Source organism: Panthera tigris, chromosome A3 (genome assembly GCF_018350195.1).
Source record: "Panthera tigris isolate Pti1 chromosome A3, P.tigris_Pti1_mat1.1, whole genome shotgun sequence".
Taxonomy (NCBI): Eukaryota; Metazoa; Chordata; class Mammalia; order Carnivora; family Felidae; genus Panthera; species Panthera tigris.
The window spans coordinates 118813378-119039287 of record NC_056662.1 but is presented as its reverse complement, the minus strand read 5'-3'; the positions used below and the strand labels follow the sequence as shown (position 1 = coordinate 119039287).

The following is a 225910-nucleotide window of genomic DNA, read 5'->3' as shown; positions in this document are numbered from 1 at the left end:
ATATCATCAATTATATTTTTTAATTTTTTAGATTTTTCTTTTTTTAAGTTTATTTTTTTATTTTGAAAGAAAGAGAGAAAGCAGGAGAGGGGCAGAGAGCAAGACAGAATCCCAAGCAGGCTCCACGCTGTCAGCAACAGAGCCTGATGCAGGACTGGAACTCATGAGCTGTGAGATCAAGACCTGAGTCGAATTCAGACACTTAACCAACTGAGCCACCCAGGCACCCCTCGATTATTTTTTTAAGTAAGCTCTATGCCCAATGTAGGGCTTAAACTCAGGACCCCAATCAAGAGTTGCATTCTCCACTGACTGAGCCAGTCAGGCACCCTAATACACTTATTTTTCTTAGGTGACAGGTTCAATTTGCTCATTTTCAAGAAAATTCCCAAATCTGAATAACCATAGTTTTTCTGTCATATTCATAAATGATTTTTCTTCCTTTTTTTCCCTTTGACCACCTTCATTCATTTCTTTTTTTAAATAGTAATTTTTTAAAACTTTTATTTATTTATAAGAGAGAGAGAAAGAGAGACAGAGAGACAGAGGTGAGTGGGGGAGGGGCAGAGAGAGAGGGAGACACAATCCACAGGCTCCAAGCACTGAGCTATCAGCACAGAGCCAATGTGGGACTCAAACTCAGGAGCTGTGAGATCATGACTCAAGCCAAAGTTGGACACTTAACTGACTGAGCCACCAAGGTGCCCCACCTTCACTCATTTCTTAAACATGAAAAAAGCAGGTAGATCAGCTCATCACTCAAATAACTACACCAATGATTTTTCTCAAAATAACTACTGTTCTTCAGTATACAGAAGTATTTTATGTGTAAACTCCCCATTTTGTCACACATACTAAAATGACAGGTACTCAGGGATCATGATTTAAAATGAATCATAGGCTTGGGTTGCTGGGTGGCTCAGTCAGTTTAGCATCCATCCGATTATTGGTTTCAGCTGAGATCATGACCTCACCTTTCATGAGTTTGAGCCCTGCATTGCGCTCCGTGCTCACATCACAGAACCTGCGTGGGATTCTTTCTCCCTCTCTCTCTCTCAAAGTAAACAAACTTAAAAAAATAAAAATAGAATGAATCATAGGCTTAAATGTAAAACACAAAATTATAAAACTCCTAGAAAATGACATAGGATAAAGTCTAGGTGATTTTGTGTATGATGACAACTTTTTTAGATAAAACACCAAAGACACAATCCATGAAAGAAATAATAATTATTATTATCTGGACTTAATGAAAATTAAAAACTTCTGTTCTGTAAAAGACACTGTCAAGAGAATGATGAGACAAGCCACAAACTGGGAGAAAATATTTGCAAAAGACGTATTTGACAAAGGATTGTTATCCAAAATATATAAAGAACTCTTTTTTTTTTTTAAGTTTATTTATTTATTTAGAGAGAGAGGGAGAGAGAGAGAGAGCATGAGCAGGGGAGGGGCAGAGAGAGACGCAGGGCTCAAACTCAGGAACTGTGAGGTTAACACCTGAGCTGAAATTCAGAGTCAGATGCTTAACTGACTGAGACACCCAAGCACCCTGAAATATACAAAGAACTCTTAACAATTAGAAAATTAACAATCTGATTAAGAAATGGGCAAAGGGCTTTACAGACATCTCACCAAAGGAGACATACAAATGGCAAATAAGCATATGAAACAATGCTCAATGTCGTATGTCATAAAGGACATGCAAATTAAAACGAGATTGGGATGAGCACTGGGTGTTGGGCGTAAGAGATGAATCATGAGAATCTACCCCCAAAACCGAGAGCACACTGTATATACTGTATGTTAGCCAACTTGACAATAAATTATACTTTAAAAAGTGAGATACTTTTTTTTTTAATGTTTATTTATTTTTGAGAGAGAGCATGAGCAGGGGAGGGACAGAGAGAGAGGGAGACACAGAATCCGAAGCAGGATCCAGGCTCTGAGCTGCTGGCACAGAGCCTGATTCAGGGCTCAAACTAATGAACCATGAGGTCATGACCTGAACCAAAGTCGGACACTCAACCAACTGAGCCACCCAGGCACCCCACTGCTACACACTTATTAGAATCGTTAAAAATCAAAAAACAGTAACAACACTGAATGCTGGCAAGGATGAGAGGCAACAGGGACTCTCACTCATTGGTGATGGGAATGCAAAATGGTACAGCCACTTTGGAAGACAGTTTGACAATTTCTACAAAACTAAACATACTATTACCACACAATCCAGTGGTCATGCTTCTTGCTGTTTACCCAAATGAGCTGAAAACTTATATCCACATAAAAACTTGCACACTGATGTTAATAACAGCTTTATGCATAATTGCCAAAACTTGGAAGCAACCAAAATGCCCTTCAGTAGGGAAATGGACAAAATAAACTGTGGTCTATCCAGACAATAAAATATTATTCAGAGCTATAAGAAGTGAGCTATCAAGCCATGAAAAGACATGAGGAAACTTAAATGCGTATTACAGAGGGGTGCCTGGCTAGCTCAGTCAGAAGAGCAAGCAACTCTTGATCTCAGGGTTGTCAGTTTGAGTCCCATATTGGGTGAAGAGATTGCTTAAAAGTAAAATCTTTAAGGGTGTGTGGGTGGCTCAGTAGGTTAAGCATCTGACTCTTGGTTTCAGCTCAGGTCATGATCTCATGGTTCTTGAGTTTGAGCCCCACTTCAAGTCTCACTTCAAACCCTACTTTGAGCTCCATATTGAGCCCCATGGGCAGCACAGAGCCTGCTTGGGATTCTGTCTCCCTCTCTCTCTGCCCCTCCCTGTCTGGAGCGCTCTCTCTCTTTCAAAATAAATAAACGTTAAAAAAATTGTTTAATAGAAACATTTTCATTTCTTTTGCTTATTTTAGGTTTAATTTGTTATTCTTTGTCTAATGTCTTAACATGGAGGATGTTGTCAATAATTTGATAACTTTATTCTTTTTTAGAGTAAATGTTGAGTACTATGAATTTCCCAAGTACTGCTTTAGTAGCATCCCAACAATTCTGATATGTTGTTTAATTTCTATTCAGTTCAAACTACTTTCTAATTTTGATTGATTTCTTTGACCCATGTGGGATATGTTATCTGGTTTCCAAATATTTGAAGACTTTTCAGATATCTTTCTCCTAATGGATTTCTATTTTAATTCCATTATAGTCAGAGAACATACTTTGTGTGACTTGAATCAGTCTGACTATATACTGAGGCTTGTTTTACAGCCCATAAATATAGCCTATATTCTGCGTGCTTTTGAAAAAAAATGTGTATTCTGCTGCTGAGGAAGTGTACCATAAATGTCAATTACATCAAATTGGTTGATAAAGGTGTTTATGTCTTCCATATTTTTACTTATTTTTCTGTATACTTGCTCTATTGAGAGAGAAATATTGAAATCTTTAACTACAATGGTAAATTTCTCTCTCCTTTCAGTTCTATTAGTTTTTGACTCATGTATTTTATAATAGACTTTTAAGAGCAGCTTTAGGTTCACAGCAAAACTGAAGGGAAAGGACAGAGAGTTAACATATACCCTCTGCTTCCACACATCCCCAATTATCAGCACCTTATACCAGAGTGGTACATTTTTTTAAATCAATAAATCTACATTGACACATCATTACCACCCAAAGTCCATAGTTTGCATTAACGTTGTAACTTCTATGGGTTTTAACAAATGTGTAAGGACATGTATCTACCATTATAGTATCCTACAGAATGACTTCACTGCTATAAAAATCCTCTCTGCTCCACCTATTCATCTCTCTCTCCCCTTGACCACTGATCTTTTTATTGTCTCCATTGTTTTGCCTTTTCCAGAATGTCACGTAGTTGGAATCACACAGTATGCAAACTTTTCAGGTTGGCTGTTCTCAGTAATATGCATTTTTTAAAGATTTTATTTTATTTTTATTTTTTTAATGTTTATTTATTTTGGTGGGGGGGAGGGGCAGAGAGAGAGAGAGAGAATCCCAACCAGCTTTATAAATGTTTTTAAGTCAGGTAATATTTGTCCTCCAACTTTGTTTTTCGCCTTCAAATTTGGTTAGGCTATTTGTCCTTTGATTTCCATATGAATTATCTGAGATCAGCAAAGATGTCCATTATAAGAATTCTACTCTTCACTAGAATTAATACCAAGCAGAAGGATGGTTAATGGTTTGCTTATTTTCAAAAGGGACTCACCCTTGTTGCCACCAATTCCTGTAACATTCTGGTAATCTTCAGCTTTGATGCTAGAGTCTTCGTTCTTGGCTGTACTAAAATGTTGAATTTGGTTCCATTGTCAGCTGTCATTTCTTAGGTCAAGGACATTTTTCTGAGTATGGACAGAGTGAACTGCAAGACTTTTGCTTCTCTCAAGGACACACCAATTCTTCTAACATCATTACTAGTTTCTCTAGTGCTACAGGGTTTTTCTTAATTCCACTGGTGGACCATAGATTCTTCATTTCCTTAAACAAAACCACATTTACTTTTCTTTCTTAAGTAGGCTCCACATCCAACGTAGGGCTCAAACTCACAACCTTGAAATCAAGTTGCAGGCTCCACTGACTGAGCCAGCCAGGCATCCCAACAAAGCTACTTTTAAATTAATCTCAGGTTGCTGAGAAAAGAAAATGTCACACAAGTTTTATTTTCTTTATCCACCGAGACTCTTTTTTAAGAATTTGTGGTAAAATATACATAACATTCACCAATTTAGCCATTTGTAAGTGTGCAGTGCTGTAGCGTTAAGTACAGGATGTTGCAACCACACTACCGTCCATCTCCAGAACTTTAAACACAAACTCCCAATCCCTGTTGCTCCAAGTCACTGGCAACCACCATTCTAATTTCTCTATGAATTTGACTACTCTCGACACCTTATATAAATGGAATCATATAATATTTGTCCTTTTGTGTTTGGCTTATTTCACTCAGCATAATGTCTTCAAGGTTCATCCGTGTTGTAGCAGGTGTCAGAATTCCATTCCTTTTTAAGAGAGAGAGAGAGAGAGAGAGAGAGAGAGAGAGAGAGAGAGAGAGAGAGAGAGAGAGCCTTTTTAAGGCTGAATAATATTCCAAGAATATCACATTTTGTTTATCCATTTATTGATGGACATTTGGATTGTTTCACTTTTTAGCTATTATAAATAATGTTGCTATGAACATTGGTGTGCAATTATCTAAGTCTCTGTTTTCATTTCGTTGGGGTATATAGCCAGAAGTGAAATTGCTGGATCATATGGTACTTCCGTTTAATTTTTTGAGGAATTGCCATACTGTTTTCCACAGCAGTAGAGCCATTTCACATTTCCACCAGCAACAACACACAAGGGTTCCAGCTTCTCTACATCCTTGCCAACACTGTTATTTTCTTATTGCTTGTATATATATATATATATATATATATATATATATATATATATATATATCTTGTATATATATATACACACACACACACACACACACACACACACACACACACACACTCTGCTATACAAAGTAAACTCTACTCCCAACGTGGGACTTGAACTTATGACCCTGATATCAAGAGTTGCACACACTACCAACTGAACCAGCCAAGCACTCTTTTTGTTTTTTATAATAGTTATCCTAATGGATATGAAATCTTATCACGGTTTGGTTTGCATTTTTCTGGTGATTAGTGATGTTGATCATCTTTCATGTGCTTATTGGTCATCTGTGTATATCTTCTCTATATAAGTGTCTATTCCAGTCCTTTACTCATTTAATTGGCCAGTTGTAGGAGTTCCTTACATATTCTGAATATTGGTTTTTTATTAGATATATGATTTACAAATGTTTTCTCCCATTCTGTGGATTGCCTTTTCACTGTGAATAATGTCCTTTGATGCACAAGTTTTTTCATTTTTAATGAAATCCAATTTATCTTTCGTTGCCTATGCTTTTTCCATATCCCAGAAATCAATGTCAAATCGGATTATAAAGCTTTCTCTTCTTCTGAGGGTTTTATGTTTTTAGCTTTTAGGTCTTATATTGATGTTGAGTTAATTTTTGTATAAGACTTAGGGTAAGGGTCCAATTTTATTCTCTTGCATGTAGGTATCAAGTTTCCCAAAAATATTTATAGAGAAGACTGCCCTTTTTTTCATTGACTGGTCTTGTCAAAAATCACTCCATCATATATGTAACGGTTTATTTCTGGGCTCTCTATTCTACTTCATTGGTCTGTATGTCTGTCTTCAAGGTATTTCCACACTATTTGATTACTGTGGCTTTGTAGTACAGGTTTCCTTTTTATTTTTGAAATGCACCACACATTCTTTCTGGCTCATGTTCAGTTCTTTAACACCCTTCAAGTGTTGCCTGGAGACTGGCACTTTCTGTAGTTCCCCAAATTAGCCAGCATCCAGGGAAAATTGCGCAATCAGGTGCAGGAAAAGGAGCAACAGGTGAGTCATTCAACATGGTATTGGGGTTTTTTGGAAAAGAAAAGGCACAGTCGCTAAAGTAAAACTGTATGCCTTTATTCAACTTAAATGAGTCGTTAAGATAAAATACAATTTGCCCATGTGCAGAAACATTATACATTCAATTCTGAAGAAGGTAGTTTTATACAACCAATAAAAGGAACAGTCTAAAAGTGAGAGGAATAAAGACGATAGTGAGAGGGAGCTAAAAGGCAGAGTTTTATCTGTCAAAGTGCTAAGGCCTATGTGCACAAAGTTTTAAAGTGAACAAGACCAACAGAAGGTCATTTCTTCCATTCGGATTTCTCTTGGTGCTGGTGAAAGTCTAAAGGTGTGATGCAATCACAGAACTAAGATGGGTTTTTTAAAAAAGTAGGTCATAGCACTTACGGCTAAAAGTTTTTAATTTCTAGAGTTTCATTTGTCATGTACTCATGGATTCTACATATTTTGTGAATTCAGTAAGAACTTGGCCTTCAATCAGTAGTTTATTATCAAAGAGCAAATTGTCAGGTCTTTCCCAGCCCAGTATCTATCTCCTTATGCAACAAAGAGGAAACCAAAGTATGAGACTCTGGAAGAGTTTCATTAATTTAAAGTTTGCGGTAAGTGATTACATATAGGTTCAGCTGGGGTCACCAGAGTCTTCAAATTGCTATTGCCTGAAATCCTAAAATGAGAATTGCTTACTTGGGGTTCAAAGTCCAACTCCATCATGTCCAAGCTCTAGGTATCTGAAAACATCAGACACTGACTCTTAGAAAGAACTGACCCAAGAAAGTAACATTTTTTTGTACCACACTTTCCATAGAAAGGAAATAGGCTGTGTGCAAAATAGTTCTAAAGTATCTTCAAATATTTTGATATCATTTAATGCATTGCTTTCTTATTGGACTAATCTGAATTTTAACTACTTAAAAAGAGGATCCACGATTAAAGTTAGTGAAATTCAATGTTGACTCAAGTTGGCTTAATAGTGTTTATGAGCAACATCTGTGTCATCTGACAGGTGTACAGACCTAAATCCTGATCAGTAGCAAAAGTTGCCACTAGATGATTCAATAGAAAACCATTACTTAGCCTACAAAATGTCTCGAATCAAATGCCATGTTCCAATCATGGCAATGTAACATTAAGTGAAGCCAAAACCTTAAAAACAAAAACAAAAAAAATTATTTTGTAAAAAAGTTAAGAATAACCCCAAGTTTACTTAAACCTATTTTAAACCCAATCTTGGGTTTATCTTTCTTCTCCCCTAGGCATTCTCTGGGTTTTGCGGTCACGATGGAAATCAGGTTTTTTATTTCCCTTTAGCCTCTTTGAGTTTGGAGAACCAGGGGCATTGAGTTGGAAGTTATTCTTCAGGAGAGTCCACTATGTGGCCACAGCCCATCTGCCCAGCTGATCGTCTCTGGCTCTCCATTCAAGGCTCAGTCCCTCCTCCCAGTTTAAGGAAGTCTTTCCAAGGATGCCCTTTATAGGTTAAGACTGAAAGCTCCATGGAGGTATAGAAATTCTTTAGTTTATAAAGTCTCTATAAAAGAAACCAAATCTTTTGTTTAAGGTCACCAAATACTGTGAAAATATAGGATACCCACCCTCCTGCTTCTTGGACAAAGCTGAGACATTTCACAGTGGAATACACCAAATACCTTCTTGACCGAAAGGTGAATCTGGATTATTTTGGCATACAGAATTTGAGTTGCAAATCCAACAATTCAGGTTAAAGATAAATGGTAAGGAAATTTCAAGAATAAGCACTAACAAAACACAATGATTTATCCTTTAAAAAAAATTTTTTTTTTTAAACACCAGACAGTCTCAAAGGAAGAATTGGGAATTTGGGCCGCTAAAAATTTTAGGTCTAGAATCCTGCTGAAGTTTCTTATAACTCAAGTTCTGTGACTTAGAGATGGGGGTGGGGAGGGGAAAGCCAGTTCTACAATATTATAATAAAAAACTTTAAAACACTAATTTTATCCACTTTGGAGAAAAAGCATGGATACAACTTATGTTTATATTTTTAACAATATAAAATAAAGGGATACATTTCCTTCTCACCAGACTACAAGACGAAAATCAAGATTTAGTTTTAATTCCCTTTAGCTTCCTTTGTGTTTTAACATCAGTGACAGGAAGGCTGCATTATTTACCTAATTGTTATTAGAAAGGGTTAGCTGAGAATAACAGATAGCATCTTTCCTGAGGCACTGACCAGAATTAATTGAAAGGGATTCTCTCTTCAACTAAGATGTTACTAAGAAATTTCTTGATGTTTCTATTAAGAATTCTACATCTTCCAATGATTGTTTTCAGAAAATGTAAATTTTATTAACATGGCTCTTCACTTCCACACTGTTATTTCACCTAGGGACAATGCCTTTCTTCTCTTTCTTCATGTCTCGCCACTGTGTTTTGCTCAGTGCCTCAAACGCTTCACCTCTGTAATTCATTTACACTTAAATTTCCATTATGTCTTGGGAAATATGTAGCACATATTTACTCCTTGAGCCCTTAACTAGACACACGCTGTATGGCTACTACTACTTTAGGAAGACCTTTTGCAATTTTACATGGCTGCTTTTGTTTACCCTTGTATAACCTGAACTTCAGTAGTGCTTAGCACATAGTAGGAGCTCCAAGAAATATGTGAATGAGTAACATGATCTGTACACAAAAACAGCTAGAAACAGTATGCAAAATCTTATTTAAGACCACTTTACGGTCAAGTAGTGTCAAAAGCAATGAACACAGGTTTCTAAGGTTGTGATGTAAATAAAGGACAGTTGGGGATTCAAGCTGAAGTTGTGTTCTGGTATATTGCTTTCTCACTCAACTGCAGATCAACTATACATTTAGGCTCCTATGTCATTACCTGAATATGAATGTTACTTTCGGTGAGGTAGGAGGCCCATTTAAATAATTATATCTACTGGAAATGGGGGGATGGCTTTGTAAAAGGCCATAATGGGCTGGTGTAAACACATTTAATATCTCACCTTCACTCCTATTTATTATATGGGAATTATGAGGATGCAGATATTCCCTGAGACTTCAGAAATTTCCTTTAGAAAAAAGCGCATTTTCAGCAAAGATTTACAGTGCTGTTCCCTTGGATGGGTAAACGATATTCAATGTCTTTGGGCAACACCAATGTTTGAAATGTCAATTTTTGAAAAATAATAAGGCTGTCTTTTAAAAAGCATTCTACATATCCTTATTAATTTCCAAAATATAAATCTATAAATTATTCATTTTTAAAGAATGGGCTAGATTCCTTTATTTCCAAAGACTATCTAGGTATCATTTTGCTCCTTCAATCGTATCCTGAAACCAAGTATTTGCAACCACAAAATTCTCTTGAACAGGATTGCAGACTATCTGTAGGTATGGCACCATGGGCAGTTAAGCTCTCCTAATATTTGGCTCATTCCGTATTTCCATAATTGCCCTTCCCGACACTGGGCAATTCAAAACCCAAGTTCTCCTAGCTCTTCTAGCTCTCAAGATCAACCAGCAAGGACCTAAAACTGGTCAGGAAACTCCCTCTCCAGATAAATCAGGAAGGATACAGAACTGCTTAGGAAATTCACTTCTTAGAGAAGAACTGGGAAACAGAAAAAAAGTTTTCAATTACCTTCACGAGATTATTTCTTCACGTAGTCCTACTGCTTGTAAGGTGATGGCAGCAAATGTTTGCTAATGAATCATTAACCACTGTTGAGAAAGAAAAACCTATTTTCCCCCTGAGATATTTTCTTACCGTTCTTTGTTACAGAAGCAAACAGTGGGCACACCATGTTTTTGTGTTTGTCTGTTTTGAACGTTCCCAGGAACACCAGGTGGTTAAGAGACAGAACAGTTCAAGGGTGAAAACAGAGACAGACAGATAAGGTGAATTTAACATTTTTACTAGAATTCTGAGAGAAATATGCTACCCTGATATGTTTATCACCAAATTCCTCATTTCACTCCTCTATACAATCTGTGGTAATCTTCCAATGATAATATAAGGCAACAGCTGAGGGCCCTTACCCACACCGCTCTCAGATGGATGTCAGACCTCAAGATTCACCAAAAACTCCAAGGTTTTTATTTTCACTTTAATTATCTTTTACTTAATAATAAAATGAAAAATAAGAATATATGAATACATACAATCTATATACATATATTTATTGCAAATACTTAAAATTCTTATGTAAAATGATTTTTCTATATTTGTGAAAAAATATGACTTTTTAAATGGTGTTGACACCAACTTCTCTGTACATACCCTCAATTCCAATGTTAACAATTCCTTTAAAAAGGCAAAAGACACAAAAGTTTAGCATTTACCAAACCAGTCTGTACAAACCTTATAAGCCAGAAGGAAAAAAAATAGCTTGTGGTAAATAAGTTGATTTTCTTTTAAAATAAAAAATAAACTTCAAAACTATTCCCCTTATTGCATTTCTCGGAAATAATCTGAGTGTCTTTAGAGTAACTTCCTTTGTAATAATTTGTGCCTTAACAGTGAGGTCCTACATTAAACATACCATATATGAGAAATTCAAAGTCTTCCACTGTCACTTTTTACATAGATATTAAAATATATATTACTTAAAATATATTACTGGAAAGCTATTTTTAAAATTGATCTTTAATAGTTGTATCAAATGTAAAGCATTAAAAAAAATAAAGTAACCAAGAATCTATGAAGCTCTTACTTCAACTTTAGGAAATGTTTCACCTATTGTTCCCTTTCAATAGGTATGTAGGTACTGAAACATGGCAGGAAAGATCCCTGCCTATCATCATGTTTCTCAGAGTCTCTTTGGACTATTCTACAAATTGAGCTGAAAGGTACCACTGGCCAAGTTTTTTTACTTAGCACGTTGTTGTAATGCAATGGGAACTTTTCCCTCCTTGCTGTGAAAGTGAAACCTCTAGGTCACAGAGAAAACCCTGGCGCTGCTCACGGACAGTGAGTTCTAGAAATAAATAGTGGTGTATTGACCAGAGAAGACCCCCTCATTATAACAAATCATTTCACCGAACAGTTCTTTAAGGACTCTAAGGTAGAGAAAGGCAATTAATAAGCAATTAGGATGGTCACTGTCAAGTCATTAATACATGTGAATTTACACCTTCACCCAGAAGGCAACGAGGTCTTCCTTTGGCTATTTATTTAAATCTGAGAGAATTCCTAAAACACATACATCTGGGTGCCTTCCCAGCCCATGCTAGTATGCTTCCCCTACCCCAAGAAAAACGTCCCATTTGCCAGATCTTATTCTTAGAAATGTTACATGGGACATCACATATAGTTTCAGTATCTTGAGCACAGGGTTTAAGGAATAGTAGGGCAAACACTCCACGTTATTTGGCTTTATTTTGTTTAATAGGCTGGAGATTTTTCATGGAAATTTTTTTTTAAGATTCAGGGAGCCTTCTCTAATAGACAACTCAGAACATTCATTAAGTAAGACTGAGATGATTATTGTTAATGCTCTCTCCCCAAGGTGACCCACAAAGGAAGGTATCTGAAGGCTGAGAAGCATACCCTGGAGATATAAGCATCAGGCACAATGCCTGACTAGTCACTGGAAATAGTGCAACTACATACCACAAAAATAAGCTTAGCACTTATCCACAACCTTTCAGATTGAACTGAACGGTAAAGCAACTCTGAAAACCTAAGATAAAAACTGCTTTAAAGGTACTGGAGTCCCATGCTCTTAACAACACACAGATCTTTCTTGTTCCTCCTGCTTCATTTTCAAAAGAGTCAGATTGTAATACGGTTGGATTGTTGCTCTTGCTTTTCTGTTCAGCTCTTAAAATGACTTTCTACCTGAAACCACTGTTTTGAAACGAACTGACAAATGGATTGTATTTAATTTACTACCAACCCAAGAGAATCTATTCTCTCATTCTGTCAAGATTGAGACAGTGTACGTAGACGACAAATTCTGTTTTAGGGACATTTGTAAATGCAAATATTTCATTAGCTGAGTATAATTTGTTAGGAGAATCTGGGGAATCATAATGCTTAGGGCCTATCTGCAAGAGCCTGGTCAAGATGAAGAGGCACAATACGGTCTGCTCTCCAAGTGGACTTGAAAATCCCTGATACTTTTCCTCCTTTCCTGGTTAGTCTGTCCAACCTCAGATTAGGAGAACCATGGAAGAGAGACTTTCTATGACAGCAAAGGCGCAAAGAAGAAAACTCACGTTGATCAATCCAAACTGGTAATTAACGTTCAGCATGGGGTCCGTTCTGAATCACTCAGGCACTTCCAGCGCACAGACCGCCTTCGGTCCTGGCACGGACACGGGGAGTGAAGAAGCTAAGTATGGGGAGTCTAACCCAGCAATAGGTGCTTTGAACTCCCTCCCTTGGACTGTCCAGGGTACTGACAGTCTGGGGAACAGAAGCATGGTTTCTGTTTCCTACTGGATCTTGGCTGGAGAACTTAATCCTTACCCCTGTATCCTTGCAGCCTTCATATTTTTAAGCCATGAAGAAAACGGGAAGTTAGGAGGGCATCCTATTGTCTCAGCTGAAACTGGAACACAGATATTAATCTTATATTTGCCTTGGGTCGCAAAAAATTAACAAAAACAAAAACTGAAGAATAGTGTAGCAGTAAGTTTCTTATGGGGCTCAAAAGTATTACAAGCATGTATATTATGGGGCAAGGAGGGGAATGGGTAACAGAATGGGGAAGAGTGTTACTGTCTACTTTCTCCTAATCTGGAATGTGACTTAATAAGTTTACACTGTTCTGCGTATGGTAAATATCACATCCTGAATACTAAGTACAACCACAAGTGTACTAGGTTGCAATAATATTTTTACTTTATACACTTGAAATTAGGAAACTTAAAATCAATATGCAAAAGATGCACATTGACAACATCCAATTCTTCGATACCAAATTCTGATAAACTGTAGATTTATTCTAATGTTCTTTAACCATGACCTAAATATATGTACTCAAAAACTCTTCAGTCATTAGAGACAAGATTTAAAAGAATAAAAAAGGAAACAAAAAAAGTCAACAAAAACAAATAACAAAACTGTGAAGCTAATTTCTCCTTTCTAGATGTTCCCTTAGCCATTTACTGAGGCCCCTTTACATTAGAAATCTCTAGTGCATAGATACCAGTAATCCAAAATAGAGGACAGGTTTTCTCAAACAGGAAAAGTGTCTAACTTTTACTGTATGCGTGCACACTGTGTTCAGAGTCATATAGAACAAGGTTCTTCCATACTCCTCAGATGCCCGGGAGGTCCAAACAGGCTTAACAGAACGGGCAAATGTGACAGCCAAGGGCTTTTCTTCCTGCAGTGACAGCAGGACTACAGAACATCAGGGAACGGGTTGGGCAAGAAGAGGAAAAGAAAGACTACCTTGTTTCTAGTGTTAAAACCGTTTTCCAAAGTTCTGTATGTTCAGTTTAACAATTTCTGCACTTTTACTCCTTTGCCCAACAAAACACATAGTTCAAATCACCCCATCATTAATATTATTTGTTACTTTTGTCCTAGTATTTCCTACCTGTTTGTAAGCTCCACGACTGACCAAGTACTTGGATGTTATTGCCGGAACTGCTGCCCTGCACAGGCGACAGTAACAGCAGGGGCCCGGAGAGGCATCTCCTTTATGGGCCACATTCACAGTCTCAGGGCAGGGTAGTGGGACTTGAGGGCAGGGATCCACAAACTGCAAGCAGAGAGCTTGGCAACAGCACGGGTTTGTGGAAGCCAAGAACCAGGTCAAGAGCTTTTGGAGTCTGAGATACTACCTGTGAAATTAACATCTTATCAAAAATTTGAACTTAAGAAGGTTCTTCCTGTCTAAGAGAAAGGGACTGAGCAAACCCTGACTCCAGATTCTGCAAAGGCTGAATAATCCATGTAAAGCCTGCAGTCAGACTGTCATGACATAATCAGCTTGAATGGTCATTTCTCCAGACCATCCCTTCAACTCCTTCCTTTTCCTGGCCACTTAGGAAAGGACAGAAGAGAGACAGCTTCCTGTAACCATGCATGGCATTAAAGTTTTCTCAGAGTCACATGAAGCAGAACATAAATCTGAATTTAAAGTAATACATCATTACCTAAACAGCTGGAAAAACGTTAAAACAAAATGTGACATATTTACATGATTTTGTAAGTGCAAACTTGTCACAAATTCACAAAGTCTTGCTTGACCTAGACTTACTATACAAGGTGCTCTTCCTCTAAAATGTAAGATCTGCACTCTGTATTCCTGATTAAGTAACATTTGTCTCTCAAGACAACTGAAACCTCCTTATTTATTTCTGTGATTCCCAAAGGATGCAAAAAACACATCTCGTCAACCCTTCCCTTCCTGCCTCCTTTACAGCATGTTCTCTTTCTAGTCTCGTTACCGAACGACAAGGCAGGAGACACAAAGTTTAGAGGGGCCGATGCAATCATCGTGGCAGAACGCTCCACACCCCTTGCACATGATCATGGCTTTCAATCGGCAGTAACATTTCGAAGGTGTGTCCTCTATGCTGTTCTCTTCAGGAAAGGCCTGAACAGGAATGGTCTGGCCATGGCTGCTGGGATTCATAGCTTGGCTAGCAGGGATAGTGGTGACAGTCACTGAAAAGGACATGACATCACCTACGTTGCTAGATACTTGGCTACAGTCAGGCATCCCCGGTACAGCAGAGTTAGGGTCCATGTCAGACGAGGTGGAGACATTGATCATGCCTCTGTAGCTTGGCCCAATCTGTGTGGGGCTTCCATATAGCTTTGGGGTTTGCAGTGGTGGAAGGAGGAGAGGCTGATGGGTGGGACTGTCTGCAGTCAGAGGGAGAGCAGAAGAACTGAAAAGCTCAGGGCTGCTACGCATCGTCTTCCCTCTCACTGCATGAGCTATTTGTTTCTGTGCTGCCTGAATAAAATCTCGGGCTAGGGTTTTTTCATCAAATGTTTGGCCTCTAGGGAACAGGTAATTCTCCTTGCTTAAAGTGGTTTGCTCATGCACTGGTGTCTCCGCCTTCACATTCTTTTTTGCTAAACAATCATTGGTGGATGGGGTCTCTCTACTGTGGGGTCCTGAACTTGCTTCACACTTGCCAGAACCCTGGGAAGCCTGGGGCTCCTCCTTCACCATGATGGGTTCTTGCTCATCACCAGTACTTTCCTCATCAGTATCTTCTTCTTTGCCGCTGCTACTATCTCCTGTTGCATTTTTACAGTCTGTATATCCCACTTTCAAGGCCTCAGTGGGGCTACTTAGACAAAAACGGTCTTCAGGGTTTACAGAATGGGTCCTCCTAAAGCTCTCTGAACCCCGGCCATAGGTGGAAATGTTAAGTAAGTAGTGACCTGCCATTGCAGGCTTTGATGTCCTTCTGCCAGCAAAACCCAACATGAACCTCTGGCTTGTGGAGATATCCTCTAACTGGAAACCTGAGTGAGTGAAGCTGAACTGGGAGGGCTGCACAAACGGGAGAACATTCTGCCTCCGAACCCTCTGGATGAGAGTCTGAAGGATCTGATCTTGAGTGGCTTTACTTAGTCCTTCCTGGTATTGGTGTGTGTCAATGCTAGAGTCCCTCAGATCCTTACCTGTCAAGAGCTGGAGGGATCTTGGAACCTGGGGGAGCTGCTTATTTTGCAAGGTTTTACCCAGCGGCTGTAGAGCTGGGCGAGACTGCCTCTCACTAACTTCCTCTCTGCTGATCTCTGTTGCGTTGGTGCCTGTGAGGGCTCCCACCCCCGGCTCCTCTCTTGTGGTCAGTGGAACAGTTTTCATTTCAACTTTGGTGAGAGGTTTGGGCAGAATTTGCTCCATGGGAACATCTTTGCCCTGAAGCAGCTGAGTGACCAAAGGATTATTCGCAGGGATACTAGAGCTTGGCCTTGAAATGGGTCCATTCATATTTGAAGAAGTTCCTGGAGTTTTAAGGCTAGAAGCTACTGGCAAAGTGCTCGAGGACGGAGCTGATCCGGTAGGTGCCACAGTCACACTGACCTGGGGTACAGGAAGCTTTTCTAAAGTGGCTGCTGTTAATAAAGATGTTAAAGGAGAGGGAGTCATATCCACTGACGTACTAGCAGTTGTCTCTGCTGAGGCTGAAGGGTCTGGTATATTCTTACTAGAACCTACTCTGGGCTCAACTGTGCCGTCAGCTGCAAAACGAACAGGCGAGGCACCAGAGAGGAGAGCAGAATCTGTCGGAGCAGAAGGCGCTTTCTCCTGTCTGCAATTGTTGGGCCCTTGTGGGTGGGTATGAGAGGCCACTGTGGCTGTTGCCCTGGTGGGATTCAGTTTTTCATTACTCAGTTTCCCTACAGCTGGTGGGGGTGCGTGAGTGTGGGCTGGTGATGGGACACTTGTGCGTGCTCCACTGATGGCAGGTGTTGGAGGCACTGAGGGGGTTTGCTGTAGTTGTGCTCCAGAGACACTATGAGGCTGAGCCTGGTCTGGGGTCTTGGTCTCAGACTGGGACTGAGTCTCTGGAACACAGGGTAAAAGCTCTCTCGTACCTCCCCTGCTTCCAGTTCCTGCCAATTCCAGTGCGGGGCCCTTTCCGGGTTCACGGGCTCTGTCTGAGTCTGGACTCCCTCCTCTAGCAGGCTTCCTTTCACCACCCTCTCCTGGACCTTGTCCACCCCCCGGGCCAGGTCCTGGAATGGTCCCTCCAACCGAGGCGGCGGCGGCAGCGGCGGCGGCGGCGGCGGCTGCTGCCCTCTGTGCTTTGACCAGCTGGGCTTTTGCTTTGATGTCTGCAAGAGTTCTGGCTCCTGTTCTGTTAGGACTAGTGATGGAGACTGGAAAACGAGCCCTGGGAGAGACCTGCGATGTAGGAAAAGGCATGGGGGAGATTCTGGAGACAGGGATCTGAAAGAAGGAGGGAGAAAAAGAAAACGCCAGAGCTTAGTTTTCACTTACAAGAGTAACAGAACTTCATCAACACTTGAATTTTCCCAGTAGGGTAAACACTGCACAACACCAGTGGCAATGGTGGCAGGTCCATGGCCAAGAGACCAGACTGCGGAGACAGCAACACGATTTCGTCTCCAGGATCCTTCCACCTCTTAGAGTGGTGCCAAAGTCTCTCCTCCCCCGACATCCTGTCCACCCCAAATCCCCATACCTCTTTTCCCAACACAACTCCCTCCTAATGGCATCACTACTCACAAGTGCTTATTATTTACGATACAGACCTCTCTACGGTATTTGCGCTTTCAAAAGTGTGTGTGTGAGAAGCATACCACTGTCTTTGTCTTCCTAGCTCTCCTTCCAAGGTCCAAGGAAAAATTCTTGCTCTCTTCTGCTCTACACACATACACCCATGCACACTTAAGAATATAGGCTGAATTATCTCAATGACAGAGGCTTCTAGATAGCACTGGAAGACAGAGACAGTGTGTAATCCACAGACGCACCCCACTCTGCCCATCCCATGAGGAAGGATGCACATAATATATATGTTTGCTATAGTCATTCTCCTCCCTGGCTGGCTTAATACTTACTCGGGGAGCTTTTTAAACTTACTTGGGGAGCTTTTTAAAACTATATGCACTCTGAGTCTTATCCTAAAATTTACAAATTAGAACCCTAGGGAAAAATGCTTTTATCAGGTTTGAAACCACTGATTTTCATATCATGAAATATTGTATCTGAAAGGAATCTGACTCATATTTGAAACTATACTTCAGAAGCTATCAGAGTTCATTAGAATGCATCAAAGTCTGGCCCCTCCTAGTAGCTGCTAGAGTTTAAAGGAACAAATAACTATTACAGATGTTCTAGGGCATTTAATTAAAAAAAAAAAAAAAGAATCAAGCCACGGTACTGTAAGAATAGTAAAAGTGATTTTCATAAAAATCACACTCTCTGGCAAAGCATGCATTGTAGAAAAGTCTCAAAAAATTTTTTTAACAGGGTGAGATTTGTAAGTGTATAAATCTTAAAATTATAAAGTCATGAAGAGGGGCGCTTGGGTGGCTCAGTTGGTTAAGCATCCGACTTCAGCTCAGGTCATGATCTTACAGTTTGTGAGTTCGAGCCCTGCGTAGGGCTCTGGGTTGACAGCTCAGAGCCTGGAGCCTGCTTCAGATTCAGTGTCTCCTCCTCTCTCTGCCCCTCCCAAGCTCATGCTCTGTCTCTCAAAAATAAATAAATGTTAAAAATGTTTTTTAAGAAGTCATGAAGAATGTCATACAATTAGTAATAGGCAAAATGAGAGGGAAATCACGTAGTAAATGAAATGGGTCAAGCACTAGGAAATGAAAGTTTCTAAGGGATATTTCCTGAAAGAACAACTTTGGTTCAACTAAGTTAAATTAAAAGGGGGGGGTGGGAGGAGTATTTCTATGTGGATTATTTTCTCTTTATATCCTAATATGAATGAATAATACCCAGTGCCTGGGTTCATAGTAGACACAATAGTATTAATAAATACCATTAATAAAAATGTACTATTTATCAAATGAATAAATGGATTACAAACTGATATTAAGCACAAGGCCAAGTATTACTAAACCTTTATATCAGAAGTAAAAATGTGTTTGGGCTTTAAAGGGCTCACTATTGGTTAAACGCAGTCTTTATATAGTATCTTAGCGATACTGCTTTCCGAATGTGAAAGATTTGGTACGCAGCAATATAACACTAACATGGAAGTTAATGACGTATCCTAAGCAGCAGAGCTTAGCAAGGCTATTCCACCTTACCAAGAAGAAACCTTCTCTCAAGAAACCAGCAGTGACTCAAGGCAGCCACAAACGTTTCCTTTAAAAAGATGGGGCACCTGGGTGGCTCAGTTTGTTGAGCGTCCAACTTTGGCTCAGGTCATGATCTCAAGGTTCCTTGAGTTCAAGCCCCATGTTGGGCTCTGTGCTGACAGTGTGAAGCCTGCTTGGGATTCTGTCTCCCCCTCTATCTGCCTTTCCCCCACTCACACTATCTCTGTCTTTCTCAAAATAAGTAAATAAACTTAAAAAAAAAAGGTAGTTCTAGAGCCACAGAACATCAAATTAGTTATGGCAGTAAGAAAAGGGCCAAGGTACACTTAAATATCATTGCTCTCGCTACAAAGATCTTTTTTTTTTTTTTAAGTTTATTTATTTATTTGGAGAGAGAGAGGGAGAGAGGGAGAGAGGGAGAGAGGGAGAGAGGGAGAGAGGGCAAGGGAGGAGCAGAGAGAGAGAGAGAGAGAGGGAGGGAGAGAAAGAGAATGTCAAGCAGGCTTCACGCTATCAGTGCAGAGCCAGACACGGGGCTCAGACCCATGAACCATGAGATCATGACCTGAGCCAAAACCAAGAGTCAGATGCTTAGCCAACTGAGCGACCCAGGTGCCCCAAAGACAGATCTTTTAATCACATCAATGACTTCCTTCTTTTATCATATTTCTTATTCTGCCACATGAGACAGAATAATATCGGTAACTATTTTAAGATATAAGAGTAGCCAGCAGGGGTGGGTGGGTGGACGGATGTAGTCTACATTAGATATCCAGGTACCTTACTTACTCAAAAACTAAAAGATCTGTAGGAATGGAGTTCTAAATGCCTGTTTATTAATAATTTTATTCGTGTAAGACCACAGTTACATGCTTATCAAATATATACAACTGCTTCTGCATTAAGAAATAACACAAATGACTTGAAATTTAGTAAGTAGGACCAGAAACTCAATTCTTCCCACTCACTTACCTTGAGAGGTGGTACTTTTCGCACCTGGATCCTGTCTGCTCTACTGAGAAAGGGCTGTGGCGAGACGTGAAATGGCTGCTGGTGCTGGCGATTCTCAGTGACACGCGGCCTTTTCTCCCAGCTCACAGGGGCCTCTTCTTGGAGGAGACAAGATTTCCTCTTAAGGCTCTCTGGGCTGTGGTCGGTCAAAGCTGATGGAAGTTCTTTCATACTGGTCTCCTGTGGACCTGTTTCCACTATGGGCTTCATTCCTGGCTTATCCACCCCAGGACTCTTGGGTTTGTTTGGGGACGTAACTAAAGCTCCTTGGCTTTCATCTTTGTTGTAATTAGAAACTGTAGTGAGATGATTCTCTTTCTCAGACTCCTGTTCAACAGAGGCAACTGGCTTCTGCTCCAAGAGCTCATCATCCTTAGGGCACTTGATGGGAACAGTGCCGCCAAGCTCTTGGGTATTGCTTGCTGAGGACAGTAGGGGCTCTGTGGGCTTCGAGTTCGGCGGCACCAGATCCTGGCTTTCATGCTCTTCCTTCCTTACTGGGGATGGTGCTTGTGCCACTTCTTCTTTAGACTCTAACTGGGGAATCACTGGGACTGTACTGGCAGGTGAGGCCTCTGAAGGAAGCATGGATTTTGGTTGCTCTGCTGGGGTTTTCTTTACTTTGAGATCACTGGGCGAGGCTGTTAATTTCTTTGAATCCTCAAGGCTCAGGCCAGAACTAAAAGGTGGAAGAAAAAAATATTCTAGTTGAGAAATGGCTCGTGTTATTGAAAGCATTATGAGATAATAGTATATGGCAATGCCTAGAAGGAACCCTGATACATAGGAGGTATTCCTCACATGTTATCTTCACTATTATCATCATTAGTGAAGCTCTGGAGTTCGACTGCCTGGATGCAAATCCTGGCTCTGGTAAGATCCATGTGACACTGAGTAAGTCACTAGTCTTCTGTACCTCACTTTCTTCAGTTATATACTGAAATTCATCACTTGATACTATTGGTGTTATTAAGTTAATGCATGTAAAGTACTTAGAACAGTACCTAGCACATATTAAAGCTCAATAATGTTAATTATTATCATTACTTTTGCATATAAGAGGGGCTACCTTGTCTAGAAGCAAGCATCACAGACTACTCACAAGGGAAGTGAAAGAAGACCAAGACCCATGCACCTTGATCAACTCTGCTCTGCAGCACCTGAGAAAGGCTGGCCCAAGAAATCTAAGGGCCCCTGAGGAGACAGGAGTTGGCTGTCAACACTCTCCAAGCATTGAAAATTAGAACTTGGGAGTTTCTGGAAAGGCTGTTTAAACTTCATTTAGTATAGTTCTATAATTCCGAGACCAATGCCTCTGAGCTATCCCAGGAGTGAACTGATGGGACTTCCATAGTGTGGCCTAGAGCTAAGCTACTCAGTAGGAGTCACTAGAGACTCCTCCTAATGTTTTAGGATATTGTTTAAACAGGCAAAAGCAAGGTACCCTCTTTGGTGACTTCAATCAGGACTGCACAATGGCTAACAACAAAACTATACAATACCAAAAAACAGTTCTTCTATAAAAGCTGGCAAAAAATAAGAGCTAAAAACAGAAAAACCCAAGAATTGCTACAATGCTCTATCTGCCTAAGGAGGGAGGGCTCAGAGCTCATACTAAGAGTGGAGAAATATCAATACGTGAAACTCTTTTTCTTTTCTTTTTTTTTTAAAGATTTTAAGTAATCTCTATACCCTACGTGGGGCTTGAACTCACAACCCCAAGATCACGAGTTGCATGCCCTAATACCTGAACCAGCCAGGTGCCCCAATAAGTGAGACTCTGAATCTCAGTAGGAATTACTTCCTAAGTGACCATAAAGGGGATCAATGAACTACTTGGAGACAAGGACAAGAGCCATTAGTTCTCAAACTGTGGGTATGAGTGTTCTTAAGGACTGCCATTAGGTATGCAGAAGGAAAGAAGGGAGCCAAACCAACAGAATCTGGATGTTCAATTCTACTTCGAACAATACAGCTCCACTGCCATCTATTTAAATGTCCCCTTTAAAATTTTATTTGGACTTTTTGTTAGGAAAAAAAAAAAAATTTAGACAACATATCCTTGAGAACGGGGTTTGTATCTTGATTCAGCTATGAATATCTCCCAGAGGGCCTTATACAGAGAAGAAGCTGTTTAATGATGCACTGGGCATAATGATCCATATTATGGGATTCCTCAGTGATTCTGGATAAATTATCATCTTGTGGGATGATAATTAACTACTAGAAAAGATGTACAGAATTTCAGTATTCTCTTAACTTATAAAGTCACTGGAAGAACTATTCACCCTATTCAAAGAAAGGGACTCTAATTCAAGATAACACTTTTTTTTTTTTCCTTTCATAAAACCATCCCACCCACAATAGTAATGTGTTAAGAGTCAAGTAATCCAATTCTGGGCACCCATGACTCATAAAAAGAAAATAATTCTTCCTAAAATAGAATTGGTGAAGGAAATTGAGGACCAGATTTTCTAGAAAGGTAGTAAGATGAAACACTGTGTGACATATATGTAGGAATGAACATTTGGTTTATAGAACCTGTCTTGATATTACCTCTGACCATAGTAGCTTTCAAAGAATTGTTCTTTCCATGGCTCTACTTTTTTCTCCTTCTCAATCTCTTGTCGAATTCTCACCTGCATCTCAGGTGTAAACTCACCTATAATGTACCAAAATAAAATAAGACAAAATTTTTAAAAAGGATACTCAATAGAAATATGGTGTTTCCATTTTTTAACTTTGCAGATTACAAAAGACTTGTGCAGGAGTCAAAATACCATCATGTGAAAATAATAGAAATTTCCCAGAATTCTAACAGAAATTTCTCAAAATTCCTCACTGGAAGGGAGCAGCTAAATGCCATCAGGTGAAATAAAAATACTTGTGCACCACTCCATGCAGTTTTCGGTCTCAGCTGGGCCACTTGTGCCTTTTCTCTGGGCTTTCCTTGTAGCACCTCCCTCTAACACCAAACATCATTTCTCTACAGATTTCTTTTATCACTAACCTTGAATGTTTAATTTCCACTGGAAATTTGATATGACTCTCATCATATGTTTTCAGTAAATAATGCCACTGAGTATTTTATTATTTTAAAGCTCTGTTTCTCTGAGGCGACTTGTATTTTATGCCCTTTATCTCCTACTGCATAATGAACAGCTATGGCCCCGCTCAGAGGCATTTAAGGCACCAGTAAAAAGAGAGGGAGCTATTTAGGAGTTGCTAGTTTTCTAACTGTCCCAGAAATTGTGCCACTCTAGCGCCTTGGCGAGGAGGCATTCAACATGTCAAACACCCAGCTGCTCGGAACATGACAGTTACGTGCACATACTACCAGCCGCCTTCAGTCCTCCCACTCCATCAGCAGAGAACCGTCCAATGTGCTGGGTAGGCCACCTTCAAGCTGCGGCTTGGAAACATTGCTCTCTGTTATATTCTACCACCCGGACACCAAGGAATAAGAGGTAGCAATGGTAGACGTGAAGTTGAAGGTCTCTTGGGGGTAAGAAAACGGAAAGGGAAAGTGTCTGAGGACACAGTCCTGGTCATGTAAGTAGGAAAAGAGGAATCTGTCTGCCGGAATCCAACGGAGAACTACTTTTTTGTCGAGTCCACTGTGCATGACAGAATGAGGAACAGAAAGTACTGCATTCTGTTCACACGTGTACAGTGTTCAAAGTGTTTGCTGCTCACATGACTCTAGGTATAGCAGTGACTGCTCCTATGCAGTTAACACTGCTAATAATAGTTAACACCGATACTAATCAAGGTATCACTATCGTTAACATCTACTTCAAAAAACTAGCGGTTGGGCAGGGTATAAACCCTTTACCAAATTCTTCTTCTTCTTTTTTTTTTTTTTTAAGTAGGCTTCATGCCAGGCATGAACTCACGACCCTGAGATCAAGGCCTGAACTGAGTTCAAGAGTTGGAAGCTTAACCCATTGAGCCACCCAGGTGCCCCTACCACATTATTCTTAAAGGTAATGATAATGTATATGTTTTATAGTGCTTTTGTAATTTTAGCTCTTTCAGAAAAAAAGTAATCAGTGTGAGAGCCTTTCTACACAGAATTTGCCCCCTAGAGGCAATGGGATGGCTCAGTTGAGCGTCCAACTTTGGCTCAGGTCATAATTTATCTCACGCTTCGGGAGCCCGAGCCCCTCATTGGACTGTCTGCTGTCAGCACAGAACCCACTTCAGTCCTCTGGCCCCCCAACCCCTGCACCTCTCCTGTTTGCACTCTCTCTCTCAAAAATAAATAAACACACACAAAAAATTAACCATTTAAAAAAAAAAAGGACAGAATTTGCCTCCGAAAAGAACAAAAACAAGAGGAGGGAAAATGTCAACAACTGCAGTGAATGTAGATATTAGCTTGTCAATTAACCCTAAATGCTAGAGATCTGACAAAAAGTCAGATGAACAGCATTCCTAATTGCTCTCGTTACAAATGTATTTACTTTTAATTTTTTTTTTTTTTACGTTTATTTTATTTTTGAGAGAGAGACAGAGAGCGGGGGAGGGACAGAGAGAGAGAGGGAGACACAGAATCTGAAACAGGCTCCAGGCTCTGAGCCATCAGCATGGAGCCTGACGTGGGGCTCAAACCCATGAACTGTGAGATCGTGACCTGAGCCAAAGTTGGAGGCTTAAATGACTGAGCCACCCAGGTGCCCATAAATTTATTTATTTTAAAGTTTCTCACACTTGTTTTAAGCTATGCCTTGGCATAAATTCATTATGACTTTTCAAGTGCTGGTTTGTATTCCATGTGTAACTGAAAAACAAACATAATACAGCACTGTAACTAATTTTACACTCCACTTATTAAGGAGCTTAGTAAAATCTCACTTCCTAGACATTAACCTAGAATCACTAAGTCAGAATCTTTAGGACTAGGGCCTAAAAATCTGGGTTTTTTTGGTTTTTTTTTGTTTTTTTTTTTTTTAGTTTCCCAGGTGACTGTGATTTCTTGAAGAAACATTGCTAGACTCCATCTGGAGCTAAAACCTGGTTACACAGGCTCCGGATAAAGGTCAGTGTAGTGTTTCACACAGGATAGCTACCTCTACCCCATGGAAACATCCTGTCCTTTGCCTACCAAAATTGCTCAAAAACTCATTGAGGCGCAGAGGTGCCAATATGCCCTCACAGCGGCTCCAAGTGCATATACAACCTAGGAAGCATGCAGGGTAGAACACTTACCTTCTGAGAGTCGTTCCTTCCAGCCTTGGGCTGCTGAAGTGAAGAACTCATTGTTAAGGGCTGAGCCATTTAACTTCATCAGACCATCTGGACCAACCTGGGTCAAAGAACAAGCCAAGAAAAGCTAACAATGAAAGCCAAATGTATCTTGTGGAATTTGACTTTATTTTAGAGAAGAATGTATACACATTTATACATATATATTTAATTTTATAGAAACATGACTAGATCATACCATACTGCCTATTATGGATACTCCTGTTTTATAATGTATCACTTTTTTCTAATAAATTTCTTTCCTGATTACCTCTCCTCCCTTCTTCCTCTACTCTCAATTCCATTTCCCATTTATTCTACTCAAAGAATCATCTGCAAACAAATACATATACATCTAAGAAGTTCTTTTCTTGAGAGGTTTATTATTTGTTTTGTAAAACTGTGACCAATCTACACACACTCTCTGAATCTAATGTTTCTCACGTAATACACTATAGAAGTCTCTCCAAGTCAACAGGCACAATGTTAGCCTTTATAATAGCTGCATATTTTTTCATTGTATGTATGGACCTCATTTCATTTACCCAGTTTCTTTTTTTTAGCTTTGCTTTTAAGAGAGAGACAGAGAGAGAGTGAGCGCCTGGGAGGGGCAGAGAGAGAGGGGAGACAGAGAGAATTCCGAGCAGGTTCTGCACTGTCAGCGCAGAGCCCTATACGGGGCTTGAACTTATGAACTGAGAGATCATGACCTGAGTTGAAATCAAGGAGCTGGATGCTTAACCAACTGAGCCACCCAGATGCCCCCCATTTACCAGTTTCTTAATCATAAACATATACCTTGTTTCCTATGTTTTCCCATAATGAACCAAGCTGCAATTAGCATTCAGGTAAAAATGAACATACCAGTGCTTCTATTTCTGTGGAGTAAGTTCTAAAAGCAAAGCAATATTGTGTGTGTAAGCAGGTATTGTTAAGACTATTTTCCAAAAAGGCTACAATTCATATTTCTATCAGAAATATATGCTTATCCTATGAACAACAGATGTTAACCAGACTATTTTCTTTTTGGCCACTCTAATGGGTTTGAAATGGTAATTTCCTTTACCTTGACTACTGGAATTTTATTCACCTTTTTGCAAGTTTATGAATATTTAGATTTGCGGGGCACCTGGGTGGCTCAGTCGGTTAAGTGTCCAACTTCGGCTCAGGTCATGATCTTGCAGTTCATGATTTCATGCCCCACATCGGTCTCTGCTGACAGCTTGGAGCCTAGAGCCTGCTTTGGATTCTATGTGTCCCTCTCTCCCTGTCCCTTCCCCACTCTCACTCTCTCTCCCTCTGTCTCCCCTTCAAAAATAAACATTAAAAATTTTTTTTAAAGAAAATTAAAAAAAAATATTTAGATTTGCCATCTTGTGAAATTCTTATCATTTGCTCATTTTTCTATGAGGCTGCTTATTTTTATTATTAACTTGTGAGAATCTTTTACATAGTACTCTTAGTAAAACTAGAACATATATTAAAAATATTTCCCTCAATCAATCTACTGGCTTGATTTGTGATGTCTTCCCAAAAGGTTTTAAGGTTCTTTATATTAGAGATTTTGGATTTCCTATCTTGGTTTAGAACCATAAAATCTTATTTAAGGACATAAAACACAAGATATGAAAAATCTGGACAGAAAAACTTAATAAAATTGCCATTCTCCCCAAAGTTAATATCTATATTTCAATCAGAATTCCTTGCAGATTTTGCATTAACAGAATGATTTTAAAGTACATATGGAAAAAAATAAGAGAAAAATCGCCTTTCCAATTATTAAACATACCACACACAAAGCCACTATAATCAAAACTATTATTACTAGCGTTAAAAGGAATAAAGAAATGAGTGGAAGAGGAAGGTGTGCATGTAAACACATATTGCATATAACTGAATAAAATATATAACAAAGATGGTGTCTCAATCCGTGACAAAAAAATCGTTCCATTAAATACGTGGTGGAGGAACAAACGGCTGTTATTCAGTGGAAAATAAAGGTGAATCCCAATTTCCAAGCAATACAAAAAAAATTCTAGATAGATTAAAAGTTTAAATGTGGTCAAAAACAATTTTCTGAAGAAAATTTATAACTATTTGGACACCCTACAGATTGAGAAACTCACTTTCTACACCTACCTGGGCCCATATTATGTTCCCCTAGCTCTAGAGCAGAAATTGGTGAACTTTTTTCTGTTAAAGGAGAGACCACAAATATTTTAGGCTTTGCAACGCCATAGGGCCTCTGTTGCAAGTACGTAACTCTGCCTTGACGCATATCGCAGCTACAAACAATACGTAAACTAATGTTAAGTGGCTATGTGCCGATAAAACTTTATTTACAAAAGCAGGTTGTGGGCTGAAATTGGCCAATGGGCTACAGTTTGCTGACTGCTGATCTGTACTCTAGGGAGCTGGCAGGGGGTTAACAGTCTTCCCTATAAGAACTTATAGTCTTCCCTATAAGAACTCTTATAAGAAGTCTAAGAGGTCAGCCAACCTCTGCTTGAATAGCTCAGTGATGAGCAAGTTACTCCATCACAGGTCACTCCATTTTAACAGCTCCAACTGTTAAAGGAAAAATGTTATTTTAACTCCACATTTGCTTTCTGGAAACACAAAAAAGTTTACCTCTTTCATTTGACAAACCTTCAAATATACCTAAAGAGTGCTCCAGTCCCCTCCTATATTCTTTTCTCTGGTTTAAATAATGTTTTTCTACTTTGTGGCTGGGCATTCCATATACAGAAATGTTGTTTTCAATGTTTCATCCTACTAATACCCAGAATTCTATAAACACTCCAAACTGCATCTGACAGTGAAGTTAATTTGAGTTCCATACTTCTATAGATAAGGACATTATTTCTCAAATTACTGTGTGTTCCCACCATAATCAAATAAGTCCAACTAATGCCCCAATAAGAATTCCCCACAAGGGCACCTGGGTGGCTCAATTGGTTGAGCATCTAACTTTGGCTGAGGTCATGATCTCACGGTTTGTGAGGTCAAGCCCCACATCGGGCTCGCTACTGTCATCATGGAGCCTGCCTCAGGTCCTCTGTCCCTTCCCTGCTTATGCTGTCTCTCTCTCTCAAAAAAAAAAAAATAATAATAAACATTAAAAAAAAAAAAAAAAGAATTCCCCACAGGATTGCACTCTATAGGAAGATGAATAGATAACGTTCAAGATACCTTTTAATTCTAAAACTGTATGTGGCAGTCCTCCTTCTGAGACAGGATAAGGACCATTAGTCAAAATACCATTCTAAGGAACCTGCACTAGAGTTCTAGAGATGGGCCCTCAGTTATGTCCCATCTTATTATTCCCAACCTAGTAACTTAAGTCTGTAAAATAAAGATGAGAACAATCCTTATTGAGAAATTCTCTAAAAACTTTGCCAAAATGTTGGCCTCCTAACTTGTTCGAACCAAAAACTAGGCATCCCAAACACTGTACTTTCTCTAAGAAGTGTTAAGGTGGGGAAGGCAGGAGCTGGGGACAATCAGCTTACTTACTTCTTTGTCCCTATTGCAGGTTACTACCAGCACCTGACTTACTTGGTCTCCTTGAAAATAGAATCTGACCTGCTTGCACATGTGCTGACTCATAGCACAAGGTGACTGAAAGTGTTATCAATGCAGTTGAATAGAAAGATGATTTTCAGAATTTTCAAAAATAGAAATATTTTGCTTTGACATTATAGTCAATTAGCTAGGATAATGTGTGTAGCTTACCTACTCTCCTTTAATCTTACTATAAACTAGAGGGATATATTTAGTTTTTTTATTGTGAACTAGGGAAAACCCTTCTTTCTCATCTTGTTTTTATAATGATTAGGAAAAATGGGAGAGGGCCTATCAGATTACTTAGAACAAAGTATGTGCTTGGAAATAATGAATTAAAAAAAAAACAACTCAGAATTTAAAAACCCTCAGAATTGAATAAATCTTAGAAAATCAAAACGGTCCTATTATAGAGGAGGAAACAGATAATTAGACATGGGGGGGGGGGTTGACTTGCAAGTAACTCTTTCTCTGATGAAAGCCTAAGTCTCTGATCGTTACCTAATTCCTGACCTAAATCTCCCTGGTCCCTTCCTAGACTCTTCTCAAATTTGGTATTTCTTCTAGCTATCTCTTTTAAGACTATAACGTAATTACTGGGCTTTTAAAATTCTTCATATATATATAATATTTTAAGTTTACTTATTTTTTCAGAGAGAAACAGTGCGGGAGAGTCAGAGACAGAGAGGGAGAGAGAGAGAATCCAAAGCAGGCTCTGCACTGCCAGCACGGAGCCCAACGAGGGGCTCAAACCCACAAACCGTGAGATCGTGACCTGAGCCGAAACCAAGTCGGACGCTTAACTCACGGAGCCATCCAGGTGCCCCTTAAAGTTCTTTATTATGAAAACAATAAATGTTTGTTTTTTAAAAATCTAACAAAATAATGAAAATAATTAACACTCTTACCCCTTTCAAAAAATCCATTCAAGAACCCCTATTTAATGTCAGAAATAAGACAACTCTTCTTCCTGAACTGTATTCAATGAATGCCTACCGAGTATGATAGCTACACAAATTTTATTCCACAATTTTGACATTCTGATGAGATTTTTTTCCTTTGTAAGACTTACAGGGCAAAATTCTTAAGAACACTTCCATAAAAATATTCTTATTTCTTGTTCAGTAGCTTTGACACCACTTCTTTACGAGCATACATAAAAAGCTATTTAAAAAGTCTTAAGGAGTGTTAAAGGGGATGAGTGAAGAAAGCCTCAGAAGGGTTTTTGAAAACTGCTTATGCTTGAAAATAACGCACCTGACGATCCACCTCTGGAAGGAGTAAAAGCAGTCGCTGCTGGCAATCTCCAGGAAGGACTGAAAAGGTGTGTTTGTTGATCAGTGCTCGTAGATTTGTGTTAACCAGAATGGAGTCTGGTGTCTCAACATCAATTTCAGCACATTTAGTCCTTTTCATTTGCCCTATAAAAATAGGGGAAAGAATCATTTAGGCCTCCTTTACGTTCCTGTTTCTATCTAGAGTACAGTTTGCTCTGCAGTGCAAAAAAATGACAGTTGTAACTACTTTAAATATAACGCTGTGAAGAAGGGAACACTTACGGTATTTAGAAATTTTCTTCCAAGACTAACAAAAAGCAAGGTGTGGCACATACGCAAAATGATCAAAAAAAATCCAGAAAAATTCAAATCTATATAATAAATCATTTTGGGATCCTTCTTCCCTTTCCATGGGAATTCTTTCATCAATTTTCATTACCTAAAAATGTTACGACTGAATAGCTTAGTGGTTTCAAGAAACTTGGTCACAATCAGAAGGTTATATTCTTTCAAAAGACTGACAGATTTCAGTACAAAAAAAAGTTTCAAATGTAAATGGCAAAAAATATCATAAACAAAAGACTAACTTGACAAAAATATTTGCAAGCCATGACAAAACTTTTGGGATTCTCCATATTAAAAGTGAATCGATATGGGGTACCTGGCTGACTTGGTCTGCACAGCGTGCAACTTTTGATCTGAGGGTCATGAGTTCAAGCCCCACACTGAGCCTAGAGCTTACTTTAAATAAATAGGTTGCTAGATATTAAAAAAAATTTTTAATGCATCTACAAATCAAAATGAAAAAGATAATCACCTTGAGAAAAATGAGCACAGGGGATTACAGGCAATTCACAGGTGACTAACCATAAACAGACGCTACGATATTAATATTTTTAAAATTCCAGTAAAACCAATGAACAGTTTTTGTCTATCAAAATGGCAAATACTGCAATACAGTGATGAGATTACACAAAGAAAAAGCTAAGACCACCTTCAAATACTGCTGATGGGGCCCAAATGAGTACAGTTTTATTAGAAGAAAATTTGATAATATATAGCAAAATTTTAATGTGCACAGGAATATAAGACTCAGAAATTCTACATTTAGAAACATATGCACAAAGCTACACAACCCTGAATGTGCATAACGTCTGCTCCTGGATGAAGCAGAAACAAAAGTAATCTATTTTTTTTAATGTTTTTTTAATGTTTTTATTTTTGAGAGAGAGAGAGAGCGAGAGAGAGAGAGCAGGGGAGGGGCAGAGAGAGAGGGAGACACAGAATCTAGAAGCAGGCTCCAGGCTGTGTGCTGCCAGCACAGAGTCCGACGCGGGGCTTGAACACACAAGTCGCGAGATCATGCCCAGAGTCAAAGTCAGACACTCAATCGACTGAGTGACCCAGGTGCCCCCAGAAGTAATCTCTCTTATTATCTCACACAGACTACCCTGACAAACCAACAGACATTCCACTATGACAGAGAATCAACAGAAACCAAAAATAAAAGGTTTAGACCTAAAAGTACTGCTATTACTGCAACTGTCACAGATAGAATACAAAATAGCGCTATATAAAAGGATTTAAAAAATAAAGAATGTGATTGTAGAGATGGGGATAAAATCATCAGGAATGAGCACAATCAGGTCTCAGTGAATTTCAAATAATATTAGTAGTAATCATAACTACAAGGACCAATAATGGCAGCTGTAAACACTTCTGTAAGGCTTCGTAAGTGCCAGGCACTACTCTAAACATAGACATGTGTTAGTTCATTTATTTTTCATGTAACCCTATGAAGTAGGAAACTATTATTATACACTTCACAGAAGAAGAAAGTGAGGTCCAAAATGGCAAGTAAGTTGCCCAAAATTGTACCACTAATTAGAGTGAAGGAATTTGAACCTAGGCATCATGGCTCCAGAGTCTGTTATTTATCAGTATAGTGTAGAGGCACAGGTATCATACAGTGCATGATCTCTGATTACTAGGTATTTAAGTTAAAAGTTCATAACAGGAACATAAAAATCCCTATATATTTGTATTTTAAAGACTTCATTTTTAAGTAATCTCTATGCCCAGTGTGGGGCTTGAACCCATGACCCTGAGATCAAGATTCACATGCTCTACTCGCTGAGTCAGCCAGGTGCCCGCAAATCCCTATGTATTTTAAGAAAATAAAAAATTTTTAAGTTTGTTTATTTACTTAGAGAGAGAGAGAGAGAGAGAGAGCACGCGCATGAGCAGGGGAAAGGGGCAGAAGGAGAGAGGGAGAATCCCAAGCAGATTCCATGCTGTCAGCACAGAGCCTGAAGTGGGGTTTGATCTTATGCACTGTGAGATCATGATCCGAGCTGACACTTAGCCAACTGAATCACCCAGGCACCCTTAAGAAAAATTTTAAAACTTCAAGATAATTCCTGGGACAGAGAAGAAATCACAGTAAAAAATTTTAAAACTTCAAATTGGATGATATTAAAAACAGAATTTGAGAGACAAAGGTAAATATCCCCCAAATTAAAATAGTACCAAAATATATAAATGAAAAGTAAAGGCTTCTACATTCCCAGCTTTCTACCAAAAGGGACATTTTATTTATATTTTTATATTTTTTTAAGTTTATTTATTTTGAGAGCGAGAGAGAGAGCAAGCGAGCGAGTGTGCACACAAGCACACATATAGGGGAGGAGCAGAGAAGGAAGGAGAGAGAGAGAATCCCAATTAGGCTCTGTGCTGTCAGTGCAGAGCCCAATGAGGGGCTCAATTCCATGAACCGTTAGACCATGACTTGCGCCGAAATCAGGAGTAGGATGCTTAACGGACTGAGCCACCCAGGCACCCCAAAAATGACATTTTTAATTTGAAATGAAATCACAATATACATACAAATTATATTTAGTATTTTCTTTCACAGAATATCTTAAACATCTTTCCAAACTATCACCTACAAAACTCTTTAAAAAGCTGCACCATATTCCAACATACATACTATGACTAACTTAATTAGGCACCCACTGAGGATCACAGAGGTGATCATTTTTTGGTCTGCATAAACAATGTTGCAATGACTCCAGGGACTGAGAGCAACATCCTACATGTTATTTCCATTAATGCTTATTTGCATGAGAGGAGATGAACCTGCATTTACTTCTTGGCCATGAGGTGAAAGTTAGATACACCATGCTTTCTTTTTTTTACGGTTAATTTTTCCTAGTTTGTTAGTATGCAAGCCAGAAATTTGCAGTCCATAATTTCTCAATTTTTTACATTTACATTTCTACTGCAGTTGAATGAAGATACTAAAATTGTGACTTTGACTGCATTTAAGTAGAATGTAGTCTCCATAAGGAAGGAACTTTGTTCATCACCACATCACTAGGAACTTGTGTTTGGCATATTAGTATACCTTCTATAAGTAGTTATTTAATTAATGAATATTTTTAATCCTTGGCAGTGGAATTGATGATCAAAGGGTATGCTCAGTTCACGGCAGATACTGCTTCTAAAGAAAAATGCACCATTTTACAATCCACCCAGAATCAAACCTGATTTTTACAAAGAAGTTGTCTGGGGGCGCCTGGGTGGCTCAGTCGGTTAAGCGGCCGACTTCAGCTCAGGTCATGATCTCGCGGTCCGTGAGTTCGAGCCCTGCGTCGGACTCTGTGCTGACAGCTCAGAGCCTGGAGCCTGTTTCGGATTCTGTGTCTCCCTCTCTCTGACCCTCCCCCGTTCATGCTTTGTCTCTCTCTGTCTCAAAAATAAAAAAAACATTAAAAAAAAAAAAAAAAAAGAAGTTGTCTGGTTGCTGGAAGGCAAAGAAGCTGGCACCTCCAGCAACTTATTGACTCGGCTCTTAATTTCATCGCTTATACTGTGCCTGGTAATCTTCAAATTATTTCCCCTGCCTGCCTTACACCTCACTTCTAAGCGTCTTCTTGGGGAGCAAAAACAAATTAGATTGGTTCTGCTCTCTGCAGGTGCCTGGACACCCGAGCCACAGCTCCTATGGGACTGGAAATGTCTCTAGGTATCCATATTGTAGCACAATTTTCCAAAAACACCATAATTAAAATTTAAACCAATCCCAGGAAGGCAAGTATTGGATTTCAAGAATTCTTTCTTCTCCCTTTTCTCTTTTTAAAGATTTTATTATTTTTAAATAATCTCTACACCCAATGTGGGGCTTGAACTCACAAACCCGAGATTAAGAGTCGAGTACTCTACCGACTGAGCCAGCCAGGTACCTCTGGAATTCAGGAATTCTTACTTATTTTGATAAATAATCTGTAAAATCAAACAACAACAAAAACCCAAAGAAGCTGTCTGAAATATTATTAATTCTGTTCTCACACTTAATAGTGTGGAAGGGTCTGGAACATAGAAGTGGGTATACAATGACTTCTTCCAATTTTATCACCATTGCCACACTATCTTTTAGCTTCTATTCTGCTTCTGAGATGTTCACCATCCCAATTCCTACATCTTTGTACACGAAGTGTTTTCTTTCTCTCTGGAAGCTTTTTTGGAATCTTCTCATTATCCTGGATGCTTTGAAATTTCAAAAGAATGTGCCTTGGAATGGGTTTCTTTTTATTCATGTTTCTTGACACCAATTGTGTACTTTTACTCTGGAATCTCTGACTTCAAATTTTCTGGAATTTTTTCCTTTTTTTTTTTGTTTCTGGAATTTTCTTATATTATTTTTCTTTTATCTTACTCCCCGTTCAATTGTTGTTATTTCTGATGGTCCTACTATTTTATTAAATTTTTTTTAATGTTTATTTTTGAAGGAGAGAGAGACAGAGCATGAACATGCGAGCAGAAGAAAGAGAGAGAGACAAACACACACACAGAATCTGAAGTAGGCTCCAAGCTCTGAACCCACAAACCACAAGATCATGACCCAGCTGAAGACCTAGATGTTTAACTGAATGAGCCACCCAGGCAAACCTAAAAATGTTTTATTTTTTTCTTTTTGAGAGAGAGACAAAGAGGAAGGGAGAGGGGCAGAGGGAAAGAGAGAATCTTAAGCAGGCTCCACACCCAGTGCAGAGCTGATGTAGGGTTTGATCTCATGACTGTGAGATCATGACCTAAGACGAAATCAAGAATCCAACGTTTAACAGACTGAACCACCCAAGTGCTCCTCTGATGGTCGTACTATTTTAGACATTAGACATTCTAGATTGGTATTCCAATTTTCTTACCTTCTCTCTCCTTTTGAATCTCTCTTTTGCCCTATGTTTGAGAAATTTCTTTACCTTTTAGTATTTCCATCATAATTTTTTATTTAAGCTACATTATTACTTAATACTGAGAACTCTTTATTTTCTGATTTTTAAAATAGTAGTCTATTCTTTCATGGATGCAATATCATCTTTTATTTCTTTCTGTGGATATTATAGTTTTTAAAGTTGCTTGTTTTAAATTTTCCTGAATTGTCTGTTTCTTCTGTATCTGTATTTCAGATTCTGTGTCTCATGATGGAGGTCTTCAAAGGTGATTGTGAACAATCACAATAGGGGGGGGGAAAAAAAAGCCTGACTGGAGGGGCTCCTGGGTGGCTCAATCAGTTAGTTAAATATCTGACTTTGGCTCAAGCCATGATCTCATGGGTTCATGAGTTCGAGCCCCAGGTTGGATTCTGCAATGATAGCTTGGAGCCCATAGTCTGCTTCCATTCTGTCTTTCTCTCTCTTTGTTCCTCCCCAACTTGGGTGCACACATTCTCTCTCTGTCTCTCTCTCACAAGTAAACAAACTTTTTTTTTTTTTTTTTTTTTTTAAAGGCCTGGGGCACGTGGGTGGCTCAATTGGTTGAGGATCTTACTTTGGCTCAGGTCATGATTTCACGGTTCCTGAGTTCAAGCCCTGCATCAGGCTCTGTGCTGACAGCTCGGAGCCTGGCGCCTGCTTCAGATTCTGTGTCTCCCTCTCCCTCTGTCCCTCCCCTGCTTGTGTTCTCTCGCTCTCTGTCTCTCTCTGTCTCTCTCTGTCTCTCTCTCTCACACACACACACACACACACACACACACACACACACACACAAACATTAAAACTTTTTTTTTTTTTTTTTTAATTTTAAAAAAAGGTCAACTGGAAATTTTGGGTACATAGGTAGGTAGGTCTTATAGACTGATGAGCTCCACAGAAGTGTGAACAAGATGGTTTCTTTTTAGACTGCAATCTATACATTTGGCTGCAGATTTTCTTCTAAGGCTATTCAATTTCTTTAGGTATCAACCCATCCATCTCCTGCTGAAACACAGGTGGGGCTGGAAGGAAGGAAATAGTGGTGGCAGAAATATGCTTTCCTACTAGCATTCTGGAAGCCAAGCAGAAGGATCACTATTGGTATTTGTATTTTTCTTTACTCCCCTGATTTCAGTACACTGCCTCATTATCTGCCCTTAGCCATGAGTGGTATCTTTGAATTTGAAGTCTGTATGGTTTCATTTCACCTCAAAACAAATCTCCTGTCTCCTGCTTGGGTGAAGCATCAATCTGCTTCTTACTAACTTTCACAAAAGGTCTTCTTTTCAACCCTAGGCTTCATTCACCCTTCTCCATTATGACACATGGTTATCTCCTATTCTGGAATCTGTCTGGTGTTCTGCAGACTTAACTGGCTTGCTTATTATTGGCATCTGTTGCTCAGCTCTGTGAAAAACTCCATCCAGTTTTCATCTTTCAAAATTTGTTGACACTGCCTGCCCATCTGTTGTCTCCTTGTTTTCGTTACCCTTATGGATTTAATCTTTTGCATTTCCTTATTCTCATCTTAGTGGGATTTCAAAGGGAGCAGGAAAAAAGGGTCAGTTTTCTGTGTTTAATTATAAGTCCTTCTGTCTTTCTGTACACAGAAATAAGACACTAATAATGCTGGACAAAGCAACCTATTGTCAGAAAAAGAACTAAACCACAAAACAGCTGCTGAATTTCAAACACACAGTTGACAAATTAAGATGCAGAACCGTCTTTGTAAATCAACTTACTTGTGTGGAGCCTGTCAGACCTCTGGAATGACTTCTTCCCCAAGCCTAGCAAGGGATTTTCCACTTGAACTGAACAAGAAAAGCTAGAATTTGAGTTCTGAGGGCTGCTTGACTGGCCATCAGATGGCTTTCCTTCCCACATTGCTAAGAGAAAAAAATATATCAAAGACTGGTGACACTGAGGTTACAGACAGAAATCAATCAAACAATTAAATCATTCAACACTAACTAAAACTGCCTCAAACATGAGGCAGTGTGACCTTGCACATGCGTTTTGAGTCTGCAAATTCAGAGTTAAAAAATAAAATAAACTCCCTTCTGGAAGGAAGCACATTATTTGCTTCTGGTGGTAAATTTCCTTCCTAACTAAAATACAAAGCTCTGCAAGACACAGTTTAAATTTGACAGGCCCATATAATCAGCTAGCATCAAAATGAATTGTGTAATAAAATACAAAGTCTGTATCTAACCCAGTTTAGAGGAAAAACAAAACCAAACAACAACAAAAATCCAAAGACCCGTTTTTTATATCCAATGGAAATTCAAAGGTAGCCTATATTCTTAGGAAGACATTTTATCATTAAAGGAGAAAATGGGTGAAGTTTGGTCTGAGTGTCTTGGCAATATCAGCTTTTTAAGATCACAGATTAGAAGCTTCCTAATATTATTAGGTTAGACATCTTGGAAGTCAGTCACTGATCTCATTCTAACATGCAAATCTCATTGATGTATTTTTTCGTAACTGCACAATGATTTTGTATAAATTTTCCCATTTACCCTGAAAGGATTTATATTGGTGATTTGGCAGTAACAGACTACGTACATAAATACAGCAATTTAAAAATAAATGATATGGTATCCAAACGTGGAAAAACAACACAAAAATACGGGAAAAAGAACTTCCACTGAAAAGATGCCCAAATCTGCCTACCAGGCCTGGCAGATACAGAGTCACTGGCTGCTTTGACAGTCTTCAGGGAGAGAGGCTGGTTGCAGGAGATGGACATGCTTGGCCTGCATTGCTGTTGCTGCTGCTTCTTCTGCTGTTGCTGTTTTAGAGCCTATAAAAAGAAAACTGGCTATGAGCAACAAAAACAAATCAGTTTTTAGTAATCGCAAAAAGTAAACGACTGCTTTTTAAGTGGTGAGGAGCATGCTGATCATTCAATTTCTTTGAAAGCTATCAAAGTAAACAAAACCTAAATTAAACCAGTTGAACACAAGGCCTGAATGATACTTTAAGAGTCTGAGTATTTTTTTGGCACTATTACTCCTTTAGATAAATGTGAGAATTAGTCATGAACATTTTTAGAACCTAAAAATCACCAGTAAGCCATGGACTTTCCATATTTGCAGCAGCAAATTAGAGGTTTTCAATCATTTCTGGAAACAAATTCTAAACCCTCCACCAAAAAGATTCCCACTTGCATTAATTCTACGTACAAACGTAAATATTTAGCTTATGTATATTTCGGAGGTGATACATTTGGACAAAAGGTTGTAAATAACTACTTATTCTGATCGACTGTAAGAGCAGTAAGATTTGGCCCAATGACCAAATCCTCTGCAATTTACAGCAATGCAATATATAGAAGGGAATAAAGGTTAGAAAAGTTTTGTTTTTTTAATTTTTTTTAATGTTGGTTTATTTTTGAGAGAGAGAAAGACAGAGTGTGAGCAAAGTAGGGAGAGAGAGACGGAGACACAGAATCCGAAGCAGGCTCCAGGCTCCGAGCTGTCAGCACAGAGCCGGACACGGGGCTTGAACCCACAAACTGTGAGATCACAACCTGAGGCGAAGTCAGAGGCTTAACCCACTGAGCCACCCAGGCGACCCTAGAAAATACTGGTTCTAAGAATAGTGTGGTTCCTCCTGGCTATTTCAGAATTATTTTTATTTCTATAACGTTTCTAGCTTGTTTCTAGAATACACTACACTCAACTAGTTAAATAATGAATAAAAAGACAGTTAACTTCTCAGATTTTAGTCATGAAAATATATGAAGGCAACTTTTTAACTCAAGGTTAAAAAAGAGAAACTAAGAAAGTAGAGATACATTTCAAGAAAAGGCTGGAAATCTATGACCTTACTAAACTGCCAGTTTAAGCTTCAACCTTCAGAGCATCATGCAGAAAAGTGTGGAATAACTGGCCAGTTGGTTCCCATTCCCTCCGCACAATATAGTTTTCTCCTTCCGGTTCCACATTTACACTCATCCCTGCTATACAACAACTGATCATGACTAAGCTGTCAAGGGAAAACAGTAACTGAGTGAGTCAGGTATCTGGCTCACATTCACCTACAACATTACAGCAGGCAAGCAGGCGCATAATGTATAAAAAACATTGGCTCAGTTCATGATCTCGTGGTTTCGTGGGTTCAAGCCCCACATGAGCTCCATCCAGGCTGGCAGCCCAGAGCCTGCTTTGGATTCTCTGTGTCCCTCTCTCTCTCTGCCCCTCCCCCCACTCATGCTGTTTCTGTCTCTCTCAAAACAAATAAATAAACTTAAAAAAAAAAGTTGGCATTTTCTGATTAGCTTATCTCTCATTCTCTGCAATCAGAACAGAAAACGTTTATACACTTCCTGGGTGGCAGCCACTAGAGTCTGTTCTGGTCATTCACAATATCTAGATCATTCTAGGTTAGTGCAAAATTTAATAGAACCATTTGATCTCATCTATTCCTACTGTCATCATATAAATTCAGACACATGATGGAAACAGAGTAACTTATAGCCTCTCTATTTAGGAAGCGTACTCAGTTCTTTTTCTCCCTCAGTAGTTTACAGTGTTCCTAATTCTATTTTAAAATTAAAAAACGGGGGGTGCCTGAGTGGCTCAGTCGGTTAACTGTCCGACTTTGGCTCAGGTCATGATCTCACGGTTTGAGCCCCGAGTCAGGCTGTGTGCCAACAGCTCACAGCCTGGAGCCTGCTTCAGATTTTATGTCTCCCTCTCTCTCTGCCTTTGTCCCCACTCGTGCTCTGTCTGTCTCTCTCTCTCTCTCAAAAATAAATAAACATAAAAAAAAATTAAAAACCAAACAGCAAAAACAACCCTTCATTGTCATAAAGGATAACTTATGTTGAACTAATTTTTTCCTCATCTAATACCATACCAAACATACACTGAAGGCAAGGCCTTACTTTACATCCCACCAACCTTATTTACATAATTTCCCATACTGGAATTCTTCCAATACATTTGACCCTTGGGATTACAGGAGTGTAATAATACAGGAGTAGTAAACATGTTGTGGATTATCTAACAAGGTTTAGGAAAATACTTGCCTTTTCCTGTGGAAAAAAGCATCTTATACTTCTTAAAATCCTCCAAAGTATTTATAAAACTACAAGTGCTATTTTGTATTTTTATACAAAATAAAATATTGTATTTATTATCCAGGCAGACAGCAATTAATGTTATTGAATTTCTGAAACTCTTAATAAAAAAGCACTTTTGCTTTAAATACTTTAAGATCTACATAATTTTTAAAATTTCAATTATATAGAATAATACATGATTACGATCTTTACCATTTATCACACATAAAGCTAAACTCCCTTGACCATCACTCAGTCTTGTCCCTAATCTTCAGAGATAACTACAAACATCAATTTATTTTTCCATATTGAGCTTTTTTTTTTACATTGACATTATGAGTGTATTTCTGCTAAAAATATAATATTGTTTTGCAGATATGTATTTATTTTTTATCAATGGCATCATGCTCTACATGTTGTAATATAACTTCAGTGATTCAACATTATAGTGTGGTGATGCTTCCATGTCTATATATATAAAACAACCATATTACCAACATTTAATCTTGCATAATTGTCCAGCATATAGATATGCCATCATTTACATAAGGGATTCCCTAACTGATATATATTAGGCTACTTGCAAGTTTTTGCTATTACAAACTTTAACACAAATATGTGTGTGTGTGTGTGTGTGTGTGTGTGTGTGTGTGTGTGTGTAATTGATATGTGTATTTATTTGTATTTTTCTAACCTAAGTTCCAAAACGTTCAAATGCTTAGTCATGGGATATGTGCTCTTAAAATTTTAATAGACAGGGGCGCCTGGATGGCTCAGTCAGTTAAGCATCCAACTCTACTGTGGCTCAGGTCATGATCTCATGGCTGCACTGTCAGTGAGGAGCCTGCTTGGGATTCTCTCTCTCCTTCTCTCTCTGCCACTCCCCTGCTCATGCTCTATGTTTCTCTTTCTCAAAATAAAGAAATAAACTTTAAAAATAAAATAAAATTTTAACAGACATCACAAAATTTCTTTCTACAGTAATTTATATTCCGTCAAACTGCCATTAGACATTTTTCTACATACCTGCCAACGCCTGATATTACAAATTAAGTTCTTGTGTATACCAACTGAGGATAAAAGTAGTCTGTTAAGGTTCCATTAATTACTAGTGAGTTTGTATTTATAGATCATTTTGCATTTAAAAAATTGAAAGCTAGGTCTTTGAACAGCCCAACAAAATAGATGGATGGCTAAGTAGCACTGGGAAAAAAGATACATGATAAACGAACAACACTGAGGAACAAAAAGGACACATAAAAGAACGCTACACACAACTTTAAACAATTTTCTTTAAAGATTTTATCTATACCCAACATGGGGCTCAAATTTACAATCCCAAGATCAAGAGTCGCATGCTCTACTGACTGAGCCAGCCAACTGCCCCACAGATAAATACGTATTTTTAAAAATCAAGTGAGGGGACCCTGGCTAGCTCAGTGGACTGCTTGAGCCTCTGACTTTCGATTTTGGCTCAGGTCATGATCTCACAGGGATTCTCTCTCTCCGCCCCTTCCCCTGCTCAAACGCAGGCACCCACATGCTCTTTCTTGCTCTCAAATTAAGCAAACTTAAAAAATAATGAAAAATAAAAATAATATCAAAAATATCAATAATATCAAATGGACCATGTTTTAAGAGAAATTTCCAAAAAAACCCTTTTTCTAAAATTAGTTCAAAAAGCAGGAATCAAATGAGACCACTAAAAATAGATGAAACTGAAATGCTAGCACAATTTTTAAAAGTGAGATTTAAAAAATTTTCAAGAAAAAGATAATTTCTACAATTGTTTTCCAAAAATCTAGAAAAATATAGAGAGCTACCCAACTTATTTTATATTAGAACCATCCTGAGTCCAAAACTGTACAAGAAAACAACAAAAATCTTAAAAAAGAAAATTCTATAACGTATTCAAAAATAGGTAACAACATGTAGAGTTTACTCCAGAAAGCTAAGTATATGTTAACATTAGAAAATCTAGCCATGGAATTCTGTGTTTTAATAGATTTAAAGAGAAAAGCTACCTGATCATCTTAATAAATGATGAAGAAAACGAACCTAAAAAGTTCAACACCTATTCATAATTTAAAACAAACAGGGGCTCCTGGGTGACTCAATCAGTTGAGTGTCTCAGGTCATGATCTCACCTTCGTTGGGCTCTGTGCTGACAGCTCAGAGCCTAGAGCCTGCTTCGGATTCTGTGTCTCCTCTCTCTGTCTCTTCCCCACTCACACTGTCTCTCTCAAAAATTAACATTAAAACAAACAAACATGCACACAAACAGAAGCTTCTCAGGAAGTTAGGAACATATGAAGAGCTTTTTTTTTTTTTAATTTAAATGTTTATTTATTTATTTGAGAGAGATCCAGGGAGGGGCAGGAAGAGAGAAGGAGAGGGAGAGAATCCCAAGTAGGCTCTGCACCGTCAGCACAGAGCCCAGTGAGGGAGTCAATCTCACAAACTGTGAGATTATGACCTGAGCCAAAATCAAGAGTCAGACACTCAACCACTGAGCCTGCCAGTGCCCCACAAATGAAGAGCTTTTTAAACGTGATAAAAAGACTATCTACCATAAACCTACAACACAGAGGTACATATATTACTAAATCCAGATTGGGAAACTACATGAAATTTTTCCTTAAAAGGACCTAATGTCCTTTCAAGAAATTGTCAATGACTTCCAGAATCATGCATTTTTAATCAAGAACATAATACTTCTGTTAAACACAGACTAGCATGATTACCTGTTTTAGTGCCTTCTTGCTGTGCTTCTGTGATGGAGAAATGACTTTACCTGCTGGAATGGTAGGTGATGGGCAGCCTGACTGGGGAGAGGATGGTTGTGACAGTCTAGACGATACTAGTTGGGGGGAAATGACAATAAAAAAGGTGGTTATCAGAGTTGGTATCAAGCACCATTCCTTCCCCAATCATATGCTGCTACCTGTATTAAGAACTGTGACCAAACACTTTTGGGAAGGATCTTCTTTTTGGAGTTCTACTGCAACAGCCTCCCTTTTCAGTTTATTTCCTCAGAAAGCTCTAGTGAAGGATGATAGGACGGGGAAGGGATGGGTGTTAATATTCACTACTTTTCATTTTTTTATTTTTCAATAGATTGATTGAAGCAGGAAGAATATAAACCATGAGTCATCAAATTAGATAAAACTGAGAAAAGATTCTAGAGCCTGTTGTACAGTATGTGTGTCTTAAGGTAAATCTGATGACAACATGATACAGTGCAAGGGCCCTGGGCTGACAGAAAGGGTCCAGTTTTCCCTATTTTAAAATGAAGGCGATAAGGCCATTCCACCTCAAAAACTCTAGAACAGCTTTAATTCTTATATTCCTTCATCTCTTAAATCAATAGTTTCAGGCCCACCAGTCAGTGTGAGAGGGTTGTAGGATACCTCTAATGGTAGCAATGGACGTTTGCACAGGGTATAACCCCTCTCTACTCATCACTACTTGTTTTATACCCCATCAGAGCTGAGCCAAACATCAGTCTTATGTGAATGAGGGTTTCCCCTTCAAGAGCCTGTCCTCTTCTAATAAATAGCAATTACAGTTTTAGGTTCTGTAAAGTTCAGCAGTGCGTGCAGCTCACGGCGAGAGATAACGAAACTGCTGATTCAGACCCTTTAATAATAAAAGAATAATTGCTGCCGCTGGTGATGACTCTGGAATAGTGTTGACAGAGTGCGTGCTTACTGACACCTTCTCCTTTCCATGGCAGCTGGACTATAAAGGCCTGGATAGCAAAATGGCATCCCATTTAGCTATGGCTAAAGAGCTTTAAGATACCATATAAAGTATGTTGGTAGGTAGCTACCTGATATAAAAGTGCAGAAGCATGCATGACTCATTGGAATACACAGGTTTGGAAAATAGCATTTCCATGGGTTCTCAGATGTCCTAACAAAGGAATACACAATAGAGAACATTTCAAGAGGACAAGAGCAGATAATACTAAGAAGGTTGACTTGTCAGACTTGGTATTGGCTTTGCATTCCACCCTTATGACAGGGTTTATATATGGGAAAGAACTGACATACAGTAAGTGTGATGCTTAAAAAAGCTCACTGTAATCTATCATACAAGAATAAAATTGGGTAGTTCTTGAGATAACTGAGCAGCAAAAAGAAACCACATCCTCAGTCTACTTATGTGGACCAATTTTAAAAAATAACAGCTTTACTGAGATAAAGCCCCATACTGGTTAGCTGTCACCCCTGTTTCCCCTAACTATGCCTCTAATCCCAGGAGGTCAGTAATCTACTTTCTGTCCCTATGCACTTGCCTATTCTAGACATTCCATACAAATGGAATCAAACAATATGTGCTCTTTCATGACTGTTTTTTCCACTTAGCACGTTTTCAAGTTTCATCCATGTCAGAGCATGGATCAATACTTCCCTTTTATCACCAAATAATATGCCATTGTATGCACACACTGCATTTTGTTTATTCATTAGCTGATGATCACTTGGGTCATTTACGTCTTTGGCCATTCTGAATGATGATGTGAAGAACACTCATCAGCACAATTTCATGTTGGACAGATGTTTTCAATTCTCCTGGGTTCATGTATTAAAGTGGAGTTGCTGGGTCTTACAGCAAGTCTATGGTTAACTTTTGAGGAACTGTCAAAATGTTTTCCAAAACGGCTATACCATTTTTATAATTCCACAGGAATGTACGAGGGTTCTAATGCTTGTCAACACTTGTTATTGCCTATCTTTTTCATTTGAACCGATGTTTTTAAAGGGACATAATGAAAATAAAGTTAAACACTATTAATATTTGACTATGCTCACTTTCTCGTCAATGGTTTGCAGAAATCTGAAAATATGCATTTCCTTACCTACCTCAAATACTGCCTAAAAATAAACAGAAAACAAAATAATTCCCTTAGAGAATATAAGAATTCCATTTTGCAGCCTGAAAAAGGAACAATAAAAGCTATCCGTATTACCACGGCAAACTGTTTGTGGACTGTTCCCCCTTAAGGCAAAAGCCCTTTCTAACAAATGAAACCATAAACACGTCTCAAAGCCAGCCAAACTCAAAGCCAGCCAAAATAAATCACGAAAACTTCAGGACCCACCAAGTAAGGAGTATCTCCCAGATTTGACTTATGCCAAGTACTGGTCTCATAACGTATATGAAACTTTGTCCTAACTTTCATATGTTTAAGGCTCAGAACTACAAACAACAAACAAGATTTAAACACATGGTGAGAAACTTCCCTCTCAGATTGCGTTTTAGTGGCTACCTGTCTTCACACACAAGTTTATTAATAAGAACCAAAAGTAAGTATCTTGTGTGTATCTAATAGTGTGCTAGGTTCATGTGAACAGGATTTCACTGAACTACCCTTTAAGGTGGGTCCAAGTCCGCTTTCTATTCCCACCCAAACTCCTCCAATTCTCCCCTCAGAGATAACTAAGTAGTGTATTTGGGTTGGCATCCTTGCTGACCTTTTTCTACAAAAAGAAAAAAATATGAAAAGATTTTTAAGGACATATATTTATGCAAAAATTTAAATATACACATTCTTCTGTATATTGTGAGATTATCTAAATTTTACATATCAGGAAATGTAATGAGTTTGCCAAAGGACTCAGACAGTAAGGGGCATAGCTAAGATCCAAACTGAGTATAGTTTCATTTTTTTATTTTTATTTTTATTTTGAGAGAGAGAAGAAAGTGTGTGTGTGCACAAGCCAGGGAGGGGCAGAGAGAGAGAATCCCAGTGTGTCAGCACAGAGTCCAGTGTGGGGCTCGAACCCACAAACTGTGAGACCATTACATGAGCTGAAACCAAGGGACGCTTCACAGACTGAGCCACCTAGGCGCCCTGCAAACTAGTATTGTTTTCAGAATGAGTGGGTATTTGTTGTGAGCTGAATGGTGGCCACCAAAAAGCTATGTCCTAATCCCCAGAATCTGTGAATGTCACATTATTTGGAAAAAGAGTCTTGGCAGATGGAATTAAGTTAAGGATCTTGAGATGAGATCATCCTGGATTATCTCAGTGTCCTAAATCCAATGACACAGAGGACAGACAGAAAAGAAGGCGATGTGAAGACAGGCAGAGATTGGAGTGATGTGGCCACAAGGCAAGTAAGTCAGCAACCAGTAGAAGCTAAAAAAAATACAAAAAACAGAGTTCTCCCCTAGAGCCTCTGTAGGGAGTGTGGCCCTGCTGATACCTGATTTCAGACTTCCGTTCTCCAGAACTGTGAGAAAATAAGTTTGTTTCAAGGCACCTAGTTTGTGCTAATTTGTTATAGCAATCTCAGAAAAGTAACAGTATGTAAATTGATTTTAAAGTGTCATGGTCAATCCATAGATGTTTATATATTTGAGATGTTTAAATCAAAAACAATCATTGCAAATTTGGCACTCAGATTGTCCCCTTTTGAGTTAGTGTGAGAGCCTGTAAGTTGTAAACCATCTTTAGGACATGGCCTCAGCAGTAACCAACTGCTTCTCCTTGCTATCTAACAAGAAAGAGTCCGAGGCAACCTTGCATCTTTTTCTCCCCCAACTTGGATCAGCCACTTTTCCAAGGACCACTGGTATCTTTCAAATAGGAAATGGTATTAAAAGACCATGTGCTGCACCGAAGGGGGTAATCACTTGCTACAGGGTTACCACTGGTTCTAGGACTTTAATGGTTAGAACAAGAAAGGTCTTTTTTTTTTTAAATTTTTATTTATTTTTAATTTTTTAATGGTTGTTTATTTTTGAGAGAGAGAGAGACAGAGTATAAGTGGGGGAGGGGCAGAGAGAGAGGGAGACAGAATCTGAAGCAGGCTCCAGGCTCTGAGCTGGCAGCACAAAGCCCACAGGGCTTAAACTCAGGAGCCATGAGATCATGACCTGAGCCGAAGTTGGGCACTTAACCAACTGAGCCACCCAAACGCCCCGAAAGTCTTTTTTTTAGAAGGAGAAAAATTCATGCACAGATAACAAATTTTAATTTTATGTTACAGGACTATCACTTAACTTTTCTGATTTTATACTTCTATCACTTCCCTTCTTCCCTGATAACCCTGGTTCCTAATAACATTACTGTAATTATTAATGTTTTCCTAATATACATCTAGTTGCAAAGAAACTGTACCAATATAATTACTGAAAACAAGACTACTCAAATATAGTTTAAGATGTCTTTGTGTCTGGACTCCTACACCTAAGATAGATCCCAAACAACTTATGTATGTCATTATGCCAAAAATTTGACATATACTTCAGTTTGCTTTGTTTCATATTTCTAGAAAGTACACTTTAAAAACTTGGTTTAATTATGTAAAGCAATAAAACAAGTTACTTCCATATAAGCCTAGCTCCCTCCCCTATCTACATTACTTTATTACTTCTCTTCCCTTTTAGGAAATTGTATTAACTATCCTTCCATTTTTGTTTGCTTGTATTTTTGTTTTGGCGAAACCATAGTGTATATATTTTAATACTTTTACTTTTTTTTTAAGCAAAAAAAAATCTGCACTGTAAGCTGTTCAAAATCTTGATTTTTTTTTTTAACTTAACTAATATATCCTGTGGAACATTCTAGAAGAGAATACAGAGATCTTCCACATTCCTTTTTTAATAGCTACACCGAATTCCACTGTACAGATGTACCATAATTTCTTCAACCAGACTTTGGTGAGTATGTCCATTCTTTCTTGTCTTTTGCTCTTATTAATACAATGTCTTAATCAGTGGTTCTTTAAGGTATTGTACCAAGAAAAACACCATCAGTACCAAAAAATCTGTTGGGAATGCAAATTACTAGATCCCAGTCTAGATCTACTGAATCAGAAACTTGGAAGGTGGGGCCCAGGAATCTGTGTCATAATAAAATCTATGTGATTGAGAAGCATTAGTCTTAAGCTATGCTATTTTGTATTGTCGACAGTGTCTGAGGATTGATTCTTAGAGGTGGGTTTGCTAAGTCAACAGATAAAAATATATGCTTCCAGAAACAACACTTTAAAAAGTTTTATTATTCTCGGGTTTTAAAAGGAGCTCACCCATGTTTTCTCCTTTTAGTACTCAGTTTCATGTTTTACATTGTATCTCTCGTTTGTTTGAAATTTATCATGGAGTATGGTGTGAAAAATGAATCCATTTTCGTCGTTTTGGAAAATACAGCTCTAAATTCCCTTCTCTATCAGACTTTATCTCCACGGATTCTTTTGTCAGATTCATTAATTGCATGTGTCATCTACACACAGAAGCAGCTTTCCCCTTTTTTTGTTGCTCACTGTTCCAACGGCTTTCTCTTGCTTACTTGTGTTGGAATATAAGAACTGAGACACTGGGCACCTTGTTCTTGACTTGTTCTAACCTAAGGGCAAGCCACTGGTGTTTCCCCATTAAGATGCTGGTTTTTTTTGACTAAGTTATTATGTTAAAATAGTATCCACCAATTCTCAATTTTATTGAGTACTGAATTTACACAAAGGCCTTTTCAGCAAGTACAGAGATAAGATTTTCCATATTAGTTGTATTAATATGATAAAGTATAATGGATTTCCCAGTAATGAATCATACTTACAACCTAAAACCCCATTTTTTAAGGATATATAATTTTTTTTAAGTTTACTTATTTACTTTGAGAGAGACAGCATGCGCACATAGCCAGCGTGTGTGTGCAGGATTTGAACCCACAGATCATGAGACCACAACCCGAGCCAAAACCAAGAGTCAACGCTTAACTGACTGAGCCACGCTGGCGCCCCAGGATATATAATTTTTTTAACATATGGCTGGATTCTGTATGTTAACCTTTAAGATCTTCCCTCAATGTTCACAAGACAGCTTTGTACTTTGTGGAAAGTTTTAAAATTTTACTTCGAAAAAGAATCTGGATGACCTTTTTTCCTGCACTGGAATAGTTTTAAAAACATTGGGATTGTTTGATCTTTAAATATAGTCTGTGAACAATGAATTTCTGTTTAAGTATGTGTTCTTTTGAAGGGGAGCTCTTCTATATCCCTTTTTGCATGAAACTTTATTGTTTAGATTTTCTATCTCTACTGGGTTCAATTTTTATGCATCCTGTTTTCCTACAAAATCATCTCACTTCATCTGAGTTCTTAAAGCTTGTGAAAAAGTCTTGTGGTTTAAAACTTTTGTTTTGGTATTTACTTCAATCTGAATTTGTATATGTATATCTTTTCTCTTTTTAAAGGTCAGTGAAGCTGGTCTCTTTTATTCATTTATTTTGAAACTGTTTCTATCATTGTCCCCCTCTCAAATTCAGTAATTTCCATTTTAATTCTTTTGCTCAGCTTTTTATTGCTTTACTTTGTTCTTCTTTTTTCTAGCTTTCTTGGTTGTATGTATATTATTTTTATTTATTGATAAGAGGTATTCAATGCCCTGATTTGTTTCCTGGTAACTACTTTGGCTGTAACTCACCCAGATGGCCCTACATTAACTGATTTCTGAATGTTAAACCAGCCTTGTACACTTAGAATAAATCCTATCTGGTGGTGATGTATAATTCCTTTTATAAATCATTGGATTCAATTTGCTAAATATTCTGTTGACAATTTTTGCATCCATGTTCATTAGAGACATTGGTCTGTAGTTTTCTTCTCATGTCTAGTTTTGGTATTAGTGTAATGCTGGACTCACAGAATGAGTTAGGAAGTATTCCCCCTGCCTCTATCCTCTGCAAGAGATCATACAGAATTGGTATAATTTCTTCCTTAAATGTTTGGTAGAATTCATTAGGGAATCAAAGTGAGCCTGTTTTTTTTTATTCTGGAAGGTAACTAATTACTGACTCAATTTCTTTAACAGGCACAGGCCTGTTCAGACAGTCTATTTCTTCTTGTGGGAGTTTTGACAGATTGTGTCTTTCAAGGAACTGATCGATCTCATCTAGGTTATCAAATCTGTGGGCACAAAACTGTTCAGAGTAAAAACAAGAAAAACTGTTCATAGTATCCCTTTATTATCCTTTTAAGTCCATGGGATCTTTAATGATGGCCTCTCATGTCTGATATTCATAATTAGCTTTCTTAGCTTCATTGATCTTTTCAAAGAATCAGCTCTTGGTTTCATTGATTCTTTTCTACTAATATTCTGCTTTCAATTTCATTGATTTCTGCTCTAATTCTTAGTATTTCTTTTCTTCTGCTTGGATTTAATTTAGATTTTATTTCCTCTTCTTTTTCTGAACTCTTAAAGTAGAGGCACAGATTACTAATTTGAGATCTTTCTTCTTTTCTAAACTAAATTTCCCTCTAACCCCTGCTTTCTTCACTGCATACCATGACTTTTGATACATTGTGTTTTCATTCTCATTCAGTTCAAAATATTAAAAAATTTCTTTTCTTCTTTGACCCATGTGTTATTCAAAAGTGTGTTGTTTCTTTTTCTTTTTTCTTAAAAGTTTTTGTATTTATTTAAGTAATCTCTATATCCCACTGGGGCTCAAACTCATAACCCTGAGAATCAAGAGTTGCATGCTCCTCCAACTGGGCCAGCCAGGTGTCCCTCTATTACTGACTCTTAGTTTAATTTCACTGCGGTCTGAGAGCAGACATTATATCATTCCCATTCCTTTACATCTGTTAAGACGTGTTTTATGGACCAGAAAAAACTATTTTCGTGTCAGTGGGAGAGTCAATCTTCTTAGGGATGTACTGGATGATATTAAAATTAAGAAACTGTATTCATCAAAATAAAGTTTTCAGAAAATAAAAAAGGCCACAAAGGAGAAGTTACTTACAAGATATACCTTCAATTAGGTAATATATGAAGAACTAAGGAAAAGATGACCCATGAAAAATTGAAAACACTGGAAAAGGCATTGCACAAAGGAGGCCATCCAAATGATTACTAATGAAAAGGAGTCCAATTCTGTTGGCCATGATGAAAATACAATTTAAAACCATAAGGGACACTATTACACAGTAACCAAAGTCTAAAATGTAAAAGACTGACCGTTGGTGAGCATGTGAAATATTAGTTGAACTCTCATACATTACTGGTATGGCTATAAATTGGTACAAGCACTTTGGAAAACTGTCTGGTAATACACACTACACTTAATTCTGCTCCCAAGTATATACCAAAAGAAATGGGGGGGGGGGGGGGGGAGAGACATACACAAAAGCATTCACAATAAAGTTAATAAAATAGGCAAAAACTAGAAATAACCTGGTGTTCATCAATGGTAGAATCGATAAATAAATTGAGGTACTGGGAAATATTTATAAAATAGAATACTCTTCAGTTTTAAGAATCTGATGAATAGGGGCACCTGGGTGGCTAAGTCGGTTAAGCGTCTGACTCGATATCGGCTCAGGTCATGATCTCACAGTTCATGAGATCGAGCTCCATGTTGGGCTCTGTGCTGATAGCAAGGAGCCTGCTTGGGATTCTCTCTCTCCCTCTCTCTCTCTGTCCCTGCTCCCCCCCAAAATAAATAAACATGAAAGAGAAAAAAATTTTAATGAAAATATTTAAAAATAAAAAAAATTTTTTAAAGGAGTATGAATAAGATACACAAGAATTTGGATGAAATCTTACAAGAGCACAGAGAGGGCCACTGGGGTGCTGACGCTATTTTGTTCTTTGATCTGAATACTGGTTCATGGTGCTGTCCTATTTGTGAAAATTCAACAAGCTGTATACTTACGATATCTGCACTTTTTTAGATATATATAATCAAAAATTTTAAAACAGGTAAAACTAATCTATACTGACACAAGGGGCAGAAGTTTTTGCGCAGTGGCTAGAGATGTCATAATGCCTCTGCAGTGGTAGTGAAGAATCATTATAGTTAATTATTTACTTATGGAGGTGCAGTTATTTTCCACTCTCATTTCAAAACAAGGGCTTGTTAAAGAAATACAGCATCCCCAACAGTTTCTAAGGTTGACAAATCATTTAAACCACTGCTGTTTAAATGTGGTCCAGCTAAACCATTGCTGTTCAAATACAGGTCTGCTACAAGAGAAATAACAACAGTGAGAATACGCATTTAGACACTTTCATAGAAATCTGACACTGCTGGGCCATTTTTTATATATTTTACGTAAGTATCAGTGCACAAAGGATAGAGGAGGGGGGAGAGAATGGTCGTTTGTGATGAAAAGTTTGAGAATAAACCAGCTAGCTGAGGAGGGGAGGATGCAGGGTAGGGGGTGTACAGAAAGGGCTTGGGAATAGTGGCCACAGTCACAAAATAAGGAACCAAGATTTCCTAGGGCTATATCCTACAAGATGAACATATTAAGAATAAGACACTGTTTGAAAAATAAACATTAAGGCTGCGTTTTAACTTCATCAAGCCCCTGCTTATAATCTTTTTAAAAAAATGAATTACATTTATTTCTTGGTAGATAGTATGTGTGCTTGCACATACGATTTTTCAGTGCACAAATTCATGTGAAAGACACATATTTCTTGAGTTCTGAAACCAACACCAAGCAGTGGGAAAGCAAACCTCTGTTATGCTTTTTGCCTTCTCTCCATTCCAGCGTTTTCCGGGTTTCATAGATCCGTACTGATTAGTGCTGGGACACCAGCGTGTTGGCCCAAAGGTCCCACAAGGCCTGAGACATGTTTATAATCCTAATCTTACAAAGTGGCATTTAGAGAAAAATAATCCCTCACACTTCTGTACTACCAGTTATACTTTTAACTTCAAATAAAACCAACTAATGTCACCAATTAATCTCATCCTGAATTAAGGAAATCTACTCAAAACAAATGATTTTCAACAGTAAAATGGAAATAAATTCTTTTAACCTATATACCAGTGAACAGAAATGAATTGAACTAACGTAAATGTAAAGGCCGCTTTTAGGAAACGGACTTGAGCAATGAATGCAGAGCAAGGCAACCCCTTGGCTGAATACAGACATCAGGCAACCCATCTCCAAACATCCACAGGCAGTAACTGACCAAGGGGTACTTACAACCAGGCACAGTTACCAAAAAAGGGAAAATTCCATACATCCCCATACCTCCTCACCTTCCCCCCTTTAAAAACAGCCCCCAACCACTGCCTCAAGTCAGACAGCCTCTCCTCTAGGGTCCTGCCTGCTGCTCCCTTGCAGTGTGTTCAATAAACTCCTATCGCCTAGGTTCTGCCTCAGGTGAATTCTTTCAATGCCTATTGCCCCACATTTGGAAGACCCCATCCAATAGGAAGAGACATCACAATAAACACTAGTAAGTAGAAAAAACAAATCAAAGCTAGTATATTTAACTAACTGCAATTTAAATAAAAACTTGAAAGAAAAAAATAATAAAACAGAAAAACTAAGTGGCACCTGGGTGGCTCAGTTGGTTAAGTGTCCAACTCTTGACTTCAGATCAAGTCTCACGGTTCGTGGGATTGACCCACAACTGGGCTCTGGCACTGTCAGCAAGGAGCTTGGGATTCTCTCTCCCCTCTCGCTCTCTGCCCCTCTCTCTTGCTCACATGCATGTTCATGCACGTGCACGCACTCTCTTTCTCTCGTTCAAAAACAAACTTTATTAAAAAGAGAAATAAAAAAAATTTTTTAAAAGCTAGTATATTAACTCAGATCTTACATGGACAAAAGGATGAGACCAACAGCAAATGGACTATAAACAAAAATTTCGTTCCTCTTGGTATGTGGCTACAAACATTTGAAAGAGTCAGCAGGGTTGCTATTCTCTGATCCAGAATACCACATTTCTTAATCCTCCTAGTAAATTACTTTATGGGGCGCGCTGGTTGCTCAATCAGTTCAGCGTCGGGCTTCGGCTCAGGTCATGATCTTGTTTCGCAGGTTGGAACACTGCATCAGGCTCTCTGTTGTCAGCACAGAACCCTCTTCTGATCCTCTGTCCCCCTCTCTCTGCCCCTCCCTGCTTGTACTCTCTCTCAAAAGTAACATTAAAAAACATTACTTTAGGGGCACCTGGGTGGCTCAGTCGGTTAGGCGGCCGACTTCAGCTCAGGTCATGATCTCGCGGTCCGTGAGCTCGAGCCCCGCGTCGGGCTCTGTGCTGACAGCTCAGAGCCTGGAGCCTGTTTCAGATTCTGTGTCTCCCTCTCTCTGACCCTCCCTGTTCATGCTCTGTCTCTGCCTGTCTCAAAAATAAATAAAAACGTTAAAAAAAAATTAAAAAAAACACATTACTTTATGCACACCAATACCTTATAAATAATGGAGACTAGCACTAAATATTAAGTCTGATCCCTACTTCTTTCCCGTACTTTCTTTCCACAAATCCCCTTTTCCACCCAAACTTTACTTCATCATATGGATTCCTGAAAACACTGTACACATGCTGCTACTTTCTTGCCTTTATATATGTTTTTTTTTTTCATAATATATCCTGTATTCCTCAGAGGTTATACCCCCAATGGAAGGAAGTATATTAAAATATTATTCTAGGGGTGCCTGGGTGGCTCAGCAGGTTAAGCATCCGACTCTTGGTTTCAGCTTAAGTCATGATCTCATGGTTTGTGACTCTGAGCCCCTGGTTGGAATCTGCACTTACAGCTGCAGAGCCTCCTTGGGATTCTCTCTCTTCCTCTCTCTCTCTCTGACCCTCTCCTGCTCATGCTCTCTCTCTCTCTGTCTCAAAATAGACATTAAAAAAATTATCCTATAGCTTACACAAGCCGTAGTAACCCAGGTAAAGTTAACTATTCCCTTCTCTAATGCTGCCATAACATGACACATATAAACACTTGTTACTTATTAAACTCATTTGCTAATTGCTTCTTTTTCTATCCTTCTAGCTATGGATAGGGCCCACACCTTATTCAAATTGGTTTCCCAAATACCTGGCAAATAATACATATGTACTGGAGAATGAATGAGTGTGGCAAGCATTTTAAATAGAGATAATTCTTTCATTTTATAAATCAACTAATGGCCTAAAGAATACTTCCCAAGTATATCCTGACCTATTGGTACTACTCCAATGTGGACTGCTCAACAGCTTAAAAGCACTCGTATTTAGAGAACATATTCAGTATCTGATTAGAAACAAAAATGTTTGCTTTCTTATAAACACATAGATACAATATTAACAAATTCTGATAAAAAGATCAGCAGTTACTTACTATTTGATTTTTAAAACCCAGCAAACTAGTAGAGAAATGAGTTTTTCAGCTTAAGATTGTTTTCAGAAAAATATTTAAAATAAATTTCAGAACTTGAGGCTCATTAAAGCCAGTTTTATATAGTTTACTCAAGTAGTTTCAGATTGTTGGATAACTGGTACTACCCACTGAGTACGTGTTCAGAAAGTACTACTTTTCAGATATATTACATCATTGAGAATTTTCCATTTCAATGGATGATTATACTGAACAAGATCAAAAGGATACAGACTATCCATGCTAGATGCCTCTGAATTGGAGGCCTTAGCAAATAGACCCTGACTATTATCTTTTTTCCTGAAGATATTTGATGGGTCCCTCTGAAGTATCAGAAATACTATCAGAGAGGTGCCTGGGTGGCTCAGTCATTAATCATCCGACTTCAGCTCAGGTCATGATCTCATGGTTCATGGGTTCGAGCCCCGTGTCAGGCTCCGTGCTGACAGCTCAGAGCCTGGAGCCTGCTTCGGATTCTGCGTTTCCTTCTCTCTCTGCCCCTCCCTCACTTATGCTCTGTCTCTGTCTCTCCAAAATAAATAAATGGCAAAAAAAAATTTTTTTTTTTAAGAAATACTATCAGAAATAATGAAGCAATAACATTACAATTGAAGCTTAGCTTCCTACAATTGAAGGATTAACAGCTGAAAGACTGATAACAACTGAAGTATCCAAACTGTTTTAATTTTCATCAACAGTAATCCTTCTCTTAAGGGAGAGTTCTTTTTTCACAATAGTTTTCTTTTGAGTAGTTTCATTTCTAGAAGTTAACAGACTTTTAGTTTTTTATGTACCCTCTTCCTACTCCAAGTGCAGTCTCCTTCAAACTTGGCAGGGTGTGGCTACGATTAATATTCGAACAATCCCCTAACCAAAGATGGAGAGGATACCTGGGTACCCTACCTATCCAAGTCCTAACAGTGGAGCCATCCTTAATATATGACAGAGCTAAAACCTCTGACTCAGCCACCAACCACACCAGAGAAGAAAGAGAACATCTCTCTCAAAGCTCTCTCTCTCCACATAAGTTAACTTTGCCCAAAGGAGTTTTTCTCCACAGTGTACTAATTTTTAAAGAAGACATTTCTATAAATAATCATCCTCATTTAGTAAACTTACATGTATAAATGATGTTATAGGGCAGGCAGGTCTTTGGTATTTTAAATAACTCCAAACATAGTATTTGTCAAATTTCTGATTTAAAATACCTCTGCATAAGCGATAAAATTAACATTAGATCATGCCCCTGGAAAGAATCTGTAATTCCTTGTAAGTCAAAAGGTATATCTTACATAATTAATTTTTCTTTTAAGACATTTTAAAAGCAGGCCAAAATTTAACAAAACTTTTTTCTATCAGAAGATAAAAATAATACTTCTATCTTTGCTTCATGCTGCAATATTTGTATTTTATTTGGGGGAAAAGACAGAGACTTCACTTAGCTATGATCCTATAAAAAAAAAAAAGCAACAAAAAAAGTTGACTCTAATCATTTTTTTCTAGATTTACTCCGCCTTACCTTGGCATGGAATCCCATAAAGCTCTTCTCTGAACATGGTTTCCTGTCTGACAATTAGGAACCAAAGCTATGAACTTCTAAGTTCTTCCACTTTACATGGAAATCAATAAACTAGTTTTAATATTGGACTGAATTTCAAAGTTCTGTTCTCTGCCTATTTGGCTGAAAGGTATACCTATTATCAAGAAAGGTTCTATCGATTTTCAACTAGAAGTACCAGTTCTGCTGTCAGAGCTCTTTATTTTTGTACATAAAAGGAAGTGGGTTTTGATACTATCTCAATGTTCTTCCTGTCTTACAATGCATTTGAAATAAAATGATGTCAGATTGAGAGTAACAGCCCTAAATAAGAAAACGGAATAGGCACAATTACTTTGCTTTCCCTTTATTAATAACTGTAACTGATTTAAAACTGCTCTGCTACATGTTGCTACTAGCACTGCTAACTACAAGTTTTCCACTTTCATTTGCACTGGACTACAAAAACATTCCCAGATTACATAATATACACCTAAAAATTTACCTATCTAAGCCATACGCCATATGTACGACCCATGAACGAGAGAAGCACTTTCTATGAGAAATGAAATCATTCTTCATTACTGGTAGCTCAGCAAAGAGTAAACATGAATTCCACATGACATCATGCGCCCCTCTTATCTTTATCTTCCAAACACCATTTAGCCCATTCTCCTCTTAGTTTACTGAACTTCCTATAATGAGAAAAGAGCTTTACAGAACATGTCATCTTAACGTAAACTGAGGATAAATACTCAATAATGTGATAATTTCTAGAAAAGCAATGAATACAAAGGCAGTTCAATAACAATTTATTTAGATCACAATTCTGAATTTGCTACTACTTCCCTGTTAAATATCTTCTATTATTATGCCAAGTATAGCACAAGGTTATGCTATTTTAGATCTATTAACCTATTAACAATGGGATTCTATTGCTATTTCTTTAACGTTTATTTATTTTTGAGACAGACAGAGAGAGACAGAGCATGAACGGGGGAGGGTCAGAGAGAGGGAGACATAGAATCTGAAACAGGCCCCAGGCTCTGAGCTGTCAGCACAGAGCCCGACGCGGGGCTCGAACTCACGGACCGCGAGATCGTGACCTGAGCCGAAGTCGTTCGCTCAACCGACTGAGCCACCCAGGCGCCCCTCCTCTTAATTTCTTAGAGACAGGCTTTACCAAACATGTAACAGCCCCTACTCCACAACAGCTACTGCTGCATATGTGGCTATTGAAAAGGAGAGACCTCCAAGACCATGATTTTGTTCCCAAATTCACTAGTCTGACCAACTTTGTTATTGATTTCTGTTTCCAGCCACATCTAGAAATTATGAATCTTGCTAACTGCTTCTCTTGCTTAATGACTTGGCTTGGTTCCTAATCTTAGAACAACAATTTGCAAACTTAAAAGTTTAAACTGGGGACAAGCAGGAGATATAGACCCCTTACCACTTTTGGCTACACCCTCCCAAAAAAAGATCCTTAGTGGAATCTAAGGAATGTAAAGCCCTGGACCACACCTCCTTTCACTACTGACAGGGTGTGTGTATACACACACACACACACACAAGAATAATTACCACAGGTACTAGCTTTATTTGACTTTATACCATTTGTTCCTAGTATGTGAGGTCTAGGTTGCTCTCTTAAGTGGTTGTGATCTTAAAGCTAAAATCCTGATTACAAAATGTGCCCAAATTGCATGTGTGGTAGCTTTACCAGAGGACACAAATGATGCCACCAATCATCTCAGTTCTCTCCAGGAGTAGCACCTGCATGAATGCAGTGATGGTAATGAATCAGACTGCTTTTCTCATACAGTTCCACATCAATAGTTCCAAAGGCACCTAAAATTAATTAATCCAGGATTCCTACATATATCACTCTCGTTTCTAGATCCAAAGAGAGTTGACCTATAACACAAACCTAAGAGGATATCCAAGCTAGGGACACCCTCGGATGTCTATTTTGTTCTGGAATATGAGTCCTTGTAAAGAAACCACCATGATCTGGCTTAAAATCTGCCCTGCATGTACAGCTGAATTTATGAATACTGAGGTGAAAACAATTTGCCCTCTTTAAGAAGACTCTGACAAGAAGCTACAGATAATCGGCAAGAATAGATAATAAAATGCATCCTTAAGTGGAAAATCCATCTCAGGTAAGTTGTAGCAACAAAGACACTATTCCCTAAAAAAAGTTTTTTGGATAAGCTATGAAGCAGACACCAAGCAGGAAAGAGCAAAGACCATCAGACTAAATTTAGGCTTTGCTAGCAGAAATGAAAAGCATTCTTTTCCTAGTAAGCATATAGCTGTTAGAGCAAAAAATGCTCAAATTTTAGAAGAGAAGGTTAAAGAGACAAGAAAAAAAATTAGAACAGTCTTTAAAAAAAAAAAAAAAAAAGGCTATGGCTGACCAAGAACTGAAAATAAATCCAGATAAAACCTAGAGCTATATATGGAAACCAATTTGACAATAAATTTCATATACTGAAAAAAATAAAAATAAAAATAAATAAATAAAAAAACCTAGAGCTATGTTGTCCAACCGACAGCTACTAGCCACATGTGGCTATTTAAGTTAAAAAAGAATAAAAATTCAGTTCCCAAACTGCCATATTTGAAGGGCTCAATAGACATGTGTAGCTACTGGCTATGTTGGGTTGGACCTCCATAGACACAGGGCATTTCCATCACTGCAAGAAATTCAACTGGACGGTACCGATCTAAAGGGAAAGGGAAAGCGACGGACTGTCCTAGGGTCTGAAAAAAGAGGAGCTAACAAGGGCATTTGTCCTATAGCATTCAGTACTTTATTGAGAGATCAGGTGGATTTACCTTTCCTTTTCCACCTGCTCTTTTTTCCCTCCTTGTTGCTGCCACCATCACTGCTGCTGCTGCTGTTCTCAGAACTCTGGGAATCTGACTGACCATCACTGCTTTCTTCTGAACCTTCTGATAGCTCTTTCACCCCATCCGGCACATCTTTCTGAAAATGTAGGCATCCAATTAGGATTAATCATTACCATTTCAGCAAATAGGAATTAAATTTCTGATATGCATTGTTTGCAACTTAACTGTGCTGATTAATTTTTAGTATTATAGGATTCAGTAGCAGAACCAGCAATATTTTCTGAATTCCTGTCATCTCTCTTCTTTGGGTCAATTTAGCTAATGTTTCCATCTACATCCAAAGATAAAAATTATACATGACAATCATATGCAAGCACAATACAGAGGCTCAAATTAGACAAAAACTGGAAATATATTAAGTCCAAGTAAATGAGGAAATGTTCAGAATAAAACAAGTATATAATAAAAATTTTGTAAAAGGTAGATATATTCATCATCCATACACACACACACACACACACACACACACACACACACATTATTTGCATGTATGTACCATTATGTATTATGAATTCAGTTGAGTCTGGTTAGGAACAGATACTGTATTATTTGAATCTGATTCCTACATATTGGTTAATAAGTAGCAAGAGTCAAATATAAAAGAAATTAAAATTTTTTTTTGTATTTTTAAGTAATCTTAAAACATGGGGCTCGAACTTACAACCCCAAGATCAAGAATCACGTGCTCTACCAGAATGCCCTACCAACTGAGCCAGCCAGGCACCGCAAAAGGAATAATTTTTTTAAACACTTGGGTGCCTGGGTGGCTCAGTCGGTTGAGCGTCTGACTTTGGCTCAGGTCATGATCTCACAGCTTGTGAGTTCAAGCCCCGCATCGGGTTCTGTGCTGACAGCTCAGAGCCTGGAGCCTGCTTCTGCTTCTGTGTCTCCCTCTCTCTCTGCCCCTAACCCACTCACATTCTGTCTCTGTCTCTGTCAAAAATAAATAAACATTAAAAAAAAAATTAAAAAAAAAAAACTCATAAGAATCTTTGGTTTCTACGTTGGATAGTGAGATTGCTAATCAGAAAGGATAACCTGTGTCAGCACAGTATATGAGAAATATAACAGTATATGCTGCAAGATCAAGAACTTGGAAATAAAAACTTTCTGGGTTTGAATTCTGGCTTTATCTTCTAATTATGCAGCTTTGGCCAAAGTCTTAACCTCATATGCTTCAGTTTACCTGTCTATACCATGGGGATAATAGTACCTACCTTAAAAGATTATTCAGAAATTAAATGAGTTAAATGTAAAATGCTTAGAATAGTGCCTGGCATATAATAAGAGCTTAGTAAATATTAACTACTATATATGTATATAGTATATAAAAATATACACACATAAATATACATATTAATGTTATTTCTAAGGTATGAAACTATGGATGGTTCTTTTTTCCTCTCAATGTATTTTTTTTATTTTCCCACATAATTAATTTTTATAATCAGATAAAAAATAATTCCGACATGTAACCCTCCTACCTACAACTGGCACTCAGAACATTACAGCCAAGATAATAACCTCTGATCTAGTAAGGAACTGATACTTCCCACTTATGTTTATATCCTAGCGCCATTTCTAAGTCATTTCTTATGTTATATACTTTCTTAAAATACACACCCTATATTTTTGTATTCTTTCCTTCAAAATGCAGGACTTTTACAGTTAGTTGCCAGCCAGACCTCCTGACCCATAGGTTCAACAAGTATTTTAAGTACAAACATAATGCTTCTTAAACTTAAACTTGTGACCCTTTCAGGATCAACTGGTCAACTGTGCACACCCCAAATCTCAGAATCATTTCACCTCATCATTACCAACTCCATATAGTATACATTTTATTTCTGTAATGTCCCTCGCCTCTATCTCTTCTACCACTCTCATGGTTCAGGTCAATTATCTCTTGCAAACAATCCCTGCTTTATCCTTAAATCGATCCTACTTGAATTATCTTCCTAACAGATTTGATCATGCTATTTTCCTGAAAAACCTCTGCCATCTCCTCAGCTATCTCTCTTTTTTTCTCTCTCAAACTGCTAAGTCAGGTCTTCAAAAGCCTCCAAAGTTGGATCTTTACCTCATGTTAACCCCACCCCCAACTCGTTACCACACTAGCCCACACACAGATTATGGTAACCAGTCTAATTTACTCTATTTTCAAATCCATTCTGAATCTTTCTATCTGTGCCTTTACTTAAGCTATTTCCTTATCCTTGGAAGGCCCCCCTCCCATTACTTATTTGTAAAAGTTTATCCCAAATCTTACAAGTTAAAAAAAAAAAGCTTTCTAGATCCTTCTTTTCAAAATTAATCTTTATTTCTCTACATGATCATGAGGCCTTATAGTATAGTACTTTATATCACAGTACATTTTGTCAGTATGCAATTGCTTTAATAACTATGTGAGAGTCGAGAGATCAGCGTCCAGTTTCTTCTTTATGACCTCCACAGTGCTCAGCATAGAGTAGGCATTTAATTAATGTTATTAACAATATGGAAGGTCTAGAACAACTAAGACTTAAAAGAAACACAAAAAGCTCCCTGTGGGAGTAGAGTCCCTAATCACAGAAGTTTTAACAAAGTGTATAAAAAGGAGGTTTTATAGGTAAATTAGAACTTTCTAATGTTAGTGGGCTACACAAAACCACTGAACATAGTGATGACTACAGCTCAAAGCTAAAAAGAGGGGACAGAGTCCCACGTACACATGGATAACAGTCAGTGCATGCCAAGCATTAATTCTCCTCCTGCTGATAATTTCTTCTGGCATACAACCCCTTTCCTGAATTCGTCTGGCAGAGGGCTTACCCTCAAACTCACATCAAAAGTAATCTGGGGCATCAGCCCGGAGTTTACTCTAAATCCTCTGTCCCCCTCTCTCTCTGCTCCTCCTTTGCTCATACTTTCTCAAAAATAAGTAAACATTAAAAAAAAAAACAGAGAGAGTGATCATGAACTTGTGTACAGCCAATCAGAAGCCTCAGTGCATTCATTATTCAAGTATAGACACATGGGCCAAACCAAACCAATTAAACCAAATCAAAACTAACTGGAGGGCTCCCACTTCAGACTCAAGGCTCTTTTCTCTCCAGACTTACAGCCTGCAGATTTGGGGTGGACAGTGAAGTCATGTACAATAGGAGAGAGCCTGCCTGAGAATGAAGCCAAAAGAAGGACAGAGACCAATCCCCGATGACATCATTTGAGCTCCTGGATCCAGGCTGAGTTTCCTCAGAATTTATAGTTCTATAGTAAACTCTCTGTTTTAATCAAACTCCTTTAAATTGGTTTTCCTGTTTGTCACTGAAGGGACCTCAGTGCCAGAATCAGAAATCAGCAAGACTATTAGGATAAAAAAGAACAAAGACTCAGTCAGGAATCCAGTCAGATCTGGGTCCATATTCCGGTGTTTATCCTACCTGGCCAACACTAAGCAAGAACTTTGGCTTTTTCTCCATTACAAAAGGAGAACTACAGCTCTGAATTTAATGGAGAATAAAGTCACAAAGTAATATAAAGCATCCAGGCTACAAGAATAAAATCACAAAGTAATATAAAGCATCAAGGTGGTAGCTCCAAGGTAACACTCATTATTCAAATGTTGTGAGGTCCCTTAAAAAGTCACTGGAAGTCATTTTCAGTTCATCCTTTCAAGATAGCATTATAATAAAGAATAAAAAATAAAATTACTTTTCTGGTCTACCTACAGATGGTTACAGATTAGTAAAAAAACTGTGCAGGATACAGAGTTGAACATATTACCTCTTCCCAATTTTAGTTTTTAAGTGACGTCCTAACAAAAATATTTACCTTCAAAGTATATACGCCCATTCTACCTGGAACCTTATAGAAGATGCCCTCTTCACCTCGGGAGTTTGTGTGCAACATTGCATTCAGGCATGCAAGAGGGGAAGTCCCACTGCAAAGGAAAAATAAAAAAAAGAACAAGAGGAACACAATGATTAGTTTCTGTCTCTGAGTATCCTACATGACACTGACTTAAGATAAAACTAACTGATCAACATCATTTCACATAAACATATTTTATAAACTATAATATCAACCTACAGAAAGGATGCCATGGAGAAATGGATGTAAAATTTATCCCCGTGTATCTAAAGAAAAATTAATTCTTTAATTTTCTTCATCCTGATGCAGTAGCTAACATGCAAGAGAACATGTACCTCACAGGAGTTATTACAAATATATTTTACAAATACTGTAATTCACTTACAATTTTGTCAATTTATACCTCCATAAAGCTAAAATTAAAAAAGAAAGAAAGAAAGAAAGAAAGAAAGAAAGAAAGAAAGAAAGAAAAAGAAAGAAAGAAAGAAAAAAGGGAGCACCTGGGTGGCTCAGTTGGTTAAGGTCCAACTTTGGCTCAGATCATGATCTCACGGTTCGTGAGTTCGAGCCCTGCGTCAGGCTCTGTGTTGACAATTCAGAGCCTGGAGCCTGCTTCGGATTCTGTGTCTCCTTCTCTCTCTGCCCCCTCCCCGCTCACACTCTGTCTGTCTGTCTCTCTCTCTCAAGAATAAACATTTAAAAAAAATAAATAAAAATTAAAAAAGGAAAAAAAAAAAAAGGTTCTCCTTCATTTAGCAGAAGTTTTCACAAGCTTTACATGTCCAGAAGTAAAACGGGGGGGGGGAGAAAGAACACAAATATAGATTCAAACAAACAATATTAATAAAAAACCATATATATATATATCTATCTCCATGCACACTGATGCAACAGACTGAATCTGAGGTGTGAAAGAACACATTTATATGGTCTCATATTTATTTTTTACATTTTTATTGATATAATCGACATATATTACTCATATTAGTTTCAAGTGTAGGACACAGTGATGCCATATATATATGTATATATATATATACATATATATATACATATATATATAAAATGCAATAGTCTCTTGTACTTAGATCTATTACAAGATCACTTAAAGAGGTAAAGTAGGCTTTAGAACATTTATCTTCTTTGTAACACCTTGGTTAAATGTTTACTAATTTCAGTATACATTCACCAAACCTCTAGAGCTTTAGGTATATAATAGATTATCTGTAAAAAATATAAATATAATACTTTCCTTTCTGTTACCACATTTCATTTTCCTATCTTTTTGTACTTACCTAACAAATAGCAATATAATAGATGTGTGACATCCTTAATTTAAAAAGGTTTTTTTCCTCCTAATACCTGAGCTTATTTGTACATTTCCAGCTGTTCTCTCTCTTAATTCTCTGTTGGTACCACTGAAAAACCCAAATAAGCCTAATAGAAGAGGCTGCTAGGTATCTTGGAAATACCTAAAGAGTTGTCTATGGGGGAGAGCAGGACCATGGGTCCACTGTCTTCTGGTAGTTATGAAAGTGTTGAGGGTCAAAAACTGTTAAGAAGATGGAGGGCAACCAAGAAAATTTAAAAAAAAAATTTTTTTTTTCCTGAAGAAAGTGTTGAGACTCTCCAGGTTGATTTTCATAGTTATGTTTACATAATTTGGAACTTCCATCTTAAAAACACATATACTGCAGGGCAACTGGGTGACTCAGTTGGTTAAATATACAACTCTTATCTCAGAGTCGTGAGCACAAAGTTCCACGTTGGAGCCTACTTAAAACACACACACACACATACACACACACACACACACACACACACACACACACACACACAATTCAATTCTAGTCAGAATTCCAAAGTTTATATCACATAAATATATAAGAAATTTCTGGGCGGGGCACCTGGGCGGGTGGCTCGGTCAGTCAGGCGACCATGAGTTTGGCTTAGGTCATGATCTCATGATCTTAGGCCCCAAGTCGAGCTCTATTGACAGCCTAGAATCTGCTTGGAATTCTCTCTCTCGCTCTCTTTCTAACCCTCCCCTACTTGTGCTCGTGCTCTCTCTCACTCTCTCTCTCAAAAAAATAAATAAACTTAAAAAAAATCTCTGGGCAAAAAATGATGGGAGACTTAAAAAGATATTAAAATGTACTGTATGCTATTATTATTGAAGTAATATGTTTCTAAGACAAAATAAACAGGCAAATGAACACTCTAGACTGTTGTTAAAACAAAACAAAATACAGAAACAGCTAATAAATGTAAAAAGTGAGATTTTTGTTAACTGTACAATTCTGTACCTATCTGTATGATCTGTGTAGTAGGAAGGAGACAGGCTCATGACATGGTCACCTGTGGTTTGACTACCTAGCATCTATCTATTCCCTCTTCTGAAGACAATACCTAAAATTTCCCATGAAACATTATTCCTCTCCCACTCTCACACATGTGGTTGAGACAGATTCAATCCCCTGTGCATCACAGGTGTAAATTCAAACTGTTAAACCATGATTCCTGGTTGAAAAAGCCAATCAGTTGAAAAAGCACCCCCATTCCCCACCCCACAGTAACAGATTCAGGAACAGACACATGACTTAATCAGGGGCAACAATCCTAGGAGCTATTTACTTGGGCATTTAAGAAAAGAAACTCCCTCTCTTCCCCTTAGCAGTAAGACGAAGTAATGCCTAAACCTTTCAATCATGTGACCATGAGGAAAGTATCTGGATTTGGGGTAAACAACACATAGGACAGACAAAGGAAGGGTTGGATAAGGATTATAGGGAAAAATACAACACCCAAAAAGGCACTGAATTGACGAAAGAAAAAAAAGGAAAACAGCAATAATTTTAGCAATGTTACTTTTGCAGTTCTATCAAGCCTTGCCTTAAGCCGATCCTACCTTTGGAACTGCTGAGATTTTAAGTCAAAAGCAACCAAAAGAAGTGTAAATAAAATAGTTTATGTTAAGTAGTGCTGGCATAGCATGTTATTCATCTGGGGACACTAATTTTCACAGCATATGCACAACATTCCAAACGGATTAAAGGCCAAACTGTAAAAAAATAGGAGATTATTAAAAGGAAAATAGTGTATCACTGCAAGATAGATAAACCTTTCTAAATAAGAGAGAAAAACCTAAAAACCACAAAAGAGAAACAATGATTAAATAAAAATAAACATCTCTATGTAGGAAAAAAAATAAGATCAACCGAACTGTAGACAGTATATGAAGCTGAAAGGAGTAACTGTGAAACAAATGGCAGACAAAATAATGAACAGTCCTACAAGAGCTGCTTTTAGGAAAACACAAACAACCAATTTAAAAAAGTGGATAAAGAGGGAGCCTGGGTGGTGCCATCGGTTAAGCATCCAACTCTCGATCTCGGCTCAGGTTGTGATCTCACAGTTTGTAGGTTCGAGCCCCACATTGGGCTCTGCGCTGATGGTGCAGAGCCTGCTTGGGATTCTCTCTTTCTCTCTGCCCCTCCCCAGCTTGTGCTCTCTCTTTCTCTCTCAAAATAAATAAATAACTTAAAAAAAATTTTTTTAAGTGGATAAAGGATATGAGTAAGTGATCATAAAACATGTATGTAAATGGCCTATAGAACACTTAAAAGGAAGCCCAAACTTCTTAGTGATCAAAGGGGAAAAAATTAAATCAAGATACCGTTAATTAGACTGGAAATCAAATGAATCCACATCTAAGTTAACAGTACTGTGCTAACATCAATTTCCTGGTTTTGATGTTGCACTATGTTACCACTGGAGGAAGCTGGGTGAGGTATACATGGGATTACTTTCCCAGTTTCCTGGGAGTCTATAATTACTTTAAAACAAAAAACAAAAAATCAAATGAACTGATAAAATCCATTGCTGATAAGGTTATGGGCAAATGAGTACTCTTAAAAGACTGTTGGCAGAGCTAAAAATTACCACCTTTCCCATCCCTTCTCAGTTCTATCTTAGGGAAGTAACATGGAAATTTCCATTGAAATGAAAAAAAAATTAGGGCCCACTGATCCAATAATCCCACTTGTATCCATCCTATAAAAATAAGGCCACAAGGACTTACGGCCATATATAGGAGGATTATATCCAGCATTGTTAAAAGTGTCAAAGCACTGAAAATGGCTTAAAGTTCATTAATAAGGAAATGGTTGGCCATGTATTAGTACAGTAACCAACAAGACATCAATCAGTAACAACTACATTAATAGGGTGTCTGGTTGGCTCAGTCAGTAGAAATTGCGTTCTTGATCTCTAGACTGTGAGTTTGAGTCCCATGTTGGGTGTAGAGATCACTTTAAAAAAATAAAATCTTAAAAAAAAATAAAGTACTTTAAGTCAGAGAAAGAAACAAATAATGTGATCTAGGATCTAGTACCTAGAATCCAAAACACAAAAACAGAAACAAAACAACCCAAACCAAAAAAACTCCTTAAAGGAAAACCCAAGAAATGAAAGTAAATGATACACATCTGGTGAAAAGATGTGGTAAAAGTCTTAAAAACACCATCATAATATTTTCCTTGCAAATCTGGGTATAATTTTCCTTTAAAGGAAATAGGGAAGTTCTGAATAACCCACAAGATATACAGAATACTATACTAATTAAAACAAAAACTTAGATTTGGTTTCAGGAAAATACAAAAAGTCAGAAAATCCTGGCAGAGTTTATTTTTAAGAATAATGAAGCAATGGCAGAGAAGTATAAAAGGCTACACTTCCCATGATGGTAGTAATAGATCTTCAAGGAAAATAACTCCAGAATTATATAATTAAATAAAAGAACTGAATAATTCAAAGAAATAGGTTCCATGTGAATGGGCGATAAAAGCCTGGTACTCAGAAGATCAATACCAACGTAAAGTGAAGTTTAAGTACAGTATGAGGTAAGTCCTGACACCTGAAGCAAGAACACCTCAAGAGATTACATAATTCATGAGACAATGCAGCTTCTAATTTTTCTTACCCATGCTCAAGAAAGTAGAGTTGGGGAGGAGGGAAAGGAACACGTGCTATAATTTTGTGCTGAATCTACCTCATGTAAAGGAATACAGTAAGATGTTTCATACACAAGTCCCCAAAATAGAAGTAACTTCAGTTATACTGCCAACGGCCTTATTTAGTTCTCTTTGCAGGAAGAGTTGTAACTCAGCAGTATTGAGTAGGGCTGAAAAGACCTGAGGTTTGTAATTACACTGCTCAGGTGAAACATTACATATAGAAACTAATGAAAGGAGGCATCACCATGTGGCAAAAAAAAGCCAGACATATATTCACACTCATCTGAATACAGATCTGAGAGTGGCCACAGGCAAGTCACTTTAAATGCCCTTAATCTTCATTGTCTCCTCTGTAAAATGGGGGTAATACCACCTACTCTGTAATTTGACTGCACAGATTATAGGTAATATATATAAAGTGTATGTCAGAGAAGAGATTCACTAACTGTGGTAATGACCCTAACGGCTTGCTCCCCCACTCCAGTCTCATAGTATTCCAGTGTTCCCTATCTCAAGAGACAGTAAATTTACCTTCACCCCCATCAATTCTCCACTCTGAAGCCAGGGTAAAAGTTTTAAAAACAAATATGATCATGCCACCTCGCCTAGCTTTAAAATTCATCCACGATATCACAATGTCTTAGAGTCAAGTCCAGAATTATTTTTGTTAATATATCTTTTTTGAAAGAATGCAAGTGGGAGAGGGGCAGAAAGAGGGGGACAGAGGATCCCAAACAGGCACTGCACTGACAGGCTGACCGCAGCAGGCCCAACGTGGGACCTGAACTCACAAACTGCGAGATCATGACCTGAGCCAAAGTCGGATGCGCAACAGACTGACCCACCCAGGTGTCTCCCAAGTCCAGAATTATTAATACAATCTGGCCATGATCATTTTCCCACACCCTCTGCTCCAGCCTACTCAAGCACAACACAAATCTAATTGTGAGAAAACATTAGACATAACCAAACTGAGGGACAGACTACAAAACAGGTGGCCTGAGTTCTTTAAAAATGCCAACGTCGTGAAAGACAAAAATTAAAGAACAGCTCCCCAGTTAAAGGACTATAAAGATACATGAAAAAAATGCAAATGTGTGATATCCTGAATTAGGGTATCAGTGGAAGAATTACCAAATCCGAATACATTGCGTTCGTTAGCTTGTAATATTATATCAAAGTTAGTGTCCTGATTTTGAGAGTTACATTGTGGTTATGTAAAGGAATGTACTTTCCTTTAGAAAACACACCCTGAAGTGTTTAAATGTGAATAGGGCATTAAGTCTACAATTTAATCTGACATTTCAGAAATACAAATTAGATAGATATAATGATAAAGTATAAAATGTTAGCATTTGGGAAATTTGGGTAAAAGTTAAAATTCTTCCTACCACTTTTGCAAATTTTCTTAAAGTCTGAAATTAATGTGTCAAATAAATAAAAAGCTAAAAACATGCACTGTGTATGAGAAAAGCTATGGAAACAATATGGACCAATACAAAAGTATCAAGTACTTATAAAAGCTACAATATGATTAATCTCAAAAACCACATACGATTCCATTTATATGAAATATCTAGACATGATCTACAGACAAAAAGTAGATTAATGCCTGGCAATGAGAACTTCTATTAACTGTATACGTGTATGAGGGATCTTGCCGGGGAGATGGAAATGTTCTAAAACTGCATTATGCTGATGGTTGCCGAACCCAGTAAATTTACTAAAAATCATTGAGCTGTACACTTAAAATGGATGAAGTTTATGTTACATACACCATACCTCAATGAAGTTGTTTTGTTTTTGCTTTTAAGTAGGCTTCCCACCCAGCACGAGCCCAGTGCAGGGCTTGAACTCATGACAAGAGTCAGATGCTTAACCAACTGAGCCACCTAGGTGCCTTCAGTAAAGTTGTTTTAATCTGGTTTCTCATTCATTCAACATTTACAAAGCAGCTATTCTGTAACCACAAGGTAGTAAGTGCTGGTGACATAAAAAAGGAAGCAGAAGTTTCCATAAGTACACATTCTTACATTTTCATGAAATAAATGAATAAATAAATAAATAAATAAATAAATAAATAAATAACAGAACTGGCACTGAGCAGAGCCAGATAATATGAGGTCTTCATTTCCTAGTGCGTGCACACACACTATAGGATCATTTAATTTATGATTAACTGATATTTCCCTCCCACCAGAGAGACGAGGCAAGTTGGTGCAAATTTTAAATGTTTAGTAATGTAAAATAATGTACCATATTTGCAATTTTGCTATCAGCACAAGAACTGAACACAATCAGGGGCACCTGGGTGACTCAGTCAGGTAAGCGTCTGACTCTTGATTTTGGCCCAGGTCATGGTCTCACGGAGATGGAGCCCTGTGTCAGGCTCTGTGCTGACAGGCTTTGTGCCTGCTTGGGATTCTCTCTGCCCCTCCCCCGCTGGCATGCATGCATGCTCTCTCCCAAAATAAATAAATTTACATTAAAAAAAAGAACTGAACACAATCAGAAACAGCTATATATAAAATTTACCAACTCAACCATTTCTGTGTGTGTGCACTTCACTTAAATAAATTCATACCACTTACACAACCAACCTCTAGAACTCTTATCTTGCAAAACTCAAACCCTATGCCCATTAAACACCTCTCCATTTCTCCCCTACATCCAACCCCTGGCAACCACCCTTCTATTTTTTGCCTCTATAAACAGTAAGTGGAATCGCACAGTATTTCTCCTCCTCTGTCTGGTTTATTTCACTTCGTACAGTGTCTTCAAATTTCATCCATGTTGTAGCATATGTCAGAATGTCCTTTTTTTATTTTAATGTTTATTTATTTACTTGTTTATTTTGAGAGAGAGCAAGAGAGCATGCGCAGCAGAGTGGAAGAGGGGCAGAGAGAAAGATAGTGAGAGAATCCCAAGCAGGCTCCATGCTGTCAGCACAGAGCCTGACTCAGGCTTGATCCCACGAACTATTAGATCATAGCCAGAGCCGAAATCAAGAGTGGGATGCTTACCTGAGTCACCCAGGTGCTCCAGAATTTCCTTCTTTTTTAAGGCTGAATACCAGTCCACTGAATGTATATGCCACATTTTGTTCATCCATTCATTCATTAATGGACATCTGGGCTGTTTCTATCTTTTGCCTATTGTGACTATTGCTATTATGAGTATTGCTACAAAAATATGTATTCAAGTCTCTGCCTCAATTCTTTTATGTGTATACCCAGAAGTGGACTTGCTAGGTCAAATAAAATCCTCAACTCTTACTCATTCTTTACCTTATTTTCAGTTTATGTAACACCCACAGATAAAAATCAGGTAAATCTAGGGGCACCTGTGTGGCTGAGTCAGTTAAGCATGCGACTTTGGCTCAGGTCATGGTCTCGTGGTCCGTGAGTTTGAGACCTGCATCAGGCTCTGGGCTGATAGCTTAGAGCCTGGAGCCTGCTTTGGATTCTGTGTCTTCCTCTCTCTATGCCCCTCCACCACTCACATTCTGTCTCTCTCCCTTAAAAATAAATGAATATTTTTTAAAAAATGGGGGGCCTGAGTGGCTCATTTGGTAAAGTGTCCAACTTCAGCTCAGGTCATGATTTCACAGCTTGTGAGTTTAAGCCCCATGTCAGGCTCTGTGCTGACAGCTCAGAGCCTAAAGCCTGCTTTGGATTTTGTGTCCCTCTCTCACTCTGCCCCTCCCTCGCTCATGCTCTGTCTCTCTCTTTCTCTCTCTCTCTCAAGTATAAATAAAACATTTTAAAAAATTAAAAAAAAAAAAAAAAGAATCAGGTAAATCCACAGATTGACAAGGAGCTTCACAGGTCATCTAGCCCATTTACTACAGATGCTTAGAGCTCCTCTGAAAACATCAATAGGTAATTGTCCAATCTTTTGCACAAGCATTTGAGGTGGTGGAGGCTAACTATGTCCTCAAGCATTTCCGATCATTTATATTCTTCCTCAAGCTTAGCCAAGTGTGTCTTCCCATAACTTCATTTTTAGTCTTGATTTTATGCTGGAAATCAGTGGCTATCACAGTGGAAAAAATCTGGGACAATCTTTTCTTTCCTCTTTGTTTTTTTCTGTACTGTGAATTTTCCAAAATGACCTTGAAATAATTTATCTTTGTAGTGGGGGGAAGAAGTTTACCATTATTTCTTCATTATTCCATAGGACAATCCTTCCAGTACTTTAACACTCTTCATAAAATCCTAAAGTCTATACCTTCCCATATTTGTGGTTCTCTCCTCACTGGCATCCCCTCCTGCAACCAATTTAAAGAAATTGAATAAACTTTTACTGTTCATCCTCAAAATTCTCCAATATCCTCCAGTATTTATTATGCTCATTTCAAGCCTTTGATAAAGAGCTTTAAGAGACTTCACCAGTGTAGGGGCGCCTAGGTGGCTCAGTCGGTTAAGCATCGACTCTTGATTTTCGCTCAGGTCATGATCTGGCAGTTCCTGAGTTGGAGCCTTGCATCAGGCTCTCTGCTGTCAACAAGGGCCAGCTTTGGATCCTCTGTCCCTCTCTCTCTCTGCCCCTCCCCTACTTGCGCTTGCTCACTCGCTGGCTCTCTCTCAAAAATATATAAACATTTAAAGAAAAAAAGAAAAAAACAGACTTCAACAGTCTAATTTATTTATTCCTACTGATATTTCCCCTTGTAATAATTTACCCATCCTAATTTCTAATCTCAATCTCTTGTTCATTTTTCTGTACTCCCTCCTACAGAATAGGCTTGTCAAAACTAGGCCTCAATTAATCAGCTTCCTTATCTCTGACGGAACTATTACACACTCTATATTTATCCTTCAAAGCTCAATCCCTTGAATTTCAATAGGATTAAATAACAGACTCAGACTTCCAAGGTTAAAAGATATGTAGAGTCATCTAGTTCCCCAGATACTTGAATGCCCTATTTCAGCTTAATTTTAAATATAAAAAGATAATAAACATAAGAATCTTTCACTCAACTGATACACTTATGCACATATCTATACAGACACAGATGCACATGCACAGTAATGATTATCCACATACGAACTGAAAATTTAACCTAAGTAACTTGAAAACTAAGGATGAACTGATTTTTATGGCATGCTTACCTGACAGAGCACATAGAACAAAACAGAACTCAGCAGAACCCTTATGTTGAAAAACAGGGAGTTTAGAAATCACTAAATTAATAAATAACCTTGGTAGGTTTTTAAGTCACTGGAAATTTTTGTATTCTTAGAAACCCTTTCATTAAAGTCTTTTGTTTGCTCTCCCTTGGTCATGTTATCAGCAATTCTTCCAACAAGAAATTCATTTGGGTAACAACGAATCTAACTTTTAAAAAGGAAATAATATTGGGGCGCCCGGGTGGCTCAGTCAGTTGAGCTTCCAACTTCACCTCAGGTCATGATCTCACAGTCTGTGAGTTCGAGCCCTGCATCGGGCTCTGTGCTGAAAGCTCAGAGCCTGGGGCTGCTTCGGATTCTATCTCTCCCTCTCTCTCTGCCCCTCCCCCGTTCATGCTCTGTCTTTCTCTGTCTCAAAAATAAATAAACATTAAAAAATATTTTTAATAAAATAAAATATAAATAAAAAGGAAATAAACATAAATGTAAAGTTTTTCAAAGTAGCATGTGACGCATCCATACTTTAATGAATTAGTTTCTTCAAACTATTTTCCTCCCCAAACACACCATGAAACAAATGGGAAAGGATCACTGGACAGCTGAAAAGGTACTGAGGGAAATTTTTAAACAGGCATTTTTGGAGAAGCCCTTTTGGGATCCCAAAATGAAAGGTCTGGATTAGCAGAGTAGCCAAAGGGCATAAAACAAATAAGAGAGTAATCTAGGACTAGCATGGAGGTGGAGGTCACAGAAATAAACACAGACTCTGAAAAATGTGTTTTGTATACTGTTTACACTCTCATTTTTATCTTTCCATTTTTGACTTTTTCCCCTACTACTGTTTTCTCAAAAGCATGGTTTGTCCAGTACCAGTAAGATATAAGCAAAACCATTTCACCAGAGGAAAAAAAAAGAAAACAAAAAAAAGAGCCAATGATTCTGTTTTATTTTAAAGTAAATAAAGGGGCATGTGGGTGGCTCAGTCAGTTAAGCTTCAGCTCAGGTCATGATCTCGCAACCCATGAGTTCGAGCCCCGTGTCGGGCTCTGTGCTGACAGCTCAGAGCCTGGAGTCTGCTTCGGATTCTGTGTCTCCCTCGCTCTATGCCCCTCCCGCGCTCACACTCTGTCTCTCAAAAAATGAATAAATGTTAAAGCAAAATTTAAAGTAGGGGCTCCTGGGTGGCTCAGCTGGTTGAGCTCAGTTGGTTGAGCGTCCGACTTTGGCTTAGGTCATGAACTCGCCGTATGTGAGTTTGAGCCCCACATCTGGCTCTGTGCTGACAGTGAGAAGCCGGCCTGGGATTCGCTCTCTCTGCCTCACCCCTCTCATACTCGCTCTCTCTCAAAATAAATAAACATTAAAAAAAAAAAAAAAAAAAAAAGACTCCTTTAAGAGCCTTACTCCATCTCCTGATCCTACTCAAAAGAAAAAATGAGGCAGCAGAAGCAGCACTTACATTTTGGAGTCAGACAGATGTGGATTCAAGTTTTATCACTAACTAGCTATGTAATTTCTTACTGCTTCAATGTCTTTATCTATGAAATAAAGACTTCAGAGGGTTTAAAATTAAATAGATCAGGGGCACCTGGATGGCTCAGTCAGTTAAGCGTCCAACTCTTGATTTTTGGCTCAGGTCATGATCTCACAGTTCGTGAGCCCGCATCGGGCTCCGCGTTGATGGTGTAGAGCCCACTTGGGAGTCTCTCTTTTTCTCTGCCCCTCCCCCGGCTCACCCTTGCTCATTCGTTCACTCTCTCTGAAAATAAATAAACTTAAAAAAAAAAAAAGATTTAAAAGATCATATGCATAAAGTACCTGACTCCTATCTTAGCCGGTGGCCATTTCCACTACTGATTAACTAAAGCATCTTGCTTTTCAATCTTACGAGAAATAACATAATAAAAAGAAAATATAGACTTTAAGAGAAACACAATCTTTCTAAGAAAGGTCACTCTGTAACTATTGCATATAAAAAAATACCAAATGCTTTTATTTCAGCTGATCAGGATGCTGACATGTCTTAACTGGCTGGGCCAAGTTCCTAAAGAGCATGTCTCTGAACTAAAGAGGTGTGAAGGGCTGCATATGAGGACATACTATTTGGAGTAAAACAAGTATTAGCGAAGAAAACAGAAACTAAGAATAGAATACTTGTCATTATAAGCTATGGACATAGTTCTGAAAGAAATAAGCTGGAGAGAGATTAAAATTCAACAGATTTAAGTATCAAAAAACAATCTGTTGTGATTTTGCATCTTTGCAATATTTGGTATTTTTTGTTCATTTAGCAATATAGTTTATATATCTAAACAGCCAAAGCTATTTATTACAATTATTTTCTGCTTTTGAACGGAACTCTCAGTCTTGGCATAGCCACTTACGTCAAGATTCAGAATTCTTTTTTTTTTTTTTTTTAAGTAGCCTCAACATGGGGCTTGAACTCATGACCCCAAGACCCAGAGTCACATGATCTATTGACTAAACCAGGCAGGCACCCCAAGATTCAGAATTTTGAAGTAGTCAGTTGATTCATTAATCTTACTAATTTCTAGCATTTTCCAACTCACAGAAGTAACTTAAGAGTTATGGTAAACCTTATACAATTAAATGGTTTTAACTGCAAATGAGCTTCCCTCAAACTTAAAATAAAGACTAAAAAAGGCAAGGCAAGGCAAGGCAAGGCAAGGCAAGGCAAGGCAAGGCAAGGCAAGGCAAGGCGGCATCTGCAAATGTGATCAGACCAGAAGCAGCAGCCCAGTTCAGGAAGCCTCTTTGTCCTGGTCAGCCAAAGGCTACTAGCTCTCTCCCCTGATAGGCTCAGCAGACCAGTGGCGCAAGCAAGAGAAAGAACCATCATAAGCGCATGGCCTGGAAAGCCTCTCTGCCTCCACAGGCTGGAGACTTCCTTTATCCCACATTTAGAGGCATCAGGCACCTTGGCCTATGGAAACTCCTTCTACCCCCTCAGAAGAAAACAGCAGAGATCACTGGGAGCCTCTGTCATCAAATAAAACAACAAGACCCAAATAGCAAAGCAAAGGCTGTGAAAATTAAATTGTTATTGAATCACAGTACACCAAGGGAGTCTAGAACTCACATGGTAAACCCAAGCAGTGTGAATCCCCGCTTAAATAAAAGATTTGAATTTAATAGGACCCAACATCTCCTAACATAAAAACTAAAACATCCAGGATCCGAAAAATAAAAATAAAAAAATATCCAGGATCCAAATACAATAATCACTTATCATACCAAAAACCAAGAAAATCACAACCTAAATGAGAAAAGACAATCAACTGACACCAACACTAAGACAGATGTTGAAATTATAAGACAAGGATGCTTCTATATGCACTTAAAATTTTTCTTGAAACAGGGGTAGCTGGGTGGCTCAGTCAGTTGAGCATTGACTCTGGCTTGGGTCATGATCTCACGGTCTGTGAGTTTGAGCCCCACATCGGGCTCTGTGCTGACAAGTCAGAGGCTGGGGCTGACAAGTCAGATGCTTCAGATTCTGCATCTCCCTCTCTCTGTGTCCCTGCCCTCCCCCCTAACCCCACACTCTGTCTGTCTGTCTGTCTGTCTCTCTCTGTCTCAAAAGTAGATAAACTTTAAAAAAAATATAAAAGAAACTTTACTGAAAAAAATGAAAATACAACAAATAGGAAAGAAACTAAAGTTATAAAAAAGTTCATACCATGAGCCCAGAAAGAAAAGAAAGACAAAGAGTATTCAAAGGACTACTGGCTAAAAACTTCTCTTATTTGGTGAAAAATAAACATAAATACTCAAGAAACTCAATGAATCTAAATAAAATAAACTTGAAGAAGTCTGCACATGAAGACACATAATTAAATTTCTGAATACTAAATCCAAAAAAAAAAAGTCCTGAAAGCTGTTGGAGAGGAACAACACATTACCCGTAGGGAAATACTAATTCAATCAACAGTAGAGTTCTCATCTGACACCATAGAGACCAGAAAGACGTAGTACCACATCTTACAAACGCTGAACAAAATGAACCGTTGATTTTATAAAAATTACTTAAGAATTCTAGATCTAAAGAACTGTCCTTCATAAGCAAAGGAGAAATAAAGACAGTCCTAGAAACAATAAAACTAAAGAAATGTATTGCTAGCAGACCCACTCTCCAAGAATGGCTAAAGGAAGTTCTTTAAACAGAAAAATAAAAGAAAGGATACTAGAGCACCAGGAAATAAGGAAGAATAGAAGTAAGCATACATACAATAGACTAACCTTCTCATGAGGTTTTAGCTAATACTTGATGATTGAAACAAAAATTAAAACATCATGTGATAAGAACCTAAATGGAACAGCTTCCACACTTCAAAGTGGTAAAATGTTCATATCATCAGAATGATAAATCACATATTGTACACTCTAATACCCAGAGCAAACCCTAAGAAAATTAGGCAGATATACAAAGAAATGCACTATAAGTAAGCCAATATGGAACCCTAAAATAATCCATGGGAAGGTAAGAAAAGAAAAATAGAAGAACAAAAACAGAACAAACAGAAAACAAATAATAAAATGGCAGGCATAAACTCTATTAATAATTAACCTAAACATAAATAACGTATATATACAAATTAAAAGGCAAAGATTAGCAGAGAAGGCTTAAAAACCCCACAATCCAACTATATGCTATTTATAAGAAATTCATTTCAAATTCAAAGACACTGGATCTCTCAAATGTTGCTAGTGGGAATGTAAAATGGTACAATCACTGTGGGAAACAATGTGAAAGTGTCTTTAAACTAAACGTGCATGGGACACCTGGGTGACTCGGTCGGTTAAGTGTCTTGACTTCAGCTCAGGTCACGATCTCACAGTTTGTGAGTTTGAGCCTCACATCGTGCTGTCTGCTGTCAGCACAGAGCCTGCTTCAGATCCTCTGTCTTCCTCTCTCTCTGCCCGCCCTCCCCCGCTAGCACACTCTCACGCTCTCTCTCTCTCAAAAATAAACATAAAAAAAAAAACAAAAAAAAAAACTAGGGGCACCTGGGTGGCTCCGTTGGTTAAATGTCAACTTCAGCTCAGGTCATGATCTTGCAGTCCGTGAGTTCGAACATCAGGCTCTGTGCTGACAGCTCAGAGCCTGGAGCCTGCTTCAGATTCTGTGTCTCCCTCTCTCTCTGCCCCTCCCCCACTCACTCTGTCTCTCAAAAATGAATTTAAAAAATTTTTTTAACCAGCAACAACAAAAAACTAAATATGCACTTACCATACAACATCAGCAACTGCACTTGTGGGCATTTACACCAGAGAAAGGAAAATTTATGTTCACACAAAAACATGTATACTTTTCATAGAAGCTTTATTTGTAACAGTGAAAAACTGGAGACAATTTAGATGTCCTTCGATGAGTGACTAGTTAAATAAACTGTACAGCCATGTCACTGAATACTACTCAGCAATAAAAAAAGAAAACGAAATACTGACACAGACAACAACCTGGATGAATCCACAGGGAATTACACTGAGAAAGTCAATCCCAAATATTATATATTTCATACAATTCCATTAATACAAATTATTGAAATGACAAAATTACAGAAATGGAGAACACATTAGTGGTGGCTGGCCTGAGGGGGGTGGATGGAGGTGGTACTAGGGAGGTAGGTGTGGCTATGAAATCGGCAACACAAGGGATCCTCTTGTTGATAAACCTGTTTTGTATTTTGACTGTGGTGGTAGATACATGTATCTATACATGTGGTAAGACCGCACAGAATCAAATACACATCCACATGTGCGCGCGCGCACACACACACACACACACACACACACACGAGTACAAGTAAATCAAGTAGACTGTATGAAAAGCAATATTCTGGTTGCTGATACTGTACTACGGTACTGCACACTGTTACCATTGGGAGAATCTGTATAAAGGATGATTTCTTACAACTGCTTGTACCTTATTATTTTTCTGTTGTTACTCTAATTTTCTACAGTGAGCAATGTGTAGACATCTGTTGGTTCTGCCTGGCCAAATACATTCTCTCTTCTTCTGGAAAGAATGTACACTTTGCTTTGGGGAACTATGACCTACCCTACTGGAAACACTCTTGTAGGACTGGCCATCAAGATCTCACCATGCCTGGACACTGAACCAGCCAGGTTCACTCTTCCTTGTATGTTAACCCTGAACAGAAGAGACACAGACTAATTCATCCCAGCTACAGAGTCCTAATGAGCCCATCCATTAGTTCTAGCTACCTGATCTCTGAAGTTAACTTAGTTCTCTCAATTTCAGGGTTTGTTTCTTTCCTTTGAGGTTATGAGCTACCCCACATTCTTCAAATATATCCCATTTTGCTTAAGTTCTTCACATTTGGTTCCTGTTATTTGCACCTAAAGAACCTAATCAATATAAGTCCCCCTGAAAACACACACACACACACACACACACACACACCACAAAAAACAAAAACACCTTACCTAGTTTTAAATTTTTTAAATAATTTTAACTGTTCGCACAAACCGAATTAAGGTTTTCTCCATAAACTGATACTAAAAAAATGAATAGATTCTTATAAATGAACTTAATAGAATGCAAATTTGGCTGCAGTTAAAAAGATTTAGCTGTAACTAAAAGCCATACGAAGTCCAAGTAACATGAAAATACAATGATGTGGTTCCTATTCTAAAGTCTCATAGCTAAGACAGATAATTATAATAAGTAATTATAACATAAAAACTGTTTTAGAAGAGGTGTGTTTAATGCTATGTCAACACAGAAAAAAAGCCAATTCAATAAAGGATCCAAACTATGAATTTTAACCTGTTCTAGCCTGGTTTTAAATAAGTATCATTCTCTTAGAAGACTTACCAATATTCCCTCTATATCAGTCAGAGCATAAACATATATTTTCAATATTATGGTCATAAAGCAAATGTTAGCTCACACAATTCCAATCTGAAATATTTTTATTATTAGTCAGCATGAACACTAGGTATTCCAATGCTAATATGTCAAATGATAATTTTAATAAAGCCAAATGTAGACTGGTTTCTAAAATTATGACCAAATAATGATTACAGACTAAAAGGACAAAAAAAAGTCACATATAATAAATATTTACATAGTACTTCTACTCTTATTTAGTTTCTGGACTAATTGTTTAGTTTCATAAGTAAAAATCACACATCCAAAGATGAGTTCAATTAAACTTGTAAAAGTATACTTTATCATTATAGGTACTTCCTTAGAATAAAGTAATACTTCTTACCTTCTGGAGTTGGAATGCACCCCAAGAAAATGAAAGAAAGAAAAAAAAAAGCTTTTAATTTTAACAATAAAACAAAAAAATAAACTCTCCCTTCCCCTCCCAGCAATACCCACAATTCTTCAAATTAGCACCCTCCCCTCACTTTGCTATATAGAACATTCATTTCTTCTTTAGAATTTACAAGTTAGCCCAAAATATCACGTTGTCTAGACATGCACAGTTAAACTCAGATAAATAGTCTAAACCATTTCAGATAACAACTGCATACCTTAATTATGTGACAAACTAAAACTATTAAAGCAGTTTTGAGTCAAATGTGGATACAATGAGTATTCTTTAATATTCTTCCCATGCATTTCAATTTCAAGGAGCCATCATAAAGCCATCAGCTATGGAACCTAAGGTTTATTAGTTTCCATAATGAATCCACTACTGTGAAGCTGAGTAACAATGGGTAAGAATACTCTTTTCTGTTAATATGCAAGCATTTGGGGATTTTTGTTTCTTCATTATTAAGCCTTTTTGACATCCCTACAAGGTTTGTGTGCTTGAAAGCAGACTGCAACAGGCAGATAAAGAAAACACAGGCTGAATTCAAAGGTATCAGCTAACTTTAGATAAATATGGTATCAATTTAATCAATAATATTCTTCATTCTTAAACTGAGTTCTTTCCAGTATATCACCTTAAGGCAATTCAGCTTGGCAAACAGTCCAATGATCTATTCTGCAGAGATAATGATTTCTGCTGAAAACTAGTAGAGAATGTTGACTTTATTACCCTTGCTACATATTTTACAAAAGAAGAGATGGGGAAAAAATTAGGTGCTCAGATTAGTTTTTGGTATGAGGTAAGCTAAAACATTATTTTAATACCATGTGAAAGAGATTATCTTGTTCATAAGTAAATGTATTAATACTAATTAGATGCAACTGGGACTCCTCCAAAGAGGTAAAATTTCAATCTAGCAATTGTTTATTGAGCATGATCTTTGTTAGATGGTTCCCAGGTTCTTTACAATTCCAACTCTAAAGGAGCTTGCTTGGGATACAAGACTGAGACATTAAAAAAACAAAAAATCAACTCCTTGTTAGGGAACAATTTGGAGTTCTACAAAACAACAATATAAAGATTTAAATGTTCCATTACTGTAAATTCTTTAAAAATGTAGTGGCCCTTTCAGAAGTCAAGTTATTATAATGGCTGAGGTTTTTGTTCCAAATTCTTCCAGAAAGAAATTTACAGTTAGATAGCAACTATCTTAATGTTATTATGTACCAGCACATAATACAAGACTGATTTGAAAAATCGAGCAAATATACTAATCAAAAGAGTAGGAAGAACTAGGGATATACAGACAGTATGATATATTAATAAGAACAAAACCAGAAACAGTAAGCCTGGGTTTCTAGCTTCACAGAACCAGTTGTCTAACCCTGACCAATCTCCATGGGCCTAAATTCTTCAATAATAAATTGACATGTAACAGTAATATCCCAATTAACTATTCCAGCTATAACATTCTGTGACTGAAATAATGTGACTGATTTGGAAAAGGGGTTGGGGAAGGGAGGCAAGGGTGAGGAATACAACAGGGATTACCTTTCTGGGGGTACTGTTAATCAGGGCCATCATGCTGTAAACAGCTAGAGAAACTTCATTTGCAAAAAAATCCAATTTTTTTAAATTATAATTTAAAAGCTAGGTAGTTGGCTACACTCTTTTATTAGCTACATAACTTATTCTCCCACATCAATTTTATGGTGTACAAGATTCAAATTCATGACTCACCAAAATTATTAATTATTGTATATCATGAACCCTTGGGACCACTCATAAATGGTCTAATTCAGAAAATAATCTGAGGATGATAAATTCATAATACCAAGAATCTTCCTAATTTCTCTTTCCTCTTCTACTTATGAATGGAAAGAAATAGTAGTAAGAGAAAAGGGTTTCAGAAAATAGTTATTTTTCTCTTCTTTGCTAAAAACTCTCTTTCTCTAATAGCAGATATAAGAAGAGTCAAGGTAATACAGCTAAAGGATGAACAAAGCAGGTTAAGAAAACCTGGGGGGGGGGGGGGGGTGGCGCAGGCACTAAAAGCAATGGCTAATTTAGAAGGAAGGCTTGAAGTCCTATACTTAAACATTAATGGCTGCCACAGCTGATGAAGGGGAGAAACCTGTTGTACAAGACTAAGGAAAGAAGTAGTGAAGAGTGATTAACAGTAAAGGATTCATGGGAATTGTATAAAACATACACAAACATTTGACTTATGGAGTATTCTGTGTATGTTTCACCAACAGTATTGCATACTTAATGTCTATGTTTAGTTGTTTGCTTTTCTGATAAGCCAAAATATTCAATTTGCACAGTCTCTTGAGTTCGTCTCTGTTGGATATATACTGCATTGCTGAAGTAATAAAATGCCTAAGATTGACTTCAAAACAGTCCAGGGTGAGAGGACAATTTATAATTTAGCTGGAGAATGTATGTTTTTCTTTCCATTTGCAATTTTCTAAAAGTAAAACTTTATTGAGGCGCCTGGGTGGCTCGGTCGGTTAAGCGTCTGACTTCGGCTCAGGTCATAATCTCATGGTCCGTGAGTTCAAGCCCCGCGTCAGGCTCTGTGCTGACAGCTCAGAGCCTGGAGCCTGTTTCAGATTCTGTGTCTCTCTCTCTGCCCCTCCCCTGTTCATGCTCTGTCTCTCTGTCTCAAAAATACGTTAAAAAAACGTTAAAAAAAAAAACGTTAAAAAACGTTTAAAAAAAAGTTAAAAAAAAAACGTTAAAAAAACGTTAAAAAAAATTAAAAAAAATTTATATTTAGGTAACTGTCTTCGGTATCTTATTAACCGAGACTGGTAACATAAGTGAAAGTACATTATCATGAAAGGAAAGGATGCATTTTTGGATTCTATAACACACCAGAACTCTTTACTCAATGATGTGCCAAACAGGTATTAGGTATTAATCTCTGAAAATAGACACCTACTCTATAGCTCCAGATCACTGTTACCTTTTAGCTGCGACCTTGAAATTTACACTATAACCACGCCCTGCACCTGAATACCTCCTCACCCCTTGTAAGGTTCACAACTTTTTTTGAATCCACAAATACATGCTCAGTGAATCCTTTAACAACTCCTCACTTGTCCAGTTCATTCTTCAGTTCTTTTCTATAGTAAATAGCAGCTATATAATCAGGAAGCCTAGAAATCATTTTTTATTTCCTCTTTCCTTTTACCTTCCACATCCAATCCGTTAGCAAGTCCTGAAATATGTATCTTAAATCCATCTATTCTCCCCAGCACTATTTACAAATCCAAACAAAACACCACCATAGTTTGCCTGCTCTAGTAAAGCAGCCCCTTTATTAGTCTCCTTAACCCTTTCAACTCCTACTGCTGCAGGCCATTCTTCATAAATTACATTCATCTAAATATATATATTTATCTAAATCATAATTCAGACTACATATCATCTTGTAATTATCAGATGCAAATGTTTGAGGCAGGTGTATTATTTCCTTTTGAGAACTGACTACACGTTTGGACAGAGTGATGCTTAAACATTTAACCACTGGTTAAATTCATACTGGTTTACTGTGTTCTATTCACATCCACTTACTCATTTGGTACAAAAAACTGGCTCCGATTACAGAACTACTCAACATGGAGGTTTCAAACACTAGTCATAAAATATTTGTGTTAAGTAGCCTATACTAGACTATCTGTGATAAACCCCCTTCCTATAGTTTTAAAATGACTGAAAAACAAAGGCTACACCAAAATCTGGAATTCTATTCTAAGCCAAAGAAAAACACAATGATTTTGAACTGAAATTTGTGGATTAATTCATGTTTCCATGAACTCCACAAATTTAAAGCTCAATCCAATTTCATGATTTAAAATTGAGTGAGACTTGGTGAGAGCAGACCCACAATAGCCTCTCTCTCTTTCTGGCTGGTTGCAACTAAAACTTGTAAAAATACAGAAAGCAACTTCCCACACAAAAATTTGTACATGGATGTTCACAGTAGTATTATTCATAATAGCCAAAAAGTGAAAATAACCCCAATGCCCATCAACTGATGGATAAGTAAAATGTGGCATATGCATGCAATGGAATATTATTCAGCAATAAAGGAATAAAGTACTGATAAATAATACAATATGAATGAACCTTCAAATCTTTATACTATATGAAAGGAGCCAGTCAAAAAAGACCACATATTGTGTGATTCCATTTTATGAAATATCCAAAATTGGCAAATCCATGGTCAGAGAAAGCATAGTAGAGGTTGCCTAAGGCTGGGGCACTGAGGGTGGGGCAAGGAAAAGGAATGACAACTAATACTGAAGGGTTTCTTTTGGGGATAATGGAAATGTTCTGTACAAATACATTAAATAATAAAACACTGAACCATATGCTTTAAAATGCTTTTATGGTATGTTCATTATATGTCAATTTTTAAAAAGCAACTACCTTAAACATTAAAAATTAAGAAAGCTGGCACATTTGGGAAGTCTAATTTGATTTGTATGGGAGTATGTAGTAAAGAATTTACCTTTACCCAAAGAGAGGTCTGGTCTTTGCCCTTGGATTAAGAAATATCCACTAGGCCTTTTGAGAGACTTGAGCCAGCCAGATAACACTGGCAAAAGAAGGCAGCAGAGAGGGGACAGTAAAATAAAATATAAGGAAAAACAGAAAATAGTGAAATGGTAGAGTAAATCTAATCATGTCAATGATTATCAGATAGAGTATTTCTTTAAAAAATACTATGTGCTGTCTATACAGTTTAGCTGGAGTGAAGATGGAAACAAATCAAGTAAAACAAAATGGTATATGGGGCCAGACAATGATTTTAGTTATTCTACTGAAAAACTACTGAAGGCTGTTGTGCTAGTTATCAATTTATTGACTTTTAGCTCCAAATCCAGCTTCCTTTGTCCTCTCTGTAGTAGTGGAGCTGGACCCTATAAACACTTCTCCTCTGCCAGTTGGCTCAACGTTAAGTTTGTCAATAGTGCACTGGAGGAACACTACAGCATGAAAGGGCGCTTTTCTTTCTGGTTTTACTGTACTGTTGCCTGCCTGCTCTTACGACAGGCAGCACCCAGCAACATGAAGGACACTTTGACGGCCCTCCACCTTCAGCAAGGTTCAGCAGAATGCCTGTGGGTGGCTTCCCAGAAAATTCTGCTGGAGCCTCAGCTGGCTCCCAGTGAATGTGGGACAGGTGCCCAGCAGGAGGTTTTCCAACAAGTTCTTCTAATACTCAGTAGGGAGTTTCCTAAGTGCTAGCCCAGGCTACAGCACTAGTGAACTTTGTCATCCACGGGACCAGAGCCCTACCTTGTCCATTAAGATCTGAATAACAGCCTAGGGACATGGAGGGGTCTCCTTAGGTCACGCTGCCTCAGCCCTGCAGGTACTGGCTGCTCCCTTTTAATAGTTAATTTCTGGTTAACAAATTAATAACTAGTTAACTTAGTAACTTCCCTGTTCAAATTACCATGTAGCTTCTGTCTGTTGACCAGACCCTGAGACTTATAAAACTGTACAGCTCAAAGACTGCAGAAAACCTCTTAAAAACTCTTAAGTTCTTAAAGGAACCAGTACCTCTGTCCTTCTCAGCTAGGAGCCAATCACTTACCTTTTAATACTATTTTTGTGACAAAATATATGTAACATACAAGTTACCATTTGAACCTTTTTTTAAAGTTTATTTATTTATTTTGGGGGGGAGGGGGGCAGAGAAAGAGGGAGAGAGAGAATCCTAAGCAGGCTCCACACTGCCAGAGTGGAGCCCGACGCGGGGTTCAAACTCACAAACCGTGAGATCACAACTGAGCCAAAATCAAAAGTCGGACACTATACCAACTGAACCACCCAGGTGTCCCCATTTGAACGATTTTTAAGTGTAGATTCCAGTAGCATGGAGTACATTCACAATGCTGGGCAACCATTACCACTGTCCATTTCCATGACTTTTTCATCATCCCAGAAAGAAACTTTATACTAATTAAACAATAACTCTTTATTCTTCCCTATTCTCAGTCCCCGGTAACCTCTATTCTACTTTCTGTCTCTGTATCAGTCTGCCTGTTCTAAGTATCTCATACAAATGGAACTGTACAATATCTGTCCTTTTTTTTTCCTGTCGTCAATCACTACTTGTCCTTTTGTGTCTTATTTCACTTAGCATGTTTTTAAGGTTTATCCATGTAGTATGTATCTGAATTTCATTCTTTCTTAAGGCTGATAATATTCCACTGAAATTATATACTATGTTTTATTTATCCACTCATCTTTTAATGGACACTTAGGCTGTGTCCACTTTAATGTATTTTAAAATAAAACAATAGAATGTGGAATAATCAAACTTAAGTGAGCTTCTTCAAAATGGGGAAGATGGGGAAAACTACAAAGGGAAAAAAGAACTGAAAGCCACGTACTATGGATTGAGGAATGAAAATTAAACTGTAAAAAGCAGCACATCTTTAATAAAGATATTATCTATTTCATTCAGTAATCTAAAAACTTTAATGATTATAAGACAATCATTTAACACATCACTGCAGCAAGAGAATAAGCTGTAACTGCATCTGAATGTGATCTCCCAACTACTAATACTTCACATATATAACAAGTAGGTTTTCAATGTCTGACATATGCCAAACACAAAAGAGAAGGGGGACAAAGAGCAAATTTCACTCCTCATGGAGCTACCTTAATGTAAGCAATAGAGAAGCTTGATGACTTTTTTAAGATCACAAAAATATGTGACTTCAAGCTTTAGGTGGTATGAAGAAATAAACAAAACACTATAATACACTAAAAAAGGAAATATGCTCTAACTCGTAAAGTCAGCCAAAGTGCTCTGAAAAAGACATATTCAAACTGACACGTAAAAAATAAGAGGTAACTGAGGTAAAAGCACATTCCTTGTTAAAAAGTCAGCATATGGGGCGCCTGGGTGGCTCAGTCGGTTAAGCGTCCGACTTCAGCTCAGGTCACGATCTCGTGGCCCGTGAGTTCGAGCCCCGCGTCGGGCTCTTGGCTGATGGCTCAGAGCCTGGAGCCTGCTTCCCATTCTGTGTCTCCCTCTCTCTCTGCCCCTCCCCCGTTCATGCTCTGTCTCTCTCTGTCCCAAAAATAAATAAACGTTAAAAAAAAAATTTAAAAAAAAAGTCAGCATATACAAAGGCTGAAGAAAGAGCTTCCCTACATATTTGAGAATTGATAACATATAATATTTAAAGCTATGGAATTGGACAAAATCGCACTTAAGTTAGAAGGTAGTGAGCAAAGGAAAAAAAAAAACTGAGAAGGAAGGAGGAGGAGAGAAGAAATGTTTGTAATCGCTTCAGGTAACAGAGTTTCAAAAAGGAAGGCGTAGTCAACTGTGTGAAATAATGCTAAGTAGTAAGAGTAACTAGAAGTCCCATGGAGTTAACAAAATGGAAGTCAATGGTGACTTAGAAAGAACTGCTTTGTTGTTACACAATTGCATCACAACAATGTAGTTTAACCAAGAGCAGCTACTTATAAATTGTTATCACGAAGTGAAGCCAGAAGCTATTTTTGCTGACTCTACCATTTTGCTATTTTTTTTCTAAATCTCTTTTTTTCCCCTTCTTTTATTTATTTACTATTCTTCACATATTTACTATTCTTGCCTGCTTCCTAGAAATGATAACGATAAGTGTAAAGTCACAGAGCTTTAGTATATTGGAGCCAGATGACCCTGCACCTGTCACTGAGACCTAAGGGACTGAGGGTAGTTTACTCTCTACACACCAGATATCCTGGTCTATGTCCCTGGTGTGCATCAAAAGTCTAACTTTAAGGAGGAAAAAAAATGAAATCTCTTGCCCATTCATATTCTATAAAAACCCCATACTGTTATAAAAAAATATTAGAACACCTTAGCAGAATTTGTTCCACAGAACCACAAAAATCACTACCTTTTGCTCCTGTAGCTTTGTACAAATTGATCTGTTATTACATGGACATTATGCTTTAATCTAATAAGTCTTATCTAATTCAAATAAAAATTTAGAATTATATCACTGATAAATTAAGTGACTAATTTTTTAATTTACAAAAATGTTTACATGTTCACACAATTTCTGAGAGACTTATGTTACATAAAGTGAAATACACTAACTTTACTTCATTCCTTCAAAGTCATAACACAAACCTATTTTATTCCCAGCCTATTGACGTTTGGCCACAAATCAAACAAAATTTCTTGAGCTCTGTTAGCAAACAAGGGCAAAAAACTGAATTTTATATTCAAGAAGATGAGAATTACAATCTAGAACACACAACAGCTATTTATCAAAAAATGTATTACTGTCCGTTTACAAATATTTTACCATAGCTCATTATTACTCTGGCATCTGAGCTGAACAATTCTCCAGTGTAAAGGACCATCCAGCACAATGTGAGACATTTAGCATCCTGTTACCTGTTAAATGCCACCGTGCTCCTGTACTTTCTAGTCACTTTGACAATCAAACACAGCCCCATAAATTCTGAACACTTTCCCTAAGGGTGTTTACACAATACCACCCCCACTTGAGAAATCTAGTAGCAGTTTTAAAGCACTCCAACCTTTCCCATCTTAATGAAAATATCTCTCATATAGACTCCCAGATTTCAACGTTAACAATACAAAGTATGTTGAACAGAACTTTAACATTTCTTTTTTATTTTTTTAATATTTTAACTTATTTTTGAGAGAGAGAGAGAGAGAGAGAGAGAGAGAGAGAGGAGACAAGTGGGGGAGGGGCAGAGAAGGGGAGACACAGAATCAGAAGCAGGCTCCAGGCTCTGAGCTGTCAGCACAGAGCCCTACGTGGGGCTCGAGCTTGTGAACAGCGAGATCATGACTTGAGCCGACGTCGGACACTTAACTGACTGAGCCACCCAGTTGCCCCAATTTTAACATTTCTTGATGACAGAAGGTCTTGTTTATGAAGTGACTATTACGTGCTATTGTAATAGAAGGCTCTTAGAAATTAAAGTGTGTTTTATCTTTGGTCCTGTATTAATTGACCCCAAGCTGTTTTATTTGTACATATAACTATTACTTGAAATACATACTGCTCTATATGTACCTTTTCCATTTTATTCTTTTTGGCCAAGGTTATTTCTTCCTAGATTGTCTATTTCTAGCACTCTCCCTGCACTAGAGAATACTTGTTACATGCTACTGACCAAGCTTATTAAATTAAAAGACTGAACTCATAGGTGAAGGTTTGAAGATGGCTCCAGGACTTCCTAAGAATTAAAGTGCATGGGATGGAAACAGATACATTCTAAGAATTTTTTTTTAAACATACTTGTGGTTTTATAACTGTGCTATGACTGAAAACTCCAGAGATCTGACAACTGAATAAATCAGAAATTAGCAAAGCAGTTATTACTAAATCATCAATCTTCAGGGCTAAAGTACACTGCTATATACCACAAAACACTCTAATCAAGTATTGTAATTATTACTAATAATATTTAAGTAACTCACCTGATTTCTTTTAGTCCTTCTCTCTGGATAACTTGAAGAATTTCTTTATGACTCATGGGTGTATTGGGGTATTTTTCTAAGACCTGAGAAACAAGTATATAATAATAAATTATTTCTTATTTTAAGTTCTTATTATAATTATGTGTATAATTATAGTTCTTATTCTTATAACTATGTATTAATTTCATCCAGCACATACATATCCAGGGACTTTTCATCCCTTTAATTTTGGGACGATAAGAAAAATGGAAAATTAATGGAATATAAACAGGTTCTTCTCTCTTAGTCACAAACAATATGTCAAGTCCTGAAACAGAAATGGATCAAAAAAGATTAAGATTAATAACTAAATTATTTATTAGTAGTGTTTAGTATAAAATTATGTACTTTCTGCCTCCACCCCCATGTCACATGCCTAACTGTGGATCTACTATAGGTAGTTTGAGATTATCATCTTTACATTCCCAGCAAAGCTGAGTATGGCATGAATGCTCAATAAATTCTTAACCAAAACAAATGAACAATACAGTTGTAACAAAATTTCCTGGTTCTGGTAAAAAAGGAGTAAGCATAGTTTATCTCCTGCTGAATATGACTAAAAACCTGGACGGAATGCATGGAGCAGCTATCTGAGGTAGCAATCGGGTTGGAGTACAAAACCACAACTAGAAGTTTTACTAACCCCTAAGTGAGTTTCCTGATTTTATTTGCTCTGGGACCACTCAGTCTAAACTCAAAGGCAGTACAAATTCAGAACTGTTCACTAACAGCAGGCAGATATGGCTCTCAAGAGAATTCTTCTCTTTTTTGATCTGAGGATCAGTAAAGGGGTCCCCTAGGGAGAGGCGGTTTTCTGAGGTTTCCCCCCTTTCTCTTGACCTATGCCCCCAGACAAGCCAAGACAGCATCCTTGGCAGTGGTGATACCAGCAATGGTTGAACAGGGACTGAAAACTCCAACAAAACAGAACCCTTCTAATCCCCTAGGTGTGAAGGGAATCCACATGGCTTATATTCTTTCTCTGTCATCCTATTGTTTGCCATCAAAGGCAGATGCAGTTGTGGAATATACAGCAAAACAGAGAAATGAAAGCCTCAGCTGTCCAGCCATAGGACAAGGAAGAAGGGTCTGTAGGAGCCAGAAAGTTATCAGGGAGAAAGTTATTGCAAAGACAAAGGAGCCAAGAAAATGATACCACAAAGTTCCATAAACACTCCTGGGGTCACTCCAGAGCTATGCATGTGTGTGTCTGACCCTAATCATAGTATCAGGTTCCCAAATTACCCAGTAAGTGGTACACATGCAGAACAGATCAGAACAACTCTGCAAAGGCTTTGAAAACTAAATATTGGAATTGTAGTGCACAAAAGGTAGGTGGAAACTTGTGATCTGAACCTAACAAAGTCAAATAAATACCTACTTTAAAACTCATCCCCCCCCCCCGCAAAATTATTCTCCACTGGATTTAAATAAGACATACAATATGATAACATAACATTAAAATGTCTATATACAATCCAACATCACTTGACAACTGAACAACTAGGAAACTCTCAAGAACTCACAAGGGAAAAGACAACCTACACACAATAAATCCAAGATAACAAAGACATTGGAATTATCAAAGACTTTAAAGCAATTATTATAACCATGCTTCAAGTCAGGAAGAGGGGGGTGCCTGGGTGGCTCAGTTGGTTAAGCATCCAACTTTGGCTCAGGTCATGATCTTGCAGTTCTTGGGTTCGAGCCCCACATCAGCCCTATGCTGACAGTTCGGAGCCTGGAGTCTGGAGCCTGCTTTGGATTCTGTCTCCCTCTCTCTCTGCCCCTACCCTGCTCACACACTTTCTCGAAAACAAATAAACATTAAAAAAAAAAAAAGTCAGGAAGCGGGCCACCTAGCTGGCTTAGTCGGTGGAGCATGCAACTCTTGATCTCAGGGTTGTGAGCTGGAGCTCTATCCACAGGGTGTAGAGACTACTCAAAAATAAAATCTTAAAAAAAAAAAAAAAAAAGTCAACAAGAATATTCTTGAAAGAAACAGACAAGAATATTCTTGAAAGAAACAGTGTCAGCAGAGAAATAAGGTGTGTGTGTGTGTGTGTGTGTGTGTGTGTGTGTGTGTGTGACTGTGTGAAACAAAATAAAATTTTAGGACTAAAAAATACAATAACCAAAATAAAACCCAAAATTCCCTGGAGGCACTCAACTGCAGAATGGAGATAATGAAGAAAAGAGTCAGTGAATTTGAAGCTAAAGCAATAGAAATTATCCAATCTGATGAATAGACAGAAAAATGGTAGAAAAAATAAATGAACAGGGTTAATGGGAAAGAATCACAAAGTGTAACATTCATGTTATCAGAATCCCAAAAAGAGATGAGAAAGAGTGCAAAAACCGTATCTGAAGAAATAGCAGCAGAAAACTCCCCAAATTTGGTTAAAGATATACACTTACAATTTCAGCAAGGTCAATGAATCTCAAACAACATAAATTCAAAGAAACCCATACCAAACGCTAAAACAACAAAATAAATTTGAAAGCAACCCAGGTAAAACAACCATTTATTGAGGAGAACAATTCCAGTGACTGTACGTTTCTCATCAGAAACCATGGAAAGTAGAAATAGTGAAAAAAACATTGTAAAGTACTGTAAGAAAAGGGCTCTCAATTCAAAATTCCTATCCAGCAAAAACGCCCCTTAAGAATAAAAGGGAAAGGGGGCACCTGGTTGGCTCAGTGGGTAGAGCATCTGACTTTTGATCTCGGGGTCATGAGTTCAAGCCCCATATTAGTATAGACATGACTTTGGTTGGCTCAGTGGGTAGAGCATCTGACTTTTGATCTCGGGGTCATGAGTTCAAGCCCCATATTAGTATAGACATGACTTTTTTAAAAAATGGGAACAAAGGGGGTACCTGGGTGGCTCAGTCAGTTAAGCATCCAACTTCACCTCAGGTCATGATCTCATAGTCTGTGAGTTCAAGTCCCATATTGGGTTCTGTGCTAACAGCTCAGAGCCTGGAGCCGACTTTGGATTCCATGTCTCTCAATCTCTCTCTCTCTCTCTCTCTCTCTCTCTCTCTCTCTCTCTCTGACCCTTCCCCACTCACACTCGGTCTCTCAAAAATGAATATAAATGCTGAAAATGAAAAAAAAAAAAAGAATGAAGGGGAAATCTAAACATTCCCAGATGAAGGAAAACTAAGTGTCTGCCACTACCTCACTAGGCTTAAAATGATTTATTTTAAAAAATAAATTAAAAATTTTTAAATAAATAAATAAAATGACTCCCTTTAAGTCAATTCTGGTTTCCTCTTTTTTTAGATCCAAAGTTTAAGCAGAACTCTTATACCTAAATCATTTTCCATTCTCACTGTTAAAGAAATAAAGAACTAGGGGCACATGGGTGGCTCAGTAGGTTAAGTATCTGACTTCAACTCAGGTCATGATCTCACAGTTCATGGGTTTGAGCCCTGCATCAGGTTCTGTGCTGACAGCTCAGAGCCTGGAGCCTACTTCAGATTCTATGTCTCCCTCTCTCTCCACCCCTCCCCTGCTGACACTCTGTCTCTCAAAAATGAATAAATGTTTAAAAATTTTTTTAATAAAATTAAAAAAAAATAAAGAACTCTTGGCAATTAAAAGATGCCAATGAAAGCTAAAATGAACCAGTTCTCTATACTATACTACCAAAAGAATATTATTTAGTACAGCAAGTCAATAATAACAGATACAGGACTTGTATAATAGAAATCATTAAAGTCAGATACCCTAGATCAGCCATTAAGGTATCACAATGTGGTATCACCTACCACCACCTATGAAGAAAATACAAATAAGTGCTATACATTCTCTCAGTTAAATTTCACAGCAACTTTAAAAGGAAAACATTAATATCCCCATTCAAAAAGTGGGATAACTAGGGGCGCCTGGGTGGCTCAGTCGGTTAAGCGTCCGACTTTCAGCTCAGGTCACGATCTCGCCGTCTGTGAGTTCGAGCCCCGCGTCGGGCTCTGGGCTGATGGCTCGGAGCCTGGAGCCTGCTTCCAATTCTGTGTCTCCCTCTCTCTCTGCCCCTCCCCCGTTCGTGCTCTGTCTCTCTCTCTGTCTCAAAAATAAATAAACGTTAAAAAAAAAAATTAAAAAAAAAAAAAAGTGGGATAACTAAGGTTCAATAAGTAGATTTCCAAACACAAGACAGCAAGGGTAAGTGGTAGCCAGAATTGAAACTCAAGTCTATCTTGCATCACTACAGCACACTGTGTCCTGTGTCTACATCCATTTTCTCATTTGCTTAATCATAAAATCCAACAAACACACCTCCCTTTATCATCTTCCTTGATCTCTCTGCTACATCTGACAGTGTTAATAACCGTTCTTTTCTTAGACATGGCTCTCTCTAGACTTTTTTTCTAAAACCCTTCTTCTTAGTCTTCTTCACAGATGTCTTTTTCTATGCCCACCCTTAAATAATTTATAAGCATCAATCTGCAGCTTTTGCTGCTCATTCCACCAACTCTCCCTGAGTAACATCATCCATCCCCAAGTCTTCACCAAGCACCCGTATTTTGATAAAAGAAAAAGCAGCACAGTCTGTACATAACTACCTTTTATTTTTTTTAATCTTTTTTTAATGTTTGTTTATTTCTGAGACAGAGAAAGACAGAGCATGAGTGGGGGAGGGGCAGAGAGAGAGGGAGACACAGAATCAGAAGCAGGCTCCAGGCTCTGGACTGTCAGCACAGAGCCCGATGCGGGGCTCGAATTCACAAACAGTGAGATCATGACCTGAGCTGAAGTCGGTCACTCAACCGACTGAGCCACTCAGGCGCCCCCGTAACTACCTTTTAAACATCAACCTTAGATGCTTCAGAAACATCTCAAACTTAGCATGTCCAAAATTTCACTTATTATCCTTGTCCAAATTAAGGCCCATATAGAAAACTGAGCCTTTATTTATTGTCTATATATTAAAATGTATACAATTACTGAAAATGAAAAAAAAAATATACCATGGACATGGACAAATAATTCATAAAAGAGCTAATACAATAGGATAGCAATCATATGAAAAAGCATTTACATACTGAAATATTTACAGATGAAATTATATGATGTCTGGAATTTGATTCAAAATTATACAGAGGAAATTAGGACAGAGGCTTAAATATAGCAAGATTGGCTATAAGTTGGTAATTATAAGAGCTACACAATGGGTACAAAGATATTCATTATATTATTGTCAACTTTTGTGTACACATTCAATATCCCATAATAAAATTTATGAAAAATAAAAGAACCAGAACGTTTGACTTTACCAACAATCAAATATAAAACTCATATTCTCTAATGTTTTTCCCCCGCTAATTTAGACAGCAAAAACATGGCAATAAGTAAACACCATGAAATGAGTATGTACACATAATCCAGTACTACTGAGATAGAAGAAAATATTCATTATGTTACTCACTAAAAAATTTAAAGGCTACTTATCCAATAACAGGACACCAAGGAATCTGGCATTATCTATACCACTGAATATTATACAGCCATAAATGAAAAGGGAACATGACTTGGATATGGAGGCCTCCTCTCTAAGCCTCCCTCAAAACTAGATATGGAACTCAAGTTCTAGACACCAGAACGTGATAACAGCAACAACCAGATTTTCAAAAAGCCAGAGCACGTCCCACTTTGGCCCTTTCTCTACCCCGAGGCTTTGACAATGGAGGTGACAAGGCATCCTGACCCATACAGGTAAGGCCATTCCCTAAGAATGGCAGACTACTGACTACACCTCCAGACCGCTGCATGAAAGAGAAATACACATCCAATCCATTTAAGGAACTGTTACACACAGCCAAGTCTGTGCCTAACTAATATGACTGACCAATCTATCCACAGGACACGGGACAGCAAGTGACCTTAAAACTTAAATTACATTATTCCTCTGATTTTAACACTTCTTTTAATTAGCTAAAATTGAAATCTGAATTCCTTGATAGAGCTTAAAAAATTCTACATGAAATCCTGTATCTTACTCTTCTTACATTACCTTCTTGCCCTTCTTCAAATATAACAAATTCATTCCTAACTCAGGGCCATTTGCATCTGTCCCACCTCCTGCAATGCTTTCCCCTTTAACTCTCTCCCTTCACTTCTTCAGAGAGATCCTGACCACTCTAAAATACACTCAGACACTCACAAGCAACGCCACCACCTACACACACACACACACACACACACACACACACACACCCGCACATGCAGACACACTTTATTCCCTTAGTCTGATTTTCCCCCAGCTTTAGACATAATTGACAAATAACCTTGTGTACATTTAAAGTATACAATATGGTCAAGTGATATTCTTATATATAGTTAAATGATTACATTAAGCTTTGTTAACTATCACATAGTTATTTGTGCACATGGTAACAATTAAAAGATCTACTTGTAGCAAATTTCACGGTTTTTCTTTTTCTTTTTTTTTTTTTTTTTTTAAAGAGAAAATGCGTGCATGGACAAGCACCCGGGAGGGGCAGAGGGAAAAAGAGAGACAGAATCTTAAGGAAGCTCCATACCCAGTGCTGGGCCCATGGCAGGGCTCAATCTCACAACCGTGAGATCATGACCTGAGCCAAAATCAAGAGTTGGATGTCCAACCAACTAAGCCACGCAGGAGTCCCATATCCTTAGCAAAAAAATACACAATATTGTTTACTACAATCACCATGCTGTACATTAATTAGATCACCAGAATTTATTCTTCTAATTGCTAGTTTGTATCCTTTGACCAACATCTCTCCATTTCCCCTACCCACCCCCAAAGCCTAGAAACCAACAACTTACTGTTTCTGAGATCAATTTTTTTAATCTATCTATCCATCTATCCGTCCATTTTTGAGAGACAGACAGAGAGAACAAGCAGGGTTGGGACAGAGAGAGGGAGGCAGAGAATCCCAAGCAGCCTCCAAACGGTCAGCATAGAGACTGACACAGGGCTCAAACTCATGACCTGAGCCAAAACCAAGAGTCAGATTCTTAACTGACTGAGCCACCCAGGTGCTCTGATAACAACTTTTTTTAGATTCCACATATGGGACCATGCAGTATTTGTCTTTCTCTGACTGTTTCACTTAGCATAAAGCTCACAAGGTTCATCCCTGTCATATACGGCAGATTTCCTTCTTTTTATGGCTGGATAGTATTCCATTGCACACAGTAATTTTTTTTTTTTTTTTTCAGATCTTCTGTATGACACCTAAGTTGTTTCCATGTCTCAGCTACTGTGAATAATGCTGCAATGAACACAGGGGTGCAAATACCTCTCTAAGACAGTATTTCATTTCCTTTGGGTATATACCCAGAAGTGGGATTGCTGGTAGTTCTATTTTTTTTTTAATGTTTATTTATTTTTGACAGAGAGAGACAGAGCATGAGCAGGGGAGGGGCAGAGAGAGATGGGGACACAGAATCTGAAACAGGCTCCAGGCTCTGAGCTATCAGCACAGAACCCGACGCGGGGCTCAAACTCACAAACTGCGAGATCATGACCTGAGCTGAAGTCGGATGCTCAACCGACTGAGCCACCCAGGCGCCCCTGGTAGTTCTATTTTTTAAGGAACATCCATACTGTTTACCATAGTGTCTGTACCAACTGATGTGGCACAAAAAGAGTTTTTATATAGAGATATACACATAAAATATGGTCAAATAAAAACACAAAAGACTGATAAGACTGATATACCTATTAAAACATTAAAACCTGAATTCACACACAAAAAAACTTCCTATGAAGATTATCTTCAGATGGTGCTGCCAAGATAATAAATTTTTTTTACATTTCTCCCTTAATTCACACATATTTATAACTGCCTTATGGTTTATAAACATCACATAGCCATTCTATTTCATTTGATCCTCACAATAATCCAAGAAGGAAAACAGGTTTAGTTATGTCTATTTTACCAGGAAGTTAAGACTCAGAGAAGTTACAAAGCACAGCCTGAACTTAGATGGCAAAACTCTTAATTCCCCAAACTAGAGGATAATATTAACACTTTATACAAAGTGAAGAGTTCAGAGGTGCCTAGGTGGCTCAGTCGGTTGAGCGTCTGGCTCTTGATTTCAGCTCAGATCACGATCCCAAGGTCGTGGGATTGAGACCCACACAGGGTTCCAAGCTGGGCATAGAGCCTGCATAAGATTCTCTCTCCCTCTGCCCTTCTACGGCTCGTGCACATTCTCTCTCTCTCTCTCTCTCTCTCTCTCTCTCTCTCTCTCAAAAACAAAACAAAACAAAGAGTTCAATGATAAAAGAAATACTTATTTTGTTAACTAAAATATGCTGGAATGATACAAACTGCCTCTGCTGAATAGTGGGTAGGTTCTTACCTCTTGAGGCAAAAACAAAAAAACTAACAGGATTACAGAAATGTCACTTACTCTTTTGATTAAGACAGGAATAGGATGTTCAACTGTAAAGATCCAATAGAGACCTTTTTCTCACACGTCTGTTTTGAAACATGACAAAATTAGCTTAATGAAAATGTCAGCCTCTACGTATGTCTGTAAGTAAGTTGATATCTTAAGAAGTGGGTCCCTGGCTTTGTTTTTAGCAATGAGCAAGTACATAAAACTGAAAAACAAGATCCTGGTGGGGCCTGGGGAGATCCTAATATTTTAAAAACTGTGTTTCTCAAATTCTAGTATTAATCAGGCAAAATAAGAGTGTTTCACTAACTTCCAGTGAAATTCATGGTACTCCACAAAGAAATTAATTCCAGGTGCTGAGTTAAATCTATATACAGTCAGATATACCATATGTAAAGTAACAGGGTTTCCCCAATGATAATGCATATTCATTCTAGAATACTTATTCATTTATTTATTTTAGTAATCTCTACACCCAATGCGGGGCTCAAAATTACAACCCCAAGATCAAGAGTCACATGCTCTTCTGACTGAGCCAGCCGGGTATCCCCATTCTAGAAAATTCAGAATAACAACAACAACAAAAAAAAACAGGTTTTATTTAACTGTATGTACAGAGGGCTTCTGCCATGACAGAACAGGACTTAACATGTTGGCATATCCCCTTCCAGGAGTTTTTCAGTAACATTTTACATAGTTGAGATTTCTTCTGCACATATCAGTTTGTACTATTTTAATATTATTAGAAGCCCTTTTTTGCAAATCTTGAGACATTTATTGATATATTTCATAGCAGCATAATACTCCAGTGAACATTATACACACATAAACACTAAATCACTTAATCCATTTCCTATTGTTGCATATTAGAATCACTTAAAGGGGTGCCCAGATGGTTCAGAGCATCTGACTCTTGGTTTCGACTCAGGTCATGATCTCACAGGTTGTGGGACGGAGCCCCACAATGGGCTCTGCAAAGTCAACTTGGAATTCTCTCTCCCTCTCTCTGCCCCTCCCCTGCCAGTACACACACGGTCTCTCTCAAAATAAACAAATTAAAAAATTTTTTAAATCACTTAAAGAAGCACTATTATTATTATCCTTACACACTGGACCAACAAATGCCAAGAATGAGACAGACCCTAATTTTATCCCTGATTCTATCATTTAGAGCTCTGTGACTTTGTAAAGTCAATCTCTGAGCCTCAAATTCATCAGTAAAATGAAAATAAGAACAATATCTATAACTTATGAAAGACCATGTGCGTCAAAGAGAATATTTTATTTTGAGCAGTTTCGTTTAGAACTTGGGGATAGTGGGGTGACTCAGTCAGTTAAGCATTTGACTTTGCCTCAGGTCATGATCTCACATTTCATGAGTTTGAGCCGTGCAACAGGCTCTGTACTTACAGTGTGGAGCCTGCTTCAGATCCTGTCTCCCTCTATCTCAAAAATAAACAAACATGAAAAAAAAAATAGAACTTGGGGATATAGCAATTCTCAATAATGTGTTATTGTGTTTTTTTATTTTTTATTATAACAAATGCCAAGTGTTTCTGATTATTTTTAAAATCTAACAAGTGGAATTGCTGCATAAAGTTATTTTAATATAGTCAAATTGCGATCCGCCAGATGTACGGGAGTTTCACTACACCATTAACCGGCATTTATATCATTTTAAAACTCTTTGGTAACTATTTTAAATATACATATGCTACAATTTTAAAATTTTAGTTACTAATGAGGTTGGATTTGTCATGTCATTAAACATTTATATTTCCTTTGTTGGGTGACCCTGACATAAGGCAACAAGTTACTTGATTTAAATAATAAAAATCAAATTAAAAACTAAAATTTTAGGGGTGCCTGGGTGGTTCAATCAGTTAACATCCAACTCTTGACTTTGGCTCAGGTTGTGATCTCATGTGGGATCGAGCCTCATGTCAGGCTTTGCACTGACAGCACGGAATTTGCTTGGGATTCTCTTTCTCCCTTTCTGCCCCTTTCCCCAGCTCATGCTCTCTCTCAAATATAAACTTAAAAATATAAAAATAAAAAATAAATTATAAAATTTAACAACTACAGGGGCACTCAGCTGGCCCAGTCTTGGGTCTTAGAGTTGTGAGTTCGAGTCCCATGTTAAGCATAGAGCCTACTTACACACACACACACACACACACACACACACACACACAACTTAACAACTACATCACAAAAAGAGACCTGGTTGAACACTACAAATACACTGCTTTTATTCCATAAAAGAAAGGAGAACATTAAATGATTTTGCCAAGTCTACCTAAACAAAATGTATTTCCATCAACAAGTTAAAAGAGTAAAAATACACAACTGATTAACCCAAAGCAGAAAACTACATTAAAAGCATTGTTAAGGGTATAAATGATATTCCATATTTAGTTGTTATTCCAGGCAGATTCAGTTCCAACACAGAACTTCCCCTCAAATAATCCATTTGGTTGCCAGAAGAAAACATACTGCCACTGAAATCTCTGAGGAACTCTGTTGCTACAAGTTCTGCTTGGGAAAAGTGGGAAAATGTAGAGGTTTTTGTAAACCATTCTGAAAAGCACTGGAGTTGATAAAAGAAAAACAGTTTGTACAATTGCTTGCCCTCGTCAAAAACTAGAAGGAGCTTCAGGGCGCCTGGGTGGCTTGGTCGGTTAAGTGTCCGACTTCGACTCAGGTCATGATCTCACAGTCTGTGAGTTCAAGCCCCACGTCGGGCTCTGTGCTGACCGCTCAGAGCCTGGAGCCTGTTTCAGATTCCGTGTCTCCCTCTCTCTCTGCCCCATCCCCACTCATGCTCTGTCTCTCTCTGTCTCAAAAATAAATAAACGTTAAAAAAAAAAAATTAAAAAAAAAAAAAAACTAGAAGGAATTTCTAAGGAAACTGATACAATCATCCCCCTGGCAATTAAAGTTCGTTCTGTTGGGGTGCCTGGGTGGTTCGTCCATTAAGCATCCAACCCTTGGTTTCGGCTCAGGTCATGATTTCCCCAGTTTGTGGGTTCGGGCCCCGTGTCTAGCTCTGCACTGAGGGCATGGAGCCTGCTTGGGATTCTCTCTCTCCCCTCCCTCTCTGCCCCTCCCCCTCTGCCCCTCCCCAACTCACTCTCTTTCTCTCAAAATTAATTAATTAATTTTTTTTTTTTTTTAATCAAAGACCTGGAGCGCTGTACTGACAGCTTATAGCCTGGAGCCTTCTTCGGATTCTGTGCCTCCCTCTCTGTCTCTGTCCCTCCCCTATCTGTGCTCTTTCTCTCTCTCTAAAATAAATTTTTAAAAATTATTAAAAAAAAAAAAAAGACCTAAAAATTTTTATACGCCTTTCTAGTGAGGACTTCCCAGATTTTCTAGATATACTAGTCTTTAATGAAATAAAATAGAAGAAACCAGTTAGTTACAACTGCATAAGGGATATTTACTTTCCTTTAAAAAAAAAAAAAGTTTATCACTAGTTCCTTTAAATATTAGGAACTCAAAATTAATTTTAAATTTAGAAAATTATTTGTGCTAGATTTCTCAATACTTAGAGCCATAAATCACTTAGTTTGGAGAAGAAACGAATGTTTTTCTTGAGGTGCCTGGGTGGCTCAGTTGGTAGAGCGTCCGTCTCTTCAGCTTAGGTCCTGCTCCCAGGGTCTCAGGACCAAGCCCGGCATAGAGCTTTGCACTGAGCATAGAACCTGTGAAAGATTCTCTGCCCCTAGGGGCGCCTGGGAGGCTCAGTCATTAATCATCCGACTTCGGCTCAGGTCATGATCTCATGGTTCATGGGTTCGAGCCCCACGTTGGACTCTGTGCTGACAAGCTCAGAGCCTGGAGCCTGCTTCAGATTCTGTGTCTTTCTTTCTTTCTGCCCCTCCCCCACTTGCACTCCTGTCTCTCTCTCTCAAAAAAAAACATTAAAAACAAATTTTAAGCCTCAAAAAATAACTACAATTCTTTAATACCAAATTATTTAGACATCCCCAATTTTCATGAAAAAAACAAACTTTTTTAAACAGTTAGATTGCTCAAATCAGTATTCAAAGACCCAAACATATCACATTTGGTTAACATACGTCTTAAACTCTCTTCTAATCTATAGATTTCTTCCATTTTTCTTTCAATTTATTTACTGAAGAAACCAGGTAGATTGTGCTATAGTTTCCCACATTTCCATATTTTGTTAATTGTATAGTACTCTGTCCCTCATATTTCCTGAATATTAGAATTAACACCTAGAGACTGGCTCAGATTTGTATTTTATTTTAGCAAAAACACTTCATAGGCAGTGTTGGAGACTTCCTATCACACCACGTCAGAACACAAAATATCTGTGGTCTCTTTTTTTGAAATGACTTCTATAGAGTTTCATATTATAAACTACAAGCTATTTTATACTATAAAGTATTAAAAAGTTTCCCATAAGCATTCCTACCTAATTGTTTTAGTACCCATAATGATCACTACCTAGACTCGTTATTTTATTTAGGTGTCCAAAAATGGTGATAAGTCTATCATTCCTTCTTCATTCATTAGCTAAAATCCTTCCAAAAAGAAATGTTTTCCTCCATCTACTTTTTGGTTACCTGAAAGGCAGAGAATTCATACAGACAAGGGTAAGTGTTTGATTGTATCCTATTTAATAATTTTCAGAGTAATTACCCAACTTTCCTAGTATGCTCCAAAGGGAACCAGTGAAGTTGGGTTGTTTGTTTGAAGCATCATTAGGAATATTATGAATATCCTTTTATGAAATATCATTACAAATTAATATATTTCTGTGATTTAATAACTGTGTTTCCTCACTTGTAAACTGGTTATTCATGACCACTGTCTACTTAGTATATATACCATTTGTATGAGTTCTATTTTCACTCAATATATTAAAACTTTAAAATACTAAAACTTCTGCTGTCACATTTATTGCAAATATTTTTTCCAGTTTATCCTTTATCTTTTCATTACTGCTATTTTTACATGGAGGTTTTTATTAACTCCATGTATTATAACTGGTCTTCTCTTTTTATTTCCTTTTTTTTTTTTTTTTCTGGTACCTTTTTGTTTTCAATGTTTATCCATTTATTTAGAGGAACAGAGACCACATGCATCGGGAGGGGCACAGAGAGAAGTGGGGGGGGGGGGGGGGAGGACAATCCCAAGCATGCTGTGCACCATCAGCATGGAGCCTTATGCAGGGCTCAAACATACGAACTGTGAGATCATGACCTGAGTCGAAATCAAGAGTTGGACACTCAACCAACTGAACCACCTAAGCACCCCTCTTTTGATTTTCTTTAGCACTTCTACATTTTATATCTTCCCTCCCTTAGATAGCTTAATATTTTTCCAACTTTTCATTTACATTTAACTTTTAATTCACTTAATTTTTAATAAAATATGCATTATGCATAGACAGAGAGAGAAAAATGTGCAGATACACTAGATACATTACTATTACAATACTATTACTACATTGTATTACTATTACATTATTTTACCAGAAAGACCATAGTAGTTTTACAAAACATTTAGCTTACGTTAACCACAGGAGGGCAGTGTTTATCAAACAAAAATAGCATTCCTTTGGCATTGTTCATGGAACTACTACAAACACAATTTGTAGAAACTACTTTATGACAATCAGAATAGCTTCTCAGAAGAATTTTTTATTTTATTGTAAGCTCTACACCTAATGTGGGGCTTGAACTCATGACCCCAAGATCAAGAGTTGCATGCTCTACAACTGAGTCAGCCAGGCACCTCTGCTCAGAAGAATTAAAATTAACATCACACTGAATTAAAGCATGATAAAATAAAAATTTTAAAGTGTGCCTGAAACATCTATTTCTTGGGTGCCTGGGTGGCTCAGTCGGTTAAGTGCCCAACTCTTAAGTCTCAGATCATGTTTAACCTCAGGGTTGTGAGTTCAAACCCCATGTTGGGCTCCATGGTGGGCATGGAGCCTACTTTAAAAAAATTAAAACATCTATTTTATAAAAAAGCATCTATTTCTTTATTTGCAGATTCTCACATCCAGCTAATAAGATATTAAAATTACACTTTCTAAGTACCAAGAAAAATCTAGACGGCCCCTAAGATTCAAGTTTAACTCTAGCATAAACAACAGCATTTCAATTATTGATGCACTCATGAGTTCCTTCCAGATATGCATATATGCAGAGCCTGAATTTTGTATAATCTAGGTGATTTTACCTTGCATTTAAAATGTGCAGATAAAAATATGATAATCTTTATAGATTTAAATCAGTGTTATATGGCTTACTTACTAAGCTTCAATTAGTGTTAACTAATCAGTTTCAATTAGTGTAACTAAAGTCATGTAATGAATAAGGTCACCCAGGAAATATGCAGAATGATGTAAGCCTATACTACAAAACCAATATACCACTGTGTAAGAGTCAGAGAAGAAAAACCAGCCAGTAAGTAAGGAGTGGCTAGAGGACTAAGAAGAAAATCAGAAGAACATGGTGCCTCAGAAAAGACAAAACATTCTAAGAACGATGAAGTGGTCAATCATGTCAAAAATTGCCTATAAACTGAGACAACTTCAAAATCCCCTGTATTTAGCAACAAGGAACCCTTTTTTTAATGTTTATTTTTGAGAGAGACAAAAAGGGAGAGAGAGAGCACGTGCGTGCACAAGCAGGGGAGGGGCGGAGAAAGAGGGAGACACAGAATCCAGAGCAGTCTCCAGGCTCCGAGCTATCAGCACAAACACCAACGCAGGGCTCGAACTCATGAAACATGAGGTCATGACCTGAGCCAAAGTCAGACAGTTAACTGACTGAGCCACACAGGTGCCCCAACAAAGAGCTCTTTAATTAGTTTTACAGGTTCAGATTCCACTTAACCAAGAGAGAAGAAATCAAACTTGACAGGGCCTAGCACTGAATGGGAGGTCCAGAAGTGGTGACAGGGAATTAAAACAACTCTTCCTAAAACAGTGAAAGAAATGTGGAGTCAAGGAAAAATTGTGTAGTCAACTGGACTTGAACAAGTTTCACGGAACCAGGAAAAAAGGAAAGAGAAGCATCCCTAGCTATCCAATTCTCCCCACCTCAAATAGACAAATAGATTATTCAGATCAAGTTTGACAAATCCTTCATTACCCAAACTTGTGCTACTTATAATTTGACACTTGAAACAAGATGAGTCAAGAGGATGCGGTATCCCCCACCTAACTAACTATGCAAACACTACGTGAGTTTAGAAGCTAAACAGAAAGTAACAATACATGCAATTTAGAAGGAATAACTAATAGAGCCAAATATCTGAAAAGGAAAGACAGAAAAGGACCTTACCTGGCTGCTTAGCAGTATCTGTTGATCACTAACTCTGTCCTGAGATGCACTCAGCTCAGCTCTGTTACACCAGACTCTCCTTGTTTCCCTCCTACCCTCTCCACCAGTGACTTTTTATTCTCCACAGTATTTTAATAATGATCTCCTTCAGAATTCTCTTAATTTCTAACCTCTTTGCACATTTCCATCCTCTCACGGTTTCAAAAATCAATACGCTCCTACAGCAGCATTCTATATACACCCCCCATAGTTCTTATCACACTGTATTTATTATAACTGCATTTTACATCATCTGTCTTACCCACTGGTACATAAGCTCCATAAGGGCTGAGACCTTCTGTTTTGTTCATATAGTATCCTTAGTGCCTATCATATACTAAGTGTAAAACGTGAGGGCTGACTGGCGGATTAAGGAACACAGACGGTAAGACTGGCTCCATAAAAATTAATTTTTTTTTTAAACAAGAAAGGATGAAAGGTGAATGCAAATGCAAGTAAGTTTGTAGATTCAGGGACAGAAACTTAAATGTAAGAAGCGGCTGAGAATATTTAAATACAAAGAGGCAGGGGTGCCTGGGTGGCTCAGTCTGTTGGGCATCTGACTTCGGCTCAGGTCATGATCTCACAGTTCGTGGGTCCGAGCCCCACATCAGGCTCTGTGCTGACAGCTCGGAGCCTGGAGCCTGCTTTGGATTCTCTGTCTCCCTTCCCTCTCTGTCTTCCCCTCTCCCACTTGTGCTCTGTCTCTCCCTCTCTCTCTCAAAAATAAATAAATATTAATAAAAAAATTTTTGTTAATACAAAGAGGCAGCTGCAGATAGCCAGATAGCTATATGGGCTACATATAGCTACATATATGGGCCCATATAGCTACAGATAGGGGACCACCCAGATAGCTACAGATAGCTATATGGGCTGTCTTCTCAAGCTCACAAGTACAGTTTTACCTAAAAGTCCCTCAATTCTGAACAGCTCTATCAAGTCATTCTGCTCTACATTAGGTTATTTTTATCTGATTATCCAAGAAGTCTGTATGTTATGTACACTCCCTAGTTCAGCCAAAAGAAAGAAAGAAAGAAAGAAAGAAAGAAAGAAAGAAAGAAAGAAAGAAAGAAAGAAAAAAGTTCCCAAAAGCTCATTCTCTCAAAATTCTGATGATTTAATACTTATCTAGAATTTAAGTGCCAGGTACCATTTTAAGTGCTTTACATACATTAGCTCATTTAATCTTTACAATAAACCTACAAGGTAGATGCTAATATGGCATTTTTTTCAGATGTGAAAACTTTGGCACAGGAAAAATAAGTAATTTACCCAAGGTCACATCAGCCAGCAAGTGATGGAGAACAAGACTCTTTGCTCCTAAGCATTATGCTATACTGCCTTCCTCAATCAGTTACACATCCATACCACTTCTAAATTTAATTCTCACTGTAACACACAATCACTAACTGTGTAAGTGCCAAAACCTGGGACTGCAAAGATGAATAAGAAACAAGCCCTGGGACCCCTGAATGGCTCAGTGGGTTGAGCGTCCGTCTGACTCTTGATTGCAGCTCAGGTCATGATCCCAGGGTTGTGGGACTGAGCCCAGAGTCCAGCTCTGCAATGAGCATGGAGCCTGCTTAAAATTCTTTCTCTCTCCCTCTGCCCCTCTCCCCAGATCACACTCGCTCTTTTCAGCGCGCGCTCTCTCTCTCTCTCTCTCTCTCAAAAAAAAAAAAAAAAAAAAAACAAGCAAGCCCAGTTCACAACTAGGGTAGAGAAAGAATGGCAGAAAGGAGAGACAGACAACTATGAGAGAAGAAATACTAAAAGTATATAAAGGACTACAGAGGGGCACCTGGGTGGCTCAGTTGATTAAGTTTCCAACTTCGGCTCAGGTCATGATCTCACAGTCTGAGTTCAAGGCCAGCGTCGGGCTCTGTGCTGACAGCTCAGAGCCTGGAGCCTGCTCCAGATTCCGTGTCTCCCTCTCTCTCTCTTTCTCGCTCTCAAAAATAAATAAACATCATAAAAAAATATATATGGAAGCAAAAGTAAAGAACATTTAATTCTTCCTATAAAAATTATGCAGTATTTCAAATACAGAGGAAACTACAAAATAAAAGAACACTTATGCACTGACTAGGAAACTTTGTCAAATCTGCAAAGGAAAATGAAGGAACTTTTTTTTTTTTTAAAGCGAGAGCATGTATGTGCACAAGAGTTGGGGCGGGGGGGGGGGTGGGGGCGGGAAGCAGAGAGAGAATCTCAAGCAGGCAGGCTCCGGGCTCAGCGAGGAGCCCAACATGGGGCTCAATCCCACGACCCTAGGTTCATGACTTGAGCCAAAATCAAGAGTCAGACACTCAACTGATTGAACCACCCAGGCACCCCGAAGGAGCTTTTTGAAAAGATAGAAATGTTCTATACTTTGACTAGGGTGGTGGTCACATGGATGCATACATTTGTCAAAATGAATTCAGCTATACTTTTAAGATGTATGCATTGTAGTATACAAATATTACACCTCAAAAAAGCTGGCATATACCTCAATAAATTGATTTTTAAAGGAATTAAACCAAAATGAAGGAATACTGGAAAAATACACCACACTCCCTGAAATTCAAGAGTAGGTACAAATTAAGGAAAAAAACAAATTTGAAAATGGGTTAGGGTGGAAATTACGGTTTGTATTAAACTGCACTTATTCACATCTGAGATACTGTCTTAACACCTGAAATGACCAAAATAACAGAAGCAGTGAAAGGATATCCAACAGAAAAAGTTAGGGAAAGAGGGGTGAGAAACAGAAAGGATAAAGTTCTCTGTTTAGCTGGGGTGGGGGGGGGGGGGATTAAATTCTTAGGAGGAAAAAAGATACTGCATCAACTGTAGCCATCAAACAAAAATTAAAAAAGAATGCCAAGAGATGGTAGACAATACATAACAGGCCCTGGCTGTTAGGCAAGTTAGCATTCTAATGGTAGAAACAGACAACAAATATGTAAGAAAAAAAATTTTTTCTTCACATAGTGGTAAGTGCAATACACAAAATAAAACAGGATAATAAGGTTGACAGTGAATGGGAAAAGAGAGAAATCCACTGAGTAATCAGGCCTCAGTGACTACCCAACATTTAAGCTGAGAACTGAGTGACAAGTTGCCAGGCATGGGAATATTTGAGGGCAAAACAAGAGCCATGAAAAGCCATGATAAGTTTTAGTTTATTTAGCCACATGGAAAATAAAATTCAGGAGTGCGTGGGTGGCTCAGTCGGTTAAGCGTCTGACTCTTGATTTCAGCTCAGGTCATGATCTCAAGTTTCATGGGTTTGAGCCCCATGTTAGGCTCTGTGCTGATGGTGCAGAGCCTGCTTGGGATGCTCCCTCTCTCTCTGCCCCTCCCATGCATGATCTCTCTGTCTCTCAAAATAAAAACATAAACTTTAAAAAAAAAAAAAAAGAATATTCAAACTCAATATTTCATCAGGGTGGTTTTACTTAAAAAAGAAAATGGGGCGCCTGGGTGGCGCAGTCGGTTAAGCGTCCGACTTCAGCCAGGTCACGATCTCGCGGTCCGTGAGTTCGAGCCCCGCGTCAGGCTCTGGGCTGACGGCTCGGAGCCTGGAGCCTGTTTCCGATTCTGTGTCTCCCTCTCTCTGCCCCTCCCCCGTTCATGCTCTGTCTCTCTCTGTACCAAAAATAAATTTAAAAAAAAAAAAAAAAAAAAAAAAAAAAAAAGAAAAAAAAAAGAACAGATACCACATTTAAAGAAAACAAAAAATATACAGCGAAAAGTTTCATTCCTTTCCCCGCCTCACCTTCAACCCCTTCATGTACCCCCCCATCTCTTACTCAGACACTCAGTTTCTTATGTAGCCTCCTAACATTAAAGCAATCATGAACAAACACAAATATATTTATCTTCTTTCACTTTTACACACAAAAGGCAGTAAGTCACACACAATACTCAATACATGACCTTTTTAGTTAGTGTATCTTGAAGGACCCTATGTGTATATAGAAAGCAACTATTCCTTTTTATAGTTGCATAATATTCCATTGTATAATTATACTACTATTTACTTAACCATCTCCTAATGATAGATTTGGGAACCGTTTCCCATCTTTTGCATAGTATACAGCAGAAACAGGTGGTGCCCTGTATCACATCCCCTCAGCCCAAGGGGAATTCAGCCACATATGCTGTGGACAGTTCCCACTTACAATGACAGTGTCCCACCTCGTGCTGAGAGTAGCCTATCCCAAGGGTCCATGAGTCTCTCCACTTTTCTGCCTCAGGGCTTTCTCCAAAGCCACGAAAGCCCAAATAGCAGCAAGGCAGCTCACAAATCCAGGGAAGTTAGCAACCTTACCAGAAATCCTAAACCAACTGCCAGGGTGAACAAATGCTCCAGAGACTGTCTTAAACCACTCCATACATATGCAACAGACCCACAAATGAGGAAGTCATAGTGGCAGGGATGAAGGTTATTTATAAGCCCAACAGCATAGAGGCTTCCTCTCATGAAAACTGATAAACCTTAACTACTGTTCCTGCTAAGTGTCCAAAACTTGTCATCAACAAAGGCCTACTCTGAGTCCCTCAAAGAGATGAGCCAGCTAACAAAGGAAAAGGAACAGAATAGGAAACCAATACTGGTAGTACCACTGTCCCAATGTGTTACTATCAAAAAAGAATTTATGTAAAAGGATTCTATGTCTAAGATAAAAAGTAGGTTCTAAATTCTATCAGGGTTGTCACCATCCCTGATAAAAATTTCCAACAAAATGAAGTAAGCTAGGCGTTCCTGGGTGGCTTAGTCAGTTGAATGTCCAACTCTTGATTTCAGCTCTGATCGTGATCCCAGGGTTGTGGGATCGAGCCCCACATCAGGCTCCGCACTGAGGGTGAAGCCTGCTTAGGATTTTCTCTCTCTCTCCCTCTGCTCCTCTCCCCTGATTGTACTCTCTCTCTCTCTCAAATAAAAAAGGGAGAGGGGCGCCTGGGTGGCGCAGTCGGTTAAGCGTCCGACTTCAGCCAGGTCATGATCTCACACTCCGTGAGTTCGAGCCCCGCGTCAGGCTCTGGGCTGATGGCTCGGACCCTGGAGCCTGTTTCTGATTCTGTGTCTCCCTCTCTCTCTGCCCCTCCCCCGTTCATGCTCTGTCTCTCTCTCTCTGTCCCAAAAATAAATTTAAAAAGTTGAAAAAAAAAATTAAAAAAAAAAAGGGAGAAAAAATAAGTTAAAAAAAATGAAGTGAGCTAAGCCATACACTAAAAAAAAATGAAGCTAGTATAGCAACCACTATCCTAATTAGAGTTAAGGTGCCCCTCTCTCTCAATCTTTCCTCTACAATTCTCATGTATGACTGCAAGACAGAGATAAGAGTATATGAATAATAAAATGAGTAAGGTTGATTTCAAAGATATACCAAATTTCAAACTCCAAAACTTCTACTTTATCTCCCAATCACTAGTAAAATGGTTAGAAAAATTGCCTATTAGGAAGCTTCAATAATTACAAAAACCATAAAATGTTCTTTTTGTTGTGATTATAATGCAATAAAATCATAAATTATAAAAAGTAAAATAAGTCCTTAAAACTGTTTTTTATCTCAACCCCAAAAAGTCTTGGACCAACAGGGAAATCACAACTATAATATCCAGAGAAAAGAAGTAAGTGAAAGGTATAATTATGGAAAAGAAGGAAGCAATTTATTATTTTTATTTTTAAAAAAAAAATTTTTTTTAACGTTTATTTATTTTTGAGACAGAGACAGAGCATGAACGGGGGAGGGGCAGAGAGAGAGGGAGACACAGAATCGGAAGCAGGCTCCAGGCTCTGAGCCATTAGCCCAGAGCCCGATGCGGGGCTCGAACTCACAGACCGCGAGATCGTGACCTGAGCTGAAGTCGGACGCTTAACCGACTGAGCCACCCAGGCGCCCCTACAATTTATTATTTTTAAAAGTACTTCTCTTATTCTCTTAAACTACTTGAATTTTTTTTTTTTTTTACCATATTGATTTCAACAATATCTAAGCACCTTCTATACAGCATACGCTTGAACAACATGGGTTCGAACTACACAACTCCACTTACACGCAGACTTTTTTTGGATACATATGGCAGAGTACTGTAGATGTATTTTCTCTCATGATCTTAACGTTTTCTTTTCTCTGGCTTACATTATTATAAGAACACAGTATGTAATGCATGTAACATACAAAATATGTGTTTATCAACTGTTGGTTTATTGGTAAGGCTTCCATCAGTAGTAGGCTATTAAGTAGTTAAGTTTTGGGGGAGTCCAAAGTAATACTCAGATTTTCAACTGCACGGGGAATCAGCACCCCTAACCCATGTTATTCAAGAGTCAACTATAGTTCGATCACATAACAAGGCATCTAAAATATCCAAATTTATACTCTACCATCCTCAATATACTATCTTCACTGGATTAAGTTAATCTAATTCCACTGTCTCAAAAATCATTCTCACGTACACCTTTGGTAATGAATCTTTCCTCATTTAAAATGGCCTTTTCTTCCTAGACCCATATGAAAATTTAACCTTTTTTAGGGGTTCATATCCCTTTGAAAGTCTGATGTTAGCTATGAAAACTCTTCTAAGGAGGAAAAAAAAAAGTTTATGGTTAGTTTCTGTGGGTTACCAGATCCCATGAAGTTTAAGGTACATTTGTGATTTTAACCATTTATGTACCATTCAACATTTCTCTGGTTAAAAGGCCCTGATTCACCTTTGGAGACCCACCTCCTTCCTCCATTCTCAATCCATATGGTGGGAACCAACACTAGCAATAAAGCAAGAAAAAAAGCACTTTCCAACCTCTTGGCCATAGTAATTCACTTAGAAATGGACAGAAGACTCAAACTAAGGCTGCAGGAGCAGAATAACAGGAACTACTGACTTAAACTTGAATGATGGGACACTGAAGCTAACAGCTTTCAAACATCCAAAAGACCAACAAAAGAGATAGGGAGGTAGTGAGGAAGGGAGGGAGGAAGGAAGGGAGGGAAAGAGAGAGAGAGAGAGAGAAAGAATATCTTCACAATGCCCCCCCTTTTTTAAAAATATAATTTATTGTCAAATTGGCTAACATATAGTGTGTAAAGTGTGCTCTTGGTTTTGGGGGTAGATGCCCGTGGTTCATTGCTCATCCCAGTGCTCATCCCAACAAGTGTCTTCCTTAATGCCCTCTACCATTTTCAAAAACAATCCTGACATAGAGCCCATCCCTAGATCAAGATTAAGAACTCCTAAAATAGGTAAATCTATTCTGAATCCATACACATGGGTTCATAACAGTAAAGCTAATTATGGCAAATACACTGGCAATAATTAGAGCCTACTAGTCACAAAAAGCTTTTAACCTAGTATAGGAGAAAAAAAATTATATATTTTTAAAGTTCTGTAAGTTACTGAACTATATGATGAAATATTCCCAAAGTCAGTGAAAGCAAATGCCTTAAGACAAGGCAATTGTCTTAAGACTGAAGAATTTTATAGATGTCAAACACAACCCGGACTTCCATATCCTTGTTCAAAAGAACCAAGTTAAAGTCTCACCTCACTCATGAAGTCACTCACATCCTCAACGACACCCTTCCTTCTCAACTTTAGGTACTCAAAATGGACAATTTTGCCATTTAATTGTATACATATTTTTATCATTCCTGCTTATTTTAGTCTCTAACTCTTGTCTCCACACAGTGAAATGCACTTATTCACTGACACAAAATAGTCAAGGTTTTAATCAAAAGAGAACTAGAAAAAAATCTAAACAGGACAGATGAGCAAGAAATTCCAACTTAGATTTACTGAATTTCACCTTTCTTTCAGAAGGAAACTCAAGAGTTTTCCTCTGTGATTAATATCACCACCACCACAACAGCCCCACAGAAGTGCAATTTCCTTTATTTTTTTTTTTAGTTTTATTTTATTATTTATTTTGAGAGATGTACAAGCATGGGGGAGGGGCAGAAAGGGAGAGAGAGAATTCAAAGTGGGTGGGCTCTGTGCTGTCAGCACACGGAGCTCGTGGAGCTCATTCCCATGAACCGTGAAATCATGACCTGAGCATAAATCAAGAGCTCAAAGCCTAACAATTAAGCCACCCCCAGGCACCCCCAGAGGTACAATTTCTATTTAAAGCTCCATGAAAAAAGTGAGTCAAAATACCTTTTTTTCTGCCTTTGCAAAGTTTAAAAAAGAAAAAAAAAAAGCAACTGGAGGCACTGTAAAAAGAGAGCTTTATTAAATATTAAGGGAAAAGTTGCACAACGTAAGGAAGGAAAAGACAACACAATTTGCAGTCACTTTCACATGAGCAGATTTTTGAATCTCACCATGATGACCTTCTAATACCAATACTCCCTGCTCTTGCTTCCACCCTTCTAACCCCTTGGAGCTGACAGGAGGTCTAGTGAACCACTAGAGTTCATGAAAGAAATAAGAGTCATCATTCCTCCACAATAAGTCCAGTGTTACCTCAAGGTCAGTGACCATGTTACATACCAATGATTCTCCACAAATCAAAAGAAGACTAAGTTAGGAGGGGGGGGAAAGTGCAAATCAATTAGGCTGAAATACTAATGGTGGTTGCCACTGGGTAGTGAGGACAGTGGGTGATTTTTTTCCTTTTAACCCTCCCCACATTTTCTATCATGTGCAAGTATTATTTTTACCCACAAAAGGGTTTGGGTTTTTTTTCATTATTATGCAGTCAAATCTTCGCCTTTATGGATTCTGCTTTTGTTAAGTATGCTTTCCATAGAATGACACAAAACCAGAGAAACAGGAGGAGAAATATTACCAAATGTGACTACATAAAAATGAAAAACTTGGTACCGTGTGTATGCACATGTACACACACAAACCCATAAACAAAGTCTAAATAAAAACCAGGAAAATATATCACACACAGAAAAAGTTGTTATAAATAAATGAGAAAGGGGTACCTGGGTGGTGCAGTAGGTTAAGCCTCCAGCTCAGGTCACGTTCTAATGGTTCGTGAGTTCAAGCCCCATATCGGGCTCTGCACTGATGGTGCGGAGCCTGTTTGGGATTCTGTCTCTCCTTCTCTCTGCCCCTACCCAGCTTGTGCACACTCTCTCTCTCTCTCAAAATAAACTTAAATTTTTTTAAATAAATGAGAAAAAAAACCAACAATCAAAAGAAAGAAAGAAAGAAAGAAAGAAAGAAAGAAAGAAAGAAAGAAAGAGAAAGAGAAAGAGAAAACTGGCAAAGGATATAAAAAGGTAGTTTAGAGAAACAAATACAAGTGGTCAGTAAACATCAGAAGATGTTCAACCACAGTCATACAACCATAAATACAGAAATTGAAATCAAACCAGATTTTTTTCATCTACTGAGTTTGCAAAAATGAAAAGGTATGAAAAGCCCATTACCTGTCAGCGTATGAGAAACAGGTATTGTCATCCATTACCGTAAAATGGCACAACCCTTTTGAAGCACAATTTGGTACTCTCCAGCCCTGATTGGGTACATCTCTGACCCACCAATTATAATATAAAAATTAGTTATACTGCTATATTCTTACAAGAACACAAATAATATGTACAACATTTACTTAAACTATGTTTATAACATCATGGTAAAACTGGAATGGCCTAAATTCCAGTAAGTTATTAGGAAAATAGATTTCTAATCAACCAAATAATAGAAGAATACGCCATCAAAGAGAGCAATGTGGACACTAAAATAAGAGACAACAAAAGTAAAAAGAGACAAAATGAACTACATTAAAATTTAAAATCTATGCATCAAGGGACACAGTCACAACAGTGCAAAGCTGACCTACAGAACTGGAGAAAATATTTGCAAATCATGTATGTTAAAGAGTTAATATTCAGAATAGTGTTTGCTTCAGCAGCACCTGTACTAAAATTGGAATGATACAAGCAAGGGGCATCTGGGTGGCTCAGTCAGTTAAGCATCTTGAGTTCGGCTCAGATCACGATCTTATGGTTCAGGAGTTCTACCTCCACATCGGGCTCTGCACTGATGACACAGACCCTGCTTGGGATTCTTTCTCCCTTTCTCTCTCTCCTTCCCCCACTCATGCTCTCTCTCTCAAAAAAAATGAACTTTTTATGTAAAAAAAAATAAAGTAAAATTAAAAAAATAAAATTGGAACAATACAGTGAAAATTAGCATGGCCCCTACGACATACATATTTGTGAAGCATTTTTTTTTTAAATCAAAGACATCCAGATGGCTAACAGACACATGAAAATATATTCAACATCACTCATCATCAGGTAAATACAAATCAAAATCACAATGAGATACCACCTCACATCTGTCAGAATGGCTAAAATTAACAACACAAGAAAAAATAGATGTTGGCAAGGATGGAGAAAGGGGAACCCTCTTACACTGTTGATGGGAATGTAAACTGGTACACCCACTCTGGAAAACAGTATGGAGGTTCCTCAAAAAGCTAAATATAGAACTACTCTAGGATCCAGCAACTGCACTATTTAGGTATTTATACAAAGGATACGAAAATACTAATTTGAAGGGATACATGTTTATAGCAGCATTATCAACAATTATCAACAATAGACAAATTATGGAAATAGCCTTAAGTGTCCATCGACTGATGAATGCATAAAGAAGCTTTGGTATATACATACAATGGAATATTACTCAGCCATAAAAAAGAATGAAATGTTGCCATTTGCAACAAGATGGATGGAGCTACAGTGTATCATGCTAAGCCATGCTAAGGGAAATAAGTCAGTCAGAGAAAGACAAACACTGTATGATTTCACTCAGGTGGAATTTAAGAAAAACAGATGAACATATGGGAAAGGGGGAAAAAAAGAGAGGCAAAGCATAAAAAACACTCTTTACTATAGAGAACAAACTGAGGGTTGCTGGAGAGGAGGTGGACAGAGGGATGGGTTGAATGGGTGATGGGCATTAAGGAGGGCACTTGTGAGGAGCACTGGGTGTTACATGTAAGTTATAAGTCACTAAATTCTACCCCTGAAATTAACACAGCTTATGTTAACTAGCTGTAATTTAAATAAAAACTTGAAAGTATGTACACACACACACACACACACACACACGCATTAATATTCAGAATATATACAGAACTACAACTCAAGAACAAAAACAAAAAACAAAAAAACAAAAACAAAAAAAAACTCAAAAACGGGCAGAGGACTGAACAGAAATTTCTCCAAAGGAGATATACAAATGGCCAAAAAAGCATATGAAAAGATGTTCAATAGCACTAATCATTAGGAAAATGCAAACCAAAACTACAATGCAATATCAATCATATCCACTAGGATGGCTGCTTTCAAAACAAAACAAACAAGAAAAACAGAAAATGACAAGTGTTGATAAGGACGTAGAAAAAATGGAACCTGTACACTGTTGACAAAAAATAGTATAGCAGTTCCTCAAAAAATTACAAATAGAATCATAATATGAATGCAGCAATATCACTACTGGTTACATATCCAAAAGAATCAAAACCAAGGTCTCTCAAAGAGATATGTGTACACCATGTTCATAGCGGTATTATCAAATAGCCAAAAGGCAGAAGTGCCCACTGACAGATGAGTAAACAAAATATGATGTACAAATACAATGGAATACCATTTGGCCTTAAAAAGGAAACTCTGGCACATGCTACAAGATGATGGAAGCTTGAGTACAATATACCAAGTTAAAAAAAGCAAATCATGAAATGACAAACATTGTATGATTTCACTTATACAAGGTATCTAGAATAGTCAAACTCATAGAAATGTAAAACAGAATGGTAGCTGCCAGGTACTGTGTGGGGAGGAAAAATGGGGAATTGTTTACTGAGTACAGAATATCAGTTTTCTAAGACGAGAAAGTTTTAGAAATACGTCACATAACAATGTGCATATATTTAACACTATTGAACTGCATATTCTAAGTAAACCTTGTGTTATACATTATTTTACCACCACTTTTTAAAAAGAGCAATGTGGATAGATGGAAAGATAGGAAATGTTAATGACAGATTCTAGGTGGTAGATATGTGGTTATTTTCTGTAAAACTTTCAACTTTGCTGTATTTATAATTATTCATAATAAAATATTATGGGGGAAAAAGAACAATGCAGCACTCTATGAGCAGATGTACAGACACTTGCAGAACTGTATATAGTATAGTTTAACTTCTTACCCTTTAAAGGGGTGGGAATGGGGCAGGATTACATATATGGAAAGAAATTTTCTGGCCTTACACCTTAGAAGCCATTATCACTGTTTACCTCTGGAAAAAGAGTTGGAGATGTAAAAGTCTATTATACCCTTAAAGATTTGGGATTTTTGTCATGAGCATCTATTATTTGTATTGTAAACATATACATTTATCCAGGCCTATACCCATCATCCTCCCCATTATAAAGCAAATATTAATTCTCTAACATCTAGTTTCATGGCTTCGCTTTTTACATTAAAAATGTCAACCCTTCTATAATTTGTTTTGGTATGTGATATGAAGCAGAGATACATATATTTTTTTCCCCAAGATTATTAGGTTTCTCAACACTACCTGTATACTGAATTCTTAAATATATGTCACTGTCTCTGGATTTTCACATCTGTACTATTTACCAATCTTGTCTAGTCCCAAATCAGTGCCATGTTGCATTAATCACTGTATCTCTGCAATACATTTTAACATCTAGAAATATGCTATGCCTATGGGCACCTGGATGGCTCAGTGCGTTAAGCATCTGATTTTGTCTCAGGTCATGATCTCACAGTTCAGGAGTTCGAGCCCTGTGTGAAGCTCTATGATGACAGCTCAGAGCCTGGAGCCTGCTTCGGATTCTGTGTCTCCCTCTCTCTCTGCCCTTTCCTTGATGGCACTCTGTCTCTCTGTCTCTGTCTCTCTCTCTCTCAAAACTAAACCAAAAAAAAATTTTTTTAAATAACAAATTTTTAAAAATTAAAAAAAAGTTATGTTATGCCTCTTTTTTAAGGTTACATTTCTCTTTTTAAAAATATTCTTAGGGATGCCTGGGTGGCTCAGTTGGTTAAGTGTCCAACTCCTGATTTAGCTCAGGTCATGATCTCATGCTTCATGAGATCAAGCCTTCCATCTGGCTCTGAACTAACAGCATGGAGCCTGCTTGGGATTCTCTCTCTCTGTCTCTCTCTCAAAATAAATAAAACATTTTTTAAAATACTGTTAGTCTAACCCAGTTGAACTTTTGATTTGTTTTCCAAAGTAGAACTGTACTTGACAAGAACTGAAATTTTATCATATTGATTCTTCCCATCCACATAAAACAAATTGGCTCTCTTCCATTTTTCAAGTGTTTCCCTCATCCTTTTCAGGGATTTTACAGTTTTCTTCACCTAGATCCTGCACATTTCTTATCCAACTTATTTCTAAATACTTCATAGTTTTCATTGTATTTTGTTTACTATGGAAGGAAGGAAGGAAGGAAGGAAGGAAGGAAGGAAGGAAGGAAGGAAGGAAGGAAGGAAAGAAAGAAAGAAAGAAAGACAGACAAACAGCTAGAAAGTCTCAAAATACATGGACATTAAACAACACACTTTTAAATAATACACAGACTATGGGGCACCTGGGTGGCTCAGTCAGTTAAGCATCCAGCTATTGACCTCAGTTCATGATCTCATGGTTCATGAGTTCCAGCCCAACGTCAGGCTCTGTGCTGTCAGCACAGAGCCTGCTTGGTATTCTCCCACTCTCCCTGCCCTTCACCCCTACCAAATAAATAAACATTTTAAAATGAAATAATACATTGGCTAAAGAAAAAAAATCTCAAAAGAAATTTTAATATATTATGAACTAAATGAAAATGAAAATACAAGTTAACAAAATTTCATGATGCAGGAAAAGCAGTGCTTAGAAATTCATGGCACTGAACACATACATGCATACATTAGGAAAAAAATATAAAATTAATAATCCAAGATTCTACCTTAGGAAACTAGAAAAAGAGCAAATTAAATTCAAACTAAACAGAAGAGATAATAAAAATGAGAGCAATAATCTGTGAAACTGAAAACTGGAAATCATAGAGAAAAATCAATACAACTAAAAGGTGCTTCTCTGAAAAATCAATAAATGAATAAACCTAAGACTAAGAAAAAAGACACAAATTACTAGTATCATAAGTGAAAGAGAGAGCATCACTACATATCCCATGGACAATAAAAGAATAAAAGAGTATTATGGGGGCACCTGGCTGGCTCAGTTGGTGAGGGCCTGCAACTCTTGCTCTTGGGGTTGTTCGAGCTCCATGATGGGTGTAGAGATTACTTAAAAATAAAATCTTGGGAGGGGCGCCTGGGTGGCTCAGTCAGTTGAGCATCTGACTTCAGCTCAGGTCACGATCTCGTGGTTCGTGGGTTCAAGCCCTGTGTCAGGCTCTGTACTGGCAGCTCAGAGCCTGGGGCCTGCTTCAGATTCTGTTGTCTCCCTCTCTCTCTGCCCCTCCCCCATTGTTCTCTCTCTCTCTCTCTCTCTCTCTCTGTCTCTCTCTCTCTCTCAAAAATAAATATTAAAAAATTAAAAATAAAATAAAATAAACCCTTGGGGTACCTGGGTGGCTCAGATGGTTAAGAGTCTGACTCTTGTTCTCTGCTCAGATCATGATCTCAGTTTGTGAGTTAGAGTCCCACATCCGACTCCGTGCTGAAGGCACAGAGCCTGCTTGGGATTCTGTCTCTGTCTCTGCCCCTCCCCTACTCACTCTCTGTCTCTCTCAAAATAAACTTAAAAAAAAAAACCTCAAATTTAAAAAATAAATAAGATAAAATCTTAAAAATAAACAAACATTATGAATAACTCTATGTCCATAAATTTGATAACCTAGATGAAACGTATCAATTCCTTGAAAGATACAATCTGTCAAAACTCAACAAGAAGAAACAGACAATCTGAATAGGCCTGTATATTTTTTTTTAATGTTTACTTATTTATTTTTGAGAGAGTGAGCACACAAGCAGGAGGCAGGCAGAGAGAGAGAGAGAGAGAGAGAGAGAGAGAGAGAGAGAGAGAGAGAGAGAGAGAGAGAAATTCCAAGCAGGCTCCATGCTGTCAGCGCAGAGCCCGATGCTGTGCTCAATTCCATGAATAGTGAGATTATGACCTGAGCCCACACCAAGAGTCTGACGCTCAACTGACTGAGCCACCAGGTGCCCCTAGGCCTATATCTTTTAAAGAAATAGAATACATAACTAATAACCTTCCAAAGCAGGAAGCACCAGACCAACGTAGGTTCACTGGCAAATTCTACTGAACACTGAATGCAGAAACTATACCAATTCTGTACAATCTTTTCCAGAAGACAGGAGCAGAAGAAATACTTCCTCATTCTGAGGCTTGCAATACCCTAGTATCAAAACCAGACAAAGACACCAAAAGAAAACAAAAACAAAAACAGAAAACAAAACAGTACAGATCAATATCTTTCATTAACATAAGTGCAAAAATCCTCAACGAAACATTAGCAAATCAAATCCAACAAAGTGAATGGTAGCACACAGATTGGGGAAGACCAGAATTCAAAATACCACCAAATGGCAGAGTTTAGCAAATTTCCCCCTCCAGTACCTCTCAATCTGAATTCAACAGAGCCCAAAACCTGGATATGGGCATTAGTGTACACAGAGTTCCATTAGAGTAGGAGTCTCCTAATACTCAGCAACAAAGAAGGAATTTCTCCATTTTATTTCTTAAAACTGTGAAAGGAGGAAAACCTTCCCCTCCATATCAGAGGAGTTTACGGTCCCAAAAGAATGAAGCAATTGCTCTTTCCCCTCTCGTCTCCGGCTGCTCAGCCCAAGGGAGATACAGTCGTAGGAAATGCAGAGTAAAATAAAGACATTTCTGGCCAAAGATGAAAAATGGGAATCCCCCCAAATCAGAAAGTACTGGGAAGACTGCCAACAAAAGAACTCAGGAAAGCGACCCTTAAAATTGTGTATGAACTCCTCAGCTAACACCTGAGCTATGCATACATGACTGGACACTAAAACAGTATAGACAGACTTTGAGAATTGAACTGTGGGATAAATCGGGGTCAGCCAAACTTATCTATAAAGAACCAAACAGTAAATATTTTACGTTTTGTGGGCCAGTCTCTGTTGCAACTGCTCAACTGTGACCACCAAAGTATGAAAGCAGCCACAAAAAATATACACAAATGGGCATGGCTGGGTTCCAATAAAATCTTACTTATAAAAATAGGCAGTGAACTAGATCTGGCCCACAGGCCAGAGTTTCATAACCCAAAGGGAAGACCACCCCCCAAATCCCACATAGTATGATGGTTCACACAAAGGAAAAGTCCAAATAGCACTAAAAAGGCTTTGAAGTCCTAACTGACATTGAAACAACAACCCACAGAAGGCTGGTCAAAACCTGAAGCCTAAACACAATTCAGCTAACTGTTTGCTAAAATAAAACTGTTAACATTCTCCATGTAATTTAAACAAGACACAGAGTGTCAATTACAATTTAAATTTACATGGTATACCAAAACCCAGGAAAACCTCAGTTTGCTTGGGAAAGAAAATCAAAACACAGAAACAACAAGATAACACTGGTATGGGAAATATTTCGTAAAGACTTAAAAACAACTATTATAAAAATGCTCCAAGTAAAGGTAAACATTTTTTTTTTAACATTTATTCATTTTTGAGAGAGAGAGAGAGACAGAGCGTCAGTGGGGGAGGGGCAGAGAGAGAGGGAGACACAGAATCTGAAGCAGGCTCCAGGCTCCAGGCTCTGAGCTGGCAGCACAGGGCCCAACGAGGGGCTCAAACTCATGGACTGCAAGATCATGACCTGAGCTGAAGTCAGACACCCAGGCGCCCGTAAAGGTAAACAGTCTTGAAGGAAGAGAAAGATATAAAGTAGAATATAAAGAACCAAATGGAGGGGCGCCTGGGTGGCTCAGTTGGTTAAGCGTCCAACATCCCAACATCTGCTCAGATTTCGGCTCAGGTCATGATCTCGTAGTCTGTGAGTTAGAGCCCCACGTTGGGCTCTGTGCTGACTCAGAGCCTAGAGCCTGCTTTGGATTCTGTGTCTCCCTCTCTCGCTCTCTCTCTGCCCCTCTCCCAACTGCACTCTGTCTCTGTCTCTCTCAAAACTAAACATTAAAAAAAAATTTAATATAAAAAGAACTAAATGGAAATTTTAGAACTGAAAAATAAACCAAACAAAAAAAAATCCCACCTTATCCACCTCATCAAATAAATCAATAAGAGGAAGTAAACATGAAAACAGAAAAACAAATAATCTAGTGATTGAATAAAAACCCTTTACTCTAAATTTTTGTATGCCAAAGGACAAATCAAGAAAATGAAAGAACAGGGAGGGGCATCTGGCTGGCTCAGTTGGTGGACCATGCAACTCTTGAACTCCCGGTTGTGAGTTTGAGCCCCACATTTGGTGTAGAGATCACTTAAAAATAAAATCTTTAGGGGCACCTGGGGGGGCTCAGTTAAGCACTGGACTCTTGTTCAGCTCAGGTCATGATAACACAGTTTTGCTCGTGGGACTGAGCACAGAGCATACTCAGGATTCTCTCTCTCCCTCTCTCTCTCTCCCTCCCCAGCTTGCACATACACGCATTCTCTCTCAAAATAATAAATAAATTTTTTTTTAAAACTTTAAGAAACAGAATGGGGCAGGGGGGATGTGCCTGGGTGGCTGAGTCAATTAAGCATCCAAATCTTGATTTCGGCTCAGGCTGTGATCTCATGGTTCAAGAGATCAAGCCCCACGTCAGGCTCTGTGCTGACAGTGCTGAGCCTGCTAGGGATTCTCTCTCTCTCTCTCTCTCTCTCTCTCTCTCTCTCTCAAATAAACAAGGAAGAAGGAGGAAGAGGAAGAAGGAGAAGAAGAAGAACCACAACAACAACAACAACAGAACCTATAAGGAAGGAAGACTTTCCAACTGATTTTTATAAGGCCAGCATTATCCTGATACCAAAACCCAGAGACAGATGATACAAGACAACTAAAGATTAATGTCTCTCATGAACATAACTGTAAATGTCCTCAACAAAATAATAGCAAATCCAGCTATATATAAAAAGCATAGGGTGCCTGGGTGGCTCAGTTGGTTAAGCAAGCAACTCTTGATTTCAGCTCAGATCATGATCTCAGTTTGTGAGATTGAGCCCCACATTGGACTCCACACTTCAGCAATTGAGCCTGCTTGGGATTCTCTCTCTCTCTCTCTCTCTCTCTCTCTCTCTCTCTGCCCCTCCTCCACATGCATGTGTGCATGCTCACCCTCTCTCTCAAAATAAATTAATAAACTTTAAAATATTTTTAATGTTTATTTATTTATTTTGAGAGAGAGCAAGCTGGGAAGGGAAAAAGAGAGAGAGAAAGAGAATCCTAAGCAGGCTCCATGCCATCAGCACAGAGCCCCACAGTGGGGCAGGATCTCACAAACCATGAGATCATGACCTGAGCTTAAATCAAGAGTCGGATGCTTAAGTGACTGAGTCACCCAGGCGCCTCAGTAAATAAACTTAAAACACACACACACACACACACCCCACAGGGGCACCTGGGTGGCTCAGTAAGTGGGACATCTGATTCTTGATTTCAAGGTCATGAGCTCAAGCCTCACATTGAGGGTGGAGCCTGCCTAAAAAGTTTTTTTTATTTTTTTTGACGTTTTATTTATTTTTGAGAGAGACAGAGCACAAGCAGGGAGAGGCATAGAGAAAGAGGACGAAGGATCCAAAGCAGGCTCCGTGCCACCTGCAGCAAGCCTGATGTGGGGCTCAAACCCACAAACCGTGACCACGACCCAAGCCCAAGTCGGATGCTCAACCAACAGAGCCACCCCCCCAGGCGGCTCCCCCTAAAAAAGTTTAAAAAGCATAATACACCACAACCAAGTGAGATTTTTTTCCCCATAGGAATGCAAAGTCAATTCAATATTTGAAAATCAATGTCATCCACCATATTAACAGTCTAAAACTTAAAAGCAAATGACCCTAGGAGTTCACTCAGAAAAAGCATCGAACTAAATTCAACATACATTCGTGACAAAAACTCTCAGTAAACTATAAATAAAAGGGAGCTTGGTCAACCTGACAAGTACTTATAAAAAACCTACAGCTAACACACTTAACGATAAAAGACTAAATACTTTCTCCTGTAATCAGAAAAAAATATCTGCAAATCACATATCCAGCAAAGGGCTTACACCCAGGATGGATAGAGAATTCTCAACTCTCAACAGCAGAACAACAAACAACCCAGTTACACAGTGGGCAAAAGACCTGAACAGACACTTCACCAAAGAGGATATACGCTTGGAAAGGAAGCATGTAAAAAGATGCTCAACACGGTGACATGGCACACAACAGGCGGTGAGGACATCCATGACCTTACTCCTTCCTCTTTTTTGACTCCATCATCTCAGTAGCAGCTGCAGTGGCCACAGTTCAGTCACTGACATGCAGCTCTGTCGGTGCCCAGGAGCTACACACCCTCCAAGTGACCAGTCAGGAGACAGCAGACCCGGATCAAGACTCATGTAGCCTCGCTGGAGGGCATCGCTCCAGAAGATCAAGTAGTGCTCCTGGCAGGCACACCCTTAGAGAATGAAGCTACCCTAGGTCAGTGCAGTAAAGGCTCTGACCACCCTGGAAGTAGCCCGCCCCATGCTTAAAGGTAAAGTCCACGGTTCCCCGGCCTGTGCTAGAAAAATAAGAGAGCAGACTCCCAAGGTGGCCAAACAGGAGAAAAAGAAGACCACGACAGGCCAAGCCAAGCAGCAGATGCAATATAACCAGTGCTTTGTCAATGCTGTGCCCACCTTTGGCAAGAAAAAGGCTCCAGTGCCAACTCTGAAGTCCACTGTAATACTGGCTTTCCCCAATAAAGACACTTAATTCAGGGGCACTTGAGTGGCTCAGTTGTTTACACGACTGGTGAGTTCGAGCCCCACATCCAGCTCTCTGCTGTCAGCGCAAAGTCCCCTTCAGATCCTCTGTCCCCCCTCTCTGCCCCTCCCCTGCTTGTGCACGAACATACTCTCTTGCTCTCAAAAATGAATGAGCATTTAAAAAAAAAAAAAAAAAAAGATGCTCAACAACATAAGCCATTAGGAAAATCAAAATCACAATGATCTATCACTGCACACATATTAGAATGGCTAAAATAAAAAGTGCTGACAGTACTAAAAGCAAGCAAGGATGAAGAGCAACTCTATTTCAAATACATTGCTGGTGGGAATACAAAAGGATACAGCCACTCTGAAAAAGTTTCCCAGTTTCTTGTAAAGGTAAACATACACTTATTCATTACACAGCAATCCCACTTCTGGGTATTTGCCCTGGGGAAATGAAAACTTAACATTCTGCCCACAAATTTTTACTGCAGCTCCATTCTTATTTGCCAAAAAAATAAAAACAACCTACACATCCCTCAACAGTGAATGGATAAACCATTATACATTAGTACAATGAAATACCACTCAGCAATAAAAAGGAATTAACTATTAATACACAAAACAACACAGATGAATCTCAAAGGCATTAAAGTGAATTTAAGAAACCAGTCTCAAAAGGTTATACACCATATGACACCATTTATATGACATTCTCAGAAAGACAAAACTAGTGATGAAGAACGTGTCAGTGGTTGCCAAGGGTCAGGGACAAGTAGAGGGTAACTATATAAGATATTCAGGCTTGTACCTGACTACAGTGGTGGTAGTTATATGTGTTAAACTCACACAATTGTGTAACAAAAAGGTCAATTTTTACTGCATGGTAATTTTTTAAATAAAAACTTCTAAATCAAAATACTGAGATGAGCTAACAAGTGTATGTGTAAGTAGAAAATAAAAAGACAGTCACTACAGCATTAAAGTGGTCATTTTAGGTTTCTAATTTTCATAATAGTATTGAGCATTTAAGACATAACCACTTCATGAAATACCCTTCAGCCATAAAAAAAAGGGTTATTATTAGCAAACCCAGAAAATGACAAATGAAAGTATTTTTGAACATGAAAAAGCAGATTAGAGGGGCGCCTGGGTGGCTCAGTCAGTTAAGCATCCGACTTCAGCTCAGGTCCATGAGTTCGAGCCCCGTGACAGGCTCTGTGCTGAGAGCTCAGAACCTGGAGCCTGCTTCAGATTCTCTGTCCCCCCCACCTCTCGCTGCACCACCCCCACTCCGTTCATGCTCTCTCAAAATAAATAAATGTGAAGAAAAAAGAAAAAGCAGATTAGAAACTGAGAGACTAATTACAACCAAAAAGAAAAAAATGTATCAAAGACTAAAAGGAAATGTCCCAAAATGTTTATATTGTGTCAGACAGAATAAGTGATCTTTCTTTTTTTCTAATTCATGAAACTTTTGCAAAATGAAAGAAACCTATGTTACATATTACTATAACTAAAATATATTTATTTTAAATTTCAACATGGATGGACCTAGACAATATTATGCTAAGTGAGATAAGTCAGATAGACAAAGACAATTACCATATGATTTCCCTGATATGTAGAACCTAAAAAACAAAACAAATGAACCAACAAAACAGAAACAAACCCATAGATACAGACAACAAACTGATGGTTGCCAGAGGAGAGGGAACTGGGTGATGGACCAAATAAGTGAAGGGGATTAAGAGGTACAATCTTCCAGTGGTAAAGAAGACACAGGTACATAATGTACATTATAGGGGATATAGTCAATGATATTATAAAAACTTTGTATGGTGACAAATTATATATATTTCATAATGTATGTAAACACTGAATCACTGTGTTGTATAACTGAAACTAATACAATATTATATGTCAATTACTCTTCAATAATAAATTAAGCCCAATAAAGTGAAAAGACAGTAATCCTAACTCAGAACCAAGATTCACAAACAATAAATCGAAGTAAATTTATAAAATGTCAACCCTCATCTAGACCATTAATGAGAAAAAAGACAAAAATGTTGACCAAATACAGATTGAGAAAATATCTAAAAATGATACAAAGGAGACTAAAGCCATTTAAAAATTATAGCGTTTTAAGGCACAATTTAAATCACAAACATGCTCACACAACTTTTAAGATTAAAAGCATAAAACATAAATATCTTCACGGACAACTTTTATAACCCCTTGAATTAATATACAAATTCCTGGTGGGAGGTCTACAGAAAGTTAGTTTAACAATCATTTCCATTAAATCTCTACCATTTGCTACCTCTTGTCAGCTAGAAAACAAACTTGGGAAATAAATATGAAGCAAATCCAGGACTAAATGAAAAAAAATAGGCAAGTTGTCCTTCTATCCCCTCCAACATCTGCCCTCAAAGTGTGACTTTTGTATCACAAACTTGTAATAGGTTTTCCCCTGGCAAAAATGTCTCTAATTTTTTTTTACTTTTTTAACCTTTGTTTGAGAGTCAGAGGGAGACAGAGCATGAGTGGCGGAGGAAGAGAGAGAGAGGGAGACACAGAATCCAAAGCAGGCTCCAGGCTCTAAGCTGACAGCACAGAACCTGACGGGGGACTCAAAGCAATGAACCGTGTGATCATGACCTGAGCTGAAGTCGGACGCCTAACTGACTGAGCCACCCAGGTGTCCCAAAAATGTGTCTAATTTTTAATGAGAAATAACATTAAATATGTTTTCACAAGAAGCAACATGCAACCCAGAGCTACTGTGATGTTCGACTCCCAGGAGCAGTAGTCACATTTAATACAGTATGACTGGCTCCTTCTGGAGTTGTGCAACACATGGCCCTGATTGATTCTACCACTGGCACAAACCTGAAGACCAGTGGTGCAGAGGACAATGGTATGGAAAGAACAGTCATACGGGAACTCAGAGAGAGAAGAAAAATCAACATGAGCTAGTATAACTGGGTAAAGAGTTTTGCTTTCTTTTTTCATTTCAAGAATGGTAAGGTTTTGTTGTGTTAAACAGCATTCAATAACCTCCTGTATGTGTGAAAACTTCAGAAGACCAGCAGGTCTAAAGGCTTCTGCTGGAGAGCTGTAAGTGGGATCGGTGTAGGTAGAATAGATATAAAATGAGAAAAATTTGAATGATATGGAAAAAAATTTATACCCCCTCCCATCCTTTTAATTCAAGACAGCCGTACTGTAACCCTCATAACCTCTTTACAATAAATCCCTCAAATGACCAAAACTGCTCAAACACAGGTGTGATGCTATCTCCTGCATAAAAACTCCATACGGTTCCTAAAATCAAAATAGTTGTCAGCCCAACTTCTAAACTATCCACATTTTGGCCCCAACCTACCTCTTCTGGCCTGATCTTTCACCATTCAGTACTCAAAGGTGAATTAGCCATGCATCAAACATCCCCTGCATTTTTCAGTGTTCCATCTTTTCAGCTCTTCTGTCTGCTTAAAATGCCCTTACCCATATTCACCTATGTGAATTCACCTAACGTTTTATCAATCATCCCTCAATACCCAGGCCAAATATTCTGAGACCAACCCTGCCATGTTCCCTCTCCACCAAATTTTAGTATTAGTCTTGTTTGCTATTAAACAGCCTCTACAATACAAATTTATTTTGTGATTATGTTTAATTATGAAACTTAGGTTAAAACAACATAATTTTATCTCAGCTTCTACGTTGTCAGGAATCTGAGCATGGATTAACGGAGCCTTCTGCTCAGGGTCTCATTAGGCTGAAATCAAAGTGTCAGCTGGGACTGACACTGAACTCATTTGAGGCTTGGGATTCTTTTCCAAGCCTACTACCAAGCTTATTTGTTGGCAGGTTTCAAGTCCCTTTCAGTTAGTTCCCTTGCTGACTTTTGGCCAGGAGTCACTCAGCTCCTAGAGGCTCTCTGCCACTCTTTGCCTCATGGCCCTCTCTATAGGCAGTTCCTAACGTCTAAGAGTGGAATTTTGTGCAGAATCTCCTGAAGCAGGAAAAGGATTTTCAGTGAGTTCTTAAAGTTGTTCACAGCTAGTTGAAGTCTCTGTGTGATTCCACATTCACCTTGGGAAACAACTGGCAAATGGGGTCCCTGAGGTTAAAGGGCTTTTCATTACAATAGTCTCAAATCTCTGTGCTTATTTGCTAAGAAAGAACATCTTCACAATAGTTTTCTCATTCAAAAACATAAAGCAAAATGGGGTGCCTGGGTGGCTCAGTTGGTTAAACGTCAGGGTCTTGATCTCTGCTCAGATCATGATCTCAGAGCTCGTGAGTTCAAGCCTCGTATTGGGATCCAAGCTGAGTTCACAGAGACTGCTTGGGATTCTCTCTCTTCCTCTCTCTCTCTGCCCTTTCCCTACTCTCTCTCTCAAAATAAACATTAATTAAAAATTTAAAAAATAAATTGCACTCACTCAAGAGAACAGTGTCTTCATTTTTATCTCCAATTTAAAAAAAGGTAAAGAAAAAAAAAAAAGATTCAGCACTCATGTGCAAAAAAGTGAGTTAAGCTCTGCAGACAGAAACATTTAAAAGTCTCTGCCCTTCAAGGCACCTGGGTGGCTCAGTAGTGGCTTACTCTTGATTTCGACTCAGGTCATGATCTCATGGTTTGTGGATTCAAGCCCCACATCAAGCTCTGTACTGACAGCGCAGAGCCTGCTTGGGATTCTCTCTCTCCCTCTGCCTCTCTCTCTCTCTCAAAATAAAAAAACTTAAAAAAGAAAAACTTTAAAAACAAAGTAAAAGTTTCTGCCTTCAAGGGGCACAATCTTACTGATATATAAACTGAATTTCCCCTTATTTGTCCACAATGAAACATACATTTAGGAAAAATATGTCTTTGAAGCTGAACATTTTTTTTTTAAGTTTTTATATCCTTTTGAAGGAGATAGAGACAGAGTGTGAGCAGGGAAGGGGCAGAGACAGAGAGGGAGACACAGAATCCGAAGCAGGCTCCAGACTGAACAGTCAGCACAGAGCCCGATGCAGGGGTCAATCTCATGAGTCATGAGATCATGACCTGAGCCGACATCAGGCGCTTAATCAACTGAGCCACCCAGGTGCCCCAAAGCTGAACATCTTTTAAAATTTATACTCTATTTACAATCTTTAATAATCTTCTTTAACAGGACTCAAAACCTAGAAAGGCATAAAAGGTAGAGATTGATAAAACTGTTTACATTAAAATAAAAAATGTCCAGGCAGCAAAAAAAAAAAAAAAAAAAAAAAGGATAAATCAGTCAAATCAAAAGACAAAAATGAGAAAGAGATCTGCAACATGAATGACAAAAAACTATTTCCTTAATCTACAAAACAACCTTAGAAATTAGTACAGGGGCACCTGGCTGGCTCTTCCTCTCGGGGTCATGAGGTCGAGCCCCATGTTGGGTGTACAGATTACTTAAATAAATAAAACTTAAAAAAAAATTAGTATAAAAGGGACCAGGAAAAAAAAAAGGCAAAAGATCTAAACAGCCAAGTTTACTGAAAAACATACAGATAGTCAATAAGTATAGGAAGTTACTTTATACCTGCACTGTCCAATAATGGTAGCCATTAAACAAATGAGACTATTTACTGAGGTTTGTTTTGTTTTGTTTTCTACATAGGCTCCACACCTAACATGAGACTCCAACTCAGGACCCTGAGATCAAGAGTCACAGGCTCTACTGACTGGGCCAACCAGACACCCCCAAAAATAAGGCTATTTAAACTTAAAATTAAATAAAATTCAAAATTCAGTTCCTTAGTCACACTAGCCACATTTCAAGTGCTAAATGGCCACATATGACAAGTGGCTACTGTGTTGGGACAGTACAGATATAGAACATTTCCATCAAGTTCCACTTAACAAAAGAAATGTTTTTTTAATATATCAAAGTGGCAAAGAATAAAGATTGATATATTCCTTGGATTAGAGAAAAGTAGGAAAAAGGCAGTAACCTTCAAAATTTTCGAGAGGAATATAAATTGGCACAAACTCAAGTTTACAAACTCTTAACTATTCTATTCACACAAAAGCACATGCATCCAGACACACAAACAATGTACATGCATATGCCCACATGTATATATTGAACTAGTTGTTACAGCAAAAAAAAAAAAAACAAAACAATGCTATAAATGGCCTATACATCGGGACGCCTGGCTGGCTCAGTCGGTGGGGCATGCGACTCTTGATCTCAGGATCATGAATTTAAGTCTTACATTGGGTATGGAACCTATTTAAAAAACAAAATAAAATAAATAAATGGCCTATAAGTCAAAAAATAAATAACTGATTTTTTTTTTTTTTTTTTTTTTTAATGATGGTACATTTAAAAACAATGGAATATCAAGGTGCCTGGGTGGCTCAGTTAAGGGGCTGACTTCAGCTCAGGTCATGATCTCACAGTTCATAATTCGAGCCTCACATCAGGCTCTGTGCTGTCAGTATGGAGCCCACTTCAGATACTCCGTTCCCTCCTCTCTGCCCTCCCCTGCTCTCTCTCTCTCAAAAATAAATACTAAAAAATAAAAATAAAAAAATGTTTAATAAATAAATAAAAACAGTGGAATATTAAAACATTTAAGGGAATGAGGCAGATATTAAAATGAGGCAGACATTAAAGGTATCCATGATATTCACAACTAAACAAGTTGCAAAACTGTATATAAAATATAAGTAGGTATGCATATTTATGTATTATCTCTACATACAGAGTTAGAAGTCCAGAAAGCTATATTTGAACTATCAACTGTAATTTCAGTATGGTAACTAAATATCGTCAACATTTCAGGATGCAGACTTTCATTTAATCTTGTTTTTATTAGAATGACTCATCCAAGATTAACTCTTTACACTTTTCTGTTCCTCTTTTTTTTTTTTTAAGAATGAGCCTAGGGGCACCTAGGCAGTAGCTCAGTCAGTAAGCATCAGACTTCGGCTTAGGTCATGATCTCATGGTTCATGAGCCCCGAGCCCCACATCAGGCTGTCTGCTGTCAGCAGAGCCTGCTTCAGATCCTCTGTCCCCCTCTCTCTCTGCTCCTCCCCTCCACTCTCTCTCAAAAATAAACATTTAAAAAAAATAAATGAGCCTATATAGCTTTAATAGAAACTCAAAGTAACTCAAACCAGTATTTTTAAGTCATATATAAATTCTAAAATTTAGTGTATTCAATAACCTTTTAAAACAACATTAAAAACATGACAAATCAAACTGTACTAAAAATACTAAAGGGGTGCCTGGGTGGCTCAGTCATCAGTCAGTTAAGCGTCTGACTCTTGATCTCAGCTCAGGCTCAGGTCACGATCTCATTGTTCATGAGTTCCAGTCCCACATCGAGCCCTCAACTGATGGCTTGGAGCCTGCTTGGGATTCTGTCTCTCCCTCTCTCTGCCCCTCCCCAACTCATGTTTTTTCTCTCTCAAAATAAATAACCTTTAAAAAAATTTTTTTAATAAAAATAATAAAATTTAGTATATTCAATAACCTTTTAAAACAACATTAAAAACATGATGGATAAATCAAACTGTATTAAAAATACTAAAGGGGCGCCTGGCTGGCTCAGTGGATGGAACATGGAATTCTTGATGTCAGAGTTGTGAGTTCAAGCCCCACGGTGGTGTAGAAGTTACTGAAAAACAAAATCTTTAAAAAGAAAAATAAATAAAATAAATGAAAATAAAATTACTAAATTGCACACTACTATAAACTATGAGGCTGGTCTCTATGCAATATAGAAAGAAAGACTACAGCACTAGAGAGGCATTCAGAGGTCTTTGGTAAAAAGGACAAAGATAGCAGGTATTGAACCCTACTGATGAGTTCCCTGCAGTTGTATCTTCCACACACTGGCCTCCTTCCAAACAGCTTTTATAGTAAAAACATAAATGCCCTTTCACCGACAGCGAAACTGCACAGCCTTTTAAGAAAAAAAGAGTCTGCAGATGAGGAAATAGCAAGGCATTCTACAAATGTGATGCTATTTTCTCAGCTCCTGTCAGAATTCTAGGAGATGCAGTAGCAGCAGCACCTTTCATAGAAATGTTTCATTTATGTGCTCAAAAGAGGTCTGTTGGTTTTTTGTTTGTTTTTTTTTTTTTTCAGTTGTTAGGAGGTTTGTGGGCTTTTAAGACAGGCACATAAAAACAAGACAGAAGGAAAGACAAACTGAAAATAACACAGAATTCAAGAAGCAAAACACAGGGGAACTTTAATATTATGGCAAGAAGGAACATCAGTCAAGAGTGTTACATCAAATCACCCAGCACAAACAGACTTGCAGATAGCAATTTCATACACGTATCAAATATCTTACAATTTTATGTCAATTGTAACTCAATAAAGCTGAAATAATAAATATAAATGTGCACTTGGTATTTTGAAAATTATGGATCACAGCAGTTTGTCAATTTTTAATCCATGCCCCTTACAATGCTCTCTCATTCTATTTTCTATATATTCCAAGATTTTGCCCAGTTTTACCTCCAACAGTCTATAAACAATACATGTAATATCTTTTTCCAAGATGCACACTCTTTCCTGGAGATTTTAATACTACTACAAATACAATACAAATACAGACTAAAAAGGACTCTGGCCTGGTCAATATATATCCAAGAGGATATAACCAGGCTTGGCTTTTAAGTCTGTACTTGTATTCATAATTTTTAAGAAAAAAACTACTCATGGTAAAGATTAAGGGTACAGAAAATTTCTAAGACTTCTATTTTTACTAAAGTACATTTTGTTAAGAAGTTTTCCTAAACATCTTTCTAGAAAACATCTTTCTATTCATTATATACTTCTATCATATTTTAAATTATTTTCCATTTTCTATACTTCCTCCACAAAAGTTTTTAGCCTCTGAGCATTACTTCTTTTTTACAAATGTCCTAGGGACGCCTGGGTGGCTCAGTCAGTTAAGTGTCCAACTCTAGGTTTCTGCTCAGGTCATGATCTCACGATCATGAATTTGAGCCCCAAATCAGGCTCCACGCTGATAGTACAGAGCCTGCCTGGGATTCTCACTCTCTCCCTCTCTCTCAAAAAAATTAATTAATTAAGAAAAGATTTTTTTTTTCTACCTTCCATCTTATTCCCTAAAGTTAAATGACTTTAGGCAAATGTCAAAAATAAAAACCTATGTACATTCAAAATAACATTAATCACTAAGGGAAATCTTCTGCCCACAAATCACATGCTAAAGACCTATACAAGACAGTCTGTGCTCACCTCTAACACCCATACTTCACTTCACGTACCCTGACCTCTTTGCTCCCAAGATATCCAAAGGTACCTCTAGTATAGAATCTCTTAAGGTTGCCTCCCTGTCCTTTCCACCTACAATCACAACTACCTTGTCCTTTTAGGACATTTTCCCCTTTTAACGCTTCCCTGGTTGTGGTGAGTAACAAGGGAAAAGTCAAAAGAGAAAACAGGATCAACAAGATTGTAGTATTTCCAAAGCTCTGCTGTTGCAAAAACAGCTAAATTCTTCAGGGATGTCATTAAATATTTAGATGATACAATGTTCATTTTGGTGTGTGTGTGTGTGTGTGTTTTTTTTTTTAAAGCATGAGCTTAACTTTGAGCACAGTTCTAAAGTCAGTGCAATGGTTCTCAAGATCTCTGGCTTACTACAAATCTTTGTATTCAAGTCAAACCAAACACTATAGATCTAATTCCCAATCATTTCATCACCATCACTGCTACCCTTAAAATTAAAAACATCCAAGACTGTTAACAAAATACTTGAGTAACAATGGGGGGGCCTAAGTCGCTCAGTGGGTTAAGTGTCCAAGTCTTGATTTCGGTTCAGGTCATGATCTCATGGATTCATGGGTTCGAACCCCACATCCAGCTCCTTTCACTGACAGTACAGAGCCTGCTTGGAGTTCTTTCTCTCTCTCTCTCCCCTTCTGCACATGCACTCTCTCTCTCAAAATAAATAAACTTAAAAAAAATTTTTTTTAAATACTCAAGTAAAGCTTTTTAATAACTAGTGTATTTATATAGGGCAAATAGAAAATCAGTAGGGAGACAGTCCAGTACAGTGAATGAGCATTCAAGTTCTACAGAATCTCAACTCCATCATCCCTCTCTCCGCTGTCCCTAGTTATTGGAACTAGTCTGTATGTTCTACATTTAATCAGCCTTTTGATATAATTTTACTATTATACAGTAATTATGAATATTATCTTGCTTTTTCAGGTTTGTAACAACCTTACATCAATCCATGTAGCTCTCACCTCCATGCATACCCTCACATCAAACATGTACATATACATATAATTAATTTTATTTATTTGTTGCTATACTATTGGTCAGAAATACAACCTCATTTTAACAGTGCTCCCTAAAACAGGACAGCCCTACAATGCAGGTACCAAGAACACAATGAAAAAAGAAGCAGATAGTGCTCGTTTTCGTAATTTTATTCTTTCCTTGCTGAAACTGTTCCTAGAACATTTGACCCTAATGCCTATGAAATGTTTCTTTTTTTTGAAATAAGTTTCTTAAGACTTACTTCTCCTAGTCGTTTTGATCTTACAAATATATGCAACATTTCTTAATTTAGGTCAAAGTTACTTCCGTTTGTCAAAACACTAATTTTCTGATCTCATTATTCTGAAATATTAAAGACTGACTTTTGTCTATTCCCCCTACATTTACTTCTACCTAGTCCTTCTTACAAATGGAAATCTTCTGAATGCAGAGGTTTAGTTTAATTCCTCACTTTACAGATGATAAAATGAACCAAAGAGCAGGGTGCTTTTTAGATTTTGCCTGCTAGTAAAAAAAAAAGTTTTAGTGTCACCACTCTCATTCTAATTTTAACTTAGATTGAGGCTTTACATTTGTCAGAATCAAATAAAAATACCAAACCACTAATATTCTGATCCCTTCAAGAACTCACTCAGTACTCTACTTATTAAACTAGCCTTTCCATCTTTTAAACATAGCTAACTACGGCATGAAATGTTTATTATAAATGAGCAAATATAACTAACTAGAATTTAAATTAAAAATTGAAAAAATAAAAATAAAAATAAATGAGCAAATATATTAACCTATTATAGGAAACTCTAAACAGCAGATGCAAACTTTTCCTACTTGTCACAATCTCCCAACGATTAGACTATTTTATCCAAAGAGATCATAATGCAAAAAATACTCTTAAGATTCTAGCGACTTGAAATAAATTAATATATTAGGGTTGTGGTCTGCTTACCTATAATTACAATTTGCCAGCCTTCTTTTAATAAAACGAAAAAGTCTTGAGGTATTCATCAAGTAGAAGAAAGTCTAACAGTCTTCTGTGAAGAAGCAATTTCCCCACCACCAAAAAAATTATTTCTAGAGTTTTATCTTTTAAAGGAAACTATCAGCACAGTCACAATTATGAAGATAGACTGTTAAGTGAAAACACTCAATAAATAAAATGTGCCTTTATTTATTCACTAACTTTTTCACATTTCCAACTAAAACAGAAATACAAGCTTAAGACTCATCAATCCCCTATCACATAAAATTTACAAAACAAATACACACGGTTTACAACAATGCACAAGATTGAATAAACAACAGAATCCAAATTTGGGGAAATAAAAAAGAATGGGTGGTAATGTAACAAAACATTAACATATAACTGAGGGGTGAGATATGTGATTTATTTTCTTCTTTATACGTTTCTATAATTTTCCAAATTTTCCCACAGTGAACATTTATTACTTTCGTAATCAGAAAAAAAAATTCATTTAAAAAATAAACCATACATCACATAAAGGTTCATTTAGAAGGGGTCTTCATATTATACAAGTATTATTGACATGATTCACCATTAAAGATAATGCCTCCACTTTCTCACTTTCCAACACTAAAATGCTGTTTTACGTCTCTAACTTTTCTGCTGCATCTCCCAACGTTTTATTTCTACATACATGCACGCTTTTCGTTTTTTTCATACAACGTAATAAAAGTCTCACCATTCCTAAATTGTCCATTTTTTAAAACCTACCTCTAAATTTCGTTATAACAAAGTGGGGGGGGGGGGAGTGGGGGGAAATGACAATTTTACCCACTAATCACAACTTCGTGAGGCCACCATCACTTTAGCTACGGAAAAGTCAAGGCCGGGTAAACTACACGTCCCACCATGCATTGCTGCCTTGTTCAGAGTAGGTCTCTACGGAAACAGAAAAAAAAAAAAAATTCTACAAGTCCCACCTGTTACTTCGTTTCTAAACACCTCCTGCACTTTCAGCTTCAACAGCAAACAAAAACAAGAGCCTCGTGACCTCACGTTGGACCCGGGAGCCCAGACGAGCAGGGGACCCGGGGTCAGGCGGCATGTCTGCTATAGCGGGTAAATTCTACCAAGATCCAGCGCTCCTCTCTTCTTTCCGGGGCTGGGTGCACGCACAAGCCTTCTCCTATCTGCATCCAATGGGGGCTCTTCAGCCGCACAAGGGAGAAGAACCGGTTACTGTGCAAGCACAACAGACTTCCCCATGCCGGGGCGGGGGCTACCTCAGTGTGGAGGTGAGAGCGACGTGACCCCGAGAGGCAGCTTCAAAACACTAAGGGGACTCGTCGCAGACGCAGGGAGAAGCCACAGCCCCGCGGCGACCCTCTTCCGCTGGGCGCCTCCATTCCCACAGGGATCACAACCCCGACACTAACCGCCGCCCTCTCCGCGCGGTTTTGTGCCCCCTTCAGCCGGGTCGCTGGGCCAATGACCTCCCTTCCCCTGCGACCGGCAGGCGGCGAGGGAACAAAATTCTCCCGGGCTTCCCCTTCGCTCCCTCCCCCTTACCGTCTTGGCGGCCTCCGCCCAGGTCCTGCCCTTCTTCCTACGGCCCTTTTCCCTCATGTCGGGTCTTGAACTGACTGGGAGGCTCCCGTGTCCGGGCTCCGGCCGCCCTCCCTGCCTGCTCTGCCCTGCGATGCTTTTCCCGCGGTGCCGGGAAAAGTGGGAGAAAGGGGAAGTCAGGTCCGAGGAGCACCCAAGCAGAGGAAGCGGCGGGGGTGGTGCGCGGAGGGGGGGGCGGGGGTCTATGGGGCGGCCGGTCCTCCTGCTGCCGTTGCCACTGCTACCGCCGCTGCCATATTGGGTCCTTACTGTACAGGCAGCCGCTGAGATCACGTGACCGCTCCCGCGCGGCCGTCACTACTGTACGCAGCCGGACGCGCGAACGTGCGCGCGCGCCCCCGCCTCCCGCGCGGGGCTGCAAGACGAACGAGCCGACGGTCCGCTGCGTCCCGTCACTCCCCCGCCCTTCCGCTCTCTGCCTATCCTTTGGAGCATGCGCGGGAGGGAGGTCCGACGCTAAAGTGCGTCGAGCGTCCAGTGCTCACGCCTACAGCGAAAAATCTGCCTGCGGAAGCGGAACTTGATCCGTCCCGGAAGGCTTATTGAACGGATTCTGACCGCGTGCCGGGCGCCTTGGTGGCTGTAGAGGCTTGGAAGAGCCGTGCTTTTCCCCCAATCGGCGACTTTCCTAGCTATCGCTTTCAATAAGCCTCGTGCTTGTGTTTTTTCATTAGTGCATGTTCAGGTTTACAAAGGTTATCTTTGTGACGATTTGCAACAATTTTTGTCTGCTCATTTAACCCGTTTGGATAGATGAGGCAAGTTGAGTTCGACCTGCCAAGCTCACCATTCTAGGCTGTGGGGAAACCAAGAATCAAGGCGCCAGCTCAAGAGCCGTTTTTCCATCTCCAAGGATTCCTTTAAAACTTAAGATGATCCCTTCAGCCCTTTCTTAAAGGCCACAAGTAACTGCGTTCACACTTTTTCAAGTGAATAGTCTCATCAAAGACCCAAATGGTGTCTTTTCTTTCTTGGGGACCTTAGTCACTTGCACAGTGCCTATAAATATCAGGCACCCAGTAAATATTTGCTGAATGAGTCAGCTGTCTGTAGTCAAAAATTGTCTGTAGGGTCCAAACAGCCTCCTGGAAAATCCAGAATGTGGCATCTTCCATCGCATGTTTTTATACTTTGCAAGGTAAAAAGAATATGCAGTAACGCCTACTGTTCTCGCAAATCCATCTGCTTTCAGAAGTTGTATCTAGTTTAGTAAACTTAGCCCTATACTATATTCTAAAATAGGACTGAGAGTTGGGCTGCCTCTTGGGAGGAAAGACAGGTGAGAGCAATACTTAACTTGGAGTCCATGGTTAGGCTTCAAAACCCCATGGACCCCCTAAAATTATGAACAGCATTTTAATGTAATTGTGCATGTTTGAGAAAAGAACTCATGACTTTCTCAATTTTTCAAAAGGGGCTGTTATACCAAAAAAAAAAAAAAGGTTTGGTTTTTTTTTTTTTTTTTTCAGTGTTTATTTTATTTTTGAAAGACAGTGTGAGTGGGGAGGGGGCAGAGAGAGAGAGGAAGACACAGAATCTGAAAAAGGGTCCAGGCTCTGAGCTGTCAGCACAGAGCCTGATGCAGGGCCCAAACCAACGAACTGGTAAGATCATGACCTGAACCGAAGTCAAACGCTTAACCGATTGAGAAGCCCAAATGCCACCCCAAAAAAAGTCTTAATAGGGAGTTTGAGAGGCCGTCTAGATACTTCCTTATATTTCAACTTCAGACATTGATCAAACAGCTCCATAACAGCATAATTGATTTGGGCATATTTTCACAAATCCTTGTAGTAACTCACAGCACTCTCCATAGCACTCAAGGTATGTACCATCTTCCTCTAAAGTCTAGGTCTAGGGGCACCTGGCTGGCTCAGTCAATAGAGTGTGTGACTCTTGATCTCCAGGTTGTGTGTTCCAGCCCCATGTTGAATGTAGAGATTACTTAAAGTCTTAAAAAAAAAAAAAAAAAAAAAAAAAAAAGGCCTAGGTTTGGAGTCCATTCAAGAAGTCTCCATCCCTAGATGTTAAGCAATGCAACAGCTCATTGAAGGAACACTGAAACACCAGCTCTGAAACAATATCTTGTGAGGATAAGGCACCATCCTGAAGACCACATTCATACACTCTAAATCAGTTAGCAATATATGATGCTTTGTGCCCAGTAGGTAGAATATATGGGTCTGGAAATGAAGGGGTGAAGGTAGGAATGACCCTGCTTGGTGCATCCTATCAACTCAATCAGAAATCATGGTTTCCAAAGGGGACTGCTTCCACCAATAGATACAGCAGGAGTCCCATTGAACTTCAAGCTATAATTGCTGCCTGAGCATTTCAGATGCCTTGTATCAAGGGACCAGCAGACATGACAAGAAGGCACCATCTTTTTTTTAATTTTGTTTTATTTTTAAGTAATCTCTGCACCCAACGTGCTGCTAGAACATATAACGCCAAGATCAAGAGACACATGCTCCACCAACTGAGCCAGCCAGGCACTCCAGACAAGTCACCATGTTGGCAGGGGTGATTGATCCCAATCATCAAGAGGAAGTTGGAATTCTGTTACACAATGGAAGATGGAAGGACGATGTTCGGCACCCAGGTAATTCACTTGAGTATCCCTTGGTGCTTTCTTACCCCATTTTGTAAATGGAAAAGTACATCAGCCATGGCCTATAAAGGGCATTGGTATCAGGGGCTAATGACCCTTCGGGCATAAGGCTCTGGGTCATATCACCAGGTAAACCACCTGGACCAGCAGAGGCACCAACTGAGGATGAGAAGAATCTGTGTTCAGATAGAAGCAGGAGACAAGTACAGTTAAGCAGATACATATAAGCAGACAATTCACAAAAGAGGAAATTCAGTTAAGCAATATATGTATAAAAACAATATTCAGGGGCACCTGGGTGGCTCAGTCAATTGAGTGTCCGACTTTGGCTCAGGTCATGATCACTCAGTTCATGAGTTCAGGCCCCACATCTGGCTCTGTGCTGACAGTTCAGAGCCTGGAGCCTACTTCAGATTCTGTGTCTCCCTCTCTCTGCCCCTTCTCCACTCATGCTGTGTCTCTCTCTGTCTCTCAAAAATGAATTTTAAAAAAAGTTAAAAATTAAAAAAAAAACAATATGTACTTCATGAGTATCAGTGAAATCCAAATTATGATTACAATAAAAAAGTTCATTTAAGAATCCTGATTTTTTTAATGTTTATTTATTCTTGAGAGAGAGAGAGAGAGAATGGGGGTGGGGGGCAGACACAAAATCTGAAGCAGGCTCCAGGCTCTGAGCTGTCAGCACAGAGCCTCCTGATGTGGGGCTCAAACTCACAAGCTGTGAGATCATGATCTGAGCTGAAGTCAGACACCAAACCGACTGAACCACCCAGGTGCCCCAGGAATCCTGATTAAACATACTTATATAAAAATTAACAGGCTTAATGGGTTACAAAGTTTCAGTTTGGGATAATGAATAAATTCTGGAGATGGTTGGTGGTGATGGTTGTATAACAATATTAATGTACTTAATGTCACTGAATTGTACTCTTAAAATGATTAAAATGAAAAAAATGATTAAAATGATAAATTTCAGGGGCTCCTGGGTGGCTCAGTCAGTTAAGTGTCCGACTTTGGCTCAGGTCATGATCTCGCAGTTCATGGGTTTGAGCCCTGCATCGGGCTCTATGCTGACAGCTTGGAGCCTGGAGCCTGCTTCGGATTCTGTGTCTCCCTCTCTCTCTGCCCCTCCCCCACTCATGCTCTCTGTGTGTGTGTGTCTCTCTCTGTCAAAAATAAATAAACTTAAAAAGTTTAATGATAAATTTCATGTATATTTTACCACAATTAAACAATTATTTTAAAAAATTAACCAGTGTTGGGGCACCTAGCTGGCTCAGTTAGTAGAGAATTCAACTCTTAATTTTAGGATTGTAAATTCAAGCCCTACGTTGGATATGGAGATTACTTAAAAAATAAAATCCTTTAAAAAAATTAACCAGTGTTTTATATACCAGTAAAAAACTGATAAGAAAGTTTTAAAAGTTCTATTCTCATTAGCTACACAAAAGTGTATACATATATGTGTGTGTACATAGACACATATATTGATACGCTCAAGCCTAAAATTAGAACTAAAGTCCAGGGGAAATGTCTGCACTGTTCATAATCTATATAATGTAAACAGCCAATTTCTGAGAAAACTAAGACTCTAAACAAATAAATATACAAACCACGTTCTTAAAAAGTCTTACTATTCTAAGTGCTTTTAATCCCAGGTCTCCCTCTCTCTCTGGCCCTTCCTCATTCACGTGCGCTCTCTCTCTCTTTCTCTCTCTCTCTCTCTCAAAAATAAACATTAAAAAAATAAATTGGATATCTTCTTTATAAAAAAAAAACAAACAGGTTTTTTTTGGTGGGGGAGAAGGGGGAAGAGCAGAAGGAGAGAGAGAGAGAAGCCGGCTCCACATTGAGCATGGAGTTGGACATGGGGCTCGACTCCATGACCCTGGGATCATGACCTAAGAGGAAATCAAGAGTCCACGCTCAACTGACTGAGCCACCCAGATGCCCCAATACAGTTTTTTTTTTTTTAAGAGTAATATGAGGGAGATTTACCCCACCAGGTATTAAAACTTTTAGAATGAATAAAAAGAATAACCAAAACTTTGGAAACTGATTCCAAAACTGACATATTAGTTAATTTAGAAACAGCCCTTAGTATAAACAGAACTTAGTATATGATAAAAGTGACATCATCAGTGAGGAAGTGACTGGGATTGAGCCCCACATCAGGCTCTGTGCTGAGCACGGGACCTGCTTAAGATTCTCTATCTCTAAGGGCACCTGGGTGGCTCAGTTGGCTGAGTGTCTGGCTCTTGATTTCACCTCAGGTCATGATCTCATGGTTTGTGGGCTCAAGCCCCACTGATGGCACAGAGTCTGCTTGGGATTCTCTCTCTCTCTCTCTCTCTCTGCCCATCCCCTAATTGCGCTCACTCTCTCTCAAAAAAAATATTCTCTCTCCTTCTACCTCTCTCCCTTGCTCATGCTCTTTCTCTCTCTCTAAAAAAAGAAAGAAAAAAGAAATAGTAGATATAGATAATAGACACATAGATAAAATAAGTAGGTACATTTCCTTGTTGATCATGCTAGAGTCTAAATGTGCAGAATCTGCCAAGACACCCATGTTGGAACACAGCTTCTATCATGATGGCCATGGGCCACATGCCAGGCTTTTCGGGTAGCAGTGATATCTTCAACATCTTTTATGAGGCAGGCACTGGCAAAAATATCACTAAAGCAGTTTTGTAAAGAATTATTTTTCATGAAGTTGTTATTGGAAATCTTTTTTTCTAAGTTTATTTATTTATTTTGAGAGAGAGAGAGAGGATGCATATGAGCAAGGCAGAGAGAGAGGGCTGACAGCATGGAGTCTGACTTGAGGCTTGAACTAATGAACCCGTGATCATGACCCAAGGCAAAACCAAGAGTCAGACGCTTAACCAAATGAGCCACCCAGGTGCCCTGGAAATCTTATTATTAAGAAAGATGGCACTAGTTGTTTGTTGTTGTTGTTGTTGTTTTTAATATTTTTTAATGTTTATTTATTTTTGAGAGAGACAGAGTGTGAGTGGGGGAGGGGCAGAGAGAGAGAGGGAGACACAGAATCCAAAGCAGGCTCCAGGCTCTGAGCTGTCAGCACAGAGCCCAACACAGGACTCATACCTATGAGCCACAAGATCATGACCTGAGCCAAAGTCAGAATCTTAACCAACGGAGCCACCCAGGCATCCCGATGCCACCAGTTTCTGTACATCTGTAGGAAATCATTATTGGCCAAGAAATTAGAGTTTTTGGCATTCAGCAGGATGGGATGACGGAGGAGTCTTTCTGTTTTCACCTCCTTGCTCACAGGATTGTCCATTAAAGCACAAAGTCAAGACTGGCAATTCCCATGACCAGTTCCTCAGGTTTTCACAATTGTACCTATGGATCCTACTATCCCAACCTCTCTACTCACACGACTTGGATATCTGATTGTCACTTCAAGGTAGACAATGATGCTATTATATATTGGGCAGAATCCTAGACACTGAACGCAGTATAGTTTACATAATCTTTAACTTCCTCATCAGGTAGCAGGTTCATTGTAGGGCTAAGTCTGTCTGATGCCAGGATCACTTTCTATCCAGTTATTCCAGCACCATTTATTGAAGAAATTATCCTTTCCCCAGCATATATTCTGAGCTCCTTTGTCATAAATTAGTTGACCATATACATGTGGGTATTTTTCTGGGGTCTCTATGAGGTTCCATTGATCTATGTTTCTCATGCCAATGCCATACTGTTTTGATTACTATGGCTTTGTAATATAGCTTGAAATCAGGAAGTGTGATGCCTCCAGTTTTATTCTTCTTTGTCAAGATTGCTTTGGCCATTTAGGGCCTTTTGTGGTTTCATACAAATTTTAGAATTGTTTTTCATATTTCTGTGAAAAGCGCCGTTGGAATTTTGATAGAGATTGTATTCAGTCTGTAGATAGCTTTGGGTAGTCTGGAGGTTTTAACAATATTAATCTTTCCAATCCATGAGAACAGAATATCTTCATTTATTTGTGGCTTCTTCAATTTCATTCATCAATGTCTTGTAATTTTCAGTGTTCAGATCTTTCACCTCCTTGGTTAGATTTATTCCTAAGTATTTGATTCTTTTTGATGCTATTATAAATGCTATTGTTTTCTTAATTTCTCTTTCTGATAGATCATTATTAGTGTATAGAAATACAACTGATTTTTGCATATTGATTTTCTATCCTATCCTACAACTTTACTGACTTGTTTATTAGTTCTAACAGTTTTGGGGTGGGATCTTTAGGGTTTTCCACATATAATATCATACCATCTGCAGATAGAGACAATTTTACCTCTTCCTTTCCAGTTTGGTTACCTGTTATTTCTTTTTCTTTCTAATTGCTCTGACTAGAGCTTCCGGTACTATGTTGAGTAAAAGCGGGAAGCATGGGCATCCTTGGAGTACCTGGCTGGCTCAGATGGTAGAGCATGTAATTCTTAATCTCAGGGTCTTGAGTTTGAGCCCCATGTTGGATGTAAAGATTACTTTTAAGAAGTAAATTATGGGGCGCCTGGGTGGCTCAGTCGGTTAAGCGGCCGACTTCGGCTCAAGTCATGATCTCACGGTCCGTGAGTTCGAGCCCTGCGTCGGGCTCTGTGCTGACAGCTCAGAGCCTGGAGCCTGTTTCAGATTCTGTGTCTCCCTCTCTCTGACCCTCCCCCGTTCATGCTCTGTCTCTCTCTGTCTCAAAAATAAATAAACGTTAAAAAAAAAAAAAAAAAACTTAAAAAGTAAATTAAATTGGGGTACCCAGGTGGCTCAGTTGTTAAGCATCTGACTTCGGTTTGGGTGATGACCTCACAGTTGGTGAGCACAAGCCCCACTTTGGGTAAGCTCCAGCCCTGCTTCAGGTAAAAACACCAGCCCTGGATGAGTGCCAATTCTCTCTCTTTCTCTCTCTCTCTCCCTCCCTCTCTTGCCCTCTCTGCCCCTTCTGGGTTTCTTTCTCTCTCTCCCTCTCTTTCTCTGCCCCTCACTTGAGCCCTTTCTCTCTCTCAAAAAAATTAATTAATTAATTTAATTAAATTAAAATTTTTATAATGTTACTCATTTTTAAGGGAGAGAGAGACAGAGCACAAGGTGGGAAGCGGCAGAGAGAGAGGGAGACACAGAATCTGAGGCAGGCTCCAGGCTCTGAGCTGTCAGGACATGGGGCTCGAATGGTTCATCCACAAGATCGTGACCTGAGCCGAAGTTGGATGCTTAACCAATTGAGAGACCCAGGCACCCTAAGTTGTTTTTTTTTTTTTTAAATACTGGGCAGCCTTGACTTGTTCCTGATCTTAGAGGAAAATATTTCGGCTTGTCACCATTGACTATGATGTTAGCTGTGGGCTTGTCAAATACAGTCTTTATTATGTTGAGGTATGTTCTCTGTACACAGTTTGTTGACAATTTTTATCATGAAAAAATGTTGATTTTTGTCAAATGCTTTTTCTGCATCTATTGAGATGATCTTATGATTTTTATTTTTCATTTTAATATGGCATATCACATTAATTTGCAGATATTGAACACCCCTGGAATAAATCTCAATTAACCATGGTGTATGACCCTTTTAATGTACTGTGGAATTTGGTTTGTTAATTTTTAGAAAAAAAGATTTAATGTTTAGGAACCATGAGATCATGACCTGAGCTGAAGTCGGACACTCAACCAACTGAGCCACATAGGCACCCCTGTTCGCTCATTTTTTGAGTCCTCTCTCTCTCTCTCTCCCTCTGTTTTTCTCTCTCTCTGTCTCTCTCTGTCCCTGTCTCTCTGCCTCTCTCTCTCTTAATCAGTCTGGCTAGAGGGTTATCAATTTTGTTGATCTTTTCAAAGAAGCAGTTCCTGGTTTCATTGATCTGTTCTATGGTTAGCTCATTTTTTTGTTGAGGATTTTTGCATCCAGGGACATTGGCTATAATTTTCTTTTCTTGTAGTGTCTTTGTCTGCTTTAGTATCAGGGTCATATTGGCCTCATAAAATGAGTTTGGAAGTGTTTCCTCCCTTTCTATTTGAAAGCTTGAGAAGATTAATAATAATTCTTTCTTAAATGTTTGGTAGACTTCACCAGTGAAACCACCTAGTCCTGGACTTTTCTTTGTTGGGTGTTTTTTTTAATGGTTCAATCTCCTTGATAGTAATCAGTCTGTTCAGATTTTTATTTCCTCATGATTCAGTCTTGGAAGTTTGTATGTTTTTATAAATTTATCCATTTCTTCTAGTTTTTCCAACTTGTTGACATACACTTGTCCATAATAATCTCCTGTGAACCTTTTAATTTCTCTGGTATTGAATTTCTTTGGTAATGCCTCGTCTTTCATTTGTAATTTAATTTATTCGAGTCCTGTCTCTTTTTCTTGGTTAGTCTACTAAAGGTTTGTCTAATTTGTTTATCCTTTTTTTTTCTGTCCCACCCCCTATTTTATCTTAAAAACCATCTCTTAGTTTCATTAATCTTTTCTATTGTCTTTTTGGTCTTTGTTTCATTTATTCCTTCTCTGATCTTTGTTATTTCCTTCTTTCTACTAGCTTTGGGCTTCATTTGTTCTTTTTTTCCTAGTTAATTGGGGTATAAAGTTAGGTTCTCTGTTTGAGAGCTTTCCTTTGTTCTTAATACAGGAGTTTATTCCTATAAACTTCCCTCTTGGGGTGCCCGGGTGGCTCAGTTGGTTAATCCTGACCGTTGGCTCAAGTCATGATCTCACAGTTCCTGAGTTTGAGCTCCCCATCAGGGTCTCCGCGGTCAGTGCAGAGCCTGCTTATATCTTCTGTCCCCCTCTCTCTGTACCTCCCCCCCAAAAATAAATATTAAAATTTTTTAATAAAAAAATAAACTTCCCTCCTAGAACTGTTCTTGCTGCATTCTATAAATCTTGATATATTATATTTCCATTTTCATTTGTTTCACAGATTTTTTTGTTTGTTTCTCTTTTAATTTCTTTAACCCATTGATTGTTCAGGAGCATGCTGTTTAATTTCTGCATACTTGTGAAGTTTCTAATTTTCTTCTTGTAATTGATTTCTAGTTTCATACCATTGTGGTCAGAAAAGATGATAAGATTTCAAGCTTCTTAAATTTATTAAGACTCATTTTGTGACCTAACATATGATCTATCCTGGAGAATGTTCCATGTGCTCTTGAGAAGAATGTGTGTTCTGCTGCTGTTGGGTAAAATGTTCTGTAAATGTCTGTTAAGTCCATCTGGTCTACCAGGTCATTTAAGTCCAATGTTTCTTAATTGATTTTCTGCCTGGATGATCTATCCATTGTTGAAAGTGGGATATTGAAATTCCCTACTATTGTATTGCTGTCTATTTCTCCATTCAGATCTGTTAATATTTGCTTTATATATTTAGGTCCTTCTATGTTGAGTACGCAAATATTTACAAACGTTACAGCCTCTTGATGAATTGATCACTTTACCATTATATAATGACCCTCTTTGTCTCTTGTTACCGACTTTGGTTTAAAGTCTATTTTGGATAATATAAGTATAGCTTACCTCTGCTTTCTTTTGGTTTCCATTTGCACACAATGTCTCTTTCCATCCCTTCACTTTCCATCTGTTTGTGCCCTAAAGCCAAAATGAATCTTTCCTAGGCAGCATATAATGGGTTTTGCTTTTTTATCCATTTCGCCACTCCACTATCTTTTGACTGGAGAAGGAAAAAATCTTTTTAAAGTAACTTCTATCCATATGTTAAAAAGATACTCAGGTACTCATTGTATTTCTGCTTTGTGTTTCAGTTTGGTAAATTAGGTAAATAATGCACATACATTATTTATATCGTTATGTCACAATGCATTACAATTAACTTAAGTACCCCAGTTTGGTAGAATTGAACCAATTCTGTCTAATGGCAGTCCAAAGAGGATTTCCTTTATAAGAGACTTCTTCCTGTAACTTCGCAGATAGTAGAACCAACATTAGTTTCAGGGGGGAAAAGATTGAGCAATTGTAATAAAAATGCAGTATTAAATCAACAGCATAGTATGAATGTGCCAAAGAATGCACGTGCTGTTAGCTCTGCTCTCGTTAGCTCTGCCTTTGCTACAGACTTCAGCCTTAACCAGTTTGCCATCTCAAGCATTCTTGCCTTAAGTTAGGTCATGAGCAGCAGGGAGGCTGTAGGTGGAGCCCATTGGAAGTCCTCACGTCTGACCCTACATCAGTCAGTGGCTGCACAGGGGAAGAGGTGCTGGGCTCACACTCCCTGGTCTGGAATTCCGCACGTGAGGACACTCTACCTATCAGGAGCTGGGCAAGCCTCTTGAACTCTTTAAGTCTCAGTTCCCTCTACAGGGATTATTGTGAGGTTTGAATGAGGAGATACTGTGTAAAGAACCTAGAATAGTACCTGGTACATTAGACACTATCCATAAATGCTAACTATTGTATCTTCTATATTATACCACAAGTATATATACTTCTGTATGTGTACTATAGTATATATACTTCTGTATATATATACTCTGTATATATATTTTATATACTTCTGTGTATATACTATATGTATATAGTATACGTATATAGTAATATATAGTATATACATATACATATATAGTAGCATATAGTATATATACTATATTATATGGACAGAAAAGAGGGCTGTGAGAAGTAAGGGAGATGATTCATTCTCAAAACTACCAAATAAAGTCTGTGTTGTCTAGTTAACAGCAGGTTTACAACTTATTGGAAATATATATGAACGACCCCCACCCCCCCACCCCCCCATCCCTGCCCAACAAAATGGAGTCCCAAACCTTTAGACACTTCACTTCCTGGTTCTTCTCCCCCTGTCCGATTCAAGGACTTATTTTCATGGGCTTATTTTCAAGGGCTTTGCAATGAGCATGCGCCAAAGAACAAAGGGAGGAGGGACTGAAAAATCTCTGCCATACCTCAGGGAATTTGCATTTGTTCCAATCAGACTATTTTTGCCTTACATGGGCATAGGTAGTGTCTGGGTAAGGCTGTAACCTCTGTAGCACTCAGCCAATGAGGAACCAGGGGAGGGACTTGCATGCTAGAAGATAAATTGTCTGCTGTTAACTGCCCCGAGTGTGCCTGTCCATCACCCACTCTTGCAAGAATGTTGATTAAAGCCTCTCTTCCCTGTGCTCCGAGTCTGTGCATCCCTCCTTTGATTGGGTCAGTGAGCCTACTTCTCACAAGGGCAAAAGTGACCTTTTCAACTCTTCTTCCCCCCTGCAAAACTTAAAAAATAACTAGCTGTTCCCATTTCTCTATTATGCAGCAAGATTTAGTTTACTTGGTGACAGGGCCAGCAAGAGCCTAGAAGAAAGGAATCTACTGAATGTCTGCTAAATGCCTGGCAATTTATATGAGGATACAAATGTTTCTTGTCAAGAAACATTTTTTTAGGGACAATTTCTTTTTCTTTTCTTTTCTTTTCTTTTTCTTTCTTTCTTTCTTCTTCTTCTTCTTCTTCTTCTTCTTCTTCTTCTTCTTCTTCTTCCTCTTCTTCAAGTTTATTTATTCTGAGAGAAAGAGAAAGAGAGACCAGGGGAGGGGAAAAGAGACAGAGGGAAGGAGAGAGAATCCCAAGCAGGCTCCACACTGTCAGCATGGAGCCTGACGCAGGGCTCAAACTCACTAACCATGAGATCATTACCTTAGCTAAAATCAAGAGCCAGAAGCTTAACCAACTGAGCCCAGGCACCCCTTCCTTTTTTCTTTCAGGGACAATTTCTGCCAATTAGTAATATGATCTTGAAATACTCAATCCAATTCCATTAAACAGGTCAATTTAGTATATTTCAGCCATGAGCCAAATACTGAGGGCCAGAAATGAGTGTAAGACTGCAAAACAGTGAGAACAGGAACTGAGCCTGTCATGTTTATTATATTTGCAGTGCCCAGAATAGCACCTTGTGATAGAAAGTTCTCCATACATTTTTGTTGAATCAATAAGTAGATGAATGGGGGCGCCTGGGTGGCTCAGTCAGTTAGGCGTCGGACTTCGGCTCAGGTCATGATCTCACAGTTTGTGAGTTCGAGCTCCGCGTCGGGCTCCGTGCTGACAGCTCGGAGCCTGGAGCCTGCTTCAGATTCTATGTCTTGCTCTCTCTCTGCCCCTCCCCTGCTTATGCTCTGTCTCTCTCTGTCTCAAAAATAAACAAAACACTAAAAAAAAAATTTTTTTTAAATAAGTAGATGAATGAATAAATAAAGAAGACATAGTCCTTACTCCAAAATAGCTCGTCTGAAAATAAGAAAGACCTATGAACAAATACCATACATTGTTATACATGCAATCATAAACATATATACAAGATCCTAAAATGGCATAGAGGAATAGGAACCCTATGGATATTAGCACAAGGGAGGGTATCCAGCAAGGCTCCAAGAAGGAATGGCAACCAGTGAAGAGTGGACAGGGCAGAGTGAGTAAATGAGAAGCAAGGAGACCAGTTGGGAGGGTTTTGCAGCACTTCCAGGACATTATTTCCTAACCTGCAGTCCAGGGGAGGAGTCCATTAGCTTAGACAAAATTACGTTTATTTTCACTAACCTTAAAGTTATGACTTTGGTCGCCAACGGAAATCACAGATATTTTCAGGTTACATTACACTTAAGACATCTAGAAATATTTTTACATTTATCACAATTTCACAACTTCAATATTATTAGACCTGGCACCGGATCTTGTTATTTGGTGCATTAATAATGAAGCACACGTATCGCTATAACACAAGTTTGTTTTTCTAATAAGCTAATCACTATATTTCAATAGAAATGTTTTTCTCTGTGATCCCATGGATTTTATTCACACATTCAAAGAGATTCTGAGGGGTGCCTGGGTGGTTCAGTGGGTTAAGCGTCTGACTTTGGCTCAGGTCATGATCTGACTGTCCATGAGTTTGAGTCCCATGGCCAGCTCTGTGCTGACAGCTCGGTGCCTGCAGCCTGCTTCAGATTCTGTGTCTCCCTCTCTCTCTGCCCTTCCCCTACTTGTGCTCTGTGTGTGTCTCTGTGTCTCAAAAATGAATAAAGAAGCATGGGAAAAATTTTAATATAAATAAATCAAAGAGATTCTGAGAAGGGGTCTATAGGCTTCCACAAACTGCCAAAGAAATCCATAGTAAAAACAAATGAACACAAAAATAGGAATTGGGATTCTGTCACACAATACTGTGTGACTTTATTTTTTATTTTTAGTTTTTTACATTTTTTTAAAGTTTATTTATTTATTTTGAGACAGAGAGAAAGAGAGAGAGGGAGAGCACAAGCAGGGAAGGGGCAGAGAAAGAGAGAATCCTAAGCAGTCTCTGCACTGTCAGGGCAGAGCCTGGTGCAGGGCTCAAACTCACAAACCATGAGATCATAACCTGAGCCAAAAAGCAAGTCGGAGGCTTAACAGACTGAGCCACGCAGGTGCTCCATAACAGTGTGTGACTTTGGGCAAATTTTCAAAATCTTTTTGGGCCTCAGTTTCCTCATGTGAAAAATGTGTGTAATACTGATAGTTTTCTATTTTATAAAGTGGGGGGTGTCTTGGTGGCTCGGTCGGCTAAGCATCTGACTTCCACTCAGGTCATGATCTCACAGCTCGTGAGTTCGAGGCCCACACTTGGCTCTGTGCTGATACCTCAGAGCCAGGCTCAGAGCCTGGAGCCTGCTTCGGATTCTGTGTCTCCCTCCCTCTGCCCCTCCCCTGCTTGCTCTCTCTCTCTCTCTCTCTCAAAAATAAATAAACATTAAAAACAATTTTTTTTAAATATAAGGTGTTGTAGAAATAAAAGAAGTACACATAGAAAATTTAAAATAATGCCAGGTGTATGATAAATATTCAATAAATATCATAATATCAAATCATCTTGATTTCTGAAGAAAATCCAATGAATGATCCCTTAAATCCAGCATTCCTTGAGACTGTAAACTGCTTATGAAGATTTCCCTGAATGCTAGTTAAAATAACAACCAAAAGAGTCTTCATTTTCTCTCCTTCACTTTTTATTAGTCATTTTGAGGATCAATGCAGTGTCAACACAAGGTTCCTGTTTTCTGCAAAGAACTAAAAAGGCAACTTCCTAAGAATTAAGGCTGATATACAAACATAGATTTAGAGTTGACAGGTCCCCGAGGAAGATATCTTATTCCAGGTTGTCTAAAGCACCGATCTCAGTGCTATTGACAGGCATGAACTAGCTCACTTCAAGCATATGAAGGGAAAACCAGAGCCTGACTTAAACTGTGCTGTACTGCAGGTGGTCAAAGGCAAAGAGACGCAGGAAGCAGGAAGGAAGGCAGAGGAACTGGAGGCCAGCCAGGAACAAGCTGGGAATAGCCAGACTGCACTGCTCCTTAGTTACCATGGGCTTTGTCCAGCCAGATGTCCTAGCATCTCCTTGGTTTTCTGCCTGAGGAATCTGACTATTCATTCTGAAGTTATCTTAAATGCTGTCCACATTCACAAATACTCCTCAGAGGCCAAATTCATTTTTAAATGTTCATCCTAGCAAGAGATTTTTTTTTACATAGATGGGGATACAGCCTGGACCTAAATAGATTTAGGTTCAAGTCTCATCATTGTAATTTACTACCTAAGTGAACTTAAGCAATTGACTAGGATTCTCTAATCTTCAGCTTCCTCATCTGCCCCAAAATCGAGATAATTTACTCAATAAATATTCACGTTTGAGTCCCTATTATGTGACACGCTCAGATTTGGATGTTGGGAATACAGAAGAAAACCACACAGGGTAGCTTCATTCAAGTGAAGACGGAAGAGAAATAAATAGACAAGACAGTATCGGATGTTGATAAATGCTCGGGAGACAATCCACCAAGTTGATGTGCAAGAAGTGATGGAGTTGCAGCATCTTTGGAGGAGGAAGAATTTGACATTGGAGCCGAGACTGAAGACAAAAAGACAAGAAGAAACTCGCCTCGTGAAGATTCGGGTGTGGAGCATTCCAATGAGAGGGAAAGAGAATTTCAAAGGCCCTGAGGCAGAAGAAAGCGCTTGGTGTGTCCTTGGAATATAAAGAAGATATACAATGGAGTGAGGTGGAGAGGGGCTGGGGAGAGGTGGGAGAGGTAGGCAGGACTGAGGAAGTGGAGGAGGATGTAAGAGCTTTGAGAAGAGCCGGGGAATGTGTGAAATACTTGTTTGGGAGAATGGGGGAGAGAACATACTGGAGAAGTGTAGTAGGGTTGCTTGGCAGCATTGAGACTCCTTTTGAGATGCGTGGTCATGAATTTCAACTAGAACTAGTTGGCATAGTGGATGTTGCGCTGAGAATTAGATGAAGTGAATGGAAGTTTTTGACACATGGTAGATGCTCAGAAATGTTCACTAGCTATTATAAGGGAGAAAAATCTTAAGATGAAGAAAACTAAACCAACTCATTTATTTTTGCCACCATCTGTAATTTATCAGAGAGGTAAACGATATGCTATGTATTCTGAGCTTTGGTTTAAGACTAAGTTTTCCACGAAAAGGGAGTTTTTTAGCATCTGGATGTTTTAAACCTGAACATTTTTGCACACCCAGCACAAAATGCCGCGATTTTTTGCTCTTGTGGTCTTAATAAACTGGAAGTAAATTTCTCCTGTCAGTCTCTTGTGGGATCACTTCCTCATATTCCAAATACAGGAACACAGCTCATTTTAGTATACGCACAAAATTTGCTTCTCTTTCTCTTTCTGCATGTTCAGACAAAAGAAAGATCTCTTCTGGTGACTTTCCAAGGTGTTTTGAAATATTAATTCACAACATTTGAGGCCTGGGAATAACTCTGTAGTGTGGCATGCCACATCTATTGCAACTTTAAATATAATCTCCTCTGCAATGGCAGAAATGGAGAACATCACACCTGAGATTTTCTATAATTTCATCTCACCAATGAGATATTTTCTGACAAATCCCTTTAAAAAAAAAAAAAACGGAGGCTCTATGCCCAACGTGGGGCTTGAACTCATATCCCCAAGACAGAGAGTCGTATGCTCTACCAATGGAGTCAGCCAGGCACCCCTGAATGGACTTGATTTGAACAGGACAGGACATGGAATTGGTGGGGACTTCAAGGACAGAGGCTGGGAGACTGGGGGGTGGCTGAGAGGTGAGAATGACCACAGGTTGGTAGGAGGCTAGTGATGAGTCCAGCCAGGGATAGAAAGTGGGCTTCCCAATAGGAGGAAGAGTGTGATGGAGAGGAATCTGAGAGCTAGCAAAATCTGGGATTCTAGGCATTCAGTCTAAGAGCGGGCTGTGAGAACTCTGGCTCTTAGAGAAGTTGAAAAGAACAAGTCAGGTCCTCGATCTTAGTTTTTCACAGCCCCTACCTCTATGTTCTGGAAACTTTTCCCCTAGGGGGCATCATCCACTCCAATGTCCAAGGTTCCTCGAAGAAACCTCCTCCCCTCCACCTCCCACCCCTACTCCACATAATATTTACAAGTTGGAGACAAAAAGGTTCTGATGTCATAGCAAATGCACTGGTCTCTGTCATAACCGCCCAACAGTCAGTTCCTGTGTATGCTGACAGATCCTTCCGGCAAACATCTAGGACTTCCTGCCTGAGAGTTTTCCCTAATCACTGGAGCATGCTTGACCAGAAAAGCCAGGGTTTTAATGTCCCCAGAGCAACCATCAAACAATGATTGACGGAGCTGATATAGAAATACATATTTCAGGGGCACCTGGGTGGCTCAGTCAGCTAAGTGTCCGACCTCGGCTCAGGTCATGATCTCACAGTTCATGGGTTCCAGCCCCCTCTCTCTCTGCCCCTCCCCTGCTCACGCTCTGTCTCTGTCTCAAAAATAAATGAACATTAAAAAAAAATTTTTAAAAAGAAATACATATTTCACTTACCCATTGCTGTTTAACAAAGCACTCCAAAACCAGTGGCTTGACACAACAATTTGTTATTTCTCATGATTCTGTGGGTGGGCCAAGCGATTCCTCTTCTGCTTCTGCCTGGGCTCACTCACATAGCTGTGTTCAACTGTAATTGAAAGATCCAAGCTGGCATCAGGTACATGTCTCACAATTGGCACTGGCCGTTTGCTTGGAACACTTTGGTATTCCTCCACATGGCCCTTCTTCTTTACTGGCCCAGCTTCCTTACATGGAGGTCTCAGCATTCAAGAGGGCAGAGGCAAAAGCTGCCAGGCATCTCAAGGTCTAGGCTCTGTCACGGGTACTCTATCACTTTTGCCATTTTTATTGGTCCAAGCAAGTCACAAATCATCCTGGATTTAAGGGACAATGGCTAATAGACTATGGTGCACCTAGAAATAAGAAAGATGGGCAGACAATAGGGGTATTGCTTAACTTGTATAACAGAAAAAAGATCGTGCACGAATGTGAAAGAGACACATTTTGCCTAGGGTGAGTCCCTTATCCCCCTTAGTCACATTCTCATATAATTCCTTCTTCTCAAGAACCTATACCTCACTTCTAGCCAAGAGAGTATGGTAAAGGTGATTGGGATAGTCACTTCCTTAATTAGGTTATGTTATGAAAGGCACCATCTTGGCCAACTGCACTGAGAAATCTTCCTGCTGGCCTTGAAGAAGGAAGTTGTAAAAGGTGAACTTGCCTGGAAGAGAGAAGGCCATGTATTAAGAGTACCCCCTTTATGTTACAATTGCAAAAACCTGAATTCCAACAACGATTTCATCTTGGAAGAATGCTAGAAACTCCAGAAGGGAGCTCTGTCCAGAAAGGAACATAGTCCATCTGACATTTTGATTACAGCCTTGTGAGACCTCAGGTGGTGGACCTAGCTAAACCACACCTAGATTGCTGACCCATGGAAACTGCGAATAAAATAGAGTGTGGTCTAAGCTTCTAAGTTTGTGGTAATTTGTTATGCAGCAATATAAAACTAATACAAATGGGTAGAAAGTTGAGGTCAGCCACTATGGTGGAAAATCATAATCCCTCACCCAGTTTCTTGATCTAGAGCCCATGAACTGAAGGGGATGCCAAGTCCCCGTGAAGAAAGACCCTACAATGCTGCAACAACAAGTATAGACGGCAGTAATGCCATTAATCCTTCCACAGGGGGATTTATGGCCACTCACTAGAATAACTGAACAATGGAGAAAGAATATCCAGACGATTCAAGAGCTCTGAGTTGACACTGACACCAGGTAACTCAAAACATCAGTGTGGTTCCCAATTGGGGAAAGTACTGGATTAGAGCACTTGGTTCTCAAGCAAGAGCTCCATAACCAAAGATTCAGATTCCTCAAGAATGGAGACCAAGGATGATTGGTAGGGGAGGGAGATAATAAATATCAGGACAGCTGCAGGATCAGTGCAATAACATGGACTGAGGTTATTCTATTAACTCATCTCAATTAATTTTTATTTTATATATTGTTGGCTACCACCTTGAAGAGTCAGTGACAGAATGAACTTAACGTGGGATATGAGCAGATCAGAGTAGAAGAAGGTGTCTTGGCGCCCTACACATATTCCCTTGGCATACACCTCTCCTCACTCTGATGGCTTTTTCCTGCCAGTATTTGCAACCCTCTGCTTGGCAGTTTTCTCTGGCTATAGGTGCCTATTTGGCCCAGACTTGGAACAGACTGCAGTGGCCAGAGTGTTAATGTACTCAGAGGCAGCTCTCAACCAATAACTGAAAGGTGCTGGTGTATAAATACCCCAGCTTCTTTGCTTTTCTGGGGGACAGCTCTGAGACACATTCTGCACAGTTGCCTGGATCTCCCCCAAGACTGAGCTCTGATTTCTCATTAACTCCTCTGCCTGGGTTCCTCTCTTCTGTTTCCTTCCTCACTCCCTTACCGGTGCTTCCTGAGATCAACTCCCAGTAGACGAATTGCACTATGTTCTTGTCTCAGAGTCTGTTTTTGAGGACCCCAACCTAAGATGGCAGGCAACCAAATAAATTTGAGAAACATGGCACATTTCAGAACCTTGGGGTGAGGAAGCCAAGGTGGGCAATTTACATAGCGAGAATGCATCATCTACAACAAAGCATAACACAAACATAACATTTAGTGAAAGAAGCCAGACACAGAAGAGTACATGCTGTATTATTCCATTTATATAAAGTGCGACAACAGGCAGGATGAACATATGCTATTGGAAGTCAAGATAGCAGTTACTTTTGGAGGGTAATACTAGAAGGCTGGATGAGGGGGTTTGGGGGCAGCTAGAATCATTTGTGTGTGTTTTTTTTTTTAAGTTTATTTATTTTTGAGACAGAGAGAGACAGAGCATGAACGGGGGAGGGTCAGAGAGAGAGGGAGACACAGAATCGGAAGCAGGCTCCAGGCTCCGAGCCATCAGCCCAGAGCCCGACGCGGGGCTGGAACTCACGGACCGCGAGATCGTGACCTGAGCCGAAGTTGGACGCTTAACCGACTGAGCCACCCAGGCGCCCCTAGAATCATTTGTTTCTTTATTTAGATGCTGATTACATGGGTGTCTCTGAAAATTCATTAGGCAGTAGGCTTAAGGTTGTACAATTTTGTTTATATATTAAATATATGTATATATATTTTTTAATTTTTAATGCTTACTTTTTGAGAGAGTGTAAGTGGGGAGGGCTGGGGGGAGGGGGTTGGACAGAGGATCCAAAGCAGGCTCCGGGCTAACAGCAGCAAGCCCAATGTGGGGCTCGAACTCATAAACCATGAAATCATGACCTGAGCCGAAGTCGGATGCTCAACTGACTGAACCACCCCAGGTGCCCCTTAAATATATACTTTAAAATTTTCTTTTCTAACGTTTATTTAGTTTTGAGAGAGACAGAGAGACCGAGCACCAGCAGGGGAGGGGGCGGAGAGAGAGGGAGACACAGAATCCGAAGCAGACTCCAGGCCAGCACAGAGTCCAATACAGGGCTCGGACTCACAGACCACGAGATCATGACCTGAGTCAAAGTCGGTCGCTTAACCTACGGAGCCACCCAGGTGCCCCAAATATATATATTTTTTAAGTTTAAAAACATCCTGCAACCCTCTGCTTGGCAGCTTCAGTGTAATAACAGATGATTAAAAATGGCTTCCCATAATTTGAGCAATAAATAACCCAAAGTACAAAGTAAATTTCATGAGTCCAAAGTAATATAAATAAATGGTTGAAAAATAAACAAATGGGGAGGAGACAAATTTCCTATGCAGAATTCCAGGTGCATCTGGCTGGCTCAGTTGGTAGAGAATATGACTCTTGACCTTGGGTTTGTTTTAAATTCCAGCCCCATGTTGGAGGTAGAGATTACTTAATAAATAAAAGTTTTTTTTGTTTAATTTAAAAAATAGAAAAATTGGGGGGCACCTGGGTGGCTCATTCGGTTGAGCATCCGACTTCAACTCAGGTCATGATCTCATGGCTCATAAATCTGAGCCCCACGTGGGGCTCTGAGCTGACAACTCAGAGCCTGGAGCCTGCTTCAGATTCTGTGTCTCCCTCTCTCTCTTCCCCTCCCCCACTCACACTCTGTCTCTCTTTCTCTCTCTCTCAAAAGTAAATAAACATTAAAAATGTAGGGGCACCTGGGTGGCTCAGTTGGTTAAGTAGCCGACTTTGGCTCAGGTCAGGATCTCGCGGTCCATGAGTTCGAGCCCCACGTCGGGCTCTGTGCTGACAGCTTAGAGCCTGGACCTGTTTCAGATTCTGTGTCTCCCTCTCTCTGATCCTCCCCTGTTCATGCTCTGTCTCTCCCTATCTCAAAAATAAATTAAAATGTTAAAAAAAATTTTTTAACATTAAAAATGTAAAAAAAATAAAAGAAAAATTAAAAAAAGAATTCCAAATAATTTCCAAAGATGATACTCCATCCTCAGGGAAGGGATAGCATAACCCTCAACCAAGTAAGTATGGGATGCTCATAGTGACCTCCCTCCAAGGAGCACAGTATGGAAAGAGGGTAAAAAAGAACGATTTTACGTGGAGAAACCTGACAAACACTACATCAGCCAAGTAATCAAGGTCAGGTCAACAGTGGTAAGTCATGTTAATGGAATATACCCTTGATAATGACGTAATGATAAGGATACCTAACCTCTGTGGTTTTCTTCCTCAAAACCTGTCACCCCAGCCTCCCAAACCCATAATCTAATCATGAGGGAAACATCAGAAAAGCCCCGCAGAAGAACCATTCTAAGAAATACCTGTCCAGTACTCCTCACAACTGTCAAGCTCATCAAAAACAAAGAAAGTTGGGGTGTCTGGCTGGCGCAGTTGGTGGAGTGTGCAACTCTTGATCTCGGAGCCATGAGTTCAAGCCCCACGGTGGAGGCAGAGATTACTTAAATAAATAGATAAATTAAAAAAAAAAGTCTATAAGGTATCTGTTTGGCTCAGTTGGTAGAGCATATGACTCTTGATCTTGTGGTCATGAGTTCAAGCTCCTTGATACACATAGAACTTACTTAAAAACAAAAACAAACAAAACAAAACAAAAGAGCATAAGGAAAGTCAGAGAAACTGTCACAGCCTAAAGGAGCCTAGGAAGATATGCCAACTAAATGTGATGTGGTATTCTGGATGGGATCCTGAAAGAGAAGGACATTAGGTAATCTCTAAGGAAATTTGAATAAAATATGGACTTTAGCCAATAATAATGTAACAATATTCATTCATTAATTACAACAAATGTATCATACTAATGTAAGGTGCCAATAGTAAGGTAACTGAGTATAGACTATATGGGAACTCTGAGCTGTCGTCACGATTGTTTTACAAATCTAAAACTGTTCTAAAACTAAAGGTTATTCTAAACAAGAAAGAAAAATGCTTCCTAAGGAACCATGCCTCCCCCGTCAATACCCCTCTATAATATGCCTTCTTCTCCTCCCATCAAAAGAGAGTTTATTTTTTTGGAACAACGTGGATGGATCTAAATAAGTCAGTCAGAGAAAGACAAATATCATATGCCTTCACTCATATGAGGAATGTAAGATACAAAACAGATGAGCATAAGGGAAAGGAAGCAAAAAGAATATAAAAACAGGGAGGGGGGCAAAACATAAGAGACTCTTAAACACAGAGAACAAACTGGGGGTTGCTGGAGGGGCTGTGGGAGTGGGGTGGGCTAAATGGGTAAGGAGCATTAAGGAAGACACTTGTTGGGATGAGCACTGGGTGTTATACATAGGGGATGAGTCACTGGAATCTACTCCTGAAAACATTATTGCACCGTATGCGAACTTGGGTATAAATTAAAAATAAATTAAATAAATAAATAAATAATTTTTTTAAAGAGGGTTTATTTTATTATGTGTCCACTATACTTCAATAAAATGAATAAATAAACATGAATAAAATTAAATGTAAAGAAAGGTTCTTTAAATCTGGTCTTCGAATCTGGTCTTAAGAGACCTTATTGCTTCTGCTTTCATTGTTGGCATCTTGCTGCTATGTAAGAAGTCCAGCTAACCCTAAAGCAACTGTGAGGAAGTCTGCACTGGCCACAGGGAGAGGCCAGGGGGAAGCAAGGTACCCCAGCAGGCAACCCCAGTCTAGCCACTGGCTGGGTGCTGTCGTGAGTGACTCCACGCAAGACTAGATGTCCTCTGGCAACCCACAGAAGTAGGAGAATTGATCAAGTGTTGGGGCGGTTTGTTACGCAGGGAGAGTTAACTGAAACCTGTAGGAAGGAGCTTTATTCTGGGAGTTAAAAAGTTTGAATTCAAGCCCCAGTAGTTACAAGATCTGGAAGAAAGTGAAAAGAATACTACCTGTTAATGTAGAGGCCCCTCGTGAAGACTGGATGAGATAAAGTAAATCAAAATATCTTGTGGTACTTGGCTGGATCGGTTGGAAGACCATTTGACTCTTGATACTGGGGTTATAAATTCTAGCCCCATGTTGGGTATAGCGATTACTTAAAAAAAAAAAAAAAAAAACTATAAAAATGTCTTGTAAACTTCACAATACTACGTGAATTTAAGACACTTCTAGCATAAAATAAATGTTTATTATTATTTATTTAAGTAATCTCTGCACCCAGTGTGGGGCTCATACTCATGATCCCAAGATCAAGAGTTGCACACTCTACTGACTGAGGCTGCCAAGTGTCCCTACAATAAAATTATTAATAATAATATTCTGAGGGGTGTCTGGGTGGCTCAGTCGGTTAAGTGTCTGATTTCAGCTCAAGTCATGATCTCGTGGTTCATGAGTTTGAGCCCCGCATCTGGGCTCTCTGATGTCAGCACACAGCCTGCTTCAGATCCTTTGTCCCCTTCTCTCTCTGCCCCTCCCCCCTCTCGAAAATAAATAAACATTAAAAAAAATAAGAGTCTGAGAAGTGCACCGTGTATGTCCTCTCCTGTGAATTTTAGTATCAAAGAAATACTTCCCAATAGTGATATTTCTCATCTCTGTGGTGTTTTAAGGAAGTTGTTTTTGGACAACTGGCTGATTGGAGAGACAGAGCACATGAGCAGGGGAGAGGTGGAGAGAGGGAGAGAGAGAGAACTCAAGCAAGCTCTGCCACTACCAGCACAGAGCCTGAGAAGGGGCCCAGACCAATGAACAGTGAGGCCATGACCTGAGCTGAAATCAAGAGCTGAATGCCTAACCAACTGAGCCACCCAGTCGCCCCCATTTTATTATTATTTTGTAAAGTAAGCTCTGTGCCCAACGTGGGGCTTGAACTCTTGGGCTTGACCCTGAGATTCAAGAGCAACCTTATTTCATCTTTATTCCTACCTTCTCCCACCCTTTCCAATATTATTTTGAAGCAAATTCCAGATATCACATTTCAGCCAGAGATAAGGTTTTGATACAGCATTTACATACCCTAAAAATTAACGATAATGCCATAATCTCATTAACTGACCAATCACTATTCAAATGTCCGCAAACGTGTGGATATATATTTTAACCAAGTCAGTCATTTCTGTTAACCGTGTTTGGACCCTGCCTGCTCCTTCTCATCTCTGCTTTTACATTTGTTGTCTCCTCTGCTTAGACTGCACTTCTTTCGCACCTCCAGAGTGAGACCCAGCCTTCCAAATCTGTTCAAATATCATCTCCTCTAGCAACCTTTCCCTGGCCAAACTAAGCAGTTGGTCACTCCTATAGCAATGACGCTCTGCTCCGTCTGGTTACATGCCTGTCTCTCTTCCAGACTATGAGCTCCTTGAAGGCATGAACTTTATTCTCTGGGTCTTTGTAACCCCGGTATCTAGCATGGTGCCTGGCCCAAAGTATTTGCTTCAAGCCAGTGTATTATTTCTAAAGAGAGGCTCCCAGGGCCTTTCCATTGTTCTTGGTGTTGATCTAACCTTTTCTAAAGTTCAATGTCTTTTGCAAAGATAGTGTTTTTCCTCCATGATCTGGACTGGAGGATTGACCTGGTGTTTTCAGTCTGAAAGCTTTTAGAAAGCACTGGAGACAGGATTAATTGGTTTAGAGCTCCCCTCTCCCTCTCCCTCTTTTTTTTTTTTTTTTTAAGATTTCAAGATTGATATAAAGCAGAAAGACCGAGCGAAGAGAAAGCCACTTTGTCAATCAGCAGCCTGCTCTGGGAATAATGCACTAAGAGCTCTACGGAATTGAAAAGAAAAAAGATATTATCCTTGCCCTCTAATTGAATACCATCTACAAATCTACAGACCTTCTGATTCTCTGAGAAGGACCTTGGCACACACTTGGAGTTTCCAAACTGTAATTCATAACATTTTGAATCATAGTTTTCAAGTGTTTCTTTAATCTCAGAACCGCTTCTTCAGGTTTTTCTAGCCTGTGAGATCAATATGCCATTCAGTTAAAAGCTCTCGTGGAAAGGTGGCCAGCAGATCCCCGAGGCTCGGTTCTGTTGGACTTTCTGCTAAGCCTCTCCCACAGGGCCCCTGAGACAGAACTCGAGGCACCAGATCAGTCATTCATCCAGTCTCTCACCATTCACCAATTTATTTTATTGAGTGCCTGCTACGTGTTTGGTGCTGGACACCCCTTTTCTCGGAGTCTACATTCTGTGGGGGGACGAGGGAGAGCAACAATAATCACTGTAAGCTAGTGGTTCTCAAACTTTGTTTTTCATCAGAGTCCCCTGGAGGGTTATTTTTTTTTTTTTTTTTTGAGGGTTTGTTAAAATACAGATCTCTGGGCCCGACCCCCAGAAGGTCTGATGCCATAGGTCCGGAGTAGGGCCTTAGAATATGCAGTTCTGACAAGTTTCCAGCTGATGCTAAAACTGCTGGTTGGGGGTGGGGCACATTCTGAGAACCGATGTCAATAATCAAATGCTAAAATATCTTCAGCTTTTAGAAAATAAAGGATGGGGCGCCTGGGTGGCTCAGTCGGTTAAGCGTCCGACTTCAGCTCAGGTCACGATCTCGCGGTCTGTGAGTTTGAGCCCCGCCCCCCGGCGCGAGGGCTCTGGGCTGACGGCTCGGAGCCTGGAAGCTGCTTCTGATTATGTGTCTCCCTCTCTCTCTGCCCCTCCCCCATTCATGCTTTGTCTCTCTCTGTCTCAAAAATAAATAAACGTTTAAAAAAATTAAAAAAAAGAAAAAAAGAAGAAGAAAGAAAATAACAAAGGAGAGGGGCCCCTGGGCGGCTTAGTCGGTTAAGCGTCCCACCTCAGCTCAGGTCATGATCTCATCACGGTCTGTGGGTTTGAGCCCCGCGACGGGCTCTGTACTGACAGCTCGGATTTATTTAATCCTCAAAAATAAAACATTACCAAAAAAAAGAAAGGAAAAAAAAAAAAAAAAAGAAAGCAGCAAAGGAGAGTGGAGTAGAACATGATCTGGATGGGTGGTCACTTTAGCCGGGGTGGCCGGGAACGCCTCTCTGAGGGGATACTTGATTGAGGCCTGGATGATGGAAAGGAGCTAGCCACCTAAAAATCTGGAGGGAGGGCAATTCTAAGAAAAAGACAAAGCAAGCGCAAAGGCCCTGAGCCGGGAACAAACATAGCATATTTAAAGTACAAAATAGGACCTTGAAAATGCCAATGTAGCTGCAGAGTACTTTCAAGGAGGTAGAGGGATACAAGATTGTCATAAAAGCAGACAGGAATTGGATCAGGTAGGACTTTGTAGGCCATTGAAAATAGTCCAGTTTTTGAAGTGCGACATAAAGCCATTGGAGACTTTTAAGCAGAGGACTAGTATGACCTCATTTTGCATTTCAATTTTTTTTTTAATGTTTACCCATTTTTGAGAGCGAGAGGACAGAGCATGAGCAGGGGAGGGGCAGAGAGAGAGAGGGAGACACAGAATCTGAAGCAGGCTCTGGCTCTGAGCGGTCAGCACAGAGCCCGTCGCGGGGCTCGAACCTACGAACCGTGCGACCATCACTTGAGCACAAGTCAGACCCTTAACCGAGGGAGCCACCCAGGCGCCCCCTCACTTTGCATTTTAAATAGAACTCGTTTGCTATGAAATGCCTCTTTAGCTTTTGTGTGGAGAAGGCCCGTGGGGGAGGGGCGGGAGGGAAGGTCAAAGCAATGGTAGAGCTGACGGACCGCGGAGGAGGCTCTTGCGGGGTGGGGGTGGGGGGTAGCAGGGGAAATGGTGAGCTACAGAGTGGTGAGGAGGAACACCTCATAGTGCTCTGTTCCTGGTAGGCATCGGCCGGTAGTCGTTGAAGGAATGGGTGAAGGAAGGAAGCTCCCTTCCCTTCTGAAATGACACGGCTATAATCCTTCCCTGATAAAAGGAAGACTTCTGTAAATCATCAGTCCCCAAACCAGATTCCATTTCCTAGTTGGTAACAGGGGTTTTGTAGAGGTGCATGCGGGTGTGGGTGTGAGTGCTAGTTGAATCTTTTTGGTTATCATATGCCCCTTCGCTCTCTAGCTCTCTTTTCAAATATGTCACTGTTACCCTCCCCCCACCCCCCCTTCTTCCCAGTAGGAGGCAATCCAACAGCTCGCTAGGAATCATTTTCCTTTTGTAAAGCAAATTGAGTGGGGGCGGCCTGGGAGCTCTGCAATTCCCCTGGGAGGTGTGAGGCATTGCTCGGTCTCCAGGGACTCCCGTTGCTGGGAGAGGCTGGGAGTGACGAACGACTCTTCCCTGCTGCACCCAGGGCAAAATCAATTTACTCCTCTAAGTCACTTTCACTCGGCTGTTTTTATTACCGTTTCCACGGCATCTCATCCTGCTAGAACAAAATGCAATCAAAATATGGATTTAATTTGACAAGGGGAAAGGGCCACGAACAACTGTAAATTGTCAGTACTGTGGCATACGACAGCCCTGATCTCTGCAAGAACAAAGATGAGTCAAGCGGCTTTTGCAGATTGAAGCGAGCTGTCATAGGGCTCCAAAGAGGAAGCTTAGGTATGGGGGGGGGGGGGCAGGGAAGTATCTGAAACACAAGTCACTCCTTCAAATGCTGGCCCAACTTTTAGAATTCCCTGCTTAGGGACGCCTGGGTGGCTCAGTCGGTTAGGCGGCCGACTTCGGCTCAGGTCACGATCTCGCGGTCCGTGAGTTCGAGCCCAGCGCCGGGCTCTGTGCTGACTGCTCAGAGCCTGGAGCCTGCTTCAGATTCTGTGTCTCCCTCTCTCTGACCCTCCCCTGTTCATGCTGTCTCTCCCTGTCTCAAAAATAAATAAACGTTAAAAAAAAAAAATTTAAAAAAAATTTAGAATTCCCTGCTTAAACGATTCCATTGTTTTAGCATCCAGCTATTGTTTTAGTGATACATTTCAAAAGTTAAATAATAACAGCAGAAAGCCTATTTTTCTTTGCAGAGGTGACATTGAAACTGTTGCACCAGTCAAAAGGATTCAAAGGTCAGCTCTAAGCCGGCAGGACGCTGGAGGGCCAGTGTGGAGCTGAGCAGAGTGCTTCCCGGTGAGCGCGCTCTCGTCTCCCAGGGTGGCCTTGCTGAGGGGCACAGTCCTTCCAGGATACTGGGCTTTCTAGATGGCTCTCTCACACCTTTCTTTTTCCCTTTCCTGCAAACCCATTTCTGTCTGGCTAATAATGTCTCTTAACCAGCCACATACAAAAGCAGCCAAATTGCAGAACTTTGGCTTTTTAAAAACATATTTAACTATTCATTCTGTGTTCTTTGTTGCTCATGAAAAATGTAGATAAGTAAAATATATTAGCAGTCTTTCTCAAAGATAATAAAAAAATCTGTTTTAGTTTTATTTTTAAATGTGTTTTGTTTTGGTTTTAGTTTTTTAAATTTTTTAAAAATTTTATTTGAGAGCGAGAGAGAGAATGAGCACAAATGGGGGAGAGGGGCAGAGGGAGAGAGAGAGAATCCTTAAGCAGGCTCCACACTCAGTGCTCAGCACAGAGCCTGACAAGGGCTTGATCCTATGACTCTGGGATCATGACCTGAGCTGAAACCAAGAGCTGGAAGCTCAACTGACTGAGCCACCCAGGTGCCCCTCCCTGTTTTGTTTTTAAATCACGATTTTATCCCTTGGGGACCCCTGGCTCCCAAAAGAGAGAGAGAAGGAGAGAGACAGATAGGTGGGGAAGAGGGAGGAAGGAGGGAAGGAAGGAAGGGCAGGAGGCCGGAAGGAAACGAGGGAGGGAGGGAGGAAGCTCTATACATTTAGATTCCTTCTGTGGGAGCCGTTTAATTGTGTCATCAGACTTTATGCCTATTTTTAAACAAAGATGTTCTTTAATCAGCTACATTCCAGGGTTGGCGCTAGTTGAGGAAAGGGAGGTCACCCAGACTGGGCATCAAAAGTGAACGTGTGTGTGAATATGTGGCTCTAGAAATTGTTCCTCCTCTCCTTTGGAGAGAGAGAGACCAAACACACGGCTGTGTGCCTGTACCTGTGTGTGTGCCCACGAGTGTGTGTGCACATGAGTGTAGGTGCACGCTCACCCTCCCACCCCGGCCACATGCTCAGGAGCAATGCTCTGGAGCTTAGCCTGTGGTGAAAGCTGCCTATGAACTGGGCACAATCCCAAAGTGGGAGAGGAAGCTCTTAGTACCCATCCTCAACAGTCCTTCCAATACAGGAGCGACTGGGTGGTTCAGTCAGTTAAGCTTCGGGGTCTTGATTTGAGCTCAGGTCATGATCTCACAGTTTGTGAGTTCCTGTCTCACATAGGGCTCTGTACTGACAGTGCAGAGACTGCTTGGGATTCTCTCTCCCTCTCTCTCTGTCCCTCCTTTTCTCTCTCTCTCTCTCTCTCTCTCTCAATAAATAAAACTTAAAAAAAGTCCCCCAAATACATAGATTAAAATGTTAAAATTATTTATCTAGGTATTGTTTAATTTCCTGTGTGCATGTGTATGTGTATGTTTATTTATTTCAAATTTTCTGACTTGGTGTGTATTGATCTTATAATTAAAAAAAAAATAGTTTCTGGGGCACTTGGTTGGCTCAATTGGAAGTTCACATGACTCTTGTCCTTGGGGTGGTGAGTTCGAGCCCCACAATGCATAGAACTCAAAAAAAAACTTAAAAAAATAGTTCACATTAAGAAAAAATTCCATGGTGATACTTACTTGCCTATTTACATTTTCTTTATCAGGAAGAGAGCAGTCTTTGGGATGGAGGTTGGGGAGTGAAGTGCTATGGAGGCAGAAACACCAGAGCTAAGGTACCAAAGGGGAATGCAAGGTTGCTTCCTAACGTGAATCACTTTGCCATTAAAGCTCTGTGCTATGGCTGCAGGGACTGATGTAAATTTACTCTGGGGCTACTGAAGCTTAAACCCTAGGACCCTCCTGCTTGCACGGCCCAGTGAGGAGCCCTAACAATGTAAATTCTAAAAGATATTTTAACTGCAGTCACTTAAGACCACTGTCTCTTCTCTCTCTCTCTTTTTTTTAAGTCTGTTTATTTTTGAGAGAGAGCGATGGGGGAGCAGAGAGCGAGGGAAAGAGAGAGAGAATCCGAAGCAGGCTCTGAGCTGTCAGCGTGGAGCCCCATCTCAAGAATCATGAGATCATGACCTGAGCCCAAATCAAGAGTCAGACGCTTAACTTACGGAGCCACCTCCAAGGCACCCTGTCTCTTTTAAAGATAGAGAACAAACTAAGGACTGATGGGGGGGCGGGGCTAGATGTGTGATGGGCATTAAGGAGGGCACTTGATGATGAGCCCTGGGTGTTATATGTTAAGCGATGAATCACTGAATTCTACTCCTGAAACCAATATTGCACTCTACGTTCACTAACCGCAATGTAAATACAAATTTGAAAAGGAAAAAGAAAATGAAGAAAATTTTGACACGTTTAAAAAAAACAAACACAACACCGTGTCTCATGGCATGGCTACAGGCATTGAGATCCAACTAAGGAGACACTGAGTTGGAGACTTTGAGTTTGCTTTAGTAGGATATAGTTACGTGGTTCACAGTCACTTGCGTGCATGGATAAATCGTTGCTAGCTCACCGAGTGCAAGAATGGCTGCCGGGAACATGCCTATCATCCACTCTCCCAATACGCCCGGTAGCAAAATGTGAGGGTGCCAGGCCAGACATTACAAGTTGGTAATGAAGAGTTCTGCAGTGCCTGGCACCAGACGTGGGTGGGAATGAAGGAGAGACAAGGTCTGAAATTTACAGAACCCAAAGCTAGTCGGCCGAAACTTCTTCTATCAGATGTGTAAAACAGTGTAAGTGGACTATTGGGTTCTCATCAGTGCCTGGTCAAATTGGAATCTCCCCCGTCAGGAATGTACATGATACAGCCTATATAATCAGGCGCATAAAATTCATTAATTCCCCATGTTTGTTTAGAGAGAGAGAGACAGTACACGAGCCGGTTGGGGCTGCAGGGGCAGAGAATGAGAGAGCGGGAGAGAGAGAGAGAATCTTAAGGAGGCTCCATGCTCAGCACGGAACCCAGCAGGGGGCTGGATCCCAAGACCTGAGCCAAATTCAAGAGAGTCAGACGCTTAAGGAACCGAGCCATCCAGGCACTCCTCTTATCTTTCCCCTTTTTGATGGAAATTGCACACAAGAGAATTATCAGGATTCTTGTGTTTACAATCTTGTAGCCACAAGAAAAGAGCTAGTACATCTGTGTATACTTTGCACGTGTTCTACATCTCTACAGATACTGACATATAAAGGTATACAAAAAATTCATACTCAGCCATCACAATTAGAACACTGTCAACAAACTGGTTAATAAGCATTATTATTTCAAACCGTATTTGAGGTTAGTTACTGTGCACACACATACAACTTGGAATGCCCTGAAATCTTATAGCTCTCGTATGAAAAAACTTGATAGAGGTTTTCCCACATTTAACCATAATTCTAAGAATTCAGATGACATTACCGATAATGAGTTCAAGCAGAAAGAAACTGTTCTAAACTCTCAATAAGAGAAAGGCAGAATTATTTTTGTGTTTTTTGGCTAGAAAACAATTACAAAATTGCTGTCAAAGGCAGAGGCATTCAAAAAATGCACAGCAGAAAAAAAAATACAGGGTAAAAAGTTTTAGAGAGGTCTGTCAGGTGTTTAAATAATAAAAATATTGTATAATTTTTCTGAATTTTACGATATGGTATTTGTCAGCTTTTAAATTGTGTCCTATGTTTTGATTTATTTTCTCATTCCAAACAAATATTAACTTTTTTTTTTTTTTTTTTTTTTTTTTTTTTTAGGAGAGACAGAGCGCAAGCCAGGGGAGAGGGACAGAGGGAGAGAGAGAGAGCTCTGAGCTCAGCATGAACCTGATCCCATGACCCTGGGATCATGACTTGAGCTGAAATCAAGAGTCTGAAGCTCAACCAAATGAGCCACCAGGTGCCCTTCAAATATTGACTTGGATATCTAATTTTGTTTCATAATATTCATTCTTTTTCTTAATAAGGACTCTTCTCCCCCTCCCCCAGATTGTATAAGGTCTAATACCTGCAGACCTTGACTCTGCTGTTCCCAGCAAGGACCCACCTAGACTTTGCAGAGGCCATCATGAAAAGCCGAAAGAATATAGGGCAGGAATGCCTGGCTGGCTCAGTTGGTGGAACGTGCGACCCATGATCTTGGGATTGAGTTCAAGTTCCACGCTGGGTGTAGAGATTTCTTAAAAATAAAATCTTTTTTTTTTTTTATTTAAAAAAAAATTTTTTTTTTAACATTTATTTATTTTTGAGAGAGACAGAGCATGAACGGGGGAGGGGCAGAGAGAGAGGGAGACACAGAATCCGAAACGGGCTCCAGGCTCTGAGCGGTCAGCACAGAGCCCGATGCGGGGCTCGAACTCACGGACCGCGAACTCACCTGAGCCGAAGTCAGACGCTTAACCGACCGAGCCACCCAGGCGCCCCTTAAAAATAAAATCTTAAAAAAAAAAAAAAGAATCCTGACATATCCTGTGAACAGGAACAGGACCAATACATAAAATAGTACCATAATAAAATCCCTGATAATTACCCACTCAGAATAAAGACACGGATTTCCACCTTGAAGGGAGGTGTGATAAAGTTCTGGCCAACAGGGGTATGCAACTTCCAGGTTCCCATAAAGGAACAGGAAGTGTCCTCTACTTCTTTTCTCCCTTTCCGATGACTGGAATACAAATGTGGTCGTGAGTGTCTTGGTTGAAACAACAATGTGCAAGGAGCATAGGTCTCTAATCCCACGGAACAGTCCCGAGCCAGCTCTGGTCCATTCATACCCATATTACTACGTGGAGAGTTTCTATTTGTTTAAGCCCCAATTATTTTGGATTGCCATTAGGCAGCTGATCTTATATTGTAACTAATACAACCATAATAACACTTTACATTTATAGGGTTCTCTATTCTTCATAAACTTCTCTAGTGTCTCTTATGATCAGTAGCTGCTGGTGAGAGAGGAAAGGTCATCACTTTGACCTTTTCTACGAGGAGCCTGAGGCCCAGGATGTGGACTGACTTGCCTGGGAGCACACAGGGAAGGGTCCCTGATATAGCTACCTCACCAACAGGGACAGATAGCAGCTGGAAGCCAGATGTGTGAGTAGCACGGGTGATGAGCATGCTGGCTTTTTGCTCTTAACATTCACAAAGAATTTCTTCTGGACTATTCTATCTATAAACCCCTGGAGTAGGGACAGTTCACATCCCTTCTCTTCTCATCTCCTACTTTTCTAAATTTGCTGCAGCACATGGAAAGCGATGTAAGATAGAGGATTCCTGCTTCAAATACAATGTGTCTCTGCCCTCTTCAATCTTTTCCCCCTCCTTTCCTTTAGAAACTCAGTCAAAAAGCTGGGGCACCTGGGGGGCTCACTCAGTTAAGAGTCTGACTGCAGCTCAGGTCATGATCTTTCAGTTCGAGAGTTTGAGCCCCGCGTAGGGCTCTGTGCTGACAGCTCAGAGGCTGGAGTCGGCCTCAGTCTCCCTCTCTCTCTGTCCCTCCCCTGCTTGTGCTCTGTCTCTTTCAAAAAATAAAATAAACATGAAAGAAAGTTTTTAAAAAGAAATTCAGTCAAAAAGCCTTCAGGCATGGCTGTGCAGAGCAGAGACTGGCAAAGGCTGGCACCCACATGAGGAGGGGAACTGACAACTAACAAATGGTGGCAGTCCTGTGGGGGGTCAAGAAATTGGCCACATACAAGGAAATTGGGCAACAGATAAATACATTGAGTTTAATGGGAGCCAGGGGTCTCAACTGTCAGGGAAAGGAGTTATAAATATGAAAAATGGGAACCCCAAAACAGACCCTTAGATGTTGGGTCAAAATTGGAAGATTCAGTAGAGCACTCAGAGCACTCGTGGTTAGATAGGTAGATGTAAATACAGTTGTAAAACGTATGTGAATGAACGAGTGTGTGAATACAACATGTATATTTCCAAGCTCTGTCCACTGAGAGAGCCTGGGAGTAGAGACTACCATTAGCGATGAGGGCACTATTTGTCACTAAAATGAATTGGGCCTTCTTGGATGAGTCTGGAACATTTTTTTGTGCTGTAAAGTAAGGAAGTGCTTATAGAAGAAAGGAAAGATTTCAAAAGAACACAGAAGCCAGCTTGAAGGCACTACCACTGACCAAATCTGGGATAATTTGAGCATCAAAACAAATAATGACAGGGGCGCCCGACTGGCTCAGTTGGTAGAGCATGCAACTCTTGATCCTGGGGGTGTGAGTTCGAGTCCCATGGGGGGCATAGAGCTTGCTATAAAACAACAACAACAACAACAAAGGAAACCATCAAAATCCTAGAGAACACAGGCAGCAACCTCTTTGACTTCGACTGCAGACTGCAGCAACTTCCTTTTCTTTTTTTAAGTTTATTTCTTTTTGAGGAAGAGAGAAGGTGCAAGTGAGGGAGGGGCATAGATAGGGAAAGAGAGAGAATCCTAAGCAGGCTCCACACTGTCAGTGTGGATGCAGGCCTTGAACCCATGAACCTGTGAGATTCAGAGGATCCAAAGGGGGTTCTGCAATGAGAGCCCCAAGCCCAAAGTGTGGCCTCAACCATGAACTACCAATGCCCAAAGTCGGGCATTTAACCAACTGAACCACCCAGGTGCCCCTGCCTGCAGCAACTTCTTACTAGACATGTCTCCAGAGGCAAGGGAAACAAAAGCAAAAATGAACTATTGGGACCTCATCAAGATAAAAACTTCTACATCAGTGAGGGAAACAATCAGCAAAACTAAAAGGCAACCGATGGAATGGGAGAATATATTTGCAAATGACGTATCCAAAGCGTTAGTATCCAAAATCTATAAAGAATTTATCAAACTCAACACCCAAAAGCCAAATAATGCAGTGAAGAATGGGCAGAAGACATGAATAGACACTTCTCCAAAGAAGACATCCACATGGCCAACCGACACATGAAAAGATGTTCAACATCAGTCATCATCAGGGAAATACAAATCAGAACCACAATGAGATACCACCTCACACCTGTCAGAATGGCTAACACTAACAACTCTGGAAACAACAGATGTTGGCAAGAATTCGAGAAAGGGGAATATTTGAACTATGGTGACAACGCAAACTGGTGCAGCCACTCTGGAAAACAGTATTCAGTTCCTCAAAAAATTAAAAGTAGAACTACACTAAGACCCAGCAACTGCACCACTGGGTATTTATCAGAAGGATACAAAAATGCTGATCCGAAAGGGCACATGCACCCCAATGTTGATAGCGCTATCGACAAGAGCCAAATTATGGAAAGAGCCCAAGTGTCCACCGACTGATGAATGTATAAAGAAGATGCAGAGGGCGCCTGCGTGGCTCAGTCGGTTGAGCGACCAACTTTGGCTCAGGTCATGATCTCCTGGTTCATGAGTTCGGGCCCCATGTCGGGCTTGCTGCTCTCATCGCAGAGCCCCGCTTTGGATCCTCTGTCTCTCTCTCTCTCTCCATGCCGCCCCTGCTTGCGCGCTCTCTCTCTCTCTCTCTCAAAACTAAATAAACATTAAAAAAAAGATGTAGTATAAATATACAGTGGAATGTTACCCTGTGATCAAAAAGAACGATATCTTGCCATTTGCACCAACATGGATGGAACTAGAACTTATGCTAAGCCAAATAAGTCAGAGAAAGACAAATATCACGATTTCACTCGTGGAATTTAGGAAACAAAATGGATGAACATAGGGGAAGGGAAGGAAAAATAAAATAAAATAAAAACAGAGGGAGGCAAATCATAAGAGACTCTTAAATACAGAGAGCAAACTGAGGGTTGCAGGAGGGGAGGTGGGTGGGGAGGTGGGCTAAATGGGTGAAGGACCCTTGTTGGGATGAGCACTGGGTGTTACATGTAAGGGATGAGTCACTGAATTCTCCTGAAACCTATACTACACTATATGTTAACTAACTTGAATTTAAATTAAAAAAAAAAAATGACAATAATGGATTATATAACCCATGAAATAAAACAGGAATCCAAGAGTCCACATTGATATAAACAAGCAAACAAATAAGAAGAGAAAACGGTTTCTCACGTTAATGTCGACTAACAACTGCAGAAGAAATAATGCCACCATTTGGCAACCAGATAGCAGTAATTAATTCAAGCAGGAAACATCAACGGACGTTAAAACTAGCGGTGAAACGTAGAAAAGTGGGATATTTACATAGTTCACAGTATCTCCTCCCCAAATGCTTATTAATTACAAAGGGACAAGGAGAAGCTACAAGCCTGACAGACACTGCCTTAATGAATGATCAAAGTTAATGTCACCAGTAATCGAACCAAACACTGTCATCAAGTGCCACCTGATGGGATACGGTAAGAAGGCCACCGCCTCACTTCTGTGCATCACCTGAATCTAATCATGACGAAACTAAACCTTAATAGAGGGACAGTCCACAAATTAATAGCTGTAATTAATGCCTGTAATACCAAAGAATGTGAAAGGGGCAAAGGTCAAGAATAGGCTAAGGGTGGCACCCAGCTGGTTCATTCAGTGGGGCATGCACCCCTTGATCTCCGGGTCGTGAGTTCAAGCCCCATGTTAGGTGTAGAGTTACTTAAAAGAAAAAGAAAAAGAAAAAGAAAAAAAGCTTAATTAAAAAACCAGACTAAGAAATTCTTCTAGATAGTAGACCAAAGAGACGTGATAACTAAGTGAAACACGTGGTCCTGGGTTAGAATTCTGTTGCTATAAAAGTAATTCTTGGGACAGTTGGCAAAACTTGAACACAGTGTCTAGATGAGGAGTATATGGGTGTTCTTGGGGCATCCGGCTGGCTCAGTCATTGAGACTCATGATCTCAGAGTTGTGAGTTCAAGTCCCACATTGGGTATAGAGATTACTTAAAAATAAAATCTTAAAAAGAAAAAAAAAAGAGTAGATGGGTTTCTTGGTACAATTCTTACAACGGTTCCGTGAGTATAAAATAATTTCAAAAATAAAAATAAAATCGTGCCTGGGTATCTGGATGGCTCAGTCAGTTAAGCGTCTGGGTCATGTTCTTGAGGTCTGTGAGTTCGAGCCCCATGATGGGCTCTGTGCTGACAACTTGGAGCCTGGAGTCTGCTTCAGATCCTGTGTTTCCCTCTCTCTCTCCCCCTGTCCTGCTTGCACTCTGTCTCTGTCTCTCTCTCAAAAATAAATAAATATTTAAAAATAAATAAACATAAAAAAAAAATAAAATCGACACACAACAGAAACAGAAACAGTGTGTCAGACTACGAAATCCTTATGCTTCTAGGCCCATGTCACCTGCTAACCATTTGTGTGACTTTGGGAAATCACTCTCCTTTTCTGGGTCTACTTTTCTTTATTGTCAAGTGGGAGCTTTGAATGTGAACAAATAATCACTCTGGTTTTCTAGTCCAAAGAATGTAGCACTTGTGACTGAGTACAGGGTCTCCAGGGGCTCCAAGGGGCCCTGGAGTGGCTTAGTGGCTTTGTGCCCTCCCTCTGCCTCTACCATCCTTAAGTGTGGTCCTGGCGTCTACACAGGCGACGGCCCCAGTGCTGGTACATGTTGAAGGGCAGGCCCCATGGTGACCATGACTTGGAATTGCAAATAGCTGAAAGGGAGATTTTCACACTTTAGTGAATGTTCCCTGTAACCACCTGGAGGTGCTCATTTTAAATGGAGATTTCTGGCAAATCCCCCTAATACTGGTTTAAACCTGTAGGGATTTGTCTGCCACCATTATTATTCTTTTTTTTTTTTTTTTTTAAGATTTTATTTTTAGGGGTGCCTGGGTGGCTCAATCAGTTAGGCCTTGGACTTCAGCTCAGGTCACAATCTCACAGTTTGTGAGTTCAAACTCCATGTCAGGCTCTGTGCTGACAGCTCGGAGCCTGGAGCCTGCTTCAGATTCTGTGTCTCCCTCCTCTCTGTCCCTCCCCCGCTCGTGCTCTGTCTCTTTCTCTTTCTCAAAATTAAATAAACAATAAAAAAATTATAAAGATTTTATTTTTAAGTAATCTCTACATTCAACATGGGGCTCAAACTTACAACCCCAGGATCAAGAATCACATGTTCCACCGACTAAGCCAGCCAGACGCCCCTGTCTCCTACCATTATAAGTCCAGAAGTGGACAGATCCAGGCTGGTGCAGCAGCCCAAACTCCATCAGGACCTTGGTTCACCACGTCTCCCCACTCCCTTGGCCTTTACATGCTGTGCCTGTTGCCTCAGGGTTACAATATGGCCGCTGCTCCTTGAATAAGCCTGACACATTCCCACCTACGAAGTCTGCATTTGCTTTTCCTCTCCTGGAGTCCACTTCCTTACCACCAGGAATTTGCTCAGAATTAGTAAAGGCTTTACAACTGCAACTCCTCCTACCCCACCCCAACCAGTACCTGGAACGCCCCATCTCCCTTCTCTGCTTTATTTTTCTCAGCCCCACTTATCACGACATGACATGCAATGTGTTTTTCTTTTTTTTTTCCTTTAAAAAACAAATTTTTTTTTTAACGTTTATTTATTTTTGAGACAGAGAGAGACAGAGCATGAACGGGGGAGGGACAGAGAGAGAGGGAGACACAGAATCAGAAGCAGGCTCCAGGCTCTGAGCCGTCAGCCCAGAGCCTGACGCGGGGCTCCAACTCACGGACCGCGAGATCGTGACCCGGGCTGAAGTCGGACGCTTAACCGACTGAGCCACCCAGGCACCCCATCTTTTTTTATATAATTAAAAAAATGTTCATTTATTTTTGAGAGAGAGAGAGAGCACGAGCAGGGGAGGGCAGAGAGAGAGAGAGGGAAACACAGAATCCAAAGCAGGCTCCAGGCTCTGAGCGGTCGGCACAGAGCCCAACACCGGGCTTGAATCCATGAACCATGAGATCATGACCTGAGCTGAAGTCAGAGGCTTAACCGAACGTAAGCACCACTTCTGTTTATTCTATTCACTGTTGTATTCCCAACACTTAGAACCATGCCTGGAATGAATATATGGGCAACAGGTGCTCAATAAAGAGTTGCTCAATGAAGGAATGCACTTCCAGGAGGTACACCTGAGTTCTAGGAAGGAAGAAGAAAGGGTGAGAGGTAAAACAGGTGATTTCTATAACCAGAAAGCAAAAAACATTTCCAGAAATTCCTAAGCCACTTCAATTTACATCTCCTTAGCCAAAACCATGGCCACCTGTTGCTGCAAGAGAGTCTGGGAATATGAGTATTTTTAGTTGGGCACACTGCCCTCCTTGAACAAATTTATTTTGTAAGTAAAATAGAAGGGAAGAGGGGCACCTGGGTGGCTCAGTCTGTTGAGAGTCTCACTTAGGCTCAGGTCATGATCTCATGGACTGTGAGTTCGAGCCCAGCATTGGGCTCTGTGTTGACAGCTAGGAGCCTAGAGCCTGCTTCAGATTCTGTGGCTTTCTCTCTCTCTCTCTCTCTGCCCCTTTCCCACTTGCATTCTCTCTCTCTCTTTATCAAAAATAAATAAACATTAAATTTCTTTTTTTAAATTAGAAGAGTGGATATTGGAAAGGCAACCTATAGTGTCTACCACATTGATGTGTCCTTGACCTAATAGAATCTCTGAGGGTGTTGATTTCGATGCAGGTGAGCCTTGGACCATGTTGTAAGAAAAATAAAGAGAATAATAAGATGAACCCAAAACAAATTTTTTTTTTAATTTTTTTTTTAATGTTTATTTATGAGACAGGGAGAGACAGAGCATGAACAGGGGAGGGTCAGAGAGGGAGACACAGAATCTGAAACAGGCTCCAGGCTCTGAGATGTCAGCACAGAGCCCGACGCGGGGCTCGAACTCATGGACGGCGAGATCATGACCTGAGCCGAAGTCGGACGCTTAACCGACTGAGCCACCCAGGCGACCCAAATTTTTTTTTTTTTTTTTTGAGAGCAAGCAAGCATGAATTGCGGAGAAGGGCAGAAAGAGAAAGAGAATCCCAAGCAGGCTCCACACTCAGTGTGGAGCCTGACTTGGGGCTTGATCCTACAACCCTGGGATCATGACCTGAGCCGAAATTAAGAGTTGGGATACCAGAGCAAAGTTGTTTTTTCTTAATGTTCATTTATTTATTTTTGAGAGAGAGAGCACGAGCTCTAGCAGGTGCAGAGAGAGGGGGACAGAAGAAATGGAGTAGGCTCTATGCTGACAGTAGAGTCCGGTGAGGGGCTTGAACTCACCAACCGAGACCTTAACCAACTGAGCCACCCAGGCACCCCCAGAGCAAAGTTTAAAAAAATTTTTTTTAATGTTTATTCATTTTTGAGAGACAGCGCAAGCAGGGGAGGGGCAGAGAGGGGGAGGTGGGGGACACAGAATCCAAAGCGGGCTCCAGGCTCTGAGCTGTCAGCCCAGAGCCCAACGTGGGGCTCGAACCCAGAAACTGTGAGATGTGACCTGAGCTGAAGTCGGACGCTTAACTGACTGAGCCACCCAGGTGCCCCCAGAGCAAACTTTCTTAAGGCCTCATGGGTGATGGATGCACTGGTCATGGACCTCTGTTATGTTGGCTGTACAGAGCACACTCCACCCCCCCTCTCTTTCTCGAGAAAATCTTTACTTCCACCCCTCCCCCATACACATGGTTACAGTAGCAGAAATTGTGGAGGCCTTGTCCATCTACCACGTTTCCACTCACGTGACCCAAACCACTGAGTTGGCATCACATTCCCACGAATTTGGCACCAGGACTGAGATTCTGAGTCTCTCCGGATGACTGGATTGTGTAACTAGAGAGCGGCTGGCAGATGTATTTTCTACATCACAAACTGGACCAGCTGAGGAAAGAGCATGAACCCCACACAGAAAGGAGTTTGGTGAAATGGGGAGGGTCTTTGTGGTGTTTTGAGCCTCCAGTCCTAAGCTGTACCTGAGGACTCGTTCTGTCCTTGCCCTTGGGGTCTTTATTTCCATGTCTGTGGAAATCAGCATGCTTCTCTGTGTCCTTATTTCACTCAGACCAGCTTAAATGAATCTTTAGTAGCAGCCAAGAGTTCTAACACACACCCCACCCTCTGGAGATCAGGTGCCCAGCTTTGGAGGAGGAAGTGAAACACAGCAGCCTCTTTATCAACAAACGGTTGACAGAAGACCCGGGTCAGGGTCAAGGGAGAATTCCTACCCTCGGCTGTTTTGTAAAGCTCTAGAAAACCACTTACATCAACCACACAAGTGACCCCACTACTAACAGGAAAAATGAGTGATTTAAAAATTTTTGTTTAATCTTTATTTATTTTTGAGAGAGAGACAGCATGCGAGCAGGGAAGGAGCAGAGAGAGAGGGAGACAGACTCGGAAGCAGGCTCCAGGCTCCGAGCTGTCAGCACAGAGCCCAACATAGGGCTCGAACTCACCAACTGTGAGATCATGACCTGAGCCGAGGTCGGACGCTCAACCAACTGAGCCACCCAGGCGCCCCAGAAACGAGTGATTTTAAAATAGGACCTCTAAGTTCAGGGTCTGAAGGGTCTGCCCTTCTGTCCCTGGCTTGCACTACTTATAAAACATACAGGGTGCCTATCAGTTTTCCTGAGGTATGGATGGGCTAGAGAGGAGGCAGAGAAAGGAAAAAAAACAGGGGCTTTAGAGTCTGGAAATCCAGCTTCATCACTGACCACATGTCTTTGGCTAAGTTAGTTAATTTTTTCTTTTCCTTTTTTAATATTTATTTATTTTGGGGAGGGGCAGAGAGAGGGGGACAGAGGATTTGAAGCGAAGTGGGCTCTGTGCTGACAGGCTGACAGCAGGGAGCCTGATGCGGGGCTCAAACTCACGAACCCCAAGATCATGACCCGAGCCCAAGCCAGACGCTCAACCAACTGAGCCACCCAGGTGCCCCAAGTCAGTTAATTTTCTTCAATCTCGTCTGTAACCCAGTGACAATAACTCCCATGTGGGAGGACTAAATGAGTGTGCACGTGTAAAGTACCCAACCCAACACCCGGCAAGTCCCAAAGAGCAGAGCCACTCCAGCCCGGCGCTCAGGGCTGGAGCACGGTGCACAGGCAGGGAGCCCCTCCGGGAGAAGCACCTGTGCCAAACCAGCTGGCTCACTGCTGCGTTTCGTGCACCAGGCCAACCACGGCGCTCCCCTGGGAGTCAGGGGCCTTGTGTTTGTTAGAGGTAACTACTTTTCCTTTCCCGCAAGACCCCCATGCTACGGGGAAGCAATAGTCCGATCTCAGAGGGAGGGAAAGAAGCCCTGAGAAGAGAGCCTAACGAGATGTTCGTCTTTGAAACTCTTTTAATTCAGCGCCTGCCGCAGGCCAGGCATCTCTGTGCGATTTACACATGTTACTGCCCGCTTTCATTTCTCCTGGCTGATCAATGGAGGAGCAGAGCTGTCAAATGATATTGACAGCTAATCTGGAATCTAGGCCGAGCTGACATCTGCTAATAGCTCAGAATTAACTGGGTGGGGACCGTTCGCCTAGGACACAAACAGTTGCTGCCATGGTTCTGGCACGGACTTCAGACTAGAGCCTGGGACCTGCCCCTCAGCCCCACTGGGCAGTCCCTTCTAAGCAGCTGGTTCTTCCCCAAGGTGCTGGGAACTGCAGCTGGGCTCCAAATACCCTTGAACCGCTCTTGGAAAAACAAGGAAGAGAGAGAAGGCAGAAAACGAGAGTAAAAGTAGGAACAAAGAAAAGAGAAGGCAGGCAACCAGCTCGGTGACGATACTCATTCCTTTATTATCGACTGTGTTAATTTGAACAGGGCTGGGCTGCAGGTGCATTTCAGCTCAACAGAGAGGCCTCATCTGAAGCCAAGGAGACAGACGGTAATGTTTTATATATATATTTATATATTACATATGTCCTGTATAGCCATATGTATAGTGACAAGAATGAGCCACTGCGTTAACTGTTGTCCTAAATAAAGACCATAGCAACAGACATGGAAATTTGGTCCCAGTCAAGGCCCTTACTTTGTCAATCAAATGTTTGATACATCAAAAGGGAAGGAGAGAGACAGAGAGACTGAGATCCAACCACCCCGGTGGCCCTGTTCCCAGCATGTCTTACACTGAGTGTCGAGTGTCCCCTGTGGAGGTAAACACACACACACACACACACAAACACACACACGTACACAAAACTGCGGGCAGGAGCTCCTCGTCCGACACACCTAGGGCCCAGCCCTCAGACTGGGGTTGGTGAGACTGGGTATTTTGTGCTATAAGACTGTGAGGGTCAAGTGACCAGACAATGCGAAGTCGATGTGTCCAAGTGATGAATGGGGGTGACACGTGCTGTTTCATCTACAAACAAGAAAGAGGTCAGTGGGAGAGGCTACTCAATGTAGGCATGGAGGTCCCCCTGTGCCCAGGCCACCTGGGGCATTTCTACACGCAATTCCCATCCCAGACACAGCCAAACCTCTGATCTGAATCCTGAGTCTCAAATAATCTCTTGGGCTCTGATGAAAAATGACATTTCCTTGAAGGACAGGAGCAAATGGCAATTGAGTTGCCAAACCAGCTAGTCCGGTAATTACAGCAGAAATGACAGCATTATTGAATTAAACCAAACCATAGCTTGGTCCTTACAGCAGAACTCGAACTGTATAAAGAAGGGTTCACTTCCTGATGGAAAGAGAAGAACCAGGTAATCAGCCCCCACCCCCCGCCACCTTCCCCTCACCCAATTTCAAGCAGCTCGGTCGGTTTCATGCTGTTCTCCCGATGACTAAAATCCTCAAATTCTGGGAACTAGAGACTCCCCCTATTAGGGCATTTTGAAATCTTAAACCACTTGTTTCTTTCATGATTGCCTCTTCACTCCTCCACCAAAATACACAGTTAAAAAGTAAATCGATGAAAATTAATCTCTCTCTCTCTCTCTTGTTTTTTTGTTTTTTTTTTTTTTGGTAGAAATTTACTTATTATTTGAGATAACCTGGAGACATCTTGGTATGTCACAAAGGGAGGCGAGGAGTATTTCCCCAGGGACCAATTTATACAATGCCAAAGAAAAAGGATCAGTTTTCAACAAAATAGTGCTCAACAAATGTGATGCAGAAACAGGAGTAATAGGCAAGGTTGATAAATTGTGCCTGGGTCCCTGTCTCCTGTGATAAATGAAGGGGGAAGCAACAGATTCCAATACCTTTGTTCAGCCAGGGGGAGAATGACATTGATCGCTCCCACTATGAACTGGGATCCAGGCAGCTGCGGAGGAAAGTGACCAAAGCAGGAAGGAGCAGCGTCTCAAAAACGGGGTGTTGGCTTGATCACTCGTTGACCCCAGTTACTTCTCAGAGGGAACAGAAACAAAGGGACTCAGAGAAGGGACTTCCTCTGATGACTGTCCATGTTGTCCCATTACTGTTTCATTTCCTGCAGGTCCTGAGCAGGCAGCAACTGGTTGGTTCACAATTCCCATCCAAGGGTTGGGAAGGTGGCCAGGAAGCAGAGTTTGGTAAGCCATGAGTTCTTGCCAAAGCCAAAGAGCATGGCTGTGTCGGTGAGGTCACATAAGTCCTTGAAAAGGAGCCCAAGAGGCCAACAGAGGTTGTCTGAGGTCCAGACGCTTGAGTGCAGGGCTCTTTTCCCTGGGAGCATCGGCCCGACACTGTCAGGACGTGTCTTGCCCTTTGTGGACATCTAGCATTTTTCTAGTCCCAGAAAGTGCTTAAGAACTGCTCACCGTCGGCATAGGAGGAGATGGAGATTATGGAGAGAGACAGGTAGAAAATGTACTCTCTTCTCAGGCACTGGCTACCTTCCCTTCTGGGAGCAGCTGACAGGGAGGAGCTTGAGGTCTGACATGGCGGGGGTCTAAAGTCAGAAGGAAAGGAGGCTATGCAGTGGCCACGGCAGGCTCAGGTGAAGGCATCTCCCCCCACAGCTGAGCTCCACAAATAAATAACATTAATTAAATAAAGGAGGCTAAGATGAGCAGGCAGAGACGCGGTCTGCCAGATGCTCACTCCCTCACACACACGCACACGCACATGCACACACACGCACGCACACTGAGCGTCAGGTGAGATGATCCAGGCTTGGCTCCCCAGCCCAGGAGGCTCTCGGATGGGCAGCCTGACTGAAGGTTGTCACTCATGGTCTAGCACTGTTGTGGGGTGCAGAGCAGCGGAGGCCAGTGAGGCGTGTGTGGTAGAGGGTGGAGGCCGCTGAGGACTCTGGCACCTGCAGAAGGTAGGGGTGAGGTAGGTAAATGCAGAGGTTGGGGAAGGGCAGGAAACAGAAAAGTGAGGACTTGCCTTTTCCTCATCCTGTTGCTGTAGGAACTCTCCCCCCCCCCACCCCCCCACGGCTCCAGTTATCACCCTCCCTTAATGCCCTTCAGGTACAACCCAAACCCTCTTCAGCCTCAACCAGCCCACGTGGTTTCCATGCCTCCTAAGTCCACTGCCCACTCTGACCATAGCGGTACTGACCAGGACCTGGACTTCCGAACTTTAGATGTGGAAGGTCTTTCCAGAAAGCTGTCCAACCGCATAAGCCTCTCCATGTGTAGTGCACGGGGGTCTTGTTCTTGGTCATGAGAGAAGTCCATCTCAAAGACAGCTGGAGGGGACACATCCAGCTCCAGAAACATTATGTTTTCAGCCTGTGGTGGGAACATCAGACCAGACGTGAGCAGCGGCCCTGATGATCGGATCCCTCGGGCGCTCAGTAAATACTGGGTGTAGCGAAGGTGATGAGGTAGATAGAGCACGCCGAGGTTATGAGCATCCCTCCCTTGGACGCTCTCTCCTCCCACCCCTTCTATTTCCCAGCTTCTTACCCTGTACCTGGGGTGGGACCCCATTGCCATAGCAACCCGAGCATACTGGCTGATAGGCCTCTTGTAGCCCACGGCTGACGTTGGCCGTTTCTTCATTTGGCTGTTATTGCTGTGGGGAAGAGGCTATATTAGAATGGATTTCTTTTGAACATGGGGAAAATGACATCATGAAGAATTAAGTATCATTCAAGTAGGCAGGAAACTCCGCAGACCGTGGTTCACAGGAATTTTCTTCTCATTGTTCTAATACAGCTGGACAACTAAACACTATCAAAACACAGGAAAGCATGGATTTCTTTACTCTTGTGTTTTTCAGTTCTTTTTTCCCCCCACAGTAAAGAAGGTTTGATTAAGGGCTAGAATGAAGAAAGGAAACCCAGTCTTCTTTCAGCTCTCAGCTTCATATGCTGATTTCACACATTATGCAAAACTGTTGATGATTAGTTGTTCTGGTTTTCATTTTTCTTCTTAGGAGTTTGTACAAAAAAATGATTAAAAAAATCAGGCTTGAAATGCAAGGGTCCCAAAATAGCCTAAACAATCCTGGAAAAGAACAAAGTTGGAAGACTTACACGTCCCAGTTTTAGAACTTATTACAGGGTGCCTATTACAGGATGGCTCTGCTAAGCATCTGACTTCGGCTCAGGGCATGATCTCCCAGTTCATGAGTTCAAGGCCCACTTTGGATGAGTTCGAGCCCTGCTTCGGGTAAAACATGAACCCCGCTTTGGGTGAGTCTCACTTCACTCTCTCTCCCTCCTTCCCTCTGCCCCTCCTGGGATTCTCTTTCTCTGTCCCTTGCTCATTTGCACCTTCTCTCTCTCTCTCTCTGTCAAAAAAAAAAAAAAAAAGAACTTATTACAAAGCTACAGTAATCAAGGCTGTGTGGTACTAGCATAAGGACAGACATATAGACCAATGGAAAAGAATTGAGAATCTAGAGACAAATCCTTATATTTGCAATCAATTGATTTTCTATAAGGGTACCAACTGAACCACCCACGCACCCCCAAGTTTTTGTTTTTTAATGTTTACTTATCTTTGAGAGAGCGAGAGGGAAAGAGCTAGAGCTCAAGCGGGGGGGGGGGGGGGGGGGGTGCGCAGAGAGAGAGGGAGACAGAATCCGAAGCAGGTTCCAGGCTCTGAGCTGTCAGCACTGAGCTGCAAGATCATGACCTGAGCTGAAGTCTGATGCTTAACCGACTGATGCTTAACCACCCAGGCGCCCCTGTTTTGTTTTTAAAGAAACGTGTTTGCATGCTTAGAAAAAAGTCTGGGTATTCAACAAAATGCTACTAGTTACTATCTTGGGATGGTGTCATCATAGATGACTTTTATTATCTTTATGCCTTTCTGAAAAATCTGAACTTTACAATGAAAATGTATAACTTTATATCTAAATATCTCAGACATTCAGAAAAGCGTAGAAAATAATATATATGTATGCTTACCATCCAGCTTTGTCAAATCATTTAACATTTTGTTATACTTAAACTAAATCTTTTTTTTTAAGAAATAAAATGCAGGGGCACCCGGGTGGTTCAGTCAGTTAAGCATCCAACTCTTGATTTCAGCTCAGGTCATGATCTCCAGATTTGTGAGATCAAGCCCCATGTCAGTGCAGAGTCTGCTTGGGATTCTCTCTCTCTCAAAATAAATAAATAAGCTTAAAAAAGGCAAGAAAATGTAGACAGTTTTTAAGACTCCTATTTCTCTCTCCCTTGAGTTAGTCACTCTCTTGAATTTGGTGCTCACCAATGCCATTCCTGTTTTTATTGTTATTTTTATATGTGGCTATTCATAAACAATTAAATGGGTATTTGTATGCCTATTTCTAAAATTTGAACTGTGTGGTGAACATACCACATTTTTGTGTACTCAACTTTTTGAGATTCATCCATGCACCTCTAGATTAGATTATTAAAGTTTACTTATTTGACGATTTTAAGGTTACAATATGTCATCATATATGTGTGTGTGTGTGTGTTTATGTATAAAATATATATTCTTTTGATGGACATCTAGGTTGATTTTTTTTTTATCTACTATACACAGTGCCGTTGTGAACATTTCTGTACAGGTATCTTCGAGTACATATTCAGAAACTTCCCTGGGGTATACCAAGGAATGGAATGGTTCCGTTGTAGGGTATGTGCATTTTCAACTTTACTAGATATTGCCGTATTGCTTTCCAAAGTGGTTATACATGAAAGCTTCCATTGCTCTATATCCTAGCCAAATCACAGCATGTCAGCCTTCTTACTTTCAGCAGTTTGATGAGTGTGGTGTATTACTTTTATTATTCAAAACAAAGAAACGAAGATAGGAAAGAAATCAAGAAAAGTATTTCCATTAAAATAAAATAACACAGATTTTGGAGTAAGACATATCTGAGTTTGAATGTTGGCTCTGCCCCTTAAAGCTGCGTTACCTTGGGAAGTAGCTTAATACCTCTGAGGCTCAGCTATCTCGTTTTTTCTTTAAAAATTTTTAATGTTTATTTATTTTTGAGAGAAAGAGAGAGAGGGAGTGGGGGAGGGGCAGAGAGAGAGGGAGACACAGAGTCTGAAGCAGGCTCCAGGCTCTGAGCTGGTAGCACAGAGCCCGATGTGGGGCTCAAACTCGCGAACTGTGATATCGGACCTGAGCCAAAGTCGGACGCTTAACCGACTGAGCCACCAGGCACCCCGGCTCAGCTAGCTCTTGCCTGTCCCCCAGAACTGCTGAGATTAAGCACGATAAGGATTTAGCATAGCTCACAGCAAGGGCTCAACTCATGGCAGCTGTGATGATGATTTATTCTCAATTCTACTTGCTAATTTCAAGCAGGGATACAAACGAGCCATGAAAAAAAAGCCAAAAGGCAGACAGAAGACAGAGGAGGAGAAGAAACAGGCCGAGTAATTCACAGATAGGACATCCTGTCCTTGGAGCTGACAGCACCAGGCCCACCCTTCTGCAGCAGAGGGTGAGGGGATTTGGCATTCCTGTGGTTCATTTTAGCAAGCCTATAAAGGAGTGCGGGACCCCACTTTAAGGAGGAAAGCAGGGAAGGATGAAACCACGGAAACCCCAGCTCGCTGAGCTGCTGCATAACCCCCGGGAGCAGGGAGGCTGTGCCCGTGCGTGTGGGCAGCCGTGCCCACAACTCAAGGGGAGGGCGGGAAATTAGTAACATAACCATTTAGCATTTATAAGGTGCATCTACACATCCCATTTGAACTCTGTAGTCATCTCCCGAGGTGTAGACAGGGCAGACAAGGAGCCTGAGGCTAAGACAAGCAAAATGCCTTTTGTGCCTAAGGTCAATTAGGAAGAGACTCCGAAATGGACCTTGCCAAATTCTCTTTTTAGGATGCTGTACTGTTTCTAGGAGAACACCCGGAGCAGGCTGGAGCGGAGTGCGCCCTGAAGGCTGCAGGCTCTGGGAATGGGACAGGGGAACAGGGCTGGGCGAGCGGAGCAGTGCATCGTGTGAGCTGGCAGCCTGACCCAATAAAGATGCCAGCGCTATTCTGGGTGACATGCGGGAAGAGGGGGCTGGGGGAGGGGAGTCTGTAATTGGGACACCAAACTTCCCATCTACGCCCTCTTCTGCCCCAGGCCTACTTTCCATGATTGATCCCTCTCTAGTAAGCAGGTTGTGGCTGACAGCCCAGAGCGGAGGCCTGGCTCTGTATGTATCCGCCCCTCCTGACAGAGACCCACAATCACTCTATGCCGGACAGATCCTAAGAGTTCTCATATGACCCTCCCTCTCAATGGCTGCCATCACAGTATTTTCCCCTTAATATTAAAATCTCATCGCTCAGCTCTGTCTTAGGGACTGACCCCAATCTCCTTATCAGCTGTCTCAGCATACACACACACACACACACATACACACCCGCCTTTTCCTGTTGTGTTCTGAAAACTGGCATCCAACATCATAGGGTGAGTTTTCCTTCTGGGTCTTTCCCAATCACCTGCCACAGCAAACCCGACTTGCCTCCGAAATCTGGTCCCTCTGTCCCCACAGGCCAGCTCTCCACTCTGCCTAGCCTGCCTGGGGAGGCCGGAACTTCTCCCTGTTTCAGATTCAACTCCGATGTCACAGACCTGTGAATAAATCTAGGGACTTAACCCAGAGCCGAGAATGTTCTTACTGAGGTAAACTTTGCCTCTGTAATGAAACCTGTTTAACTATCCGGATTCTATTTAGAGCAAGGAATGCTCTCTCTCTAAACTTGGAGAGCGCCCGAATATAAAATCAAATTCTAAAACAAAAACAGCAAGGGGCACGTGGGTAGCTCAGTCAGTTGAGCGTCTGACTTTGGCTCAGGTCATGATCTCGCTGTCGGTGAGTTCAAGCCCTGTGCTGACAGCTCACAGCCCGGAGCCTGCTTCAGATTCTGTATCTCCCTCGCTCTCTGCCCCTCCCCCACTCACGCTCTGTCTCTCAAAAATAAATAAATGTTAAAAAAAAAAATTTAAAACAAAAACAGCAAACCAAACTGCCCTCCTGCGGCCCTTCTAAGGGATGAAGGCAAACTGGCTTTTCTGGAGTCCCTGTAATTATAATATTGGCTTATTGATATATGATTATTGATTACATATTTATTGATCATCTCCTCTGGGGCTTGGAGCCCCTCCCCCCCATATTACCTCATTTCAACCTCAACAATCCTGCAGGGCAATTTACTATCTTGACTTTACAGGTGAAGAAATTTGAGTTCAGAGAGGTTAAAAAAACCTTTTCCAGGCCACAAGTGGCAAAGCAGGGACTAGAATTCAGTATGTTCTAAACCCAAAATCTAGTCTCTTTCTGCTGCACCATGGCGCCTTTCAAAAGACTCTCTGGTGGGGCACCTGGGTGGCTCAGTCATTTGACCGTCCGACTTCGGCTCAGGTCATGATCTCACAGTTTGTGGGTTTGAGCCCCGCATCAGGCTCTGTGCTGACCACCTGCTCAGAGCCTAGAGCCTGCTTCAGATTCTGTGTCTCCTTCTCTCCCCGGCTCACACTTTGTCTCACTCTGTTTCTCAAAAATGAATAAATGTTAAAAAAAAAGAAATGAAAAGACTCTCTGGTGGCTGGGGTTGCAAAGGCCCAAGAACTAAAGTTACAAATAGAATTGTGTGACTATAAACCAATAGTTATAGACATTGTCAAATATAGACCCTTAGAGGGCAATTTTGTATCCATACAATTAAAAATAAAGTCCATTATGAGAAACTAAAAATAAAAGGTCCCACATGTAGAATAGTTACTGCTGGAGCTGGTTGCAAAAATGGGTTTTCAAAGTAACTTTCATACCAAATTGTGATAGTGGAAGGCACCTCACCTGTGTAGCAGCTAGTGGTGGCACAGAGATAGTGAAGAAAAAAGAAAAAGGGGGAGTTTTCCCAAAAGAACTTGATATGGGCGCGTTTCAAGAGTTGCCTGGAGCTAACACCTTTTAAAGGCACTGGGAAGGGTATGTAGGGTCAAATGCTTGTAGCTGGAGGAGGAGGAGGAAAACCATTTTTCCAACCAAAGCCTTCTTTTCTCTTTAAAAAAAAATTTTTTTTTAATGTTTATTTATTTGAGAGAGAGAGAGAGAGAGAGAGACAGAGCACGAGCAGAGGAGGAGCAGAGAGAGAGGGAGACCCAGAATCCGAAACAGGCTCCAGGCTCTGAGCTGTCAGCACAGAGCCCGACGCGGGGCTCGAACTCACAAACCGTGAGATCATGACCTGAGCCGAAGCCGGACGCTCGACGCTCAACCGACTGAGCCACCCAGGTTCCCCCCCGGTATTTATTAACAATTTTTTTTTTTTTGAAGTAGGCTCAATGCCCAGCGTGGAACTCAATGCAGGGCTTGAACTCAGGACCCTAAGATCAGGAGCCGGATGCTTAACTGACTGAACCACCCCAGTTCCCCTAATAAAATTTTTTGAAGTAATTTATTTATTGGAGTTTTTTCTTAGAGAAATCTATAATTGTTTATTTTTTTAAGTTTATTTATTTTGCAAGAGAGAGAGAACAAGCAGCGGGAGGGGCAGAGAGAGCGGGAGAGAGAGAGAGACAGAATCCTAAGCAGACTGCACTGACAGTGTGGAGCCTGATGCCGGGCTTGAATTCACGAACCATGAGATCATGACCAAAATCAAGAGTCAGATGCTTAACCAACTGAGCCACCCAGGTGCCAAATCTATAATTGTTTATATCCTTTGTATTTTAAGTACAGTAGAGATTATTAAGATGTTATTATTGCCTTAATACCTTTTATCCTTACCCAGATATATTTTAGTATTTTTATATAAAATACATACTTTGTATGTATTCTGAGCAGGTTATACACATTCTGTATAAAATAACATGGTTAAGGTGTGAACATACTTAACCATTATTTTGAAAAAGCTTGTGAATGTATTTCTTTTTTTTAATGTTTATTTATTTTTGAGACAGAGAGAGACAGAGCACAAGTGGGGGAGGGGCAGAGAGAGAGGGAGACACAGAATCCGAAGCAGGTTCCAGGCTATGAGCTGTCAGCACAAAGCCCGACACGGGGCTCGAACCCACAAACTGTGAGATCATGACCTGAGTTGAAGTCAGATGCTTACCAACCGAGCCACCTTTCTTTTTAATAGTTATTACTAGCATCTATTTTTAAAAAGTATTTAAAGAAAAAAAAAGTATTTAAAGCACTTAAAAAAATTTTTTTTAAATTTATTTTGAGAGAGAGAGAGTGCATGCAAGTGGGGAGGAGCAGAGAGAGAGGGAGAGAGAGAATCCCAAGCAGGCTCTATGCTCTCAGTGCAGAACCCAATGTGGGGCTTGAACTCGTGAACTGTGAGATCATGACCTGAGCTGAAGTCAAGAGCTGAAGGCTTAACCAACTAAGCCACCCGGGTGCCCCTTAAGATAGCTGTTTTAATTAAAAAAAAATCTATGAATGATTTTTCAGTGTATACAAACTATTCTGAGAAACGAATAAACTCCTCTGAAGCATGAAACTACAAAATTCCAATCCAGATCCTTTCTCAGGTCTAAATTAAAGGAGACCAACGAGGCACTGCCTTTAAATGCCATGTCCCAGCTCAGGTAGGGAGGCAGAAAATTGCTCTCAAGGACACTATTGGGATAAGTGGCTAAGACTGAATATTGCCTACATAATAGTATCGTGTCAGTATAAGATTTCCTGGATTTGATCACTGTATTGTGGTTATGTAAGAATGTGCTCGTTCTTAGAGAATACAGCTAAGGGGTCAAGATGTCTGCAACTTAATCTCAAATGGTTAGGGGATGGGGAATAAAGCAAGAGGTGGCAAAATATTAACATTTGGTAATTTCGATGAAAGGTATTAAGGGAATTCTTTGCACCGTTCTTGCAATGCTTATTTTTCAAAATAAAAAGGTAATAAACACACGACTTCTCAGAGCCTCTCATCCCATCTCTATTTAATGTAAAGAAATTCCCCCGCCTGCAAACTTTCAATTCAGGAACCTGTCCAAGCACAAAATCAGTCACCCTACAGACCAGAAGCCTCACCAGCATCTGCCTCCAGCAGAGGGCACTGGAGTCGTGGCTTTCAAGTGGGGCTTCCTTGCAGAATCACCTGGAAGCTTCGAAAAAAATTTTAAGTCCTTGGGATCCACCCAAGACAGACTATCTATCTATCTATCTATCTATCTATCACCCAAGACCTTTTAAATCAGACTCTCTGGAACCCAAATCACAGGTGAGAACCTCTGTGCTAGATGATGTACTACTATGGATCCCTACCTAGAGTGGAAAGGTGCATTTTAAGTCCAAAGTGACACCACTGAAAAGTCCTCTACCCATAAGGGGCGCCTGGGTGGCTCAGTCAGTTAAGCAACAGCTTTGGCTTAGGTCATGATCTCATGGTTCAAGAGTTCAGGCTCCGTGTCAGGCTCTAAGCTGACAGTGTGGGGCCTTCTGGGGATTCTCTCTCTCCCTCTCTCTCTGCTCCTCCTTCTCTCTCTCTCTCTCTCTCTCTCTCTCTCTCAAAATAAGTAAATAAACCTTAAAAAAAAAGTAGTAAAAAAAAAAAAAGACCTCTACTCATGAACTTGCCTCTTACAAAGTTGCACAGTGTCAGCTTGGGTAGGATCGGCCTTTTAGGAAGTAGACAGATTAAGTGGGCATCAGATGCCCCAGTGAGAAGCCACAGACCTCTATGGCTAGCTTCCCACTGAGCTTTGGGGAGAATGCTGCCCTATCTTGGCATTAATATTCCTAAGATAAAGAGAGCAAAGAACCTCCAGGGAAGTGCTTTGGTATCCAGCCTCCTAAACACCGCTGTCTACAGATTTTCAATCAAGGGACAGTGGTCCAGGTGAGTGAGGCAGTCCCTCTGCCGGGTTTGAAGATCATCTTCACGGCCACCAGCAGAGGGAGCCACACACACACACACACACACAGCCAGGGGACGCAAACTGTACCCAAGAGCTGGACTACAAGGAAACAGGTGGAAATGCTGAATCACCACGCTGAGCTGAGTGAAACTATAAAGATTGGATCACGCCTCTATCATTTCCTGATCTGATTACTTCTCTGCATTCAGAAAATACAGACTGGACTGTGAGCTCTGTGTCGGATTTACCTTCTGTCTGGAGAGTCTAAAATACAGTAAGGCAAATATTAACTATCGTCGCTGTTTTTGGCACCCGAAAAACGAACATTCACCAAACTGACAGAATGTTATCATTCACTGGGAGTGCCAAAAGGCTGAGACGCTCTTCCTCTCCGTAGGTCCCTCATGGGGCACCCGAGAAAAACACTTTGTTTTTGGCAAAACACCCTTCCTTCGTGAAGACCTCTGTGTTAGGTCTCGAGAAATCCATGCTCCATCGGAACTTTCCCCACCCTTCTCCAAACGCACAGAAGCCTCTGTCTCCCGCAGGCTCCTGGCCACCCCCAACCTGGGGTGGGCCGGCAAGTGCCTAGGCCCAGACCAGGGGGAGAGAGACTCACACTCCAGCTGGCACGAGGGGCTGGAACTTCCACTGCTCCTCCTCGCAGTCCAGGAAAAGCCGATTCATGATCTTGTTCTTCTCCTCAGGGGGGATGAAGTTCTCGATGATTAGGTACCTGGGAGCAGGAATGAGGTAGAGATGGGGAACTGGGGGGGGTGGTAAGAGACCACACAGCGCATGTGAAGGTTGAAGGATTAGAAGCGAGAAGCAAAGAGGCAGAGGGAACAGAGGAGAAAGCAGAGAATTGGAGGAAGAGGGTCCCTACAGAAGTCACAGAGCTTGAAATCACTGCTTCCAATGCAAGGACTGTAAGCTCAGGGCCTGAGGGGTGACCCGTGGCCAGCACCCAGCATGCACTTTGGGGGACTGATCGTATACAGGCAGAGCAGAGGAAAGAGAAGGAAACAAGGAGAGGAGGTTGATAAGCAACTCTAGAACTTAGACCTCGTCCCCATCCCTCGACACATTCTCTTCCTAAGGGACGTGGACTCCTGGGTGAGCAGACGGCTGGAATGAGGCCCTCAGGAAGGAATTAAGCCCATCAGGGAGAGGCCAGGGAGTGAGGCACGGCCGTGAGGACCAGGGCCGGGAAGGGGAGGGGGCCCTACTTGAGCTTGAGCTCCCGGGTCTGCTCATTCTGCGCCTCCTCCAGGTCCTGCCGCACGCGGATGTATTCATCATGCTGGTCCTGGATCTCTGCCTTCACCGCCTGCAGCTTGGCGTAGAGCTGCGTGGAGACAGGCGCAGCTCAGAGGCCGTGCAGTGTGGCAGCGAGGCCCCTGTGACCCAGCCTGGGCCCCACCGACGCAGGCTCAGGGTCTACCAGCTGAGTTCGGGGTGAGGTCCGAGTCTGAATCTCCCTCTTGCCCCGTCACAAATCAGGGCAAGTTATTCAAAGGGCTGTCCTGTCCCTCCCAACACTAAGGCCCATTACCTGCTCCCTCTCAGCTGCTGGCAGCATTGTGGAATGTTCAAACTGAAAGGGACCCGCGAGACCTTTTAATCCAACACCCTCTTTTTTATAGAAGAGGTAACTCAGGCACAGAGACGCTCAAGGCGACACAACTAGTTAAGAGAAGAGTCAGAATCGGGACCCAAGTACACAACAGCTGGTGCAGGGTCCAGGGAGGGGAAGGGGGACTAAGCCAGTTTGCAAGGTGACCCATCCCACTTCTGCCTCTCCAGGGGCTCTCACGAATGGGGGTGTGGAGGGCAGCACAGAGCCTGCTGTCCCACTCCTAACCCACCAAGAGGCAGGTATGTCCCGGGAAACTGCCACTGTGGCTGGGCAGCCTGGCCGGCACTGGGGCAGCCACGTCGACAACCCTCAGGGTTCTCCAGGCTCTTCCCAGAATCCGGGCCGGAGTTTGCTGTCCCTATACATGCCCTTCCCTGGACAAGGACTTGGCAGAGTCCCGGAGAGCAGACAGTCTCAGCCCTTCCCGTGTCCACAGGCGCCTCTGGCTCCCTTCCTGAGCTCCCCCAGGCTGTGTCTCCTCAGGTCTCCTCGACACTCAGGGCCCTGTCCCAGGTCTGGCTACCCAAATTGTGACTCACTGATGACACTGTACAGAGGAAAGTTACCCACCGCCGTGAGGATGGCAACTGGAGACTGGAAGTGAAGGCCTTCTGAGCCTCTCAGGCCCCGCCTGGCCCAGGAGCAAAGGCTCTGTTCCACTCCAGCCCCAGACCCCTGCCTTCCCCACCCCTCACCCTGGCAGCCCCGGCAAAGTAACTCGGGGCTTCAGCAGTTCAAGCCAAGTGGGGAAGGGGCCCTACAACACATACCCCTCGGGAGGGTGACCGTCTTGGGGAGAGGCTGCCGGGCCCTCACACACTTTGACCCCTTCGCCTGTGGCATCTCACCTTCTTGAGTTTCTTGGTTTTGACCTCCACCTCCTGCTGCAGGGACGTGTAGGTGCCCCGGAGCTCCATGGTCTCTTCATCTCGGAGCATCATCTCCTGCTGCATTTCCCGTTCACGGCGTTTCTAGGCCAAGGCAGGGAACAGGGGCTCAGTGGGGCAGCGTGTACCGGGGAGGGCCAAGGGAGTTCAGGGGACAGGTGCATCCTGCCTTGCATGGGGTCTGCCTCCATGGTGACCACAGATGCCAGGGGGGAGAAGACAGTGGCCCATGGCCCGTGGCCCCTGCTTCTACCCCAACCTCAGTGGAGCCTCTTTGAACCTTCTTCTTGGCTCATATAGCTGGCACATTCTAGGGGTGTCCAGCAGTTATAGATTCCCATCATACTGGCTTCCCAGCTTCCTCACCCTCTCCCCTTGCGGTGTCACCGATGACTGGTAGGACCAACAAATTGTGGTTCTTGAAGACTTCAGATGTGGTCATACAGATGGAAAAGAACATTCGCCCTTGTGGCAGGAATTAACACCAGATGCCCCGTAGAGGCTGATGTCATGGAGAACCGCCACTTCCTCTCAGCCGTCGGCAGGCAGTGCCCTGGACACAGGCAGGCTCCTGGGCTGGTGGACCCATGGGATCCAGGGCATCGGGTCTTAGCTTCTTAGCACTGTATTCCAGGGATCTTGAGTCCATGATGGCTCACTGCCCCATGCCCTCCAGACAAGACCTCAAGGCCATGCACCCCCACGAGACCTGAAGCCCCCAGCCCTACCTGCTCCGCAATCTCCTGCCTCTTCAGCTCCAACATCTTCTGCTGCTCATTGGTGTGATCCATGATGTTCCTGCCCCCGATGAGCAGCTTGCTCTCCATGGCCTGGGGACACAGAGGGATCAGGTGAGGGGCTTTTCAAATGGTCACGGCATCACCAGCTTGAGAGGTTTGGCTTCCCTGCTCCGTGGTCCTTCCGGGGGTGGACAAAAGATGTATCCCAGACAGGGCCTGTGGTCCTCACTGAGAACAGAGTTTCCCCTCCAGCCTCCTGGGCTCCAGCCCAAGGCTCCCATTGTCAAGAAGACTGTCAGGTGAGGCAAAGAGAGGGCATCCCTCGGGGAATATAGACACCTGATCTGTTTGCTTTGGATACAGATGGAAGGTTGGTTCACCATGCCTAGGAGGGGCGTGCAGAAGGCATTCTAATCCTGGCTTTCGGCTGGAGCCGGTGTTCAAGAGTGGGGAGCAGAGGCTCCAGTCAACAGGCAGCCCAGCTCCTTAGCTAACTGGCTCCTGACTCAGGAAGAGGGCTCTCAACACAGGTGTAATTTTCAGCTGACACGGAAAGCAAAAGAAAAGGAAGACTCTGCAGCACTAAGGGGCAATATGAGGTTCCAGAAGCGGCATGAGCCCTGGAGAGCTCCAGAAAGACTCGGGTTCTGCCCACTAAATGCAAGGCCCTGGCCAAGTTACCCCCTTCGGCTCTCACATCCGTAACACGGGAACTGCTCTGTTCCAGGGAGGCTGACAAATATTTGCTGGGTACTATGTGCGAGGGGCTGAACTAAGCCCCTAACAAACACCATCTCTGATCTCCATCCTCACCCTAAGAGAAAGGTGCTATTGCTTTCCCCACTGAACAAATGAAGAAACGGAGAGTAACCAGCCTGAGGTCATGCAGCTAGTTAACAAAGAGGGAAGATTTGAACCCGCCACCCTCAGTCCGTGAGCCCCTGTGCTGGGTGAAAGCCCCCAGCCCGGTGCTAGGCACACGCCTGCCAGGGGTGCTGGTTGACTCTGAAGCTTAACTGATCATGGATTTGTATAAACTGGGTAACCTGTGGCTACGTAAAATGCACTTTCATTCTTGCTAATCAGAGGGTGCTGCCCCAGGGCACTCCAGCTGTCCTCTGATTTCATCCCAGGCTTCCCGGAAGGTTGAAATCACCTTGAGCCACCAGAAGATATTGGCTGCCTCCCCACTGGAAATTTTCCCAGTGGAACCGGCTGACCTGCTTGAGGGCTCTCAAAGCAGACGGTGCTGTCACAATGTGGGAGAAAGGAGACCCTTTGCCACCTGTAGAGCCCCATCACCGTGGACAAAGCGGGACAGGGGTTAAGGGTTGCTTTTGGGGGTCAGAGGTTGAGCTGTGTGAGGACGCCATTGGACGCTGAGCAAAACCGGGCCAGTCAGAGCGGCCCCACACAGCCTCCGAAGCCAAGGGCAGGGCTGCCGCAGAGCAAGGGGCCCCGATAGCTGCCTGTCCTCAAGGCCACACCACCGCCACCTGCTGGGCTACTGCCCCTCCCCTCCAGGCCTTGCTGTGAGTTATTATCTCACCACCCAGCCCCCCCGCCCCCCACCACAAGCACAAACTCGGCCTAGATTCTTCCTTCTCACCCAAGGGGGCTATCCTTTCAGTGAGTGACTCCTTAAATCTTGTGCCCCAGGCACCTTAGCTTCCTCACCGCAGGCCCTGCCCTGCGTGCAACCCCCCACCTCCCCTACACCAGGCCAGTCATCAGACCCCTTCAAGTCTGGCTTGTTAGGGTTCGCGCCATTCCCACCTTTTCATCCTCACGACCGACACCTGCTGACTTCACTGCGGTCTCCATGACTAACCTGGGTTGTTGCCATGGACTCCTTGCTGCCTCGGTTTCCCCTTCCATCCATCCCCCACATGACACCCAGGGGCAGTCACCAAAAACACAAGTGTGAGCCTGCCCCTCCTCTGCTGCAAAGTATTTAACAGGCCTCCATTCCTCGCAGGATAAAACCCAAGGTCGGCAGCAGCTCCCTGCCCCGCGGGCTGGCCCAGCCCCCCAGCCTCCCTGGCTGCCTACTCCCCAGGTATGCCCTGTGCTCCAGTTCCACCCAAAGAATCCCAGCTCCTGCAGGGAACTAAGTCAAAGAAAGACAAATATCATATGATTTCACTCAGATGTGGCATTTAAGATACAAAACCGATGACCATAAGGGAAGGGAAGCAAAAATAATATAAAAACAGAGAGGGAGACAAACCACAAGAGGTTCTTAAATACAGAGAACAAACTGAGGGCTGCCGGCGGCGTGTTGGGTGGGGGGAAGGGCCGAAGGGGTGAGGGGCATCGAGGAGGACACCGGTTAGGATGAGCACTGGGTGTTATATGTAAGCGATGAATCACTAAATTTATTCCTGGAAAAAAAAGAATAAATTCATTTTTGATTAAAAAAAAAAAAAGGAAGAATTCCAGCTCCTGGAATGCGCTGTGCCTTTTCCACGACACTGGGCTCCTCTTCCCACTCCACGTCCACCTGGAAAATCGCTCCTTATCCTGCAAGACCCACCTTGAGCACCTTGGGATGTTTTCTCTGATTCCCTCAAATCTGCACATTTCTTCCTTTGGGCCTAACTAGGACACGTCCCTACCATTTTCCCAGAATGGACCATTACTGCTGATATCCTGTCTCCCCCGTGAGCTCCTTCAGGGTGGGAATCGTGTCTTAGTGCTCGGCACATAGTAAGTGCTCAATAAATGTGTGCTGAACTGAAAGGAATCCCTGAGGTGGTCCCAGAGGGGGGTTCTAGGTCCTTTTCCTGGGCCCGCTCATCCAGAATAGAACCGGTGGCCCTTTCTGGCACCTTCTCCTCCTTCAACTGACTGGCCCACACTCACTGGTGCAGGGTGAAAGGGCAGATCAGTGGGGTCTGAGAATCTGGGAAGCCTGGCAGGAGGGATGGGACGGGTGTGAAGAGGCAGGAAGGAGACAAGGCAGCAGTTCTGTCATATGCGGAGGAAACCCCCTCCTGCCGGGGCCATGGATAACTGATCCCTCCAAATACTGGGTAATGAGATGTTGGGGGACTTGGTGTGTGGCCTGGCTTCCCGTTCTGGAACACTCCAGCCCTGAGTCCTTGCACTTCCCGTGGTACTCTACGTGACTCTAGTGTTCTTCACTCTTTGCCACCTCATAAAGACACGACTTCTCAAACTTGGTTGCTATATTAGAGTCACTGGGGAGCCTTTCAAATTCCCACTGCGGGGCCACATCGCATTATAATCTTGGGCCCTTCGGCTCATGACCGGCCGTGAGAACTCCCAAGCCAGGTGCTCCGTGGAAGAGTCTGGTAAGGAAGGCGCGGGGCAACTGCTGATGCCCCGGTTTTCCTGATGGAGTTAAGGACGGGGACCCGGGTTGAGAGAGAACAGGACAGGGAACCAGGAGGAAGAAAACCATTATTTTCTTGCTGGTCAGCTGTTCCATATTTACTTCTCCTACTAAACCTTTAAGAATTGGGTCTTAAACTTTGATGTCTATTAGAGTCACCTGGGGAGCTTTTACTAGGCCCAGGCTACACCCCACTGTCAATCAAATTGGAAAGGGGCAGGAGAGCCAGTGATGAGGTCTGGGCATTGGTGTTTTTTAAAGGTTCATATTTAAGAATCACTGCTTTTTTTTTTTTTTAATTAATTAATTTTTATTTTTTTTAATGTTTATTTATCTTTGAGAGAAAGAGACAGAGCACAAGTGGGGGAGGGGCAGAGAGAGAGGGGGAGACACAGAATCCGAAGCAGGCTCCAGGCTCTGAGCTGTCAGCACAGAGCCCGATGCGGGACTAGAACCCATGAAATGTGAGATCATTACCTGAGCCGAAGTTGGATGCTTAACCGACTGAGCCACCCAGGGGCCCCTAAATTTATTTTGAGAGAGAGAGAGAGAGAGAGCACAAGCAGGGGAGGGACAGAGAGAGATGGAGAGAGAGAGAATCCCAAGTGGGCTCCACACTGTCAGTGCAGAGCCAGATGCAGGGCTTGAACTCAGGAACCGTGAAATCATGACCCGAGCCAGAATCAAGATTCGGACACTTAGCTGACTGAGTCACCCAGGTGCCCCAGAATCACTGCTTTTTGAGATTCCCCCCAGAATCAATATTACTGGGGGACTTGTTACAAATGCAGGATCTTAGGCCCTACACAGACCTAGTGAATCAGAATCTGCTTTGTAAGGAGATCCCCAGGTGGCCCGTGTGACATGCTTTAAGGGGCATGCTGTTAGCACCATCATTTTCCTTACGAAAGCTCCGACAGGTTAAGTAATCCATCCACTGTCAGTCACATCACGGCCATTAAATTTAAATGGAAAATCCAGGCCCAGGTCGGCCTGGCTCCAAAGCCCATGCTCTTTCTACTCCAGACATTCTGTTCAATGTTTTAGGAAGCAGAACCTGCTAAGAGAAGAGCAATACGTTTCCATCAGGAGAAAATCGTGTCTGACTCATCCCCATGGTTATTCCGGTACATGGGGAAGCCAGTGGCCAGAACGTTAGAGGTTAAAATACCCCTGCCTTGGTTAAGTTAGATGGGGGGGCTGGGGTCGGTGGGGGGGGGGGGCGGTAAGGAGACAGAGAAGGGAAGTATATTCTCATAATAGGGGGGTGGATTAGGAAAAGGAAACAGAAACAGGCATCTCTCTGGATGGAAAACTGTTCAGATGTTAAAAGACAGGACTGATTTCCACTAGAAATCACACAAGAAAGAGAGCACTGGCCAGATACCCAGCTCCACAGATGCCCCCAGAGCTTCGTAAGTGGTAACGTCCAAGAGAATTTCTAGGCCGCATGAACTGACAAAAAAAATGTCAGATGAGCTTCAATTACAGTTTTACATTCTGGGAAAAAGTAATCCTAGCTCTACGCATTAAATGATAGCTGTGAGCAATCAGTTATGAGTTAAAAAAAAAAAAAAAAGTGGGGGAGGGGGGAGTAATTCTCTATTGTTCCCAGAAGACATTGGCTTAATATGCTTCCACAGCTAAAAAAGCCACTAGCTTCTGGCCAGGCACCATCATGAAGGCTTTTTTGGAAACAAAACAAAAATCATTCTACCCTAATATAAAATGGTGACGCAGCTCAATCTGGAGCACTGTGTGTAGTTCCCTCACTGCGTCTCTGGGGACACGGAGGAGAGTGATCTAGAGAAGGGCGGCTAAAACCATCCAAGGGCTATTAAAAATTAGGACTCTTTAGTCTGCAAAGACAAAGAAAGGTTACGAGGATAGACCTGGAAACTATACGATCAAAATAGGTGTGGGGGTGCATGGCTGGCTCAGTCGGTAGAGCATGTGACTCCTGATCTCAGGGTCGTGAGTTCGAGCCCCAGGCTGGGGCATAGAGCTTGCTTAATTAAAAAAATAAAATAAAATATGGGGCACCTTAGTGGCTCAGTCGGTTAAGTGTCTGACTCATGATTTTGGCTCAGGTTATGATCTCTTGGTCATGAGATTGAGCCCTGCATCAGGCTCTGTGCTACGTGCAGAGCCTGCTTGGGATTCTCTATCTTTCTTTCTGCCCCTCTCCCGCTCAGGCACACGTTCTCTTAAAATGATAAACATTAAAAAAAATAATAAAATAGGGGCACCTGGGTGGCTCAGTCAGTTAAGCATCTGACCTTGGCTCAGGTCGTGATCTCGTGGTTCATCAGGTGGAGGGAGCCCTGTGCTGACAGTGTGACAGAGACCGCTTTGGATTCTGTCTCCCTCTCTCTCTGCCCCTCCCCTGCTCATACTCTCTCTCTCTCTCTCTCTCTCTCTCAAATGAATAAACATTAAAAAAAATGTTCCCTTTAAAAGATAAAATTAAATTAAAATAGGTGTGAAAAGGAAAGATCCAGGCTTTTCCAATCAGTCCTGGCACATAGAGGAAGAGCTTATACTTTGGGTTTTTTTGACAAATAAAGGGAAGTTCTACTGTTCACAAAAGGTGATAAATTTATGGAACTGGTTATCTCAGGAGGACTGTATTAAATATCTAACAGTTTATTAAGGGATTCTAAAGACACATTTTTTTTAAAGTAAGCTCTATGCCCAATGTGGGGCTTGAACGCAGGACCCTGAGATCAAGAGTTGTTTTACTCCCCCAGGTGCCCTCCTGAGGACACATATTTAACCTTTTATTGTCTTTCTCTCCCTTCAGGAAAAAAAAAATGCACTAATATCCGAATAACCACAGAAATAAAACAAAATTAGGAAAATACATATTCCTCACATACTCAGCTTCTTTTATTTTCCGTTTTTCCAGATTTCTCCATATGCACACATCATTTTTTCACATCAACAGGCAAGGTATAAATATACACTCATGTCCTGCTATTTCCATTTTATCAAATCTCTCCAGAATTTCCTGTTACTTCACTAAGGTTTATGACTATAAATTTGATGATTGCATAATACAGCAGCTAATTTAAATATATTTCATTAACCTGCATTAGAAGATATTTTGGTTGTGTTGGGGCACCTGGGTGGCTCAGTCAGTTAAGCGTCTGACTTCGGCTCGGGTCATGATCTCACGGTCCGCGAGTTCGAGCCCCGCGTCGGGCTCTGCGCTGACAGCTCAGAGCCTGGAGTATGTTTCAGATTCTGTGTCTCCCTCTCTCTGACCCTCCCCCGTTCATGCTCTGTCTCTCTCGGTCTCAAAAATAAAAATAAACATTTAAAAAAATTTTTAAAAAAAGATATTTTGGTTGTGTACAATGTTTATGACAAACATCCTTGTACATATAATTTTTTGGTTTTTTTAGATGACTTTCTTAGAAGGAAATTTCAGGAGTGGACAAAGGATTATAAACATTTTGTCTATCTTAGAACATACTGCCAAGTTCTAACAGTTTATACCACTTTACTGCCAGCAATAAATAATGGAGCTGCTTTTATTACAATGTCATAGGCACGAAGTATTATCATTATTTTTAAAAATTGCTCTAATAGTAGATATAAAATTGAGCCTTCCCATTTATTTTATATTCTCTATACCTTTCAGGTGGACTTGTGGAGGTCTGAGCTCTCCTTTCACAACATATCCTTTTATGCTTTTTTCAAGTTATTTTTTTTTTCTTGGTGATCTTTAAGTAAGGAGACAGACCTCTGATTCAAAACAATTCTTTGTTCAGCCTCCACTTTCTCCAGCTACCCACACCTAGTCCTTTGCTCTCTTCATTCAAAATTTGGCCTGACAGGGGTGCCTGGGTGGCTCGGCTGGTTAAGTGTCCGACTTTGGCTCAGGTCATGATCTCGCAGTTTGTGACTTCAAGCCCCACATAGGACTCTCTGTCAGAGCAGAGCCCGCTTCAGATCCTCTGTTCCCCCTCTCTCTCTGCCCCTCCCTCTCTCTCCCTCTCTCTCTCAAAAATGAATAAACATTAAAAAAAAAAAAATTCTGCCTGACAATATCCAAATGGATTCAAGATACCCATTTAGACAGTCAGGCAGACTTTGAGCTGCCGATCAGGCCTGGAATCTGCTGTACCAGCCAAGATTACCAGGGCCCCCAGGTTCTGAGTCTCCCCTACCCGTACAATAGGACTCTCAGGACTGATTTCTCTGTCAGTTCTTGCTAATTGGCCTTCATGTTAGATCTCCTCCTTGGATCTAGAACTCTGCTTCAGGATCTCTCCTTCTGGCTGGGCCCTGGGCTCTATGAAGAGAATTCTGGATGACGTCTGTCTGTCTGTTATCACCCCACTCCCATTTGTCCACAGCCCCTGTGCTTCTCCGCCAGACCCGCCGAAACCCAGCACAGACGTGGTCTGAATGACAACTGAATTTGCCTTTCTGGTGACTCACCAAGTCTTGCCCACTTGTCCAGCCCACGCTGTCAGCCAAGCCTGGCTGACAGAGCCTGTCTTATGCTAGAAGGGGGTGGGGAGTGGGGGGTGGGGGGCTGGTCCTGGCACAACATCTGTGGGCAGGTGCAAGGTCTCAGCCCCCACCTTCTCCCCATTCTCAACCCATGCTGTCTGCTTCGCCCCCACGCTCTGAAATATGTCATAGATGACTTCAATTCTTTGCTTGGAAACATGGGTGGGATTTTTTTTTTTTTTTTTTGCTTTTGCTTTTATGTCCCCCCCATTTTTCTGAGGATACCGGTTGCCATCTCCTCCTTTTCTTCAGATCTCTGTCCTTACTATCACCTATGGAGGACAGGGAGGGACAGGGATGCCTCAAATCCATAGGCCCACTTCATGCTGGGATTTACTAAACAGAGGGGCTGGGAATACAGGGTTCCTAGTCCCCAGGAACAGTTCCCTGGAGCTCTTAGCTGCTCTAGTTAATGCTGCCTTTGTGATCTCTCAAGGCAAAAGACAGGTGGGTGGGGCCTGTGGACAGGACTGGGTTTGGTCCTACTGGTTCTAAATAAGTCCAGTGTAACTAAAAGGCCAGCAGAGGCTGCGGGGGTGGAAGAGGCAGGGCTGGGCGCTCCAGGGCCATGGTCTGACTCTTGAGAGACTGATACAAATCACGGCATAAGTAAGGCAGCCTCAGCAAATCATGCGCCCCACCCCCTTTGCTTTACAGATGGGACACTAAAATGTGTCAACAGAGATGGAGTAGTCTAAGCCTGGAGACTCATAATTCAGGAAATTTTAAGTGTAATCTGGGGGTGCCTGGGTGGCTCAGTTGGTTGAGCGACTGGCTTCGGCTCAGGTCATGATCTCACGGTTTGTGAGTTTAAGCCCCGTTGTCGGGCTCTGTGCTGACAGCTCAGAGCCTGGACGCTGCTTTGGATTCTGCGTCTCCCTCTCTCTCTGCCCCTCCCCCACTCATGCTCTGTCTCTCTCTGTCTCAGAAATGAACATTAAAAAATAAATAAAATAAAGAAGTGTAATCTGCTCCTACATTGACTATGTTCTTTCCAGATAATTTCCCAATTTGACCAGGGTCTTGATTCCAGGCATTAGAGGCGGCTGCTGTGACAACTGATGGCCCATTTCATCACAGGGACCATGTCAGCCTTCAGGCCCAGCTTGGGATATGCAGAGGTTCACCCCTTCCTGTGCAGGGTCCAGTGCAAGACCAGAAGGAAGAGGAAGGAGGCCTCAGTACTCATTAAGCGCCGATCTGGAAAGACAGGAGACAGCCAGGCCCAGAGAGCCACTCTTCTGAGAAGATACCATCAGGTATGATTTCACAGAAGCCAGACAGGCTCTGCCCTGCCAGCGCCAGCTAATCTATGACATTCTGAGGGCAACAGTAATCACAGATGCAACTTGCCATGTGCCTGTGGCCAGGCTAGGTCCTTTTAAGATTAATCATCCCATTTGAGATAACGAGAATGATTGCCATTTGACATAAAAGGAAACTGAGATTCAGACTGGTAAACAGACTCGCTCAAGGTCATGGAGCCAGTAAATGGCAGAGGTGATATTTGAACAGCAGCTTCCTAACTCCACTGGCGTCCTTTTCCCCGTTCCACAGCTTTCTCCTGGGTTCAGGAAGGAAGGAGCCTAGGAGAGAAGCAGCATTTGGTATTTGCACCTTTGCCAATTCGGGAACCATCAGGAAAGCTCAGGGCGCCATTTCTTTCTCTCTGAGCCGAAACAGGCAGATCTCTGCTGAAGATGCTTTTGCCTGAGGCATCTTCTGGGGGCTTCTGAGATGAGTGGGTTAGAGTCTTAACCACATGCCTGGGGGGAGGCTGTCAGTATCACTAGCATCCCGGAGAGAGGCTAACCCCTGGAATGTTCATGGGAAAGGCCACCTCCCGAGTCCCACAGAGGAATGATATAAACAGCACTGGGCATGTCAGAGAGCCTGAATGCTGGTACATTTGCTATGTAATCTATTACAATCTATTTGCTATGAAATCTAGGGCATCAGACCCTGGACTTCAGTTTCCTTATCCGTAAAACAGAAGAGAATACCACCAACCTTGCAGGCTTTGGGTAAGAATGGTGAGTTGGATAACATGTGAAAGTACTTGGTAAGTGATAAAGTACAATCAAATGTCAGCAGTTCCTTGTCAATCAGTGTCTACTCATCACAAAGAGCAACACAAAACAATCAGTGGAACAGTCGTTGCTCAAATCTCTTGTTACCACCACTCCTACTGTCACAGGCCTATTTCTCCTTCTGTGGCTCCCTCTTACAGATCTTGAGAAGACAGCAGTAAGAGAGAAAAAAAAAAAAGAAAGAAAGAAAGAAAAAAGAAAAAGAAACCAAAGAGACAACAGTAAAGGGAAGAACCGTGCTATTTGCAGTGATTTTCTGCCCCGGGGGACAGAAATCAGGAGACTCAGTCTGTTTCCTGCCTTGAGTCTCCTTGGATGGCTCAAAACACAACAGAAAGGATTGGTCTCTCAAATGCTAGGAATTCTCCCGTCAAGAAGAAAAAAATTAGCGATCGGGAAGCGTATTGGCTGGGGAGTGAACTGAGCTGGACTCCGCTCCCAGCTTTGTATTGGACAGGGGATGGATGCCCCTCGGAGAAAAGCGGGAAGAAAAAAAACAGCCCGTTCACTTCAGTCAGAAAACCACAAACACCTCACGTCTGATCCCTACCTTCCTCCTTCTCCCCTACTTCCCTTGTTTAGATGTAGTGTTCTAGAGGGTGTCTCTCCAGCACCAGGGATGCAAGTGAACAACAGAACGCTATAATGTCAGAACTGGATGAGACCTAAGGAGGCATAAAGGGCAGACTCAGCATTTGACAGCCTGGGCACAGGGCCAAGGGCTTAGGTGGGTCACTGGGGTCATACAGACTCCAGCCCCCAGGCAATGCTTGGTCATTCCTCTCCAGTCCCCACTGCCCATCATTCAGGCTGACCTCTAACCCTGGGCTCCTGACCTGCTGCTTCTGAGGTGAATCAGCAAATAGTACAGAAAGCAAGGAATCATCTATTGATCATGTCTTGCAGTCCCTGGGAGGGGAAGTGACTTGTCCACGGTCACAGGATTTCCAATAACTGAATATCACTGAGAATGATTATCAACCCTGGATCTCCCTCAATTATTCATTTTTTTTTAAATAATTTTTTTTAACGCTTATTTTTGAGACAGAGAGAGACAGAGCATGAACGGGGGAGGGCCAGAGAGAGAGAGAGGGAGACACAGAATCTGAAACAGGCTCCAGGCTCCGAGCTGTCAGCACAGAGCCCGAAGCGGGGCTTGAACTCACGAACAGTGAGCTCATGACCTGAGCCGAAGTCGGACGCTTAACCGACTGAGCCACCCAGGCGCCCCAATTATTCATTGTTTTTAAGCCAATCTTCCAACCAGGTGTTAACACATTTCTTTTATATATTTTTCCTCCCTTAAAATTTTTAGATTAGTTTTTATTTAACAAAGTACTATATGCTTGCAGTAAGAATAAAAAGATAAAGGTAAAAAAAGTATAAATTGAAAAATGAAAGCCTCCCTCCCCATTAAAATTCTTAGAAATAACCACTATTAGTGAATTCTCATCATTCCTTCCAGAAATTTAAATAATTTAAAGACTTACTCAACTATACTTACTGATACATGCTCCTGGTCATGGGTACTCAAAAAGATTTGTTGATGACATGAATGAAAGGAGCCAGGTGAGTTAGGGGCTGGGGGTTTGCATCATACGGAAGGCCAGAGATGGGTTGAGTTAAGCATCTCGCCAGATAAGAGCTCCCACTGGGGCCTATTAGCCCGGGATCTGGCATGAATCTTTCGTATCTGAGTTGGTGTTACAGTGTGGAGGTAAAGATCGTGGGCTCTGGAGACAGGCAGACAGAGGCTCCTGTTCTGGCCCTAACGCTTCCTAGGCACGTGACCCTGGGTTGTTCCTTAAGGAGTCTCGGTAGCCTCACTGGTCACATGGAGATTAAAATAGTACTACTTCATGGGGCTAATGTGCGGATTAAAGAAAAACAATGCACATAAAGAACACAGGCAGCGTGTTTGGCTGTACGAAACCTGCACTAAAGAAACGGTAGCTATCATCATCATTACTATTGTTGTCATTATTATTCTGCTGGCTCACCTCAAGAAAGGAGAAAGCCTGCAGGTCCATCACCTAGTGCTATAGAAACAGATCAGCCCAGGACCTGGTACTCCTCTGTCAAGTACATCTGGCAGGAAAGGGAGACGACTGAGAAATAACTCTAATATGACCAGGAGTTAATGCCCAGGAATTTCTCAGCATATTACAAATTCTAGATATACCAAACCACAAGAACAGGGGCCCTCTGAACTCTGGGAACAGGGATCTGCCTTGCACAGCTGCATGGCAGAATGGCTAGCTTTGTGGGAAGAGGGACCATTTTCTTATCTCCTCAGTTCAGCTACCTAGTTCAACAGCTCTCAGGCCAAGAAGGCTCCAGAAGCGCCCTAGACTGGCCAGGTGCAACAGGCTGGCAGGGCATGGCAGGAGAAGGGTGCCCTTCTCTAGCTGCATTCCAGGCCTTGCCTCTAGTCCTCAGAGCACAATGAGAACATTATCATAGCCACTTGATCCAATCTTGTGCTATCTGGGGGCTGGAAATGACTAAGGGCAATAATACAGTCCTCTAGTCAACACACATAGGGAGAAACCCAACACTGGACCAAAAGGACTGCTGAGCCTCGACATAACTTGAAGCCCAAAACATCTGATGGAAATGTATGGGTCTTAAATGCTTCTTGCCAGGCAAATCTTTATATTATAAAACGCCCCAGCTCATGGTAGTTCTGTTAAATGATCACACTGCTGCCAGGGATGGAAAGGAAGAGAAGACACGGATCCCATCAATGCCAAGAGGCCATGGACTCTGACCTAGATGTCAGACGCAGCTCGGGGCACCCATCACTTTTTATCAGGAGGCTTCTCTCAAGGATGGTGGAGGACTTAGCTGAGATGGGGGTGTGTTGTGTAGTCCCTGATGACCCAGCCCCGTAAATCCGAGTGTCTGGCATGGGACTGGTGTCCTGGGGGACGTGGAAGGAACCAGACCAGCTTTGGGGAAGTAGACACTTCCTAGATTACTGGGGAGTCTCTCCAGAGACTGGTAACCGCCCTTTTCAGAGACCAACATGAAGACCAGAGAGCGGAACGATACTGGGTATTTAACTCCCCCCTCCACAGCACTTTTTCTCCTCCTGGGGCTCCTTCTCCCCAGAAGTCCTGCTATTCGCCCCTTTACCCACTTTCTCCTTCTTTCTCCCTGCCTTTATGACCCCACTTCTCTTTCCCCTCTTCACCGTCCCCTTCTATTTCTTTCCTGTCTTTCTCCCCGTTCTCTTCTCTCTTTTCTTCATTTCATTGTCTTTTTCTAACTGGCCACGATAGAGAACTGAAAATTATTTTTTATTATTGATTGAATGCATACATTAAAACTTAAACCCTCTGGTCTTAATTTTTTCTTTTTTAGGTTTTATTTATTGGGGCACCTGGATGGCTCAGTCAGTTAAGCATCTGACTCTTGATCTCAGCTCAGGTCTTGATCTCAGGGTTGTGAGTTCAAGCTCCACGTTGGGCTCCATATTGGGCTCCACGTTGGGCATGGAGCCTACTTAGAAAAAATAGTAATAATAATATAAAGTTTTATTTATTTAAGTCACCTCTACCCCCAACATGGGGTTCAAACTCATGGTCAAGAATTGTATGCTCTTCTGACTGAGCCAGCCAGACACCCCTAATCTGAATTTTCAAAAAGATGAACTGAGTATTTTATACTTTGCTCTAAAAAATAGTATTTCCAACAATTAAGGACTTTTAGGAGGAGGAGGGGCTTTAAAGACCATCGAGTTCAATGGCTTTGCTGATACATAAATCCCTTTTGAGCGCCTCTGACATTCAGTTTCTCCTTGAGCCCTCCCAGGGATTGAAGCCCACTACCTCTAGAAGCAGCCCATTTCTAAGTGTTAGGAAGTTTTTTATATTGACTTTAATCTGCTCCTGTAATTCCCATCCTCTGGCTACCAGGACAATCTAGGATATAAAAACAGGACAATCAGGGCGCCTGGTGGCTCAGTCAGTTAAGCGTCCGACTTCGGCTCAGGTCACGATCACACGGTTTGTGAGTCGGAGCCCCACATCGGGCTCTGTGCTGACAGCTCAGAGCCTGGAGCCTGCTGTGGATTCTGGGTCTCCTCTCTCTCTGCCCCTCCCCTGCGCATACTGGCTCTCTCTGACTTAAAAATAAATAAACACTAAAAAAAAATAAAAAACGGTGCAATCATCAGAAAGTGAGGTGCCTATTGGGTTCAAAAGATGGGGGTAGCCCAGCTGGCTGTGAGGTTCTCCCACTGGAGTAGCTGGCTTGGGTGGGCAAGATTGAGGAGATATATGGCAGCCAGCCACTGGCAGGCCCTGAATGCCAGACTAAAACGTGGTGTGTCTGACTTATCAGGAAGGTGAAGCCAAGAGACACTGTCCATGAGGCAGTAATAAAGTTGTTATTTACCGAACACTTACATGCCAGGAACTGTGCAAAGTGCTTTAACACTGATTATCTCATTTAATCCTGTTAATTATTGGTACTGTTATTGTTTCACTTTATAGATGAGGTAACTGAGGTCTCAGAGCTAGTAAGTCACTAAACTCAGGTCTGTGTCTGATGCACCTGTTCTGAATACAGCACGCTACAGAACAAGGTCAGCAGAGAGACCAGGACGGGAGACCCCAGTCTGGGAGTCATTTACATAGAGGGAGAGAGTGTCAAGAACAGAGGGTGAGGGTCCCATTTAAGATCTCTTCTAAAGACGGGCCCCCAATCTCCATTTCTGGTCTTGTGCCTCCTCTTAAACTCCACCGATCCATCTCTAGCTGCCCATTGGATTTTGTCACCTCAAGTTCAATGCAGCCACACAACCTCCTGCCATTTTCCACCACCTTCCTAGCAACCAGGTTGCTGATCTTCCTAATTCTTTAAGCATAAAAGAGGATCAAATTTTGTGTTAAACCAACCCGGGCTCGACTGGATTTGCCACATGCAAAATATGAGGCCTTGGGCAAGTTACTTAACCTCCATGGGCCTCGGTTTAACAGCTATAAAATGGGAAGAGTGACACCACCTTTCTTGGAAGGTGCTTGTGTGGATTAAGTTGCATAATTTATAATACAATATGTAGTATAGTGCTTGGCACAAAGCAAGTGTTAAGTAAACGGCATTATTACTGTGATCACTGCTATTTCTGGAGCTTGAAACTCCCTTTTTGCATAGCTTCTCCTGGTTAATCTCAGTGCTCATGAGTGGGGGGGGGGGTGGTGGGGGGGAAGAAGAGGGACCTACAAAGTGGACAATAAAAATTCAATGCAGTTTGTATCTCTGCAATGACCTCATCCCTTTGGCTTTGGGAGCGGCTGCTGCAGGGTCTCTTTTCTACACCCACCACAGACAGAGCTGGGCTCCGGCCAAGACCTGCCTGCTCTTCTCCCTCCAGACCTAGTTACGTGGGGACCAACAGGCATGCCTCTTCCCCTCCTCTCTTTAACTGGAACCCTCATTTTGTGTCATCTGCAGCCCTGACCTCCCCGAGACACACTTCTGTTTTCTCTCTTAAGTATCCAGGATCAAAGTTTTAGAGATTACCTGGTCCAATCCCTCAAACAACTCAGTGCGAAATTAAAGTAGTCATTTAAAAAACGTCTTGCGGGGCGCGCCTGGGTGGCTCAGTCGGTTGAGTGACCAACTTTGGCGCAGGTCATGATCTCACGGTTTGTGATTTCGAGCCCCGCGCCGGGCTCTGTGCTGACAGCTCAGAGCCTGGAGCCTGCTTCTGACCCTGTGTCTCCCTCTCTCTCTCTCCCCTCCCCCACTCATGCTCTGTCTCTCTCTGTCTCAGAAATAAACATTAAAAAAAATTAAAAAAACAAAAAACGCCTTGCACAATTAAACGTGAATAAAGTGGGCCTTCTCCCAACCAATCCATATGCTTTCACCAGTGCTCGCCGCAGTCCGTGCACTGTGCCCAGACACATGTCAGCAAAGCCACAGCCTCAGTTGTGGGTCTGTGACTTGCCCTGCGCCCCCTTCCCCATAGGCCCTGGAAGCCATCAAGCCCCCTGGAGGTACTATATAAGGGTTGCTAATGATTCGTGAGAAAGCAGGCACTGGTCACAATCGCAATCACAAGCAAGCACACATTTGCACACCTAACACCCCCTGAGGCCCACGGTGAACACAGAAGGAGAGATGAAAGGAGACTCCAAGGAGACAGGCACTGTGTTTGTACACAGTGAGGACAGAACAAAGGAAGCAGGGAGCCTGGAGGTGGAAGAGAAAGCGGGCGAGACAGACTGTAAGATGAGTCAGAGAGTGAACGAGGGCACTAGGTCGCATCAGCTACCGCTTAGTTGCCCCCAGAGGGTGGTGTGAGCGGGGAAGAAGGGGATGGGGGGAGGCGAGAAGGGGAGTTGATGCCATAACCCAGAAGTGGGAACCAGAGGAGAGTGTGGCTGATGGGGAGCAGAAGCTCAGTTAATTTCCAGGAGGGACCCGAGCTCCCAGCCTTCTGAGTTCTCCCACGTCTTTCTTGCCCGGCTCTGCTTCCGGAGCTGCAGGGTTATGGCAAGGCCTCGGGGGACGGCTCGGCAAGGAAAGAGTCAAGCTAACAACAAAGATGTCAATCCCGGAGATCACTGGACCCCTGCTTGGTAGACAGAAGCCACCCTGTGGCTGCTAATGCCCCTCCATTTATTTGGCTCTTTCAACGCATTTCAAATGCCCACCCCCTAATGATCTCATTTAATCTTTGGCACAAGCCCGTGGAATAGGCAGGCCCGGGATTATCTCTACCTCGCTCCTCCCCTCTTTGCCCCGGTGACCCCTCAAGAGTCCTCAAATGGTTTCCTCCATCCCAGAAACATCCAACATTGAACCAACCAGCCAGCGCCTTAGAGGTACGAGGAGCTTGGGGTCCTCTGTCCAGGCTCCACTTTGAGTTGCTTGTTGCTGTTTGTCCTGGGCTGGGTGTGATAAGAAGTCACAGGACATGGACTCATTCCCCTCCTGGAATTTCCCAGCCACCCCTCCCCCTCCACTAATGTCTGAAAGCCTGGCACATAATGACCGTTTCTCCCAGTCCCCAGGGAGATGTGTCAGCTATGCGGGACTTCTCATTAGGCGAACGGAAACCTAAGGCCTAGAGAGACGAAGGCCTTTGCCCTGAATCACACAGTGAGCAAACATGGAGGGACCGTGATGACTTGAGAAGAGCACAGGTCTGGGGGCATTAGGAGACCTGGGTCCCAGTCCTGGCTCCACTGCTTATCGGCTGAGGGCACAGAGAGAGTCACTCAACTTCCCCAGCCTTGGTTTTCCTAACTGTCAAATGGGAACAAGTAGTTCCCATCTCTTGGGGTTGCCTGAGGTGAAGATGTCAAAGAGTTACAGAAAAATGAATTTTTCTGATTATCAAGTAGCACAGGTAACATCAGGATGCTGCTGTCATGGAGAGGCCAGATCAAGCATAAAGAGCCTAGGATTTCCTTAACTTACCTGTGTGGCCCTGGGCAAGTCCAGGCCTCAGTTTCCCAAAGCCCCTGCCAGCATTAAGAAGGAGGGTTCTGTGGACCATGCCTTTAGAGCAAGAATTCTGGCGCTGGCTGCGCTGATCTCCTGACCATCCTATTATCTGTGCCCACACTGCCTGAGATCCAAGAATCTTACTGAGGGAGCCAGTCAGTTGCCAACAATGGGAGATCCCATTGTTCCCAGAGGGAAGAATCCACTGGATCCTTCATTCCAACCCCTCTACCCATTTCGTCAGGGCCGATGTGTGCTTTTGCACCGTCTCAGCCTCCACAGCCTCCCAGCCTTAAGGGACATGAGGATGGAGAAGGGAAAGTAAGGGGTGAGGGGGCACTCTTGGTAATGAAACCAATGACAGACTCCTGCCCGTGTAAGCTTCCCCAGTGGAAAGTACCAGACTGCCTGGATTCCCTTCCTCCTAGGGAGAGCTGAGTGTAACTATTCTGCCGTTAACATCTTGCTTCTCCCAGGATGGCCCCAAAGGTGCTGGGCCCCTGATCCCTTTTTTGAGGAAGCACCTCAGCATAACCCTTGCTGAGCTCACGGAGGTGAATTAAATATTAAATATGCAAGGCCAGAGCCGCGGGTGCAGCAACACATTCCCATAAACACAGACAATGGCATACAGCTCATCTGCCCGTCTTGCAGCAGCTGCGGCTCTCCTTCCGCGGGCTGGGTTCCCTGATCCCCAGCCCACACTCTTGAGAGGGCATAAAAAATAGCAATGTTTTTTTTCTCTCGAGCAAGTGAACCAGCAAGTGCATGGTTCCCTGTGTCCTTCCTCCAACCCCTAGTGCTGAGGAATCCAGGGATCCGGAAATACCTGGAACATTGAGTTGTGGCATCAGCAGCAGTGAAATTTAACAGGTCTGTGGCTGGCCTGGCAGGGACCTCTGTAGCTTAGCCCCACCTAGGGCCTGGAGGCCCCCATCGGGAAGGGGACGGCTCAGGAAGGCCCAGATAGCTCTCAGGGCAATGGGGAACTAGCTCTTACTGGGACCAGGACAAGGCCTGGGTGTGGGGGCCGGTTTGCTTCTCAGGTTGGAAGAGCTTCAGAGATCACTGAGACCACCTCGGTTTTACAAAAAGGGAAACTGAAGTTTGAGAAAAGGAGGAAGCAACTTATACAAGGTCACTTAACGAGCTATAGAATAGCTAGGCCTAGACTCCAGGGCTCCAGGGTAGAGCCCAGTGCTCTCTCCTCCCCTCTCTGTGATCCCTGAATCTCCCTCCTGACTCTACCAAGGACCAGGCTCTGCACTGCATGGCTCCCGTGGACTGCTTTCATGGGAAGCTGGATCCATCCCTAGTCCTACCTTGCCATCCAAGTACCGAAAGAGCCCGAGGTCCAGGCATTCCAGCTCAGCTCTGCCATTTTGTAGGATGGAACCTTGGTCACGTCACCTCTCTGACACTTACTTAGTTCCTTGCCTGTACGGTGGGGACTTAAGAACCAGGACCCTGGATGGCTCCTGTAAGGCTCAAATGAGACCGCGTTTGTGGGGCATTTGGTCAACCGGGAAGTGCTGTCCGAATGTCAGATATGGTTAAAATGGTGTGAGGTGTGAAGGTGCTGCAGAGGGAGGAGGTCCCAGGGGAGGAGGCTGTGCAAGACAATCCACACCCAAACGAGGCTGACCTGGTCGTCCCGTGGACCCGACTGACACAGATGGCACCAGCAGAGATGGACAGGCAGTAGGTGAGACCAGCTCAGGTTCACTGGCTTGAAAGGTCACCTGCCTGCTTTGCTTCGTGTGTGTATGCGTGTGAGTTTGTCTGTCCTCCTAGGCGCTCCTGGAAGGTTCTGCCTGGCAGCCCGGAATCGCAGGAATTTGCCTGGCTGCTCCAGGGGAGCATCTGGCAAGAGGGCAGTGTGTGGTGCTGAGGGAGGACACCTTGCTTCACTCAGGTCAGGGCACAGACCCTCAAAGAAAAGCCTGTCACCCAGATCCCTCTGGGGACCTCTGGAGTACCCCTGCTCTCTGGGGCCCTTACCTTGTACTTGGCTGCGAGCAGCTCTGTGGCCTGCTGCTCCCGCCTTAGGTCTTCCAGCATCTTCTCCTTTTCCTCCAGCAGCTTCTGCTTCTCCTCGCTCACGAGGCTGCGGTCATCCTGGATGGCCGCCTTCTCTTCCTCCAGACGCTCCTTCTGTTCCTGCAGGTAATTCTCCATGTTCTTATCCAAGGCTGACTCCAGGGTAGGCTGGGGCGGGCGGTGGTTGTTGTTGTTGCCATCCTCCTCTTCGGCCACCCAGGCCTCTATCACTGGCCCCTCAGGGTACCCGGCTGGAGCTGACACAGCCTTCTTCCTGCGGCTGCTCTTCCTCCGGAGCCGCTTTCCCAGCATCCCCTTCTTCTCCAGCTGGGCCTTCAGGCGGGCGATCTCCTCCTGAAATTCCCGCAGCAGAGTGTCCTTGGGGTCCTCGTTCACCCGGGGCTTGTTCTTGATGTTCTTGGCCCTGTTGGCAAAGCGCAGGGTGGAGAGGCTCTCGTCGTAGCTGTGCGAAGCTGGCCCCAGGGTGGCCACCATGATGGTCTTGGCGTTCCCCCCCAGAGAGTCCTGGAGCAGCCGGGTCAGCTTGGAGTCCCGGTAAGGGATGTGAGTGCTCCTGTTCCCCGCCAGAGCAGCGATCACGTTGCCCAGGGCAGACAGTGAGAGGTTGATTTTGGAGGCTTCCTTAGGCCTCTCTCCACCACCACCACCACCACCACCACCACCGCCGCCGCTGCCACTCCCCGTGGACTGCGTGACCGTCCCTCCGGCTGTGTTGGGACCTGCCTTGTTCTGCCTCTCACTGCCAGCCAGGTCCACCAGGTTGAGCTTGCCCACACGGATGTGGTCCTGACCATCTGAGCCACGCTCACTGCACTCCACCGTGATGACGAAGATGGCATGGGAGCGGGAGCTGACCTCATTCATGTGAGTGCTGCCCACTGCCCGGGTCTGGTTCCCCAGGTTCATCACGTGCTCAATCTCCTTGACATTCTTGGTGACGAAGGAGGAGAGGTCCTTGATGTAGACGCCGGTCTCCGGGTTCTCCTTCAGTTCTAGCCTCTTGCCAGGCTCCTTGGAGAGCAGGTCTCGAATCTCCTCCTGGTAGATCTCCAGGTAGGAGGCCCGGACCAGGTACTGCTGGTTCTGGGAGCGAGAGATGTGGGTGAAGATATGCTCAAAGGCATTGGGGATGACCCCGCGCAGCTCGGGCTCCACCCAGGTCCCCTGCATGGTGTAGGTCTTGCCAGTGCCCGTCTGGCCGTAGGCAAACACCGTGCCATTGAAACCCTGAAGCACCGAGTCTACCAGGGGCCTCACGGTTTCATCATACAAGTCCGCCTGCTTGGAGCTGGCATCGTACACGGCATCAAAGGTGAAGGACTTGGGCAGCTCCCCTGGGGCAGCGCGGGGGTTCCGCAGGGTCACCTGGCCCAGTTTCACGTCCATGGTCAGGATCTGCTCGTGACCAGCAGCCTCCTCCTTCCGGCTGAGGGGGCGGCACCGGGCCACCACCTTTAGGGCCTCGCTGGCCTTGGTTTTACTGGCCATCTTGCCGCTCTGTCCTTCCTGCCCCCAGGGCCCCTCCGCAGCCTGGGCGGTCCTGCTGTCCTCTCTAGGTCCGGATCAGCGGGGCCGGCCCAGCCCCCAGGCGCCGCTCTTCAATCCGCATGCAGCCTCCTAGGGTGGGGATGCTGGGAGGTGGCCCCGCCGCTGCTGCAGTCCGGGCCTCCACCGCTCTCCGGTCCTCGCTGCACCGGCCGGGAAGGGAGAATTAGGCAGAATCCCCGGGCAGCCGCGGGAGCCGCACCGGCCGAATGGCAGTGCCCGGAACCCGCCCCATGCTGGGGCAGAGGGAGCGCTGCCGTAAACAGCTACGGCAACAATGAGATAAAGGAAGAGGAAAATGGGATGGGGGTGGGCGGCGAAGCTGTCTTCTCCTCCTCCTCCTCTTCTAGGGATCCATGGCGGGGGCTGCTGGTCCTGGGCGGCCGGGGGTCCCGGCCCTCCCGAGGGCAGAGGCTCACCTGGGGTCCTCCCCCCGCGCTGGGGGATCATTCATTGCAGCCAGCGCGGCTGCCGCTGCCCCTGCCTCCACCTTCCCCGCCGCTGCCACCGGAGAATGAGAGAGAAAAACAGAAGGGGATGGGGCGGAGCAGCCGCGGCGAGAGTGATGTTGCCGCCGCGCTGCGGCCCCAGCTAAGCCGCCCGGCTGGGGTGGGGCAAGGGGCGGGGCCGCGGGGCGGGAGGCGCGAGCCCGGCGCGGCCGGAGCGCGGGGGACAGGGGTGCATCGCCCGCCCGCACCCCCGCGGACCCCTCCGGAATGACAGGCTCGGGTGCCGACCCAGGTCCCGCGCCCACCAGGCGGGTGCGGCGCAGGCACCGCCCGCCGTCACCCCACTGGGCCCGAGCATGCTGGGAATTGTAGTCCTGCCTTTGTTAACCGGGTTCTGGCAGGTTGCTGATGCCTTCTCGCGTCCGGGAGGCCCCTCCCTCTCTGGCTTGCAACCTACGGAGTGACTGCTGAGGTTGCAGCCTACCTGGCGGGGACGGGGCGGGGGCTATCCACCACCCACACTTGTTCCCTCCACAGGTACCATCCTCCATCATTCCACTGCTCCTGCCTTTCTGCCTGCAGACGCGTATAGATCACCCCTCCCCTTCAGAGTGGTGCCAGGCACCTTGACTCCTAAACGTTTCCTGACTCTGTCGTTCCTTTACCCTAGCCTGATTTACTTCTGGCCTTCCTCTTGTCTCCTGGAACCACCTTGCAGCCGATTCTCTCCTCACGTGTTCTCTGCACATGCGCCCAGGTCCCCTTCTCGCCTCTTCCACTAGCCTTCCCTATTGTCTACAAGCCCCACCATCTTCTGATACAGGTCCACCTTCCGAGCCTCCCTCCAGGTACACTGTGTTCCAGACATTCATTCCTTCAAACAGTGCCTGCTGAGCCCCAGGCCCCATTCTAGGAGCTGCACCTTCTTGTCCTCAAGGAGCTCACATTCTAAGAACCACGTTTTGTGTTCTTAACTGGATGTGCTGTGTTGCATCTTTGTGCCTTTGCCCAGAGGGTGCTGTCACCCTTTCACATTTGGGACTGCCATTTGGGCAGTTCAGGCACCTCCTCCTCTGGGAAGGCTTCCTTGATCAGTTTCTTTTCCGATGCAGAAAGAGACAGAATTTGCATAAAACAAAGCTTGAACTCAAATTGCACCTTTTTTTAAAAGTTTATTTCTTTGCTTTGAAAGAGAGAGAGAGCAAGCAGGGGAGGGGCAGAGAGAGAGGGAGAGAGAGAATCCCAAGCAGGCTCCATGCTGTCAGCACAGAGCCTGATGCAGGGCTCAGTCCCACAAACCAGGAGATCATGACCTGAGCCGAAATCAAGAACTGGACCTCAACTGACTGAGCCTCCCAGGAACCCCTCAACTTGCACTTCTGGTCTCCATCCAACTGTGTGACTTTGGGCAGTCACTTACCTTGCTCTAGCTTCAGCTTCCTCATCTGTTTAAACAATTGGAGTGGCGAGCCAGGGGCAGGGGTGAATAATACTCTATGGAGTAGTTGCAAGGCTCAAATGAAACAGTGAAAAACTATTGTGCCAGTGAGAAGACTTTTTTTTTTTTAAGAGTTTATTTTTAAGTAATCCTTACACCCAGCATGGGGCTTGAACTCACAATCCTGAGATCAAGAGTCATGCTCCGCCCACTGAGCCAGCCACATGTCCCTGAGAAGACTTACTTTTAGGCAAGCCCTTAATAGATGCTTGTGGCCTAGCTTGGTTGCCCTACAGCTCTTGCTGTCTTGAGTACCCTGGATAGACTAGGTCTGTGTTTAGTGTTCCTCTTTAGGGGTCTTCGTATTTTTCCTCTAGGATACAAATCAGTATAATTTCTCAAGTCCAAGGACCAAGCTAGTGGCAGTTGAATCTGTGGACTGAGCCCAAGTTGTCCTTTCTCTCTGAGATCCAGATTGAGGAGGTAGTGTTATCTGGACCTTCATGGTCCTTCTTCACAGAGGCACCAGCAGAATCTTTGCACAAAACATTTCCAATGATGCTATTCTCGGGAGGACCTAATTGTTTAGTTCTTCACCTCCTCCCCATCTTCAAATCCCCGGAACCTTGATGTCAGCTCAACGGGAAGCTTGAGGCTTAGCTGTTAGCTCACCTACTTGTGAAGTCTCCTGGCTTTCCTCGACCCTCTCTTTGATCAAGCTCTACTGCTTATGATTAACTTGGCTTTTGGACCAATTACTGGGTGGGGTTTTGGCTTTGTAGACTAAACTCTCTTGGCTCTGGCAACCTGACTTCTGGATGGAGCAACCATTTGCTCTTGGCTTTGGTTTTTGGACTACTCTTTCTTGTTGCACTTGGCTTTGGTTTTTGGACTACTCTTTCTCTGCTTTGGCTAACTCACCTGACACTACATCTCTGCTGGATAAGAGGGATTCTGGCCCTGTTCTTCCCATGTGACACTTGCCACCTGGCCAGGCACTTGCTCAGATCCTCGGGTATGGGAGGGGGCCTGGAATCCCAATGCCTACAAGATGTGTGATCCTGAGTAAATCATTCAGCTTCTCCGAACAGCTATTTTCCCAGCGGGAAAAGTGAAGATAAGAATGTTTCCATTATTCACAGGGTTTACATGAGTTTTGAGAGAGATGATGTGAAAACTCCCTGGATGTAGAAGGCATAAAAAAAAAAAAATAGTAGTTTTCCTTCCTTTTGTCCTTTGTAGGCAACATTGTTCACATCCTGTGTTTCCCTTTTCAGCATCTTCTCCAGCCGTTCTTCCTTCCCTCTCCCTGTTCCACACTCAAGTCTCTAGTCATTTGGGTTTTCTTGAAGTTTTCCAAACACACTGTAAATTTTCAGGCCCCCAGGCCTTTGCTCATGCTGCATCTCTGCCTGAAATGTTCTCCTAACTGTCCCTGTCTACACCACCTCACTTTCTATTCGTTCCGCAACTCAATATGGCTTCTACTACCACTGTTCCATAGAGATTTCTCTTACCAAGGATATCAGGAGCCCCAAGGTGCCAATTCTAGTGGACCCCTTTCAATAGGAGCATTTGGCATAACCCACCTCATCCTCCTTTAGCAAATTCTCACTCACTTCCTGTGGTTTTCATGACCCTACACTTTTCTGGTTTTCCTCCTACAGCTGTCATGAGTTTTTGGTGGCTCAGTTCAGTCTCCCTGACCGGTTGACCTCATTCAACTCCAACATTAAATGGTGTTCACTAAGGTTTGATCCTAAGCCCCCTTTTACTTTCAATGTCACCCTATAATGATCACCGTAGTTCCTTGCTTCAGTTCATGTCTAAGTGATTCCTAAATTGGTATTCCAGTTCTGCCTTCTCTGAGCTCCAAATCCATGTATCCAATTCTCTAATGGACATAGCCACTTGGATGGCTCCCATGTGCCTGAAATTCTACTTGTTCACACTGAACTCATCATTCTCCCTTCCAAACTTTGTCCTCCAAGAATGGTCTCTAGCTCTGTAAATGGCTCTTCCCCCACCCACAATGTATCCTTCCAAACACTAAATCCTGTCAACTCAACTTCCTTAACATTTGTCAGATCTACGGACTTCTTCTCCCCTTCTACAGTCAATCTCATGACCCAAGCCACCATCTTCTCTGGCCTGGTGCCCCACAGTTGCCTCCAGTCTGGTCTCCTTAGGTCTTCTCTTGCCTCTACCCGTCCATTCTGTACAAGTAATCCTACAAGTAATTAAAAAGACATGTCCGATCATGTCTCCCCATGCTTAAAATGTTTCGATGTTCTTCATTGCTCTTGAACTGAAGTCCAAATCATGAATGTAGCCTCCAAAGACCTATGCAGTCTGCTACCTGCCATATCTCCTGTCACATCTCATGCCACTCTTCACCTTGCTTCCTGTAAAGACCACAGGGCCTTTGCATAGGGCCTGTTTCTGCAACCTAAAACATTTATCCTAATCATTTTTACTTAGATACCTGCTCTTCATTTTTCAGCTCTCAGCTTGAATGTCGATTCCAATGGGTGTATTTCTTGACTTTCCCACCTAGTTTATACCCCTTTGTAATATGTTCTCACTGTTCCCTGTATTTTTTTTTCATAAAACTTAGCATAATTGTAATTAAATAAATATTTGCCCTCCTTTGTTGTTCTGTGAAGATATAACATCTCTGTTTGGCCCATTTTTTAAAAAGTCAACTCTACACCCAATGTGGGGTTTGAACTCACGCCCCCAAGATTGAGAGTTGCTTGTTCTACTGACTGAGTCAGCCAGGTGCCTGTTTTGTTCACTCTTGTATCCACAATGACTAGTCCAATTCCTGGCACATAGCATGTGCTCAGTAAATATTTAAAAAAAAATTTTAAGGTTAATTTATTAATTTTGAGATAGAGAGAGAAAGAACGAGTGGGGAGGAGCAGAGAGGGAGAGAGAGAATCCCAAGCAGGCTCTGCACTGTCAGCACAGAGCCCCGTGTGCGGGTGGAACCCACGAACCATGAGATCATGACCTGAGCTGAAATCAAGAGTTGGATGCTTAACTGCCTGAGCCACCCAGGTGCTTCAATAAATATTTTTATAAATAAACAGAAAAAGTGAAAGTCCTGTATGAACATCACCTTTTCTGGGAAGACTTCTTTGACTCTCCTAATTCTATCTATTCTAATTAATCGCTCCTTTCCTCATAATTCCATAGCTCATTGTTTAACTAGCCTTAGAGAACTCATCACTGGTTCCCTTGTATGGGTTATGGTTAACTGAGTCTGTCTCCCTCCCCATAATGTGTGCCCCCCTGAGGACAGGAGCTATGCTCTTTGCTTCTGTGTCTCCTTTCCCCATACCTAGCATGATACTGTATACACGTTAGGTAATCAAAATCGGTTGTTAAGCAAATGAATGAAGAATGTTCCGAGACCTTCAGGGCAAGGAAATGGGGAGGCAAGACCAAGAAGCGGTGGTAAAAAAAAATTTTATATTTGTACAATGATTTACGGTTAATAAGGCATTATCACATGTATTTCTCACTTAATCGTCACATCAACCCCAGAAAAGGGGCAGATATTAATATCCCCATAAAAAGGAGGACTCCAGGGCACCTGGTGGTTTAGTCTGCTAGGTGTCCAACTCTTGATTTCGGCTCAGGTCATGATCTCACAGTTTGTGAGATTAAGCCCTGCATCAGGCTCTGCACTGTATCTTCCTCTCTCTCTCTCTGTGTCTCTCAAAATAAATAAATAGACTCAAAAAAAAAAAAAAAAAAAAAAAAAGGACTCCCATGTTTCAGGCTAATTGACCAGGGAAGGACATCCTACCATCAAGTGGCACAGTCAGTTTTCAGACTCCAAACCTTCTACTCTGGTGGTCTTTCTCCTATGCCACAAGAAGAGCTTGTTGTGGATATGGCAGAATGGTTGTTTCTCAGTCCTGGTTTGAATGACAGTTCCATAGACGTCCAGATTCATCGTTGGCTTGGTGGGAGGAAGAAATTCCCCTCACTGCATTTTCTGTGACAGTGACAGTTCTTCTTTCCCAGGGGATGCCCACACAGGCACTTCTTCTAATGTGGTCCCAGTAACAGTCAGGGTGAGGTTACATCAAGAAGATAGAGTTAGGTCTTTAGCAATCCTGAGGCCTACAAATTTTCCCTTGTTCTTCAAGACTTGGGATTACCCTGCAAAACCAAATTCTGCCAGCAGAGGGAGACATGACCATGTGACAGAATCACTGGCTGAGCTCCAAACCTCTGGGCTCTCCATCACTGTGAGATTATCTAACTCAAGAGTCCCACCCCTCCAAACCCCCCCCACCCCCCCCCTACCCCCCGCCCGGCCGATGCTGTGTCCATGTCCAGCTTACTCGCAGCTCTTCTTTTCCCAATAGTTTATTTTCTCCTTTCTCTGCTGTATTTTCTGGTAGATGGGAGTTGAGTCCACTCTCCACCCCTTCCCCCCAAAATACAGAAAAATCTGAAATATTAAAAATCCTAACATTGAGGGGCGCCTGGGTGGCTTAGTCGGTTAAGCGTGGGACTTTGGCTCGGGTCATGATCTCATGGTTCCCAAGTTGCAGCCCCGCAAGGGGATCCGTGCTGACAGCTCAGAGCCTGGATCCTGTGTCAGATTCTGTGTCTCCCTCTCTCTCTGCCCCTCCCCCACTCAAACTCTGTCTGTCTCTCAAAAATAAACAAACATTAAAAAAAAATCTGAATATTGAAAAAGCACTGTCCTTAGTAGCTACTGTTTATTGAGCACCTGATAGGTGGATTACAGACGTTTTATCTAACTTTCACATTAATCCAGGTGGTACCTGGCAGTCCTGGGACTTATGTCAAATGTCCCCAACTCTATCAACCCGTCCTGGGCCTGGAGTCTCAGCTCTTAACATGCCCCCTCTTTCAACTCCCATGTCAACTCCTGCCTCCCCAGGAAACACTTTCCTGCCTTCTCCAGGCCTCGGTGTCTCTTTCTTTTCTTATCTCCTGTGGCCATTTGCACTATGTGCAATTAGCATCAACTTTTTAAATGGTGTCCCCCATCCATCAACGGAAATATTCTGTCTCCCCAACTGGATTTCTTCTACTTCTCTATACTTGAATTTCTCATTACAGAAATACTTTTAAGAACACATATGGTTTTTTTTTAAGATCTTATTTTATTTTAATTTTTTTAATGTTTATTTATTTATTTTGAGAATGAGAGTGCGCATGAGCAGGGGAGAGGCAGAGATGGAGGGACAGAATCCCAAGCACGCTCCGTGCCATCAGCACAGAGCCCAAGGCAGGGCTCAAACCCACAAACCGTGAGATCATCACCTGAGCTAAAACCTAGAGTCGGACACTTGGCCGGCTGAACCACTCAGGTGCCCCTAAAGATTTTATTTTTAAGGACTCTCTACACCCAACATGGGGCCAGAATTCACAACCCAGAGATCAAGTGTCGCATGCCCCACCAACGGAGCCAGCCAGGTGCCCCAAGAACACATTTTGAAGAGTTTTGACCATACCGTCTATAGAATTGTGTATCCTAATTAAAAAAATATATATCATACACATTATTGACTTTTTCTGCTTACTCTCCATGCAGTCCATCCACAAATCCATCCACAAATCCGGTCTGGGTTCTCCCTATAAAATCTACCAGCTCTGACTCTGACACCCTGCATGCCCCCATCACCCCCGCCCTGGTCCAT

General features: G+C 41.2%; 2 protein-coding genes, 1 long non-coding RNA gene and 1 pseudogene across 11 annotated transcripts; 2 read left to right on the top strand and 2 right to left on the bottom strand.

The window, feature by feature from the left end:
* Positions 1-13896: 13896 nt before the first annotated feature.
* Positions 13897-139773, bottom strand: ASXL2 (ASXL transcriptional regulator 2). 7 transcript variants are annotated; one of them, XM_042982344.1, is made up of 14 exons: positions 139514-139773; positions 138925-139152; positions 90962-91044; positions 81418-81420; positions 63970-64078; positions 60082-60232; positions 43324-43439; positions 38185-38314; positions 37254-37397; positions 30240-30403; positions 25383-25479; positions 22728-22833; positions 20133-20850; positions 13897-17310 (listed from the first exon to the last, which is right to left on the bottom strand). In XM_042982344.1, exons 3-14 carry the CDS (start codon positions 91015-91017, stop codon positions 14836-14838), a joined length of 4269 nt encoding a protein of 1422 aa, XP_042838278.1. In that variant the 5' UTR covers positions 91018-91044; positions 138925-139152; positions 139514-139773; the 3' UTR covers positions 13897-14835. The 7 variants fall into 7 exon arrangements, with proteins under 7 accessions (XP_042838278.1, XP_042838276.1, XP_042838275.1 ...); XM_042982342.1 differs by having other exon boundaries at positions 138925-139773; XM_042982341.1 differs by lacking the exon at positions 138925-139152.
* LOC122237418 lies at positions 48211-57347 on the top strand. The gene is made up of 2 exons (XR_006215968.1): positions 48211-48253; positions 57204-57347. It is a non-coding gene; the product is annotated as an uncharacterized LOC122237418 (long non-coding RNA).
* LOC122237506 lies at positions 116874-116961 on the top strand (annotated as a pseudogene).
* Positions 139774-182605: 42832 nt separating the features above from the next.
* KIF3C (kinesin family member 3C) lies at positions 182606-218902 on the bottom strand. 3 transcript variants are annotated; one of them, XR_006215967.1, is made up of 9 exons: positions 216726-218902; positions 197277-197378; positions 196510-196632; positions 195252-195370; positions 194642-194758; positions 185683-185791; positions 185333-185505; positions 184042-185081; positions 182606-183194 (listed from the first exon to the last, which is right to left on the bottom strand). XR_006215967.1 is itself a non-coding variant. In XM_007088929.2 (8 exons), exons 1-8 carry the CDS (start codon positions 218271-218273, stop codon positions 184988-184990), a joined length of 2385 nt encoding a protein of 794 aa, XP_007088991.1. In that variant the 5' UTR covers positions 218274-218902; the 3' UTR covers positions 182606-184987. The 3 variants fall into 3 exon arrangements, 1 of the variants encoding a protein (XP_007088991.1); XR_006215966.1 differs by having other exon boundaries at positions 182606-184712; positions 184909-185081; XM_007088929.2 differs by having other exon boundaries at positions 182606-185081.
* Between the last annotated feature and the right edge of the window lie 7008 nt (positions 218903-225910).

Bases quoted from the DNA above. Each gene is read 5' to 3' on its own strand.
- ASXL2 (XM_042982341.1), bottom strand. From the start codon at position 139,570: ATGAGGGAAAAGGGCCGTAGGAAGAAGGGCAGGACCTGGGCGGAGGCC. The intron at 37,398-38,184 runs GTAGGCAGATTT...TTTTTCTCTTAG, and splicing joins CTCTGTATCTGCCAGGCCTG to CAATGTGGGAAGGAAAGCCA. The intron at 30,404-37,253 runs GTAAGTTGATTT...CTATTTTTATAG, and splicing joins GTCTGACAGGCTCCACACAA to GGCAAATGAAAAGGACTAAA.
- KIF3C (XM_007088929.2), bottom strand. From the start codon at position 218,273: ATGGCCAGTAAAACCAAGGCCAGCGAGGCCCTAAAGGTGGTGGCCCGG. The intron at 197,379-216,725 runs GTAAGGGCCCCA...CTGTGTCCCCAG, and splicing joins TGCTCGCAGCCAAGTACAAG to GCCATGGAGAGCAAGCTGCT. The intron at 194,759-195,251 runs GTAGGGCCCCCT...TCCTGCTCCCAG, and splicing joins ACCCGGGAGCTCAAGCTCAA to GTACCTAATCATCGAGAACT.